This window comes from Melozone crissalis, unplaced genomic scaffold (genome assembly GCF_028551555.1).
Source record: "Melozone crissalis strain CALT ecotype California unplaced genomic scaffold, PUWL_Pcris_2 ptg000026l_1, whole genome shotgun sequence".
NCBI classification, from domain to species: domain Eukaryota; kingdom Metazoa; phylum Chordata; class Aves; order Passeriformes; family Passerellidae; genus Melozone; species Melozone crissalis.
The window spans coordinates 3,374,011-3,644,365 of NW_026535804.1; the positions used below are offsets into that span (position 1 = coordinate 3,374,011).

At 53.9% G+C, this 270,355-nt stretch overlaps 22 protein-coding genes across 27 annotated transcripts; 6 read left to right on the top strand and 16 right to left on the bottom strand.

Moving 5' to 3' along the window:
* Positions 1-5,011: 5,011 nt before the first annotated feature.
* SPATA20 (spermatogenesis associated 20) lies at positions 5,012-15,813 on the bottom strand. Of its 2 annotated transcripts, none has more exons than XM_054278723.1 (16): positions 15,767-15,813; positions 14,699-14,836; positions 14,540-14,604; positions 14,022-14,176; positions 13,649-13,792; positions 13,200-13,401; positions 12,971-13,101; positions 12,773-12,877; positions 12,195-12,269; positions 11,771-11,983; positions 11,422-11,614; positions 10,520-10,688; positions 9,922-10,130; positions 9,612-9,811; positions 9,411-9,491; positions 5,012-5,758 (listed from the first exon to the last, which is right to left on the bottom strand). In XM_054278723.1, exons 1-16 carry the CDS (start codon positions 15,796-15,798, stop codon positions 5,588-5,590), a joined length of 2,283 nt encoding a protein of 760 aa, XP_054134698.1. In that variant the 5' UTR covers positions 15,799-15,813; the 3' UTR covers positions 5,012-5,587. The 2 variants fall into 2 exon arrangements, with proteins under 2 accessions (XP_054134698.1, XP_054134699.1); XM_054278724.1 differs by having other exon boundaries at positions 14,699-14,865; positions 15,767-15,807.
* A 282-nt stretch (positions 15,814-16,095) lies between these two features.
* On the bottom strand, positions 16,096-25,190 carry EPN3 (epsin 3). Of its 2 annotated transcripts, XM_054278928.1 has the most exons (9): positions 25,099-25,190; positions 21,883-22,538; positions 21,405-21,523; positions 19,352-19,459; positions 19,175-19,259; positions 18,627-18,938; positions 17,659-17,760; positions 17,114-17,335; positions 16,096-16,983 (listed from the first exon to the last, which is right to left on the bottom strand). In XM_054278928.1, the coding sequence occupies exons 2-9, from the start codon at positions 22,451-22,453 to the stop codon at positions 16,664-16,666; spliced, it is 1,839 nt and encodes a 612-aa protein (XP_054134903.1). In that variant the 5' UTR covers positions 22,454-22,538; positions 25,099-25,190; the 3' UTR covers positions 16,096-16,663. The 2 variants fall into 2 exon arrangements, with proteins under 2 accessions (XP_054134903.1, XP_054134904.1); XM_054278929.1 differs by lacking the exon at positions 17,659-17,760.
* A 3,722-nt stretch (positions 25,191-28,912) lies between these two features.
* MYCBPAP (MYCBP associated protein) lies at positions 28,913-40,737 on the bottom strand. Its single transcript, XM_054278857.1, is given in 20 exon segments — positions 28,913-29,020; positions 29,493-29,719; positions 29,915-30,028; positions 30,490-30,605; positions 31,328-31,449; positions 32,242-32,523; positions 32,694-32,840; positions 33,395-33,582; positions 34,104-34,293; positions 34,621-34,729; positions 35,402-35,502; positions 36,188-36,303; positions 36,483-36,633; positions 37,313-37,428; positions 37,756-37,930; positions 38,411-38,514; positions 38,616-38,763; positions 39,682-39,836; positions 40,487-40,724; positions 40,726-40,737. Coding segments are annotated over 20 exon segments (2,898 nt in total). The 3' UTR covers positions 28,913-28,933.
* Positions 40,738-41,053: 316 nt separating this feature from the next.
* RSAD1 (radical S-adenosyl methionine domain containing 1) lies at positions 41,054-43,753 on the bottom strand. Its single transcript, XM_054278856.1, has 9 exons — positions 43,619-43,753; positions 43,069-43,202; positions 42,785-42,989; positions 42,347-42,712; positions 42,207-42,270; positions 41,971-42,118; positions 41,845-41,899; positions 41,326-41,429; positions 41,054-41,250 (listed from the first exon to the last, which is right to left on the bottom strand). Exons 1-9 carry the CDS (start codon positions 43,751-43,753, stop codon positions 41,097-41,099), a joined length of 1,365 nt encoding a protein of 454 aa, XP_054134831.1. The 3' UTR covers positions 41,054-41,096.
* Positions 43,754-46,067: 2,314 nt separating this feature from the next.
* Positions 46,068-83,956, bottom strand: ACSF2 (acyl-CoA synthetase family member 2). The gene is made up of 16 exons (XM_054278932.1): positions 83,803-83,956; positions 77,953-78,148; positions 76,090-76,218; positions 75,073-75,126; positions 72,445-72,563; positions 72,057-72,219; positions 71,561-71,656; positions 70,511-70,659; positions 69,761-69,852; positions 68,621-68,697; positions 48,591-48,698; positions 48,332-48,483; positions 47,761-47,902; positions 46,580-46,690; positions 46,351-46,419; positions 46,068-46,258 (listed from the first exon to the last, which is right to left on the bottom strand). The coding sequence occupies exons 1-16, from the start codon at positions 83,886-83,888 to the stop codon at positions 46,208-46,210; spliced, it is 1,794 nt and encodes a 597-aa protein (XP_054134907.1). The 5' UTR covers positions 83,889-83,956; the 3' UTR covers positions 46,068-46,207.
* CHAD (chondroadherin) lies at positions 58,407-67,410 on the top strand. Of its 2 annotated transcripts, none has more exons than XM_054278935.1 (4): positions 58,407-59,259; positions 62,884-63,047; positions 63,690-63,836; positions 66,457-67,410. In XM_054278935.1, exons 1-3 carry the CDS (start codon positions 58,480-58,482, stop codon positions 63,829-63,831), a joined length of 1,086 nt encoding a protein of 361 aa, XP_054134910.1. In that variant the 5' UTR covers positions 58,407-58,479; the 3' UTR covers positions 63,832-63,836; positions 66,457-67,410. The 2 variants fall into 2 exon arrangements, with proteins under 2 accessions (XP_054134910.1, XP_054134908.1); XM_054278933.1 differs by having other exon boundaries at positions 66,460-67,410.
* A 3,958-nt stretch (positions 83,957-87,914) lies between the features above and the next one.
* Positions 87,915-92,206, top strand: LRRC59 (leucine rich repeat containing 59). The gene is made up of 7 exons (XM_054278947.1): positions 87,915-88,114; positions 88,461-88,520; positions 89,039-89,197; positions 89,503-89,607; positions 90,184-90,256; positions 90,685-90,858; positions 91,404-92,206. Exons 1-7 carry the CDS (start codon positions 88,010-88,012, stop codon positions 91,646-91,648), a joined length of 921 nt encoding a protein of 306 aa, XP_054134922.1. The 5' UTR covers positions 87,915-88,009; the 3' UTR covers positions 91,649-92,206.
* Positions 92,207-93,665: 1,459 nt separating this feature from the next.
* Positions 93,666-98,619, bottom strand: EME1 (essential meiotic structure-specific endonuclease 1). Its single transcript, XM_054278946.1, has 8 exons — positions 97,956-98,619; positions 97,745-97,872; positions 97,480-97,572; positions 97,003-97,124; positions 96,676-96,808; positions 96,050-96,165; positions 94,821-95,010; positions 93,666-94,082 (listed from the first exon to the last, which is right to left on the bottom strand). The coding sequence occupies exons 1-8, from the start codon at positions 98,617-98,619 to the stop codon at positions 93,906-93,908; spliced, it is 1,623 nt and encodes a 540-aa protein (XP_054134921.1). The 3' UTR covers positions 93,666-93,905.
* A 160-nt stretch (positions 98,620-98,779) lies between these two features.
* MRPL27 (mitochondrial ribosomal protein L27) lies at positions 98,780-102,906 on the top strand. The gene is made up of 4 exons (XM_054278937.1): positions 98,780-98,843; positions 100,307-100,429; positions 101,335-101,402; positions 102,503-102,906. Exons 1-4 carry the CDS (start codon positions 98,822-98,824, stop codon positions 102,707-102,709), a joined length of 420 nt encoding a protein of 139 aa, XP_054134912.1. The 5' UTR covers positions 98,780-98,821; the 3' UTR covers positions 102,710-102,906.
* A 1,015-nt stretch (positions 102,907-103,921) lies between these two features.
* Positions 103,922-109,082, bottom strand: LOC128938618 (uncharacterized). Its single transcript, XM_054278938.1, has 5 exons — positions 108,978-109,082; positions 108,298-108,419; positions 106,389-106,487; positions 105,790-105,954; positions 103,922-104,402 (listed from the first exon to the last, which is right to left on the bottom strand). The coding sequence occupies exons 1-5, from the start codon at positions 109,063-109,065 to the stop codon at positions 104,256-104,258; spliced, it is 621 nt and encodes a 206-aa protein (XP_054134913.1). The 5' UTR covers positions 109,066-109,082; the 3' UTR covers positions 103,922-104,255.
* Positions 109,083-109,629: 547 nt separating this feature from the next.
* Positions 109,630-122,776, bottom strand: XYLT2 (xylosyltransferase 2). Its single transcript, XM_054278924.1, has 11 exons — positions 122,627-122,776; positions 117,195-117,666; positions 116,563-116,738; positions 116,064-116,266; positions 115,185-115,265; positions 114,818-115,034; positions 114,236-114,412; positions 113,141-113,403; positions 112,838-113,033; positions 112,116-112,449; positions 109,630-111,749 (listed from the first exon to the last, which is right to left on the bottom strand). Exons 1-11 carry the CDS (start codon positions 122,759-122,761, stop codon positions 111,427-111,429), a joined length of 2,577 nt encoding a protein of 858 aa, XP_054134899.1. The 5' UTR covers positions 122,762-122,776; the 3' UTR covers positions 109,630-111,426.
* A 3,399-nt stretch (positions 122,777-126,175) lies between these two features.
* On the bottom strand, positions 126,176-130,374 carry LOC128938611 (CMRF35-like molecule 2). Its single transcript, XM_054278930.1, has 7 exons — positions 130,335-130,374; positions 129,892-130,236; positions 129,001-129,136; positions 127,941-128,044; positions 127,348-127,400; positions 126,641-126,769; positions 126,176-126,360 (listed from the first exon to the last, which is right to left on the bottom strand). Exons 1-7 carry the CDS (start codon positions 130,372-130,374, stop codon positions 126,226-126,228), a joined length of 942 nt encoding a protein of 313 aa, XP_054134905.1. The 3' UTR covers positions 126,176-126,225.
* A 1,867-nt stretch (positions 130,375-132,241) lies between these two features.
* LOC128938613 (CMRF-35-like molecule 4) lies at positions 132,242-133,320 on the bottom strand. The gene is made up of 3 exons (XM_054278931.1): positions 133,281-133,320; positions 132,851-133,182; positions 132,242-132,508 (listed from the first exon to the last, which is right to left on the bottom strand). Exons 1-3 carry the CDS (start codon positions 133,318-133,320, stop codon positions 132,242-132,244), a joined length of 639 nt encoding a protein of 212 aa, XP_054134906.1.
* Positions 133,321-135,181: 1,861 nt separating this feature from the next.
* On the bottom strand, positions 135,182-136,209 carry LOC128938392 (CMRF35-like molecule 6). The gene is made up of 3 exons (XM_054278573.1): positions 136,170-136,209; positions 135,727-136,071; positions 135,182-135,384 (listed from the first exon to the last, which is right to left on the bottom strand). Exons 1-3 carry the CDS (start codon positions 136,207-136,209, stop codon positions 135,182-135,184), a joined length of 588 nt encoding a protein of 195 aa, XP_054134548.1.
* A 562-nt stretch (positions 136,210-136,771) lies between these two features.
* LOC128938393 (protein CD300H-like) lies at positions 136,772-138,758 on the bottom strand. Its single transcript, XM_054278574.1, has 5 exons — positions 138,728-138,758; positions 137,996-138,334; positions 137,700-137,790; positions 137,404-137,488; positions 136,772-136,777 (listed from the first exon to the last, which is right to left on the bottom strand). Exons 1-5 carry the CDS (start codon positions 138,756-138,758, stop codon positions 136,772-136,774), a joined length of 552 nt encoding a protein of 183 aa, XP_054134549.1.
* Positions 138,759-146,190: 7,432 nt separating this feature from the next.
* On the top strand, positions 146,191-162,261 carry RAB37 (RAB37, member RAS oncogene family). Of its 2 annotated transcripts, XM_054278744.1 has the most exons (10): positions 146,191-146,261; positions 152,127-152,237; positions 156,578-156,688; positions 158,647-158,688; positions 158,835-158,901; positions 158,987-159,039; positions 159,547-159,612; positions 160,312-160,368; positions 160,633-160,709; positions 160,819-162,261. In XM_054278744.1, the coding sequence occupies exons 1-10, from the start codon at positions 146,202-146,204 to the stop codon at positions 160,922-160,924; spliced, it is 750 nt and encodes a 249-aa protein (XP_054134719.1). In that variant the 5' UTR covers positions 146,191-146,201; the 3' UTR covers positions 160,925-162,261. The 2 variants fall into 2 exon arrangements, with proteins under 2 accessions (XP_054134719.1, XP_054134721.1); XM_054278746.1 differs by lacking the exon at positions 156,578-156,688.
* A 2,078-nt stretch (positions 162,262-164,339) lies between these two features.
* NHERF1 (NHERF family PDZ scaffold protein 1) lies at positions 164,340-173,958 on the top strand. Its single transcript, XM_054278803.1, has 6 exons — positions 164,340-164,772; positions 170,571-170,732; positions 171,473-171,626; positions 172,130-172,170; positions 172,713-172,808; positions 172,901-173,958. The coding sequence occupies exons 1-6, from the start codon at positions 164,380-164,382 to the stop codon at positions 173,051-173,053; spliced, it is 999 nt and encodes a 332-aa protein (XP_054134778.1). The 5' UTR covers positions 164,340-164,379; the 3' UTR covers positions 173,054-173,958.
* Positions 173,959-175,381: 1,423 nt separating this feature from the next.
* NAT9 (N-acetyltransferase 9 (putative)) lies at positions 175,382-179,755 on the bottom strand. The gene is made up of 6 exons (XM_054278780.1): positions 179,397-179,755; positions 178,632-178,741; positions 177,494-177,628; positions 177,214-177,273; positions 176,943-177,037; positions 175,382-176,855 (listed from the first exon to the last, which is right to left on the bottom strand). Exons 1-6 carry the CDS (start codon positions 179,471-179,473, stop codon positions 176,709-176,711), a joined length of 624 nt encoding a protein of 207 aa, XP_054134755.1. The 5' UTR covers positions 179,474-179,755; the 3' UTR covers positions 175,382-176,708.
* Positions 179,756-180,223: 468 nt separating this feature from the next.
* Positions 180,224-222,328, top strand: TMEM104 (transmembrane protein 104). Of its 2 annotated transcripts, none has more exons than XM_054278805.1 (10): positions 180,224-180,273; positions 181,551-181,675; positions 183,461-183,582; positions 185,484-185,565; positions 186,442-186,544; positions 186,939-187,019; positions 191,411-191,510; positions 192,282-192,390; positions 208,642-208,735; positions 220,428-222,328. In XM_054278805.1, the coding sequence occupies exons 2-10, from the start codon at positions 181,631-181,633 to the stop codon at positions 221,186-221,188; spliced, it is 1,497 nt and encodes a 498-aa protein (XP_054134780.1). In that variant the 5' UTR covers positions 180,224-180,273; positions 181,551-181,630; the 3' UTR covers positions 221,189-222,328. The 2 variants fall into 2 exon arrangements, with proteins under 2 accessions (XP_054134780.1, XP_054134781.1); XM_054278806.1 differs by having other exon boundaries at positions 192,285-192,390.
* Positions 222,329-227,557: 5,229 nt separating this feature from the next.
* GRIN2C (glutamate ionotropic receptor NMDA type subunit 2C) lies at positions 227,558-242,362 on the bottom strand. The gene is given in 14 exon segments (XM_054278804.1): positions 227,558-228,940; positions 229,333-229,565; positions 230,090-230,277; positions 230,837-230,997; positions 231,206-231,435; positions 231,531-231,656; positions 232,980-233,133; positions 233,474-233,642; positions 233,758-233,969; positions 234,526-234,640; positions 235,158-235,753; positions 237,280-237,703; positions 241,760-242,134; positions 242,136-242,362. Coding segments are annotated over 14 exon segments (4,593 nt in total).
* Positions 242,363-249,435: 7,073 nt separating this feature from the next.
* On the bottom strand, positions 249,436-260,038 carry FDXR (ferredoxin reductase). The gene is made up of 12 exons (XM_054278761.1): positions 260,008-260,038; positions 259,819-259,916; positions 258,622-258,717; positions 256,926-257,048; positions 255,681-255,794; positions 255,068-255,169; positions 253,696-253,803; positions 253,423-253,507; positions 252,602-252,804; positions 252,135-252,306; positions 251,569-251,742; positions 249,436-250,886 (listed from the first exon to the last, which is right to left on the bottom strand). The coding sequence occupies exons 1-12, from the start codon at positions 260,036-260,038 to the stop codon at positions 250,756-250,758; spliced, it is 1,437 nt and encodes a 478-aa protein (XP_054134736.1). The 3' UTR covers positions 249,436-250,755.
* Positions 260,039-263,808: 3,770 nt separating this feature from the next.
* Positions 263,809-269,112, bottom strand: FADS6 (fatty acid desaturase 6). The gene is made up of 7 exons (XM_054278763.1): positions 269,083-269,112; positions 268,493-268,833; positions 267,447-267,613; positions 267,017-267,197; positions 266,029-266,216; positions 265,304-265,483; positions 263,809-264,401 (listed from the first exon to the last, which is right to left on the bottom strand). The coding sequence occupies exons 2-7, from the start codon at positions 268,827-268,829 to the stop codon at positions 264,252-264,254; spliced, it is 1,203 nt and encodes a 400-aa protein (XP_054134738.1). The 5' UTR covers positions 268,830-268,833; positions 269,083-269,112; the 3' UTR covers positions 263,809-264,251.
* Positions 269,113-270,355: the final 1,243 nt, after the last annotated feature.

Here is a 270,355-nt window from a genome sequence, read left to right on the forward strand (position 1 = left end):
CTAAATTATGTTTTAAAGCACCAGATGGTGAGGAAGATGAGCCAAGAGGGGTAGAAATCTGGGTGCTGTTATCACCCTGAGCAGGCTCCCAGGAGGGATGAGAGGGTCACACGGGAGAGCAGGGTCCAGTCCAAGGGCAAGACCTGAGAACTGCTCATGCAGCCCTAGAGGGACAGGGATCCCTCACTGTGTCCCATCCCAGCCGAGAGGCCATGCCACTGTCATCTGAGCAGAGAGCTGGGGGTGACATCAGTGCCACTGTACCGAGCACCCTGCCTCTATCCAGAGCCCCATGACTAATTTGGGATGTAGTGGCCATTTTTAATAGGCTGATATAAATATTTATGAGCTGTCAGCTATGAAAAAGGACCCTGCCTCATGCCCTGCTGCCAGGCCAGGAGGCAACACGAGGGAGACAGACGAAGCCCTCAGTGGCGGCCACGGGAGCGCAGAAACCCCAGAGGTCACTGGGCCATCCCCAGTTTCCATCCCGCTGTGAGGATGCCTGGTTGGTGCACACCTTGCAGAGGGCGCAAGCCAGCTCGTATCCAAATCGCGGTTGAACATCCAACCAGTTTCCCGGCGGCCGTGACGTCCCCAGGAGAGTGGGGGCGCCCCGGCCCTGGCCCCCTCACACCCCCGGCCCCGGCCCCGGCCCCCTCACACCCCCGGCCCCGGCCCCCTCACAGCCGCGGCCCGGAGCCCGCAGAGCCGCAGCTCGGCCTGCCACGGCGGCCTCCGCTCTGCCGAGCTGCACAAAGCCGATGCCAGCCTTGTGCTGAGCCGCAGTTCTGCCGTGCCGGCCTGCACCGCCCCGGGCACCGCCTGCCCCCCGTTCCCAGCCCCACAGCACTCAGGCAGCACCGCTGCCCCAGCCCCGAAGGCGTCATCCCCCAGGGATGTGCGGCCCGATTTCTGCATTCCTATTGATTCCTCCTTTGTACTCTTCACCCCATATCGATCCAGTTTAGCTTCTGTGACTCAAACTAAATTAGCTGCCGTTAATCCATGGATAATTGCAGCGAGCCCGGCTCTGCCTGTCCCAGATTCATGGGTGTTAGGGACAGGGAGGAGAGTGCTGGGTCACACAGAGACATTCAGGTTTCTCCTCCATGGGTAAAAACTCCAAACAAGCCAGCAGGCATCAGCCCAGAGGCACCAGGGAAGTTGTCTCAGGACATCCATGCTGCAGCCAGAAACTATGGCTGGGAGCTGCGATTCCAGCAGGACATTTGGCCCCAAAGCCCAGGCATTGCCTTCCAGCTCTGGATTTCCCCAGGCCTCAGAATTCCTGTGGGTCTTAGTCTCAGGTGACACCATGAAATTTTGCAACTTGCTCCTGCCAGGCTGCAGCACACAAGGAGTTAATTCCACCCGCCATGGGGAGAGGAGCAGCCTCAGCCCTCCTGGAGTCTTGGATAAAACCTCAGATGGAAAGCAGAGCCTGTTCCCCTTTGATTAGCAGCCCAGGCTCCCTGGGAGCCCTCAGCATCTCTAGCCTCTAATTTAGCAGCTCACAAAGCACCAAAGGCAGTGGAGATGCCACTGTCACCTCACCTGGACTGACAGCCTGGCACAGCACCTAGGGATGTCCCCACACTGATGGCAGGAACATCCCTCCACTGCAGTTCTGATTCCTTTGTACACCCCCAAAACTCCCTCCCCTACCCAGGCACCCACAGACCTGCACCTTCCGCCCTGGACATCCTCCTCAGTCCTTTCATAAAATCCAAATAAACATTTAATTTTTATTTAATGCAACAGTTACCACAGTCAGTAAATACCAAAACTATAATAAAGGAGGATTAATGGCCATATGCAGCCCTGCCCTGGCCTGCAATGGCCAAGTGTCCATTGCATAACCCTTAATTGGTGCTGATGGCTCCTGCTTTGCCACAGGGCCTTCAGCCATCCCTCCCCACCCCTCCCTGCCTTCCCAGCAGTAGCCAAGGTTGGCAGCCCCTTGAGAAATGGGTGGGATTGCTGCAGCTGCCAGGCAGGAACGGGAGATTTCCAAGTGGTAAACTGGTTCTAAGCATTGGCCTGTGGGTGCAGAGCCTGTTCAGAGCAGCTGAGCATTACATGGGGATGATAGTCCCCAAAATGCCTTGGCCAGTGCACCTGCAAAAGCTGGGGAGAGCTGAGAGCTGCTCTGCTCATCTCTGGAGCACACAGGGGCTCTGGGAGTGTCCAGGCAGGGCACATGCTCCAGGGCCATGCAGAGGTGGTACAGGGTTTGGACAGAAATGGCCAGGACACGCTTTTGTGGGAGGGGAAACTAAAGCAGCAGCTGAGCCGTAGGGGACACCCCCACTGAGCCCCCACAGCACAGCCTGGCTGTGTCCACTTGCTCCATGGCACCAATCTGCACAGAGGGTCAGGTTAAAAAGAAAGAAGCATGTTTTGAGCAAGTGTCAGCCAGCCTCAGCTGCAAATTCACTTGTCAGGAACACTAGAATTACTTGGAGCTGGATAGTGTGAACATCTGTGCAAGGCAAATGCTGAGGCAGGGAAGGGTAGTAGGAGCTGCTGAGTCCCCCAGCCCCCTCCACAGCCTGCAGAAGCTCCATGGGATGCCAGAGGAGGGTTGGTGCAACCCCCACCCCCATCTTGCTGCAAGGGGACTGCAGCAAGCACCCCAAATTACCCAGGAGAGGAGGCTGGAGCTCAGGGCATTCACCATGGCAGCCTGCTGGCTGCAAATTCTCTCTGGGTGAATACTGCAGTAACTGGGCTCAACAGTACAGGATTAGCTTTGGAGGGACTCCTCATAGCAGCCCCACATCTCCTGCCCCCCTGCACCTGCCTGTCAGAGGTTCCCCTGATATTTTGGAGCATTATGAAGCCTTTTAATCACTTTCAGAGCAACCACTGAGCAGCACTTCCAAACCTCCTCCTGCAGCAGCCAACTACCAAAACCTGCCTCTTCATGCCCAAAATAACCCTCAGGCAGGAGTTAATTGTCCACTCAGGCATAAGCAGATCAGTGCTCAGGTGCTACTTGGCTATCCGGGTGTGTGGCAATGGGGTGCTCAGCTGTGCCAGACGTGGGTGCTCAAGTATGAATTAACTATGTGCTCAGCTTAGGAAACCTCATTATTTTGCCCAATCTACCTTCTCAAAGGCATTGCAAATTGCACCCCCACACATGTTTCGGAGGGGGATATTGACACTAGAGCAGGATCCAGGCTTAGGACTCCCTTCTCCATTCCCCTTCTCCCACAGATGCAACATCCCCCACAACAAACAGCTTTCAAAGCCCATTTCCCATTGATGTCACTTCAATGCCACAGGAGATAAAAGCTGAGAGATCCAGAACCAGCGCTGAGTTTTCCAGGGAATATTAATTAGAGGGAAAGCCTCATTAGCGCAGCAAGGGTGGCTGCTTATGCTGCCTCCCCATCACCCCCATGTGTCCCAGACCCCCCAAAGGGACATTGTGGGTGTCAGGCCTCCCATCTGCCTTGGTGGTCTGATAAATGGGGTGCCCTGCACATCCCCCAGTGTAAGTTTTAAATGCTAAAGCAGGTGTTTATACAAAAAAGATGCCAAGGGAAAACCTGTTTCTCCCCATCCCTGGCTGCCGGGGCTCCCAGGTGAGCCCAGAGCCCTGGGCAGGAGGAAGTCCCCCTGTGCATCTGCAGCAACCCGATGGCAAACCCAAGTGTTTGTGGGGAAAACCAGCACATGAGTTATCTGATGTGTTTTTGGAGAGCTTTTTTGACAGCTCTGCAGCTGGAGAGGAGCGGGGGAGCACAGGATGCTGCCTCCAGCCACCCTGAGCCTCTGCACTGGTAGAGAAAGCCTCTGCATGTGCCACCAAAGGGAATGCGGGAAGGGATCAGGAAAACAGACACTGGGAAGTGGCACAGCACCCCTGAGCCCAGAGATCCCACTCCATCATCCTCCTGAGGGCCTGGCTAGGCTGGGCAGCACCCACCAGTCCTGTCTCCTGGTAACTGCCCCAGAAAACAAGCCTTGCGGCAAAACAGCACGTGCCATGAAATCAGAAGGCTGGTGACAGGACAGGACGGGAAGCACTACTGGGAGGGTTTAACCACTGTAGCCACCAATGAAGAGCAGCACCCCTGGGTGCCCCAGCTGAGGGTCTGGCCAAGGGGTACCAAGGGGTCCAGTAGGGGAGATGCAGTGGAACTCAAGCAAAGCCACTCCCTGCTAAGGCCATAAAGCCCAGGGGTGGCTCCACGGACAGGCAGAGTGTGGGAAGCACAGGATACGGCCACCAGCACCCAGGGACAGCAGCAAGGCAAAGGCACTGGGAGGACAGAGGTGCCACAACAACAGTTATTCATCACAAAGAACTTCTCATTCTTTTTTGTTTTGTTTTGTTTTACTGAGAGGTGAAGCCAATTCATCCTGACAGAGGTTCACAGCACAGCTCTGCCTGGGGGCTGCTCACAGAGACACCAACAAGTAACACAGTATGGGAGGAAAGCACCCTGTGTCTGTGCCACAAGGGGCTGGTGGGCACCAAAATGTCACCCTAGCCCTGTGCCACCTCGGGGACAACTGCCATTGTGGCATCTCTGTGGGCTTCCCCGCAGGCACTGAGCACCAGCCCTGCTCTCTGAGGACGCTCTCCCAGCAGACACAAACCAACTCACTCTGAGCACTTCTGAGGATGGGTGTCAAATCAATCCCCACAGCAGAGATGCCAAGTTTAAAAAAAAAAAGATGGCAAAAAACCCCAGAAGAAAGTAGGCGGACATCTGCCAAACCAGCAATTTTCAGCTGGATTTCCAGAAACACTTCAGGCTTTTAAAACCAAGAGAGGAGAGAAAATAAAACCCCTTCACTCAGATGAAGTGCAAAATTCCGATTTGACTTCAAAGGCATTTCTCCTGGCTAGTTACTCCCAAACCCTGGCACAACCCACTAGAAAGCCAGTGGGCAGTGCTATTTTGCTGCCAGATGACAGCACCCAGCCAGCTGGGGTGTGAGGTGCCGTGCTGGGGGAGCCCAGGGTGTCAGAGGGATTGGAAGCAGGGAGGACAAGGAAGGAAGGAGGGGAGGAAAGAGAGAATAAACTTTACATCAGTTGTAATCAGCAGGTTTTTTCCATGCACTATATAGTCAGTTAATGTATGTTACAATCTCCTCTGAAACGGAAAAATACCACAGCTGTTGTAGCCAGTAACACTTTTAAGAGCGCTTGACTCCCAAGTCATCCAGGTGCTTTTGACAGTGTTACCCTGGGTTGCTATAGGAACCCTAACAGTGCTCCCATCTGACTTCTCCATTAACACTGGATTTATATTTAATTTGGTTTTCTTTTCCTCAGCAAGAAGAGGTGAGAAGCAAGCATGAATACAGAGGCAGGAGATGCTCCTCCATGGGTGTCTCCTGGACATACCAAAAACAGGACCCAGGACCAGTGCTGAGACACTGCTGAAGCAACAATGCAAGCAGACCCCAACCTGCTGCAGGTGGGGAAGGGCACAGCCCCACTGCACTGCTAGGAGCCATCTGGGATGGTGCTCAGGTTGCCTCTGTTATAGAGGTTCTCCCATGTTCCCGTGCCAGTCTGTCCCACTCTTGCCTTCCCACAGGCAGCACGACTGAGGGCTCATGGGCTGAGCATCCCACGCAGCTGCTGGACAGAGGTGACAGGCAGGGAGCAGGTGAAGTTGCTGCAGACATAGGCAGTGGCCTTCCCATCCTTCCTCTCCAGGGATGCAAGGAAAGGCAGCTGGCGGTAGAGGAACCCAGAGCTGTCTCCATCTGCGACCATCAGCACCTGTCCAGAGAAGGAGCTGTAAGAGCCAGAGAGCACAGGCAGCGCCAGCCAGCTGGTCCTTCCTGCCCCTTCCTGCCCCACTGACATGCTGAGGGCTGGCAGTGTCCCCCCACACACTCTCTCAAAATGGAGAGGGGATGGGCAGCTGAAGGGATCCACTCCAGCCCTCTGCCAGGGTCCCACAGTGGTCACACCCTGTAATGCCAGTGCAGGAAAAAGCATGATGGAGATGTGGCAGCCTAACCACACCAAACACTTGGCAGCCAGGATGAAGCACAGGGATGGGCACATCCCAGCTAGCCAGCTCCTTGGGGACACCTACCCAGCCAAAGAACAGCCCCAGAGACAGCTGCATTGCCCCATCTGACCTGCAGCCCAGCTCCTCCTGCCCTACCCACACCTCCCAGAAAAACTCAGGCGGCAATGAGCAGTGGGTCAGGGGCTCTCCCAGCTGACACAGCAGCATCAGCCAGAGGTGATGACTGGGCTGCCAGGATAATTAGCTTTTCTGAAAGGGAAAATGTTTGTTAAAGCCTCGGGGCTTACAGGCTAATCAGGAGAAAGGCCAGGAGCTGGCAGTGAGCCTCATGCCGACACAGATGCAAAGGGTGAGCAAAAGGCTGTCCTTCCCAAGGCACAGAGGGAACATCCTGCTGCTGGAGCACACAGCTGTCCCTTGCCCGCCCCAATCCAAGCCCTGCATGTGTCTGCTGAGCATGGACACACTCGCAACATGTCCCTACTACTCATGCCAATGCCACCAAGGGATGCTGACACCAAATGCTGCCTCTCACAGCACACACATCTCCACCATGGCACTGCTCACCTGGCACGCAGCATCCTCTACACCAGAGCCAGCAGAAGACCCAGCACTGGCATCCAGAGACACCCACACAGCCTCACTCATGCCTGGCAGGGGCTGCCCACACCCTTGTGTCCCCAGAGGGGCACCACATCCCCAGGTCCCTGCCCTGGATAGTGGTTGCTGCAGTCCTGTTCTATCCACCATCACCCCACATCTGCTTGACCCAGCTCTGGCTCAGCCTGTCTCCCTGCCTGCCTCTTGCTCCCCCCAATCTCCTCCCCCTTTGCCTTTGTCTGGAATTAATTCCAGGAGTGATTAATTACCAATTCATGTCCAATCTGAAATTCATTATTCATTTTTCTCACAAGCTCCCCAAGGTCCTCTCACAGGGCCAGGATGAAGGCAAGTGGCAGGCGAGTGCTCTGCAGCCGAGGAGATAATGGGATCCTTCATAATTACCCTAAAGACCATTAACAGGGCAGGGATCTATACCAGCAGCTGGGATCCAGCCCCAGAGCAGGGAACCAACCCTCTCTGCTCCCAGCACCAGGACACTCACAGGAGCAGCTCTCAGCATCACCCCTACTTGCATCCCCAAAGAGCTGCCTGCAGCAAAGGGCCACTCCAGAGCCAGGGTCCATTTAAAATCACAACCTCAATGCAATTCTATCATTAGCATCTTGTTACAGCAAGGATTTCAGGGTGAGGTTTGTAAGGAATTAATTACTGAAACAACCTAATTAATTGTGTTCCTGCACACAAGCCTGGCCCCCGGCACCCTGCTGGCACAAAGGGAATGGGGACGTAGGGGAACAGGGATGTTCCCCCAACTCCTTGGCAAAGGCAATTCCCAAATCAGCCATGTCCCTGGAGCAGGTGACCCAGGGCTGCTGTGCTTAGGGCAGCTTCCCGTGGCAGGGAAGGAGATGTGAGGAGTAGCTGGAGGGGGATGGAGGCAGGTGGGAACAGGAGCATGCTCATTTCTGTGAGATGCAGCACGGAAAGAGGGACGGCTGTTGGGAGGCAGTGGGCTGCTCCCAAAGGTAGAGCAACTCTCTGAGAAGTGGGATTCTCCCCCCTTCCTGTCGTCACCTCTGCAAGGGGAGGAGCCATTGCTACTGCCAGAGATCATGCTCCTAGCACTCCTGCACACTCATGCCTGGGGAAGGGGAGACACGTGCTCCTCTGGGGGAGAGCTCTACCCTCCTGCCACAATTCTTCTTCCAGGAAACATACCCAAGCTGCAACAGCTTTGGCTCCATCCCATCATCGCAACATGAGGAACACACAAGGGGCAAACAGAGCTACACTCCCACCCTGCCTGCTGCCAGCTCCCACCTACAGCCTCTCAAAGCATAGGTCCCCTGCAAGCAGCCCTGGCAGGCATGACCATGGCTTCACTCCCCCATGGAAATATCCATCCAGAATACCCAGCCCTCATCTTCTCTCTTCCCCAAGGAATGCAAAAGCTTGAAAGAGAAAGATCCTCGTCTGGGGAAGGAGCAGCCCCACCAGCCAGGCTTGTTACCAGCTTTGCAGGAGGGAGCCAGACTGCAGGGGAGAGGAGGATATGGCTGTGCTATTTGTTCTGCCCAAGGCCCCAGAATGGCGGTGTGGGCTCAGGGGACCAAGGGCTGAACAGCTGTGGGCAGAGGGTTATTAACAGTGGTGCTGGGCTCCTGTTCCTGCAAACTGGGTCAGCCAGGGTAATCCTTCCAAGGGACAGAGGTCGAGTGTGGGAATAGAGGCCTCGCACACAAAATAGGGACCTGCATGGAACAAGAGTGCTGCTGGATGGGTGATGGCAGAGGAAGGACAGAGAGTATGCCCCACTCATGTCCCTGGAATGGGTCCCTGATCCTCCAATGCTGGCATCAAACATCACTGGGCAGAGGGTTAGGGGTGACACCCTGTGGGCTGAGCTAACAGAGTACAGAGCAGAGGATTCTGTGCTGATGGCTCAGCCCTCCCCAGTTCATCCTAGCTGGGGTTACAGAGGCAAAGTGGTGCTTGGGCTTCAGCTCCCCAGACACTGAGACTGAACATGCCAGTCCCTGGCACCAGGGCCCAATGGGCAGGGATGAAGCCAATCCAAACACCAAGCTCCCTCACTCACAGCCCAGTCCTATTTCCCTCAGCTCCACATCTTTGCTGAGGTCAAAGCCATCATTCCCAAGGCAGGGACACTGGCCACCAAAGCTGATGGGCACCAGCTGCTGTGCTGCCCTTCCCTGCCAGTTCCAGATGCAGCCAACAACTCCAGCCCCTCTGTGGGATGCACTGATACATCCCAAAGCAGAGATGAGGACAAGCAGAGTCAGGCAGGAACCCCAATACACAGCAACAGTTGCTGGATGGGAGAAGAGCTTTGGGAAAAGCCAGCATCTCCCAGCTGGTGGTACCCAGAATTGGAGTGAGGCACTGCCTCATCCCTTCCAAGGATGCAAGGGTGTCTCCAGGCAGCAGGTGACCCAGATGCTAACTGGGTCTGCACAGGACATGACACATCCACACTAGGCATGACACATTCACACCGGAATGAAAGGTTTCCCCTTGGGAGTGCACTGGGCTTTACACTGAGAGCAGTGCAAACAGCCAGCAGCAATAACAACCACTGCTGCAGCCACTTCTAGGCTGGGCTGCCCATGCTCTGTGCAGGGAGAGGAGTGCAGGGCTCAGCCATGGCCCTGTGGCTGTGCTCAGAAATGAAAAGGACAGGATGCTTCCCAGAAGAGAGGCAGAACAGAGGAGGATGGGTGCAACAGCTGCACTGAGAGAAGGGATGAAACACCAGCAGTGCAGACAGCAGAGACCAGGGAAGGGCTGGCAGGCAGGGAGCACCTCTACCTTGTTTGGGCTGAAGACAGAGCGGACACAATGCAGCATCTCTTTGGTGTCTTCTCCTTGGGGGTCCCCACAGATGACAACCTGTCCGGGGGGAGGGGGGATGGCAGGAGGGAGAAAACAGAGCTGTGACTGCACCCATGCCACTGCCAGCCCCACTTCCTACAGCAGGTCCTGCAGGGCACAATGAGCCCCAGCCCATACCTGTTTGAGGGTGTGATGGAAGACAGCGGTGGCCCGGGCCATCTCTGGGAGGGTTATCGGGATCTTCTGCAGCCTCTCTGAGAAGGCAGCCAAGATCTTGCTGGCTTTTTCCACCCAGTCCATATGACCAGAGTAACAAGCTGCTCGGAGCAGGTTTGTGACAGCGACAGAGTTAGGGGTGGGCTCTGCTCCATCTTGGTCTGCAAAGCACAACATCTGCCATCAGCCCAGTGCCTCACCATCATCTGCCATCAGCCCCGTCCTCCCACACCACAACCCATGGAACACATTGCCAGGTCCCTGAGCTCACCATCCTTGAGACGCAGGAGCAGAGAGGGATCGCTGGCCTCAGTGGAGAAATAAGCAAAGCCTTTAGGGTCCCAGAAGAGTTTGTCTTGCATGTGCTGGAGATGAAGGGCCCACTCCAGCCAGCTCTGCTCCAGGGAGGCTTCATACAGGTCAAAGAGTGCCTGGATGACAAAGACATAGTCCTCCAGGAAGCCCTGGATGGGCACAGCACTGTAGTGGCACACAGGGAAGGAAAAGCAGGTTAGAAATGTTCTCCAACCCAGCAAAGCCCTGCTTACTGGTCTCTGATACCCAAGGAGATGCCACCAAGCAAAGCAATGGCTGTGGCCATCACACAACTCAGCCCCAGGGTTCTGTACAGGAGGACAAGGTAGGGGAAGACACTTGCCAGCATGAAAGGTGAGGAACAGGAAAGGTTTTGACTTCAATTCCTCCTGGGGGACACTAATCCTTCCTAAACTGCACCAAAGCTCTACACAAAACAAACAGCCTCCCTCCCACCCAGTTAGGTCCTGCCTGGAAGAGAGGACAGGGACTGCTGGGGGTCTGGGCAGCACCTGCAGGTGGCCAGTCAAGTCTGTGGAGTTTCTGATACTCACCTCTGCTCCACTGAGTTGTGCTTGCCCCGGTAGCAGCTCCGAAGCAGCCTCCCGCTGTCGGGGTCGAAAAGGTGTGTCCTCAGGAAGGCAGCTGCCTGTGCAGCCCTGCTCACATATCCCTGCTCAGCCAGGGTAGCCCCAGCCTGGGCAAAGCCTGAGATCATCAGCCCTGCAGAGGCAGAGACAGCAGGACAGGTCAGGGGGGGCACACGGAACTGGTGAGAGGGTCAGAGTCAGTTCTCTGAAGGAGGCTCAACGTGAAGCTCATCCTCCCTGACGGCAGCAGGTCAAGTCTTAGCTCTTCTGCTCAGTTCTAATCATTAATGAAGTCACTCACTGTCACCAAAGAGATAGGCAGAGTACTGTAAGGCCAGCAAGAGCTGAGCCCTCACTTTTGGGCAGATACAGGGCTCAAGATTATTCCAGTTTGCAGGATAACTCCAGCCCATGCCAGCTCCCAACCCAAACACCCAGGAATTTACTGCTGGGAACAGAGCTGGGGGTCCTGCAGTGATTCCCTGAGGCAGGACCCCCAGACAGACACAGCGCTGTGATCCCTCACCCATGCAGCAGTAGGGATGGGCTCTGTACCCACCAGGGTCCTGGGGCCCCAACTCAGACCCCTTCCCCACAGCCCAGCCAGAGGAGCTGAACTGAGCCAGGGGAAGAGTTCTGCTGCTCTCTGCTGGCAGCTGGGGAAGGAAGTAAAGCCAGAGCAGTATCCCCATGCTCCTAAGGCTTGCAGGTGTGGGGCTGCTTCCACACAGCCCCTGATCACAGGTCCCAATCACAGCCTACCCAGTGCCTCTGTGGGAGCTTCTCAGTCCCAGCAGGACCTGTTGCTACCATGCCCTGGTGGGGGTCCAGCCAAGGCATGTCCTCAGAGCAGAGCCCCCCCTCACCATTCCATGCTGCCAGCATCTTGGTGTCCAGGTGTGGCCGTGGCCGCTGTGCCCGGGCTGAGGACAGTCTGTGTTGGCATTCTTGCAGCAGGGCACTCAGCCGGCCTGGCTCCAGCCCAAACCGGGCTGCCGTCACCGCCGGGGGGCAGCGGGCAATGAGGACGTTCTTTCCCTTCAGCTCCTGATGGGGGTCCTGAAGGGAGAGGGACACATGTTCTAGAAATGCCATCAGACTTGGGAGGTGTTGGACTCTGAGTGTTTTGGGGCTGCTCTGCCATCCCTCCATGCCAATGGATGCAGGTCTCTCATCAGTGCTCCTGACACTAGGACAGTCTTTGCTCTCCCTCACCTTCATGGGGTCCACGTTGCCAGCCTCTTCCACTCCATAGTGGTGCATGAAGACATCTCCCAAGGTTGTCCCCTCTCTGGCCCCCTCAACAGGGTCGGGGAGGAGAGCCCGGAGCTCCTTGGCTGTCCATACACAGAAAGCTCCTTCTCGCTTCTCTCTAGATGTGGTGGTCGGATAGGAATCTGCATCTTCTGCACTATAGAAACCTCCTGCCTGGGAAAAGTGCAACAGAGAGATCCTCCAGCTCCAGGACAACACTTTCAGCCAGCTCCCCATCATTGCAGGGCTGGCAGTCTGGCTAATGAGCCTCAGTAGTGCTCCAGACTGAGCTCAGCTAGAATGGAAGGCAGGGAAAAACAGCCCCAAGCCACATCCCAGGGTAGGGCAAGTGGCTCCCTTTGGGTCAGCTCAGGGAAGAGCCTACCTGGTCACTCAGGTCACGCGAGACGTAGAGTAAAATGTCTCGGACAACATCAGCAAAGAATTCATCACCAGAGATCTGTGTGAGACACAGCATGGACATCAGTGTTACATGGGTGGGAGGGGGCAAGAGACACAGCAAGATATGGTGAGAGATTTCAATTTGAAGAGTTGGCAAGGGAGCATTTGAAAGTCCAAGGATTTTAAAAGAAGGATAGATTCAGAATAAGACCTTCAATAGAAATCTACTATCAGTGAGTACGGCATATCTACAAAGGGCAGTGGAGAGTAATGCTGGAGTTACACCAAGGTCAGAGGCAGCAGCATTGTCTGCTGACTTGCAAAAACCAGCCCAAAGGCTGTTTGTTCCCCCATTATGCTCAAAGCCCCAGGGCTACACTGTCACACGTTTGTGCAGCACTTCTGGGTAAACAACAGGAGATGAAGGGGAGCATTGGATTGCTCCACACCCGTGGGATGGGGAGTATCTTGGGGAACAGGGTTTGAAGCTGCTCCCCAAACCAGGCCAGTCCTTGCAGCCTGCAGGAGTGGGAGCCACACAGAGGGATGCCAAAGCTATACCTGGAAGGCTTTGCTGTACATGGCTGCCAGCTGCCCCTGGTCATACAGCATCTTCTCAAAGTGAGGAACATGCCAGTGCTGGTCAGTGGAGTAGCGGTGAAACCCCTGCACAGAACATGTGAAGACGTCTCTACCTCAGATCTCCACCTCACACCTCCTGGCCATGACAGGGGCTTACCCCCAAAGATTTACTCCTACCTGACCAATGTGGTCATGGATGCCCCCACAGGCCATCATCTTGAGGGTGTGCAGAGCCATCTGCAGTGCCCGGGCACCTTCTGGAGTTGTTTGGTGCAGGGCCCAGTACGTGAACAGGAAATTCAAATTCACTGAAACACAGGGAGACAATGGGAGGCTGTGGGGTGGGCTCTGCCCCCACGCTGCTGTCTGCCTCACAGCAGGTCTCACCAGAAGAGACCAGACTGACCTGGGGTGGGGAACTTGGGGGATTTGGAAAATCCACCATAATCCTCATCATAGGATCTGGAGAGCTGCTGGAAACAGGTGTCCATCACCTCTTTGGCTGGTGGGGGTGACTCCTGGCCCTGCACACGGATCTCTGATGTGTGTCGCAATGCTTCCAGAATCCTCTGGCTGCTCTCCAACAGGGCATCTTTGTTCTCCTTCCACTAAGATGCAATGGGAAAGAGATAGTTCTTATTGCCTTGCACCGGTCCAAACCATACCTCCAGTTCTCAATCACCCTCCCCAAATCAGCTCAAACCCACTTCTAACCAAGCCAAAGCTCTGGCTGGTTCTCTGGACTACTCTTCCTCACAACTGAATCTCCAAACTCAGTTACCCTTCAAGTCCAGACCAATCTCCCTGTGCTCCCTTTGGTTCAGCCCTGTCTGCTACACTATTCCTGCCGCACACCTGCTCTGCGATCCGGAGCAGCACAGTCCGAAAACCAACACGATGAACTCCATCCTCAGGAGGGAAATACGTCCCCCCAGCAAAGGGCTTGAGGTCTGGGGTCAGCCAGACACTCATGGGCCAACCACCTCCACCACTGGTGGCCTGAAAGACAAAACACATGTGCACCAAGGTCACGCAAGAGGCACCTGCTCTGTGCCCTTCCAGCACATACAAGAGCCTCACTCAAAAAGAGATGTGTGCTTCTGTCCACCGTTGATACCCATCCAGACCACCCCATATACTGGTACTGCTTGCCTGAGGAACATGACAATGAACAACACCCTGAGAGAACCAGTCAAAGCCTCCTGGGCCCTGCCCGTGCCTCCCTCACCTGCACGAAGGTCATGTATACTTTATCCACATCTGGCCGCTCCTCACGATCCACTTTGATGCATACAAAGTGCTCATTCATGATCTCCCCAATCTCCTTGTTCTTGAAAGACTCTTCCTCCATGACATGGCACCAGTGGCAGGTGGAGTAGCCAACTGCAAACAAGCTTAGATGGGTGAGAACTGGTCCTTTGCAGGGAGCAGGAAACATGTGATGGGGAGAACACTTAGAGATGGGGACCCTTGCTATGGGCAAGAGCTGCTGCCCCCCCTGGACAAGAAATGGAGGAGAAGAGTCTCCTGAACTCTCCAGCTCCTGATCCTAAAAGCTGGCCAAGGACTCTGGTCCTGCATGCAGCCCATTTTCAGAGAGAGCTACTCCAGCACATGGTACTCTCTTGCTTGGTGGTCATCCATACCTACATGGCTAATCACACACCAGCTCAGGATGCAGCTCAGCTTATCTGATCATCTACTGACCAACACAGGGGACATGAAATATGCCTTGTTTCTGGTTACCTGACAGGAATATCAGCTTGTTTTCTCTCTTTGCTTTATCAAAGGCTTCCTGACCCCAAGGGTACCTGTGGGGGAAGACAAGATTCGCTCAGCCCCATGGACACAACGACAAGAGGAGGAGGAGGAGGAGGAGGGGGAAAGGCTCCCCATTGCTCTTACCAATCCACAGGGTTGTGGGCGTGCTGCAGGAGGTACGGGGACTTTTCGTTAATCAGGCGGTTGGTGTGACAAGGGACGCTGGGGGGGCCGGGTGTCCCCACCGTGGCCATGGCTGCGATCCCCGTCAGAAATATGTGCCTGTGACACCAAACAGGCTCAGGGGCTCCCTGCTCACCACAAAGCTCAGCCTCTGGACAGAGCCATGACAGACCAGAGCATCAGCACCACCACCCCAGGTCCTGCTGTGCCCCAGGACAGGGTGCTGCTCTCCACTACTCGCTCCCCATGCCAAGGGAAACGGTCTCAGCCCCAGGTAGCTCTGCTGGGGCTCAGTCCACCCCAATCCCCTCTAGGACGTTACAAGTCCTTCCCACTCACTGGAGGCTCAGAGGAGTTTGTTCTCCAGTTTGCCACACCGCACCCATGCTGGGGGGAAGGCCATTCCCAGAGCTGCCTCTCCCACCAGCACACTTTGGGGGCACACTCAACAGCTGTGAATGCAAGAACAGCATCTGCGGGACCTGACCTGCGTGTCCGCAGGGAGAACACTCCCTCAGAAAGGAAAATCCCGTCTCGTGAGGTGGATGTGGGCAGGGGGGACACGGGCTCTTTATAATGAGGGGAATGGGGGGCAGGGAGACTGCTCTGCTGCGGGGTAGATGCGGGCTTTGGGTATGGGGATGCAGCAGAGATGCAGGGCTGGGATGCAGGAGGTGGGAAAGGGGTGCAAAACGGGGGTACAGAGTATGTAAAGTCCTGAGGGGCTGTGGTAGCGAGAGGAGGATTTAGGGAGGATACAGGGGGATACGGAGAGGATGTCGGGGAAGGCAGGAGAAGCGTACGGCTGCGAAAAGGCTCTATAAGGGGCTCAGGAAGGTGCAGGGAGAATGTAGAGGAAATGCAGAAGGAGTACAGGGCGTTGCAGGAGAATTCAGGGACGCGGGCGCTGCAGCGAGGATGCGGGGGGCACGGGAGAAGTGCGGGGAGGGTTCGCGGAGCGGCGGGGACGCGGTGATGGCGCAGCCACCGCACCCAGGGCCGGACCCGCCCCCCCGGCCCCTCCGGTACCTGCGGGCGCAGCGCAGCGGCGCCGCCAACATGGCGGCAGCTCCCCGGGCCCCGCCCCTTACCAGCCCGGCCGCGCCCCCCTGCCCCCGGTGCCCCCGCCCCTTACCGGCCCGGCCGCGCCCTCCTCCGTCACCGCCCGGCCCCCGAGGCGCGGCCTCGCCCCCACTGGGCCCCCGCCCCTCCTGGTTCCGGCCCCGCCCCGTTACCGGCCCGCAGCCGTTACCGCCCCGCGCCGCGGTCGCTCAGCGCAGTTCACAGTGGCACGGGGCACTCACAGGCGTACACTGGGTTGCTCAGCGCAGTTTATTGTCGCACGGGCACCCGCAGCCGCCGCCATCGCAGCGCCCAAGCACCGCCGCCCCCGCCCCTGGAGCGGCGCCCAGCAGCGGGCGGGGGGCGGTGGCGGCGGGACGGGGGTGAGGGGGAGCAGCCAAGGGAGGGCGAACCCCGCGGGGTGGGAGGACCCGCGGCTTCCACCCCCGGACCTGCGCTGCCCGAGATCCCCGCTGTTCTGGGGCAAAGTCCCACCACGCCGGGGGTCCATCCAGCAGCCGGACCCCGTGCACTCGCCCGGCCCACTGAGCGGAGCCCCCGCACCACAGCCCTTTGTAAGGCCTCCGCCATGGCCCCTCACAGGGGAAGGGGGGTCCGGGGCTCATGCTGGCTGCCCCCCAGCCAGCCCCACCGTGGCCCCCCACACTGGCCCTCGCAGGGGAAGGGGTCCCCTGTTGCCCGTCAAGCACGGGGGCTCATGCTGGCTGCCCCTCACAGTGGGCACGGGGAGGGGGCTGCACCCTCCCATGCAGCTTAGCAAACCCCCAAGTCTTGGTGGAAGGAATGATCGGGGGGATTGTAACAGCTGGGGAGGGGGTCCACATGTCCAGATGTCCAGAGGGTTCAGAGGAAGGGGTTGAGCCCCCCGGGCGCGGACGGCGGGGCCGGGGGGCCGCTCAGCGGCAGTAAAGGCTGCGGCAAGGTGCTGGGGAGTTCGGGGAAGGTGCCAGCCTGCGGAAAGGCACTGGCGGAGGCGGGGAGGGCAGCGGTGGCAGCGGGGACGCTGCTGAGGGGCAGCGGCAGGGATGCGCTGTAGGTCATGGAGTTGGCGGGGTGGCCGGTGGGCAGGCCGGGCACTGGCGAGCTGGTCCGCATCTGGTTCAGCGTCGGCTTGGGCTGTTCGGAGAGGCTGAAGGGGTTGGTGGGGGACGGCGTGCTCAGACCTGGAAGAGAGAAGATGGGACATGTCAGGACAGCCAGGCTGCTTCCAGCAGTTCTGCTCCTCCTCTTTCTCCCCCACCACCACCTGCCCAGCGCAGGGAAGCTCCCGGCCAGCAGCCCTGCAGCACCTACCCGAGAGAAAGGGGTTGCGGGTCTTGGAGGCTGGAGTAGGTGCGACCAGGGAGTCCAGGTTGACCAGGGAGGAGGCGGCAGGGCCAAGGAAGGCCTCGGGAGTTTTACAGTCCTTCCGATCCTTGCCGGATTCAGGCAGGGAGTCAGCCAGGTTGGCAAGGTCAAAGCTCTTTGCCCCATCCTGCCTGGTGCTGGGGAACAGGTCGCCAAAGGGGTCGGGCTCTGAGATGGAGGGAGATGAGACACATGAGCCAGCTGGGAGACACCAAGGGTGACAGCACTGTCCCTTGTCACTGCACAGGGTGGCTGACAGCACATCTCACCCCAGGTCACAGTGTGACACAGTGGGGCTGTGCCTGCAGCATGGCCTGCCCAAGTATCCCCCAAGCCACCATGGGAGACAGCAGAGTTAGGGACATGAGCACACACAGAGACTTGGGCTGCTCCCTTAGCTGGCCATACCAACAAGCAACTACACACAAGCTGGCCAGCCCTAGAACTGCCTCCCTGCCACAGGTCAGCACCTGCCCACTCCCAGCTCTTACCCACAGGGCTGCTGGACTTGGCCGAGGAGGGCGGCTGCGAGGGCTCCTGCTCCGGCGGCTCGGGCGGCTTTGCAAACGGGTCAAAAGCGTTCCCCCCTGGAGCTGGGGGGAAGAGGGGACACTCAAGGAGGGGAGCAAGCAGGGAGGTGTGGGGCAGGAGATGGAAGGGCAGGAGAGAGGCAGGGGTGGCTGCCTGCAAGGAGACAGAGAAGAGGGGATGCAATGCAGGGCATGGGTTTGGGGGTCAGGAACGTGCACTGGGGAAGGCTTAGATGCGCTAGATCACGAGATCATTGCAGACAAAGACACCCCTACTGCTTGCAGCCATTACACCATAACAAGCAGGTCCCTTTCCCAGCCCCAGCAGGGACAGGTAGAGGGGACAGGTCTGCAGGAATGCTTTAGCAAACAGCACTGGCCCCCAGACCAGGTTCTGCAACCCTCACCAGGGACCAAAAGAGGGGGCAACGCATGCAGGACCTGCACAGGGCTGGAGGAAACACCCAGGAGGAACTGAGAGTGACACTGAGCTTTGAAACACAGGCTGCTCCTACAAGTGTTTCCCCATCTGCAACATGGCACCTGCGACCAGCAACGGGCCTGTCTAGTCCTGGCAGGGTGTACAGGGGTCATTTGGGTTGAGCAAATAGGTATCACTAATGGGACACAGCATCACCCCACTGCTGGAGGGGTGTGGGGCTGCCACCTGCTCCCATCAGATGGCTCTATTAACTGCCACGTTAATTAAAGCAGCCTGTTCTGTACAAAGATAAAGCCTAAAAGTTCCTTGAAGTCTTCAGGATGCTGAGGGATGAGCTAAGGGACAGGAGGGTGGGGAAGGGGTGCTTGGGGAGCTGGTTGAAGGAGGAAGGGGGGAGAACCCAGAGATGCCCACTTGCAGGAGGGTAGTGATGGTCAAGGCTGTCCTCAATCCTCAGCAAAGCCAGAAGGCGCATTGAGCCTCTTACCAGGGGTTGGAGGCTGCTCAGGCACAGCAGCCCAAGGGTCAGGAGCTGGTGTAGAATTGGAGCCCTGGGGGGCTGGGGGGGATGCTGTTCCCCAGGGGTCTGCAGGAGGGAAGCCAGAAGACATCGGTGCCTTCCCCCAGGGGTCAGAGGCTGCAGTGGTGCTGGGGGGAAAGTCCCAGGGCCCAGCAGGGGTTTGCTGGGATGAGGCGCTCGCCTGGGAGAGGGGCTCCCCACCAGGGTCTGGCACTGGCACCCAGGGATCCGCTGCACCGCTCCAGGCAGAGGCCACCGGCTCCACCTTGGGTTTCATATCTGGAAAAAAAGGGAAACTCTGGGAGGGGGGAACAATGCAGAGCACAGAGGAATGCTGAGTGGCGGGTACGTGGCCAGGAGACCATGGCTTCCAGCAGTACCACCTGGGAGCGTAATGGAGTAGGCACGAGGGAGAGACGGCAGAGGTCCTCATTGTTGAGCTGCTGGAGGAACAGAGGCAAGGGACAACTTTCTGCCACTGTCCCAAATTCTGGCAGCCTGCAAGTTGTCCTCACCTGTCATATCCCATGGGTCAGCAGACGTGTGGCTGGAGGGGGCTGGCGCCGGCCCAAATATATCTGCCAGCTCCAGAATAGAAGACTGCGGACAGGAAAGGAATAAAAAGGTGAGAGGAGCCTGGGGCAGACCTGCAGGATCACCCCCGTGTGGCCACCCAGCCTCCAGTGCTATACCTGGCTTTTCTTCATCTTATCTTCTTCTTGCTCTTCCTCCCTGCCTGGGGCAGTCTCCTCCACAGGCCTCTGCTGCAGGGAGTTCTCCCCTTGCCAGGTCCTCACTTCCTGTGGGGACAGGGGATGGGGCCTGTGAGCTCAGCAACCCTGCAGACAGCACCTTCTCCAGGAGACACACTCAGCACAGGAGCTGCCACCCAAGAAGTCCCAGCACCTGAGCAGACAGCTCCTCCAGGGCCGAGCCCCCCAGGAGAGCACTCAGCAGACAGCCCGGAGCAGCGAAAGCAAAGCGGGCACCGGAGCCAGGCGATGGTTTGGGCTCCGGTGCCACAGAGAGACCAAGTGCAAGGAGAGCGGAGCGCCAGGGCCGCAGGACACAGGTACCTTCTCGTGCTCCTCTTTGCTCAGCGCGAGCGCGAGCTGCAATTGCCTTTCTTCATCTGTACTGGAAAGTGGAGGAAGTGGCTTCTGGCAACAGAGGAAATTGGGTGATATTTCAGCTTGCCCTCAACTTGCAAGACTGCTTGGTGGTTGTCCCTCTCCTTGCCACCGCCATTCCAGCGGCCCCTTGCCTGCCTGCACAGCATCTGTGCCCATGCAGCTGGCCCTGCCTGCAGACCCCCAGCCCAGGGTCCCTGTGCTCTCTAACCAGCTCCTGCTCAGGTTCCGTGCAGCCCCTGCCCAGCTCCTTCCCCGATCCCATCACCTGCCGCTGGATTAAGGCTGGGATGACCCTAAATTAGGCAGTCAGCATCTCCCCTGGGAGGTTTTTGGGGACCCTGATGCAGTCAGTGAAGGAGAGGAGTAAGACATCCCCTTGCCCTGGCAGCCTGCTGGGTAAAGATGGTTGGTGACACTGACTCAGTTTGGGATTCCAGCCAGCCTCACACCTAGACCTGAGTAGACTTTGGGGAGAGACTGTCCCTGTACCACCATGGTGGCCCTGATCACTGCCCCATGACACTTTTCCAGCAGTGTGGGGACTCGTGGGGGCTGGGAATGGGTACCCTGATAAGGGTGTACGTGTGTCAACACCCATAAATGTGTGTACATGACTGTGCAGCCCAGATGGACTCCAACAAAAAGGCAACACTTTCCAGAGAGTTTCTTCAGTGCTCATTGGAACAGTGTGAGGATGCTATAAATACTCCAATTCCAGGACAAAAATAGGGATATACACCCTGCTTTGCCTCCAAAAGAGCCTCCATCAAGCAGGGAAGACTGGCAGCAACAAGCATCATCTCTAGAGCACATCCTCTGCCTGGCACAACTGAGCTCATGGTGCTGGGTGACAGCTCCAGGGGATGCCCACCAGTCCAGCCATGCAGCTCCTTGGTCCCCATGTTCCTCTGATTTTGTGTACTGCCTGTACCCACAGGCTTGTGCACGCTGTGCTACCTGTTTGCTGGTGACCAAATAATCCATTCTTGGTGGAAAAGGGGCCAGCAGACAGGAGAAGGGACAGCCTGAGGTGGCTTCACACTGGGCACAGCATCTCACTTGCTTGGTTCCTCCTGGGGCCGTTTCCCAGTGCTCCTTCTAGCCTAGTTTGAAAGGACCAGACAGTGGGAGGGAGCATCTGTGTGCAGTGAGCCCCCAGCCCTGGGGATGCTGCTGGCCTGCACCCACACAAACTGCTGGGCAAGGCTTTGCCTCCTCAAACCTCCGTGGGTAGGCAAGAGGAATGGGGAAGCTTAGACCAAAAGTCCTCAGCAGAGGAGGGCAACCAGGTTGGAAGAGTGGGCTTTGGGGTAAATCCAGAAGACCGCCCCAAGTTCACCCTGGGGTCTGGGAGGCTGGACAGATCCCAGCCTGGTGCTGTCCTCTCTAATATGAGAACAGGGAGCGGGGGCAGCCCACGCCTCCATCTGCCTGCTGGTGATTTTGGATGCCAGACGCAATGCGAGCAGCCTGGTACAGCTGCAGGTACATGCACCAGCCTCAGGCAGCCCTCAAAAGCCTGCCTCTTCCCAGGGAACTGACCCACTGTGTTCACAGATAAGGCAAGGTAAGGGAGATGCCTCACACCCCAGGACAGGCAGGGCCACTCTACCTTCTCTGCCTCCTCCCGACTCATGGCCAGTGCCAGCTGCAGCTGCAGCTCCTCCTCTCCCGTCGTCTGCGGCCGTGCTTGCTCCAGGTCAGAGGCAAACCGTGGGGATGAGGATGATGCTGGGAGATAAAAGAGGAAAAGGGGAAGGAGTGGCATCAGGACTTGAGGTATTTTGGGAAGCACATCAGCAGTTTCCAGGCCTCTGTCCCAATACCCAGCCTCCCCAGGAGATGTAACCGCACTTTAGAGCTCACTACCTTGAACAAGCCATGAGTTTAAGGCTGGAGGCACCACCAGCTGCCATTTGCTACTGGGGTCCACCACTGGCCCAGCCAAATCTCTGCCCTGTGGTGCAGGATGGGCTTCACCACCACCATCCCAAAAGATGTAGAAGAATGACGGGCACCAAGCAGGTGCAAACCAAATGTAACACCTGCATCCCCTGAGAGAGCCCGAGTGAGCTGCCAGTAACACTCACAGTTGAACGAGGAGGGTGAGCCCCGTGTCCGGCTGTAATCTTCACCGTAGGGTGACGCCCGGCGGCCGTAGCCGACCTGGTGGCTGCCACTGCCCATGCCCTCCAGGGCCATGCGCTCCTTGGTCTGCAGCGCGTGCGCCCGTTCCTGCTTCAGCCGCTCCTCGTCCTTCAGCAGCGCCATCACCTGCTTCACCTTCTCCCGGATGTTGATGCCCTGGTCCTTGCCATCACGGTCCACATACTGGAAGTCCTTCAGCGTCTGGATGGTGTAGAGGTTCTCCCGGCACTGGTGGGTCACCTTCTCGGAGCCAGTTTTGATGAGGTAGTCCAGAAGGGTGAGGGCTTTGTAGACGTGACGCCAGTTCTTGCCGCTGTCGTTCAGCCGCCGCCAGATCATGCCCATGACCTCGGCAAAAGCCACCGTGTTGAAGGTGAGGTCGGCGATCTCTGACATCAGAGAGCTGGGAGGACCCCAGGGATCATTGGAGGTGGCCTCCCGCACCTTGATCTCTGCCTCTGAGTAGTTGTGCACGATGTTCTTCACCTGCCGACGCAGCGCCGAGGTTGTCATGGCTGTGTGGTGCTGGAGACCTGCTGGCGGCAGGCAAGAACAGTGGAGAAGGGATGAGTGAGCACGGCCACAGCCTCACGAGCACCTGCAGCAGGGAACAGTGACACAGAGATCTCAGCATCGCCCCAACCACCAAGACCCATTCCCAGAGTCCTTGGCTGGCATCAGGGACATGGCTCAAGGTGGATGTGACCATCATAGGGCCATCAGGTGCACCCTGCTAGGCTGCCACGACTCACCAACTCAGACACACAGGATGCTCAAGAGGAAAAGAAATCTCATGGCAAGTGATACCCTGAATTGCCAAGCCACCACAAGTTTTGACTCTGGATTCAGCAACATTTGGAGATTCTACCCTGCACTTCTGCTTCTAAAAGTAATCATCTGAAAATGGCAGCTCACTCCTCCAGATCCTGTCTGCCTCAACTCCACTCTCCTGGCAAAGCTGATTTCAGACCCTGCCAGCCCTTGTGCGGCCACGAGTTCCCCTGTACACTACCTGCACCTGCACACAGCCCTGCTTGTCCCAGTTGTCAGCCCAAGGCTCTCAGTGCTGTCAAGGCTGCCTCGTGCAAACCCAAAACCTCGTCATGAGTCAGAGCCTATAACAATTCTCTAGTGCTGGCAGCTGCTCAGGCAGGTTTTCCCAGCAAATTCAGTAATTTTACTCCCACCAGAGGCTGGTGAATTCAGGGTGCTAACAGCCAGTGGCAGGTTAGCCAGCAGGATGGATAATGGAATGCCCCTCTCACCAAAACCCCGAGCTGTCTGAGCCTCCTCTGGACTGAGACACAGGGGCAGCAGGGGTTGGCATGGCTGGGAGCTGCCCTGGTACCTCCCCATGGGCAATGCCTGTCCTTGGGATGCACTGCACTGACACAGATGCAGTGGCGTGGGGCAATCTGGACTTGTCCTCACATGAGCCCATCACAACCCTGTGCCCTGCTCCATGCTGGTCCTCAATCCTCACCTTCTCCCTGCATGGTGAGAAGACACTGTTCACTCTCATTTTATCAGAGAGTCAAGCTGAGGGAGAGGCAGAGGCTGCCTTGCCCTCGGCAGGGTTGCACCACAGAACTGGGGAGCTGAGCTGCTCCCAGAGCCCTCACTGCAGCTGTGACAAAACTCACTAGCAATTTTTCCCCCATCCAAGATAACACATGTGAGCAGAGGAATATCTCCCGCACACAGCAGTCTGCAGACAGCAGTTATCAGTGTCCATTTCATCACCCACCTCGGGTTCCAGTACCTCCCTGGACTGCAGCTGCTGCACCACATCCAGCCCTCTCCCAGCTCAGGATACCACTCCATCGCACTGGAGCTGGGCCAGGCCTCTGTCCCAATACCCAGCCTGCCCAGGAGATGCAGCCCACAGGGCACGCACGGCACCCACCACGGTCCCACACAACCCGCACGACCAGTCCAGCACCTCCTGCTCCTGTGGGCCAGCAGCCAGGTGCCCCACAGCTCCGCCAGCAACATCTGTGAGTCAGAGAGGAGCCTGGCACCGCCACGCTCGCGGGCGGACAAAGTTTCTCTCGAGTCGGTTCCCTGCACCGATTCCCTTTCGCAATGCAGCCCGTCAGCGTCAGCGCGGCCTTTGGATCCCGCCGGGAGAGCCCGTGGTGCAGTCGGCCAGGCCACTGCCCGCCTGGCACAGAAACGCCTCTGGGACAAGGGCAGAGACACAGCAAAGTCCTCCAGGACTTGGCTCCATGCTCTGCTTTCCACCAACACCCAGGTGGAGATAAAGTCACATTCTCCAAAGGTGCCACCAGCCTGGAAAGCACCAGCAAGCACAGTGGCAGTCCGAAGAGGGGGCAGGATGGTTCCTTCTGCCTCCAACAGGTTTCCTAGCTGGACAAACCCCAGGGTCCAGTGACAGACTCCCGGCATGGCTCATCCTGGCCAGAAACCTGACCCCAGCTGGACTTTGCCGCCATGAGATGGCCTGGGAAGTCTGAATGGAAAGAGATGGGAAGCATGGGCTGGGGCAGGGATGAGAGGAACGTAATCAGGGCTGGAGCTGCCAGCGGGGTTTAGAGCTGCGGGTTTATCAAACACAGAATCATCCCCCCCCTCCCTGGAATATAAAGGGAGTGAAACAGAAGCTGTGTGGGAGATAAGGCGGCAGCACCCAGCAGCTCATATGGAATTACTGCAGTGACCTTGACCAAGAGTGGCCAGGTGGGAGAAGGACACGGCTGCGGGGCCAGGTCCCCATCGCCCGCGGGCCGGCGCGGGGGCTGCGGGGGCGACGCGGGAGCGGCGAGGGGCGAGGAGGAACGGCCGGGGGGGAGCGGAAGGGATGGGGGGGATGCAGGGGGGGCAGAAGGGGCCAGCGAGGGGAGGGGGGCCGGGAGGGGGATTTACAGCTCCATCCCTAATCAGGTGCAGGGCTGAGAGGAGCGGCGACCGCCACGGGGGAAGCAGCAGGGAACGGCCCCCGCAGCGCCGCCGGCTCCCGCAGCCGCCCGGCTCCCGCTCCGCAGCCGCAGCGGGGCCCGAGCCTGGCCCAGAGGCGGTCGGCACCGAGCTGCCCGCCGGGGCCCGGCAGCCCCCCAGCCCGCGATGCTCAGCGTCCAGAACCTTCCTCCTCCTCCCCCCAGCGCAGCCCGGTGCCAGGGGCGCGCGGCCCCGGTTACCTGCGCGGTGCCGCCGCCGCTGCCGCCGCCGGTGAGCGCGGGCTGGAGGCGGCCGCAGCCGCCCGCTCCTGCTGCGCGCCGCCGAGTTGCCGGGCTGGCTGGGCAGGTCCCGGCGGCAGGTCCCGGCTTAACCCCTTCGGGGCCGCCCGGGCACCGGCAGAGGCGCTCAGGCCCCCCCGGCGCGGCGCGGCGCAGCGCGGTGCGGTACCGGCCGCGGGGGATGCGGCGCCGAGCCCCTGCCCCGCCGCATGCGGGAGGCGGGGATGCTGTAAATGCTCAGTCACTGCCCCTTCTCTGGCAGCCAGCCAGGCGCTGCTCGCTGCTGCCTGCGCGCCTGTATTCCTTTTCCTTCCCCCCCCCCCTCCTCCTCCCCATTATTTTTAGACAGAAATCCACGTCCCCGGGCGCGGAAGAAGCTCCGAGGGATGCCGACCCTCCCCACCACGCAGCTCCCTCTCTGCTACCCAAGGCCACACTCGCGATTTGGGTTCTTTAGATTAATTTTTTTTTCTTTTGCTAGGATCTAAATTTGGAGCGGGTTCTTCCCCTGCTCTGAACATCTCCCGGAGCCTGGCTGGGCGAGAGAGGGAGGCATCAGATGACATGACAAAATAAGTCATGTCTCTCGATCATTTTAATGCCGCCCCCTCTCTCTCGGCCTCTGCCTTCCATTTTAATCACTGACAGCCCTTCAAGTATTATGGATATATATAATCTTTTTAATATCACTGACATTTTCCATGAGATGGAAAACATCTCAGGTGTGCTGAGACATTCTGGGCCGGGAGAGGGGGTCGTGCCTTCCTGCTGCTGCTGCTTCCACCAGCCACACAAAATGCTGAGCTGAGATCCATCTTGCCCCCAGGGTTCTGCCTTAAGTCTTCGGGGAGGCCGTGTGCTTCTGGGGGCTTTGCAGATCTCAGCAGCCTGACATTCCCAACAGGCTGAATAAGCATCTAGTCCCACTCCCAGCTGCAGTGTGGGAAAAGAGGATTTCCAGCATCGAAACCCTCTGCAGGTCAGCCCAGAGAACATCCCAGCTCGGGAAGTGCAGGCATTCTTCACGGCAGCTCCATGGGCTCCAGGCTTCCTCCTCCTCCATTCCCAATGCTCCTGCTTCACTGTCAGATGGTGAGGTAGACAGCTTGCCTTTCTTCAGGCAGTGGTTTTTTTATAAGCAAAGTGAATCTCTCCATGGGGAGAACATCCCAGGAGGTGTTTTTGGAGCTGTACAAATGTGGGGTTTCTTTGTGGGGGGTCCCAAAACCCCACTGTGGGTACAGGACCCAGCAAAGCACTGCTTGCCCTCAGCAGAGCCTGGCTGCTCACCAGACCCCCTCTGCCATTGGAAACGTACTGTCATCTTCTGCTTGCCTCATTTTCCTGCAATTCCCCCTCTTCCCATCCTCACTGGTGGTGATGGTGTCTTCAGGCCCCACTCACGTGATGGGTTTGGAATGCAACTCCCAAGGCCAGGAAGGTTGCTCACCTTGGTTATTTAGCAAACACAACACAAATTATTAACACTAATACAAATAATGCCCACGCTTGGGAGAGGAGAAGGAATAATTTCCTTGCCTGGCTGCAAGGACTCAGCCTTACAGTGTCCTGCAGAGTGCAGGACTGAGAGCCCTGAGGGTCTTGCTTCTAAGGTCAGAGCCCACAGCTCACACTAGGCCTGTAAATAAGAGGTGTATGTTTCTAAAGCTACTCTGCAGAAACCACCTCTAATTCCACTGCAGTTCCTGTTCTGTTACTTCCACAAATCAATGCAAAAGGAAAAAAAAAAATCAGCTGGCTCACAAAAAGCTGCAGCAGGCAGACAGCAGAGTGCCACAGCTGTTGGCCAGCACATCCTTTCCTGCATGCTCCTTGTACCTCATTCCCTGAGGACACTTGTCCAAGGCTGGGAGAGGCCCTGGCAATATTTATGACAAAAATTTATGACAAGAAATTAGACTATTCACAGGTTTGTTCTCCTTTGCAGAACTTCTATGCCGCCCACCTACCCTCTGCTATCAGTCTCCTCCCTGGAGGGGACAACGCCAGCACAGGACATTCTTCCATTGTACGTGACTGATGTAAAACTTTCATCTACCCCATGTTGTATTAACAGGTTTTCCTGTGGGTAGATGAACACATGGAGCCTGGTTTCAATAGGCTGGACTGAAGATATGGATCCATGGAGATATGGATGGGCTTTATCATCCTTTAAGGTAAAACTACCAAATGAAAGGATTCCTGCCTCTGCGACAATCACGTTGCCTCTAGAACATGCAGACTCCCTCTCTCCTAGAAACAGATGGCTTGAGCAGTTTGAGTTGGGCAAATTCACAAAGCTATAATCATCTCCAGGGAGGCAGGAGCAATTGTCAGAGACACACCCCAACTTCAGGCCTTTTTCCTCCTAATTCTCAAAATGTTGCTGAAATTCTCACTCCAGGAATGCTGAGCAGAGACATTCCCTTTGTGGGTCTCTGCCCACTGAGCCAGAGGAGGCTTCAGCTGCTACAGAAGCCAAAATGCTTCCCCACACCCTACTATGAGAAAACATCTCAAAAGATGAGGAGCCTCACCTGGCCAGTGAAAAAAACAAGCTGTGTTTTGACATGGTATTGCTGGGAGCCAAGGGGAGAAATAGATCTCTCCCCAGGGAGAGCACAGGAGTTAAAATGAGAAAGCAGAAGACACCAGTGCAGCAGAAGGAGCAGTCATTTCACACTACGTGTGCAGCTGCAGGCCCAGGGACAGGGCCATGTGCCCAAGGGGCACACCTGGAGCACTGAACTCATGGCTGAGCCATGCTGAGCATGGACAGGCATCTGCTGCTTAAGAGCTCCAGCGGGATCAGCATCCCCAGTTAATGATCTGCACTGATGTCACTGCTCTACAGGGCCAAAGCCTTTCTGGGGAATGCTGCCCAGCAACTTTAGCAGGAAGGTGGCACTTACTGACACCAGGCCAAGACAGACCCCACACAGAGCTCACTCTGCCCTGAGAACCTGCTCCAAGCCCAATGTGCCACACTCAGGCCTGGGATGCCTCCACAAAAAGCCCCATTCAGCAGTGATGCACACAGATGGAAAATGGTGATGGAGCCCAGGCACACAGGCAGATGGACAGACAGGAGGGGTGGCTCTAACATGAGGACTTAGCATGGCTCACAACTTTTATAGCACAAATTTTACTCATTTAAGAGTGATTAGTGTTGGAAGGAAGCATGCAAAACCTGGCTCAGGATGGGGTGTGGGTACCTGGAGCTCAATGGAAAGAGATGGCAAGATCAGCACAAGAAGGAAATCTGAGAGTGCAAAACCAGGCAGGGTGGCACACCCCTTGGGACAGTGTTCTCACTGGGATCCAGAATGCCTCAGAGAAGCCTCCTGTCAGCAAGTCCCAAAGGGAGACTGGACAAGATGCCCAAAATAAGCTAAAACCCAGGATGGATTTGTCCACTCTCCTGGTACCAGTATTCATGAGTACAAGGACATCCTGTTCACTCATCTGCTAGCAAAGCACAATCAAGACACAAAGAATATACCTCATGTTAACTGGCACTTTTAAATTCTCCTTTAGCAGAAATACCAGTATTTTCCAGGCCTAATGTTTTCTGAGTGGTGATACTTCTTGCCTTGTCTCTTCTTGGGAAGCATCATCTGTAGCAGTAACAGATGATCTAGCAATAGTCTCACATCAGAGTGTGTCAGAAAAGAAGCAGCTCAGTATTTGTAACCACTGAATCACTTCAGAAAGAAGAATCTCCACTCCATCTGTGTAAATATGGTTATTTATTTTATTTTTTTAAAAGCAAGTCTATTTCTACATACAAAGGGCTTCACTCCCACTTCAGAGCATGTTGCTCCTTCAGATCCTCAAATAAAGACACCATTTTGCTCACCATTGAATCCAGCAGCCTGTAAACCTGTAGAAATTCAAAGACAGCTGCAGTGAAAACACATGAGGAAATCCTGAGGCTGAGACTGACAGAGATGGTTTCTGAGGTACATTTTCATATGGGTACACACACAACCACATAGAAGTGGGAGCCTTCTGCTGTCAGAGCTCTAGTAATAACTTCCCTGGCTATGAAGTGTGTTTAACATTATCTGAGGTACAATTAATTCAGCTGATCCCTCCAGAGTCTGCAAGCAATGCTAAAGACATCCCAGATAGAAGTCCCGCATGTGGCTATGTGATGGCTGGATTTCTGCTAACAGATTCCAAGCTGAAACAAATTAATTTGGATTTCACACTTACCTTGCTGCAGCACAAGGGACATATGTCTGCCAGTTTTCTGAGTTTAACAAAATGCTTGCCTCTCCCCCTGAGCCTCAGTGTGCCTTACAAGAAAAGAACAAAACCCTGCCAACGACACAAGCTTTGGTCAGACTCACTTCAATGTAGAGCTTTTCCCGGTATGCTTCAAGTGAAACGGGGTCCACCTGCTCCTGGACAGGCTCTGCTGCCACAACTGGAGTTGCAGCTTCCTCTTTCACCTCTTTCACCTTGTGCTTCTCATGTCTTCCTCTGACGGACTCTGCTCCTTTCATGGCCTGCACAGAAATGGAAGACACTTGATTCTCATCTTTTGCTTTCAGCTTTCTACTGCCTGAATGATCCCAGTCAGGGACAGACCAAGGAAAAATGGGACATAAGTCAGGACACTGATCAGACTGCTTCAAGATGCATCTCCCAGCAGCAGCACCTCTTGCACTGGGTTGGAAATTAGTTCAAACTCAGGATACACAACCTCAGGATGATCACACTGTTCCCAGCACTCAGGGTTCACCAGGCATCCCAACACCTACTGCTTTCTCCCTTCCTGATGCCGCTCTACTTTTTTTGCCTTCTTTATCCTTTTTCTCTTCTTTCTTAGTAGCTATTTTGTCTTCCTTTCCTCCTTTTTTTGCTCCTCCTTGCTTTACTTCCTCTACAAAATAAAGGATTTCAATTAACCAAAAGCATTAACACATCCAGAAAGTCCATCCCACTGCACTAGCACAGTGGGAATGTATTACTTTTGCAATATATTATCCTCTTTTTGTTAATCTGAGATGTACTGCACTGAAAAACAATACCTTGAAGACTTATTTGTTTAAATAAGGTATGAAGAGGTCTCATTGAGGCAGTATTTGCTGGGTCAGTCTGTATGAAAACCATGGCTGGGCCTAGCTGAATTAAAAGGCTTTTTTTGTGGGGATGTTTTTTTCCTGATGCCAAACCACAGATCCCAATTAGTATTGTTACTGTCACACAATCTGCCAGTTATTTTCCTGATGCTTCTTCCTCAGGGAGACATGTTGAAAATGACATTTCAGTTTAAATTCATCATGTTTTTTGCATTTCCAACAGCCCACAGAAAGCAGTTGCTGTGGTAAAACCACCATTTACCTGTTTCCTCTGGAACAGCTTCTGCATAGATGTCCTTCTTAACCAAACCAAGCACGGATCTCAGCCTCAGAGAGTGACTCACCAAGTCATCAATTGCTCCACGCCACAGCTGGAGGCTGAGAAAATGGTCAGGATCAGAAGGGAGACAGTGCAGCAGCTGCCACATGGTTTGAGCCTGTCCCAGAAGTGAAGGTACCTCATAGCTGACAGTGCAACTAAACCAACAAAACAGCACCCACTGTCTAAATATCTGTGCAGGGGGATCCTAAATTGCTTTCTTCATGTTAGAGCCCTCGGAGGTCTCAATGGTTTGCAAATCAACAGGCTCCCAGGAACCCATAAATATTACTGTGAAACTAGGTCTGCTCTTCAACATGACACACATTGGTAAATCTACCTGCTCTGTGTTTACCAAGAGGAACCTGCATCCTTCTAATTTAGAAGCAGCTCAAAGCTGTTGATATGTTTACAGTCTGAAAGCCTAAGCAAAGAACAGAGAGACTGTATGAGGGAGGAGACAGTTATATGAGTAAAAGGGTACAGAAAATACCCAAAGGTTTCATAAATACAGACTGGAATAGTCTTGCCAGAAATAATCTTGTACACTCTCCAAAATTACATGCATTTAATATTCTAAACTTATCTCCAGGAAAAAAAAAAAAGGCATTTGGGTCCTAGACAGCTGCTACAATTAAGCTATAAAAAACCAGAGTGTAAAGATGACTTCTAGACCTCCTATAATTATGTGCACTCTGAATCACAACACTTGCAAGAGAGCTTGCTGAGGCTGTTGATCACACAATGTTTTCACAAGCTTTTCCTTGCAAAGGTAACCCACCAGAGTGGATACAGAAGGTCTAACTGAGTTGGCCTCTGTTCAACACAAAGCTGCAGAGCTGCCTTATTGAGCTGGGTCAGTGCTTCTTCCTGCTGCTCCTCCCCGGAGATTGACATTATAGCCTGTGAAAGAAAATTCACAGGGGCTGTGGAACACTTCTCAGTCTTTATTCCCAGGCCCTGAGCTCAGTGGAGCAGCCCACAGCTCTCTTCCTGGACACCAGTCTGAACCCAGGCTGCACTGGGCACATACACACCCAGATGGGGCTTCCTACACAGCTAGGATATGGCCAAGGTACCCAAGATGTGCACAACAAACCCAGATTCCCTCATCAGACTGATATTAAGCCCCTTTGCAACTTCAGGTGTTCTGGGAAACAGGGATTCTATCAAGCTAGAAGGCTCCCTAGTAAAGCTTAGTTATAAAAACAACAGAGAGATTTCCAAGAGAGCACTACAGAAAAACCATTGACAGAATCCAAAGCACTCTTGCTTTAATAAAAGGAGGTCTGTATTTTATCCACAGCCTGTCATGAGTGCCCCCCTAGTTCTCTGATGAATAGGAAGGGCTCTCCAAGGAGAAGAGCCCTTGGGGGAGCCACAGGAGGCTGTAAGCCCAGCCTGCCCCCACATTCAATCCTGGGCTGACAGAAAGCTAACGGGGAGAAGAGCTTAAAATATCTATTATATTGTGTGCTTCTCTTTTCTTCTTCACACAACAGCCCACAAAGCCTCTCTTGGGAATCTCTTTACAAGAGCACTGAGGGTGTGGTCAGCAGAGCCAACACACATCATAAATCTTGCAAACTCCCAGCATGTTGGCAGCAGCCCTTTAGGAGGGCCCACACTGGGGCAGGCTGGGCTGTTTGTAGGGGAATTAACACACCATCAGCATGTGGGAACAGAGGTTCCCACCTGTTTAAAGTCATCGAGGGAAAGGTTCCATCCTGAAGGACCTGCTTCTTCCTCCTCAGTGCTCTTTTCCCTTGGAGCATCCTCTGATGCATGCTTCCCACACGGGAGCTCAGTGGTGCTGCTCCGGACAGAGGGAGGCTCCAAGGGGCTCTCCTGATACTCCACGTCCTCTGCAGTGCTCCTCTGCTCCAAGGGCACTTCCTCCTCCAACACTGAAGGCACAGTCAGGTGCTGTCTCCATAGTTTATGCAGCTGCTTTACCACTTGATGCTGATAATGCAACTGTGACAATGGGGGAAAGGTAAACGTGAGCTGCACCTTCCCTCTTCAAACCCAGCTGTTAAAGCCTCCATGGCAGACAGCCAGCTCCAGAACCCAGGCACGCAGCAGCCCCATGGGTCTGCCCTCCCCACTTATTTCAGCTGTGCAGTCCATCCAAGAGCAAACATCACCTTGGGGTTTATCCTGTGGAACAGCTCCTCCTCTGTGACACAGGCATCCACAGGGGATGGGGTGCGCTCGGGGGTCCGAATTGGCTTAAGAAGCTCATTCACACATTCTCTCACTATGGTAGCACCTTCTCGAGCAGCCAGCTCACTCTGAGACACCACAGCAAGAACAACACGTGTCAGTCCCCATTCCATATGCAAACACACAAACTCAGTCCCACCTGTAACCACACTATTCATTATACAGAGTTAAAGGACACGAACAACTGCAAACCCTGCTGAGCAGAGCAATACTTCCAACAGCTTTTCAAATAAACTCTACAAATCCTGCCCCCAAACTATACTTTTCAAAGCATAGTGTAATTTTCAATTTATACCTTAACTGCTATCATAGTGTATAGCAGTCAATCCCCTTCCCATTAAGTAAATAATGAAATTAATTACCAGCAGAAATTTCATTCTTTAAAGGACCAGTGTGAACACTTTAGGAGACACAGTCATGTCTTTAGTAACAACATTACAATAGACTGCAGAGTTCCTCATGTCATTTTGCAAACCTGCTCAAGTATGTGCAGACATTCTGTAAATCTCACTCTCAGCAGTAATTGCACAACAATAAAAATACCATGTTGTCCACTCCCACCCTTATCCTCTATTTGCATATAAAGTTCAAAGCTCAGTTACCCAGCTACATGCTTGGTTACCTCCAATTTCTCTCTGAAGACAGCCAATTTATCCTCATACACAGCAATTCCCCAAAGGGTCACCTGAAGCAGAGCTCCTCCTAATAACAGGGGATGTGTCCTAAATTCCCAGGGCTCGCTGAAAATGCCTGCTCTCTCTGACTTGAAAATAAAAGAAAACCTCAGAGTTTCTCCAGGCAAAATTACACCTGAAATAAGAGAGAAAATGCATTGGGTGTGCAAGAAGCCACCTGGTTAGCCTGACCTTTTTCCAACACCATCCCAAGTGTCCTTAACTGTCTAGGAGACTCTTTCCCCATAGCTTAGCTGGTTATCACACTTCATCCAGCTATCATTCGCCTTCCAGATTTACTCTCAGTCCCTATGTTCCTGAACTGGCCTTATTTCCATTGCACTCTCCTTCTACAGCAAGCTCAATTTCTCTCCAGAAGATTATGACCCGTTTGCCACCAGAAAATTATTCACTTCTCAATATTCCACCCATTTACACTCAGAGCAGAAGCAACCTCCTTTCCTTTAAGCTCCAGGAGAGGGATCTGCCTTGCACAGCTCTTTTGGGGTGAGTCAGTTCTGGCACCCAGGGTGGCTTCCTCAGGAGAAATCACCCAGCAGTGCTCTGCCATTAGTCAGACTCCACATCCCAGGAAACTCCCAAATTCCTGCTCTGTGCTTGAGGTACAAAGGTCTTGGAGAGCAGCAGGTCTCATACCTGGTCTGGTATCAAAGTAAAAGCAGGGCACTCTCCTCCCCCTGGTTTCTCTGGAGGGGATCTGCTGGGGAAGCCTCATCCAGTGGTACCAAATGGAAGCTCTGCCATCATTGGTCACTGTCAGGAAGCTTTCAGCCTTCTCACCAGCCAGAGTCTCAAAGGTGAGGCGGGCAGCAATACCGATTTCCTTCTACAAGGAAGAGGAACAATTTCTACTCTATCTGGTAGGATTTGTCCTGCATGAAGTCATAGCTCAAACAAGGGGTTGAGCCTTGGTAGGAGAACTTGTAAGGCAAGTCCAAAGAAGTGGCCATTTCACAGACAAAGCCTGGGAATCTGAACAGCACACCACAACCAGATCTGTTCCTAGATCTCTCTGGAGCAAACACAGGGACACTCTACTATGTTCACAGTAAGTCCCCCATTCTGTGGCTTTGGGATGACAGTTATTGTACAACTGTGACACAGGAGCTCAAACAGGCTTAGCTTGACTAAACAATTAAAATCTCAACGTTACCCTGCAAGCAGTGATGCCCTTGATCCAACGAGCAGGCTCGCCACAGAAAACTAAAGATGGAACCTTTTCAGCTTCTGGAACCTCAGTGAAGGAGTCACCTAAGGAGTCACTGTTAAAGAAAACAAAAGCCAGCACTTTCATGGAGTGAAATTCACTTCCAGAGGGGGGAGAACCAGGGGTGAATTACAAGACCCTGTAAGAAATAATCCCGTTTATTATTTTCTCACACAGTACTCTCTTTAGGGACAGAGCCCTGCAGATGTGGTGAACCCATCTAGCAGCATGTCACTGGCAAGGAGGACAGGACAGCCAAAATATTAAAGAATGAGACCTGTCTAAGCACATGAGTGAAAAAGGACAAGAGGCTCTCAGGCTGTGCCTGTTACAGATGGACAGGATGGGGAAAACTAGGAAAGTAATGATGGAAGGCTAGAAAAATTCAATCAAATGGAGGTAATTGAGAGTAGAATCCCACCCTGGATGATCTAAGCTCTGAAGCCACACAGAGTGAAGACTGGAGGAAGAGCCTCAACAAAACTTTTCTCTGATTCTTGCTCCTTAGACACAAGGCCACAAGGCACAAAGGCTCCTAGATCTGGTGATTATAATATAAGAATCTAGTGATTATATATAAGATCTAGTGATTATAATATAAGAATATGCCTTTTATTGTGTCCCAGTGGAGACCTGTCTCCATTCTGGATAAGAACAGCTAAGGATATCCTCACAGACTGATGGTGCACACCCACAATTCTTTATTTTGCCACAAAGTAGAACTTACGGGATCTCAATCTCTTCAGAAATGGTGGTAGGTAGAAAAGCCTTACTTGAGACAGATGTGAAAGGCTGCCCTCTCCCAATCACCTCCAGTCCTTCCAGATCCTGGACATACACAGAAATTATCAACTCACAGTTGCTCTTTTACACAGAAAGGACATTAAAACACCAGACAAATGCACCAACTCAGCCAAGTAAAGTGAAGTTGTGATATCTTGCGCCTACAATGGTTTTTAGAGGCATGCTCAAGGGACACAGAAAAGAACAAATTCTGAGATTCCCAAGAATCCTAGCTGACTGCATTCCCCACTAGCAATGATGCACAGAGAAAGTGTCCTTCACACATTCCTCATCCTCAGAGACAGGTTTCAAAGACTAAAAAAGTGAGGTATGCTCTGTTTGTAGGAGGAGGGGCCACCTGCCTTCAGGAGATTATTTCAGAGTGTGTCTTCCACATGGGTAAAGATCTCTTCCCTCTGCCCCACAGCACTAAATCAAAGTCCTGCACCACTACTTGGCAGGTTTTTCTTTGCCTAGGTCCTGGAAGCTGCATGCTGCTGGTTTGGGGTCCTATTCTGAGGCTCCTAGACCACTCCATGCAGCACTTCAGGAGGTCAGACAACTCTTTCATAAGTGTGGCCCTTTGGAAATGTGGGAACTTCCACGAGAAACACTGTGGGACCAAGTTTTAGTTTCCTAAAGCTTTTTTCAGATCCAACTCCTGACAATTTGGTTACTCTACAGCAGCTGACAAGAGACACAAACAATGTCCTTGTTCCTCTGGTCTTACCGGCTTATAAAAGCCCAGCTCCTCTAGGAGAGACTGCAGCTCCTGCCGTCGATGCTTCAGGAAAAGACTCTTATCCCAGTTTAGGTGGCAAGGAATCTTCTTTGGAGGCTTCAGACCTGTGGAAATACCAATACAAGAGCTCACTCCCTACACGCCCACACGCCTAATCAAATTTCATTCTCTGCCAAACTTCGGCCTTGTAGTGTTTTACAGAGGAGGCTCAACAGGGAAGGAGCTGCTTCTCCACACTTGTGCCCCATTTCTTTGGGATCACCTCTCTGCAGTGTTCCCTTACCTGTTTCCCTCTGGACAGTTCGGGGTTTCCCCACATGAGTGAGAGGCTCTGGGTGCCCACATTCAGTCCGGGTCAGGGTCAGGGTCAGCCCGGTGAGTTCATCCCCAATTTGCTCAGGAAGGCTCCAGAACTCGCTCCCCACTCGGTATCCCTAGGGTGGCAAACAAGGCTCCCACTGATTGTTGTGGATAATGGTGCAGCTACCTGCTATTTTCAGAGGTACCTGAAGCTAAAAAGAAGAGGTCTAACCCTGACTATATGAGCATTTTAAAAGTCTATGAATTATCCATTTCTGCTGAGGAAGCCAAAATTTCTATCAGGCTGCTGTCACAGACAAACTTTCCTCTATCTAGTGCACATGAAGGTTAAATGATATTAAAATAAAGCCTCACACAAATGCAAATTCTTTGACAGTGCTATAAATGTGAAAAAAATAATTAACATGATACTCCCATAACCCTCCTGTCTTACCCATGCCCTTTTCTCCACAGCAATCAGTAAAATCCAAGTCTGAAGTTATCAGGCATTTCTGCCCCTGGAACAACAATTGTGACACGTTCCCATGCCACTTCCCAGGGCACAACAGTCTTTAGTGAGAATCAAGAAATGCCACTTGCTCATCACCACTTTCCCCTGGCTGGTATAGATAGCACAATTCAGATTTTTATTTTTCATGTCCCTGAAAGCTCTGCTCAGACATCAAGCTGAGGGATTCAGAGTGGCTTTGATAAACATCTCCTGACAGCACTTCAGAGAATGACTTAGAATGAGTGTCTGTGCTGTGTGGCAAGAGCAGCACAATCAGGACACACAGGAAGTGGGGCTCTCACCTTTCCAGGAAACAGGGCAGGGAGGCTCCGGTCAATGAGGTCACGTTCTTCCTGGATTTGCCTGTAATTGTCTGACATGTTCATCAGCAATTCATTCTCTGGCTTGTGAAGAATTTCTATAAATAAAAAACATCACATCATTGGTGCTGCACTTCTGGGCACACCCTTTGCCACAACTGTTATTGTTCACCTGTAACCCACTTACACTGTTCCCTGCCAAACCCACTGCCCTCTCCCCAGCCAGAGCCACCAGCTCACCTTCCTACCACATCCAGAGCCAACAGCATGAGCAGTGTGGGAGCTCTGAGAACATGGAATTAGTCTGCAATGGCAACAGGATTAACCCTGCTGGGCAATGACTGCTGCAATTTGGGGTGGGGACATCAAACTTCTCCACCTGCACACAGAATTTCACAGAATGAGATCTCCATAGCTTTTCTCACCTCCTAGGTGTTTCTCCTGCTTTTTCCTCATTGCCATATGATGGCTCCAGTTCTGGAAAGCTTTGTGCTCTGTTAGTTGGGCCTGATGTGCCTTTTCTTTCTCCTCTCCTCCATGCTCCTCTTCTAAAGCTGCTGCAGTAACATCTGGATGAGGAACCTTAATAGCATCTGCTAGCTGATGAGAAATGAAACATTAAATGAACCTCTCCGTGCAAACCAAAACAGGAATGGGAGAGGGGAGAATTCTTCAGATTGACAGCACTGTAACATTAGCAATCTGAGAGGAAGGAAACCAGGGCAGTGGGGACACACTAAGATACAATGGAAGTGTTTATCTGAGTAATGAGACTCCAGCAATGGCATTGCTGCAACACCAGCTCTTCCCTGGCACCATCAGCAGGGCACATAGGGAAGAGGAAGCGTGTGTAATTGTTCCCTCCATGACCTGGTCCTGCACACAGGACTCCAAAACCTGCTGGTGCAGTTTCTCCAAAGGCAAACCCTCCCCCAGAGTGTGATGAGGCTGGGAAAACCACACCTTAGGCCTGCCCTGCTCCTGATAGGTGTTGGAAAGCATCGGAAGGTACTGCAGGCACCACACTCTACCTCTGGAAAAGTTCTATGCACCTCCATTTTCCTAACTCCACAAACCAACCCGAGTGTTTCTTTTGGCCAAGGCTTCCGTCCTTAACTCCTGGAGACTTCCCAAAATGTGATGAGGGAGGATCTCTTCACAGCCATCATCAAACTGTCTCGATCCTACAACACACATATAAAAACACCCAACCCCAGAGGCAGGTCACTAAAGTTTTGCTTAGCAAAACCAAAACCCAGAGGTAAGGTGTGAAGTTGAACCCTACCAGGAAAAGTCAGTGGTCCCATGGGTGCCTTGGGGGGAACAGGGTGTGCCACGAGATGTGCCACCTCCTTGGGCCGGGATTTTCGGACCAGGTAATTCCTGCGAACCGGAATCCTGGCAGCGCGGCGGGGGAGGCGCGGAGCGTGGAGCTGCAGGGGTGAACAGGGACAGGGCAGGGAGGCACACACTGACTCACCTCCATTCCAGCTGATCCTTTCAGGACATGCACAGCAGCCATAGCAGCACACTTCCTGTCAGGGTGCTCGAGCCCTGCACAGGGACTTTTCACATGGACATGTAACAACAGGACAAGGAAGGAATGGATTCCATGTGCATGAAGAAGAGTAAGTTTAGATTACACATCAGGAAAAATTCTTCTCTGTGAAGGTGGTGAGGCCCTGGCACAGGGTGCCCAGAGAAGCTGTGGCTGCCCCATCCCTGGAAGTGTCCAAGGCCATGCTGGATGGGGATTGGAACAACTTGGAATAGTGGAAGGTGTTCCTGTCCATGGCAGGGGGGGTGGAAATAGAGGAGTTTTCAGGTTCTTTCCAAGGCAAATCTTCTGTGATTCTTCCCCTACAAGACACCTTACACAGCTGTACAGATACCAACTCAGTTACTGTCTCACTCCTCTGGATCTTGGTTTATAACAGGGGCACAAAAGGAGAGTTTTAAATCACTTTCCAGAAGAGATTTCTGCTTCTGTGTCACTCAAATGCTTCCACTCACATACTGTGATCTGAGTTTTGGAAGGAAAGCCATGAGAGCTACTAAACAACTTACAGGTCTTAACAGATCAGAAAGTTGAAAATGTAATTTTGAAGATACAGATGACTTATCCTTCCATTTGAAGGGCTCTATAGGCACTTATAATCCTTTACTTTTAGCAACTGAACCTGATGAGCTGACATTTTATCATGATAAAAAACCTGACAGACAAAATGGCATGAGAATACAGCTGCAGGAGTGACTTTTGGCTTAAGTAAATGGGCAGCACCCTCTGTCCTCCCAACAGGAGAGTGTCTGTGAAGGCAGCTGTTTCTAGCAGTAAAAATACTCATACATACTTTCTCCAGGTCCTCCGCCCTTATTTCAAGGGCCTGGATGTCCTCTCCTTGCAGAACATATGGAACAAGCTCAGGGTCAGGCTCAGGCTCAGGCTCAGGCTCAGGCTCTTCTACAGTGGTTGAATAAGGTTGTTCCAAAGTCTTTTCCTTCTTGCCTAAAAAACAGACGAAGAGACTTCTTCAGTCTCCCAAGAAGGACAATATTCCTCCCAGACTGGTTAATGATTTCCAGCTGAACTGTATTTTGGGATTATTTCTCTTTAAGCTTGCAACAAACAATAAATTCAGCATTTCTTGTAATTGAAAGAGTGAACCTCTGAGAAGCTGCAAAGACCAAAGTGGGTCAAGTAGGAGTGGATTGTCTCACATTTTATTCAGATGAAAGACAACGGTAAGATAAATGCAAATAAATACAGATCCCTGCAGGTGGAACAATGCATTCCTGGGAAGCTTCCAACTCTAGCTGCAAGTACAAGCACACAGGTTCCCTGCACGACTCGGATAACAAAGCCCTGGTTTTCCAAAGCTGTTCGGGGCCACAACAGCTCTGAAATCCAAACGGGTGCGGGGCAGCTCCTCCGGCACCTGCGGGCCAAGCCCAACTCAGGGCATCCCTCCAGCGACTGCTCCCCCTTAATCTGCGGGCCCCTCCCCGTGGGATCTGCTGGTTTTCAAACCAAAACATCCAAAATAATGACAGGAGGTCACTGGCTGGGGAAGGGGCTGGTTCCGGCCGCTCCAACCGCGGCCCCGCCGAGGCCGCAGGCCCGGCGGCTGCTGAGCCGCACCCTTCTCCCGGCCGTACCAGGAGGACTCCGGTTCCGAGACCGACCTCCCCCCCGCGACGCCATGTCCCGGGCACCGGCACCACGCCCGCTCCGCGACAGGCCGCGATGGAACGCGATGGGACACGACAGGCCGCGATGGGACACGACAGGCCGGGATAGGCCCCGATGGGGCGGCAGCGGCCTCGGGCACCGCCCCCTGCTGGCGCTTCGCGGTACCGCTCCCCCGGCCGCGGCCCGCTATGCGCATGCGCCGCCTGCCAGCACGCATGCGCCGTGCTGCTGCGGCACGGCCGGGGACAATGGGACATTGAGGATCTGGGGAGGCTGCGGCCCCGGGACACCGGGAACACGAACACAGGGTGGCGGGGCACCGAGATCCGCGGACGCAGCGGAATACTGGGGTGCCGGGGCTCCGGAATACCCGGACACCAGGGACACTGGGCACTAGGACACTCCGCGACTAGAAACAGCAGGGCGCGGGGACAGCGGGCCTCAGGACAGACGGAAGGCCGGGACACGGGAGCCTCCCGCGCAGTAACACCGCCCCCGGCCAGCGCCCCTGCCCAACACCCCTCAGCCAGCACACCGCTCTTGTGGTTTTTATTCATTATCATTCATTGTGGCCGCTTACAGCCCTCGCGCCCCGCCACCGGCTCGTTCCTCTGCCGGGGCCCCCCTCGGTGGGCGCCGGGCAGCGCCCAGCACCCGCTGCAGCTGCCAGAGCAGGGCGGGCAGCAGCGAGTCCAGCACGGCCAGGCCGGCCCAGGTGCACCGCAGGCCACTGGGAAAGAGGTGGTGGTGAGAGCCGGTGCCTCAGGGAGACCTCCGGCCCTGCCCACAGCTCCCCGAGGCTCACCCGCTGTCCAGGACAAGCCAGCCCTCCTGCTGCAGTGCCCGAGCCTCCCCCGGCTCCCCAAACACGGCCTGCAGGCTGAGCTGCGGAGAGAAGCGCCCCCAGCGCTGTGTGCCCAGCGCAAGAGAAGGGTGTTAGTGATGGGGCATCCACATCCCAGTACCCAAAGGGGCTGCAGGAGAGTTGAAGAGGGCTTTGGAGAAGGGGAAAAGGGATGGATGGATGGATGGATGGATGGATGGATGGATGGATGGAGCAGATTTGGATTAGATTTTGGGAAGAAATTCTCCTGTGACAGTGGTGAGGCCCTGACACAGGTTGCCCAGAGAAGCTGTGGATGCCACATCCCTGGAAATGTTCAAGGCCAGGTTTGACAGGGCTTAGAGCAACCTGGTCTAGTGGAAGATGTCCCTGCCCACAACAGGAGGTGGAACGAGACGGGCCTTAAGGTGCCACCCAATCCAAACCATTCTATGATCAGCGTTGGGTCGATGTGGGGTGTCCCCACAGATGGCTCCTCACCTCGTGTGTGATGCCTTCATCCGTGCGCAGTCCCAGGGTGAGCAGCTCCTCCAGCCTGTGGGGACACAGAGAGCTGTGGGGCAGCACAGACAGGGAGGGGGCACAGGGGGGGACCCCAGCACTCACTGCTCCAGCGGGCTCAGCACCGCCCGGCTCCTGGTGCCGTGTCCCCGGCTCTGCACCTCCCGCATCCAGGCCACAGGCTCCAGGGTCTGCACTCGAGCCTCCCGGCTGCAGCCGCCCTCAGCCCGCAGCACGAAGCGCCCATGGGCCCCTGCAGCAGCACGGCAGGGGGACAACGGCGTTCACAGGGCACACAGCCACACACTGCCCCCCACACTGGCCCCCCATCACCCCCTTACCTGGCCCCACACCGATGTACTGCTCAGCCCGCCAGTATGAGAGGTTGTGGGTGCTGAGGGCGCCCTGGGGTGAGAGGAGTGGCTGAGCCTGCTGGGGGACCAGCATGACACTGGGGGACACAGCATGGGGGGCATCCCACCTTCCGTGCAAAATTGGAGACCTCATAGTGGCGGAAGCCAGCGGCCCCCAGCACGCTCCGGGCCGTGTGGTACATGTCAGCCAGCAGGTCCTGGGGGGGTGCGGGCAGGGCCCCGGCCCGGACCTGCGCTGCCAGCGCCGTGCCCCGCTCCAGCGTCAGCTGGTACAGGGAGATGTGGTCGTCACAGAGCCTCAGGGTCGCCTCCAGCCGCTGGGCCCAGGCGTCCCGGCTCTGTCCCGGCAGCCCAAACAGGAGGTCGATGGAGGTTCGGCCAGGGAAGAGCCCCCGAGCCGCTTCCACAGCCTTCCGTGCCTCTGCCGCCGTGTGCTCCCGGCCCAGCATCCTCAGCTCGGCGTCATCCAGGGACTGCGAGGGGAGCACGGTGACAATGCGGTCGCGGGGGGCTGCGGAGGCTGCGGCGGGGGGAGCCCCTCTCACCTGGACGCCGATGGAGAGGCGGTTGACCCCAGCTGCCCTGAAGCCGTCAAGGACAGATGCGCTGGCGGAGCTGGGGTTGGCCTCCAGCGTGACCTCAGCCCCAGCCGGAAGGTGGGCAGCCCCCGCCACCGCCTCCAGCACTGCCGCAACAGTGCCGGGGCTGGCCAGGCTGGGGGTGCCCCCGCCGAAGAAGACGGAGCTGACGCTGCGGGGCAGAGGGTGGGAAGCTGCAGGTGGGCACGGAAGGGCCCAGCACTCCCCCGGAGCCCACCCTGCGCACGCACCTGTGCACCTGGCTGAGGCGGAGCAGGGTCTGTGCCTCCCGCACCAGGCAGGCGCGCACGGCCGCCTCGTCCACCGCCGGCACCACGTACGTGTTGAAGTTGCAGTAGGAGCAGCGCTTGCGGCAGTAGGGCCACTGCGGGCACGGGGCGTGTGGGGGACGGCCATGTCCTCATCCCTAGCCACTCCATTTCCAGGGGGGACATCCCCAGCCCAGCGCATGGACCTCAGTGCCCCCCACCTGCCCCACAAGGCACACGACCCACAGGTGTGACCCTTCATGTGTACGGCTCGAGGACCCCCCAGTTCAGGCTAGCCCCACGACATGTTCGAGGCTGGGCTCTCCCCGATGTGCCTAAGCCCCGGGGTCGCACACGCATCCACGTGTGAGTGAGCCCCGGGGAGTCACATTCACCTTCCGCCTGTGCCAGCCCCGCGCCCCTCAAGGAGTGCAAGCCCCCGGACCCACGTGTGTCCCCCCGGGTGCAAACCCGTGACTGCCCGGGCACCCCGCACACACACAAACCCGGCTCCCCCCGTGTCCCCGCTCACGTGCACGTAGAGCGCGGCTGTGGCGGGGGCGGCCGTGTCCGGGGCCGGTCCCGGGGCTCGTCCCGGGCCGCCCCCGCCGGGCAGCGCCCCAGCGGCAGCCGCCAGCCTTCGCGGCCAGCCCCGCGCCGCCGCCATGCCCCGGGCGGGCACCGGGCGGGCACAGGGCGGGCACCGGGCGGGCACTGGGCGGGCACTGGGCGCGGGCCCGGGGCGGAGCGCAGGGGCCGGGGCGGGATCGGGGGCAGAGCCCTTCGCTCCCGACCGGGCTGTGTGCGAGATGCTCGCTGTGAATGACGGGGGTGCTGCGGTCAGTGTCCTCCCCGGAGCCGGGGATGCAGGAGTCAGTGTCCTCTCCCGGTGCTGGGGATGCCAGGGCCAGTGTCCTCCCCCGGTGTCCTACCCAGACGCACGGTCCGAACGAGGTTTGGGACCTGCCCCCGCATCCTTCCTCGGCTGCTCCTCGGGGCCCACAAGGGTTTTCCGGAGTTTCGGCGGAGGAAGGTGGCCTGTCCCCACGCAGGGCTGTGCAAACCCGCAGCTGACGAGCCCCGACGTCAGTAGATGTCTCTATTAATAGTCACGAGGAACTCTGAAATGCCCATGACAAAGGCTGGGACTGCACGTTCCTCTTTCCACGCCAGTAACGCGTATTTCGGTGTAAAACACCCCTGATGTAACCTTCCCTCTCCGGGGAGATTCCGTGCAGGCAGCGAGCACTATAAGAGTGGGACTCAGGCACGGGCAGGGCAGAAAGCATGGAGCGAGCCTGGAGCACTGCACACACCGAGACCGCACTGGCAGCCGAAATGGGCAGCTCTTCCTCTACAGTATTTACAGCCGGGGATCCATAATCCCAGGGGCTGGGAAGGGGCAGGACGTGCTGCGGGAGGTGTCCTGGCTGGCGAGGGGTGGATATGCTCTGGGGAAGGCATGGGATGGTAGGGAAAGCTTCGCTGGGACCGGGCTCAGCTAGGGCTCATACCCATGGATGGAGCTGCCCCACTGCCAGAACAGGAGCAGGAGTGGGGTGGCAGGGACTGCTCCCCCTGCGCTGGCTGTGACCAGGACCCTCTGGTTTTCTTAGCAGCGTGTCTGTCCTCACCACCAGGGCTGGAGGCACTGGTATTTCTTATCCACTGACGCCCATCTACAGCGAGTACATGGGGCACCTGTGGGCAGGGGAGGGGTTGTGCCAAGCGTGGAGGTACTGATCAGGGAGGGGAGGAAAAGCAGCTCCGCTCACTGCAGGCCTGTCCTGCACCTGGGTTAGTGCTGTGGGAAGCAAGAGAAGGTCAACAGTCCTTCCCTAGACATCAGTCACAGAGGCCCTCTGTGTCCCCAAGGTCCCTGGCTACAGCTCCTGTCATGCAGGTAAAAGTTCTTCCTTCAGGAAGGAAGGTGGCAGAGGTAACCAGGAAAGGGAGGAGACCTGAGTGAAATCTGGAAGGATCAGTGCTGAAACCAGCCCCGTGAGCAGTGTGGGAACAGGAGAATAACTTGCTGGAAAGACAGGGTACAAAAGGAGTCTGACACAAACCATCCACGTCTTTTTCTTTCAGAGTGCAGACGTGGACAGGGAACATGGCCCCGCCGTCTGCCTCCATGGGTAGAGCCCACAGTCCAGCTGGGAGATGAAGGATTGAGACCTCGCTGATGCTTCTTCTTTCTCCCTGCTGCACCACTGCCCTCCAGGCACTGCAGGAGCTGCAGCATGGAGGGGCCCAGCTTCAGCTCTGCGGGCAAAGGAACCGCCAGGGAGACAGTGGGAGCTCAGCAAGAGTCGGCAGCAACATTTTCTGCTTTCCAGCTGGGGTGGGACACTTCTGCTGGCAAAGGGGAGCTCTGCCATCCCTCTTGTCACAGGAGTGTTTCATGGTTGGGAGGTACCAAATAACTCCCGTAAAATGCTGTCCCAGGTATGCTCTGCTTCACGCTGCCGATGGGACAAGAATTTTGGTATTTCTGCAACAACCTTACTGTCTGTCTTGTCCAAAACAACAAAATAAACAAAGCCATGTGTACCTTGGAGAAGGTTTTTTTTTTGGGGGTAACACCTGGGGGAGGTGTGGGAACAGAGTGAGCTTTTCCAGCCAGTTTTAGAGAGCCCCGATGCAAAGTCTCATTCTCTGAAACCCCTGCCCCTCATTTCAAGTTCAGTTGCTCTTAAATAACCCAGGAGTCTCACAGCATTCAAGGAGAAAAGGCATCACCTATCCTGGGAAGCCAGGCCAGGGCATTTGGACTTAAGAGTGTCAGAAAAATACCCACCAGCATATGTTCAACTCCTGTGGAATGGCTGCAGCCAAGTTGCTCAGAGACACTCAACATTTTTAAATCTTCATAAGGTCTTTCAGTAACTGGACAGAATTCCAAAAATGAGCATCCATTCCTCACACCACAGTATTTCTGTTGGCAAAGAAACAAGCCCAACTGGGGAAAAAAGGCGCTCTGTTTTATTGACTAAAAGTGCCATCAGCCTGATGTCAGGGAAAGTCTCCATTGTGTAGCCCAAGGCACAGGTGAAAACCAGACTCAGAGCTGACTGAAATGGGGCTGATTTATCCTGCTTTTTGCTCTGCCTTCCCAGTCTCAGAGCTGCAAGTGCTTCTCCATCTGCTCCTTCAACTTGTATTTCTGAATCTGGAACAGAGGGCAGAGAGCAGGGAGAGAGACTCAGAGAAGAGCTGGGACAGAATGCCAGGGCTCCTGCCCTGCCCCAGCCCCTCTCTTACCTTGCCTGAGACAGTGAGTGGGTACTGACTCACAAACACAACATAACGTGGGATCTTGAAATGCGAGATCTGGGAAGAGAAAAACCAGAGCTACACAACCTGAAAGGAACAGCCTGGCACTGCCAGGGCTGGGTCCCCCAGAGCTCTAAAGCCATGGGCTTTCATCCAGCAGTCCCCAGCAGCCCCTGGGTGTACTGGTCTGGAAGGAAGCTGAGGACTGGGGACCCACCTTCCCTTTGCAGAAAGCTTTAATCTCCTCCTTGGTGCAGTCCTGCCCAGCCCGCAGTCGGATGCAGGCACAGATCTCTTCTCCCATCCTTGAATCCTTCACACCAACCACCTGGGTTGGGAGAGATGGACAGTGTGACCCTTGGGGATGTCCCTGGCCTCCCACAGGCTCTGTCTGGCCCATGGTGTGTTCCCTGAGCCCATCCCACAGGGTGCTGGAGCACTGTGGATGCAGCATGGACCTGTCATCATCCCTCTGCTTCCAAAAAAATGGGGCAAGAGGTTTCACAAACAACAAGGAGACTTGGTAGGCTGCCACGAGTGCTTCAGGATCTCCAGATGGAATGGCAGGGGAAGGATGAGGTTGAATGAAAGCATTATTTAAAACCCTTGTAATCACAGATCTTAGTGGGCCTCTGCCTGTGACACCAGGAAATGGGCTTCCCAAGCCTGAGCTCTCTCCAAAGTTTGCTCCCACTATTCCACAAGAATCCTACTGTCATTCCCTGCCCTGAACCACTATCTCCAACTGCTAGAGACACGTTGATCCTTTTGAGTCCAGAGCAGTGACATAAAGCCCTAGAAACCACATAAACAGGGCTGGTTTGCAACCCATCTGCACTGGGACTGTTCCAAACAGAGATGCTCGCCTGGCACAGGCAGAACTCTGACTAAAGAAGTAGTTTATTTATGGGGAAACTTGTCTGGCACAAAACCTGGAGGAGAACAATCCCAGCAGACAGGGAGCAGCTGCTCAGTCCTGGAAATCTTTGCTGTCTTGCAAAGGAGTGAAACTAAGTCTCACTCCTCATCTCCAGGGGCTTGTTGGAAGAGTCTTCCTGGATGTCAGAGTTAGCAATTATCAGTAAAAACTGTCCTTCCAGACTGCTTTCTGAGTAAGACTTTCAGAGGGAGTCATGAAACTGGACAGGCAGTTTAAAACTGAAGAATGACAAGCATTTTGCAGACATGCAGCTGGAACACAAGGGGATTGCCACAATCCATATGCCCCATGCCCCTTCCATCCCATGAGCCTCCCCCTCCTCCTTGCTTACCAATATTACATGGAATTTGATGCTCAAAACAGGGAAATACAAATAGCCTCAAAGCAGCAATCCCAGAAGCTTTATGTACAAGATTCCCAAAACCAGATTCTCACTCACCCCACCTCCTCCCACTCACCTGGACCTCCTCAACCTTGGGGTGGGTGTGGAGGAACTGCTCAAGTTCTGCTGGATAGATGTTTTCTCCTCCCCGAATGATCATGTCCTTGCAGCGCCCCACGATTCTGCAGTAGCCGTGCTCGGTCAGCACCGCGATGTCCCTGCAATGACAGTGCCCTTCTGGTCTGTCCCAGCTGGGGGAAGAGTGGCTGGTGCTGCCCCAGCCAGGGTGGGATCAGAGGATAAGGGCTGAGATGAGCACAGGGAAGAGATCCAAGAGCTCCTGGTACAGAAACTGGCAGCATCCACACAAGCTCCATGGTTCAGGGGGGAGGCAATGCCTGGCCCTGCCCTGTAGCCCTACAATCCCTCCATGCACAAGTGGCCAGTGACAATGTCCCTCTCCGGCGACACTCAGCACCAGGGGCTCTGTGCTGAAAGCATTTCTAAGTGTCACAGACAGATCAGAGGGATAAACTGTGACAGTTTTCTCTACTTTGGAAATCCCAGCCAAGCACTCCTACACACACCCATGCATCCTCATCCAGTGCCACCCTGTGGGACCATCTGGGAGAAGTTCTCAGACTCACCCTGTCTTGTACCACCTCTCAGCAGTGATCACTTCACTTGTCTTGGCAGGGTCATTCCAGTAGCCCAGCATGACACAGTAGCCACGGATCTGAAGCTCCCCAGGAGTGTTCAGAGGCACACACTGCCCTGTTTCTGGATCCGCAATTTTTGCCTGGAAGAGAACAAGGGCTTAGTTGGACATCAGCACCAGACAGGGAGGATGGAGTGAAGTCTGCTGCTGGCACAGCACCTGGAGCACGTGGGGAGGGTCATGGTCACCTCTGTGTGGGGAAAGATGTATCCCACTGTCTCAGTTCTCTGCTCAAAGCTGTCACTGGGGAACCCCATGAAGGTGACAGGGCTGTTTTCTGTGGTCCCATAGGCAACCTGCAAACACACGAGAGGAAATGTGTCTCAGGGGAAAGGGGACCACATGGATTCAGGCACAGGAAAGACAAAGCTGGTCATGACTGCAGGGAAGAGTGGGGTGTGAGGAGGATGCTCTCCCAAGCCACTCAGAGGACAGCAAGTCCCACTCTGCTGGCTTGGAGAAACAGGAGTTAAATCATCACTGCACCTGCCTGCCAGGGCCTTCTTCATCTCCCTCACAGTGCTCCTGACCCCATCACCCACAACATTTGGGGTGTCATGTACTTTTGACACCCTAACTGCTATTCTTGGAGGGATCACCATCCTCTTTCTCAACTCTTGTTTCTCAAAGCCCTGTCCCGGACCATCTCTGCCAGACATTGACTTTGCCTTGGTGCCCTTGCAGTCAAGGTATTGAGTTCACCTTGCATCTGTAACAACTCAGGGAACATAAGACATCACTTTGGAAAAACCCTGGAGCCAGCAGCAGACTCCTGTGGGAAACAGTGTGTGCTGCAGCATGGCTGCTTGCTGCAGATCCTTCTGCAGACATCAGCCCCTGTAATCCTTGTAAGGCATCACGAGGCTGCTCAACACTTGGCACAGCTGCCCTTACAGACCCAAAGCCTCACAGCAGGACAAAAGCTTCTTGCTGCTAAACCTCCCTCACAGCTAATCCCTATGGCAGGCTCTGAGCCACCTCAGCTGAAGGTCACTTCTCCTCAGAGGAAAATTCCAGTGCTTTATGCCCAGCTCAGTGGCCAGGCTGAGGCAGCAGGAGCTGCACAGGAGGTGCCCTGAGCAGCTCTGAGCTGCAGCAACAGCACCATTGCTGGGATTGCTGCTACATTTCCAGCTCTTGGAAGCTGTGTTTCAGCAGTGGGAGCTGCTGGAGCACTGCTCTGGTGTCTCTGACCCACTCAGAGTAATGTCACCCCCAGTAACGTCACCTGTGGCTGCTTTGCTGGGAGAGCGTGGCTGTGAAAGGGCTGACGTGGGAAGTATTTCCTCATTTCTCCTGCAGTTCTCCAGACTGACATGCGAGCAGCTCTCACCCCCAAGTTGCCCTGGCACCCAAATCTGGTCAGTTCCTTCAGAGTAAATGCCCAGACGTGCCTACATGGTCATGGTGCTCACCAACTCCAGGCACTGTGCCCCAAATGAATGTGCAGCTTTGCAAAGGACTATGATGAAGCACGTGAACAAGGATGAAAATATTGTGAATGAGCTGAAGACAACACTGCTATGGGGTACAACAGTGTGTAATAACCCTGGAGCACTTGGCGCTTTCCACTGCTTGGAGCTGCTGCAGGATCTCATGGTGGGCACAGGCTGGCACAACGGCTGATGCTCTTGCTGACTGCACCAGGGTCAGCATGAATCCAAGCTGGAGCCTGCTTGCATCCAGGAATCTGGAGGAGAACTTCTCCAGGATGCTGCAGGGACCATCTGGTACAAACTGCTCTGCTTGGAGCCTGGCAGCCCCCAAGGAGCAACTGTGAACAGGCTTCTGCTCCCAGACACAAGGACAGCTTCCCAGCTGGGTGCAAACCCACAGCGCCTCATGCTCAGACTGCATTTCTCTCCCACCCACTAATACGAGTCCTGTGGCTGGATCAAATGACTGACCAGACCCAAATCCGAGACCTTAAACACTTATTAAAAATCCCAGTGCCTTTGTTTTTTTGTTTCACTCTGCTGGATGAATTGCAGTGCTGGTCCCAGGATCCCAGCCAAGCCCTGAGTCAATCCTTGCTGCCTCTGCAGGTCGCTCCAGCAGTTTAATTGGATGCAGGAGCAGGCAGCTCCCTGGCAGGAGGATGCTGTGAGCTCTGTGGCTCACCAGGCTCCTCCAGATGCCCAGCACTATGCCCTATACCCCAAACACCAGTTATTGATGCCTTGGCCTGTGGCTTGTCCCCATAAACACCCTCACACCCTCAGAAATGGGCTTCCCAGCTGGTTCAGAGGGCAACACAGGTCTGAACCTCCAGCCCCTCATCTGCTTCCCAATTACTGCCTTCCCCTGCCTACACCAGCACACCAGTCTGTAGCCAGATACCACGACGTTGCTCCAGATGTTATTTCCAAGATGTTATTTCCCCCTTAGGATGGTTATCCACAGCTGTATTCCTGGGATGGAGGCAGGGGATGGAGCAAACCCTTGTGCCAGCACAGCTGTCCTCCCAACCCTCATCTGACACGTGTCCATTGTCAGGAGGAGATGAAGCAACACTTCCACAAAACTCCACACACCATTTTAAACTTGGAGATATCCATGAAGATTCCTAGCCCTCATGACCCAAAGGGACACTTAACATCATTCAGCCTTGTCATCTGGTGTAATTCAGTCCAGAAAACCTCACCCAATAATTTCAGCATCAGCTCCATAATTTCCACTGTATGTGGTGTCAAACAGAGCTTTCTGAGGCAAAGATTCCAGCTTGGACCCTTGGCTTCAAGAGGAGCTACAAGAATACAAAATATAATTGACCTCAAAGCCTTTTTTTACTGTAGGGCTACAAGTGACACCCCAACACCCAGATCAGTCTTGCCCTCAGTGATGACAAAGACAGCTCCAAAACAAACTGCTGCCTAACTTGCTCCTACCAACAAGAGATTCATTCTTTGTGAATCCCAAGCCTCTGTATAAACCAGGAATAAAAGGAACATCTTAGCAGAACTGTGTTTTTTAAAGCACATTTCCCAAACATTTCCTCCCAGGGCTGTTCAAATACTGGTCACTGTGGAACAGGCAAAACAGCCTGAAGAGGGAAGCGTCTAAAAATTAAAAATAAAGTAAGAACAATCAGACTTCAGTCTCTTTAGTAAACATTTGGGAGGCAAGTTGACCTGGTGGGGACTGTGGGGACTCTGAAGACCCTGGGTTTTTCCCAACTGTGCTGCTTATTTACTGCTTAACTTGGAAGAAGCCACATCAGGCCTCTGCTCCTTGGTTTTCCCTGGCATTCAACAGCAATAAAAACACCCAGTGTCCTCCGCATTTAACTGCTGCTGAAAGGCTGTAATGAAAAGGCTGGGGTTTTAACCACCAGCACCCCAAGTGGGTTATAGTGGGTGGGACTGGAGCAGAAGGTCAGGGCTGCAGAAAGGCATGAGTTCCTTGGAGGACACTCATGGAGGATGCTCAGGGAGGATCTTCATCCTCCTCGTCACCACCCTCCATGAGTGCCACGCTGGAGGATGATGATGGCAGGGCTTGAACTGCCAAACGAAAGCCTACAGAAACTGAGCTTTGCTGGAGACAATATTGGCCTCAGAAAAAAAGCAGCAAATTGACTGTGAAATAATAGGGATTTTCAGACTTCAAAGAGGGCATCATGAACAACAGAAAGCAGACTGGCAGCCCAAGAGATGTGTTCAGGGACCTCTAAGAGGCCCTTTGAACCCCTCTCAGTGTAACATGCTGGATGGATCTAATTGTCCCTAAACCCGTGCCGAGGGCGTCTGTCTTGGATATCTGTCCCTGAGTCAACCCCATCCCTTCCCACCACAGCAAGCTCAAAATCATTCATAACTGAGCAAGAACCTTCCCTCACTCAGCTGCTCACTGCCAAGGTCACACTAAACTTTTCTGTCCCCTGGGAACATGCATCTCCTTGCTTTGGAGATATCCCACTATCCCCAGTTGTATTGGAATATTCCTGAACCTTCAGGTCAACTTTGCTGCTGCTGCAAAAAACAACTTCTGATCACATTCAGCCTGTGTCACACTGAGATCTGATTTCCTTCCCCAGAAACAGTACCATCTTTGTGTCAAAAACATCAGGACACAAACAAACAAGTCTTGCAGGACAAATCTCTAAGGGTGGCCACCCTGTTGACATCTCTCCACCAAGAGAGCCGCCAGACAGTCCCAGTTTGGATGGGGCTTTAAAGAGATCCCAGAGGTATTAGGTGCCCAAAGCACCTTCTTTGTGCTGTGGCACGCAATGGCTTTGCCTCAGGAGGAGACCAAAAGGAGAACCCAGTGTGCCCAGGCTGAGCCTGACTGGGAGTGAATCTCCCGTTCTTGCCCAGGGAGGACAAGCTGCTCCTCGTGGTCTTGAGCTAAAGCTGCCTCTCTTCTCTCCAGGCCAAGCAGAAGCCTTGAGGCTTGCAAGTGTTTCCCCCTTCCTGCCAGCAGGGCAGAAGTGCTGCCCAGTGGCAACCAGCAAAGACATGGGCAGTCACTGGTTTACCCACAGTGTGATAAAAGGTCTTTGCTGTGCAATTAACTCCATCCTCCCTAGTGCTGATGCCAACGCATTTGGGAAAAGTGAAAAAGTGAGAGGAAATGTACAAAGGTCACATGAAGGTAGAAAACCACTGGTTTGGAGGTATCAGGATGCTATTGGACAAGGAAACTCAGCAAAAATCTAGGGGCAAAGATAAAATCCCTACGGATTTGGAGAGCTCAGCTCCAACCAAACACATGGCTGGAAGTCTGGAATCTTGTTATTTCCCTGAGGCCTTTTAAATGTTCTCACGGCCCATTTCCACAGCTACAGAAACCACCTGCTCATCAGATCTCCCCAAAACAAGGTGGGGTGGGATGGGGAGGCCGAGGACAAGCAGAAATGTTGTCACCACATGAAGCCCATTTTCCATTTTGGGAACAGAGGGGACTAATGGCTGGGGAACATTTGGGAAAGTCAGAAGTCTTGCATGGATCAGGGGTGCTCCACAAGGGAAGAAGGCTCTGCAAAGCAGGACAAGTCCTGGCTAGAGCAGTGGGATGCTAGGGAACATCTGGTGCCTTGCAGGGAGGACACAGCAGGGCTGGGAGAGGCTGTAAGGGCTGGGTGAGCTTCACAGGAGAGGCCAAGAGCCTCATCCAGCAGCTGCTGGAATCGGCAGAAGGGAAGGGTGGGTGGACATCAATGGGGAGCCAAACTGGCAACACATCAATGGGTGGAGGCCATGCTGCAGTGGAAGAAAACCATCAGAAGGAAGGAGGTAGACCCACCATCACCTCCTCCAGCTCAACAAGCAGCCTCCACACTGCAGTGATGGGACTCTTCAAGAATTTAAAATTAAAATGGCAATTCAGGTCTGAACTCAGAACCCTGGATGCTACTGCTGGGACAGGAGCTGCCTGGAAGAGAGGGGAACTCAAGAGAACCTCTGGGACTTCCCTTTGCCCATCCACCACAGCTCCTCAAACACTGTCTGGAGTGTACTCTGCCTTTGGGACAAATCCATGGGACACTGCTGAACTTGCACCTTCTCCCACCCTGCTCCCAACCCTGTGCCAGGGGCTCAGCTCCACGAGAGCTGGGACACTTCTGGACACCCCCAGAAGATGCCTGAGCCCCCACCTTCAGCCAAAAGAGGAGGGCTGCACGCCAAGGCCAAGCTACACTGGTGCCACTCCAAGAAGGTGACTGCAAGTCTACACTGTCACAGGAAACCAGATCTGGAGCCCCTAAAAGCTACAGAATCAGGCCTAAAAGAGCAATGGACTATTTTAACTATGGAGCTGCCTTGATATGCCAGAACTTTCATACTTATAAAAACAAGGATTAAACATGGAAAATACTATCTCCAGTATTGTATCAAACCAGGTCAGACCTGCAACATCAAAGAAACACCCCAAATCTATATTTACACTGCTTCAAAAACTGTATTTATTTGTTTAGCCCACAACATCTTAAGAAGGAGAGGAGGGGAGTCCAGCATCTGCAAATCACCAGGAATGTTTGCAGAACTGTTAATCAATTACGAAAGAGAGGCGGCAGGATAATCCTGCCTCTCTGCAATGTCCTTGCAGTGCTGGTCCCAGGGGACACCTGAGGCAGGAGCTGGGCAGGACTGAGCTCGCCCTGAGCACGGCACAGGGACACCAACACTGCTCCATTGTCACTGCAGACTGCCAGCCAACCACGGGTGGGAGCCAGGCTGGACATTTGCTGGCCAGCTGAGGGCTGCAAAACTCGGTGTGGGAAGAGCAGAGCTGTCTAGTGAGCAGCTCAAAACACAAACAACCTGGAGCCAGGGGAGAGGTGCCAGCTGTGGCAGATGCCAAACAGCTCCCACCACAGGAATGTGCTTGCCGAGGCATGGAAATCAAAAAATACCAAAGGAAAGAACTTCCTATTATTCACTACTTGAGTCTGGAGAAATGGATCTGAGGAGCAGACACCTTTCCCCCCAAAAATAACCTGGCATCCACCTAAACTATGCTTCAGGATCAGGACTGGCAGGAGTGCTTGTTGGGGAGGATGGAACAGGAAAGCCTTATAAATATGATTGCCTGGCAAAAGATTTTGAAAATATAGAAACTATAAGTGAGATTGAAATGAAAGCAAGCTTTGAGATACCTCAGTTACTGAACAATGGGAAAACAATGGTGTGGCCAGCTGCAGGTGATCCCCTTTTGATGGAACAACACCCTCTGCTTGCAGACAGGCTCAAGGGTCAGAGCAGACCCTACAGCTTGGCAGAAGGGGCCCAAAGAGGAGTTTTTAGGGTTTAAAATGTAACACAGTATGGTAATGTGTTATAGGCTGTATGGAAATGCTATAGGATTTGTATGTTGTACTAGGTTGGTTAGTGAGAATCAGAATATTCAACACAGAAGAAGATTTATTGTATTGTAACGGGAACTTCGCTCACTTCTACTTCTTCTTCTTCTTCTACTTCTTCTTCTTCTTCCCTTTCTTGCTCACTACTTCTTACTTTCTCACTCACTCACCTACTTACTTTCCATTTACCCTCTTATGCTTTTAGTTCTTACTTCTCATCCTCTCTGCCCCTCTCTTCTCTCGGGCCTGCCCTGAGCTGTGGCTGGCAGCTCCCAGCAGGGCCCTGCACCCAGGCCCTTTGCAATAAACCCCAAATTCCACAACCAGAAGAAGATTTATTCTGATTTATTATTTATTATTATTTATTCCTGTATTGTAACAGGAACCTTGCCCTCTGATCCTCTCTTTTACTCTCTCATTCTCTCTTTACCATGCTCTTGCCTTCTCTCTCTTCCTCTTTGGGCCTGCTCTGAGCTGTGGCTGGCAGCTCCCAGCAGGGCCCTGCACCCAGGCCCTTTGCAATGAACCCCAAGTTATACAACTTGGCTTCAAAGAGATCTCTGTCCGTCCCAACCGTGCGTGACCCCCGTCACTCCTACAGCTGCTGAAGCAGGGACAGCCTCCCACCTCACACCAGCACCGTGGCAGCTGTGTCCCAGCATTTCCACAAGGAAGCTGCACTTCACTGGTGTCCACAGCCACAGCACACACATCCATGCAGGGAGAGAGTGTCTCTGCTCCCCCAGATCTGCAGTTTCAGCCAGCAAACTGAAAAAGGGTGGAAGAAAGTGAGAGGAAGAAAGAGAAGGAGGTTTTAAGTTTGAGCAGTTTAACCTTTGAAAAGGGTCTTGTTCCAGAAATATACATGGGTACAATGTATTTATGGATGGGGTTTGCAAGGCCTTCACCAGCTTTTTGCTCCAACCTGATCCACACTGGCCAAAATCTCTGCAGAAGCAGTAAGCTGTTAGATGACTTTTTTTTTGCAAGGGGAAATCCAAGTATTAGACTCTCAGCAAAGGAGCACAGATTCAGTCCCCAGATTCAGAGTCCAACAGAAACAGGCAGGGTTTTAAATATCACCCACCAGTTGCTCTTGCACAGAGTAACATAACTGCAGGAATTGTTAATCAAATTATTACAGTGAAAATTAAAGTGGTTGAACCTACTCAGAGAGAAAGAATAAAATCAATTAGTAGATAGAAGATGATGCTTTAAATGTGATTTTTTTTTTTCTTTTCCAATCATTCCCCGAGCTCCCTGCCTGCGCTTTATGAGCAGTGCACACTCAGGAGCATCCTCAGAATCATGGAACAGCAAACTGAAGAGGCAAAGAAGGAAAATGCAGAAGGTTCTGTCTATCTCTTGCTTCTCTGTCTCAAAGGCCCTGACCAAGGCACTCAAAGAGCTTTTCCAGAGTGAAAAGCACGTGCATGACCATTGTGGTGCCTATTGAACTAGGCATAAGCCAAAATACCATTGTTTGGCTCAAAGAGTTTTAAATCCCACAGTAACAGAAGGTCCCTCCAGCAGGAGCAAGGAGCTCTCAAGGTCAGATCATCTGTCCAGAGGCGAGAATCTCTTGGTGCTGAGGTGAGCTGCTCCAGGGCATCACATCTCAGGGCTGACAAACACCGAAAGCCTGACATGGCCTGGTTTGCCCCACGGTCCCACATATTACATCATCCTTTGGCCACAGACTCACCAGAACCACATTCCCACCCCAGAAGCCTATTTTCTGCCCCAAATTAGTCCTGCAGTGCAAACACTGCCCAGACTGACAGCTGCTGACCAGAGCAGGGCTGCCAGGCCGTTTGCATAACAGGGTCCGGAGCAGCGCCAGCTGATTCCTCCCTGCAACAATGGAAAAACCCAGAAATCTCAGTGAATGCGCCAGTCTGTGTCCTAAGTCAGCCCTTGGATTCCCTCCCTTCCTTGAGCCCGTCTTGCCTCTGCACAGGCTCCACTGGGGCTCTGCAGCCAGCCTCAGGAGCAGAAATCTCAACAAGCTCACAGTTATATGCTCAGCTGTTTGCTGCAGCCAGGAACTGGCTGGAAATCAGTTCAAAATGTTCCAATTCCAAACCCCACCCTGCAACCCCTGGATCTCTCTCTTCACGCTCACAGAAGCAGGCGCTGGGGCTTTTAACTGCTTTGCTTTAACCTTCTTTATTGGGAGAGCAGGAGACATCCCTTGTGATGTTAATTCACCTTTGCCACCACTACCCTTAGACAGGAGCCAAGGCAGATGCCACTCCCAGCTCCAGCAGTGATTCTTTTGTTTTGCTGCTTCTCCATCTCTTTACCAATGCCAATGCTTTTCTCTTTCCACAGCTCTGCCTTGAGAGGCACAGGCACCGCCACCCACCTCTACACCCCTGCCTGGCATTTCATTCCCACCAGCCCATGTCCCACCACTGCCCTGCAGGCTCTGATGCTGCCCCATCCCTTGTTGGAAGGCATCAGGCGTCCTGACCATGACCATATTATCCTCAGCTGGTCATAAGAAAAGACACAGAAAGAAAAGAAATTAAGACTGTCTTTGCACTCCTCTTCTTGGCCAGCTCTTCAATGCAGCCTAGATCTGGAAGTGTTCTACCAAAATTTTGCATTGCAAGAGCAACTGCTGCACTGTTGGCCTTTGGCATGACCCCGTAGCACTCCCACCTTCTCCAATCCCTGTTTAGGCAAATTCCTCTTGAATCAGTGAAAAAAGGCATCCCACCCCCAGCAGGAACCTTCCTCTGTGAGAACAGCACCCGATGCTTCTCCCCAAACCAGCTGAGGCTAAGCAGAACCCCAGAATCTGCTGGAAGCTCCAGCAGGAGGTGGCTGTGGAGCTCAGCAGTGCTCCCTGCTATGCTGTTCAACCAAAGCAGGCTGTTTTCCCCCCCTGCAGATGAATCTGGGCCCTGCTCAGCAGGGAGGTTCTCCACAGAGCAGGTCTGCATTGGTTCTTCCTGAGTATTTGCCTCCCATTTTCCTCCAGAGATGAAAACGACTCCTGCACATCGCTCAGCAGCAGGGCCAGGCAGGGCCGTGGACACTCCTCTGGCTGGTGCCAAGGGGTTAAGCTCACAGTCAGTTCCCAAAGCCAGTTGTTTCCAACTGGCTGCTGCCTGTGGTTTGTGGGAAGGGATTTTGCTTTTTAATAACATTATAAATAGGGCTGTGTTCAGTATGCTGCAAACTCTCTCTCTCTCACTCCCTCACCCGTCACTCTCCTCCTCCTCCTGCTTCTCTTCCCACCACACTTAATTCCAGATCTGACCATGAATGGGTCAGGCTTCCTCCTCGGTGTCCTCAGCCTGCTGGCATGTCTGGTCTCCACCATGCAGGCATGTCCCCCCAGCTGCCACTGCCACGGCGGGGACCTGCAGCACGTCATCTGTGACAACGCGGGGCTCAAGAAGATCCCCAAAGTGCCTGAGCAGACACGGCTTCTCAACCTGCAGAAGAACAACTTCCCCATCCTGCCCACCAACGGCTTCCGTGACATGAAGAAGTTGGTGTCCCTGCACCTCCAGAGCTCCCGGATCAAGGAGATCTCCACCGGAGCCTTCCGGGGGCTCAAGAGCCTGGTCTACCTCTATCTCACCGACAACCAGATCAGTGTCATCAAGCCAGGAGCCTTTGATGATCTCTCTGATCTCACCTACCTGTACCTGGACAAGAACAAGATCCCAGACCTATCCAAAGGGCTCCTCTCCCCTCTTGTCAACCTCTTCATCCTGCACTTGGGCAGCAATAAAATCCAGGAGCTGAAACCAGGGGTCTTCAATGGGGCTAAAGATCTGCGCTGGCTCTTCCTCTCCGACAACTCCCTCACCAACCTCCTACCTGGGGCCATGGAGGATGTAGAAAACCTTGCTGTCCTCCACCTGGACAAGAACCAGCTGAGCAGCTACCCTGTGAATGCAATGAGTAAGCTGAGAGTGCTGGAGGAACTGAAACTTTCTCACAACCCAATTGAGGTCATCCCTGACAATGCCTTCCAGTCCTTCGGGCGATACCTGCAGACACTCCACCTGGACAACATGAAACTGAAGAAGGTGAGTTCCTTCTCCTTCCACTTGCTGCAGATCAGAATCATGGGGCTCGCTTTTCTTCCCCTTTACAAAGCCCTTGGTTTGCTGACCCTCCCTTAGAGAGGAGAGGGGAAGTGCAGGTCTGTAGGCTCTGCAGGCAGCAAGGCACTGACTGCACACTGACGTGGCTCAAGCGAGGCATGAGAGAGCACACCCCACCCCTCTGTTGAGTTATTTATGCAAAACCAAATTATCTGGAGCCGATTAGGCCCTCTGGATGGATGCAAGGCAGTGCATTCCCTCCCAAGCTGGAGGTGACACCGGACACTGAGAAAGGTATCTGGGATGCTCCAGAACAATTAGGAACCCTCCATATTCACAGAAACAAGGTGAGGGATGAGAGGTGAGCGTGGCCCTCATAGTGGAGGGCACTTCCACCTTGCAGAACTGAACTGCTCTGCCTCCTTTGCTCAGCCCAGGTAGCTGCTCTGGATTGGGAGAGGGAGGTTCCTTGGAGGGGCTGTGGACAGTCCTGGTTTCTTACCCCTGCCTTGCAGACAGGTAGGGGTACAGACCTTCACCTCCCCGCTGCCTCCCAAGCTGACACATTACAAAGAAAGGTTTGTTTATTGATGCTGTCTCAAAAGGAACTCTCGCAGCATCTCACAAAGGAGCCCTGTTCCCACTGGAGGGGAGGAGGGACATTCAGGTATCCTGAAAGGCAAAACAACCCCCTCCTTTTTCTGTGAGAAAGCAGGATCCACAGGCAGGAGTATCACACTCAGGGAATCACTTGTTTTAGGACTTTGAAAAGCCTGGCAGTGCTGCAGAACCCAGCACCGCATCCTGATGCAGCCTGATGTCCTGGGTGAATCCTCCATGGCTGGTAAGAGAGGGACCTGCAGGCAGAACAGAACAGTTCTGCCTGGGATGATGCTTTGCCAGTAAGCCCAAAGAGAGTCCAGGTGAGCCAGGCTGGGACTGCACTGCAAAGCAACACCCACCATGTGCAGGAAGATATGATGAAAAAGAGAATTTCTTCACAACTCAGTCTCGCAGTGATGAGCAGACCACAGGAAAGCTACAAGAAATGCATAAAATCAGAGTTTTCAAAGGGAGATAGAATTCCAAAAAGCTAAAAAACTGAAATTACGGTCTGTCCAGGTGCAGAACAACACTAACTAAACCAAATGACTTCAGCATTTCAGCCCTTGTCCACTCTGAGCATTAACCTCTCCACGTTAATGGCAATGGTTTTAACCCTAAATGCCTCTGCTAGGCATGACCTTAGATGTTGTCTGACAGCACTTCTGTAGACTCAATTCTAAGGCACTTTCAGTCAAATATTGCAGCATAATGTTGTAGCTAGAGATATCAGAGTTCCAAGTTACATGTTGAAGTAATTAGACTTTGGGGTGTTCCAGAGAAATAAGCATCCTTGGTTTGACCAAGAAGCAATGGTTAACAATTCTAGCCAGCAAAAAGGACTATTTTTTTTTTTTACAGTGACCACTTGTGGATAGGAACTTAAAAGGCTCTTGTGCAGCCAGTGCCTCCTTTCCTCCACAGCAGCCCAACAGGACATCACTTTATGGGATCAGCACTAACAGGAGGGGCTTCTGCAGCTTTAGGGCTTGCAAATAGGAAGCTTCCAGCTCATTTTCCCTTCAAATCCTCAAAGGTCTCATACCCAAACAGCCCACGTGTGAACTTTGCACTGCTAAGAGACATCTAATCACAGAGGCTGCACGATCCAGGAAATCACCACCAAATGCTCTAAGTGCTGCCAGCATCTTTACTGCAGCCCTTTCTCCCTCACAAACATGCTGTCCTTAGCTCTTCCCTGCGTGGCTGCAAGATTTTTGAGCTGATCAAGAGTAAACCCACGCAATTCTACTCCAGCCTAAATTACATCTGAACAAAAGGAAGAGCCTGAGTAAAAGCTGGGGCTCAGGCTCCAGCACAGAGCTCCCATCTCCCCCCAGCATCACAGACCCACACTGGACCCCACAGGGATTGTTGCACAGGCCAGGACCCTCCTTGCACCTCAACATGAGACAGGCACCCCTGTCTGTGTGTTCAGTGTAAAATAACTTAACAGCAGTAATCCTCCATCTGAATAAGGGATAAAAATCACCCTTTTCTTCCCAAAGACACGGTCTGGCAGGCAGCTCTGTAGCTGTTAGCAGCAGATGTGAACTCTCCTCATGGGGCTGGGAGAGGAATGAGCAGCTGAGACAGTAACAGCACTGTCCAGCCCTCCCGCCCCTCCATGGCGTGCCAGCATCCCTCAGAGCAGCTCCACCACCAGCACAGTCCAGCTCCTGAGCTCAGCTTTGGAAGGAGAAGACCAGCAATGCTGACTGTCTAGCAGCCACAGGGATCTGGGAGTCTCCTAGCTAAGCTCTAATCCCATCCAGCAATGCTTAATTTGGAAGATGACAAAAGTTCACGGCTTAAAATAGTGCATTCCCTCTGTCAAGCTTTTCAGCTTAGAGAGCGTGAACACACCCTCATGGTCCATGAGAAGCGCAAGGTTCTTTGCAGAAACGGGAGCACAGGTCCTGGGGCTTTGGGAAGACCTAGTGAGTGTCCTCTCCAACCTTTAGAGAAAGCTCTCCCCTCACTTTGAGAGGGGGAAGAAATGGTTTGTCATAGCCGAGAAGAGCTTTGTGCTTTGTCAGGGAGCCCCTCGCCAATCCATCACTGCCATGGAAGTTCCTGTTGAGGGGTTTGCTTTCAACAACTTTCCAACCTGAGTAACCATGGGCTGAAAAACATCAGGGATGAGGCTTCAGGGAAGAGAGGAGAGAGCTGCAGAGTCTGATCTACAGCCTCTCTTGGTTTTTAACACTTTCTTAAGGGAGGCTCTACTTTAAAGCCTCCCTGTCAACCAAGAAAGCACAAATTTTACAGCATCCCTTACAAAAAAACCCACTGGAAATGAGAAAAAATGAGGAGGCTGAGGCACTGGAAACCTGCCTGTATTTCTACATCGCTCAAATGCCAAGTGTAAATTTCCACTCAGAGCCCCCAGGCACTGCCAAAGTCTACAGCCCCTTCAGAGGCCACAAACACTCCTCCTTCAGTTGCTCCAGGCAAGGCAACAGGCCTTGGGAGGATTTCCAGCCTTAGAAAGGAATATACCAGAATATATCTTCATTTAGAATGGAGAATTATTGCTCAAAAATAAAAAAGGGCTGCCAGATTTCAATTTATTTAGGGATGTGGCTGCAAAGACAATCCCACATGGATTTGGGATGTAACTCTCCCTGTAGGAGACTCCGTCAACCATGAGCCCACAGCCTGCTGCCTCTCAAATGTACAGAGCATCCAGCAAGCCAGCTCCCTGTTCACACCTTCTTCTCTTGCTCTCTCCACGCTTCACAGAATGACAGAATAGCCTGGGTTGGAAGGGGCATTAAAGATCATCCCTTTGCAAAACCCTCAGAGATGGGCACCAGGTTGCTCCAAGCCCTGTCCATCCTGACCTTGCACACTTGCAGGGACAGCACATTCACAGCTTCTCTGGGCAGCATGTCCCAGTGCCTTGTTCTTACGACACTCAGAGTCTGGAACAGAGGCCCCGGTGTTTGGAGTGCCCATTCCCCAGCCCCACGTTCCTCACCACAAACCTTTGTGCTTCAGTTTGCAGACAACGCGTTTGCTGGCGTGACCGTGCTGAAAACCGCGCACGTGGAGAACAACCGGCTCACCCAGCTGCCCCGAAACTTCCCCTTCGACAAACTGGAGACGCTGACCATCTCCCGGAACCCCTGGCACTGCAGCTGCCAGCTGGCCCCGCTGCGCAAGTACGGCACTGCCACGGGCTCTGCTGGGCCCGAGCTGTGCCAGGACACCACTGGCACACCGGGCAGCTCTCTGCCCACCCTGCTCTCCATGGTGCCAGGACACCGCTGGTACACCGGGCAGCTCTCTGCCCACCCTGCTGGCCGTGGTGCCAGGACACTGCTGGCACACCGGGCAGCTCTCTGCCCACCCTGCTGGCCGTGGTTTGCCCCTGTTTCAAGTTCCTCTGTTACAGGGCTCACAAGGGTTGCAGGGTGAAGAGAGAGACGAGAATGTTGATTCTATGTTCAGAAGGCTTGATTTATTAATTTATTATACATATGACATTATAACTATACTAAAAAGAAATAGAAGGAAAAGTTCTCAGAAGCTAGCTAAGCTAAGAATAGAAAAGGAATGAATAACAAAGTTCTGTGTCCCGGCAGAAAGCGAGACCCAGCTCTGCCGTGAGTGGTCGGTAAATCCAAACATCCACAGGAGACCAATCACGGATCCACCTGTTGCATTCCACAGCAGCAGATAACCATTGTTTACATTTTGTTGCTGAGGCCACAGCTTCTCAGAAGGGAGAAAAATCTTAAAGAAAAGATTTTTCTGAAAAGATGTCTGTGACATTGCTCTCTCCCTCCCTCGCTGTGTCACAGGTGGCTGAAAGGCAACCGCACCCGTGCTGAGGACACGTGCTCCAGCCCGGCCCAGCACCGGGGACAGCCCATCAGGGACACCCCGGCCCTCCGCGCCTGCAAGCTGCCCACCAAGAGGTCCAGGAAGGGGAGCCGCCATTAAACATGGTAAGAATGTTCCCCTTGAGTCACAACAGAGGCCACAGCACCTTTGGTGGCATCAGTCTTAAATGCCACCAGGGTTTGGCTTACAGCAGCTCATCCACCCACCCACACGTCTCTATTACAGCGCCTGAGTGGGTCGCTGTGGGTGAGAGAAAGACGAGAATCTTGTTTCTTGATCAGAAGGCTGGATTTATTGATATATGATATATAATACATTATTACTATACTAATAAGAATAAAAAGCGAAGTTGCAGAGGCTGCTAGCTAAGCTAAAAATAGAATGAAAGAATCTATAACAAAGTTGTGTCCAGGGACTCTGTCCCCAGCTTGCTCCTGTGATTGCCCCTTAATTATAAACATGGGAACATGAACCAATCACAGGTGCATCCTATTGCATTTCACAGCAGCTGATAACAATTGTTTACATTCTCTTTCTGGAGGCCCTTGCTTCCCAGAAAAAGAACAAATCCCAAAGAAAGGATTTCTGTGAAAAATGTCTGCGACATGTCTCTGCTCAGAGCTGCACCATCTCCTGGCTCCATGAGCTCCCAGAGCAGAGAACCTGCCAGTAGCATCAGGGATGGAATCAGCTCTGTGAAAAAAATATAGGGCTAAAGACAGGCCTGGGGCAAAACATGTAAATAAATATGAAATAGAGAAGTAAGGATCCTGAAAATACACACAGAATAATTTTGAAATCTTCAGAGCTTCTATTGCAACATGGGGAAAATTTATCTCTTTTTGCAGCAATCACTGTACATCAGGAAAAAAACCAAAAGCCCTACACTGTAACAGGGTTTAAGCCTCAATCATGCTTCAGGCACTATGGTGACATGCACCCTGTCCTAACACCAAAGCCCCATATCAAGTCAAGATGTAATTGTTATGCAAAAGGGATAAACACTACATATCAAAACAAGGGTGGATTTAGCTGACTCCTACCCTGAGCTGGGACCACACAAGCCTTACTTTTCTAACCAGCTGGAGATGCCCAGCCCTTTGCCCTAGATAGGTTCTCCAGGCCTGGTGTGAAATTCAGGACAGGGCATTGCTGGGAAGTCTTGCCCCAGACTGCCCAGCCCATAGGAAAGTCGATATCCTGCATAAGGAGCAGCTCTTGATTCAGCACTTCCTTTTCCACAACTACAATTCCCTCCAAGACAGTCAGGTATTTAAAAACGTCTGTTGCCTTCAAATGAGTATCCCAGAGGAGGGAGGTTCAAGATAGGAAATATTCTTTGGGTAAGGTGTCCTGAGCCAGGAGGTGATTCAGACACCAGGCTGCCTTCCCCTCCAGCAATGAGCTTTTGCTGACAGCCACCAAAGCAAACACCAACTGTGAAAAGTGATCACACAGACACCTTCCACAGCTGGAAACTACCAGGGGTATTAAATTCAGCCTGCAGAGGAGCAAAAAAGCCACAACTGTCATCACTCCACCCCAAGCATTTTACTTTTTCCCATCCCAGAAATAGGCCTGGAGTTTGTACAGATTCCAGAGGACTTTGAATGAGCCTGCAAGTTTGTAAGCTCTTGGGGAAGGGACCTTTGCTCATTTGTTAGAGAAACTGCAGTGATCCTGCACTGAATTGTATGAAAAGAAGTGGGCATTGTGCCATGTTATGGCCTTTTGATCCCCACTTCACTAAGGATATGCACATCAGGGTGGAGAAAGGAAATTTATGACCAAAATGTCAGGGATTATGCCAGCTGCTCTGTGCCTTTCCAAAGTGGTTATTTCTCTTGTAGTGCCAGAGGGTTTTATGGATTAGAGATGGAAATACCAGTCATTCCATACAGGGCAGGAAAAGTTCTGCTCTAAGCACGGAAAAACTTCAGTTTTCTAAACCACTGTACTTAAACATAGTTTATTTACAGGTCTGACCATTCTTAATCTTCTTTCCCTGCCTGAACTCAATCCCAGTTCACTCCTCCAGGGGTAGAATAAGAAAACCATGACAATAATACCTGTTGGTTTTTTTTTTCCTGTAGCACTTTCCATCCAGCTCCCTCAAACAGGTTTACAAGTGCTAATGAAATAGAAAACTATTTATTCCAATCTTGCAGAAGACAAAGCTCAGTGCCTTCAGGTGTCAGTGCCAAAATGCAGGTACACAAACCCACTCCAGTGTGGTGAGCATGAATTTTATGAAAGCGCCTCTGATTTCATCATGCACCCCTTGAGAGCCAGGCAGCTGTCATATACAGGGGTCTGTATTTCAGGGATGAGGACTGACTTGGGGCACATTTAAGATGAAAAGCTGCTTGGTAGTTTCTAAGGCTACACCTGCCCTGGATTTTCAGATTCAGAGCAGCAAAATACTCCACTACTCTTGAAGATTTCATTCTGGGTTTCCTTCCTTTGCCAAGAAGGTGTTCCTTGATCACCAGCACTTTGGGTAAGATCCTCAGGAGTCACACAGAGAGTTGGCAGAGTAGCTCAGAGATAGGACTGACCCATTTCCTCTGCTGTGGGAAGTTGTAACAGCTCCTTGACTCCAAACTCTTCACTTTCATCTATGGGCTTCATCCACTGGTTTAAAAATAGACAAATGTTACAAGTTTACTGCTCTGCTGGAAAAATCCCTTTAAAGGTGTGGCCTTCTCTCTTTTCTAATGCTAGCAGGCTCCAGTATGGCCCGTCCTGGTGACCGGTCACTTCAACCATCAGAAAACTACTGACTTCTGAGTCCTTCCCTGAGCTTCTCCTACCTGTCAGGAAGCACTTCTGATATATATGAACACCTGCAGCCTCCTCTGAATCCCTGCTTCTCTGCTGACCACAAGGATGGAATCCACCTTCTCAATCTTTTCTGACATCTATGTATTTTAAAAGAGGCCTCTTTAAAAACTAAACTATGCATGACCACACTAAGACAAGCTAAGCTAGATCCTGCCGGTAAAACACAGTCATCTTTCCCAGAAGAAACAGAACCCACATCCCTGATCAAGCAGCTGGTTGCTGTCTCTCCCATTCCAGAGGAGAGGGAGCAAAGGGGAAGGTGGGAGCATCCCTCCCCCAGCTGCTTGATAAGGAAAATTGGTCTCAAGCCACGCCAAGAGACTCCCCTGCCTTCCCACAGAGGGGATCCCTGCAGGCCAGGGCTGAGGGGACAGGTGAAGCAGTGACCAAGAGCCAGTGGCCCTGAGGCAGCAATCTCCCAAAATTGGCCAGAAATCCTTTAAGGGAAACAGTACTGGGAACCTCCAAACCTGGAGCCATCTAAAGACTGGATTTCCCTCACTCTGTGGGGTCTCCAAGATGTCCAAGAGGAGAAGGAGTGCATGGTGCAGGTGGCTCAGGCACCCCTCCTCTCCTTGCCACCCATACTCCAGAGATCTAGCAGGACACCAGGATGACTATGGTTTATTGTCACAGCTATTTCAAAGCCACAGTTGCAATTCAACTACGTTTTTAAATCCTGAAGAGTTATATAAATATATGTCTATTTATTCCTCTGCAACAGTGTAAATGACCTTTAAGAGGGTGAAAACTCCTCTGCCTCCCATATAGAAATCGAATTGTATATTTTCTTATGTACATCTTCTGTATAAAGCTCTTGCCGCAAAGATGAAATCAACAAGTCTCTGTGTGTCTGTCTGAGGGCTGGAGGGATCAGCAGTAACATGAGACCAGTGGCACAAATATAGACTTAATCCTCTTTATCCCATGGGCAGAGCAACTGTTTGGGAGGGTTTTATTATTTCTCTTGCTACAAAACAGGAACATGTGACACCTAATGAGCCCTGGGCTCTCACAGTAATGCTTGAAAATATTTTGTGAGGCCAAACTCAATTTTACTATGAAAATAGGTAGCTGTCACCTGACAGAGCTCAAGCAGCAGCACCAACCCTGGTGTTTCCAGCTCGGCATTAAGAGCATCATATCTGGGAAAAAAACCTGGCTGCATCCCAGACAGCTTCAGGACGGATGCCCTGGATTCCCCTGGTCTGTGGCAGAGCACAGAGCTGTCCCTGTAAAACCCCACTGCTGTGCATTCAGGGTCTGCCAACAACAACAGCCTGATCTGCCTCCCAGAGCCACATGCTTATCCATCACCACTGGCTGCCTCCTCAGCCTTGGGGAGCAGCATGGTAACAAATTAATCTCCTTTAGGGCAAAACAAACTAGTCCTTTTCTGGCTCAGCCATTCTGCATGCAGATGGCAGGACATGCCCAGGAAATGTGTCACCCAGAGGGTCACTGTCCCCCTTGCTGGTGGCCTGTCCCCCACATGCAGCACAGGCTGGTGGCTCTGGCACAGGCCCAGCGTGGTGGAGCAGCAGGACTCTGGCCCAGCTCTGCTGCCCTTCTAGCAGTGCAGCATTTCACTGCCACAACCTGACTCAGACATGACAAAAACCATGCAGTGAGGTTTTACATCCACAGGAAATCCAGGATGGGCAAGAAAACTGGACAGCTCCACACCAAGAGGAATATAAGCACCCACCCACACCAGCATGAGCCAGCATTGCCTCTGCCACCATAATCCTGGCAGTGTGTACAACTGAACGTCAGCAAAAGTTTTGGAATTAGCAGCAGAATTTCACTTAATGACATTAAATGTGATGCCTTGTCCTCTTCTGAAGCTTCCTCCCCAGACACCTCAGCAGCAACCAGGCAGAATCCCCCCTTCTGTTTTCCAGGTTTTCTGAGCCTTCCCTCCTCAGCCTGGTTCCAGCAGCTCCAGGACCACCAGGTACCACTGTGATCCAGAGAACCCAAACTCGGCGTCTCACCATGACCAACACCCCTGGCAGGTCTGGTCACAGCCACCACAACTCACCACAACCTCTGGCATGTGCATCTTGGTCATAATTGTCTTCATGAGCTCAGGGGGAACAGGAGAACCTCCAATAATTCCTGGAAGGAAGACGAAAATACCTTGGAAACTAGCTATTTATTCCCAGGAGTGGTCCCTCAAATGGCTCTCCACTCCCAGATTTAATGCTGGCAAGACCTGACAGGAACACTAGTTCCTGTCAAAATACTTCCTAAATCTTTTTATACAGATCCTAGTTGTTCTAGAAGCAAAGGCTGCAGCAAGGCCAATTGCCTTGGAAAATAAACTCTATAACTCAAACCTAGTCCAACCTACATTTCCCCAAAAGTGGAAAGATTCATAGCAGAAAGACACACAGTTTTATAGTGGGACAAACACTCTCGTTGATCATCACCATAAAACCAAAAACCTTTCCTCTTGCCTTGCACAGAGCAGCCCTTTTGGGAGAGGGTAGATCCCACTGCCACCTGTTCCAACCTAGAATGACAGAGCAAAAGAGCAGGGTAATAGATGGGCTTTGGTGGGGAACGGGATGAAGACAGGATTGTTTTGCACATAGCAGACACAATTAGGTAACTTGCTCAAATATTTCCTTATGCTCCAGCACCACCTCCTCTCCGTACTATTATTGCCTCAAAAGGACTGGTGGTCTGCCCAGCTATTTCCAAGGTGGGTTGGGACAAGAGAGGAAGCTCCAGCACATGGTATCACACCCTCCAGCATGAGCATGAATGACTTCAGAAACAAGCAGGAAACTTCAGGTCTGAGGAAGAAATCTGAGCTTGGCTCCGCTTTAGGGACTGCACTGGTCTGAGACACAGAAAGCATCTGCTGCCACATGGTGGTGGTTGGAGAGACAAGGAAAATCAAGCTCTTCCTGACACCTCCCCTTACAGCTAAAATAGAAAGGTTCTTCCCCAGACTGCCTTCAGATGGAGGAGTCCTAAAATACATAATGATGGAAGGATTCCCCAGGGAAAAGAAATGTAGCATCAAATTAACAGGGGAAACACAAGGCTCATGCAACTAAATTCTTCCCATCAGAAGAGATGTGTGCTCACAAAACTAAAAATATGGTCCCCCAGCAGGGAACCACGAATATCCTGGTTCTCAGGATTTTTCCATTTGAATTCTGGGACTTACCTCCCCGGAGAGTTGACAGGTCATAGGAGTCAAAGTCCGGCTGGGAGAGTATGTCTATGAACATGGTGGGTGTGCCAAGCACGAAGGAGCATCTTGAGAAAGAAGGGATAAAAAGGCAAAGCTGCAGAGGTGGAAACTGGGGCAGCCCCAGCTCAGCATCCACCCCATCCTGTCCCATCCCGTCCTGTCCCATCCCGTCCTGTCCCATCCTGTCCTGTCCCATCCCTCCTCTCCCATCCCCTCCTGTCCCATCTGGGGCTGCAGAGCAGCAGCACAGAGGCAGGCACAGCAGATGTGCTGCTCATCAGAATGCACAGACACACATCAGCATAAAATACAGAGACTTATGTACATGTATGATGCAGACAGCATCTTTTCTTTCCCAAGCTGTACTTGAGGAACAATATGGAAACACTGTCCCAGCAGCAGAGCTGGACTTGGAAAAGGAGGGCAGGTGTTCAGCTGTGAAAACACAGCAGCCACAGCAAACCAAGACAGCACTATGCTTCCCAAGCAAAGCCCTACGGTGACAGGAAGGATTCCTTAATTTCAGAAGAGGATGACACACTCCCAAGCACAGCTGAAAAGGCAGACTTTGGTTCCTGAAGTGCCTGGGCAATAGAGTGCAGCAGCAAATCTGCCTCTCCCACTGTGGGAGGGACGAGCACAAGCAAGGTCTTGGCAGGTGGGGCAAGGGAAGGAGCAGAGCCACGAGGCCAAGAACTGCCCCTGAGCAAAAGAGGCTCTCACTTCTCTCGAGACACGGCCTCCAGCACAGCCTTGCCCTCGAAGCTGGGCGATGAGAAGATGCAGGAGGTGCCATGCAGAGCCATCACCATGCAGCCTCCCACCGACGCCAGGCAGTGGTAGAGAGGCGCAGGGAGCGCACAGCGACTCTCCTGGGATCAACCAGACAACAGTGAGCAGAGGAGAGGACACCTCCCAGCGTGGGTCCTGCCCATCTCCCTGCTGAAGAGCAAAGATCTGAGCAGTGGCATTTTTCCTGATCCCCTTGGCTGGAAATCTGACAGTCCACTGTCCTCCTGTTAGTTGAAAACACAACTGACACATCCTGCCTTTAATAAAAATCAGTTTGGGAAGTTTCTTTAAGTCAATATTTCATCCTGTAATTTTGCAATGTCTCTTCTTTGCTGGACTCCTTGATCTGCTATTGTTTATACATTATACACCAAAAGAGACGAATGGGAGTGCTGTGAGAGGCATGAAATGTGCAGGACTTGGCACATGCTATTCATTTTACTTTCTTTTTTTTTTTTAAATCACCAAAGGCTCTGAAGACGGATTGAAACAACTCATCTATTCTCTGGGTCAAAGCTGATGTGTTAGAGATAAGTACTTCAGAACTTCAAAAGAAAATATTTGTCTTTAACATTTTCTTTAAGAAACCACAAAAAGAGAGGTCATATCCTGTTAAGAGTTATAAGACTGTAAACATGACATGAGACCAAGTCATGTAAATCAAATTAAAACCTCAGTCAACAGAATACAAAGCTAACATCCAGAGTCTTGTAATTATTTGAAATGAGTATTCACCAAAATGAAAAGTGATTAATTTCATGTTTTTCCCCATAAAAAGATAGCTTTTTTTGCCTTAAAAAAATCCCCTTCACATGAAACTAAAATGAAAGATCAATGAACTCCCTTGAAATGCAAAATGTTATGCATTAATATCCCTCAATGTCATTTGCAGTAAAACATCCTGCCCTTCCACTGAGTAAACACCAGCATTCTCCACATGTGGTTTCTCCATTCCCCAAACCCTGTTCCCACCAAACCCACCTGGCCTGTGATCCCCAGCCTCACACCAACCAGATAGGCATTATTCACAATGTTCCTGTGGGAGAGGGTGGCTCCTTTAGGGCTTCCTGTTGTTCCCTGGAAGACACAGGGAATTATGTATTAACACCACCTTTTCTGAGGATGAGCTCAGGGGAGATTCCTCCTGGCAGACTCTGGGCTGATCTTCCACTTTTTTCTCCTATCAGACCTGGGAGATTTGTTTTACTTTTTTAACAGCACCTGAATCCCAAAAAATAGCCCAATTTCAGCTGAACACAGTACACCTGGCACTGTCTCATCTCCATCAGCCCTCGACAAAGGGCTGAGCAAAAAGAATGGAAGAAGGGGAAATGGTAGAACACTTTTTCCATCCCACTGCAGAAGCTGGAAGCTTGGTCTCAGAGGGAAACAGGAAGAAAATGTGATGTGTGGCATTGCAGCCCGTGCTCCCAGGGAGGAAGCCAAGCCCAGGGCATGGAGCTGGCAGGGCACCTACTGAAGTGAACTGGATGTTGATGGGCTCATTGCAGGACAGCGTCCTCTGCACGGCCCTGAGCTGCTTCAGGTGGCTGCTGTCCCCAGCCTGCACCACCTCGTCCATGTGGAAGGTGCCAGGCAGCTTCGAGTCACACATGATGACAATGGACAAGTCAGGTAGCCTGGCAGAGAGAAAAATACCATCAACAATAAAAGAACAGGGAGAAAAGTGCCCAGACAGGCACACACTGGTCAGGGCAAACCTCTGGGCCAGCCTAACTTGTTCTCTTCAGATGAGACCTCCTGTGAGTGTTTCTTCAGCAAAACCTGTGCTGTGCAGCTGAGGGGACACAAGGCAGGACATGGCTGTGAGGGCAGTGCAAAGACACCAGATGTTCCTAACTCACCTTTTGCTCTTTATTCCCCCTGGACTGGATTTTTCTAGCTCGGGACATGACTGCTTTAGAATATCATAGTATTTCTGTGTTCTAAATTGACTGGGAAACACCAGTGCCTTACAGCCAACCTGTGAAGGAAGACAGAAACTCATGAACAGCCTTGTTGGGTTGATGGTCAGGACATGACAAAGAGCAGCCACTCCCAGCACAGGAACAGGGAGCTCCCCAGTGACTGCAGCAAACCAGCCCTTACAGCTGTGCATTCCCAAAGCAGTGCTTTGGGAATTCCCAAGCCTGGACCCAGCTGTGCAGCCAGGGCTTTGCTCTTCCTCAGTGCTGGATTCAGGATGATTTTTGCTGCTCAAGAAATTAGAGCTGTAGCCTAAGGTTCCCTCCTTGCCCAGGACTGACACCCTTCGTTGTGAGCACAAGGCAAACAACTGATTGTTCAGATTATGAGTCTCAAATCTAAAAAAAAAAAAAGCCCATCCCAAAATATTAATAAATAAAAAAATAAAGTTAAAACAAATTAATTTGCGTTGATCTGGAACGAGGATTTTTGAGGAAATTTGGAAAAACAAGGACTTCCAAAATCTGCCTCTTAAATCAAGCCAAGTTTTTTTTGTGGAATTTTTGAGGTATTCCTTTTCCTAAGAATTTTCCACCTCTTTAAAGCACTAGCTATTTTGAAAATGAAAACATTTTTCATTCAACTCTTACATTTACATAATCCCAAAACAAAACACCTTAATTACTCCAAGAATTTTTGTTTCTTTTTCAGTCGTGAAGATTTTTCTGAATTTGACCCAGATTTGCAAACTTTTTTCATCTTCCAAAAAATGTATTTGTGTCCAATAAACTATTTACATATTTATTCAGCTGTTCTCATTATTTTCCCAGAGTCTGGGAAATAAGGAGACAAAGGCTACTCCAATAAATTATTTGTAAGTACCCTCTGGGTTTTGTCAGAAAGGAAGATAAACATTTGCTGTGTTTTCTGGAACAGGCTGCCCAAAACCCACGGGACTGACACTGTTTTGGGCCTCTGCAATTTTTTACTACTAATTCCTTTAAACTACAATTGTGGTTGAACCAGCTCTGAAAAACAGATGCTGTGTGGGGAGAGGAGGGCAGGTTGAAGGGCTGATGCTGTATAAGATAAAGAATCTCTGGCTGGGCCTCTCCCACATGGTCTCAACCTGAATGGCAGCAGACCTGTCTTCAAAGAATGTAAAATATGAAAACTCGATATCAGTTTGCTTTTACCAAGCCCTGGAAATACAGCGGGAATCCAAGGAATGGTTATTCCAAGCATATTTCCAGAGATACCAATCAGACTGCAGAGATGGACAGGATCCAACAGGAAAAGCCCTAAAGTCTTCAGAAATTTTATTATGCAAATAAACAAACACAGACAAATCCTTAGGGTGATGAGGAACTGCAGAGATCCCAGTGTCAAAGGTGCATAATAAAGCTGGGAATGCTGGCAAATCTGGAAGGGCAAGACAGGAGCAATTCCCCATGGAGCTGAAGCACATTTCTGCTCTTATCCCATCAACATTCCAGATTGCATTAAAAAAGAAAATCAGAGGAGATGAAAACCAAAGCCTTGCTGAGGAAAAGGGGAAGAAGTGAGTTGCACATTCCAGTAGGACAGAGAAGCCCAAGGACATCCAGCCTGGAGGAGATGGGGCTCCACTGCAGCAGTGAGCTGAACCCCTAGGCATGAGAACCAGCAGGACTGCTGAGAGGATTAAAGACAGGATGCAACAAGAACTCAAACTGCAGCCCAACAACTCATTACACAGTTACTGATACAAAAGAATTTTGCTAAAAATTATCCACTTTCTAGGTAAAAATAACTTGGGTGGTGCTGGGAACATTCAGAAGTGGCTCTCTCTCTTCTAATATCAGCCTTTCATTTATAGCTGAACAAATCATAATGAAAAAATTAGCTGCTTAATCTTAATTTTTAGCCATCAAATATTTAATAACCTGAATTCCTCATTATTTGAGCAAGGGAGCCTGAACAGTTTAAATTGATCAGGGCTCTGCACGTCACAAACTCAAACCCAGGCAGGTATTCAAGGGTAGGTGAAGCAGCAGGATCAGACAGCAGAGAGATTTTAAACAGTGGCAATACCTAGGACTTAAACCAGCTTAAATCCAAGGCCAGCCAGCCTCAGGCAAACCTGGGAAGGAGAAATCAAGCTACCAAGTAGACTGGTCCTTTCTGAGGTTAAAATGAGGTCCTTTCTGAGGTTCTGCTTTCACGGTTGAGATCCCAGCTGGTGATTTTTGCCCTGAGCAGGAGGGGCAAAGAGGTGGCATCAAGTTCTACATTTTTCCCCCATTCCCTGGTAAATGATTGCTGACAGTGGGGGCTGGGTTGGGGCAGTACTGGCAGTACCTGGCTGTTAGCAGAGAGAGGGATGAGGAGGACGCAGCAGTTTCCATCAGACAGGGTGGCAGCCACAGCAAGAAATGTGGCCACAGAATTGCAGCTCCATCCCCTGTGCACATCCAACACCAGCCCTGCTCTCCAGCCAGCTCCGCCCACACACCCAAATGTTGAGCAGCTCATCTGCACCATGTCCCCACCAACCCCCTTCCACACACAGCTCATGCCATACGAACCTTCCTGAGCACAAACTCCAGCTCAGAGGCCTGGTAGGCTGGATTCACAGACACCTGAAGAGCCAGAAACAAGAATTTGATTACCTTCTTGCCTTGAACACGCTCCCCCCTAGCACAGATTCCAACAGAAAAGTTCCTCCAGGGTTAAGCCACACTCAGAGCCTCTCCTCCAACACAGAACTAACAGCTCACCACCACAGGGATTCCGCATTCACAGAAAATATATCTGAATTCTGTGTTTGTGTGAAAGAAAACAATTGCAGAAGAGATTTATGTGAAGTCACATAGTCAAAACAGAGCTTCAGGAACAGAAACCAGACCTCCTGTCTCACAGGGGTTGATCCAGTTGATCTAGCTGATCCAATCCACTAAACTAGACCAAAATTCTTGTGCAAGTCGGGTTTCTTGAGGGACAACTGTGATAACACCTTTTACCCAGCTCTCCACAAAGTGGCCACTGGAGTTAAGTTCATCCACAGGTTCCTACTGAGCCACACTCTTCCACCCTATTCCTGCAGACACTGGAATGAACCAGGGTGGAGGGAATGGAGCAGAAGGCAGGGTACAGACCTCAGCACAGTACACTGCCTAAATAAGGTGTATTTTGGTCATGCTATCAAATGAAAATTGGCTTTAGGCCTATGCAGCCTGGATGAGATTTTTAAGTGAGCCTTTGTTCCATGGAGCAATACATTTCAAAGGGATCTAACCAGCTGGTAACTGGTTAGGGCAGCAACATCCCACATAAAAATGGTCCTGGAGAGAAAAGCACATCTCCTATTAACAGCTGTTGTCAGCACTTTCTTTCTCCTCCTCCCTCTGCAGCCTGCTTCCCCACAGAGTGGAGGATGAAGATGCAGAGAGCTGCACAGGCCTTCCTTAAATAATTGATTTAGCTATAGGTGACATGCCAGGGAAGAGCATGGAAAAACAAACAACCTTTAATCTCCAGTATTTCCTATTGCTTCTTTGTCTCTATTTCCTTTCCCAATAGACTGCTAAAAGCAAACTCCTTACCAGGATGATTCCTGCCTGGGCAGTTGCAAACTGCATAAGAACCCACTCGTATTTATTGGGTCCCCACATTCCCAGCCGGTCTCCCTTCCTCAGGCCAAGGGCCAGAAGTCCAGCTGCTGCTTGGTCCACCTGAAAAATACAAGAGCCCAAGGATCACGCACAGGATGCAGTGGGGGATGTTGGTCTCCAGGCACTGGATGCAGTGGGGGATGTTGGTCTCCAGGCACTGCTTTCTGGAGAAAAAGCATCATCTTTGTAACTGAACTGCACCAGACTGTGTCTCCCCAGAAGAGTCCATCAGCCCCTGCCTGCAGCAGCTTCTGAGCCTGGAGCACAGAGCAGCCCCTGCTGAGCAGGTTGACTGAAAGCATAAAAATAACAATACAACAAAGCAGGAAGGAAGTTGGGCTGTTGCAGGCAATTATGTTGTTGCAAGTTACTTCTTGCCCAAAGACTATTTATTGCCAAGTTTCTCATCAATTCCACTTAGGACCAAGCCTTACCCATATGCTGGGCCCATCCACACTGTTGGATCTACCTCCCTTCTGGGTACCACTTCCAAAATTATTTGGGTGAAGAAAATTCTACCAAGTGATTTTTGGCCCGTTCTGGGTTCCTGTCTTCCTAAGTCCTGTGAGGAGTGACTGGGGAAGTTGGAGGGGCTCAGCCTGGAGAAAAGGAGGATCAGAGGGGACCTTCTTCCTCTCCACAATCCCTGACAAGAGTGCAGCCAGGTGGCACTCAGGGTCTGCTCCCGGGTAACAAGGTTCAGGATGAGAGGAAGTGGCCACAAACTGCACCAGGCTAGGGTCAGGCTAGAAACAGGAGGAATTTCTTCACTGAAAAGGTTAAATATTAAATATTGGAAAGGACTTCCCAGCGAGGTGTTGGAGTCCCTGTCTCTGGAGGCCTTAAAGAAATGACTGGATGTTACACTCAGTACTCTGACGTACTTGACAGTGTTGTGATCAGCCGAAGTCTCAGTCTCTGAAGCCTTTTCCAGCATTAATGATTCTGTGATTCTGTGACTCGTTAACTCAAGTTCAGCCACTATATTAACAACTACTTTATTCTGCAGGGTGGTAAAGCATGTTTCAGGTTCACAAATGTATGTATAAATACATTGAGGCATTCAGGAAAGGTTTTATAGTTTTGTTAAGTTTTCTAAATTTATAAAATCTGCCTTGTAGGAGATATGAATTTAAGGAACAATTTGATTTAGTTCTGAATTACAGCCTACTTCTTAAAATTAGGGTGAATACAGCTAATCTTTTTTATGTGAATGGATGTGACCAAAACCATAGTAAGCCTAAAAACCTAGCAAACAATTCTTTCCTATCAAAGATCATATCATACATTTATTAGAAACTTTCCAGGTAGTTAGTCCCTCCATTCCAAAAACATAGAACCATTTATTCATATATGCTCACACCCACACACATCTGGGCATATGATATGGAGCCCTAGTCCTTTACTTTGCCCCATTGCCTTCATGCTTGGATAAAAATTTTCCCCATCCTGGGGACCTCAGATAGCCAGAGTGACTAATCCAAAAGGTGGAGTCTACTCCAATTGAGAAAAGCACCATGACTCAGCCCATAATCCTTCAGATAAGTGCGATAATTTTTAAGTATGAATGTTCATTATGGGATGTCAGCATTTTGCATATCCCACCTCCCTGCTTCCATCCCAAGGCTCGGAGAAGGATGAAGGCAGCACACGCCCATCTCTGCACCAGCATGAACGGCCACACGCACCTCCTCTCAGTCCTGAGCTGAGCAATGAAACTGAGAAATGTTTCCCATTCCTCCATCACACTTGCTGCTGCCATCCAACCACCCGAGGGATGAACAAGGCACTCACCTCCTCTTTGAACTGAGCAAACGTTTTCCGAACGCCATCGCGGCAGAAGACCAAAGCCTCGCGGTCGGGAAAGCGCTCCGCAGTCTGCTCCAGGCACTGGCCCACGGTTCTGTCCAGGAGGGGAATGTCTGTGGGTCCCTGGATGTAGCTGTTGGTCACCTTGGGAGACACAGAGGGCGTCTTTGTGTGCAGGGCACTGGGAAAAAAAAGAAGAGGCTATTTAATATAACCTGTCAATACAGTTCTCTCCATCTGGAGGGATTATCAGCCTGCCAATGGCATTGGGAATACCTGATGCACATTCCTGCACTAGTGGGAGCCACAGTGGGTCTAGATCAGGAAGACTTCCAAAAGGACTTGGAAAGCTTATGCAGTGGCTTGGGGCACATGGACAATCTTGGTACCCCCAGGGCACACACATGTGTGTCCATACCAGCGGGCAGAACAGGCAGAGCCTCCATCCCTCCATGGGACACCTGGTGGGGAAGGAGCCTGCACCAGCCCTGCAGAGCTGGCACAGCCTGGCCCTACCATCATTCACCTGCACTGAAAACTACACAGATATATCAGCATGCCTGGACAGAACACGGGCTCTGCAGTTCACGGAGAGTGGCAACTGGGCTTGGTCTTTCTGCAACATTAAAAAGTACAAATAGCTGTGGAGAAACACAACCACACCAGTTTGTAGATAAATTCTCCCAACTGGCTGAAAAGAGCAAACAAATGAGAAAGAGAGAATTAAAAATGAAAGAGGTCATTCTCCAAAACAATCAGCAGAGAAGAGTTTAATCCTGCAGAATGAAAACTGTTTAGAAGAGTTCAGAGAAGCTAAGCTGTAACTGAGGTGTCCATAAAGGAATATTCTGTGTTTACAACAGCAATCATCTGTACACGTTCCATCTCTGACAGCTGGAATGCAAAGAGTTTATGGAACTGAAACAGCAGCAATAAAAAGAGGAGCTACCAGTGAAATGAGGGGGGAAAAGTGCAAAGGCAATACCACAGAAGGGAGGAGATGGCCCCACTGCAAATTTGAGGCAGGTGGAAAGGAGGAGAGCAAGGATGGGTTTGAGAAGTACAAACCAGGCAGGGTAGAAGCACTGAGACATTGTGCTGGAGGCCAAGGGGAGGTCAATGAGTCAAGAGAAGACGATAGAGAAAATAATTTTAAAATCATTAAGGCTTTCCCTGAGGTCTGATCATGGGTGGAAATGCAGCAATCTCCCCTTGAACCACAGCTCCTGAGCACTGCAGTTCCTCCCTTGGTTTCTCTCTCCATCTCCTACAAACCTCTCTCTACTCCAGAGCCACCTCCCAATGCGCTGTCTCCTCCCCAGGCACCCCTCCATGCTCTCTCTCCCTCCTCATTTCCTCTCTGCCTTTCTCCATCACTTCAGCCCTTCCATTCCAACATTAGGAGACAACCAGGAGGGACAGGGCCAAGGTACATTCGTAAGGTGCATAGCACAGAGGCTGTGTATAATGCAGTGTATAATGGGGAAATCCCTGCCTTAAAGAGGAAAAATAGCTCAGCCTAAATGCCCATCTACTATGGGATCAATATTCTGCAAAGACTTGGTGTTACTGCAACAAATGATTTGTTTTCCTGCCCACAAGAAACAAGCCTGAGCCTGCAGTTACCTCCCATGTGGAGTGAAAGGCGGTGTTCAGATAACAAAAGCTAGATTTTACCCTCGGGGGAGTACAGTTCCAAGAGACACTGAGTGCCCTGACCCTTTTTCCCCACTGCTTTTCGGCAGAGGGAGGATTGTGCAAACTCCCACGGGCTCTGTTCAGTTATCCCTTCTCACCGAGCTCTTGGGTAACTCACATCAAGGCTGTGAGACTGCCTGAGGCGGAGGGAGGACAAGTGCCAAACTGAACTTCCTTTTATTGCTGAAAACTCCTGGGCAAAGCATGTGTACAAGCAAGGAGATGAAAGACAGGCCTTTATAAACATCAGTTCTATAAATCAAAAAGTAGAAAAAATTGTCCCTACAGCAAGGGCAGGATGAATGCTCCTAGGAGAGCAGTAAAAGCCAGTACAGCCACCCACAGCCACTGGCTGGTAGAAATGGAGACTGAAGAAGTCCCTGACCCCTGTCATAGCTCAAAGGGCGGATGAGGAACCCTCAGGTTGCTCGTTAAAACGCTTAATGGGGCCAGTCACACTCTCATCTCCCTCAAGCCAAGCCATCTCCGGTGTCAGCAGAGCCTGTCCCCAAATTCCCCACCCAGGAAGGGCTGCAGAGGGCAGGGAGCAGCTGCTGACCTGGTTGTGCAAGAGCTCTTCCCCCCAGCATCATCTCAGGGGGCACTGGGAGCCAAGCAGGCTCAGCACTAGGAAAAATAACAAAAGACCATCACAAAAAGAGACTGGAGAGAGGAAGAAATACTACAAAGTACAGATTGAGAAAATTCAACCAGAACCCAAAGTGATCAGCTGAAACAGTCTCCTGCTCTCTGCAGTCAGCCTTCAAAGGGGTACTTGCCCAGCCCTGCACTGCCAGTGAAAAGGGGAATATCTTACACTGTCATCTCTTGGCCATGCATTACACAGATCAGGTTCTCTGGGCTTACTGGCTCAATATTTTCCAGACCTGAAGATCCAAAAGGTTTCACTGACTTTTCAGAACCAGACTTTTACACGAAATGCAAGAAGGCACAAAGCTCCAGGTTTCATGGTTTGGCTTCCTCCCTATCCCCAAACATGAGGATGAAAGTGCATCAAAGAGTAGCAAAAGATATAATTACAAAGCCACATGCTGAGAACTACTGAGAAAATACTGCAGTGTTTCACACTGTGAACACAGCTTGCTCTCAGAGGTCCCAAGTATTCACATTTTCAAATTAAAGCATCAGCAAATGATGAGGCTGAAATTAGAGGCTAAGAAGGCTAAGATATCTCATGCTCGTAAGCCAGAGTCACTGACTCCTCTCAAAGCACTAACTCACATAATTTCTTCAAAATCATTAAGAAAAATTCCCAGCTGCCATTGAGTCTGAGCTCCCCAAATTCTGGTCTGACATTCACATGTGCTTCAGCATTTCTGTATCACTTTGACAGTGGCAGAAGTGAAAGGTGTGGGATAAAGCACAGCAGACTTTTGGAAGCACTGGGGGTCAGGAGTGGACTGAAGGAGGCAGACACAATCCAGCAGCTGGAAATCACACAGGGCTGGTCTCCCTCCTACCCACAGCCAGCAGCAAGTGTGTGTATCTGCTCTGAGAGAATGCATCAAGAGACCTCTAGAAAGAAAGGGTCCAAAGGATTTAGAAATAACCTCTGTGTTCATCTTTGTTACAGAAAACAAGGAACTTGCCCTTCACCTCTTCCTACAAAGCACCTGGTGCTGCTGGAGATAAAACAAGACCCATGGTCTGATATTACACCAGCTCTCACTTCCCTGACTCAGCCAAAGGAGAGCAGATAAAACTCTGCTTGCTCTTGGGCGTCAGCACTGTAAACCATGGCTTTTGGAGAGCACATGCCTTTTGTTAGCAGCACACTTCAGCAGCAAGACAGCCTGCAAACGAGCCAGCCTCATCCACAGGCTGTTCGTACAAAACTCCGAACCCCAGCAACACAGCTCAACAGAGAGACATCAGAGATCTGGGAAGAATGCATCCTCCTCCTCTTCCCTGCAAAAGGCGGGAGAGCAGCCAAATCCCAGCAATCCCAGAGCTCTTCTGCCTGATGGCAGGGAGCAGAAATTATAACACTGAGGCAAACACTCTGGGCTAACCCTAGGAGCTGTTTGTATTTTTCTCTGAACAGCCCAAATCAACAGTCTGGAGTTGCTGACATAAGATAACCAGCTCTGTTTTCACCTTTAACTCTTTACCAGTCTCTACAGAAATTATCAAAAGGGATGAGAGAGAAAACAAGGGAGTGTATGCTCCTGTCCCCTTTGTAACGTGAAGGACACTGACCAGCCCTGTGGTGCCATCACATCTGCACCTGTGGGAAAGGCTCTGCCTTCCCAGAGCTTGGGAATTGTCCCAAATACAGAGTTCATACTTGGAGAGGTTCACAGATTCTGCCCGTTCCTTGGCTTATGGACATCTACCAAGAGCATCTCTACCCAAAATAAGAGCTTTTGGGTCTTTTCTGTAATATGACTGCAATTAAAGGGTGCTGAAAATTAACTCTGCTCTATCCTCACTTCCACTTTAATCTATTGACTAAAGAATTCATCAGATACTTACTACTTTTTAAAAATATTATTATTATTATTTTCGTTTAAGGAGAGACAAGGTTCCCAGGGTCTTCAGCAGCAATTTTCTGGTTTTGTTTTCCACTGTACCTCTCTGCCCTCTGCACCCTCCCTGCCAAAAGGATAAACAAGCCTAGGAGCAGAATTCAATAAACCTTTTTTATAACATTACTAGAGTTTACTCTCTAAATACATGCTCTGTCTTTCAAAGGGTTTTGTGTCCTTGTCCCTCAGTTTCAATTCTGGGCTGGAATGAGCTGCAGTGAACGCTGTCATGCTTCCCATCTCATCCTATTTCCTAAGAACAGATTCTGAGAAGACAATCTTCACACACCTATGATGAAATAGCTCCTAATGTCAAACCAGCTGAAAAAAACCACCTAAACCCTGTCTGTAAAAAACAAGGAATGGCCCAGCTGGTTCTTGGAATTGCTCACTGGAAGTCATTCATCCCGGTGATTATTACTCTGAATATCAGTTAATCCTTCAGAGCTTTCCCAAAGCCAGATAGTTCCCATTTCTGTTTGTTTTTACATGAACTTGCTCCAAAAGGCAGCACTAAGAAAAGCCAGGCAAAGAACTGGCCTGACTTCCCAAGCCCCAGAGCTTCTTGGCGTCCTGGACCTGATGGGTCACCCAGCTCCCTGGAGGCTGCAGGACACTGACTGCAAGTCAGAGCCCTGAAGGAGGATGGGGAAGCCATTTGATACATTCCACATTGCTGCAATCTAGATGGAGCTGCTGCACAAAGTTCAGCCCTTGCAATGCCTCCACTTCCCTTTGCCCGCTGTTCAGGACTCGTGCCTGCCCCGGCCCACTCCCAAGCTGGGGCAAAGCAGCTCCAGGGGATACAGCCTCCCTTCTGCCACTTTGGAGGGGGTTTAGGGGAGGCAAGGGTTACACATTGAGATGAATATGCCCTCCCTGCATACAGCCACTGGCCTAGCTGGACATGCACAGCGCTCTGCAGCTGCCCTATAGTCCCTGCCCCCCATCACACATGGTCTCCATCCTCTGCAGCCTCTGTGCCCTGCAGCTCCCCAACCCCAGAGCCCTCTGCCCCCTATAGCTCCCATACTTTCTCATCCACAGCCCCCCGGTCCCCTATAGCCCCTATTCCTTCTCATCCATAGCCCCCTTTCCGTTTTAATTCCTATCCCTTTTAGCCCCCATCCCCTACAGCTACTCACCCCCTACAGCCCCACAGCCCTGTACCCCTACAGCCCTGTACCCCCACAGCCCTGTACCCCCTACAGCCCTATACCCCTACAGCCCCACAGCCCTGTACCCCCACAGCCCTGTACCCCCTACAGCCCCACAGCCCTGTACCCCCGCAGCCCCACAGCCCTGTACCCCCACAGACCTGTACTCCCACAGCCCTGTACCCCTACAGCCCCACAGCCCTGTACCCCCACAGCCCGCAGCCCTGTACCCCTACAGCCCCACAGCCCTGTACCCCCACAGCCCGCAGCCCTGTACCCCTACAGCCCCACAGCCCTGCACCCCACAGCCCTGTACCCCTACCGCAGCCCTGTACCCCCGCAGCCCCACAGCCCTGTACCCCCACAGCCCGCAGCCCTGTACCCCCGCAGCCCCACAGCCCTGTACCCCCACAGCCCCAGCCCACCCGTACCTGCCCCGCGGGGCTCCCCGCCGCTCGCCCGCCCGGCGCAGGAGCTGCACTGCCCGGGGCAGCGCTGCCAGACGGGCCGTGGCCATTCCTTCAGCGGCGGCAGCACCCGAGCTCCCGGCAGGCCCCGGCCCGGCCCGTTCTGTCCCGTCCCGTCCCGTCCCGTTCGGCCGCTCCGTGCTGAGGGCGCGGCGCTCCACGGCCCGCCCTGGCCCCGCTCCGCCCCGTCCCGCCCGCGGCCCCGGGACCCTTGGCCGGCCGGGAGGAGGAACCGGCGGGAAGGGAAGCGGAGAAGGCGCCCGCCCTGCCCGGCCCGCGAGAGGGACTGCAGGCTCAGGCGGAAACCCCCACAGTCCCGCTGGGCACCTGCCCCCTCCTCTGCCGCTCCCCAGCCCAAGCTGTCCACCACAATTTCTTCCCTGTACATTTCCACTCCATTATCTCTTCTTCCCAGCCTGTTCCATCAGCCTGACCCAACCACTGTTACACCCCGAATAAGCCCCTCCACTCAAATGAGTAGAGATGGACTTTGGTGCAAGATAACCACCATCATTTGCCTCCACCTGTCTCCACTTGTATCACTTGGTGCCCTAGCCCTCCCGTGAGTCACCATCTGGCCTCCAGCCTTATCTCCTCAGTAAGTTATCAGTTGGCATCACACTACCATCTTTAGGCACTCCCTGTGGAGAAGAGACCAGCTAGGGACTGCAGAGCTGCTCCAGGGCTGGGCAGGCTGAGACCCCCTCACCTGAGTGCAGAGGTGTGGGCAGGCACCAGGTCAGGAGTGTGGTGCTGCTGAGCTCTCCAGCAGCACTGATGCTGAGGAGGTGACAGTGTATCTGTATCACATCAAACACAATGGTGCAGATGAACAAGAGCATAAATATCAGCCCCAGAATGGTGAATCTCAGACATCAAACCAAAAATGTGCTTGTAACAGAAAGAAATATCAATTGCCACCAGATCTCTAGTGTCTGACACTTTTAGAAATGATTTACCCCAGTGTGCATCTAGTTCACGAGGGATTTGTTTGGTGGGAGCAGTGACAATGTCTTCTTTCTAGGGAAAGGGAGACTTTTTTCCCTTGAAATGGGAAAAATTGGCCTTGGCTGCAGAGGGGTCACAGAGATCTTCAAAGAGTCTGGGAATGGTCTCCAACCCGAGGCTGGCATGGTCAGCTGAGGCCCAGTAAGGATTGTTAGATCACAATTAGATCAACTGTGTTCATCCCACTTCCCTCAGCATTTCTGGCTCCCTTCTCCTTGCTAATGTTCTTTCAACCCCTAACAGAGTGCACAGATGTGCCTTGTGCTATGCTTTGTCTTTGTCTTCTGGAGCTTCAAAGTCTTTCCAGCCTTTTCCAGTCAGTCCCACTGAACTCAGCAGCGAGCTGAGTTTCTGGATTCCCACAGGGGATGTAAAGCTGTGTGACATCTGTGGCCAGAAGTTGCCCTTCCACTGTTTGGCCAGAGCAGAGCAACTGTCTTTGTGCTGATGGAGCATCAGAGCTCTTGGTATTGTATAACCACTGAGGAAAAAAAAATTGATGCAAACCTGTAATAAATAAAAATAAAAATTACTTTTGGCTTGATCTTCCCACATTATGATCATTGGCCCAGAGGGTGAATCCCGGTTAAAGAAAGAATTAAACCAAGAATTATGCAGAAATTAATGTGACCTTAACATCTGGTGTGTTTGTTTGAGACTGCAGTGGTTTTGGCTAGAGAGCAAAGCAAAGAACCCCTGAAGCAGTAGCATTTTATACACCATTGCATAAGGTGCCATTCATTTCTAATCAAGATTTTAAAATCTGGTAATCATAAGTAGGTAGGTAGGTTTTGTAACCATCTACACCCTTGTTTGGTTTTGCTAGGAGCCAATGGCTCTTGGATTTGTGGAAACACAGATTTCAGTCTCTGTAGCATTGCATTGACAAAGACCTTTCCCAGATATGCAGAGGGTCCTGCTCAGGCCCCCTCAGAGCCCCTCTGGGTTCTGTTCTCCAGAGCAGGACTGTATTTGATGCCTCCCAGCCATGGAAGGGAACAGCACAGCACATCACATGAATCCCTCACTGGCTCAGGGTAATGAGTGGGTCAGTAATCAGTGCCTGCCTTGGAGATTTGGCTTCCCCACCACTCTGCAGCAAGTCTTCTCTGGCCCTTCCCTCCAACAACATTGTTGTGAAAAGCTTAGGTATGGGGGGAGATTCTTGGATAAGTAGACCTCACTCCTCTCAGATGAGGGCTCTATAATTTCTGATCACATTTGGAAGAACAATAACATGCTCTGAAAAACTTTCATAATCTCCTGGACAGGAGCACTTCAACCTCAGGCAGACTTTATTGTAGTTTCTGTGAGGCAAATCCTTGTGTGCTGCTTTGGGGTGCCTTTGTTCAGAGAATCCTGTGGCCTTAGTTACCTTAGTACTGAGCTAATGCTGGTTTCTGGGTGTTGGAAGAAATTCACTGGCAGCTTAAAAATGAACTAATGCATCCAGAGGGTAGATGTGCTGCAGTAGTGAAAACATCTTCGCAATGTGTGTTTGTGATGTTTGTCCCAAACATCTTTACAATGTGTATTTACATCTTTGCAGTGTGTATTTGTGATGTTTGTCCCCAAACATCACAAATATCACAGAGGTGAGGAAATTCATGGTTAGTCCTTGCTGTAATCCCAGTACCAGGTAACACTAATCTGGCTCTGTCTCAGGCTCCTTTCTCTTTCACTGACTTTCTCCACAGAGGAGAGTGCTCTGTTCCTGTGGGGCTGGAGCCTTGGGAGCAAAGCAGGAATATCCATTAAGTGTTCCTCCTGTGAAGAAACATTGTTGGGTAATGGTACAGCCCAACTGAGAGGGAATTCTCCCCCTGGATTAGGGAGAGTGTGGACAGATATAAGCAGCTGTATCAGGTATTGCAAAACAATGTACACATCCCTGGGTTTCTGTTAGGATTATTGGCCATAAACCAGTTAGTTCACTGCGTGGGGGTGTGTGTCAGGTGATGTGACTGGATGCAAAACCTCCCCTGCTCATGGGTCTAGGCTGGGAGCTCTCCTGCCTTCTGCAGGGCTGTTTCATGTAGCCCAGATCTAAACTCCTGCCAACCTGGCCAGGGTTCCAGGGCTGGTGGGACAGCTACAAGAATGCCCTGAGCTGTACCAGTGTGTCCCAAAATAGGCTCTGCCACCCAGCGTGCAAGAGGCCAACCCAAACCCAGAGCAGAGGTATTTGATTTCACCTATTTACAGTTCTGCACTGGACAAATCCACAAAGCCAGCATGACAGCTGTCAAAACTTTTGACTACTTACATATTTTAGCAACAAGAGGCATTAATGTTCATTGGCTACAAGTTACCTAGTTCTCATATCAATTAGTATTCTATCTGCCATTGTTTAATGATTCTTTTGCTTCCCATGCTAATTAGTCCAGTCTTAGTCTTTCTCCTCTTTTGGGTTGGTGGGTTTCCTGGGTCTGTGACCATGAGCAGGTGGTCACAATCTGCCCCTGACAAAACTACATTTTACCTGCTTGGAGCTGATTCAACCCAATTGCTGAGTTAGCTTTATTAGTTTCTTCCTTATCTTCGGGATTCTTCCTAATGTCCTTGTAAGTCATAAATCCTGCATTCCTTGTTCCCGCTCTCAGTAGCACATCCTTCTTCCAAGCTTTGTTAACCTCTCATTAAGTCTGAGATCATCGGATCAAGCCTTAAACCTTAACAAGACAATTCTACCAACAAGTAATTCGTCTTTCTAAGACAGCGCTTAGAGCCTATTAGCCGCTCTCTGCTCGGGGACTAAACCTCATTTCTTTTTGCTTATGTTTGAAAGCACGCAGAGATCAAACACCAGATCACATCCTCTCTTAGGGCAACGTGTCGGTGTTCGGCGGCGGCGCGTGTGCGGGCGGTGCGGCCCCGCTCCGGGCCGGCAGGGGCGCGCTCGGCCCCGCGGCGGCGGCTGCCGGGCCCCGCGCGGACGTGGCCGCGGAAGTGGCTGGCGGGGCCGGGCCGTGCCACGCCGGGACGGGCCGGGCCGGGCTGTGCTGAGCTGGGCCGGGCTGTGCTGTGCTGGGCTGGGCTGGGCTGAGCTGGGTTGTGCTGTGCTGAGCTGAGCTGTGCTGAGCTGTGCTGAGCCGCTCCGAGCCGAGCCGCCCTGTCTCCCCGTGCCGAGCCGCATCTCCCGGGGGCAGCCGCCGACGGAGCCATGTCGCGGGGCAGCGGGAAGGGGCTCAGCCTGAAGGACAAGCTGGACGGGAACGAGCTGGACCTGAGCCTCTGCGACCTGAATGAAGTGCCGGTGCGGGAGCTGGTGAGTCTCCGGCCGCAGGGGCCCCGGCGGGGGTGGGGAGCGGCTCCCGGCCCCCGGGAAGGGGCAGCGTAGGGCAGCCGGGTGTGCTGGGGGCTTGTGAGCTGGCCTGCAGGTATTTAAAGCAGTGAGGTTCTGTGTCCCGCGGGCCCGGCAGCCGCTAGTTACTGCTGTCCTGGGATAAGAACCTTTTTGACACAGAGATGGATCCGGAGATGACGTGACCATGGAGCAGCCGCGGGGGATGGATGGACTGACGCGGGAGAAACCGCAGAGGCCGAAGCAGAACAGGTGTCAGAGGGGGTCGGGTGAATGTCCATGTTCATTCAGTGCCTTATTTGTCTTTCAGGCCGCTCTTCCGAAAGCTACTGTCTTGGATTTGTCCTGTAACAACCTCGTTTCCTTGCCGGTAAGGTGCTAGAGAGCCTCCGTGGAGATCAGTCTGCTGGGAAATATTTGGAAAGATAGCTGGTGCTTCAGTAGAGGCTCACCAGGCACTGTGGAACTGGCACTTGCGCTGCCCTGGGGTGGCCAAATGACTCAGTTGTCAGTGACAGGTCAGTGCTGGCGGTGGATTTGGCTGAGGCAGGAGAGAGTACAGGGTTGAACTGTGTGAAGATTGCAGTACATTCCTTCCAGAGTGTCCCCAGGTGAATACAGAGGAGTTTCATCAGCAGTGGAGACTTGGGTTTGTTCCTGTCATATTGTCATCCATAACCTTCTCGGTCTGTCTTATCTGTCCCACTGTGTCTCACCTCCATCTTCCAAGGCAGAGGAGGAGAGGGATTTTCCTCCATCACAGTCCTGTAGCAAGTCAAGGATTTGTGCCTGATTTGAGGTGCAGGCTGTCTCCACATACTTCCCACTTAGGTTCTTCCATAAGGGTGCTGACCAGCTTTCTCTGGCTTTTCTTTGTTTGGGTTTTAGTCAGACTTCTGCAGTTTGATGCATCTGGTGAAACTGGATTTGAGTAAAAATCGGTTGCAACAGCTGCCCTTCGACTTTGGCCGCCTGGTGAATCTGCAGCACTTGGACCTCCTGAACAACCGCTTGGTCACCCTGCCAGTCAGCTTTGCACAGCTCAAGGTAAAACTGTTTGCTGGGCAGTTACGTAAAGCTTTGGGATGCAGCCCAGGGTCTTGTGATCCTGCTCAAGTTGATTTCTCTGGTAAAGCATCCATCCTGCTGACTACCCATTTCAAAATTCAGCTGGGTCTGCACTGCAGCCCCGTAAAAATCCTCTCAGTCTATTGAAAACATCTCTGCTCATCTTCTCTACCTGTTTCATTAATGTGAAAACTAAGCAGTTCTTTCCTTCTGCTTTGGATCTCTTAATTAATTCCAAGACTGCTGTGCTCTTACAGCCTCCCCTTTGTTGTGCCTTTTTGCAGAACCTGAAGTGGCTGGATCTGAAGGACAATCCCCTGGATCCTGTCCTGGCAAAAGTAGCAGGAGACTGTCTGGATGAGAAGCAGTGTAAGCAGGCTGCTGTCAAGGTAAGGAGTCTCGTTTTATTCTAATTTATTTTTTTCCTTTCGTGGCTTTGCCAGTGATTCTTCCTCTGTTTGCTTAGCAAGCTGGGCAGCAGCTGCAGGACCCTGAAGTTTCTTCAGGGAGTGAGGTGCAGGTCCACTGCACTGACTCCCCTACTGCTGTGTCTGTGGAGAGCAAACACCTGACTGAGGAGGATGCTTCTCTATTTGTGGAGTTAAGAGAGGATTAAATGCTGGTTGCCAAGAAAGGAGGCATAATCAGACATAGTAATCCATGCTTGTGCTGATAGTACAAAAACCTCTGGAGAAGTTTTGGCAAACATAAATAGAAATGTTCTGTGATCCCCTGAATCACTGAGCACCAGTTTGCCATGTTTGTTTTTAATGCGAAGATTTGTTTTTTAACAGAGACTCACATAAGTTGTGAGTTCTTTTCAGAGCCATAGCTGTAGGGATAGGTGAGGGTGGAGGGTCAGCCCCAGCTGCCTGTCCTCAGCCACGCTCCATCTGTTGTGTTCTGAACTGACTGTGCTAGTAGGCTTCTGCACAGCCCTCAGGTTGTTTTCTTGGCTATTTCAGGTACTGCAGCACATGAAAGCAATCCAGTCTGAGCAAGATCAACAACGGCAGCGGAAACTCCAGGCAGAGAGAGGTAGGGACAAAGAGCCCCCACGCGCTGTCTGCTGAGGACTGCTCTTGGTCTGTCTAACACACCCAAACATTCTGATCACCATCTAATAAATTGTCATCTAACACGTACTTGTAGCCACCTAAACCCAAAGTACTCAGGGAATAGTAGGGTAAAAGGGCTGGAGGGAGAAATATAGCAGGGGGGTAGTGTATGTGATTTCTTGGCCTGAGGAATAGTTAAATCTCTAGAAGGAATGTGCTATAGGTTACCTATAAACCATGAAAGAAAAGCACAGCAAAATGCAAGGTATGTAATACTAAATAAAATGATAATAAAAGAGGATAGTTGTTTAATTGGTTTCCTCATTCCAGTTGGGATAGTAAGGTAATAAGGAAAATGGCAGTGACAACACTTTGCATAAAAAGGAAAAACTTGCTGTTAACCCCCAGAAATGGAGAAGAAGCGTGAAGCAGAACAGCGAGCAAAGGAGGCTCTGGAGAGAGAACTGCGGAAGCGAGAGAAGGCAGAGGAGAAGGAGCGCAGAAGGCGAGAGTACGATGCTCAGAAAGCTGCAAAACAGGAGATGGAAAAGAAAACTAAAAAGGAAACAGTGCACACCCGAAGTAAGTAGTGTCTGTTTTGGGTGGGATTGTGTCAGGTTTCATTGTCATTAGATTGTGATGCTGCCAGAATTGCTTTCATGCAGCCCAGGTACTGGGGGACTGGAAGATGGTGGGAGAGGGTAGAGTGGAACTTACAGGAGTTCTCATAAACTCTGCTGCTGTGCCCTTTCCCCCTTTTCCTGTGTTACCATGATCTGTAAAGCTGCAAGTCATGAAGTTCTCCAGCTGTTCCTAGTGAGAACTTCCCTTCACTCATTTTTTTCTTAAGTCTACTTAGCTACATCTGCTTAATCAGATCTTGTGCAACACAGAGGTGCTTTACACCTCCTTCACTGCTGCCCATGAAACTGGATCTGAAACTTTTCATTCTAAGCAGTTACATCCTGCACATCTACTTATTTATCAGAGCTAAGTGATGAAAATTCACAACAAAAGCCAACTGCAGCAGAGGATTAAGTATCTTACCTGAACAGTTAGTTTGTGAGCATAGCCTGTTGTCGCTGATTCCTTGCTCACATTGTGTCCTGTTCACGTTCTCACTGCAGAGCCGGCCTCCAGCTCCCGTCCCCCGCAGCCTGCCCGGCACAAGGCCTCGTGGTCGCGGTCAGTGCTGAGAGTGCTGCTCCTTGTGCTCTTCTGCATCCTCTGTACCCTGGCTGCCTGCAAGCTGACGGAGCTGCAGCATCAACCTCTGTGCGTCAGCGTCAACACCCTCTACGAGGACGTGGTGGCTGCTCTGCAGAACCACAAAACCCTGCAGAACATGCTCCAGCACAACTCGCACCAGTGATTGTCCTGGGTGGGCGCTTGCTTCATCAGCATCTCCTTCCACCATCTACGCAGCCAGAATTCCTATGGAATTGTGTTCTGATGAAACTGCTTTGAACCAGTCAGCGTTAGTTTGCTGGTCCACTCCACAGAGCAGAGCTATTGTTCAAACTGTCTTTGTTGTGCATGTCTCTCAGTTGGCCTGTAACTCCCATTATTTGTGCACATTAACCTAAACTTGTTACCACTCCTTGCTTCCAAGTTGTGTCCACCAGGATCGTGAGGCACAGGAAGCTGACAGTCTATAGGAATGGGAACAAGCAGCCCTCACATCATCTGGGTGAGACAGCTGTAGCTCTGAGCTAGAGGTGGAAGGTTTTTAATACATATCCATTCCTTGCTCTCATTTCTGTTTGTGCTAAAAATGGTGGTATGGCTGTATGGGAATAATACAATAAGGCCACACTCCAGGACCAATTACAGGCATGTGGGATGGCTGTGCATCCTTGTGTTGGAGCAAAGAGGCTGATGTGCTATTGAAAGAAGCTGAAAATTTTCAATACAATAGTTTTCATGGCAATTTGTCTGAACTGGATGTTTATGTTATTAACATAGTTTTCATTTTAATTAGGCCTTTTAGGAACAGTCACAAATGATTGCCAAGTACATGGGAGTGATTCCTGCCTGCTGCAGCTGCAGAAGCAGCACTGGGCGGCGCTGTGGGAGCACTGCTGGCAGGAATGGGAAGCCTCGGGGCTGGGGAAAGGCCGGGAGGTTTGGTAGTTTGCATCTCAAAAGGAAAACTCACCTCTGCAATGGTCTGTGAATTATTTCGAATTTCCTTAAAAATTATTTCAAATTCGTTTTAAAATTTCCTTAACTCCCATCGAGCAGAAGTTTTTCATATCATTAAGAGCTTTGTGAGTTCTTAAAATGAAGTGCAAGTTTCAGAGAATATCTGTGCTACAAACTCCACTGAGACATTCTACACTGGTGTCCAGAATCATTCCCTCTTCTCACACCTATCACAGCATTAAACCCTCATCTTTCTGTAACCCAATGATAAGATTGTGGTTCCCTGAATATGGCCCAGGAGAGAGCAGCAGCACAAGTGTCAGATTAAAGGAAGGAAGGGGTGCCTCTGCCTCAGGAGGGTGCATGTTCTCAAAGCTTCCTTCAAACACCTTTAAGCTTTGCTTTGGGTGCCTAGCTCATCCCATTCTTTAAAAGATCCTTACCCTCTATCCCAGAATGTTCAGGAAAATTACAAACAGCATCTAAAGCAATGATTCGTCCATGCAGCCCTTCCTGCCAACATCCAGATGAGTGCTACATAGGTTGGTGAGCATGGGCTTGTACAATTTATAGATTGGGGTTAGCAGCACTTCTGGTCGGGCCAGGGCTCCAGCTGGGTGCCTAGAACAAGCAGGGCAGGTAGGGATTTTTCCACTGGAGACAGCAGGGTTCCAAAGAGTTAACTTCCACCCATGGGATGCAGTTTAATTCTCAGCAATGCTGTTACAAAAACCCTCAACTGTCCTTGTGTGCACACAAGTGCTGATGGCTGCATGGACAGGCCGTGGTCCCCAATCTAATTAAAAGGAAGCTTTTTCTGCCAACTGTTTAGACCTCATAATTCCAGCACATATAATCAGATTTCAAGACCTTCTGTAGATTAGGCTGTCTGGAGACTGAATCAGAGCACTCTAAACTTGTATCTGAAAATTAATCTTACTCATTCCCATCTGCTACAGCGGAACAATGAGAGGCTATTTGCAAGGTAAAGTTCTTTCACCTCGCTAGAGCAGGTGCTGGGGGCAGCACCATGTTGCTCCAGCTTCAGGATTTGTCCCAAAGGAGGGAGAAGGTGAGTCCTTGCAGTTCAGGAGAGCAACAGGAAGCATTCCTTTTAACAGAGGACACACCTGTCTATATTCAAGACGCCATGTTAAGAAGCAAAGGTTATTCTTCAAAATTATTTATTTTATAGAAAGACAAATAAAACAACATCAGTACTATAAGCTGTGTGCAACTCACCACCTTTCTTGTGTAAACTCCTGCTATTCAGCAACTTTATCCAACTTTTTTCCTTCTACAATAAAGTCTTAATGTGTTTCAAGTCTTTAAACAGGGATCATTGAGTGTTATCTAAGCACTTCTTCACAGAAGAAAACTGAAAACTTGACCAGACAAATGGTAAAAACCCTTATTCCCTGGAGCTACCCAGTGAAATCCAAAATGGAACACTTAACTGAACAGTACAACCCTTTTTCCCTGTGCTAGCCAGTGAAATCCAGGCAGAGGTCGGGGTTGTGGGAAGTCATGTGCAGGTAGATGCGGCGGGACAGCTCGGGCCCGATGCGGCGGGCGGTGGCCGTGACGCCCTCGCCGCGGTGCACGGCGATGTTGGCCAGCATGTTCTCCCGCTCCTGCTCCGAGGAGCACCGCTCATAGGCCTGCAAGCAACAACAATGGCATCACCCACTTGCATCCATTGCTCAGAAAACCAATCAAAGCTGTGCACCTGTACCTGCTCTGCCCTTCCACAATGTCCACTCATTTTTCACTTGGTCTCTGCCCAAGTCCCATCTGTGAGCTTGGAGAGTGAAGCCAGTGCTGCTCCCTCAGTGGGAGGCCAAGGATTCGGTTCCTTCGCTAACTTACTGAACCGCTCATGCAGAATCACTGTGTCTAATTTAATACTGATTAAATTATTTCTTCCACTCCCTGGCTGCCTGCACACAGTGCTGGGTTGTGGAGAGTTTTGTCAAAGAGTGGCTTGAGGAGAGAGGACACAGCCGAATTGATTTGGTAGAGATGTCCTAACTAGGGCAGAGGCCTTTTTGCAGGCAGGGTGTCTGTTGAGAAAGTAGCAGGCTAAAGAATGGAAAAGTACAAGACAGTGGTTAATTCCAAATCTTGCACTTGCAAAGATAACGTGTCCTTGGGCCTAGCGGAGGATGATAAAGAAATGGACAGCAAGGTGTGAGAAGTAGAGAACGTGGGCCCAAAGGAATGTGGATGAGTTAATGGTATAGTTTAACCAATAGATTGCTTGGCTTACAGAATATTCATGAGCTTATTATTTGCTGTATAAGTGTTTGATGCTTTCTTTAATAAACTGGGCCTGTGATGAACCACCTGGTGTCCTGGTCCCCTTCCTACGACACTGGGTATCCCTGAGGCATCCTCACCTGGATCAGAAGCTGAGGAGAAGGGTAGGCAGACACAATAGCCTCAGCCATCTCGGAGCTGACACGGTTAAATTGCTGTATCTGCCTCTTCCAAACTTTCAAGAGACCCTTTCCAGAAGGATCCACCTTCACCCCTCTGCAACAGTCCTTCTCCAAGTAGAAAGAGAACCCTGTGTTCTCTCGCTCTCGCCTAGGGAGAACAAGGAATGAGGAAGCAAATGAGACAATGAGGCTGTGAAGAAAATCCTGTCCCTGCCATCTGTTGTCACAGAGCCAGAGCGCCGTCCCTTACTCGAGCTGTCAGAGACACAACTGGCATCAAAGGAAACATGAATAATTTGACCCTGTTTTTGTTACATGCACTAACAATTTCTTTAAGACCCAGATTGCTCCTGAAATATAAACAATCCCATACTCAGCAGCAATCCTGACACAAGCCAACTTGCAGACAAAGTGGTAAACAAGAATTCACCTTCTGGCTGTCAACCATAACAAAGCACTTTTAGATGTCATTTTTAATGACAGCTCATCTCTTGTCATGGCTGACATGAAAATCCAGCAGCTGCTGTGACAGGAATGCCAGGATTGCGTGAGACTGTGCAAGATGGCTTTCTTAGCTATCACTGTGCAACGAGCTGCTGTCCTCCCTCATCAATGGAAAGAATCAAATGGTTCATTCTCAGGCATGTCTCTTCATTACACACTGAAGAAGAAAAGCTGGCACTCTAAGAGCCAACCCTACTCGCATTGCCTTCCCACTCCAAAAATCTGACTCAGAACAAGAGCTCTACTTGATGTCAAGGCTCCAGTGTGAGAGCTGAAGGTAGTGAGGCACCAGAATAAATTGCCCAAAGAAGCTGCAGATACTCCAGGAAGTTGCAGATAACCCATCCTTGGAAGCATTCAATGTCAGGTCAGATGGAGCACTCAGCAGCCCAGGGGAATGGAAGATGTCCCTGCCCATGGCAGGGGTTGGGTTAGAAGATCTTTAAGGTCCCCTCCAACCCAAACCAGCCTGTGACTATGAAACCAGGGTTTGTCCTGACCCCTCTCTGGCCAGGACATCAATTTCAAGAACAAGTCCTTTGTTGGAGGAGCTGCAAGAGCAGATGCTCTGCCACCTGCACCTTTAGGAGCCATTGTACCCTGTGTTGTACCTGCTATTCCTTCCCAGTAGCTCAAAGTGCAGCCTCTCCAAAGGCAGGACCAAATCTCCTCTGCTTACTCACTTGTATGGTGCTTCAGCCACAGCTTTGGTGAACATAGTGGCATATTCCCCAAGCTCCTCACTGCTCTCAAAAATGCTGATTTGGACTTGTGTGCTCAGCTGCAGATCCACCAGGGCCTGTATCACCAATGGGAACAACAAATGGCACAATCAGTCTTGCTGCATCAAATTCCATATTTGTCTGAAGCAGAAAAGGGTCACAAACGTCCTGCTGTAGGACAAGAACCTTCACTCTCCATTTTGGGAACAGTTAAGACACTGAAATATTTAGGGGCAGTCTGTCTCCTGACAGTTAATATCACCTCAGTGTCCTCTAAGCTGCCTCAGCTCCCCTGTGGCTGTTGTTATGAACAAGCCACCACCAGTGGCATTGGCCAATGGGCCATGAAGGGCAAGAGGTGCTGTGGCTGCCATCAGTGTCCAGGAGAATGAGACACATCAGTCTCTGTGGGAGCAGGCACATGACTGAGCAGTGGGAGCTGAACCCAGAGAGCTCTGTCCATAGACTGATGGACAAATGAATAAGGAAAGCCACGTACTCCCATGTACAAAATTGTGTGACTGGGTCAAATGTTCAAATACTGGGAGACAACAGATGATGGCTGCATGTGTTTTAAAAGCACTCACTTCTTTCACATCCATTCTGGATAAGTCCAAGCTAGAATCCTTAGCTTCCTTTTTTCTCCTTTCTCCCCGTTTCTCTTGATTCCCACTTGCTGCTGTCTGTCGCAGCCTTTGTTTGGGCTGAACTTGGAGAGACCTAGAAAGAGTCAAGTAAGACTGGGGTGGCAGTCTGGATGGACCTTTGCTTCTGTTTCTGTACAAAAAGTGGTGGAGCAGTTCTGGGAATACCTCTTGTACTCCAGTCTTTGCTAGAAGGAATTAACATAAACACCTATGGCATTTTTCAAGGCCAGAGAAAACACAGAAACATTTGGAGGGAAGAATTCTGACCTGAAATAATTTTCTACTCCAACTACTGCCAGAGCCAGAATTCTCCCAGGCATTTTCTCCATCATATGAGCCACATAGCTCTGCAGGGTCTCCTTCTGCCTCTCTGCACAGCCATCAGCGTTCTACAAAGATGGATGGGAAACATAAGGAGTTAAACAATGTTGAGGTATACAGAGAAGCACAGCAAATTTTTGCTCTGGTTGTAGGTCTGAAGAAAGAAGGAAAAAAAAAAATAAACTCACTTGATGTAACAATGTAACTCTTCAGAGGAATGTGTGAAAAATTTTAACTAGTGAAGAAAGCTTGTCAGAACTTTACATTATACAGCCCACTAATGGCTTCTACACCCAGATTTCTGTTTCAGTGAAACCCTGCATTCCTCCCACACCAAAACCTTCCTGCCACTAAGAGGGATGGCAAAACACTGGTTTTACATCAAGGCATGTTCAGGAACACAAAAGTCATAAGCATTCTCACTTGCTTGTAGCTGTGAGCCATGGACAAAAACTCCTCCAAGCCAAGCAGAACCAGAACATTTGGTTCTTCTGTCCATTCATCTCCTCCTCCCATCTGTTCAGATATGAAAACAAACAGGCCACAGTCTGTTTAGAATTCACTCAGACTCCCACTCAGATCTCTGAGCAGGGAAATTAGAGGGTGTTCACTTGGGTTGCTAAATACAATTACTACACAAATAACACATGAGGAAAAGGAGGAGATTATAAAAATTTTGCTCCCATACCTGTGATGTCACTGTCTTTCTCCTCCAGGTGATGCTGCAGGGAACAGCGTGGTTCTCAAACACACAGGAATAATTGGCAGCCTGCAAAGCACTAAGGATCTGCTCGCCACCTTCTACCTGTAAGATGACTGAAATCGATTCATGGGTCAGGCCTCCAGAGAGAGGAGACAACAGTCAGTACAAGGCAGCAGCAGGCTGTGAGGACAACTACCTGGATCCAGCACCACTGTTATGTATTTCTGGCACTCTCCTGGCCGCTGAGCTTTCAGCATCTTGGCAACGGCTCTCTTCCTCTCTTTCTCCTCCTCCTGCTTCCTCCTCTTTGCTTCTTGCTCTTTCCTTCTCTGCCATGCATTCTGGCAGATTGCCTCCCGTTCCTTCTGACTATATTGTCGCTTCTTGAGAGGGAGCGATGTTTCTGGCCTTTCTCTGCTTACCGGGGGGCTGCTAGGCCTGTCAGAGTCGACTGGCAAGGAGCACAAGGGGGATCTCTCAACCCTGCGTGTACCAGTCTCACTACCACAAGCTGCTTCTCCAGACGGCGTCAGGTCTTGCCGAAGCCCTTCGCTCCCAGGAGCCATCAGGTCACCACTAGCACAAATCCCAGATGCCTCTCCCTCATCATCAGCGCCCAGGCTGAAGGGCTCAGGCTCCGCTCCCACCCTCATCTTGACCCTCTCGTGCAAAGGGACGACGTCCATCCCCTCTTCGCTCCCGCTGCTCACCATCTTGACAACCTCTGCAACTTCAGGCTTAGGAGATGGCGACCGCGGGCGGCTCGGCTCGCCGAGGCATGGGGACGGCTGCAGCAGGTAGGCGAAGGAGGGCAGGTTCTCCTCCTCGCTGCTCTCAGACCCCAAGTCGCTCTCCGCCATCTCCCCCGTCCCCTCAGGGGCACCCGAGCCCGCCTGAGGGGAAAGCCCGCGCCGGCCGCTGGTTGGCCCGGAGGCGCGTGCAGTGGGCGGCGATTGGTCCGAACGCCAGCGAGAGCGCGCGCTGGGACCAATCGCCGCCCAGCGAGCGCGCGTGCGCGTCGCCTTCCCAGCGGGCGGAGGCGGGGAGAGCGGCGCCATCAAGATGGCGGCGCTGGGACGGCTGTGTGAGTGCGGACAGTGAGGGCAATGCGGGCAGTGCGGGCCGGTGTCAGCTCGTTACCTTCTGAGGGCGGGAGCGGCGGTCTGGCCTTGGAGCGGGAGCGGGAGGGATGAGCTCGGGACAAGGTGCCCCAGGGAGGTCACCCCGCGCGACATCGGGCCCCTGGTGGGATGTCACCACCGATAGCGCGAGGCCGGGGCTTTCGCCTTTGCTTGGAGCTGAGGCGGAGCTGTGGTGATGGCGATGGGCGGGTTTGTGTGTGTGAAACTGTAGCTATGCTTCGTCTTGTCTGATTTCCTATAAATCGTCAAGTCCCGAAGGCTTTACTTAGTGGGTCATGTCCTGAAATTAATGGGGGTTTGTACCCTTTCCTCAACAGTATTTCATAGAATTATGGACAAGTTTGAGTTGGAAGGAACCTTAAAAATCATCGTGTTCCAACTCCCTGCCGTGGGTAGAGATGCCTTCCATTAGAGCAGGTGCCCTATCCAGCCTGGGCTTGAACATTTCCAGTGGTGGGACATTTTCCATTTAACCTAATTAAATCATCAGTATCCGTGATGATTTAATTAGGTTAAACTAGTGGTTTTGCTCAGGTTAAGGAAACAAGATAACCTCCGTTCTGCACTAACCTGCTGCTTAACGGGCTAAATAGAGGGATTCAGAAAAATCAGGTTTGTCTCCTACCTGCATAAGAGGTGGTACTGAAGAGATTTTTAAGATAGTGATGCCTTGGGTTGGGGGGCAATTTAAAGATCACCCAGTTCCTACCCCCTGCCATGGGAAGGGACACCTTTCACTAGACCAGGTTGCTCCAAGCCCTGTTCAATCTTAAGCACTTCCCTGAAACTGGGAGGATTAATGAAAAAAACTGTGCTCCAGACTCCCTTTTTGCCACTCCCACGGCTCTGTATTCCTTCTTAGAGCCTTTAATCATAGAATTACAGAATCATTTTGTTGGAAAAGACCTCCAACAAGTCCAACCTTTATACTCCTTCTGGGTAGTCCTCAGACTGTTTCTGGCTGGTCATAGATGTTTATATATTTTCCAGACTTGGAGTCTGCTCATTTGTAAGATTTCAGGATGTAACTGTGCGAGTGAGTGAGTGCCATTTGGTTAAAGGGGAAACTGAAATCACAACCCATCTTTTCTCAAAGCACTGTAAGAGCAATCCACAGCAAGCAATGACACCTGTGCTGCATTTTACAAGAATGAAACAGAAATTTGTGCACATGATTTAACATGCTCGCTGAGAGTTTGATTCTTATCTGGGCAGCAGCAGCATTTGAGATGTGGCCTTTTTTCAAGGAACTTAGGCCATTTTGGTCTGATTTATCTTGGAAGTACTTTTTGTTTCTCCCAGGGCTTTCCTTTGCCTTTAATTTTAAAGCCTCTCTTCCTTTACATCTGACAGAAGGAATTATGTATGATAGTTTTTCCAGCTGATGTCCTTTCTCCTAACCTAGTTCTGACCACTCACCAGCCAAGCCTGGTTGCTGTCAGATGGGCTTCTAAGAAAAGTGGGGGCAGCTCGAAAAACCTGGGTGGCCGCAGCCCGGGGAAACGCTATGGCTTCAAAAAAGCCGAAGGTAGGTCTCAGTTATTTGCATTTCACTGGGCTGTTCACAGCTTCTCTCGCTGATGTGTGTCAGTGGTTGAGTGTTTCAGGAAGGGGTGGGCAGGGCACTTTTCAAGGAGAAAGAAGGGGAGGATCAGTGAAACCTCCTGAGCAAGGGTTGGTGGTGGGAGGGCAGGGTGAGTCAGCTCCCCCCACCACGAGCCAGCCAAAATTGCCTACAGAAAATGTACTTTGGTTCTGACTTGGCCTCTCCAGAGAGCCCAGGAGGAGGGAACTCTGTGAGACACCTCATAACTGCACTGCACTTTCCCCCCACACCGAGTGGAAAAACTGAGCATTTCCAGTGTTTACAAAGGAGAGAATTACCAAGCTTAGCAGAAGCCAAAGTGCAGATTCTTGCAGTTGAGTGCTTAATAATTACTAGCTTTGCTGATGGAAACATTTCAATGTAAATGGTGGGAGGTTTTCAATTTTTTTTCCCCTTATAGGTTTTTTCCTTCTTTTCTTGTAGTTTAGGTAATAAAGTTGTCTTTATGTTTAAGCTGGAGCCTGCTTTGCTTATTCCTGGTCACATCTCACAGCAGACACCAGGGAGAAGGTATTCTCATGGGGGCACTGGCTCTGTGCCAGACCCAAACCATGACAATGTAGTAAAACAAATGCCTTCAGCAGCCAGAAAATGCCTTGTACCCTAGGAGCAATCTTTTCAGAGATTTGACTTTTTGCCACGGTCTGTCCATTGCCCTTTTATTTCCTGCTAACATCATTTTCGCTCAGATGCTTTTAACAGTTCAAGTAATTTTTCCTTAGAAAATGCCTACAAAAGCTGGGATTTGTCAGTGCCAGAATCGTTTGTGTTCTGCCAGGGCTCTGGGAGCTCTCTCTCTGCAGCCTGGCTGTGTCCCTCTGTTGCAGGTGCCTTTGTCCACGCAGGGAACATTTTGGCCACGCAGCGCTTGATCCGCTGGCACCCCGGCGCCCACGTAAGGCTTTTCTCTCTCTTTGGGTCTCAGAGAACAGCACTCCCTGAAATAAACAGGGCCAGGAGACTTCTTCGCCTTTTTAATGCCTGTATTATAAGTGATCAGCTCAGGATTGGGCAGCTCGGCGGGGCTGCAGTCCCCGTCGTGTCTCCCAGGGCGACCCAGAGGAGGAGGATATGCGCAGCTCTGTCCACTAGGGGCAGAGCTGGGGGATCACGTCCTCATGGGAGCCTTTAGGGTGTGATGATCCCTTCGCTGTTACTGTTCCCGGCCTCTTCCCGCCTGCTCTCAGCGCCGGGGACGACTCCCATGGTCAGGGCGAGAGGCTCCTAAGGTGTTCCGCATCTCTGCAGGCTCAGCACTCGGCTCCTCACATCCAGACATCACTCCAGTCTCTCAACTCTTATTTGGCTCGTTGTTTTTGGGGTTTTCTCCGTGCGTTTGGAGTCGGGGTCCCACACAGCATTCTGGTCTTGGAGTCACTTTGCATAACCCCCCCTCACCTTCTCAGGTGTCTTCACTATTCTGGGAAAAGTACACCTTAGCCTCGGGCAAGGCTCTGCTAATACAAAAGGAGCGATTAGCCACAAGGACCCGTGATCACAATAACAAAACACGCAGAACTTTGGCAGGGACAGTGATCTGGCTGCCGTTTTGTAACTTTTTCTCACAAAAAAAATATTAACCGAATTTTTGTTCATAACGCTCCCCCCTGAGCCCCACACTCACTGCTCCTCTCTCTCAGTCTCATTCTCAAAGCTCATCCCTGTGTGGTGTGGTGGTGGTCACAGAGCCTGCTCAGAGCCTCACCTGTGTTTGTGGGACTCAGGGAAGGTGTGCAGTGATTGCTGTCCCAGAACACTTCTGTGACCTGACTGGGCACTTGTGCTTCAGGCTGGAATGGGTGTCTCATGTCTCATACTGAGCACCATTACCAACTGGTTGCTGGAAGCAAGTTGTGTGGTTTTATTTTTATTTTAAAAAATAAAGCAACAGATGCTGTTGAAGCCAGGATATCAAACAAGGCAGACCAAAGATCAGATCTGCTTTAGTTGTGGATGTCCAGCCTCTCCTTTCTAATGCTCCTCATCCTGTCCCAGGTGGGGATGGGCCGGAACAAGACCCTCTATGCCCTGGAGGATGGCATTGTGAGATACACCAAGGAGGTCTACGTGCCCCCACCCCGCAGCAGCGAGAGCAGGGATGTGATCTGCCAGCTGCCCAAAGGAGCAGTCCTTTATAAAACTTTCATCAGTGTTGTCCCCACCACAGAGGTAGGAAGCTTCAAACTCGTCAACATGCTGTGAACCTGCAGTGTCACCTGGGCATGGATGGGAAGGACAGACCACTACAGCTATACTGGCACCTGAGGACAAGAGTGGCTCTGAAGATACCACTCTAGGATTTGGTTTTGTTCCTGAAGTGCCTGTGATCTGTGTTCAGGCACTCAGATCACCTGCTGGCATTTTTATGAGTGTTTAATAAATGCTGTGGGGCAGCTGAAGGTCTTGGCTGCTCATGGAATGTGTTACCATGGCCATCTAGAATCGGGAGAGCCTGGTCTGTTGTGCCATTGGATGAATTCCCTGTACAATCACTCTTGTGTCATAATAATAATAATATAATTCCCTCTATTTTTGCTCATTTTTAGTCATTACTGTTCTATTTGTACCTTAATTCACAATACTACAGAACAGATTTCCACATGCACCTATGCTGTGTACCTGGAAGCTGGATTTTTTTGCTCTAGCTCACTCACCTCAATGCTTAACTTAAATATCTGAGTGTGCCATTCACTGGCCATGTGAGGCAAGTTCTCAGGCCTAATTCTAACTCATTGCTGAGTTCAGGGGGCCTGGCAAGATGCCCAAATCTGGACTAGGATTTGAAGCCTCAGCAGCTGGAGGTGTATGATAAAGCATTATCCAGGACACTCATCCTTTTGAGTCATTATGTGACATTTTTGTATTGCTCAAAATAAAGGAGCCCCAATGTGTTGTGCCCAAACTGATCTCATTTTATCTACAGGTTTGTAAACAACTTTAAACATTGACTCTGCAGTAGAAAACAAGTTATCAAAATCAGTAATGTAAGGACACTGGTGTTGACATTATTTAGACAATTCCTCTGCTCTGCAGAAGACCAGGTGAACTGGGTCAGCCACATGTGTCCACCTGTGCTTCACATCTTCATGTAGACCTCCAGCTGTTCAGTCCGTGCATCTGTCCTTTCCCTGTCTGCAAATCCAGTCCCATGGTTCATGTTGGTGGTCTGTATTTGGGTATAACCCATGGAACCTCTCCAGATCCACGTGTGGGCTCTGTACAGAGCTGTTGCCAGCCACAGAGGCTGTTGGTGCCAGGGCATGCAGCAGTGCTCCAAAGCACGTCCCTTGTGCCACTCACAGGTGAGGATTTCCACCTGCCAGGTAATCCAGACACAGTAAAGCACTTGGTAACCTAAGAAACAGGTGAAGCAGCACAATACCACCAGTGCCTGAGGTCTGATCCCTTGTACAGCCTCACAGAGGTGTGAAATGCTGCTCCTGAGGAGCTCTGGCCCAGCAGACATTGCCCTTGGCTTTGCCCCGTGCAGCTCCAGCAGCTGGACCTTTGCCTTTGGTGTTTGCCAGAGTGAGCAGATGTCCCCGGTTCCTCTGCTCAGTGCAGTGCCCAGCAATGGCTCTGTGGTTGTTCTTGTGCTGCAAGGAGGATGGCTGGGTTGGTCTTGCCTGCGTTTCAGGTGGTTGTGGATCTGGGTGAAGGTTTGGCCATTCACTGTGGAGGAAAATGGAATCCCAGGCACTTCAGCTGCTGCCAGCACGGGGAGCAGCAGGACACTGAGGCCAGGGCCTTACACCGCGGTGTTCCGCTGAGCTTGGTAGCTCAGGGGGGCATGGAAAGGCTCTGGAACTCCATGTCTGTCCAAGGTCTCTGAGCTTATTCCTGTTCCTGAGAAAGCTGGAGGATGCCTCAGAGCATGCTCATAAGGAGGTGGCATCTATTGAGGAGAGAGGAAGAGCATTACAGCAGATCAGAACTAACCAGATTATCCCACCTCTTCTTACAGAGCAGATGAAAATGCTCACAACTGCCAGCAGCCTGAAATGAAACCCCCACAGGCCCCCAGCACAGCCAGCTGAAGGCTGGGGAACACCTGGGGATGAGAGCATCAGTCTGGAACATGGCACAAACGTGCTGAGAGACACATTCTCACCTCACACTCCGCCAGGTTCCTGCTCTTCCCTGTTCCCTTTCAAGGACTTGGCAGAAGGCCAGAACAAACTTGACTTTTGTTGGGAGAGGGCTGCATTTGTTTTCCCTTGACTAAATAAAAATGACTAGGATTTACACAAGTACTTACAAACCAGGTGTTGTACCCAGGTTTTGGCAGCAAGTCTCACTGCACAGAGAGGAACCTGAGGCCTTGTCACATTTCTTTTGGCAGAGCTGTGCTAGCTTTCTCCCCACAGGTGACAGGAAGTGGCATGATGATGTTGTGGGAAGAGCTTTCAGTGCTGTTCCTAAACTACTTTGGAGCTTTACTCTCCTATGCCCTCAATGCCCAGGTTTCATAAAATTACAGAATGGTTTGGGGTTGCAAGGGACCTTAAAGATCATCCAGTTCCAACCCCTGCATGGGCAGGGACACCTTCCACTATATCAAGCTGGAACTTTTCAGGCATTAGAAATAGCTCCAAACACTGAGTGGCAAGGGCTAACCATGCCAGGCTTTATGGTACAGCTTTAAGAGCTCAAAATCCAGGTAAATCAGTGAACTTTTAATGCTTTACTCAGGGTTTCAAAAGTTTTTGTCCTGCTTTAGACAATGAGGTCTCTGAATGGGAGCATATCAGGATGCTGCCACAGGACCTACTTGGCAGGATGCATTCACTTTTCCCTCTTACATTGTGGGAGTGCAAATCTTAAATATCGTACCAAGCAAAGCCTCCTGCTCATAAATAAGCCATAAACACTTGAAGGTAATACCAAGGCACGTCCCCAGGAGTGTCCTGCAGGGAGAAGGAAGCAAGAACCCATGAAAGCCTTAAGAGATCCAAAAATAACACTCCCAGCCTGGACTTGTACGGAGCAGGTGATCTGAAGAGCCTGCTGTTTCTGCATGGGGCTTTGCCCTGCCTCCTGGTACAGGCATTTCTGCAAATGCACTGGGGGAGGAGAGATGGATCATTAACCAGCACAGATGTACACCAAAGCAGCCTCCCGATACACTTTGTGCTCTCCCAGAGATAAAAGCTATCGGGAGGGCAATCACAGAGCACAGAGTCCTCAGCTACCACCAACTGTGAGGCAAGACACAGAAATGAACCCCAGTGGCGACTGCCACGGGCTCCTGCCAGCCCCCCACTGCAGGGAGGGGAGCTCACCTCCTGGGATGGCTCTGCCCACAGCCCAAACCTGTCGGCAATCATCTGATGGATTTCCCGCTGGCGATCTTTCTTGCGCACGCTCTCGTAGCTGGGCGGGCGGGGCTGCTCCCAGGACGGCAGCTGGTACGTGCTGGGGGGTCCCACACAGAACAGCTCGTCTCCCTAGAAATGTCCATGCCCAGAAAAGGGTCAGTGTGATGCTGGCTCTCATCACTAGAAGTTTATGTCCTGGTGCAACCTTGAGTTAAGCTGTAGGTACTTGTAGGCTCCTCTGAGCACCCAGAGAGGATGTCCACCCTCGCAGGGGGCAGTTACACCACGACCTGCGCTGCAGGATCCCAAGCCCCCAGGATCTACCACTGGCACTTCATGCCCAAACCCTTCAGAGCACTGTGGTATCCCCTGCAATATTCCTTCCCTCCACATGCTGCCTTACCCTGGGGTTTTTACATGCTGGCAGCACTTCCCAACGTTGTGGGACAGCACCAGAAGATGCTGCCCAGCACCTTTTGCCCCAGGCAAACTCTAACCAGAGTCTCTCTCCAAGCCGGTGAGCAGCATTCCCGCCCAGCTCCCAGCAGGGCCCCTGCCATCACCTGCATGCCCGGGTTCTCAGCAGTGCTCTCCAGCCGTGAGGCTCCGCGCTGGGGTCCCACCAGCTGCTGGCTGCTGCTGAAGTAGGGTGGGGGGCGGTCCTGGAATGAGGAGGACATGAGCACAGCCAAAATCCCTCCCAGCAGAGAGCAGAGCTCAACCACATCTCATGGGACAGCAAGGCCATGGCAGAGTGGCTCCCTCCTGCAGCTCTCAGTGCTGGCAGCAGCCCCTGCCTGTTGAGTGACACCAAGAGCTCCAGGACATGTTCCCTGGCAGCACAGGGCTGGAGCCAGCTGGAGCAGAGCACAGCCAGAGGGACAGTCTGGGCCCCAGGGCACGGTTTCACTGAAAATCAGCGGAACCATCTCTTTTTGGGGTACAACTAAAAATAACCCAACTGTTCTGCTGGTGTAGATAAGAGCTCCATCACATGCTCAGGGTTACTGAATTTGTTAGCTCTTATCTACTGAGCTTGTCATTTCAGGCTAATGCAGCAAGCAAATCTACAGGGCAATAGTTGTGCTGTTCCCAAGCTGTCTTGCTCCAGTTAAACTGGATTCCCTGTCAAGGTATTGAGCAACAGTGAGCAGAAATCCTGTTCACAGAGAACAGCCTCTTGAGCCAGAGCCAGGACTTGAGCCATTGCTTTACCTTGTTCTCAGAAAACCCCATTTCTGCCAGCCCAAAGACTCTCAGGGCAACAAGGGATGTGCAGGGAGGACTACGAGGATTTACTGTTGCTCTTAACAAGCAAGGAGCTGTTTCTCTTGGCCCTACAGCACAACTACAGAAGCTGCAGGAAAACAGCACCCAACTGTTGGTTCAATAACTCATGAGCAAAACCAGTGCAACTATTCCTGCACAAAAGCTGCCTCACACTACAACTGCTTCTCTTTTTCTGAAGGAAATACATTATATGTTCCCTTCCCTTCCATAATTCTTTGCATCCATCCTTCTGCTTTGCTAAAGGCAAGATGCCTGCTTGAAGTTTCCACCTCAGAGCCCAGGGAGATCCCACTCTGCCTCAGAGAGCAGCTCCACAGGGCCAGGGAGCACAGCAGCAGGGCCTGCTCCCAATGTGTGCCACGGGCAGGCAACAGGAGGGAACAGAGGGAAAGGAGCTGAGACATCAGTACAGCCTATTTCCACTGTGATTTCTGGTGGGGCTTCTCAGCCTGTGCTGGACTATTAGATTTGCCCTTCATAGCACTAGTCTCTCGACCCCTTGCTAGTGAGGCTGAATGTCCACTCTTCTCCCAGGGACTGCAAAGTGGTACCTGCAGCCCTTCCCTCAAAAGCCATCCTCGCAGCTCTGGAGGCTGAGCTTTCCCCAGGCAGTCACTGCCACAAAAGCAACACTGGCTACACACGCTGCTCTTTTTCCATCAGCTTCCCTAGTTGAAAGCAGCCCTAGGAAATTACAGATGCGAGCAAAAGGGCTTTGTGTCTCACTGCTCCTTCCCCAGGAGCTGTGCACAAGAGAGCCAGTTGTCAGGGATGCGGGTGGCTTTGTCTGCCTTTGCCCTCAGCTTCCAGCTCCCTTCCCTGCTGGGCCCCTTCCTATAAAGCACAGCCCGACCCCACACACAACTATGCAGGGGGAGGAGAACCTCCCTCCCGAGCTGTGTGGAGAGCAGGGAAGCCTTTTAGTGTTGGGCCTTGGAGAGAGAACCACAATGGCACAGCCAGGCAGGACTGGGTGGGTGAATGGATGGATGGAGTGGGAGCAAGGAGATGGCAGAGCCCAGCTCTGCCTGGAGGACCCACACCCATCAACAATCCCAGCCAGGCTGCAGGACAGTAACCTGGGGTGCAGCCCCACAGACCCAGCACAAGGCAACAGGAGCTTGGGGACAGAGGGGGACTTGTGGGCAGGAGGAAGAGAGGAAGGACTCGGAGGACACTCACATACTGGCTGGGGGTCTGGAAAAGGCGGCAGGAGCAGAGGAATTGGCAGCACATGGGGTCCCGGTGGTACAAGAGCAGCAGCAGGATGAGGATCGCCACAATGAAAACGGAGGTGGACACCGCTGCCAAGAGACGGGAGAGGCGAGAGAGCCGGTGTTTCGACGGGCCCCGGGCCTCCTCCTGCCGCCCGCCTTCGCCCCGCGGCTGACGCTCGGAGAAGCCCCTGAGAAGCCGATTCCACCTGCTGCCCGTCTCAAGAGCGCTAAAGCCCCTTTCTGCCCAGCATCTCTCTCCCTACCAGACGGTGAACGACCTGCAGAGCAGGAGGGGCTCACCCCATGCTGGACCGCCCGGCGGGGCCCCGCACCGGCACCCACCGCCTCTGGCCCGGCGCTCTCGGCTCCCTCAGCACCACGGCCGGGCGCCGGTTCGCCGGCGTTGCGGTCTCCCGGGAGCCCGCGGCTCCCCCCGGCCCAGCCGCGGATCCGCGGAGCCCACCCGCCCCGGCAGACAGCGGGACCCCCCGGGTTAGGAGCGGCTGCTGCAGCGACCTCTCCCCCGCCCGTCCGCAGGTATCGCCTTATCGGCACAGCCCGGGAGGCACCGGCAGAGGCCGATCCCGCCCGGCGGCCGCCCCCGCTTCGCTCCCGGCACCGCCGGAGCCCCCGCCCGCCACTCACTGGCGGCGATGACGATGGCCAGGACGTTGTTGTCCATGCTGGCGCTGGCGGTCGCGGTGTGACCCGAGGCCTCCGCGGGCTGCGCCATCCCGACCCCGCCGCCAGCCCCTGCCCGCCGCCCGCGCTCCGCGAGGGGCGGGCCGGGGCGGGGCCCGAGCGAGCGCGTTCGGCCGCGGCGCTCCCGGGGCTCCCCCTTCGGACTCGCATCGGGGCCAGCCCGGCTCAGCCGCGGCGCCCCGGCCTCGTGGCGCGGTTCGCAGAGTGCCGCGGTGCCGGCCGAGCGGCAGCCAGGCCGCGGGTCACTGCCGGCATCGGCGCTGCCCCGCTCCTGCAGAGGGAAAGCTGGCCTGTGCCGCGGAGGCGCCTGGCCCCGCAGGCAGCAGGACGTGCCCGCTCATTAGCCGATTAACACCTTAATTAAGCGCCATGTACACGCTAAGGATCTGGTACCTTCAGGGCAGCCGCTGCCAGGGTGTAACCGGACTCAGCCTGTGGCTCCGGGCCACTCCCGAGCTCTCACTCTCCAACCACAGGTTTTGAAAATCCCAAGCTTGATTTTGGGTTACTCATCACCCATCTGAGGAAGGCGACCCTGCACGGCCGACCTTCCCCCTCCCATTCCATAACACCACAAAAACCCGACACACCAAACTGTAGAGATAGAGATGTATTTGCGGTGATGTTGCATATTTAAGACAACTTTATATAATGGTTCTGACACAGAGTTTTGGCATCTTCCAGTGTGTGGCCCTTCTCCCCCCACATTCCTCCACTGCCCCAAAGCACCCCAGGCAGAAGTGGGTGCAGGACAGGGGGGCTGAGTGCCAGCAGGTACCTGCCCTCACACACAGAGGTCTCAGTCCCCTCCGTTTCACAGTACACATCTTGCAACACCCACATCCTTAAAATTGTAGACTGGGAGTGTCAGACCTGCTGGGCGGAGAGAGCTGGGACATGGGAGAAAAGTTAGGATGGCACAGATCCATGGAGACAAAAAAACCCCACCAGCTCCTGAGACCCGGCTTGGAGCAGAGTTGGGCCAGATGGGCTCCAAATTGTCCCCAGCTGTGAAGTGTCTTCGAAGGATGAAACAAAACCAAGACTTCTCCAGGCAGCATAAGTCTTGGAGAGAAGAATGATAGAGGCAGTTCCCAAGGACATCCTGGGGGCACTGCAGGGAAGGGGGAGGCTTCACTGCAACCCTTCCCCAGAGGAGGTGGCGCCTTTTCCCTCTGGAGCAATGGGAAGCAGAAACAGCGGAGGGAGGATGGGGCTGGCCAGACCTCGTCTCGCCGCTTTGCATTTTGCCCAGGGAAGCACAGCAGGTCCCAAAAGCTTCTGCCGACGTGAGAGAAAAGAAAATGTTGGGTCAAGGAGCTGTGGCACAGGGCAGCCCTCCAGGCACCGCTCATCTGCAGCAGGACACGGGCCCTGTGGATGCTATTTTGGCAGGGGATCAGGGCGTCCTTCTGCTGAAGTGGAGACAGAAGTGGCAGGGTCTACAGCGCAGCTTGTTGGGCCTGACCCACACACTGAGCACTCCTCACTCACTGTTGCACAACATATCAGGGCTCCAGACATTTGGCATAGTTGGGCAGCTACCCCACAATCTGGGGGCAACCCTGCCCCAAGGCCAACAGGTTACAGGTCCCCAGCAGCCCTCGGCAGGAAATGGGCAAACAGCAAAACAACAACAATAATAATAAAATAATAAAAAAGGATGTAAACGACCCAGCACCCTGTCCTGTAGCACCAGGACACCCAAGGGAACAAGGTATGTTACAGTCTCAGGGGAAATGGAGACACAGGGACTTCCCGGCCAATGCGGGGTCTCGTCTCTATTGCACTTTTGCATCATATATATTTCTATATATATATTTATAAAAATACAAACTAAAGGGCTGGGGTGGAAAGGATGAGATGTAAACCCTAAGCCAGCAGCAGCTCCGTGCACATGGCAGGTTTTGACTCATTCTGCTTCTGCCTATCCCCAGTCCCTCATCAGCCCACCAGGGCAGCAGTCAGCAACAAGGGCCCATCCTGCCAAGTTCTAGTCTGGGGTGGGCAGGATGCTGAGCTGGTCAAGAGCCTGCCCACTCACCAGCCATCCCTCCCTCCCTCCCACATCACCCTTTCCTGAAGCTCCAAGGTCTGGAGAAACACACAGCTTTGTCCAGGTGCCTGCCATGCCCCCACAGGGATGGGCACTCCAGCACGCTCTCCCTGGCCAGCAAAGGCTCATTCCCACAGAGATGGGCAAGACGCACCTCATGCCTCTCTGCCCAAAATATCCCACAGGAGAAGGTTTTCCCCTGCCTGGATGTTCCCATTTTCTCTTCCTTGAGTGACTACGGTGCAAATGGCACAGGGTGATGTGGTCCAGAGACACCCCCCAGATCAGAAACGGAGGATGCTCCCTGCTCCCAAGGCTGCCCTCTGGCTGCTCCTGCTACCTCAGCCGCCCGTCAGGTTTGACAGGCCCCAGTTCCGATTTGGGGTCTGGGGAGAGGGAGCTCCACGAGGTTTTGCTGCAGGTCTCCAGGGGAGCGCAGGCAGAGGGGCTGCTGACACAGACATTCGCTGCAGACCAAAAGGTGCCGACGGCAGCGTCCGCCCAGTCCTCCAGCTCCCTGCCCGTCAGCCGCGCCTTCTGCGCCGCATCCTCCTCCGCCGCCTCGGAGCGCGGCAGGCTGAGGATCCCGCTCAGGCCCTGGAAGTTCTGGTCCATGTACTCATTGTGTGGGGGGCCACCATGCAGCCAGCTGCTGTCGTCTGGGAAGGAAAGGGAGAGAAAAGAGAGGGGATGAGCAGTGCAGCAACATTCTGGCACCCTGCAGGTCCTACCCCCAACTCCAGCTGGGGCACAGCACCCCATTCCTTTGCAACCCCAGCTCCCGTCCAGCACAAGGAAAAGGACGCTGCTGCAGGAAGGATCTCACTGACATGGGCCAACGGGCTCTCCACAGCTGCCAAGAGGATAGCTCAGTCTAAGGATTCACATGGGCAAGGGGCACCAGTACAAAACTGGCTCCAGCCTGGTCATCAGCTGCAGCCCAGGGGCCAACACAGCGGGGAAGCACTTTGGACTGCCCACAGGGACACCCTCTCATCCAGCCCCAAACTCCAGAGCATCCTCACCTTTCCTGAGAGGCTGCTTGCTGTTGAAGGTCTGAGGCACCACCAGGAACTGGTTCTCCCCCAGAGGCTCCCAGAACTGGAGGAGGCGGATGGTCCAGACACCAGGGCGCAGGGGATGGTTGAGGGGGGGCTTGTACTGGGTGAACTCTGCCTCAGCATCCACCGTGATGTCGTAGGAGGCGGCAATGACGTAGGTGGGGTCAATCCACACCACCGTGGCCGTCAAGTTGGGGCCCCGTGACCATTTCTGCATGGCCACCGGCTCATCAAAGGGCCCCATCAAGCCTCCAAAATTGCGGAAGAGTCTTTCCTTGGGGTCCCACTCTGTGCCCACCTGGAGGGACAGGAAGCACAAGCAGTGGGACACTGGGCAAGGAGACACTATCAGCTGAGGTTCTGTGTCTGACCTCCCCAAAACAGAGAACACATAAACGTTGGCGTCCAAAGCAATGGACACTCCACGGATCATGTGCCAGCACCAATTCAGCTGTGCAAGGCCTCCTGCAGCTGCAGGCACTGGATCTCACCTGCCTCTGAAAGATCCCCTGAAGGCCTACTCAGCAACAATCAGCTCCTCACAAATAAACCAAACTCCCAGATAAAGGTTTCTTTTCAGAAACAATAGCAGCTCTGTGTCCTTCTGTCCCCATTGCACGCAGGTGGGGCAGAGGAGGAATGGCAGCACAGTGTGGGAGAGCCAGGGAGAAAAGTGCCACACGTACCTCTAGGTTTTGCAAGCGGTTTGCCTGCCCTCCATGACCGGACAGCTTCAGAGCTCCTTGGGGCATCATCCACATCTCCAAGGATTCAGTCTGCCCAGTCGCCAAATTTTGCACTTCCTGCATCACCAGGTAACCCTGGAAACGGTCGTCATAGAAATATAAGTGCACACTGGAGGGGAATCCTCGAGGCTCAAACCTGGAGAGACACACAGACAGGTTGCACATCTGAGCATAAGCATACTTCCAGCACAAGATAAAGGTCTCCATTTGGAGCCTGGGTTGAGACCACAGAAAATCCCCTACCTGCAGAGCTTGTCAGCCTTGGCTGCCGGCGTGGAAGAGGCTTTGCGGAGGCCCAGCCTGGAGAAGGCTGTATAGAAGGTGAGGGTGACATCGGTGAGGCCGCCGAGCCCATCCACGCGGTCGTAGACGTTTTCCCAGTAGGCCTTGAGGGCCGGGGTGTTGGCGGGGTAGCTGCCGTAGAGGTGCGTGTCCAGGATCTCCAGCACCTCCTGATTCACCGTCGACTCAAACTTGCGGGCAAAGAAGGTGGGTCTGGAGAGTTGCTAGAAGAGCACAGGCATTTCTAAAAATGTTGAGGGCACCCACTCTGCCCTCCCACTCCAGCAGGATCCATCCTACCCACTTTGAAGGCACAGGCTAAGGAGCAGCACAGCACAGCCAGCCTGAATGTGGGATCCTCTATGACACCAACAGTTACTGGGAATGCAGATGGGTGCTCATCTCTCCCACCACCTTCCCCTTTCTGTGCCCACAACTAGCCATGTGTCATCCAGCTCCTTTGCTGCAATCTTTACTCTGATAAGCCCCCACCCACCAGAGCCACTGCTGAGCCCTGCATTAGCTCTGGCCAAGTGGCACAGCCTGCAGGAACAGTGTCTTGGGCTCTGCAAGCCTGGAACTGCTGGAAAATCCTGCCACAACTGCTCTTTTCAGGGCTGGCTCTATCTGCCCCAAGCCTCCTGTGTTCAGTCCACATCCCCACACACTGAGAGCATGGGAGACATTTCGTTACAAGGCATTTTGACCTGCCAAAGAAACAGCACTCTGAATGGGCTTTACTATAAAGGCATTTCCCTCAAGTGATACATTTGCAGGGAAAGAGCAGGAAAACAGGAGAGAAAGTCTAGGAATAGGAGCAATGCTGCAAGCAGAACCCTGGCTGCAGGGCAGGACAAGTCAGGATAATCAGGATACCTACTGCCTGTTTACAGACACATCTACACTGAGCCCCACTGCGGAACCTGATCACGCTCCAGTCTCTTGCAGGGACATGCACAGCAGCCGGCACTGCAGCCTGGGGTGCCCACAGGACAGCTCAGAGAGAAGAGGACAAGGAGGGGAAAAAGCAGGAAGAGAAAGGAGGATCTTTTTCACCTGTAGCCGAAGGAAGTCCTGGGGTTTGAAGTCATTTGGGGAGCACCCGCACCAGTCGACTATGTGTTTATATTGGCACTTACAGCCCAGCTTCCGGTTCCAGTTAGTCACTCGGAGGTTGTTATCGACCAGCGTCTCACAGGCGTGGCTGTTCTCCAGGACCGTGTGGAAGAAGGACTGTGCAAGGCAGAAAAGGGGCAGGACACCCAGTGGGATGGAGGACAGGTGGTTAATGGAGAACCCCACTCATAGAGGAGAAGGGCAGACCTCAACTGCTACTGAACAGAAACTTCCCTGCTCCCACTAGAGGGCAATATTTGAGGGACCAGGCTTGCACCCGTCCTCATCTGGCCCAGAGGGTGACTGGACCTAAAGCTGACTTGTGTGTAAGCATTGACCCCTGACCTATCTGCTCCTCTCTTCCCTCTTTCATACCTAAGTCTGGAAAAGGGGAGGCACAAAACTGCCTGAACAGAACCAGCAACACCCTTTGCAGGTACCCAGAGCAGGGATGAAGTGGGAAAGATGTGTGGGAAGAAAGTGTGAAGAAAATCTGTCCTGTGGCCCACAGGCAGCACCCACCTCGGCTGGCAGGAGTGTGTAGGTGTAGAACTGGCGCAGCTGGGACACCAGCTGGTCCTCAGCATAGACCACATACTCCACAAAGCTGCGTGTCAGCGAGAACCAGTCAGAGCCCCCGTCCACCACGATGCCCTCGGGGATGTGGCGCTCGCCCAGTCGCCACATGTGCGAGTCACACTCGTGGAACAAGCGGTCCAGGCCCTGCTTCTTGATAAACCTGGGCATGGCGATGAGGAGTTAGGAGTGTCAACCACCTTGCAAAGTGCAGATGCAGAACATCCCCTCCCTGCCACAGCTGTTTCAGTTATTTTCTGAAACCCCTCGTTTTCTGTTCCTCCAGTTCAGCTCTGCCTCTAGCTGAGATTACCTGGCGTTGTCTCGGCCATGTGACTTCAGGAAGTTCTTATCTCGGTATTTGGACAGGAACATCACCAGTTCATCATTGGTCCTGAGGTGGAAATCAGGAACATTAATGCTGCTGGGGTGAAGCAGCCCAGTAAACACCCATTCTGCAAGAGCCATTAGACCCAAGGAACACAAAGCTGCTGACTCAAAACCTTGTTCCACCACTGGGCAGCCAGAGACACAGCCTCTCTGCTGTCTCATGCTTCACATGCATGTTCTCCTACAAAACCCAGACCACAGGAAAAAACAGCTTCGGAGGTACTTGCTGGGCTCCTCTGCATACATGGGTCCAGCCTGGCCCCAGAGCACCATCACCAGCATGTGGATGCAATCTCCAACCCCCTCAGCTCCCTGCTCCTCCCTGCCCCTCCCTGTCGCAGACATTTTTCACAGAAATGCTTTCTTTCAGATTTCTGTAGCTTCTGGGAAGCAAGAGCCCCCAGAAGAAGAATGTAAACAATTGTTATCAGTTGCTGTGAGATGTAATAGGATGCACCTGTGATTGGCTCATGTTCCCATGTTTATAATTAAGGGCCAATCACAGGAGCAAGCTGGGAACAGAGTCCCTGGACACAACTTTGTTATAGATTCTTTCTTTCTATTCTTAGCTTTGCTTAGCAGCCTCTGCAACTCCTCTCTTATTTCTATTTAGTATAGTCATAATGTATTATATATCATATATCAATAAATCCAGCCTTCTGATCAAGAAACAAGATTCTCGTCCGTCTCTCTCTCACCTCCAGCGACCCCACACAGGACGCTGTAATACTCCCAAAGCTTCTGCACCCCCACACAGCCCCAACACCTCCAGCCCCCTCCCCTGCCCCAGTAAGGCACTCACCTTGTGGGGTAATCAGTGGCACTCAGGTTGATGAAGAAGTCCCAGGGCCACTCAGACAGTTCCAGCAAGTCCTTCATGCTCCGCAGGTACATCTTCAGCAAGCTGGCACCTCCCCAGATGGTCACCATGCGCCAGGGCGTCACACGGATGTTGGGGTAGTGCCGGGCCAGCTCCACAGCCTCGCGATGGAGGTAGTTGGAGCGCTGCCAGGGAACACGGCTCACCCTCAGTAAGGAGTGCATCCTCCCTGCCACCAGCCCAGAGTCAGCCCTTGCAGCAGCCTCCACAAGGAGAGAAGCATCAAACAGGGCAGGGGGGCATAGATCCTGCTTCCGTGGGGTTGCAGAAGTAGTGGCAGAGGGTCACAGCTCCACAGCAGCGAGGACAAACTCTACCCAGCCACTTTCCTCACTCACCACCACCCATGCCTCAGCTCTGCTCCCTCTCCCAGGGACCCATGGAGCACTGTTAGCACCCACCCCCTCACCCCTGCACACACCTTGTCAACGTGGATGTAGAAGAAGTGCTGCTGGTGGTACACGGCCTTGATGAGCCGCTTCAGCTGGCGGATGGCCCTGCCATGCACCACCAGCATGTAGGCAATGCGCACAGGCTTGCTGGGGGGCCCCTGCTGCAGCCGGCTTTCGTCCCACTGGATCACAGGGCTGACCTTGCCTGCATGGGGAGGGAGAGGGCTGTCAGCCACCCCCATCCTTGGTATCTACTACCTGGAGCTCCTGAGCAAGGCAGGGGACAGCAGGGAAGCACTCAGCCTTGGGCAAACCCCAAACCGGCTGCAGTTCCAGGGCATGGTGGCACATGCAGCCCCTTGTGTTACACTGATGGGGGATTTTGGGAAAGGGGGTGTCTTCCCTTGGTGCCTCAAAACAGAAAATGCAGCTGGGCCTGGCTCTGACCCCTGCAGAACTGCAGAGTAGGATGAACAGCCCAATTTAAGAAGGCTGGCACAACTTTGACTGGATTACAGAGGCACAGGTAATCTGGGAATCAATGACAGATTGAGGCTGCTGTTTGCCAGGTGGGATAGCTTGGTGACATACAGAAGGTATGGATATTCCCAGGGATATTCCCAATGCCCAGGGTGACCAGGAGAACTCCAGCAGGACTCACCTGAGAGCTGGCAGTGGCGAGGCACGGACTGAGGCATGAGGCTGCCAGCCCGGTGCAGACACACCACGTTGGCAATCTCCTGTTGGCACTGTTTGCTGCTGGCCCGGGCCAGCGCCGACAGGGCGTCCTTGCCCGTGATTTCGCACTTGGGGGTGAAGCTGTTGTCAGTGGGCTGGGGAGCCCCCTCCACGCTGCCCGTGTCACCCTGCTGGAAGACGGCCAGCTGGGCCTCCCCACGCAGCTCCGACAGGTTCCTGCGGCTGGAGGAATCCAGCATGGCCGGCAGCCGCCACCCCGGTTTGTGCCTGGCCGTGACAGCTCTCACCACCTTGGACACCGCGGCCCCGGGGCTGTCCGGCCGGCCCCGCCAGCGGCCGTGCCTGCGGCCGGCGCTGCTGCGGCGCCCGGCAGAGCTGTCCGAGTCCTTGGAGCCGTCGCTGCTCTCGGGAAAGCCAGCCTTCTTCTGCCGCTCCTGGGGTGTTCATGTGGATGCAGAACAGAGGACAGACAGCATTAACTCGGGCCTGCTGCTCCCCAGATCTGTCAGCATCCTCCTCAGAGCATCCGCTCCCAGTCCCCACAGAGCTCAATGCTGCAGCATGACAGATGCTCCAGGAGCAACTGCTGAGCGGCACAGGACATTACACGGCCCCTTCATCACCCAAAACCCCAGGCTAAGACCCAACAGCAGCCCCCTGCCCACACCCCCATCATGAGGATAGCCAGTCTCACTCTCTGTGGTTGGGCTGCAGACTAAATGGAAACAGTGGGTTGTGTCTGCACCAGCCACCCTCTGAGGTCTGCCCACCTGCAGGGACATCCCTGATGCTGGAGATGAGCACTGGGCTGTACTTGCTGGTGATGGTAATTTCATTGTGAGATTATTGGACCAACTCTTCCCTGCCATGACCATGCTGTGAACCCAAGCCCAGCACAGCCAGAGCCACAGGCAGCCACAGCTGTGCTCTCTGGGCTGAAAGCACTGGATAGGAATAGACCAAGGCCCTGCCCATGCACCCCTCCCTGGACCCTGGCTCCCCATGCTGGGCTGGGGCAGGCACTGCCATCACCACCTTCCCTAGAAATCCAGTCACAAACCTCCTGTGGAGCCCAGCAGATGTGTAAAGGGAGCAGTTAATTATGCTTCGTTACCTCTGCCAGGCGGGCTGAACAGCAGAGACAGCCAGCCTGGGGGAGAGCAGGGAGCTGGGAGGTTTGGGTGCTGCTCTCGTGGGAAAGGACTTTCCCAGTGAGTGTACCCGTGATGTTGGGGCCATGTGCTCCGGCTCTGCAGGCACTCCTGGATGACACAGGCAGCTGCCTGCTCCAGCCCAGCCTCCCAGGGCTGTTCCACACAACCCCCAAACTCTGCCCAGCAGCTGTGCCAGGCACCACGGGGAGCTGTAAGGAACAACCAGGGGTGTTCCTGAGCAGCAGCAGCTCACAAGGATGGACAGATGCCTCACAAGGACAGCAGGACTGAAGCAGCCCCGGACACAAGACTCCCCTGAGGGTGCAGCTGCTGGGAAGGTCACAGCCAGGAGAAAGCACGGAGTGAAAAGGCTGGAAAGCATCTGGTGTGATCTGCCCGTTTCAGAGTCCCCAGACTACCCATGGTGTGCTGGCACAGCCATGGCCAAACCACTGCTTAAATCCCAAAGGGGTGGTTCAGCAGGGATCAGCCAAGCCTGCCTCCACCCAGACAGGTGTCACAGGCAGTGAACCCTTCATTAGTCACCATGCAGGACCATCTGCTCCAGAGCTATAAAACTGCTTCCCCACAGAGCATCACAGGAGAGGGCAGCTGGAAGGCCACAAGTGAGGAGAGAGTATCTTCCATGCTCCTACAGGAAGAGACTTGCTGATCCCACTCCCATCCTGCACTCCCCAACACACCTGACTGTGGGGACACCCCCTATTCAAGGCCCACCTGTGGTGACAGTCCTGCTCATCCCCCTGGAAGGAGCCCTGTTCCCAGCTCAGGAGCATGCCTGGCTGCCTCTCCCAGTAGGGAAGTTGTTAGAAGCATTGCCAACCCTTCCAGAGCTGCCAGCCAAGGAATTCCAGGGTTTCCAATTATTGCACCACTGCAGAGTGATCCCTCCAGCCCAGCCTGCCAGCGAATGGCTCCGGCCACATTGTTCTGTATTTAAGACCTGTGTGGGACAGTCAGTGAGGGTCCCCATCCCCTCCTTCTGACACACAGATGGCTCCAGGCGCCAGCCAGAGCTCACTCAGAATCACAGACTCATTTAGGTTAGAAAGACTCACTAAGATCACCCAAGTATTAAACCCCAGTCAAAGCCACCACTAAAACATGTCCCCAGGTGCCACATCTACCCATCTTTTAGATACCTCCAGTCTGTGACTCCACCACTTCCTCACCCAGCCTGTTCAAGGGCTTCACAGCCCTTTTGGTGACAGTTTTCACTAATATCCAACCTAACCACACCACTATAACTTGACACCATTTCCTCTTGTCCTGTTGCCTGTTACTGGAGAGGCTTGTCCTGTTCTGCCTCCTCCAATGTGACACTGCTGCCCCAGAGTGAAACAGAGCCATGGGGCATGTATCCACCTGCACCCCATCCCCTGCACGGGTCCCAGCACAGCTAACAGCCCCTGGTTTCTGCAGGATTCCCTCTCTGCCTGGCTGACAGGTTTCTGCACACACCAGCACTCATCAGACAAAAGCAGCACCAAAATGTTCCAAAGTCATCAGAGGAATCCCGAGTTAAAATGGCTGGAGTAAGTCCCCTAAAAACAAACTCTTTGTCAGGAAAAGTAACTATCAAGGAATCTCTTCTCAAGAAGAAAAGACACTTCACAGGAAGCTTCTCTTGTGGCCACAGCACACAGAGGACACCAACACACCAGCCCCAGAGAGGTGCCACCTCCTGCCTGGACAAAGACAGGAGACCCAGTGGCTAAAACACTGCAGTGACAGATCCTCTTCTCCACCCACAAGGAAACTCTGTGGTTTGAGTTTTACTGGTGCCAGCTCCACCACGGACTAAGAGCTTCAGGAAGCTTCTGTGCTCATCCAGGAGCTGTGGGTGTCACAATGACAGAGGCAGGATCGCTCTGGTATCTCAGGCTCCCACTCGTGTGGGAAGACACTCATGATGACCACAGCAGGAGTGGGAATTTCCTCTCTCATCCATCAGTTTGGATAGGAATTGTGTTGTTTGATCCTGGTGGAACAAGATTAATTTGGTTTCCAGGAGGAAACACAGTGCTGATAGGCAGATGGACACAGACCCAAATACTCCTGGTCTGCACTCCATAAAGAATCTGCTTGGTAAGCAGAGGGTGCCTTGCAGGACCCCAAAATAGAGCTTGGGAAGAGAATTGATGGATCCAAGAGGCACAGCCAGCCCCACAGCACTCCCAGGACTCGAGTGTCCCTTACCGTCTCCACAGCCCATTCATGCTGGGGATGAGCTGTGCCCATTAGTGGGAAGGAGCCATTTACTGTGGCAATTAAGAAATCCCAAACTGCCATGAATCCTCTCAGGCCTGCAGGGTCAGACTCTCCTGGGACTGCTCCTCTGGCTTTACCAGAAATGCCCTTAGGGAAATGGTGTCTCCTCTAGGTCTGGCCAAAATCAGACAGCAGGCACAGAGACCAAGAGCTTTGCTTTTTACAAGAATTGAGGTTAATTGGACTTTTCCCAGCTTGCTAATGGGTTCAGGCTGTCCGTGAAGCTAAGGATGGTTCTTGTCCTCTCCAAAGAGGCTTTCAACTCCCAGGACTGCTGGTGGTGAACCAACTCCTCTCCAGGAAAGGGGACCCATGGCCAAACCCGTTCAGCTGCCCAGCTCAGTTCTGGGATGAGACATGGGGAAACCAAGCAAGGCAGGATGAGCCAAGCCAGGAGGCTGTGAAGGGCAGGAGCAGAGAACGGCAGACAAACAGTGCAGGATGGTACAGAGGGAAGGAGAAGCCAGGATGGGTGAAGTAATTTGATCAAGGTTACAGAAGAGGCAAAGGAGCAGTTGGGCGCTCCTTGGTGCCCGATCAGTCTGTTCTGATGCTTCCAGTGCCTCCAGATCACGATCCTCTCCTTGGAGCCACATTCACTCCCTGGTCCTGTGTTGGTGATGGGCACATGGCAGCACATGAGGGTGCTCATGGCCATTTCCTGAGGGCCAGGAGGAGCCCTGAGCTGGGAATTCACCTGCTGAATGAGTGGTGTCACTCCAGAGACCTTCCCCACAGCACGGGGCTGCCCGTTCCCCTTCTCACCTCTTTGCTCTCAAGGAAAGCCTCCCAGACCTGCTGACCATGGGATCACCCTCCACACTAGGGAGGCAACAGGAGGCTTCAGCCACCGGTCCACACAGACACAGCAGACCTGGACACAGTCTGGGCAGTTGCCAACAAATAAACAAATCCAAATTAACAACCCACAGGTGGGAGCTTTGTTTGAAGGTGGCAGCAATGGTTCATCAGCCTGGGTCCTCTTTGATACCTTCTCTGTGTCTGACCTTGGGCAAACTCCTTCACCAGACCATGCCTCAGTTTCCCCACACTCACAAGAAAGAAGTGATGCATTTGGCTTTAGCAGGGTGCTCTGGTCTAAAGACATCAGCAGCTCCAAAAGGTCCTTGTACTCTCCCACTTCACAGGAACACCTCTCACCAGAACAGCTACACAGGCGCTGACACAAACCTGCCAGCTCTCTGAACTCCATGGTTTTTGATTTGGGTGTCCCTGACCAGTTCCCCACAACATCCCCCAAACCACAAGCGCAAGATCTCCATCAAGTCCCTCATACTCCTCACTTTATGCCAGACCCAAAACAAACCCCCTGGGCCACCAGCTCCCCTTCTCAGGTGCTGTGACCCTGCACCGCTGCAGCCAGAACGGCCCAGGCAACCTCCTGCTGCCCACCCCAACACCGCCAACACCTTCAGCAGCCTGAGGCTGCAGGACCCCCACCCCGGGAACCCCATCCCGGCTCTGGGCCTTGCCAAGCCCACAGACCCACCCCAGGAACCCCATCCCGGCTCTGGGCCTTGCCAACCCCACAGAGCCCACCCCGGGAACCCCATCCCGGCTCTGGGCCTTGCCAAGCCCACCGAGCCCACCCCGGGAACCCCATCCCGGCTCTGGGCCTTGCCAAGCCCACCGAGCCCACTCTCTCTGTCCCCGCCCCAGCCCCCGAGCAAGGGCACGCTCGCTACCCCCAGGGCACTGTCCCTCCCCAGGGCACCCCCATGAAACCCGCTCCCAGCACCCATCGCCCTCCCATGACCCCCCAGGCCCTCAGCCCACCTCAAGCCCCTCGGGCCTCCTCGGTCCCCGCGTGGTCCTCAGCCCCCTCACGGCCCCCCAGCCCTTTCATCGCCCTCCTTCAGCACGGCCCACACCCCCTCCACCGCCCCCCCGGCAGGCCCCGGCCGCCCCCCTCCCTCCCGCGGCACACCTCGGCCAGGCCCTCCTCATCGAGGCCGGCGGAGCTCCAGAGCACGAGTCCCTGGAGCAGGAGGATGGCGAGAGCCGTGGCGGCCGCCAGCCGGTAGCGCCGCACCAGCTTCCGCGCCCGCCCGCCGGCCACCATCGCCCCGCCGGCCACCATGGCCCGCCGCGCCGCCGCCACAGCTGCGCGTGCGCGGGCGCGGAGGGCGGGGCTGGAGCTGCCGTGGGGCGGGGCGTGCGGCGGGGGCGGGGCCTGTGAGGGAATGTGGGCGTGTAAATGAGAGTGAATGAGTGTGAGGTAATTAGTGTGTGAACCGCTAATTAACGTGAGCAAATGTGAGAGTGAATGAATGTGAGTGTGAGCTAATTAGTGTGTGAACGGCTAATTAACGTGAGTAAATGTGAGAGTGAATGAATGTGAGTGTGAGCTAATTAGTGTGTGAACGTTTAATTAATGTGAGTAAATGTGAGAGTGAATGAATGTGAGTGTGAGCTAATTAGTGTGTGAACCGCTAATTAATGTGAGCAAATGTGAGAGTGAATGAATGTCAGCTAATTAGTGTGTGAGCTGCTAATTATTGTGAGTAAATGTGAGAGTGAATGAATGTGAGTGTGAGCTAATTAGTGTGTGAACCGCTAATTAATGTGAGCAAATGTGAGAGTGAATGAATGTGAGTGTGAGCTAATTAGTGTGTGAACCGCTAATTAATGCGAGCAAATGTGAGAGTGAATGAATGTGAGTGTGAGCTAATTAATGTGAGTGTGAGCTAATTAATGTGAGTGTGAGCTAATTAATGTGTGAGCTAATTAATGGGAGCATGTAAGTAAATGTGAGAGAGAATGAATGTGAGCCAACTAGTGTGAGAGTGAGCTAATCAATGTAAATGTGAGAATGAATGAATGCAAGTGTCAGCTAATTAATGTGTGAGCTAATTAATGTGAGTGTGAGCTAATTAATGTGAGAGTGAATGAATGTGAGTGTCAGCTAATTAAGGTGAGTGCCAGCTAATTAATGTGAGAGTGAACGAATGTGAGTGTGAATGAATGTGTGTTAGTAAATGTGAATGAATGTGTGAATGTGAGTGTGCAAATGAATGAGTGTGTGAATGAATTTGAGTTGTGAGCATGTAAGTGAATGTGTGACTGTGAAGGAATGTGTGTGTGAATGAATGTCAGGCAATGTGAGTGTGAATGAGTGTGAGTGGATGTGTGAGTGATGTGAGTGTGCACTGGGGTGCACACATGGTTGTGTGTGGCCGCCTGTGCCCTGCTGTGTGTGCCTGTGCCACGGGTGTCACCCCCCTGCCATGGCAGGGACACCTTCCCTACCCCAGGTTCCTCCAAGCCCTGTCCAACCTGCCCTCAGACACTTCCGGGGATAGGACAGCCACAGATTTTCTGGGCACCGTGTGCCAGGGCCTGCCCACCCTCCCAGGGCACAATTCCTTCTCAATAGCCCATCTAGCCCTGCCTCGGACACTGTGAAGCCATTCCCCTTGTCCTGGCACTCTGGGCCCTTGTTCTCAGTCACCCTCCAGCTCTCCTGGCCCCTTTGGGCACTGAGGGGCCTTTAGGGGCTCTGAGGTCTCCTTGGAGCCCTCTCTTCCCCAGGCTGAGCACCCCTAGCTCTCTCACCTTTCCCCTGTGAAAGCCCCTGGGGTGGAAGTATTTCAGCAGCAGAAATAGGAAGCAGTGGCTGGGTGGCAATAGCAGCTCCTGGGAGCTCCATGACCTCCTGGGAGCTTTGTGGGCAGATTCTGCTGATAAAGCCCAGGGAACACGGCAGCCTCAGTGCCCCTGAGGGCTTTAAGAGGAAGAACTTTCGATAACAGGGGCCTCCCCAGGCTGAGGAAGGGCTCTGAGCAGCCTGCTGAGCTCTAGGAGGACTTCCCCTTTGACAGGAGCAATTTGGTCCATGCCTCAAGAGCTGAGAGCAACAAGATTGCATCAGCACCTCCACACCAGCAGGAAAAGGCTCCCTACCTAGAATTCTTTAGGCTGCAAAGGACCCCTAAGAACATCAAGATCATCCACTAACCCAGCACCACCAAGGCCACCACTAAACCATGTCCCCAAATGCTACATCCACATGTCTTTTAAACTGCTCCAGGGTTTGTGAGTCCACCATTTCCTGCACAGCCCTGGAAGAAATTTTCACTAATATCCAATCTAAACCTCCACTGGCACAACTTGTGGAGGTGTTTCCCCTTGTGGCACCCTGTTTCCTCTTGTCCTGTTGCTCGTTACCTGAGTGAAGAGACCAACCCACACCTGACTACCACCTCCTTTCAGGTATTTGTAGAGAGTGAGAAGCTCCCACTTCAGCCTCCTCCTGGCTGTGGTATAAATCAGCATCCCTGCCCTGAAACCAGATGGGTTGCAAAAAGCTACAGTGCCCAAATTCTCATGGCAGGGGAGAATTCACCTCTTTGTGCAAAACCACTTGCATGGAACCATGTATGTGTAAGAGCTCAGGTTTTCTGCTCCCAGCCCATCACAAAGGGACACCCATCCCTATGGCCTGTTTTTTGTGGGAGTGGATGGATAAATTGCCTGGCACTGGGCTGGAGAAGAGTGAGCACTCATGGGGGAGGGCACCAGCATGCCAGGGGCAGGACTACATGGACTGTTCCAGTGGGGAGTGATGCTGCAGTAGCTGCTGGTGGGTTTGTGCTGGAGGAGTCCTTGTCCTTAAAGATCTGAGTTCTCACACTGCTGGGCACCAGGTTCCCTGCTTTCAGGGTGACACTCTGCAACAAAGCCTTTAGCAGGGGGAACCTGCTGTACAAACACAGTCACACACCACGGCCAACGCTATCAGATTCTTGGTGTCACTGATAAAGCAGCAACAATTCACACAGAAAGTATTTAGTGGGTGCCAGAAAAAAGGTTATCAGCAAAGCAGAGAAGGGCAAGGTGATGGTTGCAGCCCATCTGTGTGCTCCCAGGCTGGGGGTCCTCAGGGGTGCTGGGAGAGAAGGAGCAGGAGCAAATTACCTGGGGGCCTGTGGCACCAGGGGCTGGGGGAGATGCCATTTCTGCACCAAGACCCTGACACACCTCACCCTCCACATGAGCACCCCACCAAATGCACTTGGATATAACATTTCCCACTGTCCTGGCTCCCAGGAGCTGCCAGCTGGCATCAGCATGAAAAATGTCAGAGGTGAGCAGTGGGTTTGGGAGCCTCAGCCCCCATGAGCAACGCAGCCAAAGGAGCAAGCGGGCTGAGCGGTGAGCAAAGGGAGCAGCTCACCCACCAGCCCAGCCCCACCTCCCCTGCCCACCTCTCCCACCCTGCCTGGTGGTCTCTGGCCTGGCCTGCCCCACTACAAGGGGGAGAGCTTTATTCCCAGCAGCACTGCTGTACGCATGAGGACTCCAAATTGCATTTGCAAAGGCATGACTTTATCTTCAACCCTCTCTGTGCCTCCACACAACCTCATCCTCTCTGATGTTGCCTCAAAGAAACATCCAAACCTCGGAGAGCAGCAGCTCTGCTATCGAGCTGGCTCCTACCTGAGCAGAACATCAACCCCATGTCCTCTGTGCAAGTCTCACTGGTGCTGCCAGCAGCAGGAGCAGCCCATGGGGCTGGGTGCTTGCTCATCTACCCCACACTGTGCCGTAGGGCTCTTCACTGGGCCGTGGAGCTGATGGCATGTTGGCGTAGATCTGCTCCTGCTGCGGCTTGGGCTTCTGCACTCTGGCATATAATGCCTCTTTTTCCTCTTCTGAAAGCTGGGAAAGGAGGGAGATAAACAAAAACATCCTTTGTGGGGCTGCTCCAGGCAAACCCTGTCTGCTGGAACCTCTCTGTGATGTTTTAAGCACCCAGGAGCAGCCACAGGGACAAGAGAGGGAACCCACATTAGCCAGGGTCACTTGGACCCCGGTTTGGCATTTCCCTTTGCAATCCCCTCCTTCCCCACCCAGCCCATCCTGCTGCTCATTCTGCCACCCACCCACTCCAGCTTTCCTCCCACCTCCTCCAGCTTGGCAGTGCCTGGCATTCTCCTACCTGAGCACTCTGCCTGACCTCTGTGTACTCCACTGGGAGCGTTTCCAGGCGGTGCAAATCCTCAGCATTGCTGTACTGGCTCTCAGCCGGGCCGTGGGTAAGGTCCGCGTAGTTCAAGGCTTCTGCTCCCTGCTGGAGAAGGATGAGCTCTCACCCTGCTGCCACTCCCTGCCTGCATCCACAGGGGTGGGAATACCTCCCACCCTGCTGCCTGTCCTGAGTGCTGGCTGCTGAGATGGCTGCAGGGGCACTGGGTGGAAACGAAAATTGAGGCAAGGGCTGGCTCAACATTCCCCAGGGGAATTCTTATGACACCAGCCCCTCTTCAAGAGCTGGCAGCAAAAAATCAGAAAATACTTTCCAAGCAGTAAGCAAGGAGCAGCTACCCTGCAGCACTTCGGGTGTGATTTGCTGCAGGTTCCCAAGGCTGTTTGCCCCAGAGAAGTAGCTCCCATGCTTGGAGAGGCTTGGAGAGAAACCTCTCAGATCAATCCTAAATTTCCTTTCCCAGGAATACTCTGTGATGGTCACAGAAAGTCCCTGGTAGTGTCTTTCTGTTGGCAAGCAGAGCCCAAAGGATCCCTCCCAGCCTCCAGTGCCATGAACCTGGCTGAAAGCAGCAGCTCTGGCAGCTCGGGGTGTAAGGTTTCCCCTCTTCATGTGAACTTGGGGCACAGAATCCCAACAACTCATGAGGTTTTCCTTACTGTAGGTGACATGCTGCAAGTCCTGTCCATCTCTATGACTGCTCCAGAAAGGGCTGGATGAAGCATGGATGTGGCTGGACATGAGTGAAAACAGAGGAAAAGAAACGAGTTGAGAAAATGCAAATCTTGCCATAAAGCAGGACAGGAACCTGACATTCCATGAGCCATTTAAACTGGAGCCCCTCTTCAAATAAAGCCAGACCCCACCTGCCAGCTGGCAATGTCCTCTCCTGTCCCTCCCCAGCCCTCACACTGGCCTTAAACTTTGAATCCAGCCTAGTGTAAGCCTGGCCCATGCAAGTGATGGTGCCCAGAGAAACTCAAGCAGATTCTGTGCCCAGCAGCAGCCACCCCAAGGGCTGTCATCCCCTGCTCCCAGGGGACAACACCCATGGGACAGCACCCATGGCATGGACCCACTGCCCCCTTGAGGGAAGGAAACCTCCTGGTGGAGGTCTCAATGATGCACTGAGGAACTGGATGGATCAGGAAGGCAATGGGGGAGGAAAAAGAAACAGAGGGGAAAAATAAAGGAAGCAGAGCATGCTCTGTTACAGAAACAGGATGTGTGTGGCACTGACAATTTCACTCACCCTTCTTCTTTCTGGAGAGTATTACTAGAACACCAGCAGCCACTGCAAGCAAAAAAAGGACCACAATGATGGCTGGAGTGAGGATGTGCTCAACCACGCTCAAGCTGCAAGAAAAAAAGAATGAAGAAGACAATTTATGTTGTCATGCTTCTCAGGATGAACCAGCACGGAGCAGGGTTGCAGGAAGCAGCTGTGGGGGACACAGAAAGGGGCTGTGGCAGTAGAGTGGCAGGGCCTGCCCATCACAGCAGGCACGGGATGGTCAGGCTGCCAGCTGGGCATGGGGCAGAGCAAACCAAAAACTGCAGAAGCAAAAGGATGCTTGGGTCTGAGAGCCACTGTGTCTTCAGTGATTTAAGGGTGGGTTCCTGCATTTGCTCTGGTTTAACTCCACTCTGTGTTAACCTTGTTTGTAATGGGCAAGCAGGAAGTTGGTGAGCCAGCACACCCTTGAGTGTGCAGATGCAGAGTCTCAGCTTTGTCTGCTGCTGGCATCACCTCCCACAGGCAGGAGAGAAGAGGGGAAGATCTAACCTGCTGGTTTCATGCTTTTTCAACTGTGTCTACCAGGCTGTGTGTAACTACAAAGAACAGGACACTGGGCAGCACTTGGCTTCCCATGAACAGTCTCACTGAGTTTTGGGGAAGGAAATGGGGTCGGTATTGCAGGCAGAAACCACTTCTGCCATGTGACTAGAGGCACTGCAATTACTGTCATAGAATTAGAGAATTATTTGGGTCAGAGGGGGCCTTAAAGATTATCCAGTTCCAACCCTCTGTCACTGGAAGGGACACCTTCCACTAGGCCAGGCTGCTCTGAGCCCCATCCAGCCTGGCCCTGAACAGGGATGGGGCATCCACAACATCTCTGGGCAACCTGTGCCAGGACCTCACCACCCTCAAAGAGAAGAATTTTCCCATGTGGAGTGGTCTCTGAAGGCAAAACCAGGAGGTCTGGATCCTTAAGGGAGGTGTGAAGTCTCCTATGTTTGCAGGGCTCCAGCTGCACCAGAGAGCTCATGGAGGAAAGTGGCTGCTGTAGGCAGGAGCTGCTACTCACGGTTGAGGGGTGGAGGGATTTGATGTCGATTGCAAAATTTCCTCCTGGGAAATTGTCTGTGTGTGGCCTGGTACAGAGGGAATGAGATCAGAGGACGTGGTGGTCACGTAGGTCGATGATGGGAGGGTGGAAGAAGCTGTAACAAAAAGAGGAGAGGCATGGTTGATCTCTGTGGAGAAAGATGCTGTGGGTTTTGCAGTGAGTCAGAAGTGCCATACATGCTGTCACAGGAGGAGAAGTTGGGTCCCCTCTGGCACATCCAGGGGGCACATCTCGAGGTCAGAGTACTGTAAGACCCTTCCTCTGCCCATGAAGCTTTTCAGAGTCGAAGTCCCCCACAAAACATGCACAAAACAGATTGAGCCTGCAGAAAGGGGTCTGGGCACCCCATGCCCAGTTTATTACTAGCACATATATATTGTCACAGCACATATATATTGTCCTGCTGTGCAGGCTGATCCCTGGCAAGGCAATGGAGAGGGATGCTTCCCAAGCCCAAGGCCTGGTGCCCAGAGGTGCTGCAGGTCCCAGGTGGGAAACGGGGCAGCAGAGTGCAATGAGGAACACCCAGTGTTACACAGGAAGGCAAGGGCGGCACAGAAAAGGCCAGAAAGAGCAAATGAGGAAGAAAAGTGGTCACAGAGAGCACAGTACACCTCAGTAATGGAGATGGCTGAACCGAGCAGGCAAAGAAGGGGCTCAGGGTAGAACAAAAAAGGGGGAATGAGTGATGGTGGCACCTACAGCACTCTGGTGTCACACCCTGGGGCTGCCCCACCTGCATGGCACCCATCAGCTCCAGGCTGCTCACACTGCAGCCCCTGCTCCAAGCAGCTGGAGAAGGACACATCCATGACAGATCTGGGGCCCCTGCAGCCCACAAGCACTGACCTGGGAGCACGATCACCTTCACAGCAGCACTCTCATCACGCAAAAATCTTCCCGTTCGCACCCCACAGCGGAAGGTGCCCGCGTCCTCCTCGGACAGATCATCCACCGTCACCGTGAATGCCCGGTGTGCGCGGTTGTCCCGGATGGAGAAGCGGCCCTGCAGCACCTCGGGCTGCGACTCCGAGGTGATCACGATGTCCTCAGCACAGGTATAAAAAATCCCTGTACTTGGTGTGCACCAGAATTTCGGCAACTCCTCCCAGCCCGTCCGGTACGTGCAGGTGACCGAGAGGGAATCCCCCAGGAATCCCCGCACGGTTTTGGGCCCCGTCACTGCCCCGCAGCCTGTGGAGACACACGGAGCCGCGGCAGTGCAGCCGCCGCAGCGGCGCCTCCCGCCCGACGGCGCGGGCCCGGCAGGCGGGGCTCGGGCGCGGCCTTACCTGGCAGCAGCGCCCAGGCGAGCAGAGGCAGGAGCTGCATGGCCGTGCGGGTACCGGGGCTCGGCCGGCACCGCTCCCGGCTGCTCTCGGCGGGGCTCGGCCCGCCCCCGGGGCCGCCCCTGCGGCGCCATCGCCCCGTTGGGGCGGAGAAGGGGAAGCGGGACTGCGGGGCAGCGGGGCCGCCGGGGATGCGAGGATCGGGGCCGCGGGAGCGTTTGTTGGAGCCGGCGGGGGAAGCGGGGAGGGCCCGGCGGGGCCCCGGTCCGGCCTCCCCCTGCTCGCGCCGTCGGCACCGGGGCGCTCGGGGGTGGAGCGGCGCCGGCCGGGCCGTGGGGTCCCTGCACGGCTTCAGCGGCCCCGCACGCTGACCCAGAGCACGGCCGCGCTCATGGCCAGCAGCGCCAGCAGCTGCAGCCCGGCCAGCGCTGGCAAGGAGCGGAAAGAGCCGCGGGTCTCCTGAGCAGCGTCCGGGGAGAGCGTCGGGGCTGCAGATGCGGGGGAAGGATGGATGGAGCTGGTTCCAGACGGGCCCCGTGTTCCTGTCACGCTCGGGGTGAAACCTCCTCCCGCAGTGTGATCCCGGGCCCCCAACGTGGGGGTCACTGTTGCCGTGGGGCGAAAACGTGCAAGGACCCAGCAGGCAGAGGTGGCAGGGCTGAGGCTGCTGGGGCTGAGGGCTCCTCTCCCCATGAGGAAGCTCACCTGGGCCATGGTGGAGCCTGCACGGCCCCTGTCACCCCATGTGCTCCCCCCAGGCACGATGCAGCATGTCCCCACACAGGTGTGTGCATCAGCTTTGGCTGCCATGGGCATCCCGGGCAGTGCTGGGAGCTGAAGGAACGAGCACACAGACAGACAAGCAGACAGACAGACAAGCAGACATCTTGCAGGATACCCAGCCTTTATTGCAAAATCGTCTTCCGTTGGCAGGTGCAGCTCAGCAGCCAGAGGCTCCCTGCAGCCCAAACCCTTCCCTGTGCAGCGCAGGGGCTGCCAGGAGGGGCCGAGGCTTCCCAGGGCCAGCGGTGCCCGGAGCCGAGCAGCTCCCGGCACGGGGCGGCCGTGAGGGGAGGCGCGGCCCCGGCAGGGCGCGGGCCGGGGGGGCGGGAGGGCGGCCCTGGGGCTCGGAGGGGTTCGGGACGGGGGGGCAGCCCCGTGTCCCGGTGCTGCTGGATGCCCCCAAGAGCTGCAGCATCTCCTGCTCTCGGCTCCCGCCCCGGCTCCTCACCCGCGCTGCCCCTCCAATCACAGCCAGCGCTGCCGGCCCTCGGCACAGGACACACCCGGGCTGGACCCGGGCTGCACAAGTGCTGACCTGGCAACGCGATCGTCCTCACAGCGGCACTGCCGTCAAACGAGGACATTCCCAAACGAGGAAATTCCCGTTCACACCCCCAGACCAAGGTGCACGTGTCCTCCTGGGACAGACGCTCCACGGTCACCGTGAACGCCAAGGTGTTTGCGGTTGTCCCGGATGGAGAACCGGCCCTTCTGCACCTCGGGCATGGAGCCCGCACTGTCGATGGTGTCAGCGGGACAGCAGAAAGCGTTGCCGCCTTCTCCACGGTTTCGCCTTTTTTCCCCGGCCCGGCCGGTCCGAGCAGGCGATGGAGAGGGACCCGGCCCGGGCTCGGCCAGTGCCGCTCCCGGCTGCTCTCGGCGGAGCTCGGCCGCCCCCGGGGCCGCCCCTGCGGCGCCATCGCCCCGTTGGGGCGGAGAAGGGGAAGCGGGACTGCGGGGCAGCGGGGCCGCCGAGCAGACGAGGCCGGGATAACGAGCGGGGTCAGGAAGGCTTTATTGAAGCGGGCGGTGGAAGCGGGGAGGGCCCGGCGGGGCGCCGGGGCCGCGGCCGCTGCCAGTCCGGGCGTCGAGCGGCGCCGGCCGGGCCGTGGGGTCCCTGCACGGCTTCAGCGGCCCCGCACGCTGACCCAGAGCACGGCCGCGCTCATGGCCAGCAGCGCCAGCAGCTGCAGCCCGGCCAGCGCTGGGAAATAGCGGAAAGAGCCGCGGGTCTCCTGAGGAGCGTCCGGGGAGAGCGTCGGGGCTGCAGACGCGGGGGAAGGATGGATGGAGCTGGTTCCAGACGGGCCCCGTGCTCCTGTCCGGGTGAAACCTCCTCCCGCATTCTGTTCCCAGTCCCGCGACGTGGGGGTCACTGTTGATATTGGGGGAACGTGCAGAGTCTGGCACAAGAACGCGATCCCCATCTCAGCAGCAATCTCAGCAAGCAGCTCCATTCCCATTCACACCCCGCACCACAAGGTGCCCTTGTCCTCCTCGGCCAGACCCTCCACAGTCACTGTGAGCAAGCGGTGTGTGTGCTTGGTCCGGCTGGAGGGGCGGGATGGCACATCGGAAGGAGGGATGGATGCAGGGAGTGCCAGATGGGCACCGCCTCCCTCTCCATCTTCCCCTCTCGGAGTGACACCTCCACCCTTGGTCTGGCCCCAGCGCCCCAAACCCGTTGTCTCTGTTGCCGTGGGGAAAACGTTCAGGGACTGACCTGGGAGCACGATCACCTTCACATCAGCGCTCTCGTCACGCGAAAATGTTCCCGTTCGCACCCCACAGCGGAAGGTGCCCGCGTCCTCCTCGGACAGATCATCCATGGTCACCGTGAATGCCCGGTGTGTGAGGTTGTCCCGGATGGAGAAGCGGCCCCGCACCACCTCGGGCTGCGACTCCGAGGTGATGACGATGTCCTCAGCACAGGTATAAAAAATCCCGGTACTTGGTGTGCACCAGAATTTGGGCAACTTCTCCCAGCCAGGCCGGTACTTGCAGGTGACCGAGAGGGAATCCCCCAGGGAGCCCCGCACGGTTTGGGGCCCCGTCACTGCCCCGCAGCCTGTGGAGACACACGGAGCCGCGGCAGTGCAGCCGCCGCAGCGGCGCCTCCCGCCCGACGGCGCGGGCCCGGCAGGCGGGGCTCGGGCGCGGCCTTACCTGGCAGCAGCGCCCAGGCGAGCAGAGGCAGGAGCTGCATGGCCGTGCGGGTACCGGGGCTCGGCCGGCACCGCTCCCGGCTGCTCTCGGCGGGGCTCGGCCCGCCCCCGGGGCCGCCCCTGCGGCGCCATCGCCCCGTTGGGGCGGAGAAGGGGAAGCGGGACTGCGGGGCAGCGGGGCCGCCGGGGATGCGAGGGTCGGGGCCGCGGGAGCGTTTGTTGGAGCCGGCGGGGGAAGCGGGGAGGGCCCGGCGGGGCCCCGGTCCGGCCTCCCCCTGCTCGCGCCGTCGGCACCGGGGCGCTCGGGGGTGGAGCGGCGCCGGCCGGGCCGTGGGGTCCCTGCACGGCTTCAGCGGCCCCGCACGCTGACCCAGGGCACGGCCGCGCTCATGGCCAGCAGCGCCAGCAGCTGCAGCCCGGCCAGCGCTGGCAAGGAGCGGAAAGCGCCGCGGGTCTCCTGAGCAGCGTCCGGAGAGAGCGTCGGGGTTGCAGACGCGGGGGAAGGATGGATGGAGCGGGTTCCAGACGGGCCCCGTGTTCCTGTCGCGCTCGGGGTGAAACCTCCTCCCGCAGTGTGATCCCAACGTGGGGGTCACTATTGCTGTGGGGGGAAAACGTGCAAGGACCCAGCAGGCAGAGGTGGCAGGGCTGAGGCTGCTGGGGCTGAGGGCTCCTCTCCCCATGAGGAAGCTCACCTGGGCCATGGTGGAGCCTGCACGGCCCCTGTCACCCCATGTCCCTCCCCCAGGCACAATGCAGCATGTCCCCACACAGGTGTGTGCATCAGCTTTGGCTGCCATGGACATCCTGGGCAGTGCTGGCAGCTGAAGAAACGAGCAGACACACAGACAGACAGACAGACAGACAGACAAGCAAACACAGCCCTGCAGGATACCCAGCCTTTATTGCAAAGTCGTCTTCCGTTGGCAGCTGCAGCTCAAGAGCCAGAGGCTCTCTGCAGCCCAAACCCTTCCCTGTGCGGCGCAGGGGCTGCCAGGAGGGGCCGAGGCTTCCCAGGGCCAGCGGTGCTCGGAGCCGAGCAGCTCCCGGCACGGGGCGGCCGTGAGAGGAGGCGCGGCCCCGGCAGGGCGCGGGCCGGGGGGGCGGGAGGGCGGCCCTGGGGTTCGGAGGGGTTCGGGACGGGGGGGCAGCCCCGTGTCCCGGTGCTGCTGGATGCCCCCAAGAGCTGCAGCATCTCCTGCTCTCGGCTCCCGCCCCGGCTCCTCACCCGCGCTGCCCCACTGCAGCCAGCGCTGCCGGCCCTCGGCACAGGACACACCCGGGCTGGACCCGGGCTGCACAAGTGCTGACCTGGCAACGCGATCGTCCTCACAGCGGCACTGCCGTCAAACGAGGACATTCCCAAACGAGGAAATTCCCGTTCACACCCCCAGACCAAGGTGCAAGTGTCCTCCTGGGACAGACGCTCCACAGTCACCGTGAACGCCAAGGTGTTTGCGGTTGTCCCGGATGGAGAACCGGCCCTTCTGCACCTCGGGCATGGAGCCCGCACTGTCGATGGTGTCAGCGGGACAGCAGAAAGCGTTGCCGTTTTCTCCACGGTTTCGCCTTTTTTCCCCGGCCCGGCCGGTCCGAGCAGGCGATGGAGAGGGACCCGGCCGGGCTCGGCCAGTGCCGCTCCCGGCTGCTCTCGGCGGAGCTCGGCCGCCCCCGGGGCCGCCCCTGCGGCGCCATCGCCCCGTTGGGGCGGAGAAGGGGAAGCGGGACTGCGGGGCAGCGGGGCCGCCGAGCAGACGAGGCCGGGATAACGAGCGGGGTCAGGAAGGCTTTATTGAAGCGGGCGGGGGAAGCGGGGAGGGCCCGGCGGGGCCCCGGGGCCGCGGCCGCTGCCAGTCCGGGCGTCGAGCGGCGCCGGCCGGGCCGTGGGGTCCCTGCACGGCTTCAGCGGCCCCGCACGCTGACCCAGAGCACGGCCGCGCTCATGGCCAGCAGCGCCAGCAGCTGCAGCCCGGCCAGCACTGGGAAGTAGCGGAAAGAGCCGCAGGTCCCATGCGGGGCGTCCGGGCCCCGTGTTCCTGTCACGCTCGGGGTGGAACCTCCTCCCGCATTCTGTTCCCAGTCCCGCGACGTGGGGGTCACTGCTGCTGTGGGGGGAACGTGCAGAGTCTGACACAAGAACGCGATCCCCTTCACAGCAGCAATCTCATCAAGCAGCTCCATTCCCATTCACACCCCGCACCACAAGGTGCCCTTGTCCTCCTCGGCCCGACCCTCCACAGGCACTGTGAGCAAGCGGTGTGTGTGCTTGGTCCGGCTGGAGGGGCGGGTTGGCACATGGGAAGGAGGGATGGATGCAGGGAGTGCCAGATGGGCACCGCCTCCCCCTCCATCTTCCCCTCTCGGAGTGACACCTCCACCCTTGGTCTGGCCCCAGTACCCCAAACCCGTTGTCGCTGTTGCCGTTGGGGATACGTGCAGGGACTGACCTGGGAGCACGATCACCTTCACAGCAGCACTCACATCACGCAAAACCATTTCCGTTCGCACCCCACAGCGGAAGGTGCCCGCGTCCTCCTTGGACAGGCCATCCACGGTCACTGTGAATGCCCGGCGTGCGCGGTTGTCCCGGATGGAGAAGCGGCCCCGCACCACCTCGGGCTGCGACTCCGAGGTGATGACGATGTCCTTTTCACAGGTAACACCAATAAGTCTACTTGGTGTGCACCAGAATTTGGGCAACTTCTCCCAGCCAGGCCGGTACTTGCAGGTGACCGAGAGGGAATCCCCCAGGGAGCCCCGCACGGTTTGGGGCCCCGTCACTGCCCCGCAGCCTGTGGAGACACACGGAGCCGCGGCAGTGCAGCCGCCGCAGCGGCGCCTCCCGCCCGACGGCGCGGGCCCGGCAGGCGGGGCTCGGGCGCGGCCTTACCTGGCAGCAGCGCCCAGGCGAGCAGAGGCAGGAGCTGCATGGCCGTGCGGGTACCGGGGCTCGGCCGGCACCGCTCCCGGCTGCTCTCGGCGGGGCTCGGCCCGCCCCCGGGGCCGCCCCTGCGGCGCCATCGCCCCGTTGGGGCGGAGAAGGGGAAGCGGGACTGCGGGGCAGCGGGGCCGCCGGGGATGCGAGGGTCGGGGCCGCGGGAGCGTTTGTTGGAGCCGGCGGGGGAAGCGGGGAGGGCCCGGCGGGGCCCCGGTCCGGCCTCCCCCTGCTCGCGCCGTCGGCACCGGGGCGCTCGGGGGTGGAGCGGCGCCGGCCGGGCCGTGGGGTCCCTGCACGGCTTCAGCGGCCCCGCACGCTGACCCAGGGCACGGCCGCGCTCATGGCCAGCAGCGCCAGCAGCTGCAGCCCGGCCAGCGCTGGCAAGGAGCGGAAAGCGCCGCGGGTCTCCTGAGCAGCGTCCGGAGAGAGCGTCGGGGTTGCAGACGCGGGGGAAGGATGGATGGAGCGGGTTCCAGACGGGCCCCGTGTTCCTGTCGCGCTCGGGGTGAAACCTCCTCCCGCAGTATGATCCCGGGCCCCCAACGTGGGGGTCACTATTGCTGTGGGGCGAAAACGTGCAAGGACCCAGCAGGCAGAGGTGGCAGGGCTGAGGCTGCTGGGGCTGAGGGCTCCTCTCCCCATGAGGAAGCTCACCTGGGCCATGGTGGAGCCTGCACGGCCCCTGTCACCCCATGTCCCTCCCCCAGGCACAATGCAGCATGTCCCCACACAGGTGTGTGCATCAGCTTTGGCTGCCATGGGCATCCCGGGCAGTGCTGGCAGCTGAAGGAAATAGCAGACACACAGACGCATAGACAGGAGACAGACAAGCAGACACGGCCCTGCAGGATACACAGCCTTTATTGCAAAATTGTCTTCCGTTGGCAGCTGCAGCTCAAGAGCCAGAGGCTCCCTGCAGCCCAAACCCTTCCCTGTGCGGCGCAGGGGCTGCCAGGAGGGGCCGAGGCTTCCCAGGGCCAGCGGTGCCCGGAGCCGAGCAGCTCCCGGCACGGGGCGGCCGTGAGGGGAGGCGCGGCCCCGGCAGGGCGGGGGCCGGGGGGGCGGGAGGGCGGCCCTGGGGCTCGGAGGGGTTCGGGACGGGGGGGCAGCCCCGTGTCCCGGGGCTGCTGGATGCCCCCAAGAGCCGCAGCATCTCCTGCTCTCGGCTCCCGCCCCGGCTCCTCACCCACGCTGCCCCTCCAATCACAGCCAGCGCCACGGGCACCTTGATGCTGAGCAGAAGCAGCAAGTGGATGACACTGGGCTGGGACCTGTGTAGGAGAAAGGGGGTTGTGCTAGAGCTTTTTAGGCTCTGGGGAATGAGGATGGGGACTGGGGCACTTGCATGCCTGCCAGCTGCCCTGCTTGCCCCCAGGATGCTCCTTGGGAATTCAAAGCTGGGTGATACATGCATGGGAAAGGAACGTTTTTCCCAGGGGATGCTTTTTTCTGGGCTTGCCTGGATCCCAAACCCTGACTCACAGCACTGGAGGCTCCCCACAGCCCCTGGGACACAGAGGATTGGTGGTCAATGGGCTCAGGTTGCTGTCCCCAGTTGTGTTTGAAGCAGCTGCTAGAGAAAAACAGAGTCAGAACAAAGGAGATCCCCCACACCTTCTGCCCAGCACCCTGCACAGGAGCCTCTGTCCCTGAGACTTCAGCAATGCAGGTGCAGGGGGTGGTTATGGAGGTATCCGGGCAATGCCCTGAGCGCTGCAGAGGAGGAAGAGGAGCAAGGGGGGAGTTTAATGGCAGCTTTGCTTCCAGCCCTGTTTTACCTGCAGACACCATCACCTCGGTGCTATGCCCTCGGCTGATCCCCACTTTCTTCTTCACCCCACAGGAGTACCGGCCTGCATCCCCGGCTGTGACGCTGCTCAGGGTCACCGTGAATGAATTCGCTGTGTGGTTGTCCCTGATGGACACCCTGTCCCGTGTCACTGTCACCTCAGAGCCGTCGGTTTGGATCACGGAGGTCAGGCAAGGCCAGAGGGAGTTTTTGCGGCACCAGTACTTGAAGCTGAGCTTGTAGCGTGGCTTGTAGCTGCAGGACAGGGCCAGTGAGCTGCCCTGCTCTACTGTCACCTGCCTGGGGCCTGTCACTGCCCAGCCACCTGCAGGGGACAGAGAGAGGAGCTGTAAACCCATTATGGCAATGCCTGGGAGCCATGGAGGGGCTGAGCCCCGGGGCTGCAGCCCGAGGGAGGCTGTGCCTGTGCACCCACTGTGCCCGTGAGCAGTGCTGAGCTGAGGTGTCACCAGTCATTGGTAAAACAGCCCCCATCAAGGGTGTGTGTTAGTGAGAGAATGAAAAGCCTTATTCCCACATGGCAGGGAACAAGCAAATCTCAGAGATCACACCCTGCAACTACCAGAGGAAAGGTTTGGGATCAGCCGGTCTTTTGCCATGACCACAGTGAGCCTCCTGGTCTGCCTCAGCCCCAGCCTCTCCACAGCTCTGCCAGAACCCCTGACACAGATTTACTGACCTGTGCTCGTGGCTCTCATGAGGAAAAGGGTCCAAACCAAGAAAATCCTCATTTTCCAGCTTCTTGCTCCTGAGGTGGAATTTTCCCGGTGGTTTTTCACAAACAATCCTTCAGGATGAAGCCAGGCCCACTCACACATGGATGTCCTAAGAGTTTTCCAAGCTGTGCTCTCCTGCCACTACTTTGGGCAGTGATTGCCCACAGACCCTGGATGTCTTCTTTTTAAGACAGCCACTTCCTCCCCTTTACCCACCACTCATGACTCACCCTGGGGTGTTCCATGACAGAGACTCTGCTTTTTCTCTGAAATAGTCACTGAGTTCCCAGGAAAATGCCAAAATGCAGCAGGTTCCTCCACGGTGATGCCCATCCCAGCAGGGACCAAAAACCCTTTCCCTGCACAGAGCCCAAAGGATTTTGGGGAGTTTTGAGAGGGCCTGGCCAGAGCAGGATGCAGGGGCTGGGGCAGAGTGCAGGTCAGCCCCTGCTGATGGACTGGTGGGGATGCTGGGTTTCTCCCCCAGCTCTGATGGACTGGGATGATGGACTGGGATGATGGACAGCCATCCAACCCCCTGCACCGCTGCTCTCTGGCTCTGCAGTGGGCTGCCAGCTTCAGCTGGGCTGCCCTTTTTTTTTGTTTTCTTAGGCAAAAGAATCTTCTTTTCCTCCCCAAATCACCCTTTTTGGCACAGCTGTGGGATTTTGAGTGACAACGCTGTTTTTCCCCAGAATTAAATTAAAAGTTTCAGAAACCCAAATACACAAAGCAAAGCTACTTCCCTGGCATTCTTCCAATATGCCCTTTGGAAAGAGCAGAAAGCACAAACCTCAGAATCCCCTTCCCTCTCAATGCCTTGCCATGGCAAGAGGAAGCTCTGGGTGTCCCTTTGGGTCACCAAGTAACTCCTTCCTTCCCAGCTGGCTGGTTGTGAGCCAAAACGCTGCAAGTAACACCAAGATCTGAATTCAAAAAGTGCCTGGAGATGGCAAATCTGCTTTGTGCTGAAACACTTCCCACTCCAGCCACCTCATCTTCCTTGGGGATGCATCCCTGCCACTCCTGGAAAATCACAGAGCATCCTTCCCACCCTTCCCTTGGAGTGAGAGGAGGACTGGGAGAAGTGGCTCAGAGGTGGAGACTCTGAATGGAATGGGACAGGGAAGGTCCTACCAAGGTGTTTGCTGCATGAGGATTTTGGGGGCAGCTCAGTTACCCGAAAGCAGACAGAAGCACTTCTTCCAAGAGCCACTTTGGTTGAGTTGCTGGGGAATTTCTCAAGCCACATCCGTGCTGTGTCATTACTGTCACATCACCATCAGATGGGAGGTGTCATTTCCCTATTTTCCAGGTTTGGGTCCTGGGCAGGATGAGCAGCTGCCCAGTCCAGTGCAGGGGCTGGGACCCCCAGAACAGAGTGAGGCCACTTTCTCCCCATCAGGGCAGTCCCCAGCACTGTGTCATACCCCAGAGAGCTCCTGACTGCAGCAGTGGAAGATCTCCTTCCATCCCCTGAGGACACAGCAGTCATTTACAGCAGCCCAACATCAGCACTGCGACTCCCACATGGGGTTTTGCTCTGATACTTCTCCTCTCCCCTGCTGTGTGAAGGGGTCCTGGCTGAGTGGGACACTGGCCAGGGGCTGTCAATGAGGGGCTTGCAAAGGGGATGGCTCCAGCTCAGAGCCTCAGCCCCAAACAAACAGCAGCGTGTGAACATCCTCCTGGAGCGGAAGGTCAGGATGAGAGCGGGCAGGAATGAGGAACCCCAGAGTGCTGACACAGAAATCTGTCACGGGAGGATCTGCCCAGCTAAAGTCAGTGTCAGTTGGAAGGGCAAACCAGAAAGGGAACAGAGCAGTTCAGGGACAAATCTGTACAACAGAGTGTGGCGAGGAATCACTCTGTCCAAAGTGGGGAGAGCCCTGCAGAGCCCCCCTAACACCCTCCAGCCATGGCATGGGTGATGAGGGGCTCCAGAGGTGCGGGGCAATGGATAAACAGGGCAGGGAAAGGCACTGTGCTCTGAACCAGCATCTCTGGGGGGCTGCGGCAGGATCCTGCAAGCCAAGACCTCTCTCTTTAGGCAGAGAGAGGCCCGGGAAGCACAAGGCAAGGCTGCTGTGTGAGAGAAGGAGCATTGCTGGAATGCTGCTCAGGAACCCCGCTAATGCACCCTGACAGGAGCACATCCCTTTGCCGTTTGCTGTGCGCTGATGCGGGGCTGGAGCGAGCGCCCTGGCGTGGCTCGGTGGCCGCAGCAGGGAGCAAAGTGTGCCAGAGCCCTGGCAGCGCCATCGAGATGCTGAGATGAGCTGGCACCTGCAGCCCCTGGATGCCCCATCGAGATGCGCTGTGGGCACAGCACAGGGGATGGGGTGAGCTGGCACCTGCAGCCCTGCAGCCCTGCCGCCCCTGGGCAGCGCTCCCAGCCCTGCCCTGCAGCTACAGGACACTGCCCCACACCACCCGACCCTGCTTTCGCTCTGGTTCTGCAGGATTTTGAATCTGGGTTTACTCTCTGGTGCTGGTCCTAAGGAAAAGCCTCAAAGCCTTTCTGGGACAGGCAGCAATTGAATCAATCAGAGCGTGCATCTCCGTGGTTCAGGGCCCTGCAAGAACAGATCTTCCCCAGTTCTCATCTCACTGTATCACCCACACCACAGCTGAGCCTTTCCAGGGTCCTGTCTTCCCTGGACTTCAATGATATTTCCAATCCCTGATTCTGTTATTTAAACTAGGTCCTTTGAAAAATAATCAGGTCATTTCAGTCTGTTCTTCACGGGCAGATTTAGCAAGTTTGGGGAAATTGTCCTTAGGAGAAAAGGCTGAGTATAATACTGTAGCTCCTTAGTGCTGGCTGACTTAGCAGGCGCTGTCTGATCTCTCTTTCCGCTGCCATCTCAGATACCCAAGATGAGTCTGCATCATTCCCAGATCCCCCGATTCAGCAAAGCCAGTAAAGGTGGCAAAACATACTCACCGAATTTGTGGGGGTGGAGGATTTGCTCTGGGCTCCACCTGAGGCTGGACTTAGCCAGAAAGGGCCTAGGCAGGGGTTATTTAATGCAAAGAAATTAAGAATCCATACTCAGTGGATTCAGAGGATGAAATTCTGATTTCTGCCTAGCTCGTGGGGAAGGAATGACTTCAGCAAGGCTCCAGCTTCCCCCAGATGTGTTGTACAGGCAATCCAGGGAGATACTACAGCAGTTAATAGGGTTGGGCAGCACAGAACAAGCAGGAGCAGGCCAGGAGGACAGTGAAGCAGAAACTCCTGAGCTGGATTTAAGTGTTCCACTGTTAGAGCTGTACTTCTCAAGGCAAACACACAAGTAATTAAGCTACCAGAGATACAGTCTGTGAGCAGACACACTAAACAATGGATCTAAATTGCAGGTTTATTTGGAATCACTGCGATTTACAGGTCATTTCCTCTGATTTCATTGCTCTGCATTGATTCCAGCTGGTCAGCACTTGCTTTGGGCTGTAAACTGCTCACTGGCTGCCAGAAACCTCTGCCAGGTCTGGGGGAGGCTGGTAGAGCAAGTGGTTTGCTGTGGGTGCTGGGGAAATGCATTCCCCAGGGTGTGAAGGGAGGCAGTGATGCAGCTGTTGGGCTGCTGGGCTCTGATAAAGCTGCTGTTATCACTTATCTACGATGGGTCAGCTCCTCCAGCACGACAAAGTGCGGTAAAGCCCTTGGAGCAGGGCCAGGGCACGCTGGTGCCTGTGTTTTGCCAGCAATCTGCGCTGTCTCATGAGGCTGCATTACCTTTGGAGACATCATGACAGTCAGGAGAGTTGTCTCCTGCCGAGTGAGGTTAAACCTGCAGGGCCGAGAGTGCCTGTGGTGCAGTGCCTGCGGAGGGAATGGACACCTCGGCTCCTGCAGCTCTTCAGTCCCTCCCTAAATGAGCCTTAATTGGTCTCATCCTAAACAAGCTATGACAGCTCCAGAGCTCAGCTCCCAGGGGGACTCAGTGCCAGAGGCCAGCTCGCTCAGACCAAGGCCGTGGGTCAGCCCCTAGCAAGCAGGGAATATTCAGCTCTTAGTGATTAGGCAGCTCTGATGATTTCAGCTTTGCCTGCTAGGTAGCTTGCCCTTGGCTTGAGGCTCCAGCACACGGTAGAGAGAGAGGAGAAGCAGAAGACACCGGCTGTTCCACGTGCATGGCTTTATTGGAGGCGTTCATGAAGGGTCACACTTCTTCTTCCCAGTTAGTAGGGGACCAGTATGCTACTTTTATAGCCTTGGCCCAGATCCAATCCTGACCAACGGCAAAGGTGTTAGAGGGACCATTGTCGCAGACATTTTTTCACAGAAATCCTTTCTTTGGGATCTGTGCATCTTCTGGGAAGCAAGGGCCCCAGAAGAAGAATGTAAACAATTGTTATCAGCTGCTGTGAAATGCAATAGGATGCACCTGTGATTGGTTCATGTTCCATGTTTATAATTGGGGGCCAATCACAGGAGCAAGCTGGGGACAGAGTCACTGGACACAACTTTGTTATAGATTCTTTCTGTTCTTAGCTTAGCAGCTCTGCAACTTCTCTCCTTATTCCTATTAGTATAGTAATAATGTATTATATATCATATATCAATAAATCCAGCCTTCTGATCAAGAAACAAGGTTCTCGTCCTTCTCTCACCATGGAGACCTCCTGAGGTCGCTGTAATAGACCATAAGTGACCAGTAGCAGGGTTAACAAGATACTGCCTTACATGGCCATAGGGACAGGGTATGGGGCGGATGTCCCTGGAGTCAGGAAGCTTCTTTGCTGCTGTGTCAGCATTCAGATTCTCCACAGGGCCCTGGCTAAAGTTGGTAGTTTCACTACACCTCCCTGCTCTCCTTTGTCATTCAGGGTAGTTCACAAATGCTGCTTGAGCTAAAAAGTCAGAGAATGCTCCCCGAGCCCCAGAGCTTCTCCTGCAGCAGGGACCTGACAGAAATTGCAATCCAGGGATAAGCAGACCTGGAGCCTCAGACCTAGTGAGATGTTGGGGGTATTGCACAACTTGTGAGGGTTCCTCAGGGTGAGAGAGATAGACGAGAATCTTGCTTCATGATCAGAAGGCCGGATTTATTAATATATGATATATAATACATTATGACTATGCTAATAGGAATAGAGAGAAAAGTTCAGAAGCTTGCTAAGCTTGGAATAGAATAGGAATCTAAAAACAAGAGAGCTCTCTGAGAATCTGTCCCCAAGCTTGGTCCTGTGATTGGCCCTTAATTGTAAACATGGAACATGAGCCAATCACAGGTGCACCTATTGCATTTCACATCAGCAGATAATTATTGTTTACATTTTTCTTCTGGGGCCTCAGCTTCCCAGAAAGGACAAATCCTAAAAGAAAGGATTTTGATGAAAAGATGTCTGTGACATTGGGGACTCACCCTTCTCTTCGCCCCCACCTTCAGGAGAGGTGTGTCTGACCCCCTGCCCAGTTTGGGTGTCCAGGGCAGAGCTGTGCAGTCCCTGCAGCACATCTGGGTCTCTGTGGGGCCCAGCACACGGCTCGGGCCAGGCACTGCCCCTGCTCTGGGGCAGGAGAAGGCTGAGCATGCACTCAGGATGGTGGCATGAAATCTCCATCCTCAATGGCCATGGCAGCACTGGGACATCTGCAGGAAGGATTATGCAGACATCAATGGGAGTTTGGGAGTTTTGACAAGTTCATGGTGTGTTTAAGAGTTGCCCTGACTTTGTTGAAGATCCCCTGAGGTTTGCTGCTTTCTTCTTCTTGGCCCTGCCTGTGTGGGGTGTGTGCATTATGCTGAAGCACTTGTTTATTTTCTGATCCAGACAGCAGGGCTTGTGATATCATTTGGTTTTGTGTTGTTGATTGTGTTCCAGTGCATGAGGCCGTGGTCTGGCTGCAGGATGGTCTGGGTTGGGTTGGGTTGGGCTTTTTGGCCTCAGGCAAGCCTGAACCCCACTGTCCTGATTGGTTTTTAATTTTTTTTTCTGGCTACTGTTTCTGAGTCCAATCATCTGACCCAGCAGAACCATCTCTGCAGTCAGAAGAAATAATGGGTAAATATAATTAGCAATGTCAGGCCCAGGCAGTCGAACAGCAATCAGATGGGTGCAGATGGCTCTTGGAAGCCTGGTCTGTTCCTCTGGCTTGAGGCCATCTGCTGCTCTTGAAGGAGGGAATTGGAGACTGAGTCAAGTCTCTCTTAAATAAACTTCTGAGTAAAGATTAATTTATTTCCAGTGCAATGAACAACATCAGATTGCTCTAAAGAGAGTCTTAAAGAAAAGGATCTCAACAAGATATTGACTGTCACCTTCAGGTTTAGGCACAGATTCATCCTGTCTCTAATGACAATTTTTTTTACTTTAAGCAGGGTCTTAACTGGGCTCTGTAAATGCAGTGGAATCCCAAAGTGGACCTTGGTCAGGATAAACCAGGCACAGCACCAGTTTGGTAAAGAAACTAAAATGGCCTGGCTAGCATGGGCTGCTGCCCCTCCTGGAGTGACGCACCAGTGACCACGTAGCTCCGTGCTTCATCCTGCCCTGAGCTTCATCCTGAGCTTCATCCTGCCCCGTGCTTCATCCTGCCCCGTGCTTCATCCTGCCCTGAGCTTCATCCTGAGCTTCATCCTGCCCTGTGCTTCATCTTCATCCTACCCTGAGCTTCATCCTGAGCTTCATCCTGCCCTGTGCTCCATCCTGCCCTGAGCTTCATCCTGTGCTTCATCCTGCTCCATGCTTCATCCTCCCCTGTGCTTCATCCTGCCCTGAGCTTCATCCTGCCCTGTGCTTCATCTTCATCCTGCCCTGAGCTTCATCCTGAGCTTCATCCTGCCCTGCGCTTCATCCTGCCCGGGCTTTGTGTGCCGATGTCTGGGGGGCGTCAGCCAGAGCAGCCTCGGTGCGGGCAGGAGGTTTCTTTAGCGCCACCGAGCTGCTGTGCATCCGGGCTGGGGCAGGGCAGCGGGCCTGGCTCCGTGCTCAGCTCGGCACCGATCGGAGCTGGCACCGAGAATCTCTGTGCCAGGGCTGCCCGTGCCCCGTGGGTGCCTCCCGGGGCCGAGGGAAGGCCAGCGATTCCCGACGGGACCCCCGGGCTCTGCCCAGTCCCGGTGCACAGAGCTGGGGAGCGGAGCTGCGGAGGGACCGGCGCTGGTGCGGGGAGTCCGGCGGCTCTGCCGGGGGGGGGACGGAACGCTCCCGCCGCCTCCCCGCCCCCGGGCGGGACCGGCCTCCCCCGCTGCCCCCCGCCCCCTCCGGGCGGGGAACCGTGCGAGCGGCGGCGCCGAGCGCCGAGCAGCGCTGTCCGTCCTGCGGGGCCGAACCAGGCCGGGCACTGCGGGGCCGCACAGGGCCGGGCACTGCCGCACCGAGCAGCGCTGTCCGTCCTGCGGGGCCGCACCGGGCGGGCGCTGCCCGCGGTGCTGAGCGGGACGGGCGCTGCCCGCGGTGCTGCAGGGGCGGCCCGGCCCGGCCCGGGCACCCCGAGCCCCCCCGGCCATGGGGGCCCGCGCCGACGGCCCGGGGGGGGACGGCTACAACGAGGCACTGCTGCACAAGGTAGGGATGGGATGGGATGGGATGGGATGGGATGGGATGGGATGGGATGGGATGGGATGGGATGGGGATGGGGATGGGGATGGGGGCACCCGGGAGGGGGCTGCAGAGCGGGGAGAAGGGACAGCGCTCTGCTTGAACTTCCCGACAAATCCCGTCTCTCTGCCTTCCTCGCTCCTCCTCTCCCGGCGGGGTCCGTCTCTCACCCTCAGCCCGGTGCGGCGGCAGCTCTGTCCCCCCTGCAGGGATCGGCCCCGGTCCCAGCACATCCCGGGGCGGCAGGGTCCGGCGGGTTTGGGAAGCCAGGGCTGCTGGAGCGGGGCCAGCCCCGGGCGCCGCCCGCACCGCCCTTCAGCCGCTGCCGCTGTCCCGGCAGGCTCAGGGCGGCTCGGGGGCAGCTGAACCCCGGGGCTCTGTTTGCCAGAAGCAGATTAACGAGCTGGCACTTTCCTGCCGTGAAATAGCCGTGTCCCAGAGACGTCCATTCCTGCCCTTCTTGCTTTGAAATCCTCTTTTGCAGTATTCCTTGTGTTTTTGCACCTCCCGGGACTGTGTTTTGTAACTGCAATGGCACGGAGCGTGGTCAGGCTTGCTGGAGTCCCTGCAAGACGCGGGGTGCTCAGGCTTTGCTGCGGGGACAGCAGCAGCAGGGATTTTGCTCTCTGCAGTCAGGCGCTGCCCTGCAAGTCCAGGAGTGATGGAGGAGATGCTGATTTCTCACAGATCCACCCATCATTCCTTCCGGCTGTCCTCACGCTGCTTTCCTGCAGTCCCCAGTGACTGTGTAGGAGCTGCCTCCCTCGGGAAAATCAGGGATGGCACAAGACAGGAGAAGGGCTGGGGTTCTGTGGATCCTGTTCACAAATCCCAGTCTGTTCTGTTTCCTGCTGTATACTCAGGGCAAGGTGCCCAGCCCTTGATTAGTAGAAAAATATCAATTACTAGCAACTCTCGTTTCTGTTTTACATGGAATACATAGAACATGCCTCCAGGGATGATTTGAGAAACTTTGATTCTTTGCAAAGCCTTAACTCTCTCTTCTCCAGGAAGCAGCTGCAGCAGTTAAGGAATTACATTGGTGGAAATGAGGCTCCGGGCAGAAAATGGTTATATTGCCCAGGCAAATAACCATCCCAGTCCCACATTCCTTGCTGTTTCCCTTGATATTTTTCTGCCTCTCCTGGCTGGGCTGCTTGTCTTGCAGAAACAAGGCTGCTCTCACTCCAGGGAAGCGAGGCTGCAAACACCTCACTAGATCTTGTGTCTGAGCAAGCAATCACATTTCAGATGTGTTGAAAAACCTCCAGAGAGCTTTGCAGCCTGCAGCCAAGGATTAAATGATTTCTGGTTGGTGGCTAAACCCAGACCTGGGGAGGAAATGGGCCCGGAGCTAACCAAAGCAGGAACATCAGAGGTTTATTCGGGGCTGTTCCAGAGAAGTTTTGCTTGATACAAAATGATGAATTCTGCTCTCAGGCGGTTTGACCCGTTGCCAAATCATTCTTCCTCCTGTGTGATTCCTGGGTCCATTAGCTGGAGCAAGACCCAAAGGCAGAGGGATGAGCTCCTTGTCTGTGGTTGATCCAAGGTGTTAACAGGGGGTTGCAAACCGGGATCTCCTGCATGATCTGAGCCAGCTTTTGTTTGATGCACAGCCCTAGAGCTCTGCAGTGCTGAGATCCAGCCTGTGCCAAGGCTGGCAGAGGGCTCCAGGCTCTCTCTCAAGCTGGTATAAGTGTCTTGGCTGTGGTGAAATCGTGTCTGGGCAGGTGGGACAGCCCTGAGCTGTTCCTGTGGCACAGAGCAGCTTCCAGCATCATCCAGCTCCATCCCTGGGGCACTGCCTGCAGCAGGGGAAAGGCAGCACAATTTTATATAAAGAGCAGGTTAAAAATAAGCCTCAGGACTGAGAGCCTCAGCCTGAGAGGCCACAGAGTGGGGTGGTGAGGGGCTGAGAGCAGACATGCCTTCACCCTCAGACTCCCCCAGGGCTGTGTCCCACTTTAGCTCTGCAGGCAGCGGTGCTGAGGGGCACCAACACGTTTGCCACAAATTGTTGTGATAAATCCTGCTCACCTGGGCACAAACCTGTGTGTCTGGGGCTCCATCAGCTCCCTGAGAGCAGCACCAGAGCCTGTGGAGGGCACTTCTCCCTTCCCTGCACCCCCTGACCGGGTTTTTAGCCTGCCAGGCTTCCATTAGCTATGTTTAGCTCAGGCCCAGGTTCTGCATGTTTAATCTTGAAAATGAGCTGGGAAGACAAGCTCAGCCCACATGCACTGTCCCAGATCTCCCCCCGTTTGGCTGGCTCTGGAATTGCACCCATTGCCTCCCTGTGCTGCAAACCCTCTCTTCCCTCGGCAGGTTAGGCCAAAATGTCTCTTTTCCTTGCAAGTATGGGAAGTTTGAATTATTCTGCCTTGTCCCTGCAGCCCTTGCTGAGCCAGCAACGATTCTGACTGGAAGTGATCCATCTACATCAGAATTAGCCCCAAAAGTTACTCAAGGTGTGGGGAGGGATATTTGCTCTTCCCCTAAGGCAGGTCAGGCAGACAAGCCTTTTCAGGGGGGTGTTACAAGGTGCACCTGCTTTTCTCTGGGACTGTGGGGTAGTGGAGAAGTCAGGTTACCTCTGGCAAAGCGCTGTTCCATCCCCACACCACCAGGCAGAGAGGATCAGCAGCGCCAAAAGGAATCTTGCAACATTTTACTTAAGTTTCCTACGAAAAAAAAAAAAGCAAACAAACCCACCACCCCTAAAAATGAAAAACAAAAAAAACCCCAAACCACCACCACCAAAAAAAACCAAAAAAAACCCCCAAAAAACCCACCAAACAACAACAACAAAAAAACAACCACCAAAAAAAAAAAACCTGAAACAAAAAAAAAAAAAAAAAAAAAAAAGAAGGAAAACCTGAGGGGGAAAAGAAGGTGTGGAGGATGTCTGTCTGTGGCTGAGGGTGGGGGAAGAGTCAGGACAGCTATGGAACTTTGGCTCTGGGAAATTTTTTATTATCATGACTCAGTCATGTCCAGCCTGAGATTTCAAGGGCTGTTTCAAGTAACATTCTCCCTACAGTGGGCTTTTTGTTCTTGTTTTTTGTTTATTTGGTGACCAGGAAGGCCACAGTGATTTGTACTGTGCTGTCCCTCCATGGAGCCCATGAGCTTTTCCTGAAGTCATTAGGAATATCTCTTGACTCTTCCAGGCCAAATTTTGCTGTTATTATTAAGTCATGAAGCAATTCATGAGTTGTCTCTATTATGAATCCCATTTAAATTATTAATAGAGGAATCTGCCTTTTATACATGTTCTCTGTAAACCCTGGGCTCTGGAGGCTTTCTGGTGCTCATTCCAGCCAGCTCTTCTCCCTCCATAATTAATGTTGTTCTCTGCATTAACTGCTCCCAAAGACAGCACTGCAGGGTGCACCCAGTCCTGTTGCACATCTCAGCACCAGTATTTTACCTGGAAATAGGATGTAACACCAAATTACACAGCACTGAGGTGCAGGAGCCCCATGGTAATGAATTCTTGGAGTGCTTTCTGTCGTAGGAAGGGGACCAGGACACCAGCTGGTTCATCACAGGTCCAGTTTATTGAAAAAAGCATCAAACACTTATACAGCAAATAATAAGCTCATGAATATTCTGCAAGCCAAGCAATCTACTGGTTAAACTATACCATTAACTCTTCCTCATTCCTTAGGGGTTACATCTCTCTTTTCTCATGTCTCTTTCACTATTTGTTATTATACTACAGCTAGGCCCAAGGACACGCTATCAACGCAGGTGCAGGATTTGGTATTAGCCACGGCTTTGTACTTTTCCAGTCTCTAGCAGCTAAATTCCCAACAGCTTTCCTCTCCAGCTGCTCCTGGGCGTATCCTTCTCTGTGCACAGGGAAGAGTTCCCTGGGGAAGAGCCAAGGGGGGTTTGGGCAGGGACATTTCCCCCTGCCCAAAGGAAAGGGGTGAACCAGCTCCTCTGGCCCAGAGATTTCTGCCTGCCAACATTGCCCCCGTGCCAGCTCCCGGCTCACGCGGCTGCTCTGGATGTGCGGGTGACCTGCAAAGAGCCCAGGCAGGGAGGAGGGAGAAATCTCTGCTGCAGATCTGCACGGGGCGCTGCTGCCTCTCAGCACGCAGCCCTGAGCAGCAGCCTGCATTGGCAGAGGTGCAGGGCTCCCTCCTGCCCGCAGCTCTGCTCGGCAGCTCAGCTCTTCCCAGGACAGGGGCAGTGTTTGGGATGGGCTCTCCAAGGGCAAGTGCTGATTCATGAGGCAAGCGCCCACTGAGGTGTATCAGCACCTGTGAGCAGCTCCAGGCAGGGTGTGGGGTGGTGCTTTATGCAAGGCAGGACGCTGATGTCCTGCCAGTCCACATCCCTGCATGGTTTGGGCTCCTCAAGCTCCTTGGCTTTTGGTTTCAGCCCACTTCTTTGGGATCTGCGGGGTGCAGGAATCGTGGCGCCAGGAGCTGTGTGTGTGGCCTCCCAGTGTATGGAATCAGGTCTTGATCTGCTGGGGCTGTTCAGGCATTTGATTAAACATTCCTTCACACTCAGCTTGTGTTTCACAAGGGGAAGTGCAGTGCCTGAAGTAGTGCCAGGATTGGTGTCACCCCAGGGCACTTGGGGACAGGAGAGGGACAGGACCAGATGTGCACAGTGGCTCCCCTGCATTTTGGGGAGGTGCTGAAGCACCTTCAGGCTGGAGTCAAAGGGCTGAGGTGCTGCAGGACGGGGTAAAACAGATGCAGCCAAGTGTAGCAGAGGTGGATGCAGAGGCTGGGGAGGTTCAGTCCCAGCACCTCACTGCCTCGTCCCTGCAGCCTCAGGGGTGACAGGGGACCAGTAGCAGAGGGGACACTCTATGATTGCCAGAACTGCAGCTTCAGGAACACCCCTGTCCTGAAACACAGAGCCCAAGCCACTTCTAAGCCAGAAGGCTGATAGCAGAGTGTTTGTTTTAGTTTGTGTCCTGCGAAAGGGTTGAAAGTGCCTCAGTTTCCTGAAAGGATGGGAATGTTTGCCAGTGGCTCTGAGAACAAAACCCAGATTCCAGCAGAGGGAAGGGAGGGGTTCTGTTTGCACTGCAGGTCTCCCTTAGGGCAAGGATTTTGAGGAGCAGAAGGGAAGATGAGCTCCCCAGGGGTACCAGGGCCAGGGGCTGGCAGTGTGGGAGCTGCTTAAGAGGTGACAGCTCTGACACCAGCACAGCTCCTGTCCCTTCTGCTCAGGGATGGGAGCAGTCTGGGGTTTCCCAGGGAGGCTGGAGAGGCACCCTATGATTTCAAAGCCATCCCTTTACCAGGAGGGAGTGCTGTGGGTCCATGGCATTAAGGCAGCACAAAGGCAGCCCAGTGACCCGGCGAGGCTGTGTGGCTGTGGCAGCAGCTGTGTGCAGCAGCTGCAGGAGATGCTCTCTTTACCAAACAGTTTTGGACTTGATCCAGTGACTCCAAAGTCCTCCCAAAGAGGTTTTCCAGCAGGCCTGTGTGAGCCAAGGCTGCTTCTGCCCGGCAGCTCCCTGAGCTGGGGTAGGAGTTTCTCTCCTGCTCACTCTCCATGACAGCCTGAGCTTTGCTTTCCCTCCCATCTCTCCTCTCTTGGACAGGGTGCAGTGGGTTTCAGGCCTGAAGCTCATCCCAGAAAACATTTCATTAATTACAGAGATGGACAAAGGGGTGGAAATTCCTCTCTGGGCAAGTGGCAGAACCAAATGTGACAGATCCAGGGGCTGGGTGGGTCCTTCTTCATCCTGCTGCATTTGCTGCCACATTCCCCCAGCACACCCACCCAAATGTCCGCTCCCAGCTCCCCCATCGCCTGCACCTGCACTGATGCCTCTTTATGTGCTCCTTGCAGACAATCCTGGTTGGAGACAGTGGCGTGGGGAAGACATCACTGCTGGTCCAGTTTGACCAGGGCAAGTTCATTCCTGGCTCCTTCTCTGCCACCGTGGGCATTGGGTTTACGGTAAGAGCCCAGTCCCTGGTCCCTGGGCTGTGCACTCCCCCTTGGGGAGCAGCTTTATCTGGGGAATCAGAATCTGTGAATCCGTGGTAAGCACAAAGAATTGGATACCTTGCCTTGGTGCTGCTGGATGAGGAGTTTGGTTTGGCTGTGTGCTTCTTGGCATGCTTTGGACCGCTGGGAGGGATGAAGGATGGGTAAAGCTCCATATTCCAAATCCCTTGGTGGGGCCGTGTCCAAGTGCAGCCTTGTGCTTCACACACAGAAAGCTGCTCTTGGAGCTGCCCTGCTGTGCCAGGGAGATGCCAGCCTGTGTCCTGCCCGGGGCCCTGGCAGATGGTGACGGTGCTGGGAAAAGCACTCGGCTGCCATCCAGAGCTATTTGCAGAGCTGCCTGGGGTCCCAAGTGGCTCTGATGTGTGTGTCCCCTCTCCTGGGGGAGCTCAGGACAGGCACAGTGCTTGGGACCCTACTCCAGAGAGACTGTCACCCCTTCAGCATTGTGACAAAGCTGGAACTCAGCAAGGGGCTGGTACCTATGTATTACAGCGACCTGAGGTGGTCGCTGGGGTGAGAGAAAGACGAGAATCTTGTTTCTTGATCAGAAGGCTGGATTTATTGATATATGATATATAATACATGATAACTATATTAATAAGAATAAGAAGAGAGGTTGCAGAGCTGCTAAGCTAAGCTAAGAATAGAAAGAAAGAATCTATGACAAAGTTGTGTCCAGGGACTCTGTCCCCAGCTTGCTCCTGTGATTGGCCCTTAATTATAAACATGGGAACATGAACCAATCACAGGTGCATCTTATTGCATTTACAGCAGCTGATAATAATTGTTTACATTCTCTTCTGGGGCCTCTGCTTCCCAGAAGACGCAGAAATCTGAAAGAAAGGATTTCTGTGAAAAATGTCTGCGACACCTATGGGGATGCGATTACCCACAGGAATTTTCTTTCCAGTCCAGGCCAAGGAAGCAGGAAAATGTGGCCCCAGTGGGGACGGTCTGGGGCCAAGCAGCCCAGGGACCAGCAGCCAAGGTGCCTCTGCTGAGGGGCCTGAGCCAGGGGCAGACAGAGCAGGCTCAGCCTCACCACTGATCTCCTCCAGCTCCGGCTGCCTTGTTTCTCTGGCAGCAAACGCCAGTGTGTGGAAGTGATGCTCAGCCAGGCGTTTTTCCTGCCCAGCACAGTTTTCCATATCCTTCCAGCCCCCTCCCCAGCTTGCTGCAGGGAAGCTCAGCCACTTCCAGGAGCTCCAAGCTACCAGCTCCAGCTGTGGGCACTTTCCTGGCCAAAGAGCACATATAAACTATAAATCCCCCGGCTGGGTCTGAGCACAGTTACAGGACTGGAAATACAGGTTCTGTTTCCCGGGGGGCAGAGGAGGGCTTGGCTGGTGCAGGAGGTGGATGCCATTCCAGAGGGCATCTCTGTCACTGGACCTCCTGCAGCCACGTGTGGCCTTCACCTGGATTGCAGAGAGGGGCACAGCACTGGAGCCCTGCAGCCCTGGATCCCAGTGGTGTGACTGGGATGGGGGCTGCCCTGAGATTAGCCCTGATGTGGGAGAGATGAGATGGAACATTCCTGGGAAAACAGACTGGGGAGGGCTCAAGGCTCCTATACATGAAGTGATGCCTGTAAGGCTGAAGACCTTGACGAGCTGTAGCTCATGGATTTATGAGGTTTTACGGGGTGGGGTTTTGGGTAACACAACATCCCTCTCCAGGGAATTCTCCCACATTCCCATGCTTGGCCTTTTCCTAAATGAAGTGCAGTATGAGCTGGGCCCCAGCGGCCGGTGGAGGATGCAGGGGCTGCGAGCGGCCGGGGGAGCGGGAGGCCCCGGGTGAGGGGCGGGCGCGGGGAACCGGCTCGGCTCAGCTCCCGGGCCCCGCTCAGCGCCGCTGGGGCTGCAGCAGAGGGGGCAAACCCTTGCCCTGGGGCGGGCTGGGGGCTGGCAGTGCGAGCTGCCATCCCCGCTGTCTCGGCGTGGCTCGGTGGGATTTGGTGGCGCCGGGGTCTCCACCGCACACACTGTGAGGGACGGGGTGACTGCTCGTGTGCGGGGTGAGCAGCTCCTGCTCTCCCCACGGCCGTGTCCGCAGGGACGTGCCGGGCTCTGCCGCTGTCCCGGGCAGCCGAGCCGGCAGCAAACCCCAGCACGGCGGGGTGCAGGGGCACAGGCTCCCACTCACTCTTCAGCCTCCTCCTCCTCCTCACCCCGCGCCCGGGCTGGGCAGGGAGGCGGCCGGGGCACGGCCTCGGGGGTGGCATCGGCCGAGGAGGAGGAGGAGGAAGAGGAGGAGGAGGAGGAGGAGGAAGGCGGGTGGGGCCGCAGCTCCCGCCGAGACTCGGCGGCTCCGCTCGGGCGCGGCATGGGCGGCCCCGGTGGGGCGGCGGGGAGCGAGACCGCGGGGGGCGGCGGGGACCCCCCGAGGAGCAGCGGGGACCCCCCGAGGAGCAGCGGGGAGCCCCCGACGCTGCCCCGCGATCACCAGCTGTCCGGCAAGGTGCGAGGGGAGCGGAGGGAGCGGGGATGGAGCCTCCGAGCTCCGCCAGAGGGGAAGGTTTGGGTTCGCCCCCCGGCTTGCGGGAGACCAGGAGGGGTTCAGGGTTTAGGAAGGGTCCCCAGGGCCGCCCGCTTCCTCCGCTGCTGCGATCGCGCCCAGGAAGCGGCCGCGAAACGGGGAAGGGAAGGAGGCGGCGGCCGCAGTTGATCCCCCCAGCCCTCCTGTGCCCCGGAGCCCCCGGTGCAGCCGGGACTGGGGTTCTGCTCCCCGGGAGCCCCCTGTGCAGCCGGGATTGGGGTTCTGCTCCCCGGGAGGTGCAGATGGGGCGTCCATCTCCGTAGGAGGTAGCACAGGAGGGACCAGGGGCAGGAGCGGGACTTTGGGGGGCTCCCGGGGCAAGAGGAGCGTGGCCGAGCTGTGAACGCCCGCCAGACCTTTTCCAGGGCAAGGGGCTCCTGCTAGCCCGACAACAGTGCCCCCCATGGCACAGGGCAGGGGGAGCAGGGCCCCGTCCAGGCCATTGCAGCACCCCAAGGGCTCCAAGGTGGGAACAGCATTTCAGCCCTGGATCCAGCCCAGGGCCCCCTTCACCCCCCTTCAGCCCTCCTTCCTGAGTGCCCCCCTCTTCCCCTCCCCAGCCCAGGCAAGGGCTGCCTCAGGAAGCACCTTCCTCATCCGAGCAGCTCCGGGGAAGCACGGGACTGAGGAACCTTTTACCCCCAAAATTTAATTTACAGCCTCAGGCTGAGCCCAGCACTCATGGTGTCAGCACTGACACCCCCTGCTGCCTCACTGAGCCAGTTCCAAAGTGGCCCTGCACGCTGTCACCTGCTCTAAACTGCTTTTATTCCTTTGCTTTTATCCTCCCCTCTCTGACTCCTCTTCATGGAGGATAATTTCCATGTTTGAGGGAGAAAAGCACTTTTCAGTGTGGTCTAGAGTGAGGTGGAGGCAGAACTGAGCAGTGTTCCCAGCTCCCCATAAGTCCTGGGGAAGGATTTGACCAGCAAAGTGGTAGCAGGAGGCAGAGCATTTCCAGCCACCAGCTTTGGCATTTGCTGTGCCATCCCTGTGGAAGGTGGCCGTGGCCCGCAGGGGCAGCAGGGCTGCAGAGGTTTACTTTGCAGGCTCCAGCATCCTGTCAGGGGGGCATGCAGGCATGGACCTTCCTGCTGAAGTCCTGCTCACTGATATTTTTCATAAGGGTGAAAAACGATGCAGTCAGGTTAATGATTGCTGGGCAGGAACAGGTTGCTGCAGGTAGGCAGAAAGAACACAGCATTGGGAAAGGCTGTGCTTATGGAGCCCAGCGTTGGTCTTGGCTGCTCCCTGCCCGAGTCCAGTGGTGCTGGAGTCGCTGGAGAGCCTGGGCTGATCCTGTTTGCTTAGCAGGAGGGGAAAGGCACCATGTTTGCTTTGGTGTCTGCAGCAGGCACCGACGGGGAGAGAGTCCCGGACACGCGGGGTTTGCCCAAGCCGTGCATCAGCCCTTGGGCTGGGCACACCCGGGCCAGGGGCAGGGCGAGGGTGTCTGCACGCATTTGGGAGCTGTGGCTGCTTCTCTAGGAGCCTCTAGGGCCTGGCCAGGAGATTTCTCTTCTTGCTGCAGTGCCTGTTTTCACAGCAGCTCTCCCCCTCGTTCATGGCTGAGGGCGCTGCTAGGCCGCACCCTCAGGGCTCCCACCCACCCCCGGCCCCGCGGGGCTCTGCAGGCACACCGGGAGCAGCCCTGGGGAGAGCAGGAACCGGGGCGGGCTCAGCCCCAGCCGGGGCTGCTGCTCCCTCCCGTCCTGCTGACCTCTCTCCCTGCGCCCATCTTGCAGGTGATGTTGCTCGGAGACTCGGGCGTGGGGAAAACCTGCTTCCTGCTCCAGTTCAAAGACGGGGCCTTTCTCTCCGGGACGTTCATTGCCACCGTGGGCATAGATTTCCGGGTGAGACCACCACAGCCGCCAGCCCCTCGCCCCCCTCCACCTGCACTTTGGCCAGGACAGGGTGCTGGGCAGGGAGAACGGGGGATTGCAGCCTCTGTACCTCCAGTTATCTTCCAACCAGCTGCAGGTTCTTGCTGGAACCCTTCCAGCCCTCCCTGGGAGAGCAGTAACAAATAGAAAAGCCCACTGGTACTGTTGCCTCTTACCTTTAAATCAGCAAAGGGTCTAGGTTTAGCCCATCCCAGTTGTGTTCATGGTCTGGGGGTGTGTGCTGGACAGCCAGTACACTCCACCATGCAGGCCAAAGCCAACAGCTGGGGGGACAAACACAGGTTGCTGTAATTTCGTGCCTTGAAAGGGCTGAAATGGGCTGGTGAGAAGGGCTGAAATGGGCTGTTTAAACCCCTACACTGCTGTCTGCTCACCAAATTTCAGCTGCAGGATCTTTCTAAGGGTGCCCAGGGAGGCACAGCTGTTTGAGCACAGGGCAGAGCAGGAAGGAAGTCACGGGGGTGTCCCCGGGCAGGGCTCTGCCCACAGCCAGCGACTCGTGTCGAGTGCGGTCAGAGCTTCCTCTGCCCCCGCAGCTGCTCCTGTTTGCTGCCCCTTCTGCTGCCCCAGCTGCCTTTGGCTTCTGATGGAACCAGGGCTGGGGGAGAGAGATGGCTGTGGGTTTGGTTAGAGGAGGCCACAAGGCCTGTCCTTATGATAAAGTCATGAGAGGAGGAAAATCTGCCGTGTCCCACTGCTGGGCTCGGTGCTGCTCTCCCCAGAGGTGCTGCCAGCCCGCAGGTGCCTGCTCTGCCTCGTGCAAGCATCCCCTCCAGCAGCTCATGGCTCACTGCTCTAGGTAATCTCCAGAGTCTCCTGGGGCATGTTTTTGTTTTATCCAGCCCATTTGCTCAAATGCTGTCATCCCCACATGGGCTGAATTTCCATTTCAAACAATTCCAGGCAACCAAATTATTTATAGGGGTCTTCTCTTTCCGGACTCCAAGTATGATTCTTTACATCTTAAAATAGCTTTTCAGTAGTTTTTGCTTTTCTTTTTTCTGGCCTCTGGAGAGAAGCCCCTGTGCTTCTGAGATGAGAACAGCGATTGCTTAAGCCTCAATAGCTGCCTTCCCAGCTCAGTTGGAAATGCTTCTTTCCTTTCCTGGTCCCAGCCCAGCCTGGCTGCAAACCCAGGAGATTTCCTCCTGCCGTGCTGGATACAGCTGTGTGCTACATGCAGCCCCTCCAGCTCAGTGTTTTCTGCCTCCTTTGAGAACCAAACAAGGCTCCACCAGCAAGAAAACCTGAGCAGGACATCCAGCATCATCCAGTGCACATGCCCAGGCAGTTTTTAGCATCCAAACCCCTGAAGTTACTGCAAACAGGCTATATTTTTAGTGCAGGAGTGGTTCCTCAGCACATGGAGCTGAAGAGTCCTGTCAGAAAGATCAGGGCTTTTTGGTGAGCAAACATAAAAGCACACCAACAAGTTATTAATAAATGCAAAATTATGTGTGGTTCATCCGTGCTTCCCCAGTTCCGCAGCTCTGCCAACCTGCCGGGGGCTGCTGCAATCCCGGAGCTTCCCAGCAGGAGCCGAAGCAGGTCGGTGTTCCTGGGACCTGCTGGGCAGCCAGGGTCATTAAGTGCTCATTAGGGAGCCGAGGACAGGGACTCTGGCTGTAGGAGATGAACGAGGCTCTGGATCCAAGGCAGGCTGGGATCTTGATGCACTGATTCTGCTCTTCGCTCTGCCTCGAGGGGTTGCTGCTCTGGGATGTCCCCGTAGCTGCCAAGCAATCAGGATCACGGTCTGTGGCAACGAGGCTTCGATGTCCAGCCCCACAGGCAGCCTTGCTTCTTTCCACTGGCCCAGGGAGAGCAGCTGAGGGGCTGTGGAACGCCAGCTCAGTGCCAGGGCTGATGCTTTGGGCTGATAAACCTGCTCTCCTTGTCTTCTGCAGAACAAAGTGGTGGCCGTGGATGGTGTGAAGGTGAAGTTGCAGGTGAGCTTTGGGAGGGGGGAAGAAGCTTCCAGATGGAAACCCAGCTCAGGCTGAGCGTGGTGGTCCAGCAGGGCTGGGAGCCACGGGAGCAGACCCAGCTGGGGGAGGTTGCTCTCCCTGCTCTCACCAGGGCAGTTTCTCGGCAGATCTGGGACACAGCAGGACAGGAGCGTTTCCGCAGCGTCACCCACGCCTACTACCGGGATGCCCAAGGTGAGGTTGGGGTCCAGCAGGGATGGGGACACCATCCAGAGCACATTCCTGCAGTGTAGCAATGCCTCTGCCTCTTCCCCTGCAGCCCTGCTCCTGCTCTACGACATCACCAGCAAGATGTCCTTCGACAACATCCGCGTGAGTCCCACCCCGGGCTGGGGGAGCTCTGCCAGGGCCTGCAGTGAGGGTGCCCTGCTTGGCTGCCCTGCTTGGCTGCCCTGCTTGGCTGCCCGGCTGTGGGAGCAGCTGGGAGCCTGCTGTAGCCCCGAGCACTGGCTGTTCTGGCCAGAGCCAGCCAGCTGGGAGCTCATCCCAGGGCACCTGGCTGGGTGCTGCACGGCTGGGTGAGTTTTGTTTGAGGACACGGTGAATGCCTGAGGGAGAAAACGTGGTTTGGGAAGGATGTGAACTACGGCTTGGGCTGTAGCCAGGAGACGGGGCGTTTTCAGGACTGCTCATCTGTGATGCTGGGATAATTCCTGTGCCAAGAAGGGAAAGTCATTATCCCTGTCCTTGTGGGGGAGAGATGGGGGTGCTGAGGGGATGCGGGGGCTGAGAGGGAAGGGAGGGGGTACTGAGGGGTGGGGGCTGAGTTGGGAGGGACAGGAGCGCCCCTCGCCCCGACACAGTCCTGCTGCCCCACAGGCCTGGCTGACGGAGATCCATGAGTACGCCCAGAAGGACGTGGTGATCATGTTGCTGGGCAATAAGGTGTGTGCAGGGTCCCCGTGCACCCTGGGCTTGCTGTGCTGTGCGTGCCCCTGCCGTGCCCGTGGCCGTGCAGGGATGGGGCTCTGCCTGCACCCTCTGCCGGGCTCTGCTGCTTTCGGGGCCCGGCCGAGCGCAGAGGCGGCTCCTCTGTCCCCGGGGTGGTTCCCTGTCCCCAGTGTCCCCGGGGCTCGGGGCGGGCAGTGTTCCCGGTAGCCAGCGGGTGGCAGCACGAGCCTGAGGATCCAGGTCCGGGGTGCTCCTCGAATGGGATGCTTTGGTATGGGATGCCCACCCGGGCCTGGATGTACCCCTGCACCTCAGGTAACCCCAAGCCCTAAAGGCCCAACAAGGTCCCAGATTCTCTCCAGGAGTCAAAGATGCTGCTGGGTGCCCAGTGCCCGACTGGATTTCCCCTTGGGACTGGATGTCCCCTAGATCCTGGATGATGCTGGGTACTTGACGCCCAGCAGGGTACCAGAGCCTCCCTGGGTCCTGGATGCTCTCAGGTCCTCAGTGTCCCCAGGTTCCCCTGATACCCTCAATGCCACCAGGTCCCAGGTTCTCTGGGCAGTGGATACTTCTGGGTCCATGCTGCCCCTCATTCCTGTCAGCCCCCTGAACACCCCACACTGCTGGTTTGCCAGATGCCCAGGGTGCCAGCTGCTCTGGTGCGTGGGGACATTCTCCTTCCCTTGGCAGGCCGATGTGAGCAGCGAGAGAGCTGTGAGGACAGAGGATGGAGCATCGCTGGCCAGGGTGAGTTGTGCTATGGTCTAACCCAACTTCAGCCCCCCCAGACAATTTCAGGTCACTCAGGGTTCCCGTGCAGCCGTGCCATCCCCTCGGAGTGCCCAGCCTGCCTGGCTCTTGCAGGGCAGCACAGCAGTCACTTGCATGCAAAACCGGGGGCAAGGCAGGGAGGGGGTGACCCTTAAGCCTTGTCCAGGCTCCAGGGGTGATTCAGAGGGCCAGGAGGGCACCTTGGGCATAGCCACCGATGGGGTGGTGCTGCTCTTGCAGGAGTACGGAGTGCCTTTCATGGAGACGAGTGCCAAGACGGGCATGAACGTGGAGCTGGCCTTCCTGGCCATTGCCAAGTGAGTACCTGGGGCCAGGGCACTGAACAAGGAAGGTGTTCCCTGCAGCCCCAGCAGCTGCCACACCCCAGCACAGTGTGGGAGGGGTAACACAGCCTCACCACTCCAGGGAGCTGAAGCAGCGCGCTGTGCAGCCGCTGGGTGAGCCCCACTTCCAGATCCACGATTACATCGAGGCACAGAAGAAGAAATCCAGCTGCTGTGCCTTCTCCTGAGGGTGGCCCAGAGGAGCTGGCCGGCCTGGGGGCCCGGGTGTGAAGCAGAGTGGGGCCCTATCCCGCTCTCAAGCACTGGAGGGAGCCAAGCTCTGACAAGCCGAGGCGGATGGCACAGTACAATGGAGCAGAGTGCGTGAGGAGGGCCCTTGACCTGGTGCCAGGATTCAGATCCTGCTGCCCTGCAGAGCAATGACCTCTGTGCCATCGTGGGAATCACTGTGGTGTGGTGACTGCCAGCCAGGCCAGCAAGCCATGGTGACCCATCACTTCCACCACACGAGCAGGGTGCAGGACACAGCCACACACCTCACTGAGGGATCCCTGGAGCAGCTGGAGGAGCTGTGCCATGGATGAGCCTCCCTTGCAGCTATTCCTGCTCACAGTGCTGCTGTTGTCCAACTGGAAGGGCCTGGTCCAGCCCCCTTGACCCTGGTGCTGCCAGGCTCTGGCTTCCCTCCAAGGAACCTCAGCTCTGTCCCCCCAGGCTGCCCCACACCCCAGTGCCCACGCTCGGCTGTGGCTCCTCATTTCTGCAGTTGCTGCCAATGGCTTTTATCCTCCTGCCGCCACAAATGCAATGATGTCCCCATTGTATCCTGGCTCTGCTCGAGGGAAGGGCTGGGATGGGGAAGGGTCCAGCCAAACCTGCTCCCTGCCCACACAGCTGGTGTGAGAAATAAAATTCTCCTGGGAGCATCCGAGCAATGCTTGGGGCACTTCTGGTACACAAAGCAATTTGGAAAAACTTTGCTTCCCCCATGTTGTAGCCACAGAAATTAGAGAATTTATTTTTTTTAACAAGAAAAGGCTTTTTCATTTCAATGCCTCCAGACTGAACCATCTCCAGCCTCATGCAGGAGACGCCCATGATGGCATCACCCGGGGCGATGCTTCAGCCCCGCTGCCTCCCAGGCCAGGCTGGGTTTCTCTCCTGTCACTGTCCATGTAATACAACTGCGCCTTCCTGCTGCTGGCAAATAGCAGCTGGAACCCACTGTCAGGCATCTTCCAGCCAGCAAAGTGCTCTGCTGGGCACTGGTGGGGCTCAGGGACATCCCTGGTGCTCAGCCCAGCTCTGTTGCTCCCTCAAGCACACTGTCCACTCCTCTGAGCAGTCAGATGGTGAATATTTGGTTGTGTAGCTGAAGCACCGATGCAGAGAGCAGCTGTGGAGGGTATGGCACTGCACATCCGAGTCAGGGACTGTCCAGCACATCTGTCCCCATCAGCATCTTCTCTGGCTCTGCACCTGACTGCTCGTGTCTCACCTGCCCCGGTGCCTCCTTCACCTCTGCTCTGCCCCTGGGTCTCTCTTTGCAAGTTTACAGATTAAAGCTGAGTATTTTTTGAGGCTTTGCATCTGCCTGGTTGTTTATCGCGTGAGAATTCCCTGCCCTGGGTGTGCGCCGTGGGAGGCTGCTGCACACAGCGCTGCGGAGCGGCCGGCTCGGGCCTGGGGGCAGCGTGGGGAGGGGGCAGCACCCCCGGCCCCTTCCTGCCCGCCGGGGGGCTCCCATTGCACATTTCACACCGACCAAAGGTGAGAGGGGAAGAGTAAACACGGCCTGTTAAATTAAAACCAACCTCCTCCCCTGCTGTTCTCATGGTGCGGAGTCCAGCATTCCCCAAATAACTCTGTCTTCCCACCAATGGCATTGCTGCTGCCGCTTGGCTGATGTCTGCAAAAAAATGCTGGATGGCTTCAACACAAACAGACGTCGGCTCTTTTCTCTTTCCCCCCTCCTGCCTGAGCTCCTTTAAGATGCAAAGGGCAGGAGGAGGCAGCTGGGGCGCGACGGTCCTGCCTGTGCCCTGCCATCCCGCAGGCACTGCTGGACCCAAAAGTAGCTTTAGCGGTTTCCTTTGCTGCTGCCTTTCTTCCTTATCTCGGTCCCGTGCTCCAACCAGCCCTGCTGGAGCTGGGTTTTGTTTCCTGGCTGAGCACAGGGTACCCAAAATGTGCTCTGCATCTGCCCTTCCAAAGAGCTCACTCGTGGGGCTCCCCTTACCGAGGGGACGGCTGTGCACGGGCGATGGATCCCCCGTGCTGGGGCCGTACCACAGCACGCTTGCCCTGGTTTTCCCCTGCGAAGGCATTTGCCGCCGGCTGCCGTGGGATTGCTCCGCGCCGCTTTTCTCAGCGCCGAGCGGCCGCGGGCGAATGCTCAGCCGAGTGGAGGAAACAAATGAGCCCACCCTGCGCTCGCAGCTGCGTCCCACGGAGCGGCAGCGCGGCCCCCCCGAGCACACGGGGGTTCTCCGGCCGCTGGGGTCCCTGAGCAGGGTTTTGGGGCGCAGCGCCTTGTGAGACACGTGTGCCACGGCATGCAGCTGTGCCCTCCTCGCTTGCGGTCTGCAGCTCGGTTAAACTCGGTCCTGGCTGCCCCGAGGACCTTTGCCCAGGAACTTCAGGCAGGCCCTGCGCTGGGAGACATCTCAGTGCTGTCCTCTCTGGGACAGTCCCAGCAGCCAGCTCTGCCTGGCACCAGCAGCCCTGCGGCGTGGCCGGAGCAGCCCACACTGGTTACTGCCTTGCTCTGTCCCGGATGAGTCCCAATCCCAGCATCTCACATGCTCATGACCCCCTGCAGCTACTTGTGCTTCTCAGTCCATGAGCAGAGAGCGCGAAGCCAGGGCAGAGCAAATCCCCTGGGGTTCCCTCCCCCTTCGGGCCATCGCATCTAGGGGGCTGAGCAAGGTTCAGGGGCGGCTGGGGGAACAGGGCTGGCATCTCATTTCCACTGCAAAACGAGTTACCTGCCCTCTTCCCGGCCCGCCCTCCCGCGCAGTTTCGATTTGGGGATTTTATTTCACTTATTTTTGTTTTACTTCGAGCATCCCTCCACCCTCTACGTCGGAGAAGCGCTGGGAGCAACTGCAGCCTTCAAGGACTGGGTGAGGGTATGGGATGGATGTTCCCCAAGCGGCCACCCGGGACGTGCTGCCGAGCAGAAACAGCTGGGAGCGTCCCGCCGATCTCCGGCCATCGTCGGGGCTGTCTCCGGGACGGCGGCAGAGCCGATCCCCGGCGCGGGGAGTTCAGCGGGAATCGGGAGTTGCCGCGGTGGGCTCGGGTGGCACCAGGGGCGGGCGGAGGTGGCTGCGGGGCAGTGGAAGGGTCGGAGCCCAGCGGGAGCGGTCCGGTCCCACTGCAGCCACCGCGACCCCGCGGCGCCGCGCCCGGAGCGCCCCGCCCGGAGCGCCCCGCCGGGGCGAGAGGACATTTGCATACCCACCCGCCTAATTTGCATAACCGCACCTCTAAATTTTGCATAACCACGCCCCATTTCTGCCCTTATTTGGCGGGCATCATCCCGTCTCGCGCTCCGATTGGTGGCCGCCGGCCCCGCGCCCCGCCCCCCTATATAAGGCTGCCGCGGGTCCGTTGCCGCGCAGTGCGCTGAGGGCGGGTGGCGGGACGGGCCCGCTGCTGCTCCGCCGCTTCCCCCGCCATGAGCAGCGGCGCGGGCCCCGCCGCCCGGCTGTGCCGCCTGGAGCGCGGCCCGGATGGCTACGGCTTCCACCTGCACGGCGAGAAGGGCAAGCCGGGCCAGTTCATCCGTCTGGTGGAGGCGGGCTCGCCGGCCGAGCGGTCGGGGCTGCGCGCTGGTGACCGGCTGCTGGAGGTGGACGGCGAGAACGTGGAGCGGGAGAGCCATCAGCAGGTGGTGGAGCGGATCCGCGCCGCCGCCGGCACCGTCAGTCTCCTCGTCGTAGACTCGACGGCCGAGGATCAGCTGCCGAAGCAGGGCGGGGCGGGCGCCGAGCTGCCGGTGGTCGGCGGGCAGGCGGCCCCGGTGCCGGCGGAGCCCGCGGCGCGGGAGCCCGGTGGCGGCGACCAGCGGGTAAATGAGCGGCCGGGGACCGGGGCTCGGAGGTTTTCGGGGCAGAGGGTGTTGTCCGAGGAGGAGGGGTTGCGACCGGCCGCGGTCGCCTTCCAAACGAGCGAGCGGCAGCCGCGGCCGCCCTGGGCGTTGTGTGTGGTTTCGGTCTCGATTCTTTCTTTTTTTACTTTGCTTTAAACGCGGCTCCCCAGAAGCCCCGGGTCTTGCCGCGCCCGGCTGCTTTGCCTTTTTTATTTTAAACATTTTTTTTTCCTCTAAATGGTCCTGTCTCCCAGTGACGGGCGGGGCTGGTTGGACCCACCGCGGAACCCGTTCGGTCCTGTGCTGCGGGGCCGGTAAAACGGGCTGAGGAAAGCAACACGGGGAGGGAGCTTTGAACCCAGAACTGGGCTGAGGGGGGCCGGCACTAACCCACCCCAAAATACAACAAAAATCCCGTGGCAGAGGTTGTTCGGGGCTGAGACTGCAGGTATTGGTAGTAGTCACTCGTGCTTTGAGTAGTCGCTCTTGCTGTGGAGTGGAGATAGCAGAGCTCCTCCCGGGCTGGGGGGTCGATCCCGGCAGTCAGTCCCCACAGACGCTTCCTAACTCAGGAATGTTGGCCTTAAGCACGCGTGGGAGTGAGCAGTTGCACAAACAAAGTGATGTAGAAAGGTGAGGAATTGAGAAACAGCTGACCTTTCATGCCCCAAGCGGTTCCTAAGAAACGCTAGGGGCTCTGGGAGAGAATACTGCTTTTTATTTACCCAGCAAAGACGTGTTTGTTGTTACAACAGACATGTGGATGGCTCCCTGGGCAGCAGCCTCTTGAGTTCCCAGTGTGAGGAACCTTCTGGGGAAATCTTATGACCTGTTCCCAGAGAGGGTGGTATAGTGGAGCCTTCCCAGTGTTGATGCTGAGCCCCAAGAAGAGCTGGGTGCCTCGCTGAGCTGCTGTCAACATAGGGTTTTGCTGAGGATTAGGTGGTTTTGAGCTGTATCTCCTGTGGGACTTTAGCCTGTGCTTGTTCCCCTGGTTGGGCTGATCCACTGCAGGCAGAGCTCTCATCACTGCCTGGCTAAAACATCACTCCAGCACCTCCTTGATGGGCTTATTTGGGTGGGAACAGCCATGTTCTGTCCCCGTGCTGTCTTGCTGGCTGTCCCCTGTATGATCCCAGGTCCCTCACGTGTGGCCCCGGAGCTCCCCATGCAGGGAGAACGTGCCTGCTCTCCCGTGTGTCACAGTGCCGGCACTCCCTCCCAGGGGCCAGCGAGACTCTGCTCTGCTTTCTGCTCCCACACCTCTCCATGGGCTGGGAAAAATAAAGGGGATGTTCTTAATGCAGCTCAGGTGAGTCCCCTGCCCAGCTTGGGGGCTAAGGAGGTGCAGTCCCCAGAGAGGATGGAGCCCTCTCACGCTGTGGGACTGCTGCCTGCTCGCTGTGTTGGCTGGAGTGATGGAAAGAGCTTAGGAAGCTGCAGATGCCCCACAGGATTTTGGGAGACAGCCCCAGCTGGAGATACCTCATGGCTTTGGGGACATTCTTGGCTGAAAACTCCCCACAGTTTTGGGGAGGAGGCGCAGGGAGCAGCCCATGCACGGTTACTGCTGGTGGTTTCTCTGCCAGCGGTTTCTCTCCTCACTAGATCAGGAAGCAGGTGACATGGGGTGACATTGCCACAAGGCCCCAGACGGTTTCTCAACAGGTAGCAGCAGGAAATCTTGTGGCTGGGGGCAGGGCCCAGCGGAAAAGTGGCTTTGGAGGCATCGCCCAGGCCAGGCACCCACCAGGCAGGGTGGGATGCTGAGCCCAGCCGGGGCAGGCAGAAAGGAATTTCTCTCCAGTGAGGCAGGAACACACTGCTGGGCTGTTGCTGGCCACTGGCAGGCAACCAGTGCTGGCTGCTCCATCCCCCTGCAGCCCCATCCCATCACTGTGGGTTGGTAGGATTTCCTGGGATCACAGGGGAAGCAGGAGATTTGCACGTGTCAGAGTTCTGTTTGCTTTATTGGGCTGGACTTGCCTTTATTTGTTTAACAAGCCTGGAGACGCTCAGGAGCTGGGAGAGTTGCTCGTGGTGAGCAGTGTTTAATGTCTCCCACCTTCCAGCAGAATCCATTCTCTGTCCAAACTGTTCTGGGTCCTGCATGACTGGGACTGCCAGGGATCTCAGGTACCCCCACAGGTCCCTGAGGCAGTTGTGGGAGGCTCCTTTTTCATTCCTATCAAACCCTGAGTGTGCAAATCCCCCTGACGCTGTGGTGGAGGTTTTGAGCCTCCCCGGGAAGCCGGTCCATGCCCTCCTGGCTGCGTGCTGAGCAGTGTGGTGACAGTTTCACAGCCCCCAGGTCAGCCCCATTTCCTGGGGCCCTGTGCCGTGGGGGTGTCCCCCCGCCAAGAGCTGTGACAGTTTGTCTGCCTGTGTCTTTATTTCCGGAGGCTTCAGCTGCTCGGGAGTGGCTTGAGAAAGTTTCATACAAGCTGCACAGTGTTCCCAGGGCAGCACAGTGCTCTGCTACCAGGGCAAGGCATTTGCTACCAGCCTCAGGCTTCCCTCTTGCAAATTTGGTGTTCAATTAGAGCCCTTCCTGCCAGCAAGGCTCATCCCTCCTTGTAAAACCTGGGAGAGCCTCCCAGGGCTGGGTTTCAGAGTGTAACAGGGAGCAGTTCCCCCGGCATTGGGAGCGTTGCACTGGGGTAGCTGGAGTTTAATTAGGAAATGAATTAAATTTCCTCTCAAGGCAGCTGCATGAAAAGCAGCTCCAGTCAAACAGGACGTGACAGGGATGCTGCAAAGGAGGCTGCTTTGCATCCCCTTTGTATGAAGCCCGAATGTGTGAGCCAGATTTTGGGACCCGTGTGAATTTGCTGGCTCAGGCATCCTCAGAGCTCTTGTGTTTCTCTTTGAGTAACTGGGAAGGTTGCTGCCGCCAGCAGGCTTGATGCTGCTTGTAGGGCTGCAGGGAATTTCCTGGGACTTGAGGCTTCAAAAACTGTCCTGGAATTGCTATGGAGTGGCTGGGAAATGGGGTGTGAGTCCTGACATGCTGTGCAGCTGAGATCCCCACAACCCTGGGATTGCTGGTCCTGCCAGGTGGCTGAAGGTGCTGCGGGGGGAGCAGCACACATCTGGGTGTGCCCCAAATCCTGTTCCAGGGTAGGAGCAGCAGTGCAATGCTCCTGAAGCGCTCATGCCGAGCGGGCATCTCTGCAGACAGAGACCTCTCTGCCTTCCCTGGGTCAGAGGGGAGGCGTGGGATGCCTCTGCAGGGCTGATGGCAGCTCCCCCCACCGCCCTCCCTGCCTGAGGGTGTAATTGCTTGTAACACGGCTCTGCCAGCTAATCCCAGCGCGGCAGGAGAGCTGCTGGCCTTGCAGGACAGGATGCAGCAGCTTAGAGAAATTAGGGGCATTTCCACTGCCCAGCTCCAAGCTCCATAGCCACGGGTATCCTTGGGTTGTTGGCCCCAAACCCTCTTGCCTCGCATCACTCAGCCCAGAGGGGACTTTGGGGCTGAAAGGATGCACTGCCATGGGGTGCTCACCCCTTGGATGGGCAGGATACGGCTGCTGGAGGATCAGATGCATTTGTTTTCCTCTCTGGATGGCAGAATGGTGGCTGCCTGCAGGGTTTTGGTGACTTGGGGAGGGTCAGGCAGCCTGGCATGCTGGGCTGGAGGGGCTGGGGGGCCGGGTCATGGCTTGGCCAGGCTGCCCTGCTGCCTCTGCAGGATCATTGCCTCCCTCACCGCCGTGACCTGTCCCTGTGTCCTGAGACATCTGTCCGCCCTGCAGGACTTCCCATCCCCCCAAAACTCATGGCACCAGCATCTCAGTGAGCTCAGGCTGCCAGGGCTTTGTTGGTATGGGTGGGAGCAGAGCCCTCCCTCCTCCTCCTCGCCCGGGAGCGCTGCCAGCCCCGCTCGCTGGGTGCTCCCTCTGGCTTTGTCCTGAGCTATCGGCGTGGAGCAGCCCCGCAGAGCTGCCAAGGGCACCGGCAGCATGGGTGCTCCAGAGCCTGAACCCTTGCTCAGGGTTGAGCCAGGGCAGGGCTCTGGGGAGGTGCCACCTTCATCCAGCAGCTCCTGCCCTTTGTCATTATTTTGGGTATTGTCTGTCCCCAGCGTTGCCTGGGACTTCTGCTGTCACACCCTGAGAACCGGCTCACCTGGGCACGGCGTGGGGACGGGAGGGCAGAAGGGGCGAAGTCGAGGGGGTCACAGTGCTCCACCCAGGCAGGGAATGCACAGCTGGGCTGCTGCATGGGGCATGTGCAGCTGGCACACGTGGAGACCGCGTCCTGCGTGCCAGGGCTGAGGCATCTGGGGATCGCCTTCCCTCCTGGCAGATGTGCTGGGTGCTGCCTGCACCTCCCTTGCCGGGGCGTTGTCAGGTGCTGCTGGGGTGGTGGCCAGCCTTGACCATGAAGGAAGGTGTTGTGCAAGAGGATGGGGCTTTATCAGGGCTTTATTGCAGCGCTGGGCTTGGCAATTGCGAATGTGTCACCCCAGCCTTGTGGGACCCTGTGCCACAGCAGTGTGTCAGATATGGGCTGTCAGCACCCCAGGACCCAGGTGTTCCCTGCTGTGGGCAAAGGTGATTCCGTGCCAAGATGCAAGAGTGCCTTGCAGGGGGTAAAGAGCATCCTGGTGCAGGTGTGGGAGGGCAAATTCCTGCAGTGCCTGTCCTCTGTGATGCTATGGGCACCACAGAGAAAAAATTATCTCAGATGAAAGATTAAATACACCCCCTTGGTGAGGAATATTCTGGCAGTTTGAGTGAGCCTTGGCTGCTGGGAGAGCCTAACCAGAGCCCAGGTTCTGGTGATCAAGGTGGGATCAAACCATTTTATATATAAATTGTAAAAGTAGTGTTGGGTGCTAGGGGCAGAGCAGTTCTGACAGTGGGACATGCAGGTGTCTGGTTTATGTCACCTGGTTCCTCTGATGCTTCCTGGGCATCCCACTCCCTGCTGGCTGAGCAAGGGCAGTTCCTGTGTGCCAGGCTCCCGGGGATGCTCCTGCTGCTTCCTGCTGCTCACCGTGTGGGGAGCTCAGAGGGCACCAAGGGGGCCAAGTGTGGCTGCCCCAGTGGGGCTCCCTGGCTCCAGGTACTGGTGGACCCACAGGTCAAGGTGAAACCAGCTGCAGATGAGCTGGGTGTTGCCTCCTGGAGAGGTGAACGTCGCAGTCACGCCGCCCCAGTGGAGCTGGTTTCTGTTTTGCAATCCTGGGAGGTCACGCTGGGGCATGGAGGTGCCTCAGCATTCCAGCTGCTCCATCTGGGCTCCAGCTGCCTGCCCGAGCCCTGTGTGCCCCTGCCCTGCTGCCAGTGGCTGTGGCGTGCTCTGGGCTGAGCCCATGGCTGGGTTTGCCATGGGGAGGGGCACTTGGCAGGGGGGTGACGCCAGGGACCTGTGCCAGCCCCTGAGGCCTCTCCAGTGGCCAAAGCTTCCCGGTGGATGGGCTGGAGCGGGGGTGCTTCCCAGCCACCGGGGCTGGGTTTCCTCCTCCGCCTTCATGGCAGTTGCAGCCCTGATCCCAAAAGGAAGAGCGTGGTCTGGGAACACACACATAATAACAAGTTTCTTCAATGTTTCACTGCAATTAGTGTGCCCTGAACCTAATTAATTAATTAGAGCCCAGCATTATGGGGTGTTTGGCACCCTGCATCCTGTCCTGAGGTGTCAGTGCCCACAGGTGGCCACCTGAGGACGGTGTCCCTGGTGCTCCAGCAGCTCTCTGGGGTTCCTGCTGCTGTCCTTGGCTGTTGGGGGTCCGGGAGCAGTTCACCCACAGATTGTTCCCTTTGCAGGAGGAGCTGAGACCTCGGCTGTGCCGCATGAAGAAGGGCCCCGATGGCTACGGCTTCAACCTGCACAGTGACAAGAGCCGCCCCGGGCAGTACGTGCGCGCCGTCGACCCCGGCTCGCCGGCCGAGGCGGCGGGGCTGGCCCCCCAGGACCGCATCGTCGAGGTGTGCTGGGGCCGGGGGAGCTCGGGGGGGCTCTCTGGGAGCCTCGGCACTCCCCACAGCCCAGGAGGCAGCTGCCCTCGGCCAGGGAGGCGCACGGTGTCCCTGCTGCCGCTGGTGACTCACGGCACAGCCGCCCAACCTGCGCCAGCCTGCCCGTCCCCACCCACGGGTGCAGCGCTGGAGAGGGCTGGCACTGAGCACTAATTAGCTGTCTGGGGGTTAATGAGCAGCAGCACTGTCCCTGGGATCCCCTGGGTGGCACAGGCTGGGACACGGTGCACGATGATGGCGACTCCTGCTGTCAGGTGGGACCAGGGTGGGGATGAGCTCAGGTGTGTGCCACGTGGGATGATGATCCATGAGAGCAAGGACCAGCTGAGCCCCAGCCCTGCTGCTCACCGGGTGTGGGGCTGCTGCCTCTTCTGGGGTGAAGCTTGTGGGGTTTCTGGAGACCATCACTTGGCACAAGGGTTTTGAGCCAGCCTCGGGTCCATGTGCTGTTGGGAGTTCCCTGCCAGCTTTGCCCATTCGACCCCATGCCAATTACTCAGAGGAAAATCTGCTTTTAATGAGTTTTTTTCTGGCTTCACTGCTAATCCCTATGAGGCCATGAATGCCTGTGGGGGCTATGGGGTGGCTGTGCTGGGATTATGAGCGGTACCAAGGCTGGTACCTGACCCCTGCATGGTGCTTGTGAGGGATGGGTGTCCCCCAGCTGCAGTGGTGATGTGTACCTGCAGGTGAATGGTGTGTGCATGGAGGGCAAGCAGCACAGTGACGTGGTGGCAGCCATCAAGGCGAGTGGTGACGAGACCAGGCTGCTGGTGGTGGACATCCTCACAGATGAGTTCTTCAAGAAGTGCAAGGTGGTGCCCTCAGAGCAGCACCTGACAGGTGGGCTGGGGACGGTGCCTCTGGGAGGAGTTTGTGCCACCTCTGGTGGCTCTGTGTCACCTTCTCACCAAACCTAAGGGTGCTGAGGCCTGGGAGGTGGCCTTATCACCTTGGGCCCAAGCAGAATCACCTGGCTTTGGCGTCTCCCTGCTTAGCCAAGGGCCCCATGCAGGGCTGGTGGAGCTGACGTGAGCAGGTTTATGGCCCTGGGTTGCACTTTGGCAGGGTTTATGGCCTGGGCAGCAAACAGGCATCAGCTGCCCTTTGCTCTGCAGGAGGATGGTGAAGGGGTCTCACTGGGCTCCACATCGCAGCTGCCATCGTGTGGATGCCACCATTCCCCTGTGCCACGGGGCTGGCTGCAGCAGGTGGTTAAAAAGTTCAGGACCTGGCCAGACCCTGGGCAGTGTTGTGTGAGCATTGGCCATGTGCAGCCTTGGCTTGCCCTCCACTGGCAAGGGGACAAAGCAAACACATCCTCACCCTCTGTCCTTATCCCACAGGTCCCTTGCCAGAACCAGTAGCCAATGGTGATATAGGGAAGGTAAGAGCCTTGTCTTGATTTTAATTCCATGTATGCCCATCTCCAGTCAGGGACCCTCCTGTTCATGTCCCCTGTGCCCATGGGTGGGGGATGCCACCAGATCCTGCAGTGGTCTCAGCCTGCCACACAAGAGCTGGCGCCACTGGGAAGGGACCTGGTGTCCTCCAGGAAGGGGAAACAAAGCTTGCGCTGAGTTTGATGGAGGTGGCTGTTTTCCTGCTCTCTTTTGCCTTCTGATACTGCAGGGCTGGGAGCCCTTGTGCTGCAGTAGGGAAGTAGCACCCAGCCCTGCAGCCACCCTCCTCCTCCTCCTCCTCCTCCTCCTCCTCCTCCTCCTCCTGCTAAAGCCAGGGCAGTCAGGCCGGGGTTTAATCCTTGCCCGCCCCGATGGGCAGCGCTGGAGGTATTTATGTGCCTGGAGCTTGCCGGGGATTACGTGCAGCAAGGACGGATTTCATGGCCCCCTGGGTGGGGTTTGCGGCTCTGGAGGCTGTTGTCAGGCCCCGGGGCTGGAGCTCACGCTGTGTCCCTGCTCCCCTCAGGAGAACGGGGCCGAGCCGCAGCCGGTGTCGGTGTCGGAGCGCCCGCCCAGCCCCGCGGCCGTGTCCCCGCCGTGCCCCAGCGAGAGCCGCGGCCAGGTAGGGCTGGGAGTGCGGGGGAGGCGGTGCCAGGGCCTGGGTTACCCCCGCCGTGGGGCTGACGCCCCTCTGAGCCCCATCCTCACCCACAGGACGGTGACAATCGCCACTCAGCGTCCGGCTCCCTGCTGGACCTCGACATCCCGCTGGCCGTGGCCAAGGAGCGCGCGCACCAGAAGCGCACCAGCAAGAGGGCACCGCAGATGGACTGGAGCAAGAAAAACGAGCTGTTCAGCAACCTGTGAAGGCCCTGAGGCGGGGTGGGTGTCTTCTAGCACCTCCCCAGCCCCTACCCACCTCTCCTGCACTCCTCTCCTCCCTGCCATGGGCTCCTGGTAGAGATGTGGGGCTGCTCCCTCCACCCTGACCCAAGAGCTGGGCTCGGTGGCCAGTGAGCATCCCTGCAGAGGGGTTCTGGCCCGGGGGTGCTGGGGGTGCCCCCTCCCGAAAGCTCATCCCCAGGGTGCTCCTCCAGCCCTGCCTTGAAGCCCTGCACACCCTGGTGAGCACAAGCAGGGGTTTGGGAGGGATCAAGGGTTTGGGGTGGCCTGATGCCCAACACTCCTGGACCCCACTGTTCCCTGTTTCTTCCTCTACCCCAAACCTCATCTCTTTTTGAGATCCCTCCCCCCCAAATTACCCTTTAGCTGTAAAACCTGAGGCTTTAATGTCTTCTCCCAAACCCCACCTGCCCAGCTACTGACCACAGCCAGGGCATTTCACCCTGGCCTGGCAAGCTCCGTCCACAATGACCCTGTCCCTTTGCCTCTGCAGCTGCAAGGAGGGGTATGGGTGCCCAGCACTGGGGAGTGCCCAGCACCCTGCCCTGGGGCAAATTTTGGGAGAGGAGAGGGTCTCTGGAGCCAGCACAGCAAGCAATAATAGTCTCCTTTGCTCCTGCACACTCCTGGAGACAGAACCAATCAGGGTTTGAATCCAACACTGTTTAATTTAAAAGCTTCTCACAGAACTTTTTGGTTTTTTTTCTGAAATGAGTGTTTTTCCAATCACATCTATTTTTTTTTAACCTGTATTTTGTGGAAATTCTTCCTGTGGATGTTTTGTTTCCATGTGCTGCAATCAGGTGTTGTTGTACTGTTGAGCTCAAGAGAAATTCTGTTTACTGGAATAAACCTTTCTGACTTCACAAGTCTGGTTTAAGGCTAAATCCTTCCAGAGCCTGAGAGGGTGCAGAGGGCTTGCTGTGGCCCTCTGGGGCTTGGGGGGAAAATGGGTAACTGGGGGGCACTGGGCCTGGTTTGGTGCCCCTCAGCATGTGATGGGGACAGGCTGAGGGGTTGAGGAGGTGCCGGCTGGTCCCAGTGGGGGTTAATGCCTCGGGGTGATTAATGAGCTTTAATCCCTGGGGAGTGAGGGGGGGCAGGGAGGGTGAGGGGGGTGATGCAAAGCTCTAATCTGGGTCTGCTGGCCAGGCTGGAGGGCAGGAGCTTTGTTTGGGGCAGCCCAAATGTGCCCCCAGCCCCTGCAGGGGTTTTTGGGATGAGTCTGGGCTGCGCCTGGGTTGAGGGAAGGCAGGGGGATCAGTGAGAGGAGGGGTGCTTGTCCCTCTGAATGAATGGATGTAGCCTTGGGTGGCTCAGTGGGGCCAGACTGGTGGCACAGTGGGACAAGGCAGGGCTGTGCCTGGCCTCTGTCTGCTATCTTCGCTTCCTCCCCTTCTGCACACTCTTGTTTTGTGCTCCAAATCTGCAAAGAAGCTTTTCCACCTGAGCACACAAACGGTCACAGATCTTTGCGCCTCAAGTGACACCTAGGTGACAAAGTGCCACCAGGTTCCTGGGGATGTGCAGGCTGTCACTTCCTCCTGGAAGCAGGGGGAGCCCATTCCAACTTGTCTCATCCTCCAAAGACGTGTCCTCTGAGGGAAGGTGAGCCCCCATCCCCTGTTTTCCCATCCTCATCCCACTGGGGCAGCAGGACACCCCTACCTGGCATGGATGGGCAGGGAGCAGGGCAGGAGTGGGGGTACCCAGCGGGTCCCAGCAGCATCTTTTGCCTCCTGGCCTGCTCAGAGCAGCTGGGCACTGGTTCCCTGTGGGAGCCCTGTGGGAGCCCTGCCAGGACTCTTCTCCCCAGCCCCTGCCCAGCTCTGTGAGGGCTGCCAGGGAAAGGCTGTTCCCAGCCGCCTGCCGGGCCCGGGGATGCCAAGCGGGGCCCTCGCTGCCTCCAGAGCAACCAGCCGGGCACAGGAGCGGGCACAGGAGATCACCCTGCCCCTTCCCCTGGCAGCAGAGGGGAAAAGAAATTATTTTTCCCACATTGGTCGGGTTTTAGGGGAGCAAATCCCAGCCCAGCTCCATCTCTCCTGGCGGTTTGGCCTCGCTGCTCTGGCAGAGGGAGGAGACACTTCACGGAAGGAGCACCGGAGCCAGCAGTTCACCCAGCAGGTTCTGCAAATCTGAGGGGCAGGAGGATTACCAGCCCCTGTCATGGTAATCCCAGCAGGAAGTAGAGCAGCTCTTCACTTTATTACCACACAAAGCTTTCACTACAACTAAATCCACACTAAATACTTGTTTAAAATGCCATGATATACTGTTCCCATACTTGGCTTTAATATTAGTCACAGGAATAATGTATTTAAATTAGCTAAAATTGGAAAACTAAAGCCCCCAGGCCCTACAAACACAGGCACAGCAACAATAAAAATTCCACAGCCTGCCAATCTCCAAAACATCCCTCGGCAAATGTGAAAGTTATTACCTGATCTTCTATCACTGAAACAGATAATTTGTGGTCTAGGATTAGAGCTGCTGTTACAGTATGAAAACACACAGGAGCATCAGTTATCCTTCTTACCTTCTGTCCTCTACTCTTAGCAGCTTCCCTGCTGTGGACAGTGTGTGTAGGGCAGGACAGGTCAGGCTGAGTCACTGCACAGGGAATTTGTCCGGTGGGAGTCAGGCAAGTGCCTCTTTTTCATCCATGGACCTCAGACCTACTGCAGCAGAGGCTGGATAACTCCTGCCCTAAGTATATCTGCCCCCCAGCAAGAGATCTTTCCCCCACGTTCATCTTTATCTTAGTGCAGAGCAGCAAATGGACCCTCCAGGCTCAGCAGAGTGAGTCCTGAGCTGGTGGAAGAAGGGAGCTGTCTCCTTTCAGTGCGTTCTCCTTTCTTTCAGCAAAGCAGCCAGGGAAAATGAAGAGCAACATCACTGCTGGCCTGAGGTTTTCAGCCCTGAAGCTGGAGGGGGTTTGTCTCAGAAGCCTCCTACAGCTCTCAGCCCCCTCATAGTGGTGGGGCTCAGCTCCAGCCTCGATCAGCCAATATCAACAATTTCCATCATATTAGCTTGCCCTTTGTTTGTGCTCACCCCCATCTGAGCTACTCCCTGCCAGGAGCCAGCAGTGTCCCCCTGCAACCTACCACACCCCAGGAAACTGGGTTTAAAGGGTCTCTGCTCTCTCCTTTACAACTTCTGAGCCACTTTTTGAGCTGCCAAAGAGCAGCTTAGCCACACGTAGTGCTCAGGCACTTCAGAATCTTTGTGATTTTCTTATTTTTTATTCAAGAGTAAAAAAGAATGAGCTGCCAGTATATGCAACCTCCTTGCTGATGAATCCTGATTTAAGAGCAGTGGGAGAAGTTTCTGCTTGCCCAGGAATCAGCTGCTGGTGATTTTAGGCTCTGTTGGAACAGCAAATCAAAGTCAGAGTCATTCCTAGCCAAACCTATGAGTTAGTGGCTGTTCTCCAGGTCCAAATTTCAGGCAGTAATCCTGGCTGGTGGAGCAAAGTGCAAAGTTGACAAGATGACAAAGCAGCTGAAGGAGACAGAACAGCTCCACTGTTGGCTCTCTGGTGTCCTCCACACCCAGACCTTGCAACAACGTCCAACTTCTCCCTGGAAACCCAGCTGGTGTCTGGAGGTGTCTGTCAGCTGTCCCGCACCCCAGCTGGCTGCTGCAGCTCAGCGTAACTCTTCTCCTCCACGTGCTTTGTCTGCTCCAGGAGCCACTGTCTCTCCTGGTCACTGACATCCAGCCTCAGGGTCACCTCCTGAAAAATGCTGTTCACAGCAACCTGCAGCACACACAGAGAAAGCAGCTCAAGCCCAGCCACAGGGCAAATGCTGCTCACATCCTCTGGGGAGATGGGCTGTTACTGCACCTCCTTAAAGTGAAGCTTTTTGAACATGCAGGTACTGGCTTCATTTTCCTGACCAATCTTAGCCTCAAACTTGGTGATCCCCAGTTTTCTCACTCCTGCAGGAGAAATCAGAGAGAGAGGCACTTCTATTACATGCCACATCTATAAAAGCACAAGACTCCTGTCCTGTGGGCCAGATGCATCCCTTGCTACCCTGCCTGTATTACTGGGAATGATGCGCTCCCAGACCTCAGCCCCCCACACTCCAGTTCGTGCACTGAGCCACCCTCACCGTAGGCCATCATCAGCAGAGTTGCCTCCTTGCCAAACCCTCTGCCACGGCAGCTGGGCTCTGAAAGAGACAGCACAGAGTCAGCATCCAGCTGGGGGAGACAAACCAGCCACAGCAGGCGCTTGTCAGAGGAGGCTGTGACCTGGGCACGCCATGGGCTGATCAGGGCTGAACAGCCATGGCAAAGCATGAGAATAAAAAGCTGATGCAGGAACATCAACACCTCTCTGCAGCACGCAGCCACAGTGACAGAGCCCCAGGCTGTGAAGCAGAACTTGACCTGCAATCATGATTTCGATCTCGCCCACAGTCGGGTCCTCAGTGTTGGTGAGGAAGAGATTCACATCCCCAACCATGGAGTTCTCCTCCTCCTGCCCAGGCCAGAGCTCCGAGTCCAGCACGATGAAGGTGCACTCTGGGGAAAACAAAAATGTGGCAGCATCTTCAGAGTGTGCTGATAATGATTCATAAATGACCAAAGAATGAAATTAAAGGTGCATAATGGACAGAGGAATGACAGTTTCCACATGTTAACAGCAAGGAAGAGTTAATAATTTGGCTTCCCACACCAGGTGACCAGGTGTGCCTGTTCCCACCTGCAGAAAGGAAAAAAATACTTGGAAAAACCTTTTGTGAGGGTGACACAGACACCAAGACTAGAGACAGCCTGTGGAAGAAGTGTGAAAACTTCCTTCCTATGTCTGAGGTCTCCTTGACTTGTCTTACTCAGCAGCAAGTTGGGGCAAAGAATTGTTTTGGTGCACAAGAGGCTGAGACTGAGTGATTCACCTGGTCCACATTATTGCCACTCTGAGTAAGGTTTTTTATGCCACCTAAGACAAATGTTCCAGACTGAGCTCTTTGCCAGCTTCAGTATTTTTCAGCTCACTAAATTTCTACCAGGCTTTTATGGGCAGTGATTCATTACCTGTAGGAGAGTCAAGGAACCAATTTAGTCAACACACCTCAACCAGGTGATCGTAAAGTTGTACAATTTATCAAGGAGAAATACAACCTTTGTTGTATTTCCTTCTGCCTGTTTTATATCCTTCTACCTGTTGTATATCCTTCTACCTTTTTGCAACGATCAGACCTGGGGAGTGTTGGCTGTGCAGGAGTGATGCCTAATGATTTTTAGCTCAGCACAAAATGCTGTGGGGAATGAATCACTACAGTCTTTGGGAAAACTGCATAAAAAAGACACAAACAGCTCGAGGAAGTGGATATTCTCCACTTCCCTGAATATATACCAGCTGTAATGAGAAAACCTGTTCAAGCTGCCATTGTAGAAAGTGTCACATCCCCTCTGGGTTACAGGAACTCACAGGGCACTCACAGCTCACTGAGAGTCCTTCCCAGAATGGAAAGGCCCTGCTCAGCACTCCCACCCTCGGTCAGAAAGCATTCCAGATGCTCACTGTCAGCGTCGTCCCGCCAGCTGCGCTGCATCTCGTACTCCTGCTCCAGGCTCAGGGGCTCGGAGGCCGTCAGGCGCTGCAGCTCCTCCGACTGCATCCACTCGTGGTACCTGGCAATGGAGCCGGCCCCACATCACTGCCCCACTGCAGCACTCAGGAGGATCCCTCCCAGTGCTCCAGAGGTCAGCCCTGGAAACACCAGCCCGGCTTTTGTGGAATGTATCTACAAGCCTCTGTCCTTTATGGAACACAATGCCCTCTGGAAATTTAGGAAGTTTGCCTGTCCTATGGCTTTGTCTGGAGTGCCCAATGCACACCTGATGTTTTGGGAGTTTTGGTGCATTTCATCCCGAGCAACACTGACACAGCACCTCCTGGACACTGACAAAACACTAACGCTGCTCTCTTTGTGCTGATTTACTTTACAAACTGTTGGCATGCCTAATTCATCAACCATCCACCTGGCTTTACACGCTGAAGCTTTGCTCTTGCACCGTCACCGGGGAAAGGCCTCGGTGAACACAAGAACTGCGGCGTTCCCTCAGAGCCGGGATCTCCCAGCGGCACAGGTGAGGCTCTGACAGCAGAGCTGGCACCGAGCTCAGCGTGACAGGGACGGCGCTGCTACCCCAGGGCACTGAGGGTGAATCGCTGGCTGACCCCGGGGGAAGCGGGCCCTGTCCCGACCCAGCACTGTCCGCAAAGGGAGGAGGGGAATCGGACCGTGCAGGAGCGTCCGAGGAGGGCACGGGCACGGGCACGTACCGGGGCACGTGCGCGGCGGTGTAGGGCACCAGCGTCACCTTCTTGCCCCGCAGCACCGTGTCCTGGTTAATCTTCATGGCCTCTGCACTGAGGGAGAGACGCGGCACCCCGCTCCGTGTTCCCGGCGAGGCCAAGGGATGGGGCAACGCGGCCTGGCGCCTTTCGGGAGCGAGAGGCGGCTCTCAGAGTGCGGATCGCCCAGATCGCACCAATGCGGCCGCATTAACAGGCCCGAATCCTTGCTGCGACATCCCGACGGGACCCCGGGGCTGGGCAGGGGACCCGGGACCGACGGGAACCGGCACCGGGAGCTCACGCGCGCCCGCCCTACGGCCTCCCACGCATGCGCACAGACCCCGGGGCCGCCCCGCTACGGAATGTGTGGCGTCATCGCTCCGCCCCGTGTGACCCCGCCCCCTTCGTGCCGCGCCCCCGCCCCGCCTCTCCACGACTCCACCCCCATTGCCCCGCCCATGTCCCTCGAGGCCCCGCCTCTCCCTCTCCCCCTGTCCTTCTGTGGCCCAATCACGATCGGTGCCTTCCCCCTGTCCCCGCCCCTGCTCCATCCCCGCCCCGCTTCTGCCGCTCCTGGACACGCCCTTTCCTGCCACGGCCACGCCCCTTTCTGCCCCACCCCATTTTACATGCCACGCCCCCTCCTGGGCCGCGCCCATTCGTGCTCACGCCCCTTGGGGCTCCGCCCCGTCCCTCCCATGCCCCGCCCCCTGCCCTCACCTAATCACGATCGCCGCCTTCACCCCGCCCCGCCCCGCGAGCCTGTCACGTGCGCGGAAGGCACAGCGCTGGGGCAGCGCGTGCGCCGTGAGTGCCCCCGCGCGGCCGGGGGCGGGGCCGCCGGCACGAGCCGCTGGCGCTGGTGAGGGGCCGGGGGTCGCGCGGGGCCCGGGCGGGACGCGGCCCTCAGAGGGGCCATGGGGCGGCCCTGAGCGGGGACAGCGTGCGGCGAGCGCCGGGAGGGGCTCGACGGGCGGGGACAGGCCTGGGGAGGGTCCTGCTGCGGGCCGGGGTGTGCACCGGAGCGGCGGGACCCGGGCCTGGGGAGAACGCCCCGGGGTGAGGGGGGGGCTGCCGGAGTTGTCGGCGCTCTGTGGGGCCGGGGGTGTTCCCCCGGAGGGGGCAGGGGGTGCGAGCAGCGTTCCGCCTGTGGTGCAGGCCGGGGGAGGGCGGGGGGCCCTGGTGCCCTCGGGGGTTCCTGGTGCCCTCGGGGCTCCCGGTGTCGGTTCCCCCGCCCGGGCTGGCGCCTGCACGGGGACACGCTGGCCCCGGCCCGGGGCGTCCGTTGTCTTTCTGCTGGCTCCGTGTTTACCAAGCTTGGCTTCAGTGTTTGGAGCCGAGGTTTGCTGTAAAAGGCGGTGGTTGATCTCTCCTTCTGAGGCTGGTCAGTTGTGACCTCAGCGAGTTACGCTGCCTGATCCTTTCCTGGCATTCACCGTGGGTGTACAAGCTTCTAACTGGGCTTTGTAGTGGAGCTCAGCTTGTGCTGATGGTTTGTCCCAGCTGGTGGGGCTGAGTGGGAGCACACGTAGAAGTGTGAAGCCCTTAATGCAATTATGGCTAATTATTGACACAGAAACCTTCCAGAAGGCTTCAGTTCCTCCATACACGTCTAGATTTTTAGAAACAATGTAAAGCTTCCCAGAAACTTCTGCTTCGGAAATGTTGGTGCATGAAAAGCATCTTGGTGTGTCTTTAATAGGTCCAATATTTTAATTTGTCTACTTATTTCTGTACTTGAATTTAGGAGGAGAGACTTCAGGCTGGTTTTTTGATTTGTGGGAGGCACATGTTTGCAAGGAGTAGTAGCTGCATGAGAAGCAGCAGTTTGAGATCATCTGCAAGGCAGTAATTTTTCCTCTTGAGGTTTTAGTTGTGTGGAACAGCCCCTCTGGCTGTTTGGAGAAGATGAAGTTTGGTCATCACGTGCTGTGAAAGGGCAGGGCCTTTTGGTTGCTTTTAAACCAGTTTTAACAGGTATGAAAACTTCTCACAGGGTACTGAACCAAGTGGGGTCTGTCTGAAGGGCAAGATCCTGCTGAAATCTGTTCAAACACCAGAAAACTGATGTGCCAAAGCTAACTTGTGAGTTCTTCCTTTTTCCAGCAAAGGTAACACAGTGTTATGATATTTCCCTAGGTTAAAGGTGGCAGAAGTTGCAAACACCCTTCCACAAACACCCTTCTGGCTTTGCTCTGGGCTTCCCCTCCCTCTCCAGGATGGCAGGTGGCATCACTGACACCGGAGAGCTTTACTCTCCCTATGTAAGTTCTGCTCCTTGTGGGTTTGGTCACAAGATTTTTTTCAAAATCCTCCTTCCTCAGCATTTTGCTTGCAAATCCTACTTCCTCATGGATATAACCTCAGCATTTCAGGAGATTATGGGGGTCAAAGTGTTAGTGTTTGTAGTTATATGGGGTTTTTTGACATCACAGGTGATTTTTCATAAGGGAAAGGGATGATGTGTGCTTGAAGTATAGATCTAAAAGTGCTAGAAAGAGCTTCATGTCCCATACCAGCTCTTCATCCTTCTGCCCACTATCTTACATTTTGTTAATGTTTTCATCAACCCAAATTGTCATTGGAATAGACAGGGGGGACTTGGACATTGAAACTACTCCACTTTCTTACTTTTTGTTGCTTTATGTAAACATTTTCCCCTGAATTGCTCAAAGTTTACTTAGCTGCAGCTGTTGCAGTAATTTGTTTTCTACCACTTCAGTGGAAGTGAGTAATTTAGAGGTTTCTTCCCTGTAATGTGGTGTCCTGTGCAACTGCAGAGCCAATTACTGCTTTCCTATATTACTGGAAATACCGGTTTTCATAGCCACAAGTCTTCACAAAATGTCAGCTTTTAAAAACACCACTTTGTAAACACTTTTTTTTTTTTTTTAAGTCAACTCAATAAATTTAGAACCAGCCCTGAAACCTGTGTGTTGGATTTTAAATGCTTTAAAATTTTCATCCCCCTGTTAATGATTCAATGTAGGAGGAGTGGATATTAGGCTGCAGAAATAGGTCACAGCTGAGAAAATGGAGAAGACATTAACTGGGATGTCTGGACCCTCAAGGATTAGTGTCACCTGCTCTTACATTGTTATGCTGGTGCTGCATGAATTTCCTGGAGCAATTTCAAAGGCTGAGGCTCTCCTCTTTCCCTGAAGATGTCTAACCTGGCTGAACATTCCAGGCACCATTCTCATTTCTGCTTGACCAAAGGAGAATCATGGCTCTGGGATGCTCAGCAAAAGATGAATTTGCTGTGTTTATGCCAGTGAGTGCTCTCAGGGTCACTGGGGAATTGTTCTCCTGATGTTAATTGCTCCACACCCAGAAAAGTCTGCTCATACTCTGCTCTTTACTGGTTTTCCTCTGGAGGGACTCTGACCTATATTATAAAAAAGCCCCACTAAAGCACAACAACTTTGGCAGCTTTTGATCTTTAAGTGAGCTAAATTCTTAGCTTGGGGGTCCTGTCCACGTGCAGAGTTCTCTTTTGTCTCTGGACACTGAAAAAGCTCATTGCCAGAGAAGATAAAATTCTTTCCCTTCAGGAAGTAAAATCCCTTCTTCACAATATGCTCAGCTTCTTACTGGTAAAATAGCAAGCAGGCTTTGAATTAGAATTCTTTTTGGATATTTCCTGCTTGACTGAGAATAAAAGGTCCTGAAAGGTACATAGCCATAACTGCTTGTGTTCAGGTCAGATAAAAAGGAGAGACCCCAACCCACAGCACAGACCTTCTGGTAGAAGGCAGTGATTTGAAAACAAACAAATCTCATGTACTTTATAACTTTACAAGCTAGAGAGAAAAAATATCATTTAAAATAATTAGAAAAAGAGAGGGGAATAGCTGTTTCTCCAGAAATGTGCTGACACCTACATTGCTATCTTTGGAGTTCAGTCCCTTCCTCCAGGTATTTCTCACATGGACTGGTTCCCACCCTGCTGGCTCAGGGATTGCCCTGTCCATTTAAATCAGGGTGCATGTGAGGTGTTTTGGATGATTCCTGCCCACTCTGATGCTGGATCATGTGGCTGATTACAGGTTGGCCTGGTGTACATGTTCAACCTCATTGTTGGAACAGGAGCCCTGACCATGCCCAAGGCCTTTGCCACAGCAGGGTGGCTCGTCAGCCTCGTCCTCCTGATGTTCCTGGGGTTTATGAGGTAGGATGTGTGTGTGTTTCTGTCTGTCTGTCTGTCTCTTTAGGGGACTGGGAGGTTCAGCTGGGTGAGGACAGTGTAAAGACTTTGGCTGTTTTGCTGTGTGCTCTGTCCCTCTGCTCCTTGAGTGTTGATTTCTGCAGTGGTGTTGCCTGAGTTGGAAGGATGCACTTCCTGACTCTCTGGTACATCCCATTTCCTGACTGATGGGAAGGACTTTTCCTCCAGTCCAGAGTCTTGTGGGACCTTTATCCCCTCTACCTTTCTGACATTGTCCTCACTGTGGATACATTCCATGCTTGCCTCTGTCACAGATCAGTTCCCCAAACACCAACCAGGTCTCAGGTGGCACAGGGTCAAGTCTTTGCTTTGTGACTTGCAGATGTGTAAGCTTTCTCTTGGCTTCTGACAATGCTTTCACAGCTGAAAGAGTGTCAGGAACACGAATTCCTGTATAGCCAGGCCTGTCTTACCCCCTTCAGACCTTTGCTGCTCAAGACTCTGGAGATGGTCTCCTGTTTGTCACACTGGTTCACTGTGAGCTGCTGCCCAGGTACCTCCCTGCTGGAGCAGCAGGTGGAGCTGAAGGCTGTGGATACAGCACTGATTGCTGAGGAGTTGCTGCTACAATTGCCATCTTCTGGTGGGCTGGGAATCCCTGCTTGCTTCTTGCTTGGCTTTAAAATAAAATAAAACAAAACAAAATTCCCTCCTGCCATTTGTACAAATGGACTTTTGAAGTGCCAGCCTTTTCAGTAAGCAGTTCTGCCAGCCTGAATGTGCCTTTGATTTGGGGGCAGAGCTTTTGGGATCTGTTCTGTGCTGCTGTGCAGGGAGACTGTATGGTCAAATGCTTGTGACTGCCCCACCTCAGAGCTGGGTGCTGCAAAGGCTTGGTAAAATGATATCTGTGGGGTTTCCAATAACTGGGAGCTTTAGGAGAAATTCCTTTTAGCTATGTTAGTTTAAAAGCATAAATTCAACATATGGAATTCAGCACCAGCAGACAATCCTTCAAGGTCAGCAGGAGAGCACAAACCTCCGAATCTGTGTTCCAGAACTGCACTGGATTAAGCTCAGAGGGCACAGCTCAAAGTGCTGCATGCCTTGGGAGCTCTGTTGCTTTTGTTCTGGTACTTGGGACTTCCTCATGCCCACTGGGCACCTTTGGCACAGGAAAAGCCTGGGCAGAAATTGCTACACAGGCCTCAGCACTTCCTTTTATTCTTGCAAAACTCATCTCTTACTTGAACTCAATAGGCAAGTCCAGTTCCTGAAGTAGTGAGAAACCACTTTAAAGCCTTGAATAAGATTGATTTGAGGGGGTTTTAAAATTTATTGATTAATATTACAGGACTGGTTTTAGCTGAGATAATGATATTCATTCCATCAGTGTCTCCCTGGACAGCTTTTCCACTGGCCTCCAGCATTTGCCTGCATGCGTTATGTGCTCCTTCTTGTATTGCTGCTTTGCTTCTGATGCCATGTGGAAGATTCTTTAAGGGACCAGAGTATCTTTGCTATGAGCTTCAGAGAAGAACTAACTGGGTTTGTCATAGGTTCTAAAAAGGGGAAGGAAACTTGCTTTCTAAGAAAGATCAAAGTTCTCTTGCTGTCTTCAACCCACAGGAACACCAGGAATGTGCCTTCCAAATATCTAAAATGTCTTATTATATCTGAAGGTGTGTTGTATTGTGGTCTGCTTGAACACCTGAATCTCAAGAGCAGAAGGAAGCAATAAACTGAGATGAAACACTGTCAAAATAGTGTGTGGGGAACTGGCAAAAGGATTGTTTTGGTTTGTTTGTTTTCTCCTACAAACAGATGGGAATTTTTCTCCATCTCTCTTCAGTGACAGTTCTTGACTATTACTGATGATATCAATTGAATTCTTCTCTCTGTAGCTATATGACTACAACCTTTGTGGTGGAAGCCATGGCTGCTGCAAATGCCCAGCTGAGATGGAAGAGAATGGAAAAACGCAAGGTTTGTGTGGGGTTTCATTTTCCTTTTCCTCCCGTTGTTTTGTCACGTAGGATTTTCCTGGCATTCCTCTGCATCTTTGCCTTGTCTTGTTACTAACTCTAAGGAAATAAATTTCGACTGTACTTAACTTTGCCAAATAAAATATAGCTGTTAGTTCCCTGTGGGGTTGCTCATTAAAGACAGGATTTTCTGCTCCTGCTTTGAAAAATCTCTTGTGCTGTTCACATTTCTTACTGATCACGCTCTCCTTGCCCAGAAACGCTGCTCAGTGAATGTGGAGAGGTGGCAGCCAATATATTGGTGCTATTTGGAGTGTGCTGAGGACTATAAATCCTTGCTGATCTCAGGTCATTTAACTGGGACAGGCTGGGATGTCCTTGCTGTTGCTTGGGCAGTATCCCAGGTTGTGGACAGTTCTGAATTATGTCCTTGCTGTGAAACTTACTTGTGGCTTTACTGGATCAGAGGGAGGCATAATTGTTTGCACTGATTTAGACCCCTGGCTTGGTGTTAGTGGGATGGAGTTAGGAACTAGACCTGCTTGTGCTAGCCAAATATGCTTGGGTTATTTTTTTTCTCCCAGTTCTGCAACACTGCAGATCTTCCTGAAGTTTCTAACTTCCTTGTGCCACTTATCATGACATGAACTGGGCAGTGTTGCTGTGTGTGTGTACATGTCACTCACTTCAGCCTGCTCTGCTGGTGTCCTCCTCTGCCCTCCACAGCATCCTCTGGGTTCCCTGGTATTGCCTTTCCTTGCATGTCCTCCCCTCCTGCTCGGGACCTTCCTTTGAGTGTCTGGAAGTAACCATGACATGGGGTGGCACAGCCTGTACTGTGGGTAGCAGATATCTCAGCAGTGATCTCTTCATCCAGGAGGATGATGAAGATGAGGATTCTTCCTCTGGAGTGTCTGACAGTGATGTTCTCCTCCACGATGGCTACGAGCGAGCAGAGACACGGCCTATCCTGTCAGTTCGTGAGTACCCAGCTCATGCTTTCACTGCTGTGAGGCCTCTTCTCTGCAGACACTGTTCCAGTGGGCTCCTCTGGCCATTTCACCCTTAGTTCCACATGCTCTCATCCCAAAGTCCTCAGCACTTGTAAGATAAGACTCATTGAGAATTCAGTTTGCCTTCTGCAGCCTGATAAAGATCTTTTCCCTCTACGTCAATGAGATGAGAACATCTTATTTTCTGAACACCTTAGACTAGCTTCAGCAGAGTAATTGGCCCAGTGACTCTGCAGCTGTGGAGTTGTACATACTGTCCTTCAAAGTGCTTCAAACTAGAGGTTCCCAAGTATCCAGGTAACCTGGCCTTAGGGCTTATTGGAGGCACTGGTTGAAACCCTTCTTGCATTTTAACTTGCAGAGAGACGTGGCTCAGCCAATATCTTTGAAATCACTGAGAGGGTGGAAATGGGCCAGATGGCCTCCATGTTCTTCAATAAAGGTAAGTGATGAACATTTTCCAAAGTCCCTTTGGGTGCTCCTGCATGTTTTGTGTATAGCTGTTCTGTAAGTTTGCATGCTTCTCAGTGTGGGTTTGCATCTGAAGTTTGTGATGATTCCACCCAGATGTGCTGTTCCTTCTCACTGTGGACTATATTCATCCTCCTGTGTGGTGTTTGTGTAAGGTATTTATGGGCCAGGTGGGCCAGAACCTGCTGTGGTGGGCATGGAACCAGCAAAACATGCAGGTTATGGGAGCAGCCTTGATAAAGGCAAGTGCCTTTTCTGACTGCAGTTCACCTGCCTCTGAAATGCATGTGTCCTCTGTCATCTCCACTTTCTGAGGCAGTAGGGCCCAGCTGTAATGTTTTCCAGTTGCATTTTGGTTGTAGCATTTGAGAATAAAGCATTCAGGCTTCTCTGAGCCTTGTAGATAGCAGTCTGAAGGAAAGAGACTTCTGATAGGAGCTTCTAGGAATTGTCTGCGTCTGGGGAATTATTGAGACAGCTGGGACACAAACTGCTGAAGAGGTCCCTGCTGAGGATGTGCTAGGCAGCTGGCTTGTCTTTTTGCTTTTAAATGTCTTTTGTATGCCAGGGAACAAACTTGTAACCCTGCTCTAATAAAGCCCCATCCATTGCTGCGTGTGATAGAAATGCAAACCACAGTGATGAAGTTTCTGAAACCTGGAAAGCAGGACAATGAAATGCTGTGCAGAGCCAGAACATCATCAGACACCATGGCTGTGCAGTTTTGAGCCTGTCAGGCCCCATTTTTTGTGGAAAGTGATGTTTTCCCTTGTTCACTGGCTTGCAAAGAGGTAATGGAAGGCTGGGTTTTTTCCACTACATTACATCAGGGTTGTACCAGTGTAAAGCTGTTGCCTCTGAAGGACAGCTGGGCTTAAGGAGTGAATATTCTTTGAACTTTATTTTTGGCTTTTAAAGTTAATTGAAAAAACTTTTAAATTTTCCTGCATGCCTCTTCTGGGATTTTGTAGATTTGAATCACTTAGGACTATCAAAATAATCCACCTTGGACTAGGCTGCCACATTTTTAGTCAGAGAAGTGAAGTGTGTCAGAAACATCTTGTTCCTGGTTTTGCCTGTACCACTGAGTTGTTATGACCTGAGGCAAATTTTCTTGCTTGTTTGCTCTGCTGTGTGTAAAATATGGTGAACACATCCCTGTCTCTTGATGCTCCTCTGAGGAGTAATATTTGAGAAGTGCTTTGAGAGCAATCATGTAACAGGGTTTAGCTGTATTGCTGAGGATTGGGCTGTGGAGGATGGGGATCACAGGAGTCAGAGCATTCTCATTGAGTTTCAGGAGGCCCCTTCTCTGCAAGTGCTTCATAGGGGAGCTGGAAAGGACCCCCAGCAGCCAGGCAGGTTCTGGGCCTCTCTGGTGCTCAGCCAGTAGAGGGTGCTGGAATCTGTGTCCTCTCTCCATCAGCACGGATGGAGCTTCCGAGCAAAGTGAAATAAACTGCTTAGTACTCTTAAATCTTAATCCCGCTTCTTAATGTTTCTTTAGCCAGAGTTATCTGATTTCTGTGTTAGGGATCCTCCCCAGGGTCTGCTCAGCCCATCACATGGGATGAATCCATCTGCAAGAAGGTGGCTGGAGCAGCTGCAGGCCATGGCCTGACCATACTTGTGACTTCCAGATGGGGTGAGGTGCCCACAGCAAAGGACCTGGGGCAGGTGTAATTCATGTGCTGCTTTCCCTGTGTCAGAGCTCAGCAGTGAGGCTGCATCCCTGTCACTGGTTCAGAGACACCCTCTGTGAGGCTCCATCCCTGTCACTGGTTCAGAGACACCCTCTGTGAGGCTCCATCCCTGTCACTGGTTCAGAGACACCCTCTGTGGGGCTGCATCCCTGTCACTGGTTCAGAGACACCCTCTGTGAGACTCCATCCCTGTCACTGGTTCAGAGACACCCCAGTGGCTGCAGGGACAGACAGGTGAAGGACCTCCCTCTGCAGGTCCCTGCTGAGGTGCTCCCTCCCCACAGCTGCACAGAAAGGCCTTCAGCAAGGGCAGCAGCTCAGTGACCACTTAGTGCTGAGAAACTGGGCCACACTGGGCAATTCCCAGCTCCAAGCACCAGCCTGTGAGGTTTCACAGCTGGCAAATGTCTGGGTGTTTACTGATGATATACAATGTATGGATCCAAACCCAAGGTGATGGAGGGCTTTGCAGCCTCCAGAGGGAAGGCTGATGAAAGCTGTGCAGTAGACCTCAAACCCCCTGATTTCTAGTGAGTTCTCTGCTCCTTTCCCTTGACTGATTTTTATTTTCAACAATCTGACAGGAGTTGAATCTGCAGTCCTAGGAGGTAAGCTGGGGATAAATCTCAATTTCAGATTGTCTGCTTTCTTAAAGGGAGCTGACTTAGGTTTAGGCTGTGAAGAGACTGTGTGCTCTTTTGAAAGAGCTGGCTCTGAAAAACTACTTTTTTTTCTTGATTTGATTTTTTTACTTTTTAATGTTGGGTGCTTTCTTCTGGAACTGAGCAGTCATTTATTGCAGTAATAGATTCTAGGCACATCTATCACGCTGTTTCCTCACAGGAAGTAATTGCTTTTTTTTTTTTTCACCTCGTTTTGTGCCAAGTAATGAAAGTATTGATCAGGGAGGGTCAGCAGCAGTTTATAAAATAACTGATGTTAAAGTCTTCCTGTCTTGGAGAGGAGTGTCACCTGTGCTTCCTGCAGACAGAGAGGTCTGCATTGGAATGGGGGTGCTGCTGAGGCTGAGCTGGTCATGTCAGCTTTATTTTGTGTGTGGGGAGGGGTAGCTGAGTCCTGAGACCAGTCACAGATCCCAAAACAGAATATCTGTCTGAGTCTGTGTAGCCCTCAGCTTTGTGTCTCTGCAGCTTCTGTCCTATAATAGGTATTTTTTAAAACCTTCAACCCTTTTTAATGGGAAATTGGAAAAGACTGGTTGGTAGTTTGTTGCTGTCTCCAAAACAACACAGAGACTCCCTAACTGTGAAGACAGAGCAAGATCTTTCACAGAGCAAGAAAACAATGGGAGAGCTATATGGAATGATCTGACAATTTCTGTAGCAAGTCCATTTGTCTCCAGGAACAACTCTAGAGCACTGATTTAGTGTGCTACTGTACAGAAGCAGGGCAGCTGATACAGCTAAGCAGGCTCAGCATATAGAATAATTCATTTAAACAAAGGAGAATGCCTAATCATGTTTCCTAACATCCAGAGATCCAGGGGCAGTATGATAGCAGAACATGGCAAAGCTTTGGGGCACTGTAGGAATGAGTCTTCAGTCCTGCAGCAGTGCTGTCCTTGTTTGATAGTTGTCACAGCTGTGAGTGTGAGGTTTGCTCAAGCTGCACTGGGATTAAGCATCAGGTGGCATCACAACTTGAAACTATGGGCAGGTTTCTTGAGCTGTTTTCCTTCAAAGTCAACTTCCTAAATTAAATAAATGTGAGGCTTTTATTCTGTAATTCATCTGACTCTGAAATAAAATATCTTCCAACTTGTTGGTGAGATTTATACAGACTTGCTTGCAAGAAGAGAATCCTGGAGTCTCATCAAGAATTTCTTTATCCCTTTAGATTTTAGCTCTTTAAAGTGGTGTCTTCTTGTGCCTCAGCAAGGTTGATCTGTGCACCCAGTTAATTTGTGTAAGATTTTCTTTTAATCTCATAGGTGAACGCAGGGCAAGCTTTAAATTAAAAATAATTTTTAAAAAAGCAGAAAAAAATTATCCCAAAAAATAAGTAGGGGCAGGAACATGTACAGTGTATATGTGGTGGCATCAGGGTAAGTGGGATGCAGGAACAGTTTTAAAGCTTGGCAGGATTGTACCTTGGCTCAAGTTGCCAGTGGTAGGGAATCTCCCAAAGCAGCTCCGGTTCAGCCCATTGCAGTCTGAGCTCTGAAGGGCTAAATCCCTACAAGTCCATATTGTGAAGGTCCTGCAGGTTTGCAGTCAGAGGATTTGGAATCAGCAGAGCCTAGAAACATTCTCTCTGCATTTCCCTGTGTCAGGCTGTGCTCACACTGAGCCTGAGAGCATCACCCAGATATTTGCCTGTGGCTGTTCAGAGCTGACAGCTTTGTCTGGCAGGTGACTTATGTGAGACCTGTTGGTCTTGACTGCGGGATGGGCTCGGACTAGAGGGTTTATTTAGTGTCAGTACCAGGTATTGAAGGTGGCAGAGTGGAGCTCTGAGACCCCTCATGCCCCATCAGTTCCTGTTCCATGGTAAGTTTCCTAAGCTTGGGTGGTTTGCTGCAGAAACTATGGAGGCAAATGGTGATTTAAGATCTTAAAATTTTTGTATATTTGAAGTGCAGAGAACAAGAGTCTCTGTGTACTCTGCTGAATCTGGACAATATTTTCTTTTTCTGCAGTGGGTGTCAACCTCTTCTATTTCTGCATAATTATCTACCTCTATGGAGACCTGGCAATCTATGCAGCAGCGGTGCCAGTGTCCCTAATGCAGGTGACCTGGTAAGTGTGCCTACTCCTGAGGGGCTGTGTGCTGCCAGGGGACAGGGCAGGCTTGGGCTTTGGTGGGGTGATAAGTCTGGCTGGGATCAGCTGTACTTTCCAAAGCATGGGGTGGAGAAATGACTCAAGGACAGCTCATCTCTTGTGGGTGGGTGGTGAAGTTGTTTTGTATTCCCCACCTGTGTGCCTGACTGCAAAGCAGCTGACCTGATTCCAGACAAGTGCTCAGGTGTGCAGTGTTTCCAGCACTTGCAGACATGAGACTTGTTGCTCCACAGTTTGATTGCAATACTCTGCAATGTGTTGCCTTCTCTCTCCCTTTGGGTAAGAGTTGAGGGGTGTGATGCTTACTAAGCCTGAGGCCAGTGGGTGTTGTTGGTACATGGACTTAGCTCTGCACTGGGAATGGTGCCTTTCTCAAAGAAACAGATAATAGATTGGGTTGATCAAATCTGGGCTGGATTTGTACTTCAGTCTTAAAAATGGAAAACCTCAGCGATCCATAAAAGATCTAAGCTCACCAGCTTGATGATTAAATGGCAAAACTTGCAAATAACTGCAGGCAATCCAAGAATTTGCCTTTAAACCTCTGGTTTAAGGCAGTGTAACTCAGCAACTTGCTGTGTTACGCTGTCCAGAAAATGTCAGGAAGTGAATGTGACCAGAGACAGAGAGGAGGATTGGCCTCCTCTCATTCTCCTTTCTTGCAGGAGAGGGGAAGACATCTGCTAGGAGTTAATTATTCTCTTTTGTTTCTCCCTCCTTTCCCAGCAGTGTCACTGGCAACCATTCTTGCAGTGTTGGAGACAGCACAAAGTACAATGACACGGACAAGTGCTGGGGGCCAATTCGAAGGATTGATGCTTACAGGCTGTATCTGGTGAGCTTCTGCAATTGGGATGACCCCTGTTGCCATTTAAATTCTGCTTCTAGTGCACAGGGAGGTTTTTTTTTCTTGTAGAAATTATGCAGTTCAAGTGAACAACAGAATATTAAACTTTTGGTTCTGTCTGACTTTTTTGCCAAAATACCCCCTCCCTATTCTTGGTGACATGGCTGTGTTTGAACTTATTGGCCATCAGAATGGTTCTTATGGTTTTGAGTTTGAGTCCTGTCCATCTTGGTGTGTAGTTTTATATTGCTTAAGCAGGTGAGATATTTTTGCCAAAGGTTTTTCTTCATTGTTTTTTTTTTTCAGTGGCTGGCTAATTAATATTTGCTCGGGGGTAATTGTTGTCAAGATACTGAAGTATATTAAACTCATTTGAGTGCTTTAGAATATAAAATACCCAGAGTTGGAAGGGACTCACAAGGATCATTGAGTCCATTCTTTATGTGAATAAAATTGTTAATGCTGCAGGAGAATCTGCTGCTTGAAAGATGATGGAAACAACCAGCTTAGACAACATCCAGTGGTATACACTGCCTTAGTAATAGCTTTGTCTAGTTCAGGATTGTCTATTGCATCTAATGCTGTGCTGGGGTTCTGCTCTGACCCCAGGGTTTTTCCCAGAGGATGATGAACATGGCTTCTGTAGAGCCTGGGGAGTGCTGAGCGCTCGGATTTGGAGACAGATGTCGGTAGGGCAGAATGGGAGGAGGGAAGGATGCTAGTGCTGCACAGTGTGGCTTTTGTTAAGGGTCTCAGTGAGAATTTTAAGTAAAAGGAATGAGGGTGGCTACGTGTGTGCAGAGAAATCCAGAGGTAATTTTAGAGTCAGTACATTTTGGAGATGCAGTGGATCACATCCAGTGTCACTGCAAAAGTAAGAGCTGGGCCTCAGAAATATTAGTGAGTGTCAAAAACTAGTTAATTATTTAAGAGAAATATTATTGCTTTATTAAATTCTGTCTTGGTCTGTTTCTTTAAAACTTCTGGAAGATTGAAGATTTCCTCCCTGAATTTCAATAACTCTCCCTGACCCAGCAGAAGGAGCTAGTCAGAAAAGGCAGACATGCATTAATTGCTGCCTGTGTCTCTCAGATATTGTGTCTATAATTCATGAAGATAATTGTTGTTAGGACTTGCAAAATTAAAAAAATTAAGACTCTGTAAGCATTAGACTTGAAGTCTGTGTACATAACTCTCAGAGGAGCTTTTCCCTCTGCTTGTCTTGTGGATCTGGAGAATAAATATCTGCAAAGTCTTGCTAGTGGTTAATCCTTTTCTGCTCAGTAACTGGGATGAGGCTTCAGTGTTGTTCTCTACGCCCTCTTAGGTGGAGGGTGGGATTGTTTGTGGGAGAACAGACCAGTCTGTAGTGGGTTACTGGTGGAGGTCAATTCTCACAATCACTATTTTCAGGATACTTCTGGGTGTCAGCATTTTCTCTAAGTTCTGCTTTTCTGTTAAAAGTCTGTAATGCTTCTTACTGGGTGAAGATGGGAGTAAACTGGAACTTGTTCTGCCTCCAGCTCTTCTGGTCCCACTCCCTGTTTGACCTGTGTGATTTTATTCTCCAGAAAACAGAGAGGATGGTGACCTCTTTAGAGAGGGGTAAGAGATATAATCATTTATAAAACACTCAGATCACAGTACTGACCCTGGCTTTGAGTTTGGGCTGCCTCCAAAGTGCCTATGCTGGTTAATATTTTCCCCACTGTCCTGTTTGTAGTGTGGACAACTAGTGACCAGTTGAGCTCTCAAACTTTCTGAGAGAAACCTGGGGAGGGGAAGGCAGGGCAAGGAAGTCATTTGACTTCAAGCAAAAAATAATTAGTAGTAAACCATTGTAATTATCTCTACACATTTTGTCCAAGCTTCTTGTGTACAGAAGTAGAGTTTTGAACATGCCAGGAAAGCTGAAACCTGCCTGTCTGAAGGGGAAAATGCAGCATGAAAGTGAGGAGGGGAGAGATGCATTAAGAGCACAGCTTCTCTTGGTCCCAGGAGATCATACCCATAGAGAACTATTCTCTTTTCTTAACTTTCTATTTTGAATTCTTGCCTGATGGAATAATTCAGGTTCCACGTTTCAGTGGACAAACAAGGTCTCTTTTTGCAAACAAGTTCCCCTGTGGCAAGGGGACAGATGGACACTGTGATCCCAAAAGAAAGCAGCTGAGTTTTGGATCAGCCCTTTTGTCCTAGATGCCTGCTTCTAGTTTTCCTACCTTATCTTAGTTGTGTATTTAGGTTTAAGTGATCCAGGAGGAAGATGTGTGGATGTAACTGAAATGTCTTGCTCGTTCCAGTGAAGCAGTTCTCTGGAAGTAGTGTTATATTTCATACTCTGTGCATGACCCTACAGAAAACCTATTTTGGAGGAGAATAATCTATTTGAGGTTTTCTGGACAAATGGTGCCAATGGGAGCTGCTTTGTGCCAAGTCCCACCAGTCTGCCAAAGACCCGTGCTGCCTTCCTCCTGTCAAATTTTTCTCTCCCAACACTGTGTCTTCTTTTCGACAAAAACCATTTCAAACATTGACTCTTCAAGCTGAGGATGAAGAGAGGAATAATGGCTGACGTAAAAATCCTTTTTCGTGCCTTATTGTCTAAAAAGGCTTCTGGAAGCTGTCTCTGCTCTGATTACTGTGAATGGAAGCTGAAAACTATGTACATAATGAGAATATTTAGACAGATTAAATTCTTCTCTTGAGACTTTCTTGTCTGTGCAGCATCTTTATTGCTGCTCCAAGATTTCACACCTAAGTGTGTCTGCAGAGTCTTCAGAGACCGCTAGGCCCCTATTAACCTTTGTCTGAACAAATGGTTGTCTCGCTTCTTGTTTATAAATTGCTTTGGAAAATAAAAACTTGCAAAACAAATAAGTGAAGGCAAGTGCAGGAAATATGTAAATAGACTTTTGCTCCCGTCCCATCACCTGCTGCTAATATTTACGCCCTTTTTGGGACCATAAAAGACCTGGGAGGTTTGAAGGGTGAGCCTTGCTGTGCTCTTCTACTCCTGTGAGGGCAAGACCCTGCAGGACAAATTTTCTCCCAAGAAAGGCGTGTGTTGGGCAGCCCAGCGACCTTGTTTGAGGCAGGCAGTGATCACAGTTAAAGCAGATCGATGGCTTTCTATCTTTGCTTCAGACCCATTACCACCCTGCCACGTCCTCAACAGCTGGAGTGACTCCCAAGTCCCTTGGCTGTCTCTGGCAGTGCTGAGGAGAGGGTCACGTTCTCTCAGTGCTGAATTCACACTTCAGTGCAGCTGCTTTATCATGCTCTCTGTAGGTTCCACTGGGCTGTGCTGGGGAGGTCGTGGGGACGGTGCAGCAGATTTAAGTTTCAGATCTTTCATTGTAACACTTCCTTCTTTCTGTCGAAGTCATGTAGGAATGTGATATGATAGTCCCTGTTTCTAGAAAGCAGGTACTGAGATAAATAAGAGATTAAATCCTAGGGATCAGCAGCTATTCAGTGTCTGATCCAAACTGTGCTCATGACCTGGCAAACAACGCTTCTGTTCTGCACCAGGGCAGCCGTGGAGGCTGAACCCTCTACTCTGTTCTCAGCCCTCCTCTTCTGGCAATCTGGGACACGGTGTCTTCCCATGATGGAAAGGAAATGGCTTAAATTCTCAAGGGGAGCCATGTGCCTTTCAGAGGAGGCACTGGCACAGGTACTCCTGGTAGCCTGGCTCGGTAGAGCGTCAAAGCCACCAGGTGCATCTGTTCTGTCTGAGTCTCTGTTGGTTTTTTTAGCTGCTTGGGAAAGGGACGCGGCATCCGCTTGTGCCGGTTCGCAGATGCTGCAGTATCGCAGGCGGCCCAGCGGGTGCAGGCCAGGCGAGGATGGGAGCGCAGATGGTTTAATGGAGATTATCCCAGTTGGAAACGTGCTTGTGCAGTGAATAAAATGAGCGGGCTCACAGGCGCTTACGGTCCCTCTTCAGGAGGGGACAATGTCACCCCGGCCCGGTGCTCTGATCGCTGACCAGAGCGGGGCCGGGCTGCAGCTGCGGGAGGCTGTGCAGGGGGAGGGGGTGCTCTGAGGACACACGTGCTGCTGTAACATTGCTGGGGACCGGCAGAACTTAATCAGCAAATGCAGAGGCTGAACCGATAAGGGTTGGTGTGGATCCCGTCGGCCTCAGCGCGGTGCTGCCTGCTCCGGCTGGGGTGCTGGGCTTTGTGTGCCTGCTCTACGTGCTCTGCTTCCCTCCACGGCATTTCTCCTTCCTGCCTCTGCCTGTGCCCTGCTCTGGGTAAAGGGAGCTTAGATTTTTATTGTCAAAATAGATCTTTCCAAATGCATTTACCTGCACTGGGGCAGTTTTATCAGCTTGTTTGGTACACGATGCTCACGATGCTCTTGTGGCCTCTCAGTCTCAGTCCATTGTTGGCTTCTGTTGGTTTCTCCTTTTTTTGGTTTTTTTTTTTTTTGTTTTGTTTTATATTTTGCCTCCCAGCAGTGATATGAGAGGAGCCCTCATGGCAGTACTTGAACATCCATGCTTGATCTAAGCTGTCTGTTTCCAACTGGGAGCTGGAGCAACAGAGCTGGAGCAGTGCTGCAAGCAGAGTGCTTCTTCCAAGGGCACCTGGGTTTTCTCCACCTTTCCCTTTGCAGCAAGTGCTTTTCCTCTGCCCTGCCTTCCTCAGCTGTGCCCTGCAGCAACACTCAGTAATAAATGGGTCACAGCTGCTGTCTCCTGGATATTTATTCTTACAGGTCTTAATGTCTAGAGACCTTGAGAACCTGTGGTGGGGAGGAAAGCTGCCTCAGAGGTAGGAGCTGGACCAGGGAGGGCTGATTTCACAGCACATCAATCTAAAAGGTTTGGAGCGCTTGTCCTGGGCTCCCAGAGTGAGCCAGTAAAAAGGAAGGAAAGCTGGTGGTAGTCTATCCTGATGGTGTGAAGTCATTATCTTGCTTAAAGAAATTGCTTAAACTGTAGCATTGTTGTGTTCTAGGTTACTTCAGCTTGCAGTAAGGATGCAGCAGGACTGGGGCACTATTAGCTTGTCACCCTGCATATCCTATAAGAAGTTATTCATGGTAAGACCTTCTTGCCAAAAATATTGCATTAGATTCCTTACCACAAATGCTTTGATGTGGTTTACTATGATACTGATATAGAAATATAAATAAATGTACAAAAAAGGCAGCTGCTACTTCTGTGCATAAAGGCAGTCCTGAAAGCTTTCAAAATAAGAAAAAAGGTTTTCAATAGTCCACAATATTGTGCCATTTCTGTGTGTACAGGGCACCTGAGTTTTGAAGCATTGCTGTGACACAAGAAGAATTAGTACTGCATTAAGTCTCAATATCAGTAGGCCAAATTGTTATAGGTGCCCCTGAAATAGCTTTGCTTGCTAAAAGCCGTGTCTCGGAGGCTGACTGGAGTCTTCTCATGCCCCTCCTCTACTCAGCCTCCAAAAAGTAAGGTCAGTTAAGTTGTTGCTTTGGTCTGAAGTGGTTGAAGAGGGATAGGAGCCAAGTTCTGCTAAAATAAATGGTGTCTGGATGTGGGATGTGAAGGCAAGTCTCAACTCTTTTTATTGTGCAACTAATAGGTTGAAATTGGCACACAGCCTTGTTAATATGGCATAAATCCTGCCTCCTTCATCCTCGTCCGTTCTTCTGTGGACTCATCAGTAAATCCTTTCAATTGCTTGCTCATCATATGCCTGTGACAGATAAACTGGCTTTACTGGAGGTTGCCACACTCCTTGTGTTTCCTAATGCAAAGGGATCTTCAGATAATAACTGGACTTGTGAAACAGAGGTTTATCCTGAGCTATCGGGAGGAGGCAGATGAGTGTGGTGTTGTGGAAATGAAATACAAACTTGTTGTGCCAGTGACCTAAGAGCTGGAGTTCAGCTTCTGATGGGTGATTTTTCTTGCTTCCTTGTAATTGATGGCATTTTGAGTAAAAGAAATACCAGCCAGAAGGCAAACACTGGGTGAGAGAATCAGCCTTTGGGACCAGACTGAAGCAACTGCAAGACCACACTTTGAAGCAACTAACATTAATGGATTAGCTTGTCTCTTTTCACTGGGAAATCAATAGTGCAGGGAACTGGAATGTGTTTTCTGTACAGAGCTGTCTGTTCACCTCACAATGAGAAGTGTGTTTTCCTAAGTGGAGCTTGGGTTGTGCTTGTCACTTGGATGCTGAGCTTTTCCGAAGGACCAATTGTGTCCCTCTGGTACCTCCAGCAGGCTCCAAGGGCTGTCTGGAAGGGAAGGGTGCGGTGGTGCTGCAGGTGCTACCAGCCCTTCAGAGAAGCAAGGTGCAAGAGATGCAGAGGTGCAATGGGCAAGAGCCATTAGTGAGCTCAGACACTCTTGGCTTCCCCAAGGAAGAATGTCCTGTACACTTTAGTGCTTGGTTTGACTTAGGTGGTGTTGGATGGTGGTCATGAACCTTGGAAACAAACCAGCTAAACAAACTGGGTGAAGCAGTGACTTTACACAGATCTCTGTTTGCTTTTCTGCAAATTCTGCACTTGGAAGCTCACCAGAAGTGATGTTGGGCTCAAACCACAGCCCTGCTGCACAGCACAGCCACCCTGCCAAGGCTGAGAGGCCATGCTGCTGCTTTCCCTGAATAAAGCTGTCCTTTGGAGTCAGCTCACTTGGGCAGCAAGGCACCAAAGCTGACACTGTTCTCTCCTGATACTGGAGACCAATCTCTCCCGAATAGGGCAGGTGTCAGAACTAATCTATGTGATCACCCACTCCCTACACCGAGTGGGAAAGGTTTAAAAAGGGCCTTTTAAAATTCCTTTCTTGGGCTAGGCTGTTCCAGCAGAGCCACAAATCTTAGATTTTCAGAACATTGGTAGAAAATAAGTAATAAATAGATTTCCCCTGTGCAGTGTTACTTTCTGCAGTGATTGTGACAGCATCCTAGGAACCAGAGCTGAAGAAGATGTGTTAAGTCAGCTAAACAATCCCCTGGGAAATGCAATATAAGCCTTTTTCTCAACAGCATATTTTCCAGTATTCTGTTTGGTGCTTTAGCACCAGCTTTGTTTTTAAACAGAGGTCTGACCTTGCTGCCTGCCTGATTCACATCATTGTTTTCATCTAGTAAGGCAGTAGTCTTGATCTCTCATCCCCTGAAATTACAATTAATTCTTTAATATACAGGTAGAAATTATCAGGACTGCAGAACTGTGCAGTTCTGCTGCTATGAACATTATCAGAAGCTGTGGAGGAAAGCTCTGGACAGACCCATATATCTTTTTACGCCTAAATAAGTCTGCAACTTAACTCCATCCTAAATTGCACTGTATGTCTGAGTGAGATCACTGATGCTGTTGTCCAAAAATGTGGATTTTTGGACTACATCAGCAAATCCCACACGTAGCTCATGCTTCTGTAAGCAGGACTATAAATACAAATAATGCAGCTGGGATTTATCTTGTAAGTTGAAGTGGGTATAATGCTCTGGGGCAGAGCTGGTCTCCCAAGCCTGTTGCACCTGTTTGGTGTGCACTGTGCAGGGAAGAAGGCTGGAAGTGAACAGACACCCCAGTAGCCCTGGGCAACAAGGCTTTATCTCTTCCTTTGTCCTAAGTAGTTTTAAAGTGAGAGACTTTCCATCCCTCCAGGCAACTCCTGCATCACCCAGTGGGCAGGGTGATGCTGCCCCTGAAGCTACGTCCTCCAGGCAGCTGGAGAATCCTGAGAAACTCAACTGAGAAGTTTGTAGGGGAGAAAAGTAAAGAGAACAAATAACAGCTTAGTGGTGAAAGCACTGCTGGTGTTGTGGCAGACAAGGGCTTAGTGGCCGTCAGGAACATTCATCCTTGCTGAACCCAAGTACCTCCTAACCCTGGCAGCTTGGAGCTTGACATGTTTGCAGGGCCCTCTGTGCATCCGTGTCATGCTGGTCCACATCTCCCTTGCTTTGTGCTGTCTGACCCAGGGGCTTTTGTAGTCAATATAAATATTGTTGTGGTTGCCAGTGCCCTGCCGGGAGAGGCTACAAATATGCAGGAATCTGGGGCTGTGTTTGTGTATAAAGATGCCCTCACACTTTCTTGGAGGAAACTCATTAATCTCTCATACCATGCTAATGAACTGGGGAGGCAGAGAACAACTCCTCAAGGTCACCCAGTGTCAGGAAGGAGGAAAGCTCCACTTTCATATGCTGTGGGAGATCAGAGCAGGCTGGTGGTGGGGGGTACAGCCAAATTTGGCTCTGCACCTCCTCTGCTGTCCTTCCAAGTATCACAACCCAAGCATTCAGCTCTCCTGCATCTATCCACTTTGCTGCTTCCCTCCTGCTTGTTCAGATGCAATTAGGAGATGCAGAATAAGGGGGAGCCAGGGGTCAAGGAGGCGGTAAAGTGATTACAAGATGCTGCAAACGGCTGTGCCATAAATACTCCAATGATGAAAAATTAGATGCCAGTCACCTCGGGGTTATTGCTGGCCTCTATCTCTCTCTTGTTGTGAGAAATGATAATGGAAGTGTATTTACCCCAGAGAGTGTAAGCTTGCCGCTGGCTGTGATCCTGCACACCCCAGGTATGCCAGGAACAGAATCCTTGCACCTAATGATTTTCTGAGAACACTTTGTGCCTGAATTCCTTCAAATTAAGTGGAGAAAGAACTGGTATTTCTGGCTGTTCTTTCCAAAGTGGAAGGTTCCTGGTGCTCAGAGATTGACCAGCTTCAGAAACAGGCTGGGGCCCTGAGTGAGGATAGGGAGAGGAAAGGAGAGCAGCACCCTCAAGTGCTGCCTTGCTGTCCATGTGCTGCTTCTGCCTTGGCCTCCCAAGGTTAAGGTGCTGCATGTGGAGGCTGCCCAGTTCACAGCTGGTTTTTAGTGTGTTGGATCACCAGCAAGATCAGAGCTTAAGGAGCTGGGATGACTACACTTTTTGCTGGGTGGGCAGTTAGAATCAAATGCTGGTGCTGAGCTAGAGCCTTTGAAAACTTCTAGATAGTGTTCAGATCCACTGAATTTGGTATCTTTGGGGATACAAGCACTTCTTTTCATCCCTTGCAGGAGGTCTTCCATTTTGGAAGAGGCATTAGGATCACTGTGGCACAGGAACTGTAGAAGGCAGCATCCAGCTTAAAGGGTGCTGTGGGTGAAAGGCCTCTTTGCTACACTGGCAAAAACCAGCCTGGCGGCAACCGAGGTCTTAATTCCTGGAGGATGCCTCCTCCCTGCCTGAGGGAGCTGGGGAAGAAGGTGGGTGAGGGCTCCTGAGTGCCAGGAATGTGCCTGATGTGAGTTATGATTGTAGAGCTCTGCCAGGTGTCCCGAGAGCGGCGCGTTAATTACCGGAGCTGCTGTGGCAGCTGCCTGCTGTACCCAAAGCAGAACTGCCCTTGTTTCTTCAGCTATAAATATTCCTTGTGGATTGGCTGCTGCCTGTGGCCTCCCTCCATTGTGACTTCCTGACTCTGCAGGGGATCTGGAGGTTAAAATCCCTCTTGCCTCTCAACTTCTTTGAGCAATCCTTGTTCTGTGGCTGGTTTATCTCTTTTCACCCAACTTTGAGCTTCATAACAGCTTGTCTGCTGATAACTTACTGCCTATCAGCACAGCCCCTGCTGCAGCCCTGCCTCCAGCCTTGAGAGGCTGTGGATTTTCAGCTTTTTGTTTTTTTTAGCTCTCTAAAAAGCTCCTTCCTGAACAATCAGACTCTTTCCATGTATTTATATTTGTACTGTCCCCTGCAAGGGGTAAAGCTTTACCAGAGAAAGCTTGGATTGCCGCCCTTGCTGATGGGCCATCTGGCTCTGTAGCTTGAGATATGAGCTCATGTAGGACAGAAACATGGCCTTGTCACCCTAGTGAAGGGGATGAGAGATGGCAGAGGGGGACACCACACTCAAGATCCTTTTCCCTTAAGGTGTTTTAGCTGAAAAGCCCTGAGGCCTTGACAGGAGTAGCTGGAGTCCACCTTGGGGTAGCACTGCAGTAGCTACAACTTGAAGTGGGTATAGAAGAGCTTGCAGAGGCTGCAGGTGTGTGCTTGGGGGAGCTGCAGGTAGGTCTGAAATGCCACGAAGCTGTTTTCTTTATCTAGGAGTTCCAAACGAGAGTGGGGAATGCACCATGCATTTAACATTTCTCTCCAAAGTCAGCCCTAAAAATTCCCTGAGGATGTGAACAGAACACCAGTTCTTAAGGAATTACTAAAGGTGATAGGTCTGGTTCAGTCTTCCAACCAGTAATAAGAAACCTCTGACCTGTGCCCATGCCAATAAATGCAGGTTTCCTTTTTGGACTTCTTTTTCCCTACATGTGACACACTCCAGTGGAAAGCACCTGAGGTGGGAACAGAGTATCCCAGTTCCCTGACATCTTGTTTGCTCTCTGTACTTGCGCAGTCTGGTTTTGTTGGATTGTTTCATCTGTCCCTTCCAGTGCTCATCTGAGTTGTGAAATAGCTCTGAGCTCAGGGATGTCTTGCAGAAGCAGAGCAAGTGTCAGAGTTGCCACTTCTGACAGCATGTAAGAAATGTCTGCTTTTTCCTGCCGTGCTCAAGGAGACTTTCCTTGCATCTGAGCACTGAATCAAGCAAAGCTTCCTTTGGGAAGTGCTCATCCAGTCAAGCCTGTGTCTTATTGGTGTCAGGCTTTGCTGTGGGAATGTTGTGTACCCACAGTCCAGTATCAAGCACTCAACCCTTGGCTTCCCTGCAAAAGTGTCAAAGTCTACCAAGGAGAGTGATCCATTTTACTAAACCAGTGACTTTTTTATGAGCTCTTATCTTACCCCTCTTTAGAGCAGGGTTATTTGCTGTGCTGTCTTGTGGGGCAGCTGTACCATTGCTCAACAGCTGTGAAATCTAAACATCAGCATCTGCAGAGATGGAGCTTGATACCATCCTAAAGTGAAGTTTGTCTGAGATGTTGTCACTTCTGCCACAGGGAAGCAAGAACTCCAAGGAATTATATGGTTTGGGGTGGGTTGTAGGTTTGAATGAGGGTGTAAAAAGCGGGGAGGAGGAAAGGAAAAGTTAGGGTGGCTGGGGGCCCAAAGGGAGATGGATATCTAAGGAATGAGCTGTACAACACCTCCTCCATCTTCACATTAAAACTGAGGGATCATTGCTCTGTTATTTGAAACTTGGTAACTTCTCATTGGTATGATAGCCCTGTGCTGCGCAAATGATTTTATTCAAAAACTGTTGCACTTTTTGCACTGCTTCTGGCACATTTGTTGCGTTTAAAAATCATGGTCTCACTTTGCTCAGGTACATACCCTGCTTCCATGCAATCTTTCTGAAAGTTTCAAGGTTCTGAATCAATAAGAAGCAATAGCTACTGTTTTTAATTTGCTACTTGGCAAGCGCCAAAAACAGATGCAATTCTTACAGATGAGTTTGTGTAGCATGAAAACAAGCAAGTTCTGATGACAGTTATGAATGGGGCTGGTTTTTCAGATGGTCCTCTTGCAAATGTATGCAGGCACTAGCCATAATGCTGTAACCACTGTATCTAATACATGAATCAGCCACATTTTGGATGCTAATTGTGCTTCCTGAGCTATATTGGCTGCTGCTGTAAAAGCCACATGCTGAGCAGCAGATGAAAGCTATTGAGCTGTACTGGTTCAGAGTGATAGATGGACCCTTCAGGTCCATAAAGACCCTGTTTGGTCAAACAGCCCTCTGACTGGCTTAAAGCATGTTTGTATGGTCTGAAAGGCTCCTGGCATTAGCTGGCCATCACTCAGTGGTTAAGAGCTGTCTTGGTGGTCCTCTTGGCTGCAACTAAGCTGATAAAAACCAACCAGATGTCCTATTAACGCTGATCTTACTCTTGCTTTTAGAAGATAATCCAATAAACAAGGTTACGTAACCAAGTTTTAACATAAGAGCTTTAATAAAATATACTGTTAGAAATATATAAATATATATAAAAATATATTCCAGGCAACGGTAAGCCCTAGTTAGTTCCCCTGTGGCAAGAAGACTGGAGTTGACCAGCCTGCTTTTTCATTTTGAGATACCGAGAGCTGACAGGTGCAGAGGCTGGGAAAGTGGTATCAGCTGAGTTACAGCTCAGGGAAGATCCCAAACCTTGGTGCCTGTGTTGCTGTGGCTTGGCTTGGTGGGAGGAATGGATTTGAAGACCCTCCCAGGGGTTGAGCAAGCTTGTGGCTCCTACTAGCCTGCAGGGAAGAGTGTAATTCAGGGTGACAAGCTGCTGTTCTTTCTTCTACCCTCACTGGTTTCTCATTTTTTTGACTGGAAATGTCAGTAAAGGCAACAAAACTACAGTCTTTTTTAGTCCTTAGTGTGCTGGATTTTCATGCTGTTTTTTAGCAGGAGAAAGGAAGAAAAAATAAAGAATTTTGCATTTACTTGCTGTGTGTGGATTCCACATACCCTCCACTATGAGCCTGGTGATTTACCTGGCCTTTCCCATTTAATGGAGGAGCTTGGAGGGAAATGAGGGAATCATTCTTAATAGCCCTGTGCCAAAGAGCTGTAAATGGTTTCTCTCCACCATCCTGTGAATTTAGACAGCATTTAATAGATTCAGTTCTCCTCCTTAGCTGAAGGAAGCATTCCTTTACCTTGTTTCAGTTTAGTAATGAATCACCCCCCTATGCCTGCTTGTTTCTAATAAACCATTTCACTAGCAGAAAAATCTTAATCAAAGTAGACTATGCCTATTCTGCCTTGGATGGGTTTATTTGCTGAATCTTAGGAAGAGGATGATAAACTCCTAGAAAATAGCTCAGCTGACTCAAGAGGTGAACTGGAAAATTTGGGAGGGTTTTTTCATGTGCCAGGGCTCTGTATATTTGACTTCTGACAGGGCTGACTGGTTCAGTTTTCTATGCAGGTTTTAGGTTGTTTGAATTACATGTGTAATGAAGTACTTTGTGAATTATTTCCCTCTGGGAGAGACTGGAGCTTGGAAAACATCAGATAGAAAGTTTGGGTATATGTCTGAGGTGCTTATTTGGGCTTACTTTTTCCTTAGGGAGAAGTTATGAAACTAATTAACTTAATGGGTTGGGAGAGGATTGAGGTGTCTGGCACAGCGAGGTAGAGGAAGTAGACACTCTCCTGCTAAGCACTGTGGTCTCTTCTCATCCTTTTGGGGATGTGTTTTTAAATAGAGTTCCTGGCCTTGGGATTCCTGATGGTTGATGGTGAGATTAGCTCCAATCCAGGGACTGGGTCCTTGTCCTCATGTCCTGGCTGTTGGTGACAAACTGGCCCCTTTTTCCTGCCCTGTGCTCAATCCTGTTGAGCTGCACATAGTTTCACTTCAAAATGATGTTGATCTGGATGTTTAATGTTCAGTTCTGCTCAGGCTTTCTTCTTCCAAGCAGTCCAGTGTGTTTTGTATCTTCCCTTCCTTAAGAGTGGTTTGCACAAATTCCTGCAAAGCAAGGCAAACTCATCTCATTGCAGGTCTTAGCATTGTTTGTATTGATCCATGGATATTCATCTTTGACCACTAATGGGTGTCAAATGGAGAAGGGAATAAATTTCTGTTGCATTAGAATTAATCTCTGGCTTGGCTCTTTTGGACCAGGATCTGGTTGAGAACAGAAGACACTGATCATCCTAAAGGATGGGGGGGACATTCAACCATTCAAGCACAACTTGTATCTCTTCCCCATGAGTTAAGCAGTAATGACCAGAGAGGAGGAGAGTTTAAAACCTTGCTGAACGGATTTGATTGTTTAAGGTGCTCTGCAAAAAGTGAAGAATACTCAAGTTCTTCCAGTACCTCAGGATGCTTTTCAGCAGCTGAGCCCCAAATCCACCTTGACATGTTTCCTTTCCTTGGTGGGTGAGACAAATCTGGGTTTCAGACCCAGCTGCTTTGCTGCTTGGTGATTTTGTGTCAATGCTTGCTGTGGTTGGAGGGGTTGTTTTGCCGATTGGTTCTGGAGCATTCTCATTTGCAGCAGACACCTGTTCCTTAATTATCACATCCTCAGCCCATCTCTCTGTGTTCAGAGCTTTCTGATGCAGGAGCTATGAACTGATTTGAGGGGAGGCTGTGTTGGGCAGTGTTGGGAGAGAAAGTTGAAAGAAATTAGTCACAAACTCAAGAATACTTGTCAATAAGACAGTTGGTGTCAACTTTTGTTTGCTTTGGGCCCTTGCCCTTACATTACTTTTTAGTCAAAGGTTTCTTTAGTCTGTTGGGGTTTGTGCATTGCTCTAGGATAGAGTGGCAGTCCATAGTGGGCAGGTGTCGTGGTTTAACATAACTTGGTTTTTTATTTAAAGAGAAAAGAGTGGAGTTAAGGTCCCAGTTAGAATAAAGGAACAAGAGGGAGAAGAGTAAAAAAAGGTTTGTAACTGACTGGTTTGCTTCTGTGTTAGAACCTCAAGTCCCATAACTGTTAAACCTGATTTGGCTCTTAGTCTTGCCAGTTATGCCTGTGGCATTGTATTCTGTGTGATTTCAGCGTTTCATCCAACAGCTATCAATTGCTTCACAAATCTGAATTCTGTGCATGCTTCCTGTCCTTTTTTTTTTAATCTGAGCAGTAAAAGCAAGACTTGGTGTAGGCAATGGTCTCGGATCAGAATATATCCCCACCAAGCAACATGTCAAACCAAGAGTTCTCTCCCCTGCTCCCCTTCTGGGTTTACTTTCATCACCTGAGAATACTTCTGATGCGAGGCATTTCCAATTTGCCTTGCAGATATTCTGAAACTGTCTCAAAAAAGGTTTCTTGGGGTTGTGCTAATCTTAAAATAGCTTGGATTCTGTTCTGTCCTGACTCTGTTGGGGTCGACAGAGACCTTGAGGCTTGGCAGACCTGCCCCTCTGAGTCCCAGTTCTTCGCTTCTGGTGACACCTTTTCTTGAACTGCTTTAAGAAGTCATGGAAAAGAGCAATGTGTAAATATTAATGTTGAATATTTGTCTTTAAAGATCTCTTTGGGATGCTCTACAAACCTACGCTGTGTGTGCTGTGGCTTTCTAAGCACTGCCTGCTTACAGCATTTGGACCTGTTAGTGTATTGCTAGCTGGTGCCATCCCACAGAGGACAGGCAGGGCTCTCTTCTCTTAACACCCATTTTGTCTCCCTCTTACAAGTGGCTTCTCTCAATCTCAATGTTCAGATTGCAGCCAGGGTCTGTTTCTTCTTGCAGTGAAGCCTTTTCTCTTCTCTCTGGGGTAAGTAAGGCTTGAGTGCTGCTTTGAGCAGAGGTGACAGTGCTGCACAGGACATGTCACCTCAGGACATGGGCTGATAGCATGGTTGCCTTGTGTGCTCTAGGAGGTGCTAGAAGAAGCTCTCATGGGAAGCTGTATAGTCCAGATTCCTAGGAGGGATCTTTGCTGGATGTATTTTGCAGCCCAGCTGGAAGAGATGAAACAGACTGGTGCTGCAGTGTACCCCAATTTAATTTTCCCCACCCCTGGAAGTCTTCAAGGCCAGGTTGGACTGGGCTTTGAGCAACGTGGTCTAGAGGAAGGTCTCTCCCCATGGCAGGAAGATGGAACAAGATCATCTTCAAGGTCCCTTCCACACAAACCATTCTGTGATTCTATGAAACACTGGTTTCTTAATAGACGTCCAAGAGGGGAGCGAGGAAGTTCTTCATTGAAGAACCTTTACGTTCCACACTGAATTAAATTCTCTGAGTATCTCACTGATTACTTTTTCCCTCATTTTGCATAGGGTTTTATCTTCCAAGAACTGAACTGTTACACTGTAGTTCCCACTATCTGTTTTTACTATTATAGAAACCCTGTATGTTTTACACAGGTGACTTAAAGCAGGGGTGGAAAAACTCCCAGGCAGACTTGGCTCCATTGTTGTTGAGCCTGGGATACCCCGAAGCCACCCCATCAATGCTAATAGAAGTAGACTGGTGAGGGCTATTGCTATTCATACCTAAACTGAGCATGTACTTGGGCAAAGAGGCCAGAGTTTAATATTTAATGTTCTGTAAGGCTGTACTGAGTGCTTTTACTGAAATGTGTCAGTAAAGGAGGGCTGTAGCAGTGATAGCAAACGGCTGAGAGCCAAGAGGATCCTGAGCTCTACTTCTGCCCAAGGCATGTTCTCTGATACCCAGCAGCTCACTTGACCCCCTGTGCCTCAGCCAATTTAGCTGTAAAATTAAGCAACAAAGAAAGCTTCATGACAAACGGACATGGCTGGAGGTGAACTTTCAATGCAAGCTTTGCTCTTCTGATAAATTCATCTTGCTGGCAGAATTTCTGGTTTTTAATCTGATGTGTGATTTTGTTGTCCTTCCAGGCGGCCTTCACGCTCCTCCTGGGTCCTTTCACCTTCTTCAATGTGCAGAAGACCAAGTACCTTCAAATCATGACGTCCCTCATGAGATGGATAGGTGAGTCTTGGCAGAGGCTCGGCCACCTCTTTACCATTGATGGAACCAAGTCATGCCACTGATGCTTCTCTTTGGCAGGATCTTCTTGTTTGGAAGCAAGTGCTTGTCAAAACAACCTCTTTGAGGACAGTTGTGCAGGCCTAATAAATCTTTGAGGGGAAAGGTTTTAGTCTAGGATGAAATTTCTGATTAAAACAAAACAAATTGTTCTCCATCAGACATGGCTGGTGAATGAGGTTTTAGTCTGGTTTGTGTGAGGGGCAGAAGATGTTTGGCAGTCTCCTGCCTAGGTGCTGGCTGTGATACCCACCAGTTGGAAGTTTCTTATTCTCACACATATGCACAACAGACTTTGGACAACTTTGCTTTGATCCGAGAAAAAAAGGCATTTCTTTCAGACTTTCCACCCTTAGTTTTATCATCTGCTTGCATTTATTTTCCTCAGTCTTCCTTTATGGTAAGATGTGCTGTATTGGAAACCCCCAAACCGATGTGTGCTGTCCTTGGGAAGTCCTGCTCCCATAAGTTCTTTCCAAAATCTTGCCAAGAGCTTCTGGGAAGACAGATCATTCCCTTAAGGGAAGTAAGACATCACTCTTGTTTTGTTTTTTTTTCTCCAATGCCATTGTTATTCGAAGATGCAGCTGCCTCATGTCTGGCTTGTGTGTGTACATGCTGTTAAAGGCTGAGAGGTGTGTGTGGGTTGTGGAAGTTTATGTTCAGGTTTGTCTATTTTTGTGTCACCTAGACAGAGTGACTGATACTCAGGGCTAATAAAGAGCATTTCTGCAGGTTAATGATCAGCATTTCTGCAGGTTAACAGTCTCCTGGTGTGTAAATCCAGACCATTCAGACACAGAATTAGCTCTGTTTATACCTATCACTGGAATAAGATGAAAAGCTGCATCTCTAACTATTTCCCATTACACACATACTCTTGGCCAGACTGCAGCTGGGTATTGTCCCTTCTCTGTGAGTTCATCCTATTTGGAGGTTGCTGCAGAGGAATGGAGATCCTCTGTTCTAGAGAAATCCTGAGATGGGGTTAAGCAGTTGACACCCAGGAAAATTAAGTTGGATTTTAAGCTCTCAAGTCTAAGATGTTGAACAGTTTGAGTTAATGAATCCTGACTTTGGATGGTGTGAAAATCCTGAATGCCTGTTTTTTCTCCTTTGTTGTCTGAGCACATGAAAGGTTTGAAGGCCCCCCCCATTCTTCAGAGAAAGAAGTTATCTCATTAAGGGGTACTAAAGGAAATGAGGAAGTTTTGCATGGGGATTTTTTTGTTGTTTTTTTTTTCTTTATAAGAGTGATCTCTGCTCAGCTGACTGGCCTGATTCCAATCACCCTGCCTCCTCTTTTCTGGTAAAGACATCAGTCAGACCTCATCCTGTCTCTGTGACAGGCTGATGCCTGCCTCATCTGCCGTTGGTTTCCCTTTAGCCAGCTCCTTCCAGGACGAGGATTGCTAAACCTTGGTGTGATGGCAGAGCTGTTCCTCTCTTTCATGGCTTGATGGAGAGGGATAAAGGCAGTGTTTGGAGAAGTGTAGGGGAAATTCATGTTTTAGCCTGATTGATTCCTGCGTCAGCACGCTGGGGAACAGCTGCCCCAGATAATGATAGTTAATGACCCTGACAGCACCTCAGTGGCTACTTAGAAGAACAGATTCCATATGTGTACAGTGAGGGATAGATTTATTGGGAAAGACAATTTGTCAAAAAGCCATGTGATGCAGGGAGCAGAGGAAAAGCTCTTGCTGCAAATCCCGGGGTAAGGATCAGTCCCACACTGCTGAGATTTGTCAAACTGGCTTCTCCCATGTCCTCACATCACTGCTGCCCCCTCCTCCAAAAGCAGGGCTGTGAGTTAAACACAGCTCGGTGTTTAGAGAGCTTAGATCCTAAAGAATGGGTTTGGGTAGTGTTTTGTGGTCTCCTGGACTTTTCCTGCCTGCATGCCAATGGCCAGATGTGAACTCTTTGTCCTGGTGTAAACTGTGCCTTTCCTTCGCCTTCCTTGGGTTGGTTTTGGCCATGTGGTGCTGAGGGTGGTTCTGCAAAGCACTCTGAGCAGCAGAGCAACACTGCAGCTTCCCACATACCTGTTTATTGTGTGGGGGAAAGAAAACCTTCCCATGTGGACCGTGGCTTATTCAGCTTACCTGTGCTCATTGGCTTGCTGTGGATGGGAACCTGACCCATGCTTTGCATCATGACTTGAAAAAAAAATCGAGCCTGCCTAAGCTGGGAGGTCAGTACAGACTTTGCAATGTGCCTCTCGCAGGACCCACTACATACCCTTCTCCCCAGCCTGGTGGAAAGTCCCTGGATTTCTGAGCAGAAGAGGCTGATGTAAAGCAGCACTGCCCCAGGTGTACTGGTGATTCAGATGATAGCAGCTGAGAGGATGGTTCTTGGCAGCAGAGAGAGCTAGCTGTGTGTGAAGGTCATTTCTGCTGGTGTTTGTAACAGTGTCAGCCTTGCCTTTGAAAGTTGCTTCCCCTCTTCCTCCTGATCTAAGTGATAATCAAATGTCACCAGCCTCTTCCAGAGCCTTATGCTCATCACAAGCAGCACATCAGCTATCAAAGCCTACAGCAGTCTTATTCCACACCTCACAGATAAAAAAAAATCATTCTCTTTCTGAAAAATAGGCTTAAACACTGGGATCTGAGCTGGAAATTAAAAATGGACCAGTTCAAAGAATGTGGAGATGTTCCAGGGATCAGCCCTTTATCTGGCATCCTCCCAGGATAAGGGACTAAGCCAGGACAGGCACCTCTGAAGCCTCTGTAAGGAGAAAGCTGAAGGAGGAGCTTGCAGGGCCGAGTGTTGTGCTGCTGGAGAGCCCAGACAGATGGGCTCTCCCTGTCTGGGCCTGTTGATCAGGGACAGCTCATCTGGAAGGAAGGCTGGCATGGCAAGGCACTTCCCTGCCAGCAGTGACAGGAGCACAGAGGGTAGGTCTGTGTCTCCAGGTGCAGTGGGGCTGGTGGCAGAGAGGGCTTCCAGAGGAATCAGCCTCTGTTGCCAGTCTTGTGAAGAGTAGCAGTTACACACTTGGCTGCAGAACTGATTGTCACTTGGCATTGCTGAGTGCCAGTGGTTAAATTCAGTGCAGCAGTTGGTGCTTGAACTGCTGGCCTTACCCTGGCTTAGAGATCTCTGTTCTCCAGGAGCTGGCAGATGAGAAAGGCTTTGTCTACCCAACTTCTCATCCCTTTCCCAGTGCAGAAGCTCCTCAGAATGCTTTGTCAGCCTTTTGCAGGTACCTGAGCTGCCTTGGGAGATGGAGCAGAGGCACCCTGAGGGGTGCAACAGGGAGCCTATCTGCTGTGCTTCCCTGGAGAGAGGGCCAGTCATGAAATATCATTTGGTTTAAATCCTGACTATGGTTCCTACAGTGAAGCTTTGTTTTGATTTGTGGTTAGAACCTTGTTGGCTCACCCAGCTGTGAGGCCATGTGAGTACAAATTGTTCCTGTTGTTCCTGTGGGGTGAGGAAGGTCCTTGCCCAAAGTGTAATTCCTGCCTTTCTTTCATCTGTCTTCCACCTCAGCCTCAGAAAAGTGTAGAGCTGTTATTAGGTCAATTCCTTTACCAGTTTTGGAGCCTGTTTCCAGGTCTCTTACAAAGTTATTGGAGCAGAGCTTCCTGCAGAAGGCTAAACCAACTGAGCCATCAATAAATTTAGAGCTGTTGGTATTTCCAATTCTGCTGTTTGGATTTCAGACACTTTATTTTTTTTCCTGGAGGGTTTAAATCTATGGTGGCAATGGATTGCTCTCTAAAGAGACTTGCTTATCTAGCTGGTTTTTTTTTTTTCCTCTCATTTCTTCAATCCTGCTCAAGTGGGTGCTGTTAGGGGTGAGCTGCTGAAGGGCACTCTGTGCTGCCAACCAGAGAGACTGATCCAGGCAAGTCCCATACACCTCTCTCAGCAGAGGGGATGCAGCTCACTGGGGCACAGCCCTACCTCTTTATTATTGGATAATATTGGATAATAACTGTCTAGCAGCATCATGGGATAGGACATGGATTAGGAAAGATAACAAAAGGACAGAGCTTGGTGGAGCTGAGCAGCAAACACTGGGCTATTGTGTATTAAGCAGCTAACCCGATTAATTGCAGCCTGAGATGTCCAGCTCTATAGGTGAGGACTGCTGGCTCTAAAGACATTGCTAGTGTGATTATTGCTGCTGTTATTAAATTGTCTCTGCCAAATGTTCCCAGACAGCTCCCACGTGGGGCCTGTGCTCTGTGTGCTGCTCATGATGCTGGATTGTAGTTATTAGAAAGTATTGTATTTTAATGAAGAGATAGTTCATAGAGTAATAAACTTCTGGGTTTGGTTGAACAGGCTCAGTTCTCTCTCCCTATTGGATCACACCACATCTATTCAAGCCCTTGAGACAGAGCCTTCACAACTCTGCCCAAACAATGATCTCACAATTACATGCATAGGAGTAAAATCTCTACCCCAGCTCTTCCCCTGGCTGATAATCTAGGAAGTCTGTGTTAAAGCTCTCTTTTCTCCATCCCATCCTTTTCCAGGATACTTGGTAGAAGGCTTCTGGGGCAGAAACTAGAAAAGGGCTGTCCAGAGCGTGCTAGTGGGGCTGGCTTTCTGTATCTGGTGGTTTCCCTGGTAGTTCTGCTCTTTCCACCAGAGCTCTGCTGTTTACAGCACTGCTCTGCAGAGAAGTGGTCTCAGACCATCTCACCTTGTGAGCAGTCTCAGGTAACTGTCCCTGCCATCCTTAGCAGCAGAGCTGTCTGTGCTGGAGTTGACTCACTGCAGAAACCTGGAGTCACTGTGCTGCATCCCTTCAGGTACTGAGACTGAGAATTACAGGGGAGGCTGATTTAGGAGGGGGTGACAGTTATCTGAAGTCCTGCATTTCCAGTCTCCTGCTGAGAAATCAGCCTGCTAGTGCCCACAGTCCTCAAGGTGGGTGGCCTCTTTTCAGATCAGAAATTGAGCTTTCTGCAAATAGCTTAAGGAGGATCATTGTGATCTCTGCCCCTCTCCTTTCACACTGCAGGGCCTACAGGAGGATGAGGGAATTGGACTGTAAATCAGGACACTGTTGCATGTTCATTCTGACATGCTGCTTCAACAAAGTTACTTCATGTTCTTATATCCCTTTCGGAGCAGATGAAGCTCCTGCTAGAGCCCAGGGTAAATAATTCACTAAGAGAAGTGAATATATTTATGAAGAGTTAGTTAAAATGCTGTGCTTCTGTCATGCCTGCTTTTGGGATTGCTGGCTGAGGAGCTCATTTCAGGGCTGTTTGTGGGAGGCAATGGGGTGAAGCAGTGCCTGTGTGAGAGGAAGAGCCCTGTGAGCTGCAGACACAGATGGAGAGTGATTTGCTGGTCTGGACAGGACCACTGAGATCCTGCCTGAGGAGCTGATGCTCCTGAAGAGAGCACTTTATTCAGGCAGCAACAGACACTGATGGGCCTGAGAGCTGAGGAAGGGGAGCTGGACATGTAAGGGCATATTCAACCCTGCAAAAGGGTCTGGGTGATGGTGCCCACTCAGGTTTTCAGAGTGGGGCTGTGGCATGAAAAGCTGCTTTCTGTTCAGAGTGGACATTGGTGGAACAAGATGATAAAAAACTTTGCTGTGTAGGGCCCAATGCAGGATGGGCAAGATGTGGCTGAGTCTGCAGAGCACCTGGGTGTTATGGGACATGGGTGCTCTGCAGCCAGTACTTCCCAAAGCGTGCACAGCTGTAGTTTGGGCTCACAGGGACACCAAAGTGTGTATTATTCCCTTCTCTCTGAAGAATAAATTATGACATGGACAGAGATGTGACTGTCAGAGCTAATAGGCCGAGCCAGCAGCAGAGCTGAGAGCAGAGTCCTGGATGCAGAGGTTTTATGGTTCTTTTGCCAAAGGTGACTGGCGGAGAGAGGCCCATAAACTACACGGGCAATTTTCCCCCAGAAGCAAACAAGCCTCACTGGCTCCTCTTTCCTTCCCATATGCTGAGAAAAAGCATCTGTGATAAATGCCCGAGTGCAAGGCCATTTTTCTGCCCTGAGCTGTTGCTGGTGTGCAGATGTCTGTGGGAGCAGCTGATGTGGGCTGGGATGGGGCAGCTGTGCTGGTTTCATGGCAGGCGCTGTTACCACTGCTGGGGAAGCTACTTGTAAATCTTGGTTATGGTATTGCAAGCCTGATGAAGAAAAGCAGGGAAATTATGCCCTTAGAGCAGAGAAGCTCCACTGAACTGCTTTTGGTTGCCAAAAAGTCCTGGTAGTACTTTTTAAATGGAATTTGCCTTTGTGAAGAAAAGGGGATCCACCTGGTCCACAGGATCAGTGTCTGAGTTGGCTGCAGCAGGAGCAAGCCAGGCTTGGAGGAGTGGAGGTGCCTGAGAGGCTTTTTCTTGCTTTCTTGGTAAGCTGTGTCACACTTGTCTGTATAAGCAGCAGTCCTGTGCCATGTGGATCCTCCCTCAGCCTGTGGGGCAGGGAGGGTAACACTGTCCAGACAAGTCCCTGCTCCCCATCAGAGGAAGGAGCCACAGTGATATTGCACAACTTTTGCTCATACCTTTTTTCTGGGAAGTAATTTCCCTCCTCTTTTCCTTCTGACGTTTCTCTCTGGAGAATTCCTGTCTTCTATGAACATATCCGTCTTGTTTCCCCACAGTCTCTGCACTCATAAATCCTTCATCTTCCTAGAGATGGTGTTTTAGGCTCTGTCATTGTCAAATCCGATCCTTAACTTCTCCAGCTCCCACATCTAATGGAGCAAACCTGGTTTTCATGTTACCTCTTTACTGTCAATTCATATAGAAACCCCCTCTGAAGGCTGGAGAAGTTAATCAGTTGCTGCTCTGGAGTTTGTGGAGAACTGGAGGTCATGAACAAGTGGCAGGATATAGCTTCTGCAAGAGAAACTAGCTAAATGAGTTTTAAATTTAAAAATCAATGTCTTAATTTTAGGTACTTTGTTCTGCCAGCATGTTGGACTCCAGCTGTGCTTTAATACTTCAAATGACAAAGAATCCAGAATGCCTGGTGATTCCACAGTTGTAGTGGGCTCTTCAGCTTGCCCACATCACTGCTGGAAGCCAGATGGCTCTGAGGAGGGGCTCCAACATCCTAGAAAGACATCAGCAGGGAAGTAGACAGCACAAGTGTCAGGTGGGGATGCAGAAGGTAGGGCTGTCTTGACGTGTTCCTCGCCCGTTCAGTGTGTACAGAGCAGATACTCCTGGTTTTGTGCCCTTTCTATGAAAAAAAACTGCCTAAGGTTAAACTAAATGAGATCTATTCCTCTGTTTAAGAGTGGGCTGCTGTGTTTTGACTCGATACAGGATTGAGGTGGGGAGAAATCTGGGTTTAGGAAGCTGGGTTTAGGAAGCTCCTGAAAACGTCTTTTTCCTGGGATCCATCACTGTGCCTAATGTATGAAAGGGAAGCCAGCACTGGGATGGGGTGATCCATTATCATTATTTCCTGGCATATTGATTCCCTGCCTGGACAGGAAAGCTCTGTCACGCCGTCAGGCGCCGCTGACGGATGGCCCTGCCACAAACGTGTCACAGACAAATGGCTGGGGCAGGGGAGCAGCCAGGCGTGGGGTGGCTGCACACCACTGATCTCTGGGCCCTGCAAGGGGGGCAGGCAGCTGGGGGATGTTCTCTTCAGGCTTTCCTTGCACAGGGAGGAATGGGAGCAGCGACAGCGCTGGAGAAGATGGGAACATCTCACAAGTACCATGTCTTGCAGGGAGGCAAGGAGGGTTACACCAGAAGCTCATTCTGAGCATCAGTTCTTGCAGGAACCTACCATGACAGGGGAAAAAAATGTGTTTGAGGCTTGGACTTATTTTCTTTTCTGCAGTAGCCTTTCTGCAGAGAGATGAAACTCATGTACAAACTCCATTTTTCATTTACAGAGGTGTTTTCTCTGACTCTGTAAAATGATCCTTAAACTCAGAATGGCTAAATTATCTTCTCTGCTTCTCTGCAGCTCTGTTATGTTTCTATCAAAATGCACAAAAATGTATTTCTTAATATCCCCAGACTCACATATTTCCCAAACTGTACTACTTTGGACGTCTGCTCATCCATATTAATCCCTACTTCACCTGCAAGGACCAGAGCACAACTGCCCTGTTCTGAATCAACATCTCCTGAGTCAAGCAGGAGAGGAGCAGTAGCTGACTGCAAGCTCTGCTTTATCTGAGAACATTTGTTCCTCAGATAGTGAGGGGAGCAAAGAGAGTCTGCAGGAGAGGCATTTGGATGGCTGGGATGAGATTCATCACAATTTTCCTTTATGGCATACCCCCTCCTTATTTTTTTCCTCAGGCTCACTTAAATCCTTCACTAAAAATGATGCTTGAACATCTAGAAGAGACAAGATGAGATGAGAAGTGGCCTCTGTGCCTTGCTGACTGCCAAGCCTGTGGTGTGGGGGCTTGGAGTGGGTTTAACACTGTGGAAAAATCAGGACAAGCAAAACCCTTGATTGCTTTTTAAGCATTTATATAAAACAAGGCTTAAAGCAAATTTTTCATGTAACCATCTAACAATCCAAGGTGCCATCACTGTCAACCTTGCTTTGTGGCTCTGAGTGCTGCTGATCGTGGTCTGAAAGTGTTTCATACCTGGAACACATTGCTTGTGTCCTCTGTTCTGTGTGGAGAGGAATGCATCAAGGGGTTTTTTGTGAATCCATGTCTTCACCAGGATTCTTGTGCTGAAGGAATGCTGTTGGACAGCTGATGTGACAACAGTAGGTGACATGGAATAGTGTCATGTGACTCTGCCTTCAGCCTGCTGTCCCAGGTAGGGGAAGTGAGCTTTGTGTGTGCCCGAGGAGCTTGTGCTGCTTCTTTTCTGCTCAGAGCTGCCTGTCCATCAGCCTGTCATCTTCCTTTCATTTTGATTTATCATCCAAACCATATCTAGGTTTCAGAGTTGCATTTTTTGGCTCGCCTCCTCTCAGGGACAGAGAGATAAATTTGACAGGCAAGTGTTTTAGCTCTCCAGTTCCAGGAGTGAGAAACTCTTCTGCCTCAGGGACTGAGAGAAAACAACCATGGGGCAGCGCTTTTGTTGTCCTTTCTGAGGCTGGAGCTGTGCAGGGGGGTTTCCAGTTTACTCAGCACCTTTCCTCTCAAGGGTCTTGCATCTGCAGTGCACCAGTGCTCAGGCAGGGAAGCAGAGCTTGCCTTGTTGGAAGCAAAACTAGTTTGGATCTTAGTATTGGATCCTCACTCCTTGCAATTATAATAAATTTCTGAAATGCGTATTTAATGAAAAACAAATATATTAAATTCTAGTTGCATAAGCCAAAGACCATCCATCATTTAGGGAGTCCACAAGAATTCTGCTCCTTCAGTGTTCCCTGCCAGAAAAGCACATGTCAGGGCAGAGGAGAGTCTGTGGGAGATCCTTCAAGGATGGGGTGCTGCCTGCCTGAAAGTTTCCCTGGTCCTGTTGGCACTGATGCAGAAAGTGGGGCTTTGAGCCAATGGTGAGAGTGGGTTTGGGGGATGGAAATAGATTGAGCAGAGCATGAGGAGATCCACTGTCCTGGTGTGCAGGGGAAGAGGTGTGAGACTGAGCCACATCTTAGCCCAGGTACGGGAGCAGCTCAGGATGGGGCTGCAGAGCCCGACCACCTCTGCCAGGCAAGAAGGAAAGGAACAGTGTCATCCATTTCCAGAGGTGCCCAGCCTGCTTTGTCTTATTACCCAGGGCATCCTTTCCTCTTCCTTGTAGCCTGTGCAACCCCAGGGAGTGCAGCTGTGTCACATCACCTGAACACAGCTCTTGCTGGGTCTCTTGCTGAGCAGATTTGGCTGGCAAGCATCTCCCCTCCAGGGAGCAGTGGGGGAGGCACAACAATTGTACCCCTGTTCTCAGTGCCCCTCACCTGCTGGGCTTGAGTGAAGGCAAGGGGAATTGCACACCCCCAGAGCAATGAGCTGTTGCCTTCCGTGGCTCTGTGTGACTGCCCTTGGGGAGGAAGTAGAGCCTAGCACTCCCAAAACAACCTGGCCTCGTGGTACCGTGGAGGAATGGACCTGCTGCTGTCAGTGTGGTGTTTGGGGAGGGCTGGCAGACGTGCCCTGTCGCTGGGAACAGCTGGAAACAAGAGGTTTCCTGAGGCAGCACAGGGTGAAATGCAGCATGTGGCTTGGGAAGGGTTCAGCATGGAGCTGCTGTTTGCTGCAGGAGAACGTGAATTTCTGAGAGAGGGTGTCGGGGAGTGCTGGGGATATATGGGAGGCAACGTTCAGTGAGAATAATCTGATATTTTTGTGCACAAGTGAGGCAGCATTCCCTAACTGGTCTGTAACTGGTTTCTCTAGTCCCATCCCTGGCAGGGTTTCCCAGTCTCCCCTGTTGTGGGGAGCAGGGCTGGGCACAGAGCCAGCCTGTGATCTTGTCACCCCATGGTGAGCCTGCCCAGCTCCCAGCACTGCTGCCAGCCTGCTATGGACTTGAACTGTGCACTGCTCTGTTTAATTCCTCTGGATTTATATTAATGACATTCAAAGTTGTCTGTAGTAGTTGTTTCAGCATTTTGTTGATTTTTTCATTACCTGATAATTCACAGCTCTGTTCCTGTACCTCAGACTGGTGCAAGGACAGCTCTGTGCAAGCCACAGTGGCTCACCCATTGCAGCACCAAACTGTAAAGCTCACTGCTTGCTGCCCTGCCAGGCAGGTCCTTTTCTCCCCATTACTTGTTAACTCCAGCAGCTGATGATCATCTTTCCTAGGTTGATGCAATTTTTGTGACACCAGAATTAATTTTCTACTGCTTTTATATGCCATGGTAGGAATGAGAGTCTCACAGTAACTGCTCTGGCTCAAATTTCCACCTTCAGAGTAATAAGGGCATTAGCCCAATCTCCTCAATTCATGTTGTCCCTGGCATGTTGTTATTTGTAATAAGCTTTGTAAAATGTTGTTAGGCTTTTTCCTGACATAAGTGAAGGGTAGACATGCAGACTTTGTGTCTAGAAATGATGAATTTTAATAGCAGTCTTTCAGTGCTGCTTTAGTCCCTTCCAGACTGCCTTCTCCACCCTGGGATTAGCTACAGACAGCCTGTTCCTTCTACCCAGGAAATGGCTGGCTAGTTCTTGCTCTATCATGCTTGACAGATCCCAGGGACAGGAAAGCTTGCTAGTAGCTGCTGCTTCTGTGCATGTAGGGGAGGTCTTGAAAACACTAGTCCAGTTAGAAATGTGTAGGACTATTACTGGGGTTGATTGGAGCCAAACATATTTCAGCCTTTTTGAAATGACAATATTTAACCAGTGTGTGTGTGGGGCAGAAGCATCCACAGACCAAAACCCTTGAGGGCTTGGGGTTCACCAGCCATGCCAGCCTTCTGCTTCTGAAGGGCACAGCACAGCCCTGTGCTCTTGGGGTGGGAGGGTGAGTCCCTGTGGGAAGGAGACTGGAGGGAGATGCCTGAGCCCATTCCCTTATCTGCTGACTGGCACTGACAGCACATCACGATTGATTCCTGTGCACCTTGCCTTTAATGTAGCACCCTCAGATAAGGTGGTGCATCAAAGAGATAAGGAGATGCTCTTGCATAGCAGGAGAAAGCCGGTGCCAAGACTGCCAGTGCTGGGGGAGGAGGTCATGAGGAGCATGGGCCTGGGCTTGACCTGAGACCTTCTCTCTGTCTCCAGCTTTCATCCTCATGATTATTCTGGCCCTCATCCGCATCAGCAGAGGCCAAGCTGAAGGTCACCCGTCCGTGGCCGAGCTGTCGGGCATCCGCAATCTCTTTGGGGTGTGCGTCTATTCCTTCATGTGCCAGCACTCCCTGCCATCCCTCATCACCCCCATCTCCAAGAAGAAGCACGTCAACAAGCTTGTGCTGCTCGATTACGTCCTGATCCTGGCGTTCTACAGCCTCCTGTCCTTCACTGCCATTTACTGCTTCCGCAACGACACCCTCATGGACATGTACACGCTCAACTTCACCAACTGCGACATCGTCGGCGTGGCCTTCATCCGCTACTTCCTGGGCCTCTTCCCGGTCTTCACCATCAGCACCAACTTCCCCATCATTGCGGTGACGCTGCGCAACAACTGGAAGACCCTTTTCCACAGAGAGGGGGGCACCTACCCGTGGCTGGTGGACAGGATTGTCTTTCCTGCCATCACGCTGGTTCCCCCGGTGCTGGTGGCGTTCTGCACCCACGACCTGGAGTCCCTGGTGGGGATCACGGGAGCCTATGCTGGCAATGGGATCCAGTACCTCATCCCAGCTTTCCTGGCCTACTGCAGCCGCAAGGACACGCAGCTGGTGTTCGGCAGCGGGACGGTGAACAAACACCTCTCCCCTTTCCGGCACAGCTTCTGGATTGTGTTCGTGCTCATTTGGGGTTTCTCTTGCTTCATATTTGTGACTGCAAACATTGTCCTGAGTGAGTCAAAGCTCTGATGGGGGTAGCAGCACACTCCCTCTGGAGCTCCAGAGACTCCAGCATTTCAGCTCCCCCTCTGGAACTGTGCACTGAGGGGGAAAGGCAGTATGAAGGGAAGTTTCCAGGCCGTTGGCTTGGTGACACAGACTTTCTTCACTCCACTTTGGGTGTGTGTGGAGTGGACTCTGCCTCGTTACAGTTCTGGTTCTCGGACAAAGCCCTGGGGCTGAGCCCTTGGCAGCCTGCACCATTAACCAGTGTCCAGCCGTTCCTGCCTTTGGCTCTGTCAGAGCAGCACGTTCTCTGTCTGTCCCTCTGTGGCTCTGTGTGTGCTGCAGGTCTCGGCACACAGGAGAGAGACAGCCTTGGCTGCATCACTAAATGTCTCTGCTCCCAAAGGCAGGAATGTGCTGTGCAGAATCCAGCAGGAGTTTGGGATAACTGAGTCTCTTCTTACTGCTGAGACTCCTTCAGACCAACCTCCTGTGCCAGCTGAAGGAAAGCATAAGGGTGGAAATAGACCTAATTCAGAAGGAAATAATTTTGTGCTGTTACATTTTCTTTTTCTAGAAGCATTATCATGTTTGTGCACATTGCCTTGAATAGGGGATCTTTTGCTTAGAGCTGGATTTCTCCAGCCTGGGAGTTACATTCACATTTCCATCCTGTTCTCCTGTGCTGTGACAGCTCAGTTGGGCAGAGCAATGCCCCTCTGCATGCAGGGATACAGCTCTTCCCCCTGGAAGGGAAATCAGCCTTGCTGCCCTCAGCACCAGCACGGGACTCGGAGCTTTCCACTGGCAGGGCCCCTCTCCCTTTCTCAGCTTTGCCCGGGGCTGGTACAAGCAGCCAGGCCTGAACTCCAGCGGCCAGGATCGGGATCGGTGCGGGCTGGGGAGGTGCTAATTACCCACTCCTGACACGCCAGAGGCTTCGGCTGTGCACACTGAAGCGTTCCCGGCTCCCGTTGGGTAATTAGCCTTGAAACAAGGTGGGTGTTAACGCAGGGGAATGAGCTGGTGCCAGGAGGAGGCGGCTGTGCCCTGGCTCAGCCCTGCCTGCAGCAGCAGCGCTCCCGAAACGAGGGAGCAAAACCTGAAACCCTGCTGGAACTGGGCCTGACCCTGTCTTGTCTTTCTGCACAGGGCTAAGGTGGGCTTGGGGCTGCTCCTGCTCTGCTTTCAGAATTGGGCTGCTCCTACCTTAGGCAGCTCTAGGAGAGGCTCTGCTTTAGGATGACTGTGGTCACTGTAAGACCCCACTTTGTCACCGGGTCCTGTGTTCAGAAGCCCTGGGGCACAGATCATAAGGGGTTTCCTGACAGAAGAAAGAACTTTAAAAGTTTTCACCTGAACTATTTTAAACCCCCTGTCATCAAAGCAGGTTCAAAGCCAGGTGCACATCAGATCCTCCTGCCCTCTGCACTTGCTGCAGTATTAAATGTCATCACTCACTAAAGCAAGCTTTGAACTGCAGCTCTTTCTAATCAAGCTCTGTTTTCAAGTAGGACTTTCTGGTTTCCATATGACCTGAAGTGCTCCTCCTGGGGGAATATGCAAGTACCTGGAGCTGTATAAAACCACTTCATAGCTTTTAAAGCAAAACCCTGCACCTCTCAAGCCTGAGCACCGCCACTGTGTCCTTGCTGAGCTGCCTGGAGAGAATCTGGAGAGATTGTTCATCTTCTCTCCAGCTTGATCCTAAACAGGCATTTGCAGCCCCTGCTAGTGGGTTTAAGCATCCCCAAGTGCTCCTGGAGAGCTGCTTTGGTATCTTCAGTACCAAATTAAGAAGGTATTTTAGAGGTATCTGGTGCTGGTGTCTTTTTTAGGAAGCAGTAGTTTGGAGGGCAGATTGATGGGGCAGCTGAGCTGGGAGCCACCTGCGTGGCAGCTGGGAGCTAGGCAGAGCTGGAGAGAGATTTGAATGCTGATGAAATGAGCCTTTGGAAGCTGGAGAGGCTGAGGGTGCTGTTCCTCTGCGTGAGTGTGCAGATGTGGCTTCATGGAGGGGCTGAGGGCTGTCTGCCCTGAGCTGCCCATGCACTGCAGGGCCCTTGGCTCAGCTCCTGCCCTCCACGTGCCCATTTCAGTCTCTTGCCTTCACATTTCATTGCAGCCAGGAGACAGGGCTGTTCTCTGTTATTTCATGTCCTTTCACCCTCCCTTCCCTTCTCAGGAAGGAGGGAGCCCAGCCTGGCACCCTCTTTCCTGCCATCTCTTACATTTAAAGATGTGCCTTCTCTTCCCTGGCCTGTGTGTCCCCCTGTACCCCTCAACAATGTGTGACAGTGACTTCTGAGGGGCTGCACCTCCAAGAGCTGCTTGGATCCAGGTATTGGATGGAATGGGATGCTGAGCACTTGTGTTCCAGCCCCAGCCTTTGCCATGGTACCTTACTGTGCTCCCCAAGGAGCATGAGTGCTTCTCAAATAAATAACCATGAATTCCCAGACACCTGCTGTCCTTGCACAGCAGCAAAACAAATATATCCGAGGAATTGGGGTGATTAACAGAAAGAAGCTCTACAGCAGAGAACATTTTTTATATAAAACATGATATAGCAATGCCTTAAAAATTACTGGAGAAAGCAAGAAGGGAATGGTTCAGTGGAGCCAGCACTGGCTGAGGGGATACTGGGTGACCCCGTGGTGCAGGGCACGAGCTCTCTCCTCTCACTCATCGTGAATAAGTCTATTTTTATTTGGCCATTATCAGCAGTAGCAATTCATTATTGCAGATTCACACGTGATGCTTTGTCCTGACTGTAATTAGTTTTTTAAAAATGGGATTAAAACCAATAAAATGCACATTATACATCTGGTTTAGTCTGACTTCTTTTTCCATCCCTTTCTTCCTCATGCGTAGGCACGGAGCAGCTATTCCTGGAGGGGATGGCCATGACGGATGGGTCTGCAGGCCAAGGAGAAATGGCAAGTGGAGAGGGTAATGGAGACCCTCACCTCTTCTCTATTAGCCTACTGCAACTCTGGGTGCAAGCTGCAAACTCAATTAAAACATCTGTACTTCCCCCTTCTCAATTACGGCTCCTTACACTTAAAGCCAAACAAATTGAATTACTCCACAGCCTCAGGCTGCAAAGGCAGTTTCTGCCAGCAAATTTATTATCACCATAAAGCGCAGCTTGATTTATGTTAAAATATTAAAGCAGATCTTTATGATGGAAATAAACACTTTCTGCTGTGATTCTCTCAAAGGACCTCACAAGCAGCAGCGGATTTTGGGGCTTGGGCTGTAAATCTGAGGCCAAACTGGCATCGGGGAGGAATTCAGTCTATTGCAGCACTTGGAGGAGCAATGGCCAGGCAAAGAAAAACTTTGAACCTAGGAGGAAGCTTTAGGCAAAGCTTCACCACCATTAAGGAGCCACGTGTCCCTGAGGGGATTCAGCCCTTTGAAGGTTTGAGGAAAGTGCCCACCAGCCTTTGCCCATGATGGATTTGGTCAGCCCAGGAGCTGTCAGTGGGTCAGGAAAGGGCACCTGCTGCAGGGTGAAGCTGGGGAAGGTTTTGTGCCATGGCTTTGCCTTGGCAGGAGGCAGGAACCCGGAGGTGGCTGCACCTGCTGCTCCCTCAGGCGTCCTTGGGCACAGGCCTGGCAGCTGTCCCCAGCGCCCTCCTGGCCCCATATGTGTCTGGTTTGTGATTTAACCCGTTCCCTCTGCCCTAACCTGAGTCACCATCTCCCCCCAGCAGCAGCAGTATGTCCTTGCCATTGGAACCCCTTCCCACTGTGCTGGCCTGCTTTGTTCCCCCTCTCCTCACCAGGATGGCTCTTAGGATGCTGAGCAAAGGGGCAGTGAAAATAGGGTGTGCTGTGGAGCTGGCAGAGCTGGCAGAGGCAGGGGTGGGTTTGGGAGGACAGTGCCTGCTCCCCTCAGTGGGGCTGAGCCCCAGAGCTGGGTACCCAGCAGTGATCCAGCCTTATTTCTCTCTGCATAGCAGCCCACAGCCTCCCAGGGTACCCTGGGTGCCAGAGCAGGCTGAATTAAAAAGTGATTGATTAGACAATTTCACCAAAAAGAAATAATATTTCTCAACGTCTGTTAAACACTAAATTACCCAGCCCCTCTTTGGAAAGCCTAGCCAGAGGGTGCTTCCAGACTGCTGCTTCCCTGAAGGTTTGTCCCTGGTGTACCCACGAGCAGGGAAATTCTGCAGCAGCAGCTTGGTCCTTCCTTGCTCCTTGAAGGTCACAGATCTCACCTGCACTGGACTGGTCATGCCCCAACACCTCCTTTCCCACCAGTGCCCAGCGCCTGGCACAGAAATGGGAGAAAAACTCTGCTTTTCCATCCCAATTGGCATGTAAAGATGATTATGCAATGGCACCATGGTGGCCAGGGACCTGTGCATTCACATGGGGCACCCAGAATAGCCCTGGCCCTACACCGGGTGCTGACACCCAGCCCTGGGGCCACCTCTCCTGGGAGCACCCCCTGCACCCCATTTGTCCCTTGCTGTCCTCAGTCTCCTGCAGCAAAGCCCTTCCATAAAACATGAAGCAGCTCCATTTGGCCTCTGCTGAGTCACCAGGGACATCACTAATTAATTTAAAACGTGGGTTGGGGATTTTTGCTATTTTTTTTTTCTGCTCCCCTTTGCTGTCGCAGCCCCAGCCTCAGCTCAGGTTTGACTGCAGCTGTGTGTGCTGGCTTCCTCTAGCCAGAGAGCCACAATTTGAGGGAAGGTTCCCAAGGCCACCCTGAAGCTTTCTGGGGACCAGCCTGTCACCCCAGGGGGCATCTGGGGCACTCGGCTGGGAAAAGCTGCCCCGGGTGAATGGGTGCCATCACCTGTGGCAGCCTGGATGAATACCCTCCTCTCCAACCGGATTTATTTACTTATGGCTTTTATTTATACATTGGCATCTCCCACCCTCGCCAGGAGGCTTGGAGGGGCTGCCAAAGCCATTAAGAGACAATTGCAATGATAAATAAGAAAAGGGAATTAAAGCACCGGCACCAGTGTGTGATGGCAGCCAGGCTGGGGGATGGGGGGCTTGGCTGGATTTAACCCCAGACAGATGGGTTGAAGCATTGACGGACAGATGGATGGACAGACAGATATTGCCAGTGCTTTTGAGCCTGGACCACACGTGGCCAGGCCCTTCTGGACCTCCTCGGGGTTTTGCAGCCATGCCTGGGGCAGGGCTGGGTGTCCCGGAGCAGTCCCTGCCATCATCCAACCCCTCACTGTTACCGGCCCCAGCAACCCGCAACAACTGTGTTTTAATAGAAAGGAAAAGAAAAAAGAAAAGATAATAAAAGAAAATAAAAATGAAAGAAAAGAAAAGATAAAAGAATAAAATTAAAGCTCTGCTCTAGAGCAGCTTCCCAGGGAGACATTTACGGAGGAAGGCAATGCCAAAGCTGGGAAGAGGGGCTGAAGGTTGGCATCTCTCTGGGACAGCCTGCCAGCCACTCACGGGCAGCTCCTGGTGGTGCTGCTCTGGGATGGGGCTGGAACGGCCCAGCAAAGCCTGGCTTTAGCCCGGGGCCCCGGAACTTCAATTTCCATTTCCCAAAGACGCTCTCCCCTGCCTGTGAGTCACGGCCGCCTCTGGTCGCGCCCCAGCCCGGCAGGGAAAGGGCTGTGTCAGACGTACACGAAGAGAAGAATTAAACCCGGCTCATCTATCACACCTGATTTATGGCTCCATCAGCCTGGGAAGGTGGGAGGAATTTTTCCCTTTCTCATTCCCCACAGCACACCTTCCCGAGGCTGCTGTGCCGAGCGGGAGATCCCGGCCAGGCTGCCGTGACAGCATCACTCACTGACCCGAGCCAGGCATCCCAAAGCCTGAGTAGGGGGCTCCGGTGCTCGGCTCCAGCCTCTGCACAGGCTGACGGCTCCCAATCAAACCCTCGGAGCAGTTGCCATTTTTCTTTTCCATGTTTCCCTCGCCGGTGGGACGAGCCTGTGCCGCGGCTCGGCAGTAACGGGACGCGGACGGGGAGGGGGTGCACAGGACAACGAATATTCACGGGAATCCATGCTGCCAAGGGCAGCCCCGGAGGATGGAAGAAGGGTCCCCAGGCAGCTGAAAATGTCTTTTTAATGACCTGGACATGGCGTTTCGAGTCTTTTAAATGAAACCAAAACGCGACGGCAAAACGGCGGCGATGCGTTTGGCGTCCCCGATGCCAGCCCGCCTATAGGGACAACTGGACCCAGCACGTACCAGCCCTTGCCAGGCTCCTCTGACCCCTCAAAGAGCGCACCGGGACCCGCCGAGCCGCTTGGAGCATCCCGCCGCCGGCGGTGCGGGACCCGGGAGGCCGGAGCCCGGCCGGGAGCCGCTGGCTGGCCCTGGGGACACCGGGCACAGGGCAGGCAGAGGGGTGCGGACACCCCCCGTCCCCCATCACACCTCCGACTCCAGGCTGGAGACCCGCCGCCAGGAGCCGCCGGCGCAGGGACTCGCCACCCCGCGGGCCACCGGCGGCTCCCTCCGCTCCCGCAGCCAGGCCGGCTCCCCGCGCCGCCCGCAGTCCCTGCAGGCGCTGTCCCAGCGCCCCGAGCCCCGGTCACAGCGCTGCGCCCCGGGCTGCTCCCGGCACGGCGCGGAGCCCCGCGAGAGGTGTCTGGCGTACAGGGGCAGGTTGGGGTAGGAGTTCACGCAGGCGTGGGGGGCGCACGCCGGCACGGTGAAGGCGGCCCGAGGGTTTTGCCGGCAAGCCTCCCGGTAGGACGGCAGCCTGGTGACGGGCGAGCGCGGCGGCAGCCGGCCAGCGGCCTGCGGGCAGCGGGAGCCGCAGCCGTGCCCGGGCTCGGCTTCGGGGAACAGGTCGGGCACGTCGGCGCGGGCCGGGCGCGGGGCCCCGCAGCGCCGCAGCCCCGCCGGCCGCCGCCTCTCGCCGCGCTCCCCGGGCGCCCTGGCCGAGCTCGCCCACCGGCTCGGCTTCTCCCGCTCCATCCCCGCCGCCTCCGGCCGCGCCGGCTCGCCCCTGGCTCTGCAAGTCCTGGTGACTTTGGGGAAGGCTCCGCGAGAGCAGGACGGAGGCAGGAAGGCGCTGCCCGCCTCCCGCTTCTTCTCCGCTGCCGAGAGCAGCCGGGGCAGAGTCCCCGAGCCCTCGTGTGCCCCGTCCCTCTGCAGCAAGGGGTTGTTTTGCAGCCGGTCCCCCCGTCCCGACGGCCGCTTGTGCTCCCTGTAGATGTCCGGTGGTGGGAGGTCCCGGGGGGATGTGGGGGGCGGGAGGGGAGCCCCGATATGGTTCCCCACCAGCATCTGCTCCCCATAATCCCCTCCTGGGGAAGTCTTCACCAGGAGGTGGGGGAAACCTGTGAGAGCTTCATCCCCTACACAGCCACCCCGAAACTTCAGGGGGTGTAGCAGGTGGGGGTGCTCGTTTTCCCCTCTCCAGTTCTCCTCCCCGTGCAGACGGGAGTCCACCGGGATGGGCTGCGGCAGCGGCAGCCCCAGGGGAGAGCCCTTGGCAGCGTAGGCTCTCCCCAGCCTGTCGGCGGGGTGCGGACCCCGGTGTGCGCCGGTGCTGTTCTGCACCACGAGCTGCGGTGTCCTCAGGGAGAAGGTGGTCTGGAGGCGCTCGCTGTGGTTGCTCCAGTCCTCAATGGTGCGGGTGGCCTGCTCCAGTGAGCCGCCCACGCTGGCCGTCGTCACCATCTCTTTGGCCGCCTGCAGCATTTTCAGCACGTTGGCCTGGGCTGAGCTGGCAGTGACATCGGGTGTGGGCGCCTGCCCGGGGCTCGACAGGGTCTGCACCCCATTGAAGCAGCTGTAGATACCCTGTGGGGAGAAATGGGGACCCCCCTCATCAGCAAGGTCAGTGGAGTCCTGCCCCCTGAGCCCACCCTGCTGAGCTGAATTCATGCTGCTGAGGCTGAGGGAGCTTCAGAGCACTGACGCCCCCTCCCCAGGATCCCCAGAGCTTGTCCACGTGGGTGACACTATCCTCTATCACCCCTTTCCCCAGAGTTGCTGATAAGGGTGTGGGGTCATTCCCAGGACTGAGCCTTTTCCTGAAACCTGGCTTTTCTCACCAAGATCTCATATCAACAAGAACATCTCCACTCCTTCCCATGCAGGCCAAAGGACAATGCCCACCAAGCCGTGTCCATCTCTGTGACACCGTGTGAAGACATTTGGGCCCCTCAAAAGCCCCTGTCAGCATCCCTCACCCTGCTGATGGCCAGGAGGAAGTCCAGCTTGTGGGACTTGGGGACGGAATGACGCAGCTTCCAGTAGACGAGGTGCTCCCAAGCGAAGACCAGCAGGCTCAGCCCCATGGCCACGAGCAGCATGTAGAAAACCCCAGCCATGTTGTCAATGTCCAGCTTGCTGCTCATCACCTCATTCTTCTCATTCTGGCAGATCCCTGACAGCCAAACCGTCTCCAGCTTCTGGGTCTCACCTGGGACATGCATAACAGTGCAGGGGTTGAAAATCCACCCCCGGGAATCATCTTCCCAAGCACATCCCTGCCCCTTTCCAGTCTGCTGTGGGTGGAGGAAGATAAAGAGACCCCTGAGCCTCTGGAGCTGGAATCACTTAATGTTGCTGCTGCCATTGGCCTGAGTATCCCACCAGTCACTTATCCTTCTCCGGGGTCCTCTCCTGACTCTCTTCCCAACCCATGTGCCAGCCAGCCACGCTTACTGTCCTCTTCCCAGGCTTCTCCTCAGGACCCTCAAATGTTGTGCACAGCCATCTCCAGGATTTTACAGCCCCAGAGGGAATGACACGCACAACATCCAGAGGATTTCATGCCCCTGAAAGGAGCTGGTGAAGTCCCTCCGTGCTGTCCTGCCATGAGGATGTCAGCTGTGAAGGCTGCACAGGGTTTGAGGACCAAACCCCGTTCGCTGGGTTAATCTGCAGGGCAGGGGTGGGGCAGGATGGGGACAGGGCCGAGGAGGAGCTCGCTCCAACACCCACCATCTCCCAGGAACTGGAGCAGGGCCAGGTCAATGGCCCGCTTCCAGCGCGAGTCCTTCTGCAGGGCGATGCCGTAGCCCGTGGTGGCGAACACCTTCCCGCTGCCGATGGTCACCAGCTTGCAGCCCTCGTCCTTGCCCGCCATGTAGTTGAGCACCGCCGCGTCGTAGATGAAGGCATCCAGCTTCCTGCCCAGCAACAGGAGGAAGGGTGAGGAGGGGGCTGAAGGCCCATTAGTGGGGGAGGGCTGTGCCTATTTGGGGAGCTCTATCCCTTTCAGGAAGCTGTGGCCCATCTGGAGGGGGTTCTATGTTCTCTTGGTGTCCCTGGCCCATCCTGGAGTGCTGTAACCACACTTGGAGGGGAAGTACCCAATCTTGGGGGAGCTGTACCACCTGGGGGAGCCATGCCCCATCTGGGGTGAGCTGCATCCCTTTTGAGGGGAGCTGTAGGAAGCGGTACTCCATCTGCAGCAGGTTGTGCCGTTTTTGGGGGTCCTGTACTTCATCCAGGGAAGATGCACAGAGCCATACCCTGTCTGGGAGAGCTGTACCCAGCCTGGGGGGCTCTCAACTAACTTCAGGGGGGTTGTACCCCAGTTGAGAAATCCCTTCTCCATCTGGAAAGTCCTGTACCCTCTTCCAGGGAGACATAGTTATTTGGGGGTGCTATATATGGGGGTCATTTCGGGGAGCTCTGAGAGCCATACCCCATCTGGGGGCCATACCCCATCTCAAGGAGCCATACCCCATTTTGAGGCTGGTGAGGGCGTCCTCCACAGAGCGCTGGTTGTACTTCACCATGTGGGTGTGCATGTCGGGGTAGTTGCTGCGGATGTTCCTCTCGGTGCTGCCGTTGGGGACGGTGCCGAAGCGGAAGGGTGGGTACTGCTCCTGTGGCCTCTGGAACTGCAATGGGGAGCCCCAGGGGGTGGCATCACACAGTGCCCGTGTCTTTCCATGTCCCCAGCATGTCCCCTCCCCGCAGCCAGCCCTCTGCTCATACACTCACGCCCAGCCAACTGGCAGTGATGTGTAGCTCCACACACATCACTGCCGGTAACTTCAAAAAGGGCTGTCTTTAGGGAATTTTTAGGGTTCCCACTCCAATGATCACCTTCCTGTCACTCAGCCCTGACACAGTGTCAATGTACTGCTCCTGGATCATGAAGGCAGCCAGGTTGGCCGTGTAGCTGGCGAGGAAGATGACAGCGAAGAAGGCCCAGATGAGCACCATGATCTTGCTGGTGGTGCCCTTGGGGTTCTCGATGGGGACGGAGTTGTTGAAGACCAGAGCCCACAGCAACCACACGGACTTGCCGATGGTGAAGGAGGGACCTCCTGGCCCTGCAGAGAGACAGGGAGACAGGGAACAGAGGGGACATTTGTCAGCCCAGCCAGGGATGTGCCCCCCTCTCCCAGCTCCCACCTTCCCAACTCACTTTTGCCACTGGTGAGGTTCTGGTTGTAGCCAACGGGGCTGAAATACTCGAACACGAAGACGGTGATGGCCACCACAGTGAGGCACATGACAAACATCATGACCCACACGGCTGGGCTATAAGGCTCTGCAAAGCAAGTAGAACTTTGTGAGCCTCCAAGGACATCCCCTGGTCCTCTGAGGACTGCCAGGAGCCCTCCTGGATGCATGGGGCTCATCCTGAATATTGCCCCTCCTTGGAGAGGAGTTGGAGGTTGGCGCCACCATGGCCAAGCAGCTCCACAGGGACTCAGGAGGGAAGAGGGTTGCTACAGAGCTAGGGGATGCAGCCATGCTTCCCTGCCTAGACCAAATCAGCTTCTCACCAACAGGGAGATCTTTACAAAATGCTACCCATCTCCAGGGTCACTGCAGGAGGGTTTCCCATGGGATTACAGGTTGTCCCCCATGATGGTTCTGGAGACAGGACTGTGCCTGCACCAGGCACAGAACCAGCCCCCCAGCCCTGTTCAGCCCTGGGGAGAGCCCCCCGTGAGTGGGGACAGGCAGTGAGTCCCTGCCTGCCCAAGATGATGTGGGATGGAGCAGCAGCAGCACAGGATGGAGCAGCAGGAGCACTGGGGATGCATCCGAGCCATCAACGTGCAGCCACCGAGGTCCATTTATCAGCGCGTCCTTCGCTGTCAGGGAGGAGAGGCCTCCCCTGATGGGGATGTGGCTCACTAGCGCAGAGGCAGGAGACACGGGGACATGGGGACAGCAGACCCCAGCCCTGCCAAACCAGGGCAGGATGCTCCATCTGTCCCTGGGGCTGGTGAAGGTGACCCTGCTTCCGTGGGAGTCTGGGCTTCGTGGTGTGTGGGGGACAGGGTGAGGAGGATGTGCCCAGGCTGATGGTCCCAGCTTCCATGGCACCCCCAGCACCCTCCCCACACAAGAGCCCAGTGCCAGCTGAGCTGGGACATTGATGCTGTGCCCTTGCCAAGTGCAGAGAGCCCTGCCCAAGCTGAATTTCCTGACGACATTGGCCCATCCCCCCTACCTAGGCTGCAGCTTTGCTGGTGTAAAACTCCATTAAATAAAACTTGTAGCACTGGTGGTTTCCTACACTTGGCTTAACCACTGGCTCTGGTGATGGTGGCAGAGATGGGTCCCCAAAGCAGAGATCCAAGCTGGCAAATCCTCCCATGTCCCCATCCTCCTTCCTCCACACACAAAATGAAGAGGAGAAAACCACTGAGCCCAGCCTTAGTCTCCAGCCTCCATCTCCATAATAAAAGGATTATTCAGGCAGGGAAGAAAGAAGCCCCAAAGCCGACAGCACAATCTCCTTCCCTTATGACTTAGGCTTTTTTCCTTGAAAGTTGTTAAAATTGAACAATATTTCCAATTTGCATTTGTAGGAAGCATGGGATGAGCCTGCAGAAAGACAAGGGGACACAGGGCTCACCCAGGAAAGCAGAGGGGGACACGGTGCCGTTGCTGCGGGCCACCATGACGCTGATGCCCGTCTCCACAAAGGGCACGGAGAAATCCACAATCTCAGACCGCTCCTCATTGATGGTGAGGGAGCCAATGGCCATGTCTGCACGCTTGTAGTACACCTGGAAAAGGGGCAGGTGAGCTTGGGATGGGCAGAGGGACAAGCAGAGGGACCCAGACCACTTTCCCCAGGCATTTCCTCATCTCCAGCATTTCCAGCCTTAATTTCTGACTTTTTTAACAAACAATATTATCTTCCTAAGTGATCAGGGGCACAGACACAACCTGCTGTGCAGTTGTAAGTGTTCATCTGATGACTCCTCCAGGGAGGAGCTCATGCCAAGCTCCGCCCTGCCCACAGTCCCACCACAAATCCCATCTTCACCAGGAAAGCCCCAGGTCAGGGTGAGTGGTGCCCTGCAGGGAGTGTCGAAGCGAGGTCTGAGCCATGCCCATCCCTACCTCACCAATCATTCCGTTCCACACCCCACGGACGATCTTGCCATGTTTGCCATTGGTCACCAGGTAGAGGTCGTAGGAGAACTTCACTGCCTTGGCCAGCTTCTTCAGGATGTCAATGCAGAAACCTTTGCAGCACAGCTTGGTGTAGGGATCCACAAGGCCATCCCCACTGGAAACACACCAGGAAAGATGGGTTGGACCAAACAGAGGTGCTCTGAGCACCCTGGGCACCAGGTGCCAAGGGAGCGGTGGCCGGGCTTGCCGAGCTCCGTGTCCCTGCCCACCTGTGGGAGGAGTTGGTCTGCTTGCGGCAGGGCACGGTGTTGCGCACGCAGACCCCCGTGCTGGGGTCCGTGTTCTCCACGATGACGAAGGGCCTCTCCTCCAGGGTGGCCACTGTCAGGTGGCGGTTGTCGACCACGGGCTGCATGAAGGAGCCGTAGCGGGGCCACACCGGGTACTTCATGTGGATGATGCCTTTCTCCCACTTGCCCACCTGCCCCCAAGGGAGAGCACATGGTCACCCCCGTGAGGGGCTCTGGGGGTCACACGTGATCCCATATCCATCCTCCCACCTTTGGGGCTTATTCCTTGTGAGCCCCATCTCAGCATCCCTTTCCCCACACACCCGTGGACCATGGGGTGAGATGTTTCCTCCTGAGCCCCGAGCTTCACACTTGGGTGAGCACAGACCTGGCCAAACTTTACCCAAAATACTTTCAAACTACAAAAAAACCCTCCATGCATCTTGTTTCAGATCTAGGTGTTTGGCTGCTGTTCTCCAGAAGCGCGCATCTGCATTTCTGACTTTTTTTGAACTTATCAGCCAAATTGCAAGGAAAAACTGTCAACTCCTGCCAGAGCTTTGGTGCTCATCATTGCTGCAAACACCCACCATAGCACCATTGGTACTTTTGGGACCAGCCACGGTACTTTTGGGTTTTGCATGGTACAACCCACCCCAGGGTGGGACCCCAGCCTGTGCATGGCTCCAGGCTCACCCTGCCCAGCCACCCCGCAGTGTGCCCATTTCAGGGGGCCAGGGGTCCTACCATCTCCCAGAGCCGGTGCTGGTTGAGCGTGATCACCACCATGGTGGGCTTCACCAGGTAGCCACCTTCATTGAAGGAGAAATCCCTGTGCTCCCATGTCACATTGAGAAGGTGCCTGGTGGGACACAGAGCCTGTAAGCCCTTGGCTGTGCAGCCCTGCACTGTACAGCCCTCCTCCTCCTCCTCCTCCACCTTCACCCAGGCTGCCACAGGTCCCATGGAGACATGTGGGGCTGAGAGCTGGGGACCAGCTTTAACACCCATGCAAGGGGCAGAGGGGAGCTGGAGAAAGCTCTCCTAGCAAGGAGGCACCAAGGATGATGGCCCACTGCAAGGCTGAGGATGGACAGACTGCCAAAGCAGCTCTGAGGTGCCATAGAGCTGTGATAGCCCCCCCTGAGACCCCCAGGGATCCTGAGTTGCCAAGAAACATGGGAAAAGGCAAGGGAGGTGCTGGGACATCTCTGGGGAGATGCTCCAGGAGAATCACAGCCAAGAGGCACGGACTACCAGCTCAGCAAGCACCATCCTTACTGCTCACCAGCTCCATCCCCCTCCTCCCCTGCCCTCTCCCTCCCCTTTTCCCCACTCCTCCCGCTTCACACGCACGCCAGGGGCTCCCCATTCCTCACCGGTAGAAGCTGGCATTGGTGGCCGTGGCCCTGGTGGGGGCCCAGCAGTCCCGCCCCACCTCGGGGAGGTAGCCATGGGCGCGGAAGAAGCTGGCGGCCCCCATGGCAATGATGGCCACGCCGTCGCGCACCTTCTGCCGCAGGCTCAGCTTCCAGCTCTCCGTCACCACGCTGATGAGGCCCACCGGGAAGGACGAGGGCGGCACCTCCATGTTGCCCACTGTCATGCTGGGCACGATCCAGATGTATCCTGGCCCCACAAGCCCGGCTTGTTCTGCCATGGAGAAGAGATACTCGGCCTCCTCTCGGGAGCAGTAAACAATGAGGACCTGGGCATCGATCTGGCGCAAGAGCCGCTGCGTCCTGGAGCCGCTCTGCTCCTGGCTCATCTCGAAGGTGAGCACCTCTTGCAGCTCCCAGCCAAAGTAGCTGGCATCCGTGAAGGAGCGGATGACGTCCAGGAAGATGTTGTAGCCTGGGTAGAGGCTGGTGATGACAGCAAAGGAGCCCCAGTCGTATTCCTCCAGCACCTTGAAGATCACCTGGATTTGCTGCTCGATGGAGACACCCAACTGCAGGAAAGCTGATCCGGGCTCCTGAGGGAGGAGAGGGATCAGGGGCTGCTCTGGCATCATGATCCAGGTGTCATGCACCCATGCAAGCCTCCTTGCATTTGCCATCATGAAAAGTTCAAGATTGCCATGAACTGGTGTGGTCCATGGGCTGGAGATACCCAAAATCACACTAATGCTCCTCCAAAGAACTTGACCCCGTGCAAACGGTCAACTCCTGCAGCCTCACATCCATTTCTTAGCATATTGACCAAAAATGTCTCCATCCTCTAAAGGAGATCATCAGTTTCTCCTTAAGCCAGGAGAAGGAGGTGGGCAAGAGTTCTGCCAGGAGCATAAATCCCATCCCTGCTCCATCTCACTACCTGCAGTCAGAGCCTGTGCGGCTCCTTCCCTCCCGCTCCACCTCCCTGGCCATCTGGCCTCTCATTAGCAAACCTTAATTGGTCTGATTCTGTCTTAAATGATTCAGCGAATGGCAGTTGCCGAAGGTCACGTGCAGGCAGCAGGTTTTGCCACCCAGACCCTCCCCACCTCCAGAGAAATAGTCTGGGGTGAGCCCCAGAGAATCCCAGACAGGGAGGAGGTGGAGATCCCTCCACTGACCCCGAAATACGCAGCCCCTGGAGAAAGCTGCAGAAAATCACCCGGCAGCAAAGCCATGGATATTTTTCCATTGCTCTGGGCTCCATCTGAGCCCTCTACACCCATCTGAGTCCACTGCACCAACCAGAGCCCACCACACCCACTGCCACCCACCCACAATGCGCTCGAGGGGCTCCATGAGCACCAGTGAGTACAGACAGGGCTGTGGGAGTGCAGTCCAGGGGGATCGGACCCCAAGCCACTGTGCAAGAAAAGCACAAAATCTGTTCCCTGAAGAAGGGCAGGATCTCCAGCCACAGGAAAGAGCAAGCACTGAAAGCCCTCCAACACCCAGGCCGGGCAGGCTGAGGACATAGCCCAAATCTCCATGCCCAGGGCCCTCCAGCCTGGCTCCAGCTCTCCCTGCCACCAGCAGCTCCCAGCAGGCAGGTGACAGTGACTGACAGTGTCTGATGCCAGCGAGGAGCAAAGACAGAAACCCTGTGTCAGCCACAGCGCACCTGAGATCAGCGCCACAGCTGAGCGAGGCTTCTCCACGCTGCTCACGCAGCCATTCCAGGGCTGGATCCAGCCCCAGCAGGGCGGCAGGAAGATAAGGCTGTGATAACCCTGTGATAACCCTGCCACTGCCCCAGCGGCCGCAGTGCCACCAACCCAGATCCCGTGGTGGGCACAGGAAGCAGCACACCAGGGAAGGTCCTTCCACTGGGCATTGAGGTCCTCTCCCCCACCCCATTAACGGGGCCCCTCCTTGAAGTCCCCACCATGTCCCACCACCCCAGTAAGCCACACTGCCACAGCCACAGATCCACCATTCCTGCCCCTGATCCCAAAGGCTGCAGTCCAGCAGTTCCTCTGCCCTCCAGCATTCCACATCCCTTACCTACACCACTCTAACAGTTCCTCATTTCTCTCATCCCCCCTGGAAATAGTGAGGACCTCACCTTTGGGGTCAGGACCACTGCAGACCCTCCACTGATGCTGATGATGGGGACCTGGGTCTGGGATGAGATGAAGTCAAGGATCTGGGCCACGGCCTCCGTGCCCACGTTGTCTTCAAAGACGATGCCGTGGATCTTGTGGCCGGCAAGGATGTCGCAAATCTGGGTGAGGAGGGTGCTGGGGTTGGTGTTGTTGACGACAACAGTGATGGGGTGGATCTCCAGGGGCATGTCCAGGAAGCTCTGGGGGCTCAGGCGGGAGCGGATGTGCAGGGGGTAGGACGTGCCCCCGAACACCACGGCCACGTTGACCACGGGCTCCTCGGGGCCCGGCAGCAGGATGTCCGTGAAGGCAGCCGAGCAGCCCAGCACCATCGACAGGAGCAGAGCGTGCGCCGGCGCTCTGCCCATGTCCACCAGCGTGTCCCTGCCAGCACAGGACACAGCCCCTCGCATCCAGCTGCACGCCAGCACCCCCAGCCCCGCTCACCCCCGCCCTCCCCACTGCCTTGGGGCATCACCATGGAGGGCAGACCCCAGGGAACGAGGGGACCCTCATCCTTTGGACACTGGATGTGGTGAAGGAATGACCACGGGGTTGTACTCACCACCCACTGTACACCTCAGTGCTGCGTCACTTGTCTCCAGTCTTATCAACCACTAACTCTTCACAGCCAGGCCATGCTTCCCACCACCACCACCCTGTCCTCATCTCACCATCACCATCTCCCTCCCACTGCCCTCCCACCCCATCCAAAAGCCACCACTGCTGCACTGGCCCATGTCATCCCTTCAGCCAGGGACAGAGACAGCTGCAAGAGATGCCAAGAGGGGCTGGGAGCTCTTTGGTGCCTCTCTCTGCAGCAGACAGCCACCTTCAATATTCGAAGGCTTTGCCCTTGACGGATGGTTCAGCTCTGCACCCTGCTTGTTGAGATTTTGCAAATCACAGTCACTGGAGTAGCTGGTTCCCTGCCTGTCCCACTGACTGTCTCCTGCCCATCACCCTACTTCAGCCCCTTCTCTGCCACAAAATCCCAACCAATGCACCTATCTGGCTCCATATCTCCAAGTTTTCCCTCCAGGTATTCCACAGCATCCTTCCACTTTCCTCCTTCTCTTTTGCCCCCAGTGTGTGTCCCCTGCTGGCAGTGCCCACCCCGATGGGACACCCTCACACTGTGTCTGTGCTGGCTACAGCCCAAATCCAGGCTCTCAGGGGCTGTTTGGGACCCTGCCAGGTCCCCAGTTCCCCACTGCCCGTGGGTGCTCACGCCGCAGCAGTTGAGGTGACAGTCCCCTGAAGTGGCACACATGCCTGCCCACAGTGATGCACCCCTGTGCTGGAGTTCACCTCTCAGAGACCACCAGCAAAACCAGCCTGTGGCCAGGGGTATCCAAGCCCCTCTGAGCCCCATTTCCCCCAGGGCAGTCACCCTTGTGCCAAGTGGGGCAGCAGGGAGGGGACAAGCAGCCCTCCACAGTGGCACCAGCCACGCACCAGTGTTGCTTCATGCAGCAAGGTGCCAGCTGGTGCCAAGAAACGTCACTTGCAATTAAAAGCTGCGGTTGCTTAATGTGTCTCCAGCACAGCCAGATGCTCCTCTCACTGAGTCCCGGCTGGTTTTGGGGTCTGGGCTGCCCTGGTGACCTGCACCCCAACGCTCCTCCCTGCCGCAGTGACGGACACCCCTTCAGCACACTGCAAAAACATTGCCAGCGTGCTGAAAATGCAGGATATAAACCCAACAGCTGCTGGGCTGGGCACCCTGCAAGAGCTGCTCGGTGCAGATTTGAGCACTGGGGCTGTTCCCTCCAGGGAACACAAACCACACATTTCCCTCCTGTACCCCATGGCTACCAGGAAGTCTTGGGCACCTGTCCGGGCACTGATGCTCCCCAGGCAGCATCTCTCTCACCAGCTGCATTTCCTCAGGGAATCATCCACCCCCAGCACCCAGCACCACCCAGAGGGTTCACTCCACCTGACTACATCTCCCAGCCACTGCATGTCGCAGCTGGTGGAGCTGCAGGAGCCACAACGCCACAGCGGCGGCCGCAGCCGGGGCCCCTTGGCCAGAGAGGGCAGCAGGTGAGTCATGCCATGCTGGCAGCGTCCCATGCTCCGGCACGGCCAGCTCAGTGGCAGGGCAGCCTGCACTGCCTGCTCCTCACTGCGAATTCCCAAGTATTTTTAGTCCTGTGATAAATAATTCATTGGGAATCCGGCATCAGCTACCCAAGCAGAGAGGAAGGGGAGCAACACGCCACCCAAAACAAACAGAACCGCCCTGCCAGCAGCACTGCCCGTCTGAGCCCTCCTCAAGGACGTTTAAATATACTCTGGGCCCTTGTGGTGATTGATTGGGTTTGCTTGTGCCAGCCCTGGCACCTCACCTACTCCAGGACCTGATCCTCCTCTTCCTCAACTCAGTCTTGCCCAAGCTCGGGAGCCTCTTCCAGTCCCGAGCACTCCAGGCACAGACCAGTGGTTGTCCCTTGCCATGCCAAGCTCTGCCACCCCCTGCTCCTGGCTCTGACTGGGGACAGGGCTCAGCAATCCGGTTTCCCACGGACCAAGCCGCAGGTGGAAAATATCCCCGTCCCTCACAGCTGAAATGCAGTGGCAGCAGCAGAGGGGAGGTGGGCATGGGCTCATCCCATCGTTCAGCCCGTGCTGAGACATCCACGGCAATGAATTTCCATCCTTCCCAGGAGCCTGGTGCCTCCATGCAGAGTCAGGCTGGCTCTCCACAGCCTTTGGTGGGCATGGAGGGGTTTAAGGCCAGAGAGCCTGTGGCTGGCAAGGGCTGCAGGTGCAGGCTGGAGATGGGGCTGCTCCAAAATGGCGGAATTTGGGAGGCAAAGGGCAGCCAGCTCCTCCAGCCCAGCCAGCACCATGCGTTTCCAGCCCACTGTTTCTCCTACTGACCTAGAGGGGTACAGGAGAATTTTGGGGCTTTTTGGGGGAGATGACAGATTGCAGGAAAGTGGTGGAGCCTGAGGAGAAACTGAGCCCGTTCTGGAGCTACTGCCAGAGCTGGGGCTGCTCTTGGGCTCAGCACAACGCAGCAAAGCCCCTGCCAACTTCAAAGAAAATCCACATTTTCCAACCTCTTGTAGGAAACAGTGCAGAATTGGTCCCCTGGGAAAAGACTTTCCCAAAAGGGAGGTTTTCCAGCCGGGTGAAAGGCCAGTGGCCAGTCAGGGTCAGGAGGAAGGCGGCCATGGCCAGGAGCCTGGGCAAGGCAATGCCACCTCCTGGCAGCCTCCCCAAGGACCACAGGACACCACAAAGCTGCTTGGTGTCTTTGCCATTTGTTTTTTGTTGCTTTGGGGTAGCTTTGAGCAGGTTAACCACCTTCCTAGGCACAACTTCCCCTGGTGCACCCAACTCACAGAAACCTTGTGCTAAAGGCACCAATAGAACCCTTACCTCTCACCAGACCCTGAAATGCCATTTTAATGCAACAGGGAAAGTTTGCTCCTCGTTTTAAACCTCCGTTTTTTGCCCTCTCTCCTTTCTCTGCTCCAAGAGAGGGAGAGCTCATGCAGATATTTTGACCTCAGGAATGGGAAAAATAAAATTCCAAAATGCAAAATATCATTCAGGAAAGATAAACCTTATGTCCCCAAAAAAAGCCTCCGAGCCCGAAATCAGAGGGAAAACGCAGCCTGCGCCAGGGGATGGGGAACGGGAAGGACAGAGCAAAGCCAAACCTGGCGGGAGCCCTGTGGGGAGGAGAGGGGGAACTGAGGAGGGCACCAGGATGTGCCGGGGCTTGTCATTGCCCCGATGGGGACACCCCTGTGCAGGAAGGAGACCTCGGTGAAGCCCTTCAGAAGGGGAGAAAGCAGCAAAACCTCCTCAAAGACAACTCGTCACCTTGCCCGTGCCCATGCAGGGGGGATGACTCGGGACAGAGCAGCACCGGCAGCCCTCGGCAAGCCCCGTCTCCTTTCAACCTTCATCTGTCGCCACCCGGCATCTCCCTCCTCTTCCTCACCACCCTCCCCTTGCTCGCCCGCGCCTCTGACAGCAACAGTTGCGGGCCGGGGGCTGCGGGCCGGGGCCATGGGCAGGGCCCCACACGCACGCACCGAAACGCAGCTTAAAAAGGTCGAATATGGATTAACCAAAAATAAACGCCAAGTGTCCTGCCTGCCGCTGGGTTACGCAAGGTGGCGGCGGGGGACACAGGGCTGGTGGCACCCGGGGAGGTCTCCTCAGTTTTTCCTGCCACCCACTCCCCCCAAAACCCCCCAGAAGAGCGCCCAGGACTGAGGCTCATTCCTGTCCCGTGCCCGGCATGGGGAGCAGGAGCTCCGGGATGCAGGGGATGCTGAGCTAGGGGAGGACGGACAGGGAAACCCCCACCCCAGAAAAAACAACCGCCCCATCCCGGAAAGTTGCTGGCGGCGGTGGCGGGGCGGCAGCGGAGCCCGTCGGGCCCCGGACGCCCCCAGCCCGCCCGGTACTTACGGGACCGCGGCTGCCCGGTGCCTACATCCCCCGCGGCTCCGGCGGGGCTCGTCCCACCGGGGGCTCGGCTCTGCCAAAGCTTCTCCTCGCGCGGGGCAGCCCCCCGGGGCACGGTCGGCCCCCGCCGCGGCTGGCGGGGGGCTCCGGCGGCCGCCGTCGGTCCCGGCTCGTCCTTGGCGGCGGCGGCGGCGGCGGCGGCGGCTCTGCAGCGGCGGCTGGAGGCAGGGACGGCAGCGGGGGAAGGAGGGAGCGGGAGCGGAGCGGGTGTGCACGGGGGGGGGCCCGGTGGCAGCAGGTGTCTCGGCGACCTCCGAGCGCCGGCAGCCATCTCCCCCCGGCCCGGGAGCGGCGGGGCGGCCCGGGCGGGACGGCCGGGGGAGGGATGCGGGGATGGAGGCTGGGGGGAGCCCGGGGGCGGTGGAAGGACAGGACGTGTGTCCTCCCGCCTCGCCGCAACTTCGGGGCTGGCCGCCAGCCCCGGTGGAAGGGGGGGCACGGGGGACAGGCAGCCCTCCCTCCCGAAACCGGCCCGCCTCTCCTGGCACCGCGGCCGGAGAGAGAAGGAGACAAGACCCCGTCTTTTCCTTCGCCCCTCTCCTCCATCTCCAGGAGGGAAAACCCATGGTAAAATGGCACAGACTCCCTCTCTGGGCAGTGCCCGTCCCTAGCCCCGGTGAGGGCTGGAGGAATGCGGTTGGACTCATTCCCTCCCGCCAACATCTCCCATCTCTTTGCTGATTGAACTGGTGGAGAGCGGCCAGCTGCCCACCGCGGTGCCCCCCGGGCGGTGCAGGACAGCCTCAGGGTCCCCATCGGTCACGGGGAGGGGGGTGACACTCAGCAAAGCCCCCGCAGGCAGCAGCATCCTCCAGCTGTCGCCAGTATTAAAGCATCAGCTGATCCCGCAGCACTGGTTTAGAGCGAGCCAGACTGGGGGACCGGCTGGGGCGGGGGGGTAGGAAAGGGGAGAGATACAGTAATGGAAGGGGGGAGACAGGCAGGGCCCTGCTGGGGCTCCCTTGTCCCTGGGTGGTGCCCCAAAATGAGCCGTGGCTGCAGGCAGATGGACTACGGCTCTGGCAGGACCTGGCAGGAGTCGGAGCTCAACTCAGACCTCACTGTGGGGGGCAGATTCTCCCAAACCTCCCCATGTCCCAGCTCAGAGCCAGCAAAACCCTGGGAACCACCCCGAGAGCACAGAGCCAGGTGCCAGCAGCGCCCGTGCCCAGGCACTGCCCCTCTGCCTTCCCCGGGGACAGACGCCTGGCTCAGGGACAAGGCCACCCAAATGGGTGTTGGGCGTCTGCCACCCAGGCTGGCACTGCAGCCACCTGCAACAGCATCCTTGTGGCTGCTGGGCCTGGAGAGGCCCTTCCAGAGAGGTTTCAACTGCCTAAAATCCTTCTGTCTGTGCTCAGCCATGAGCTACCTGAGGCAGGACCTCCACACACCATCCCTGATCCCCCAGACAGCCTGGCCACCTTCTGCCCAGGTGCTGTGGGTGCCTTTGGGGCACCTCGGGGGTGCAAAGCTACCAAAAACAAACAAACAAACAAACAAACAAACAAAAAAAAAAAAGGAAAAGGAAAAATGCATCTAGGGCTACGTTTTAATCCCTGTAAAGCAGCACCCGCTCTCTGCAGGAGAGCTCAGCCAAATCTCTCAGGTTGCTGCGGTGTGAGGGCTCGGGGCAATGGGGCACGCAGGATCTGTCCTGTCCTGGGTACAGCTGGCCATGTCCTGCTCCTCAGCCTCAGGCTGCCCACCTCTGCCTGATTCTGGCAGCACTGTCCCCTCTCCTGCCCAAAGGCAGATTTAAGGGTTGGCAACAGGTCCTCAACACCTCAAATTCTCCTCCCAGGTCGACAAAAGGGCCGATCTTGGGTTAACCATTGAAGGAGGCAGTGGCTGCATTTAACCCTTTCTGCTGCCTTCATGATCCGGAGTGACAGAGCCTGTGGGACAGCGTTCCAGGGATCTGGGCCAGTGTTCAGGGATCTGCTCCTTTGGGGCTGGCATAGAAGCACTGAGCTGTTCCCATGCCTTCAGTACTCCTCCAGCAGCTCAGGGTCTTCATTTATCTCTCCCAGGACTGACTGCTGCATGGACTGCATCCCTCAGAGGGTCTTGGCTCACAAATATTTCCCAGCAGAGCTTCCAGGTGGGCTGAGGGGAGCACAGCAACCCCACACCTGGGACAATACCCAGCTCCACCACCACATCCATGACTCCCCAGCATCCCCATCCCATGGGGATCCCCATCACAGCCCAATCCCCACACGTGAGACAGAGACAACCCCAAGTCTGGTCCACAACTGGGCACAGCTGGTGTTACAGGGCTCGCAAGGGTCTTCAGGGTGAAGAGAGAGACAAGAATGTTGACCTCATGTTCAGAAGAGTTGATTTATTATTTTATGATATATATTACATTATTACTATGCTAAAAGAATAGAAGGAAAGTTCTCAGAAGCTAGCTAAGCTAAGAATAGAAAAGGAATCAATGAACAAAAGGTCTGTGTCTCAGCACAGAGTGAGACCCAGCTCTGCCGTGAGTGGTCAGTAAATCCAAACACTCACCCAAGACCAATCACGGATCCACCTGTTGCATTCCACAGCAGCAGATAACCATTGTTTACAGTTTGTTGCTGAGGCCACAGCTTCTCAGAAGGGGGAAAAATCCTAAAGAAAGGATTTTTATGAAAGATGTCGGTGACAAGCTGGAAGGTGTCTGGAAGTGGGGACAGGCAGTGGAGGGCAGGGACTGGTGGTGGCACTCTCATGCCAGGCCCCCCAGCCACATCTCCTCTCCACTGGGTCCAGTGGCTCACAGTGAGCAACTGCCCCGAGAGCCCAGCTGCAGTTTTGCAGTTTTCCTGGCAAAGTCCTTCAATGTCTTAAAAAAGAAAACCCCAACATTTTTCTCTGGGAGAAAGCAGTGAGTTTCCAAATGCAACCTGCTGCTGGGTCTGGGTCACCAGACATGATGCAGCTTGTGGGGACTGTTCTGCATCATCAAAATAATTCATTTGTGCATTTAAACACCTAAGGTCCTTTCTATATGAAAAACAAGAAAAGAAAAAAAAGTGCCCTGATGGCTACGAAGGTGCAGGTTGAAACAGGAGCACCACTGGCACCCAGGGATGGAGCCCACAGCCTCAGGAAATGCAGCTGCACTTTTCCTCTTAGTGCCACTCTGCCAGGGGATGCTGTGCCCTCATTGCCCAGCTTTCTGGGCTGGGTGGGGACAACACAGGCACCTTCCCCACCTTCATCCTCCTCCTGCCCACTGCTGTGGCTGTGGCCCCGTGTGCGACCCTCGGCGTCCCAGCCGGTCCCTTCACCACGGCAGTCCCAGCAAAGGGAGCTCAGCCAGCTTCTCCATCGCCTCGTTACCTTCCCCTGGCATCTCCTCTTGCAGGAGGCTCTGTGAGCAGGTTGATAAATGCAAGGCATGGTGCTCTGACAGCTCCTGGTGTGCAGCCACCTCCTGCAGGGAAGAGCTCGCTGCCAGCCAGGCTGGGGGAGCAAGGAGAATGTGGAAGGCTCGTGTTGGGACTCTGATGCTTGCCCAGGTTTGCACTGGCCCATCTGGGCCAACACCAGTCAGAGAAATGCCCTGGGCTCTGTGCAGACTCCTCAGAGCCCACTGCACCCCGCTGGCATCTCACACCCTAAACTCGGGTAAAGCCCCACATCCTGCCCCAGCCCCCTCCATTCTGGCTCCCGCAGAACTCCAGCCTCGCAGAGCTCCTGGGAACCCCCACCTCCAGCACAAACCTGCACCCAGAGCCACTCAGAGCACCCACCCCCAGCCAGGAGAGCAGCACACCAAGGCTTTGGTATCTCCAGCTCTGAGAGACAAACCCCAGCATCAGCTCCTGTTCCTGGGAGGGTCAGTGTAAGGTTTCTAATCCATGTGCATCCTAGACCAGTACTTGGGGAAGGAGAGGACCTTTGTGCACAGCCAGCACAAAGCCAGAGCTGCCCCTGCAAATACAGAGGGGCATCTGGGTGACACAGCTCTCTTGGGCTGTCCCCACAAGCATCTGCAGCCTGCTAATGGCATCTGACATCAGAGCCCACAGGTCCCTGTGCCAGAGCTGAGTCTTGCAGGTGACACTTGTGGCACATGGGATTTGGTCATGGACCTACCTCCATTCCCTGCCCTGCACTCATCCCCACCCTGCATCCATCTCAGTCCTTCCTGTTGGCTGCCAACCTCTCCTTCCCAAGAACTCGGACCAAAACCTAAGAAGGTCTGAGCCCAGGTGCTCCTATTCCTGTCCCCTCTCCTGTAGGGTCTCACTTCAGATGTAAACACAGGTGTAGATCATCTTTCTCCACACTGTGCCACCTTGAGCTGACAGGGCCACCCCTCCTTCCCCACCTCCCCTGTCTGCTCCATCCCACAGAGAATTCAGGGCTCCAGTGCTTAAATAATCACACAGAGCTGGCTGATATTTTGGATCTCAGCAGCCATAAAAGCAATCAAGGCAGAGAGTGGAGCAAGGAGAAAGGTGGGACAGAAGGCACGGGGATGGTGCTGTGCATGGTGCATGCCTGGCATGGGTATGGTGCAGCTCCAACCCGGCACAGCTCTGCTGCCACCATGTCCTAGCCTCACAGTAATTAAGGGAGCAAAAATAAACAGGGATGGTTTTATCCCTGCAGGGTTATTTCCTCCCCCTGGGGTGACATGTGCCTGCAGGGCTGCCCCAGAGGTTGGGAATGAGGCAGACAAAGCTGCTGGAAATGGAAATTTCCCAGGAAGGAAGGAAATCACTTCTTTCAGCCATCATCCACCAACAACTTTATCTGCTGCTGTTGTATCCCTAAATAACTCCTGGAAACAGCTGCTTGGAGTTTGCATCTCCTACACCTCTGCTCCTCTCTTGACCTTGAGAAATGGGCTCACGCAGTCCCAATTTCCAAAGTCATTCATGCCAAGCAGAGGGAAAACATCTGGACTTGCAGCACCACTACCTGACCCTGCACAGCCCTTCAACAACAAGCAAAGACTTTGGCAAGGCTGGGTCTGTAAGACCGGGCAGGAAAACCATGAGCCTGTGGTGGCTCTGGAGTCACGGACGTGCTGGGGGGCCTCTGGGAGAAGGGACGATGTTGTCCCTTGAGTGAAGTGGCTTCCTGGGCACAGTGGGGCTGGTGTCCCACTCCAGTGACCCCAGAGCCAACGCGTTCTCCATCCCTGCCCAGGGCTGGGGATGGATCTGGAGGGGAAGAGCACATGAGGGATGTGCCCGGGAGAGCAAGGAGTGAGGGTGGGTTAAGGCAGGGCCAGAGCTGTGCTCAGCCAAGGCGCTGAGGTCAGCACTCTCCGGAGCCATCTGTTCCCGGCGAGGCCCCGGTGCAGACGGGCACACCGGGCCTCGGGTGCCGCAGTTCGGTGATTCCTGTGGAGAGGCCCCGGTGCAGACGGGCACACCGGGCTCCGGGTGCCGCAGTTCGGTGAGGCCCCGGTGCAGACGGCCCTGCCGGGCTCCGGGTGCCGCAGTTCGGTGATTCCTGCGGACAGGCCACGGTGCAGACGGGCACACCGGGCTCTGGTGCCGCAGTTCGGTGACTCCTGTGGAGAGGCCCCGGTGCAGACGGGCCCGCCGGACTCCGGGTGCCGCAGTTCGGTGATTCCTGTGGCGAGGGGCCGGCTCTGGGCCCGCCGGGCTCCGGGTGCCGCAGTTCGGTGACTCCTGCAGTGAGGGGCCGGCGCAGGCCTGGCCGCCGCCCCTGCGCCACAGGGATGGGGCTGGAAAATCGAGTATTAGCCACGCTGGGGAAAAGCCTTTTCAACCATTCTTCTGGTCGCGTGAGCTGGCTTTTAAACAGCAACTCAGCTCCTCAGTGCCAGGTCAGAGATCCAACTCCAGCTGGTTTTTCCCTTATTCGAGAGCGCAGGAAACCTCCTGCTTTGTGGGCTCTAAATACTCACTGGAAGAGGCCAACTTCAGCAGGCAGTCAACTAGCCAAGCCAGTGAGAGATCTGCTCTTGTCTTCTGGGAATGGTTGGAAAATGAAGCATCAACAGGAGCTTCTGGGATGTGCCAGACCTGCTACTCCAAGGCAGGAGCCCACAGGCAGCCCACGAGCCTGAAGAGCTTGCCTGGACATCTTCAGACAGGGAAACTGAGGCACAGCAGTGCAAAGCTACAAGAGGAAGTTGCAAAGACCCAAATGGAACCATGCCACCACCCCACAGTGTGGCAAGCTCGGCCCCACAGCCAGCCTGGCTGCCTTGCAGAGAAGCACACGGGAGACAGGGAGGGAAGAGGGAGCAGGGAGCCGTGTCCAGCCACTCTCCAGGCCATCGCTCACCACATGCTGACCTCCAGCAGCTTTGTGCAGCCTCATTAAAGCTAAGCTGAGCCATAATTCATCCAAGCAGGGCAATCCACATGCAGAGCTGGCAGCGACGACTTTCAGTGTTTCAGGCCTCTTTCCAACAACAGACGGGTGTCACTCACAGCATCGCCTTTCCAGCTCCTCACCTGCATCAGAAAATGGCCTTGGAGCTGCTGCTGTGGCAGCTCAGGAGAGCGGAGGGCGAGGGGATGGCTGCCCGGCCGGGCTGCCCTGCTGCCCCTCCGCGCTGGGGACACACCAGGGGCAAACACAAGGTTACTCATGCCCGAAAGCAGAGCCCGGATGCGAGCGGGAGCCTGCAGGGCTGCCCCAGGCTGCCCGGAGCCTCGGCCCGGGGGTGCCAGGTCACCCCATCCCCGCCCGGCCCCACGCTCCCCGGTGCGGGCTCCCAGCGCCACCTAACGACGCGGCGGCGGGGACAGGGACCTTCCGGAGCGGGGACAGGGACGGGGACAGGGACAGGGACCTCCCCGGGCAGGGACAGGGACCTTCCCGGAGCGGGGACAGGGACAGGGACCTCCCCGGGCAGGGAGAGGGACCTTCCCGGGCGGGGACAGGGACCTTCCGGAGCGGGATGCATCCCCGAGCCCTGAGGAGGATGGAGGGCGGCGACAGCGATGGGGAGGCAGAAGAAACCTGGACACAGGGCTGGGGCTTGGGCTCGTAGGCAGAAGAGGAAAGGGAGCTGGAAGCGTTGAATAAAAATTTACGTGATTGTAGCCATCCTCCCTCTGCCCATGAGGCTCAGTCCCCCGTCCCTGCCCTTCACTGACCTTCATCATCCCATGATTTTCCCACAGACCAGCATTAACCCCAGGGCCTTGGCCAAGTTCAGGGTTGAGCAAAGTCACTGAGCTCAGCAAGGACAGACACTCCTGTTAATCTGTTATCACAGCCCAAAAACTACCCTGAAGCATCCTCAGTTTGGGAACAGCCACGTGCCAGGCTCAGCATGAGCACAGTGGCCTTTTCCACGGCTACAAAAGCACTCTGGCATCAACATTCAAGACGATGTGGAAGAAAATCCTGGGGAGGATCCGTCTCCTCTCTTCCCAAAACCTTCAGATTTGATGCAGCCACAACAAGCCCTCGGCTGTCACATTCCTGGCTGGGCTGCCAGGCCGAACTGCTGCTCCCTGTGGTAGGTGCAGCCCCCTCACCTCCCTCCCCCTTCCCAAAGCTCTGATTCACCTCGGAACCCAGCACTGATGTAATCTCCTGCTCGAGAGTTCAGCATTAGGACTGCATCAGCCACGAGACGTAAGGAGAGCCACATCACACAAACAGCTGTTCCACAAAAGCTTTATTGCTCGTTTGAGTACGAGTTCCCATTATCACATTTCCTGAGTTTCTTAATGAGCTTTCAACTGAGATTTAAATAGAAAAGTATGGGAGAGAAAAAGGGAAAAATAGGGAGAAGCCAGAGATCTCCCTTCCTTGAGCTGAGTCAGAGATGAGGTGAGAGAACAGTGCCCTGTGGGCAAGTCCTCTGCCGTGAGAGGGCTGGGCTGAGGTGGAGGTTGCCCTAGCTGGCTCTCTCCTGTGCCTCCATCACAGAGCCACTGCCACTGTCACCGTTTCCAGGCCAGGGAGGAGGGGCTGCAATCCTGCAGTGCTCTGGCAGGGAGCATGGGGGGGGGGCTGGGGACAGCCAGGGAAGGGGCCCCGCTGACGCTGCCCCTGCGCCAGGGATAAAAGGAGATTACAGCTCACGGCTTGTAATCTGGCTTAAAACCTGACACCGTCACCGTAGGCAATCTGGGCTAAGAGAAGCATTTAATAAGCTTCAAAACACACAGACAAAAAAAACCACCCCACCAGTGAAAGGAGAGAAAGAGCTCAAGGCACTGCTTGCACCAGTCAGCACTGGCAGGTACCAACGGACACAGGATCCCTCATGATCCTGAACAAGGCAATTACATGCTTGTTATCCCAATCTACCCTGTAAGACAGACTGTGGGAAGCAGAAAGAAAATTAACTGTGGGAAGTAGAAAGCAAATTAATGCCCTTTTCTACTTGTGTAGAACTTACAAGTGGAGAGCACCCAGAGCTGCCTTGCCTTGGGACACTGCAGGAGCTGCAGCTCCGAGGTCAAGGCAGTGGCAGACAAAGAGCCCAGACTCAAGCTGTAGGTCCATTTTGGCTTCCCTGGAAGGGTTTATTTTTTAAAAAACATCATTATTAAAAGATGCCTGCTCTGGCATGAATGACAAGGCAACAAACCCATTTGGCTTGTGGCTTAGAGGGGAGGCAGCAAGACACAGGGAAACTTCTCCATGTGACCTGCTGTGATAGAGTGGCTGGTCAGGAGTTCCCCAGATGCACACACACCTCCCTTCACCTGCACTGCATGATTCATTAATGTTTCAAAGACAGACAAGAATCACCCCCGGGAATGATACCTTGCTGCAGGGATGTGGGGCCAGCGAACAGCCTCAGGTCTTGAGACTTTGGGAACCCAGAGTTCATTATTACCAGAGAGGCCCCAGTGTCACACACCCCTCCAGAGCCACCACCAGCCCCAGACAGAAGCCCTGTGCTCCTGGCTCTGCTCATGACTCACTGGTGTTGCCCCAGGACGGTCCCACTGGGGCAGTGCCAGGGCCCCACCAGGGCTGCCTCAGTGACCGATGATCTGCAGCATCTCCGCAGGATCCACGATCTTCTCCCGGGGTTTGCCAGCAGCTTTGCCTCTCGCCACTTCAGCAGCATCAATCTTCTCCCAGTCCGAGAAGGAAACGGGACGGACCCCTGAGGTGATGGTGAGACACAGGAGAGAGAATTTAACCAAGTAAGAACAAGTTCAGCCTCACCTCCCCATTGGCAGGGCCCTGATGTGGCAGCAGAGCTGCCCTTTCCTGACACGGTGTCAGAGCTCAGCCTCGCAAAGGAGAAATAATTCCTAACGCCACAAGGAGAGGGGTGGCAGGTTCCAGTCGGCTCAGATCAGTCAGACCTTTGTGAGCCGTAACAACAGCGAGCACAAACCACCTCGGGGGACAAAATGCTTCCAGTTCACTGTTAAACCTCAGACAGTTTAAGAGGCAAAACACACACACACACTTTAATTGAATGTCTTTAAACACAGCTACAGCAAATTACTCTCCTGGGCATTTTAATCTTTCCCCTAACTTGCTTGGAAGGATTACTAGGAAAACCACTCAAGAGCAATAGCTCACTGTCTCGGCAGCTGACACTGACATTTTACCCAAGGTCTGTGCTGCTTTTATTGGCCCTTCCCAGAAAGTGGCCATTAACCTTAGCAATGACACAGATATTTGAGAGAATTCAAGCCCTGTTCTCCCTGGGCTTTGGAACATCAAAACAGCAGAACAATCCATTCCCATGGTTCAGACTCTGCTCCCTCACAGATCCAGGAGGAGTTTGGCTGCATTGACCCCTCCTGCTGGCTGCTACCAACCCTCGCACTGACCTCGGCTGTGCAGGATGCTCTCCACAAGCCCAAAGCCTTCTCTGGAAGGGGATATATCCAGCACACCCCCCTGGAGATCCTCCAGCAGAGACTGGGCAGTGTCAAAGCTGTCGTTCATGGTGGTGATGATCACGCCTGTGGGTCCTCTCTTCACCCACCCGCTGCAGTACAGACCTGCAGGGCACATGGAGCAGCCAGGCTCAGCACGTGGCCTTGGATCCTTCTGGCTGCAAGTCCCTGCCCTCTTCCCCACCTTGGTGATGTGAACAGACTCTTACACAGTGCTGTGGCAGGAGTTTGTGTACCTACAGATCAGCACAAAGCAGCTGCATGGGCTGTGTCACTTTAGTAACAGGATGCAGTAAAACCCCTGTGCTAAACCAGACAACCCTAAAGAGATGGAGACTGGCCAGCTCTTAACCCCTGACAGAGGCAGCTCATGCCCTCAGTTCCCACTCTCCAAGGTGTGCAATACCCATACCCTTGGTGAATAACTTCCCACCCCAAAGCCCCCAGCCCAGCAGCTGTGCTCAGCAGGCCCCATGCAAATCCCTGTGGATGCAGACCTGGGACACCCTCGACTCTGCCCGAGCTGTTGGGGATGACCCCGCGCCGGCTGTCGAAGGGCACGGCCGGGTCCAGCGGCAGGCTCCGGTAGCCGATGCTGCTGAGCACCAGCCCACACTCCAGCTCCTCCACATCTCCAGTGGGAATGGCTTTGGCAGAGTCACCCGAGCCCTGAGAGAGGGAGGAAAAGGCTGCTGACCACCACAGTCACCACTGCAGAGCAACAGCCCCCTCCAGTCCCCTTTGGCATCTTTGACCCCTGGGTATTTGCTAAAGGCCATTCTGCAGCAGCATCGGGGAAAGAGCTCCCTTTGGAAAAACTCTTCGTGGTACCAGAAGCTCTTTAGGTACCAGATTCCCTAAGAGCCTGCCAGAGGCCACTCCTGACAGCCAGGGAACACAGAGGTGTCTTTGGGGAGATGCCCAAGGGATGGATGTGTCCTGCTCCACCCCAGCCCCCCGGTACCTCCAGGCGGGTCAGGGCCATGCGGACGCCCCTCGCCCTGCTGCCATCAGCGCTGGGCAGCACTTCCTGGGGGCTGCGCTGGAACTTCAGCCCCCACTCCCGGGGAGCTGCTGCCCCTGCTGCCCCTGCCTGCATCTCCACTGGCTTCTCCAGGGCTGTTTTGATCATCAGCTCAGTCAGTCGCTTCCTGGGCCTGGAAGCATCTAGGAAAAGAGAGAAATCTTCACAACAGGAACCAGCAAAAACCCCCTGAGACACAGCACTGGGCCAAGGCCTTGTCAGGGCAGTGTCAGTATGTGAGTCTGTCATGTTGGTGGGAGCCTGACACCTTTGAGATGACAAACTGCAAGTCAAAGTGACCAGAGGACCTCCTGAGGCTTGAGGCCAGTGGGACACACAAATCAAAGTCTGCAATTTCCTGTCTTGCTGGTGCTTGGAGGCAGCAGCCCGTGGAGAAGAGCAGGTCTCTGGACACCCTTGAACTCAGTGTTTTCTTTTCAGGTCTGCAGGAAGCTCTTAAATCAACGGCCTTGGGATCTCCCCTGCAAGGTTCCCTCAGCCCTCCTGAGCCTCCTGCCCTCCTCACTCAGAGTGTAAGCACTAAGTGGCTGCACAAACAGAGATACACAATGTTCCCTTGTCTTGGTGTCTCCTGGCACTCTGAGGACATGACACACCATGGTAACAGCCTTCATGAGCCAGGCATTAAGTACAGGACAAGACTTTTTCTGATGTACACTCTAGGCACCTGCAGATCACTCCTGGTTGCTCACCTGCCAAGGTGAGTCCCTGTCTGGAGAAGCATGGCACACTTCCCTCACCTTTGACAGCACTTTCGAGGCCTGTGAAGTCAGCAGGGTGCAGGACAGCTCTGGCACCAGGCAGGTTTATCATCTCCCGCAGCTCCTGGCAATTGTGGGCAGGAAAATGTAACCTCCAGCAGAGAGAGGACAGTCCCAAACCCCTAGAAGCCGGGAAATGGGTGCAGGAAGGAGGATGCCTGGGATCCACACTCACCCCCAAATCACCTCTCCCCACCAGGGACAGGCAGTTTGGGGCTCAGCTCTGGGAAACAGCAGCACCTCCAGCCTCACCTTGATGGTGAAAGCGACCTGGAGAGGTCCCCTCCTCCCAACCAGCCAGACACGCTTCACCTTGCTGCAGGCAAGAGCTGCCAGGGAGCTGTCAGTGATGTCTGTCTTCTGCAAAACAGAGACAGCAGAGTGGGATGAGGGCAGATCTGGAGGGAGCTGGGGAGAAGGCACAGCCTCTGAAGGTGAAAAATCAGCAGAAAAGCTGGCTGTGCATGCAGAGAGCCCGGGCGAGGACGGGAAAGAAGTCATCTCCCTTTGCACAGAGCTATTTGCACAGCTGGTCCCTCATCACTGAATGTTCTTTCCGAGGCCATAATGCACCAGAGGTAACGAGCCAGCACCCCGTGACTGCCTCAGGGGATCCACCCAGCAGGTTCACCTTGGGGCTAACAGAGCAAAGCCTTCACTCAGCTCCATCCTGAGGTGCCTGCAGATGCTGTTGGGGAAATTCCCAGCTGAGGATATACAGGCTCTGGATGAAACCTGCTGCAAACCACAGCTCAAATCAGCACCTGCCTGCCCCAGGCAGCTCCAGCACAAGCACAAGCCTCAGCCTGGCACTGGCACCTCACAGAAATCCTGTGCTCTGTTTCAATCATGTCTGCTTATCTAGACTGCAAGATCTTGTCCAGAGAAAACACGACGGGAGAGACACAAGGTCACCAGGATAAACCATTCCAGACCAATATTCCTGTCAGGAACTACCTGCCCACCCTGGCACTCATACCACTGCCATGTCTTTTGCAGCACTGCTCGCAGCTGGCTTAAGTCACTGGTTGGCAGTGTCTCCAAGTTTGGGGGCTTTTATAACTTAATTTAGATATTAATACAGGAAGCTGCTGCACAGGTGTAACAAACCTCGTGGCATTTCTCCCAGAGGGAAAGCCTTTGCTGCCAACATCTGGGGCAGCAGCTGTATGGAGCAGCTGGTGCACACCAGCTCTCAGCTGTCTGTAGGGATGAGGTCCACCAGTCTGCACAGTGCCACCAGCTGAAACCAGGCTGCTGCCCTCAGCTCCAGCAGAAAAAGATAAACCTCAACAGAAGTTTCTGCTTTGGTGGCAGAAGAGAGAAAGTGGCTCCTCTTTTGCATCTCACAGAGATGATGCTCAATTTCCAATGCTTTGGATGCCAGCAGAGCAATCCAGAGGCCTCTGCAGCATCACCCAAGTCATGGCCACAGCCTTGGACCACTCCCTACAGACTGTGAATCCATGGGTGCACCTGACAGGCAGCAGCCTTCCCGGGAAAACATCCCAAAGACAGAGGAGTTTGAGGTTTTATCTGAGATGGGTGGGAGCCAGCAGCCACCCAGCAGGGAGGGAATCTAGGGCATGGGCTGCCCTCACGGGGCAGAGCTGCCACCACTCACCCTGAGGAGCTGCAGTGGGGACAGCAGGATGCGGGCAATGTCCAGTGCCACGTTGCCATGACCCAGGATCAGCGCTGTCTCACAGCTCAGGTCAGGCCTTAGCTGTGGGGAGAGACCCAGCTGTGATGAATCCACATGGCCTCCACAATGTCCAGCCCTTTAGACCCGCTCCTACCACCCAAACTCCCTTCCACCCTGCTTTGCCCCAAAAAGAGGTGATGCAGCTTGGGAAACTCCACACCAGCCCCCTCCCCAAGCAGAGACAGCAACACAGCTGCTCCAGGCACCCCAGATGATCCCCCTTCCCACCTTTCCTGCCCTCCTGGGAGCAGGAGCTGTTTTGGCCAAAAAGGCTCCTCAGGAAGCAGAGCATCACCCCTACAGGTTCCCATCTGGCCCTGCCAAAATGTGCTGCCAACGTGCACAGCCAGCTAATCCACTCTCACTGATGTGCAAATTGTTCACATTTCTACCATCTAAGAAGGATTTAACATGGCTTCTGCTAATCTTTTCCAATTGCAGGCCTTTCAGGACTTAATCTGGAGCTGAATGCCTGTACTGGGATGGAAAGAAGGATGGGAGGAAGGGCAGGGAAGCACAGGGCCATACTCACATCCTGGTTCTCAGGCAGCCCATTGTACCAGCCCACGAAGGCTCGGGCTGAGTAAACACCAGGGAGGTTCTCCCCTGGGATCCCCAGGACCCGGTTGTCTTCAGCACCATAACTCTGAGGAGGCAGCAGGCACAGTCAGAGATGTTACTATGTGCAGGATTTGACACCAAAACACAAATCTCCCCTTCCAGCTGCTGCCAGGGTCACTGCACAGCTGTGATATCCCCTCCCAAAGGCTGAGCTACTCAGTGGAAGGGCTAAACACAGCCCAAGCACAGGGGCTTCATCCACCTCATCCTGGGCTCCAGAGCCAAATTCAATGTCCTTGGTCCAAGGCAGAGCATGACAAGCTGAGGACTGATCAGCAAGGACAAATCCATGGCAGGCTAAAATAAGCATTGGCCAGCACAGGGAGAAGTTTCAGAGACCTGCACTTGATGCCATGCTCCAGCACATACTCCCTGCAAGGGCTTTGGACAAGCCTGGGAGCATCTGAGCTGTCCCAAGGCTGGGAAGAGCTGCCCATGGTAACAAGGCACCCAGAAACACCTCACCCTGTTGCAGTGTGTTACAATAGCCTCTTTTAAACTTCCGGGTCCCTTCCCAGGTGTGCCTATACCTCTCTCCCTTTCCCCTCACCCCTTCCTGAGTGAGTCCTGTCAATCAGGCTTAACATTCCAGCAAGGCCGTTGTGTGGTTGGTCAAGTTCAAAGGATGCCCCTCAGGCCTGGGGGTCATTGGCCTGTCTGGGTGTCATCCCCCCCTGAGACCCTGCCCCTCTCACCTGGTTGGTGGCTCACCTGTCCCTCCCCTTCCCCTGTCCCTGAGCTTAAAAGGTGAATCAGACCAGCGGTCGGCATTCTGTTGGAGCTGTTGCTCACATTCAGACCTCTGTAACCATGGAATAAACCTCTGGATATATAACCCTCCAGCAGAATCCATCTCCTTTTCCTCTTCACCATCGCCTGAAGCCTTCCTCCTGAGGTAAACGGAGTTCCTAACAAGCCTGGACTTGTTCACTGCCAGCTGCAATCTCCAGCAAGCTAAAGGTGTCTCTGGGGTGACACACCACAGTTGCCACCTTTGGCCCAGCAGCGAGGGTCAGACTGGCCCAGGCACAATCTAACTGGTAATATTGGGATTTATATTCCAATATCACCCGAACACTCTTCCCAAGATGCCAGTGGAGAACAACCCTGCAGACCTTCCCCAGGACTCGTGGGGCACCAGGGTCTGGGTACCCACCAGCACCACGGCGTGGTAGGCCTGCTGCAGCTCCGGCACCGTCACGTCCCTGCCCACGGTGACGTTCCCGTAGAAGCCGCAGCGCCCCGAGCGCGCCGTCTGCGTGAAGGTGTTGGTGACGTTCTGCAGAGAGCACAGTGTCGCAGACATTTTTTCACAGAAATCCTTTCTTTCAGATTTCTGCATTTTTTGGGAAGCAGAGGCCCAGAGGAGAATGTAAATAATTGTTATCAGCTGCTGTGAAATGCAATAGGATGCACCTGTGATTGGTTCATGTTCCCATGTTTATAATTAAGGGCCAATCACAGGAGCAAGCTGGGGACAGAGTCCCTGGACACAACTTTGTTATAGATTCTTTCTTTCTATTCTTAGCTTAGCAGCAGCCTCTGCAACTTCTCTCTTTATTCTATTTAGTATAGTCATAAAGTATTATATATCATATATCAATAAATCCAGCCTTCTGATCAAGAAACAAGATTCTCATTCGTCTTTCTCTCACCCCCAGCGACCCACTCAGGACGCTGTAATAAGCACAGAGCCACAGCTGCAGCCAGGCCAAGGCTGCTGCTCACAGCACATCCCTGGGCCTGCCCCCTCCAGCCTTGAGATCTTCACCGCCTCATCCCAATCAAGGTATTCTGAGACTCTTATCTTCCAGCAGCCAGAGATAACTCACGGGGAGATAAGCACAGCTGTGACTTGGCACTCTCTCCACCACCCTTTGTGAAAGGAAAATCCATATTTTGTACCCACCTAGGGAGGACAGGACCTTCCCAGTACATTCAGCCCCTCAGAATAAACCCCACTGCAGGGGAAAACTCCTTCCCAAAAGTGAGGTTTGCAGCCCACCTGGTCCCCTCTGCTGGCATCTCATCTCAACCCTTCCTGAAAGCCCCTTCCTCGAGAGAGGATGCAGGGCACGATGGCATCCAGGCCTTTTTCTTCTGAGTGATCAGGGCTACACAGCAAAACCACCACTCCCAGGCCTGCAGCCCCAGATGGACTCAGCCTGGGGACAGGACAGACACCACCACAACAGCTGGGGCAGTGTCTGCAGCATGTCCATTCCTCCCCTCTCACACAAAGGGATCCAGGCATTTTGGTCTTTGGGTCTCCAGGGATTAGAGGAAACCTCTGCAAGATATTGCTGTGTCTGGATCTCCCCTGTCTGGATCTCCTGTGTCCTACCCTTCCTACCATCTCCGACATAGCAGATACTCCTGGGTACCACTCACTGCCAGGCAAAGGAAAATGGCTGGGAAATCCTTGGTTTAACTTTTCCTTGTCCAGGGGAGCCCCTACAGCCCAACTCCACTGCCCCCATGAGGAGATCTGTGTGTTCCCAGAATGGGTACTGCTTGAGGGGCAAACAGCAGCAGCAATGTGCAGCCCAGGGACACAGAAACCCATCTGTGCTCCTTGGCCTTGCTCTGGGCCAGGCTGACCAGCACCAGGAGCAGCACTTCCCATCACAAGCCCCTGGTTGTGGCCCACTGTCCTGAGCCCCTATGGCAGGTGTCCCACGTCACCTGTCTGTGGCCTTAGCACGGACAAGGAGGAGACCTGGACCTCTCTGGCCTGACAGCTCCACGTCACAGAGAGCCTGGGGCACCAGGAAGGACAGTGACCACCTCAGCTGCACCCACCACTGTCCCCACACTCAACCACACAGCAAGGGCAGGGAGCCAGCACCAACCTTGACCTCAGGGTGGTCTGGGGCCACTCCAAAACGCACGAGTCCAAAGGGAACGGGCAGCTTCTCATAGATGTCCACCAGGGCCCCACCATGGTGCTGCAGGAGGAGAAAGTCACAGCCAGGATGAGGACAGAAAGGTCTCAGCAGCCTAGCAACACTCATCTGCAGCTGGGGGAACACAGGGCAGGAGGATGGGCTGCAGCAAGCCAGACACAGCCTTTTCCAGGCTCTTCCATGATGCTGCACCTGTTGCTGCCAGCTCAGACCACAAGATGCAGCACAGAGTGACCCCAGCCACCATCGAGTCCATCTTGTGGGGCTCCATCTCCCTGCCCAGTCCTGAGCCCCTTCTCCACACTACCCTGGTGGGTATCCAGTACCTGGGGGGCTGATCAGAGAGCCCCAGGCCAGCTGGGAAGCAGCCAGTACAGCACCCTGGGGGCTGGGGACCTGCCAGACATCTCCCAGTCCCCAGCAGAGATGTCCATGCCCTGACATGGCCTGGGCTGGGTCACCTTAGGGTCAGAGCCTTAGACAGACCCTTGGCTGCAAGGCCTTTGTTATCTTGTATTTTGAGTCAGCCTCTTCCCGAGATTAAGCAGCCCTGAAATTCGTCCCTGAGGCTTAGTAACAGCTATTTTCCAACACATTCCAGAGACAGCACAGCATGGTTTAATGATGGAGTTAAGCTGCTGTGTCTCTGGAGGGTGCCAGTAGCCCAGTTCTGTGTTCAGGTCTCATTTCCCAACAGACCTGACTGCCCAGAGCACTGGAATCTGCAGACACAAGGTAAAGCATCACCCATGTGTCTTAATTCTGCTGTGAGAGGAGGGAGGAGAGCAGGTCCCACACAGCCACTTCAAACACACAGTTAATGTCATTCCTGCTGGGTGACAACAGCTTTGAGCGAGGCAGATTCCTGCTGATTATTTGATTCTAGAAAAGTCACTTGGGATGAACTCACAGCAACAAAGTCCTGAATGGACGACCCAGGGGCAGGGCAGGGATGAAAGCAGTGGTACCGACCCCAACCAAATAGGCCCAGAAGGACTTTGTGGGGTCTGGGCAGCCCCAAGCAGCCTCCCAACAACACCGACCTGGCTGGAGCAGGGCCAGGAGCCCACAAACCCACCCCAGCACCGCTGAGGGGCAGGCAGGGCAGAGAGGCCTCCCCGCGGGCAGATCCCATGGCGGTACCTTGAGGATGTGCTGAGCCGTGTAGAAGCCGGCGGGGCCGCTGCCCACCACGCAGACCCGGGGCGCCGGGGCTGCCGAGCACAGCCACCGCCGCAGACCTGCGGGGGAGAACGACAAGCAGGGCGTGAAGCCACCGGAGCTGGCACCGGCCAGGGCCGGCACGGCCCCTCCCCGGAGCCCGGCACGCACCCAGCGGGGCTCGGCCCCCCGCGCCGGCCATGGCCGCAGGCGAGCAAAGCGGGGCCGGGTTCTGCACCGCACGGGGAGCTCAGAGACAGCGGCCTTGGTGCTTGGGGCCGGGCCAGGGCCGGCGGGTGTGAACGGCTGCAGAGCCCAGAACCGAGAGCCCGAGTCTGCGCACCGGGGTCCCGGGGGCCGCACGGTTCCCTCAGCCCCAGGGGTGGAGCAGAGCCCTGCGGGGCGCCGTTCCCTCAGCCCCAGGGATGGAGCAGGGCCCTGCGGGGCGCGGTTCCCGCCGTTCCCGCAGTCCCGCGGTTCCCTCAGCCGCGGCTGCCCCGCTCCGGGCTCGCTCCCCGCGGGCACGCGTTCCCCGGGCCGCGTTCCGCCGCCGCCACCGGGCCCCGCCCCTCACCGGTCAGGCCCCGCCCCTCCTCCTCACTGACCAATCGTGAGGCGGCACAGCGCCTTCCTTAGCATAGCCCCTCCTCCCGGCCCCGCCCCTACCCCGCCAGCCAATGGCAGCCGGCCATTCCCGCGGCGGCCGACCGGAAGCGCGGTGTTACCATAGAGAGGTGGGGAAGGAAGGGCCGCCTGGCGGCCGCTCGCACCGCCGCTCTCTATGGTGAGACGTCCGCGGTACCCGGCGCGCTCTCGCAGCATCATCATCATCATCATCATCACTGATGCTGCTGATTGCCTGCGACCCTTTGCCGCCCAAACAGCGACCAGCTGCCGAGATCTGCCGGGGAAAGCGAACCTCCGACTGATTTTAACCATGCGCTGCACACTGACCTTGCTCTTGCCAGGAGAAAACCCCAGCGTCCTTCAGTAAAGAGTAAAACATTAACGCCAGAGAGAGCGGATAAATGATGCTGGCAGAACTCCTGCCCCAGCGTCCCCACGGTCGCTGCTTTATTTCCTCCTTCATCCCCATCATGGCGCATTCTCACCTCCAGGCAGAAGCACTACATCCCATCGTGTTCAGCCACTGCACAACACACCAGACAGAAAAATCATCTCAGCGGGCCCAGCAGACATTGAAAAGTTGGCCAGATGCCAGAGCACGCAGGCAAGTGCTTGACGGGGCTTTTAAAATGCAATTAAGACCATGAGGAGTTTACAGCCAGGAGCTGGTTGTAATATGGATCATAAAACTCACACACTTTCTCTCCTGGTTTTGGAAATGAGCTGATGGCTTTCTGCAAAGGCACGCTGGAAACAGCAGCTGGCTCTGTGCCTCCTTCTGCACCCGCTCCTTCAGGGGGGCTGTGGCCAGGACCAGGAATTCCAGCAGCTCCAAACCCTCATCCTCAGCTCAGCACAGCAACCATTGAGCCCCTGCCCAGAGGAGCAAGGCTGAAGGCTCCAAATATCACCACAGAGGTCATCCACAAAAGCAGCAGGTTTAAATTTGGAGGGTTCCAAGACCATGAGTCAGAATCCTCCTTTTTTTCCAGAGTTCTCCCTTTCCCCCTTTAACTTCTGTATCCACCAGTTCTGGCAGGGAATAATCCATCTATTTCCCAAACCACAGGCTGTCTCCTGCTGGCTGAGGGACCTGCAAACACTTGCCTTCAGCTGGCATTGCTTTAAACAACATCCACAAAATCCAGCTGGGAAGGAGCTGTTGCCCTGACCAATGCCTGGGAACATTTTGGGGCTTGATCTCTTGCAGCAGAGAGGGCAAAAGAGCATTTTGTGCCCACACACAGGAACATGTGGGGTTAAGATTACCCTGCCTGAACCAAAAGCACCTCTAATGCTCCCTCACCTCTAGTAGATAGGGTCAGGCACTCGGAAAATCTTGCGATGTCACGGAAAGCAGCAGAATTCCTCTCCCCCTAACTTCTAGTGATAAGGGATCACCCAAGAATGTAGTCGCCCCTAACACTAGTAACTTTCGACTCCTTATTAACCAATTACAGTAAGGTAAGACCCCTGACGTAGAGAAAAAACCTTCCCAAGTATAAAACCCGACGAGACGGGACAATAAAGGCCTTTGAACCGTCCACCACGTTGGTGTTAGCGTGTGTTCTTGGCCCGAGTGACCCTGGAGAGTTTGGGTTGCCGTGCCGTTTCCTCAGAACCAGGTCGCCTCGCCTTGCATCAGAAGGCAACACTCACCCCCTTGCTGGAACTGGGAATGTCAATAATTTGTAACATTTATCTTAACTTATCTCTGATGCTCAATTGAGAGATGAACTGGGGAAGGGTCTCAGACCCCCCAGAGCATTCAGGCCATTTGCTCTGGCCATGCTCCTCCAGCTGCTCCCCCAGCTCCAGCCCCAGCCCAAGCCCTGCCCAGAGGATGGGATTTGTGGGATTTGCCCTCTGGGTGTTTCACAATGCCCAGATCGATGGCCCACGTGGGCCTGCAGAGAGGTGGCAATGCCACCAGATCAGCGCATCAGCAGCACTGGACCCCAGCCCAGCACAAATCAATAACTCAACATTTCTGATGCCAAAGGGTCACACTGGAGGGATGCAGGGCCCCTCACACCACAGGGACCCTTCTCCTGTGCATCTCAGGGGGCTCCTGGACGTGCTGGAGGAGAAGCTGAGTGAAACACCATGGATTGCCCTCTGCCACGGGCCAGGGCCAGGGCACAGCATCCTTGAGCCTCGGGGCACATTTGCCTGTGAAGCCTCATAAATCCCCAAGGTGGCACTGCAGGGGTGCAGCCCGGACGGGAGGACACTGAAACCACAGTGTGGGATCTCAGCACAGCAGTCCTGATGTGCAGAGTCACCGAGACAACCCTTGGGGGGCTCGGAGGTCCTGGAATGTTGCCAGAAGTGTCTGGTGGTTGGACTTTGATCCTGCACAGGAGACGACACCTGTATGAGGATGGGAGGATCTCACTGGGATAAATGGTGAAAGGATAGGTTAATTATAGAGTGAAACACAGGTTTTAGAATCTCGGTACAGGGGGGTTCTAGGGAGACATGATGGAGGAATTGGGGCGTGTCCTGTCCTTCTTCTTCTTCTTCTTGGCCTCCATCTTCTGTGGTGGTGGTGGCACTTTGGGATTGATTCTTACTAAAAGTGCACTTGTCAATAAGGGTGAAAGGTATTGGGGAAAATAGGTAAATATCTTACACGTAGTTTTGGGTATAAAGATAAGTGACCGCCCCGAGGGCTCTCAGTGTGTCCATGGCTGACGTGCTGTGCGGACCTCTGTCAGGCCGGGAGAAAATCATGTAGATAAAAACTAATAAACACTGAAGACCGAGAAAAAACCTGAAGACTCCTTTCGTCCTTTGGAGCGCGGGCTGACCCAAGGCCATCCCGAGCATTTCCAGGCCATCAAAAACAGCCGAGAACGGGACACCACAGAGCACAGCCCCAGGCTGAGAGCAGAGCCCCTGCTCCCAGTTTGGCCTTTGCTGTGCCAGCTCCCCCTGGGCTGGGCTTTGCCATCGGTGCTGCAGCTCTGGAGCACCTGGTAAAGGCAGACACAGCTCCCCACAGATGCCCAGGGGAGCACCCCAGCCCTGGCAGCAGCACAGGGGGCAGAGCTCACCCTCCCCAAGCAGGGAAAGCCCCCCAAGCCCTGACTCCTGCCTGTCCCTGATTCCCTTGATAAATCCTTACCACAGCAATGCCCAGGCTGGGGCCACCTCTGGCACCCCAACACTGGCACCCCAACACTGGCACCCCCATGGGGTGAGGGTCTCTCCCCCACTCCTACCCTGGGCACCACAGGACACCAGTCAGACTCCCTCCAGCAAAAACCCCAATGGTAAAGGAAATCCACCCCAAAGTGTTAAAGGAAATCCACCCCAAAGTGTTAAGGCTGAACTTATCTTTGAAACAAATCTTTGTTCCTAGAAGGGGCCGATTTAGCCCAAAGTCAGGCAAAGCACAAGCAGCAGCGTCACAGCCCCCTCCCCACATCCACCCCTTCCCTGAGACCCCAGCCAAACAGCAGCAGCTCCATCCTGCAGATCCTGCTGCTTCTCACTTCTGGATGTCCTGGCCTGGTGCCACATCCCCCACGGATGGGGTGGGTTCCTCTCCCCAGGTGTGAGAGCAGAGTGGATAAACTGGGAACAACTGTGGGGAATGCTGGTTTTTCTGTCCCTGGTGCTGGCCCAGCAGGCTCTCCCCCTGCAGTGGCTCTGTGCACCATTTTCCAGCCAAAAGCAAAACTTCAGGGAGGGATGTTTCCTACACCGGGACTTCATGGAGGTGTTGGTCCTGCTGGAACCATCCCTCTGAATGTCCCTGCAGGAAACAGCCCCCAGGGCCCTCACTGGATGCCCACCAGCTCCGTTATGGGGGGAGCATGGACCATCAGCTCCTCGTATCTCTGCAGGAAGAGCCAGAGCCTGGAGCTGTACGTGTCCTCGTTGTAGGGCAGCTTCTTCTGCTTCAGGTACTGGGAGACGATGGGTTTGATCTGCAAGGGCAAAGGAGATGTCACTGCAGTGCAGGGTGCCCTGTGTTTGCACAAGGTGCCTGAAACGTGCCCAGAAAAGCCATCCCACGTGCCCAAAGCTGGGCTGGGGCAGGCAGCACCAGCTGTAGTATCTTTGCTGTGAATATTAAGAGGAAGGTGGTTTCCAGTTGCAGCATCACAGGGAGTTCACCCTGGCAAAACCCCTTTGGAGGGCTCCAAATTAGGAGAGATGCCCTAATGAGGCTTCTAATGAGAGCCAGCCACGAATGCTCGTTGTTCACACCCAGCCATGAATGCTCATGGTTCACACCCATCATTATTGGCCCACGCAGCCAGCTCCTTGATGGGACTGGGAGGCTGCCACAGGTTTAGTTACCTCCTTCCCTGTGACACCTCTCTGGGGGAGGTGGGTGCTGCCAGCCCCCTGAGCTCAAGCAAAGGACACTGAACACAGGGACACAGCATTGATCCCGTGCTGAAGGGCCCTCTATGGACCTGCCTTGGGATCCCCTCCAGCCGGGGCAGTGCTCAGAGCCCACGTTTTGAACACACCCCACACCCCAGAGCAGCAAGTAAGGGCACGAGGAGAGTGATAAGAGATTTGCCTGGATGTTGCCTGAACCAAAAACTGCACTGTGCAATGCTGGGGATACTTTCCCAGTGGAATCACCGGGAGGATCCTGCACTGCTGGAAGGCTGCTGCAGGCTGGAATTGGGGCCAGGAGAAGGAGCAGGGAGCAGAAACCCAGGAGAACAGGACTGGGATGGCAGGAGATGGGTTAGGGACTGTTGCAAAGCAGTTTCCAACATGAGAAGGAGCAGCACAGCCAGGTGTGGCAGCGGGGGCGGGAAGATTTCTCGTCCCCATGTCACCTCCCAGTCACCCTGTGGGGTCACCTCACCTTCAGGCACATGTTGTCGGAGAGGCTGGGGAAGAGGTGATGCTCCACGTGGCAGCTGATGAGCGAGTGGCCGAAGGACCAGTCCAGGAGGGGGTTGCGGGGCAGGTTGAGGACGCCCCGGCTCATGAGGTGGATGCGCCGGGGTTTGCGGTCGGCGGCGAACATGGGGAGGCCGATGTGCTGTGGGACAGGCAGGGTGGGCACCCTGTGGCACCTCCCCAGTGCCACCCCGGCAGAGCCAATGGCAGCTCTGCCTGTGTGTGGGCACAAGGAGCCGCATTTTGGGGTCTCTCTGTCAGCCCAAGAGCTGGGTTTGTGCCTAAAGTCACCCCATCTTGTGTTTGTCCATGGAGCCACCAGGGAGCTCCCAGGCTCTGCTCTCCCAGCACATCCCCACTTAGAGCCAGCAGCCTCTCCCCACCCCAGGGCCTGTAACACCACCTGAAACACATCAGCCCTCCCAGCCACTGCAGAGGACATCATCCTCACACCCATCATCCTCACACCCTTTGCACTCATCTGCCCTGACATTTTCCAAGGGCCACCACTTTCCACCCAGCACCACCAGCCTGATCCTCCTGGTGACAACATCAGCACGAGGGAGGTGACAACTGAACCCACACGCCTGAAGGTGACACAAGCTCCAGCCAGCAGCATCACGGCACTGGGTGGTGGCTTGCCTGTCTCCAGCACTGCTGGGATACCTTGAAGCTTCAGGTCTCTACCTGGAAGATGTTGACATGGATGTAGGGATGGGCCAGGAGGGAGCGGGTGACCAGCATGCAGAGCAGGGCAGACCACGGCGACTGGAAGCCCGAGACGTGGAGCAGGAGCCAGTAGTGGCAGTAAAACCCCAGAAACATGCAGCAGAGGGTCCGGAGAGCTGCCTTCCACTCCACATCCCTCAATAAATCTGCACAAGGAAGAGGAGGCAGCGCATGGGAGAGGTGCTGATGTTTCCCCATCACCACTGCTGCTCCAGCAGTCAGGCTGTGCCAATAGCCCCACAGCCCAGCCCAGCCCAGCCCATGAACTCACTTTTCCCATCCTCCAGTTGGCCCAAACCCTATAAAACTGCTGGGAGACTCCCCAGAGCAGCAGATCCAGCTGTGCAGCATCACTCAGGGGATTTGGACGCTCCTTCGTTTCTCACACTTTGCCAAGTCACTGGCCGTGCATTTGGCACTGCCCACAGCTGGGTCATGCAGCCTGGAGAGCTTTGCTTCCCCAGCCTCTTACTGCTTTCTGGGCTCTTCTCCCTGATTGCTTTCTGGCACCATTATTTCCCTGGAGCCACCACCTTTCCTGCCCTGTGTCTGGCCCCTGCATTGCCCCAAACCTCCACCCCAAACACGGCCACCAAACACCTTGTGTGATGCTCTGATCAACCTGAGTGTGAGACTGAACCCCATTATGGCCACAGATCTGAGTTAAAGGAGAATGGAATTGGGGTGCTGCAGGCTCATGATGGCTTTTGCCAGCGATTTCAACATCCAGCCCAGGAAAAGGTGAAGCGTTTTCTCGGCAGATGCAGAAGATGTGGTCCCCAGAGCAAGTGCAGCATCTCCTGCCCTTCCTGCAGTGTCCCACCAGGAACTGGTGTAGTTAATGGGATGCCTCCAAACAAAGCAGGACCCTTGGGTGGGGTGAGACCGGGGCAGTCACGGGCTTCCCACACCCAGCACCCTGTCCCAAGGCACGTGGGACACGTACCAAGTGCAACCAGCGGGGTTAGGATGGGCACTGCCACAGGAGCGATGAACATGTAGACGTAGCGGTTCAGGAAAGGAAGTTTCCACGTGCTGGAGTCCCCCAGGCCAATGACGTTGGTGTAGCCGTGGTGGATCTTCACATGGTTGTAGGTGGCCTGCTCGACTGTGAAAGCTGAGCAGAGCTGGGAAGGGAGAGAGAGAAGTTGCCAGGGTTGGGCACTGCCTGGCTTGGGTTTGTGTGGGAGGAACCTGGGGAGATGCTCTGGAACCATAATGAAACACCATGAGGAGATGCTCTGCACCCCACAGACCCCAAACCAGTCTGGAATGGACTTGTAAGAGTTAAGCACTAGAAACCTTTCCCACCATTCCAAACATTTCCCACCACCACAGGGTGCTGATGGGGTGTTTTTGGGGGCTGCCCCACTCACCTCAATGAAGAAGATAGCCCACACTTTGCTCCAGGACTTGGACTCAGTCAAGGCATTGTGGCTGGCCAGGTGGCTGCCCTTGACGGTCAGGGTGTGATGCACCACGCCAAGGGTGAGGACACCCGCCAGGAAAGGGATGGCCTGGGCTGACCGCAGGCACAGGAACCCTGTGGAGAAACCAGCAGGGCAGGAGCTGGGCCATGCTCATGTCCTGCAGCCCTCCGAGCCAGGCTGGAGGTGTTGCTACGCCCAAACACGCCAGCCACGGCCCTAAACCTGTTCTTCAGCCGTGGTTACAGGTATTAAACCATGCAAGCCAGAGTTTGCCTCCTCATCATCCTCGTGACTGGATCAGCCGCACTCACCCTTGTGCTGAAGATTTGGCCACTTCCAGCCTCCATGGCGAGGAGTGCTGCAGGTGCCTGATCCCACCCCACAGCTCTGGCATGTGGGATTCCACTGGTGCCCTTACTCTGCCAGGATCTCAGCGTCCCCAGGAGTTCAACAGCAAGACAAGGTCCCAGCTTTCCAGCCATGCCACCAGAGACCCACGCTCAACTGCTTTCCCTTGCACCCACCACAGCCAGGGCCATCGCCACCAAAACCACCCTGTCCCATGGTGGGACACATCACCCACTGTCCTGCCCTGTGTACATCTGCCTGGGCACCATCCCCTCAGGCCAGGCTGCACCCCGGGTCCCACCGTCCCCTCAGCCCAGGCTGTACTCCAGGTGTCACTGTCCCTCAGGCCAGGCTGCACCCCGGGTCCCACCGTCCCCTCAGCCCAGGCTGTACTCCAGGTCCCACTGTCCCCTCAGCCCAGGCTGCTGAGGTCCCACTGTCCCCTCAGCTCCTCAGACACCCCGGGTGTCACTGTCACCTGCTGTGGGGTCAGAGTGCACCAAGTCACGGGGTGAAGGAGTTGTTGTGCCTTTGTTACAACCTCAGTAGGTGCCAACAGGCTGCCAGCACAAAGCAGTCATGAGGAGGCAGTGGGACCCCTGGGGACCCCCCGGCCGTGGTTTGGGGGGGCTGAGCCAGGTTACCTGCTGGGAGCAGGAGGAAGCTGCAGGCAAGGATGCTGATGTCCACGCCGTGCCGCTCCCACCAGCTGCTGCTCTTCACCACCTTCTGCACCAGCTCCGAAAGCTCGGTCATCAGCGCTTCCTCGGGCTGCCGTGCTCGCCGTGGGGCTGCCCCGGGGGTCACATCCCCATCACCCAGCGCTGGCCCCGGCTCCCAGCCCTCTGTCCCGCTGCCACCAGGCGCTGCCGTGCCCCGGAGCGAGGGCTCCCCCATCGCCGGGAGCCGGGGGACACCGCTGGCCTCTCCGCGGAGCTGCCGTGCCCCCGGGCTCAGCGGGTCCCCGTCCTCCAGCGGCATCGCCCTGCCGAGCAGAGGCCACGCCGGTGTCACCCGCAGGGAGCCAGCCCCGGCCGCGCCGGTGTCACCCGCAGGGGACAAGCCCCGGCGCCACCGCGGACGGGCTGCGGCTCCTGCTGCCGCCGAAGGACACGGGAAGGGCAGGGATGGAAGAAAATAAACTATCAAAGGAGAAGCAGCCAGCGGAGCCGGCCGGAGAACCACCCAGCCTCCCCGCACAGGGACAGCAGAGCCAGCAGAGCCCCCTACTCACGGCAGCCCCGCGGCTCTCCCGGCGCTGCGGCTGCGGGCGGGAGCAGGAGGAGGAGGAGGAGGAGGAGCAGGGCAGCACCGGGAGGAGGGCGGTGCACATGAGCCGTGCCCAAAATCCGCCCCGTGGCCCATTTAGGGGAGCGGCCGGGGCAGCGGGGCCGTGGGGAGGGCGCAGGGAGCGAAGGAGTGGAAAAAAGATGGAGAGAGGCGATGGAAATGTGGGAGGCGAAGGAGCCGAGTGCCAGGAACAGCCCTGAGAAACCCAAGCGGAGCACTGAGGACAGGGATAGGATTTCGCTTTTGCCAGGGAGAGGGAGCAAACGTTGCGCGTCCCACGTGGGAGCCGTTTTGGGGAGAAAATCGGCCTTTTCCACAGCGAGGAGCAGGCTGCAGCACCCCCGCTCTGCCGGGGGCACCCCAGGGACCAGGACACCCCAAATCTGTCCCTCGCAGCTCTGGCACCCAGCTCTGACCCCCGCGGGGTCTCTCCTCTCTTCCGACCTGATTCTGTATGAATTTCCCCCATTTTCCATCACTGCCTCCTGACTCATCACCCTGACACTGGCATCCAAAAGCTTTGAGGATGTCTCTGCACAGACCAGGACCTCCAAAGCCCTATTTCTTTATGAAGAAAAGCTAAAAGCACATTGTTCCTCGCTGTGGCACTGGATTTCTTCTTGCTTTGTTATTTCTCCTTGCCAAACCTCAAATCAGCTCAACTGATGCACCAAAACCCTAATGAACATTGACATCCATAAAATCCATATGGTCTTGCAACAAATAAGGCTGGTTTGCTACACCCATCATTGGATATCAGAGCCCCAAACTGGGATGGGCTCAGCACCTCCAGTAACATCACATCACTGCTGTGACTTGCAGGGAAGCAAACCTCACACCCAAGTTACACCAAGCCCCAGGGAATTGCCATCATCCTCTGGAAAAAAAATTGATAACAATTAAAAAATCCAAGCTGCTGCAAAAGGGGCAGAGCTGAGAGTGCATCAGAGACATGCTGAGAGAGAGTGCATGCTGAGGTTTCATTCCCACTGTATGAGCGTGCACTAGGAAAGGCCATTTCTAGAGCCAGGGGCACTGAGGAATCAGGGGGTGCGTGGAGCCCAGCCAGGGACTCACTCTGATGGGCAGAATGGCTCTGGCAGCTGCCCACAGCTGGGAGAGCACCCATGGGTGCTGCCAGGCCAGGGGAAGCAGGTGTCAGGCCCAAAGGGGCATCGGGTGGGGCCGCTCCTGAGGGACACAGACGTGCAATGTCA

What these genes read in the sequence shown, in the direction of transcription:
- SPATA20 (XM_054278723.1), bottom strand. Translation starts at nt 15,798, where the DNA reads ATGTTGGCGGCGCCGCTGCGCTGCGCCCGCAG. An exon ending in TATACATGACCTTCGTGCAG is followed by an intron (nt 13,793 to 14,021) that starts GTGAGGGAGGCA and finishes TTTGTCTTTCAG; the next exon opens with GCCACCAGTGGTGGAGGTGG. An exon ending in TGTACAGCAAAGCCTTCCAG is followed by an intron (nt 12,270 to 12,772) that starts GTATAGCTTTGG and finishes TGTCTCACACAG; the next exon opens with ATCTCTGGTGATGAATTCTT.
- EPN3 (XM_054278928.1), bottom strand. Translation starts at nt 22,453, where the DNA reads ATGACAACCTCGGCGCTGCGTCGGCAGGTGAAGAACATCGTGCACAAC. An exon ending in CTCACCCTCCTCGTTCAACT is followed by an intron (nt 21,524 to 21,882) that starts GTGAGTGTTACT and finishes TTTATCTCCCAG; the next exon opens with CATCATCCTCATCCCCACGG. An exon ending in CCGCAACCCCTTTCTCTCGG is followed by an intron (nt 16,984 to 17,113) that starts GTAGGTGCTGCA and finishes TCTCTCTTCCAG; the next exon opens with GTCTGAGCACGCCGTCCCCC.
- RSAD1 (XM_054278856.1), bottom strand. Translation starts at nt 43,753, where the DNA reads ATGGCGGCGGCGCGGGGCTGGCCGCGAAGGCTGGCGGCTGCCGCTGGG. An exon ending in TCTCCAATTTTGCACGGAAG is followed by an intron (nt 42,271 to 42,346) that starts GTGGGATGCCCC and finishes CTCTCACCCCAG; the next exon opens with GGCGCCCTCAGCACCCACAA. An exon ending in GTACATCGGTGTGGGGCCAG is followed by an intron (nt 42,119 to 42,206) that starts GTAAGGGGGTGA and finishes GTGCTGCTGCAG; the next exon opens with GGGCCCATGGGCGCTTCGTG.
- CHAD (XM_054278935.1), top strand. Translation starts at nt 58,480, where the DNA reads ATGAATGGGTCAGGCTTCCTCCTCGGTGTCCTCAGCCTGCTGGCATGT. An exon ending in ACAACATGAAACTGAAGAAG is followed by an intron (nt 59,260 to 62,883) that starts GTGAGTTCCTTC and finishes TTTGTGCTTCAG; the next exon opens with TTTGCAGACAACGCGTTTGC. An exon ending in CAGCTGGCCCCGCTGCGCAA is followed by an intron (nt 63,048 to 63,689) that starts GTACGGCACTGC and finishes GCTGTGTCACAG; the next exon opens with GTGGCTGAAAGGCAACCGCA.
- ACSF2 (XM_054278932.1), bottom strand. Translation starts at nt 83,888, where the DNA reads ATGGCCACGGCCCGTCTGGCAGCGCTGCCCCGGGCAGTGCAGCTCCTG. An exon ending in CGGGGAGCCCCGCGGGGCAG is followed by an intron (nt 78,149 to 83,802) that starts GTACGGGTGGGC and finishes TTTTTTTCCCAG; the next exon opens with TGCCCTGCACACAAAGACGC. An exon ending in GAGAGGTGGTACAAGACAGG is followed by an intron (nt 47,903 to 48,331) that starts GTGAGTCTGAGA and finishes CTGTCATTGCAG; the next exon opens with GGACATCGCGGTGCTGACCG.
- LRRC59 (XM_054278947.1), top strand. Translation starts at nt 88,010, where the DNA reads ATGTCGCGGGGCAGCGGGAAGGGGCTCAGCCTGAAGGACAAGCTGGAC. An exon ending in TCAGCTTTGCACAGCTCAAG is followed by an intron (nt 89,198 to 89,502) that starts GTAAAACTGTTT and finishes GCCTTTTTGCAG; the next exon opens with AACCTGAAGTGGCTGGATCT. An exon ending in GAAACTCCAGGCAGAGAGAG is followed by an intron (nt 90,257 to 90,684) that starts GTAGGGACAAAG and finishes GTTAACCCCCAG; the next exon opens with AAATGGAGAAGAAGCGTGAA.
- EME1 (XM_054278946.1), bottom strand. Translation starts at nt 98,619, where the DNA reads ATGGCGGAGAGCGACTTGGGGTCTGAGAGCAGCGAGGAGGAGAACCTG. An exon ending in AACAGTGGTGCTGGATCCAG is followed by an intron (nt 97,873 to 97,955) that starts GTAGTTGTCCTC and finishes AATCGATTTCAG; the next exon opens with TCATCTTACAGGTAGAAGGT. An exon ending in GAAAGACAGTGACATCACAG is followed by an intron (nt 97,573 to 97,744) that starts GTATGGGAGCAA and finishes ATATCTGAACAG; the next exon opens with ATGGGAGGAGGAGATGAATG.
- MRPL27 (XM_054278937.1), top strand. Translation starts at nt 98,822, where the DNA reads ATGGCGGCGCTGGGACGGCTGT. An exon ending in TGGCTTCAAAAAAGCCGAAG is followed by an intron (nt 100,430 to 101,334) that starts GTAGGTCTCAGT and finishes CCTCTGTTGCAG; the next exon opens with GTGCCTTTGTCCACGCAGGG. An exon ending in GCTGGCACCCCGGCGCCCAC is followed by an intron (nt 101,403 to 102,502) that starts GTAAGGCTTTTC and finishes ATCCTGTCCCAG; the next exon opens with GTGGGGATGGGCCGGAACAA.
- LOC128938618 (XM_054278938.1), bottom strand. Translation starts at nt 109,065, where the DNA reads ATGGCGCAGCCCGCGGAGGCCTCGGGTCACACCGCGACCGCCAGCGCC. An exon ending in GGCCATCGTCATCGCCGCCA is followed by an intron (nt 108,420 to 108,977) that starts GTGAGTGGCGGG and finishes GTCTCTTGGCAG; the next exon opens with CGGTGTCCACCTCCGTTTTC. An exon ending in CTGAGAACCCGGGCATGCAG is followed by an intron (nt 105,955 to 106,388) that starts GTGATGGCAGGG and finishes GGACATTTCTAG; the next exon opens with GGAGACGAGCTGTTCTGTGT.
- XYLT2 (XM_054278924.1), bottom strand. Translation starts at nt 122,761, where the DNA reads ATGGTGGCCGGCGGGCGGGCGCGGAAGCTGGTGCGGCGCTACCGGCTG. An exon ending in ATGAGGAGGGCCTGGCCGAG is followed by an intron (nt 117,667 to 122,626) that starts GTGTGCCGCGGG and finishes TGAACACCCCAG; the next exon opens with GAGCGGCAGAAGAAGGCTGG. An exon ending in TCGCCACTGCCAGCTCTCAG is followed by an intron (nt 116,739 to 117,194) that starts GTGAGTCCTGCT and finishes CTCCCCATGCAG; the next exon opens with GCAAGGTCAGCCCTGTGATC.
- LOC128938611 (XM_054278930.1), bottom strand. Translation starts at nt 130,374, where the DNA reads ATGCAGCTCCTGCCTCTGCTCGCCTGGGCGCTGCTGCCAG. An exon ending in ACTCTCCAGAAAGAAGAAGG is followed by an intron (nt 127,401 to 127,940) that starts GTGAGTGAAATT and finishes TGCTTCATCCAG; the next exon opens with CCCTTTCTGGAGCAGTCATA. An exon ending in AGGTCAGGCAGAGTGCTCAG is followed by an intron (nt 126,361 to 126,640) that starts GTAGGAGAATGC and finishes CTCCTTTCCCAG; the next exon opens with CTTTCAGAAGAGGAAAAAGA.
- LOC128938613 (XM_054278931.1), bottom strand. Translation starts at nt 133,320, where the DNA reads ATGCAGCTCCTGCCTCTGCTCGCCTGGGCGCTGCTGCCAG. An exon ending in CGCCTGGGCGCTGCTGCCAG is followed by an intron (nt 133,183 to 133,280) that starts GTAAGGCCGCGC and finishes GTGTCTCCACAG; the next exon opens with GCTGCGGGGCAGTGACGGGG. An exon ending in AGAGCGCTGATGTGAAGGTG is followed by an intron (nt 132,509 to 132,850) that starts ATCGTGCTCCCA and finishes CAGACTCTGCAC; the next exon opens with GTTCCCCCAATATCAACAGT.
- LOC128938392 (XM_054278573.1), bottom strand. Translation starts at nt 136,209, where the DNA reads ATGCAGCTCCTGCCTCTGCTCGCCTGGGCGCTGCTGCCAG. An exon ending in CGCCTGGGCGCTGCTGCCAG is followed by an intron (nt 136,072 to 136,169) that starts GTAAGGCCGCGC and finishes GTGTCTCCACAG; the next exon opens with GCTGCGGGGCAGTGACGGGG. An exon ending in GAAGGTGATCGTGCTCCCAG is followed by an intron (nt 135,385 to 135,726) that starts GTCAGTCCCTGC and finishes TTCCCCCCACAG; the next exon opens with CAGCAGTGACCCCCACGTCG.
- LOC128938393 (XM_054278574.1), bottom strand. Translation starts at nt 138,758, where the DNA reads ATGAGGATTTTCTTGGTTTGGACCCTTTTCC. An exon ending in CTTGGTTTGGACCCTTTTCC is followed by an intron (nt 138,335 to 138,727) that starts TCATGAGAGCCA and finishes CTCTGTCCCCTG; the next exon opens with CAGGTGGCTGGGCAGTGACA. An exon ending in CGAGGTGATGGTGTCTGCAG is followed by an intron (nt 137,791 to 137,995) that starts GTAAAACAGGGC and finishes GTTTTTCTCTAG; the next exon opens with CAGCTGCTTCAAACACAACT.
- RAB37 (XM_054278744.1), top strand. Translation starts at nt 146,202, where the DNA reads ATGGGGGCCCGCGCCGACGGCCCGGGGGGGGACGGCTACAACGAGGCA. An exon ending in CTACTACCGGGATGCCCAAG is followed by an intron (nt 158,902 to 158,986) that starts GTGAGGTTGGGG and finishes CTTCCCCTGCAG; the next exon opens with CCCTGCTCCTGCTCTACGAC. An exon ending in GCCTTCCTGGCCATTGCCAA is followed by an intron (nt 160,710 to 160,818) that starts GTGAGTACCTGG and finishes TCACCACTCCAG; the next exon opens with GGAGCTGAAGCAGCGCGCTG.
- NHERF1 (XM_054278803.1), top strand. Translation starts at nt 164,380, where the DNA reads ATGAGCAGCGGCGCGGGCCCCGCCGCCCGGCTGTGCCGCCTGGAGCGC. An exon ending in CCAATGGTGATATAGGGAAG is followed by an intron (nt 172,171 to 172,712) that starts GTAAGAGCCTTG and finishes TGCTCCCCTCAG; the next exon opens with GAGAACGGGGCCGAGCCGCA. An exon ending in CCAGCGAGAGCCGCGGCCAG is followed by an intron (nt 172,809 to 172,900) that starts GTAGGGCTGGGA and finishes CCTCACCCACAG; the next exon opens with GACGGTGACAATCGCCACTC.
- NAT9 (XM_054278780.1), bottom strand. Translation starts at nt 179,473, where the DNA reads ATGAAGATTAACCAGGACACGGTGCTGCGGGGCAAGAAGGTGACGCTG. An exon ending in CTGGCGGGACGACGCTGACA is followed by an intron (nt 177,629 to 178,631) that starts GTGAGCATCTGG and finishes TGTTTTCCCCAG; the next exon opens with AGTGCACCTTCATCGTGCTG. An exon ending in AAAAGCTTCACTTTAAGGAG is followed by an intron (nt 176,856 to 176,942) that starts GTGCAGTAACAG and finishes TGTGTGCTGCAG; the next exon opens with GTTGCTGTGAACAGCATTTT.
- TMEM104 (XM_054278805.1), top strand. Translation starts at nt 181,631, where the DNA reads ATGGCAGGTGGCATCACTGACACCGGAGAGCTTTACTCTCCCTAT. An exon ending in GAGAGCTTTACTCTCCCTAT is followed by an intron (nt 181,676 to 183,460) that starts GTAAGTTCTGCT and finishes GGCTGATTACAG; the next exon opens with GTTGGCCTGGTGTACATGTT. An exon ending in TCCCTAATGCAGGTGACCTG is followed by an intron (nt 191,511 to 192,281) that starts GTAAGTGTGCCT and finishes CTCCTTTCCCAG; the next exon opens with CAGTGTCACTGGCAACCATT.
- FDXR (XM_054278761.1), bottom strand. Translation starts at nt 260,038, where the DNA reads ATGGCCGGCGCGGGGGGCCGAGCCCCGCTGG. An exon ending in GGGGGGCCGAGCCCCGCTGG is followed by an intron (nt 259,917 to 260,007) that starts GTGCGTGCCGGG and finishes TCTCCCCCGCAG; the next exon opens with GTCTGCGGCGGTGGCTGTGC. An exon ending in GAGCATCCTGCACAGCCGAG is followed by an intron (nt 250,887 to 251,568) that starts GTCAGTGCGAGG and finishes CCATCACCTCAG; the next exon opens with GGGTCCGTCCCGTTTCCTTC.
- FADS6 (XM_054278763.1), bottom strand. Translation starts at nt 268,829, where the DNA reads ATGCCGCTGGAGGACGGGGACCCGCTGAGCCCGGGGGCACGGCAGCTC. An exon ending in GGGCTATCTTCTTCATTGAG is followed by an intron (nt 267,198 to 267,446) that starts GTGAGTGGGGCA and finishes CTCCCTTCCCAG; the next exon opens with CTCTGCTCAGCTTTCACAGT. An exon ending in AACCCCGCTGGTTGCACTTG is followed by an intron (nt 266,217 to 267,016) that starts GTACGTGTCCCA and finishes TTCCTTGTGCAG; the next exon opens with ATTTATTGAGGGATGTGGAG.